This window comes from Arvicanthis niloticus, chromosome 14 (genome assembly GCF_011762505.2).
Source record: "Arvicanthis niloticus isolate mArvNil1 chromosome 14, mArvNil1.pat.X, whole genome shotgun sequence".
NCBI classification, from domain to species: domain Eukaryota; kingdom Metazoa; phylum Chordata; class Mammalia; order Rodentia; family Muridae; genus Arvicanthis; species Arvicanthis niloticus.
Genome location: NC_047671.1, coordinates 24636043 through 24924400, shown reverse-complemented (window position 1 = coordinate 24924400; position 288358 = coordinate 24636043). Strand labels below are relative to the sequence as shown.

The window sequence follows — 288358 nt, the reverse complement described above, 5'->3', positions numbered from 1 at the left end:
CTTCTGAGAGCCTTTTTGTGTCTACCCAAGACTGCTTAATCCCAGAATGGCTCTGAATGTCTTGATCAGATTTGAGATAAACTACTTGTTCTTAATGAGAGACAAAGCTGCTTACACACACCTAGGGGAAAATTGACAATGTCTATGACATTTTGATTGTTGTGATTGGAGGGTATATTACTGCTACCTAATGACCAATGATGCCATCAAATGTCCTACAGAGCACAAGAAAGTTCCTATAACAAAGACTTATCTGGTATATGGTATTTGTGTTCTGAGTTTGACAACCCCTGGCCTGGGAATCAATCTGTGGTTTGTTCTCCTTCTTGTGATCTGGTGGACTTCAGTGACACAGGGAACCTCCAGAGAATATGTGACAATTTTCATGTGTGTGTGAGATAGAGAGTAGATTGAGTAGTATCTCTCTCAGATTCATGTTTGGTCAGAATCTTGAATCATTTGGAAATAGGGTAGGAAATTATGTGAAGATGGAGGTGAGCAGAGATTGGAGTGCTCTTGCTCCAAGCCAGGGATCATGTGGACTCCCACACACACACACCAAAGTTCAAGGAGACAAGGAAGGATCTGCTCTGAGAGTTTTCAAAGCTAGCATGGCCCTGCCAGCATCTCAATTTTGCTAGAATTTTGAGAAAATTATTTGTGGTAATATTTTTTCTTATTTTAAAACTAATTCTTTAGGAATTTTGTACAGGGGCTGGAGAGATGGCTCAGGAGTTAAGAGCACTGGCTGCTCTTCTAGAGGCCCCAAGTTCAATTCCCAGCAACTATATGGTGGCTGACAATCATGCCTTTTTCTGTTTGATGCCTCCTTCTGTCATGAAGACATACATTCAGATAGAGCACTCATATAGATAAAATACATAAGTACATCTTAAAAGGAATAAAAGGATTCATATCTCTCTCTCAAAAATTTTTGTATAGTGCATTTTGATCATTTGTATAAGATGATTATTAATATTCTGTAAATATCCATCAATACTGGAAATTAATATGGTGGCAATTGTTCTTTTACCAGATAGTTCCTCAAATAATCACACAGAGACCTTTCAACATTTCAAAGCCTAGGCCTTAGCTGTGCAGACTCTCAACTAGCTCATCTACGTTTACCTGGTTTCCCAGCTCTTATCCAGCCACCTGGCTGGCTATGACTTCCAGGCCTGTCTCCTCTGATGTCTCCTGGCAAAAGGACTTTCCTCTTTCTTCTTCGCAGAATCCCTTCCTCCCTCCCAGGAAGTCCTGACTATCTCTTTCTATTGCCAAGTCACAGGTTTTAGCCTTTTATTGACCAATAAATTTGGGGAGCAAGATTTGTATAACAAGAACCGGTATACAGTATACATGAGAATTCGCTCATCTTGGGGCAAACAAATCCAAGGGTACAGTTTAGCCTTTGATTTACATAATGGCACCAGACCAACCCAAACTTATTTACTCTTATCACCCCAGTTCCTTCTTTACCCATCTGCCTTTGTGTCCACTCATCAGGTTCAATTTGTGGTGTTCATATATCCTTGGATATGCAGCCCTGGACGTGTGAAGTATAGATGGCCTACCATGGCTACACTTTTGGGTTTTTTTTTTTAAACCTTCATTTATTTTATATGAATGTATAAATGTTTTGCCTGCACATATGCATGTGTTTTGTGTGTGTGTGTGTGTGTGTGTGTGTGTGTGCCTGGTGCCTGGTGCCTGAGGCCAGAAGAAGGTTCAAATCTCTTGGAACTGGAATTACTCTGGTGGTTGTCAGCCACCATGTGGGTGCTGGGAATGAGACCTGGGTTCTTCATAAAATGAACAAGTGATCTTAACTGCAGAACCAAGTGTCCAATTCCCTAGGTCCTATACTGTTAAGAGAAACTGACTCTTCCTTTCCCAACAGATATTAAGCTCCAATAGCTTCTAAGTTAGGGGGTGAAAATTTGTGCCCACTTCCCCTTTTCATGCTGAGATTTTGTCTGGCTTGAGCTTAAACAGGTCTTGTGTGGATTCATATGTGCAACTGCTCTGCTATATCTGGAAAACACTGGTAGTCATCCACCAACCATTTCAGACTTTTATAATTTTTCTGCCTCCCACTTCTGCAAATGTCTCTGAGCCTTGATGGGAGGGAATGCTAGAGGAATGTAATCATTGCATTCCACAATCTATTATTTTCTACATCTTGACTGATCGTGTGTCTCTGTGCTAATCACCGTCTATTGAAAGGTTCTCCTCTCTGTTCTTGCGACTAGGACCACACCACACTGCCAAGGGAAACCTGTTTCAACTTCCTTAACCAAGCTGCAGCTAGCCCCAGACTATAGATGATAGGAAGGCCTTGTATAGAGGCTGTATGTAGCTCCAAGTATCAAACAAACAGGAAACTGACTTCGCTCAATTCAAAAAAACTTCTTTGAGAAGTTTGAGAAAACTCAATCTGAAATGGTGTGGAAAGTGAAAAAGTCAATTAGCCAATCAAAAACCTTGGTGGAAAGCCTCAATTAGCCAATCAAAACCTTTGGTAGAAACCCTCGACAGCAGAATGGATCATGTCTTTAAAACACAGAGTCAGTATGGAAGGAAGAGTAGAGGAATTAGACCACTCAATAAAGGTCAGTGAGAAATTAAGAAAAAAAAATATGGGGTTGGGGATTTAGCTCAGTGGTAGAGTGCTTGCCTAGCAAGCAGAAGGTCATGGGTTCAGTCCTCAGCTCTGAAAAAAAAAAAAAAAAAAAAAGAAAAAAGAAAAAGAAAAAAAAGAAAAAAAATGAATGGAACACGAGAGTTTGGGCACAGCATGAAAATATGCAAACTCTGAATTATGGGCATAGAACAGGGGAGAACTGTGGTAGAAAAGGCATGGACTGTCTTCTGTGGTCATTTTTTTTTAGTGGCGAACTTTAAGCATCAACACAGGTACATATAGTTCTAATGGGCAAGGATTTAGTTTGCCCAACATTGTACCTTTCTTTTTCTATTTGGTAATGTTCCCCAATTTCCTACCTGCTTTTACAGTCTAAATATACTCTGAATTGTTTAGTGTGAAGTTGACTCCATCCCCAATCATGTGACCGAGGCCAACAACAGCTGTTGGGAACTGGGCATGTAACCAAGGTCATATGCAGAGGTTCTGGTGGAATTCATTCAACTACAGCTGCATTGATATGTGACTGCCCTTGCTGATAACTGCCTTTGCCACTATAGAGATTCTGCCAGAGCAGAACAGAGACTCAAAGACAAAAGACATAGTTCAAATCTCAACCGAAGGGGTTGCAAATAACTTGGGAGCCATATATTAAGGCCACAATAATCAGGATGCTGTCATGGACCTCTGAAGTGAGAATCTTTAATGAGAGAGATGATATCTTTATACTATTTAAAACCCTTGATTAGTCTGTTATTGAAGATTCATCTTTCTTTCATGTAACCACTGAATCCACCCCATCCTTTGCTTTGTTTAAGGCAGAATGAATTGAGTTTCTATCACTCAAAAGTGACCAAAAGAGAGATTGGAGAAATGCTCTCCACTATTCATTTAAAAAAAAAAAATAACTATGTTAGCATCCATATTGTCATTATGTCAGAATCTGTCACACAGATTTGGGGGGGGTCACATTTTCATATTGATCTATTTGTTCTTTTGTATATGTGTACCTTTACCTCCTCCCTCTCCCTCTCATGTGTGTGTGTGTGTGTGTGTGTGTGTGTGTGTGATGTGGGATACACTGGCTTGGGTGGGGTGGAGGTCAGAGATTGACTTTATTGAATGTCTTCCTTAATTATTTCTTTACTTTTTTTTTTGATAGGGTCTTTCACAGAGCCTGAAGTTCCCCTTTCAGTAAAACTGGCTGTCTAGTGAGCTTCAGGGCCCTGTCTGTCTCCATGTCCCCCACTACTGGAGACCAGAGGGACAGATGCTGCTATGCCCAGGTTTTACGTAGGTGCTGTAGATTCAAACTCAGGTATTCACATGTGCCCAGTGACCGCTTTCCACACAGAGCCATCTTCTCAGCCCAATCACCTTGGTTGGATGGGTATCCCCTCTCACCTCACAAACCTACAGTAATATTGGGATGAGTTCTCACCTTGTGTCACATATAATCAAGTGACCTGACTCCTCTATCTGATCCCTCTGGCACTGTGAAGCAGAAATAGCAACATCCTTTCCATCTACTGTAACAAAGAACCAAAACATGCTTTTTCATGTTAAGAAGGTATTTGGTGCTCTCATGGGAAGACCTAGTAGAAAAAAAGAGTAACCACAAAGCGATTACTACTCCCTCATGCTCTGCTGACCCCCAAACACACATTGTTCTGAGGAATGACCTTTAGAATCTGACTGAGACTAAGGAAGGGGTCAGCAGTATAGTGAAGTTTGCATCCTAATAGTTAAGTTAGTCTCTAGGGCCCTCTTTGGAAGCAAGAAGTCTTCTAAACTAGACCTAAAACTGCAGCTGAGCTGAATAAATGCCACAAGGTTGTGGATTCCAATCACGTCTGAAAGAGTCTTTGTATACTACTATACCTTAAAGAATGGAGACAACTCTTACAGAGCGCTTCGTCTGAGCTCTACCTCTTACTACCCATGTGTGGACAAGAGTTAGAATCCTTTAGGTAAGAACAAAGTCCAATATCCTTGTCAGAGATGCCCTTAATAGTTTTACAGATGACACAGCTCCTTGCAGAGTGATCTGTGATGAAAATCTCTATGTGGTGGTTTTAGAAATGTGACCCTGTCTCTTCTTGGCCTTTTGGCTAAGATCAAGTGTAGAAATGTGACCCTAAAGTTCTCAGATGCTCCTTCAGTTGAGGAACGAGGTAACATCTCCTTTCCCCGAGTCTGTGTTCTGTGACTGATTGACTAATAAAACATGGCAGGATAGACAGGATAGCAACTTCTCACCTGGAGTTTTAGAGCTTGGCAGCTGCCATTTTCTTCTCTTGGAGCTCACACTCTTGGAAACCAGCCATCATCCTGTAAGAAATATGAGATGCCCATGGAGAAGACCTTGCTGACCCTCTAGCATGTCAGCTCCAAAATACCATCCATGTGGTTCTGCCATGTTGGAAGTGGATTCTTTTGTTCACCAACACCCCACCCCAGCCTTAGATAGGGGTGCTGGGGTATCTTCTCTGTAAGGTCCGTTTATGTTGCAGTTTAATAGGCTGATTGAATGTTGTCTTTTAGATATTTAGTAGTCTCAAATCTTGGTTTGGGCATGTTCTTTTAATAATATAATGACTAGACCCTGTCCAACACACTCCCAATTACATTATTAACCAGCATATCCTTGGGGATAGATATGAGATTACTACAGAATTCCCTAGCTCTGTCATTCTTATACTTTATTCAAGAGGCCTTGAAAATACAAACTACCTGGTTGTTTTAGTGACGCCATAGTAGGTTCTAGAACCTGTCCTTTGGGGAACATTGATTAATAATAATGACTTATGGTGATTAAAATGAGAATGGCTCCCCTATGGGAGCCCATAGATTTGAATGCTTGGTCACCATGGAGTGGCACTATTTGAAAGGATTAGGAGGTGTAACCTTGTTAGAAAAAGTGTATCATTGGAGGTGGGCTTTGAGGTTTTCAAAAGCCCAAACCAGTCTAAGTGGCTCTCTCCCTGCTGCCTGTGGATCCAGATGTAGAACTCTCAGCTCCTTCTCCAGCACCATGTCTGACTACATGTTGCCACACTCCCTGCCATGATAACAATGCATTAAACCTCTGACACTGTAAGCAAGCCCCAATTAAAGCCTTTATTTTATAAGACTTGCTGTGGTCATGTTGTCTCTTCATAGCAATAGAACATAAGACATTACTCTGATAAGAAAGCAGGCCCACCGGACAAAAAATGCTTTGAGAAAATTGCAGCCATTCTTTGGATCCACTTTCTCTGCCCACTTTTTATCATTTTGTAGCCTAAAAGAGACTGCTAGTCAGTGTTCTACAGAGAGCAACAAGGCAGTTGTATGAATTAAAGTTCTATGTATCTGGAAGTGAGAGGATGAAGGACTTCCATTAAGAAGCCGCACGTTCAGATCTGGCAGCCTGTATCCTCTCCACTGACCCATTCCCTGTGGTCACAGGACAAAATGGTGAGGGAATGAATCTTCCTAGGAAGAAGATGAGCCTGCGTTCCAGTCTGGGGTGTGAACCTTAACAAACTACTCCATTTTTTAAAGTCTCCATCTTTTTATCCGAAAGGTGATGAGAACCATGTTATATTAGCTGGCTGTGAGGTTTAAGCAACTTTTTATACTTTTTATCTCTTACAACTCTAGGCACATAGGATGTGCTCAGTAAATATTATGACTTGAGACTTGTCCAATAAAGATAAAGGAGAGAGGAAAGATGCATCTCATTGTCAAATGTCTACCCAGAGAGGGAAGTGGACCAACTCTGTGCTGACCACACAATGAGGGGCACTAAGGACAATTCTCAGAGTACAGATTTACAAATGTGGTTTCATGGGCCCCAGTCTTACTGACTCTGGATCAGGAGATGTGGATAAACCAAAGAATCCTTGCAAGCATTTCTAAAATCAGGTACCCAGGGGAACACGAGTTCCCCGCTCCCTTGCTGAATCCTTTAGACATCAAGATAATCTGCTAGAGAGATGCTCTTCTGTTTCAGTAGAGATTTACACATTTGACACATCACACCTGGGATAATGTAGTTCCTGTGAACTTACTAAACGAATTACAGAGATCACCATGGGCCAGCCCTGCCTCTAGCTTCCAAAGATGAGGAAATTCCATTCTGTCAGAAGAACGGTTCTGAAACAGGGTAAACAGCCATGTGGGCTGCTCTGGTCTCTCCCGAAGTTCCTTATTTGCTTCTTCTACACCCGATCTGCTTCTGCCCACAGAATGAAAGATGTCACTCACAGAGATTTTAATTAATCATCTTCTTTTCCTTTTTTTTTTCTTTTCCTTTTTGGGTTATGGTCCTTAAGTGTCTTATGTTAATAGTTCTCCAGGGAGTCTTTTGTTCTGAAGAGGTGAAAAATTGTCCCCACAAAAAGAGTTCTCCTTCCAATCAATTCTCCCTCACAACTTTATTGATCAGCTGCAGGAATGTTTTTTTCATTTATTAATTATGAAGATGTTTCTGTGATTTCTTAGTGTGACTATTGTAATTTGTCTCTTAAATACTGAGTTAACACTGACTGATTTCCTCAAACTGCTTAACAGGTTGTGGAGCCCCGACTCAAGGATGTGGCATCTGGGCATAGGAAGCCATGAAGGACCCATAAGCACAGGCAGGGGTCTGAGTCTTCATTTGGGTTGGTTAATTGATAGCTTGGGAAAGAAAATGTGACTTGTCCTCCTCAATATCTGCTGGCATCAAAATACCATCCCAATGTGCTGTTCAGGTGAGTGGTAGTTAATTAATTAATTAATTGCTGCCAGTTAAAAACAATGTTGGATCCAGGTAAATGTTCTGGTTAATAAAATTGATTTTGGCAATGGCTTTGTAAAGGGATTTGGAGTATAGATAGGAATCTTGGCCCGCTCTTCCTCTTACTCCCTGTTCCTGTTCCACCTCCCCTCCCCTTGCTGAGTCTGGCAGGAACAGGTGTGTGTTGGAGCTTCACTCAGAAGAGCAAGTCAGAGCCCTGCCCCCAGGATTGTGAATTTTTATTTATTTTATTTTTTTGCACCTTTCAGGACAGCTTTCTTTACTCCTAAGTTACTTGGCAGAAAACATTCTGCCCATAGATGTTCCTGCTTGATGGATTTCCATAGCTTCCCAAGGAGGAAGGGCTAACCTATTCAGAAGTGAGACAGTCTGTACCAAGAGGCCAGATTCTTGCCCTCCAACTCCCAGCAACATCTTCCCCACTGCCTCTCACTATACATATTCTAGAAAATATTTATGACAAGGACCCCAATCCTTAATGAGGGGAAAGATGCATGCAAGCACTTCACCCCACAGTTATCCAGAGAGTGCTTTGAGTCGATCAACCTGTGTGGGCATGACCATGAATAAGGGCCTGTTCTGACTCTTGGGATCTTTTCCCTCTATTATTGAAACATTCTTCTTATAGATCTAGAAGAACTGGTCAATATCCAAGAGAAAACACTGTTAATGGAAGGGAAAAAACAAGAAAAGGAAAGGAAAGGAAAGGAAAGAAAAGAAAAGAAAAGAAAAGAAAAGAAAAGAAAAGAAAAGAAAAGAAAATGGCTACCTAACTTCGAGTACTCCAGAGGAAAATGGATTTGATCTTGGACTAACACATTGTAAAGATGAGTATTTCTCCTGTGGACTATGACAGGGAGCAATGGATGGGATGGGATGGATGAGTGACATTATGGGATGTCAATGAGGCCAGTGGGAAAGGAAAATAATGAGAAACAAAATGAAATCAAAACTTCTGAGCTCCTGAGAGAGCGCACTGAAAATTCTGAGCGTCAGGGTCCCATGGCAGAATGCTGCCCAGGTAAGATTCAAGTGGGGCTGGGGCAGCAGAAGCCTGAATTCTCAAGCTGTTAAATGAACTATCAAAAGCTTGACACTTGCATTTTGGTGTGGGGAGATAAACGAGAAGAAAAAAATTAGAGGGATTACCCGAGATGGGGTAGTAGGGCCTAATTGGGTTCTCCAGAAAAAGAGTCAGCCTTCCCACAGAAGGGATGGGGGTGGGGTGGAGGGAGAGCTCATGCAAGGTGAAAGGTATCTTTGAGAAAATGGCATGCCAGGCTCTTAAATGGGGCTTTAGCAAGTCCTGCTTTCTGTATTAAGAAAGAAGAAATGTAGGTAAGAAACATGTTGGCAAAAGTCACAAATAAAGACCTAGAGAGCACCCTTCAATTCCAAGCCAACCAATTCCTGCCACTAACATGCACAAGTCTGTGATAAATTTGCGGACCAGGCTGCTAAAGGGAAGATTGGAAGCCTGTAGAGATGAATCCGGTAGATATCGATCGCATGGTGGTACATGCCTTTAATTCCAACACTTGGGAGCCAGAGTTAGAGGCCAGCTTGGTCTACAGAGCCAATTACAGACATCCAGGACTACACAGAAAAACCATGTCTTGGAAACAACAAAACAAAAAAGAAGAAAGAAATTACTCCAGTTGTTTGTAGCACGCAACATAATATAATAATAATAACATAATAATAAACTAACTAAGCATATTTTTTCCTTGATAGGCCTGTAGATTTATGCAGCAGAGGCGTGTCTTATTGACCAATCATCCACATCCTAGCACAGCAACTGAGTTGACTTACCTGATGTTTTAATGAGTTAAATTTATGTAGTTAGTAGGATTGGTGAGTGTCGCTGAGACGTCTTATTGCAACAATCTAGTCTGCTAAGACAAAAGGAAGGTGGGTTTACAACCCCATTTCTAACCTGCATGCTTCAACATTTTTCTGAAGAACTGGATGAAAAAAAAAAAAAAAAAAACCAGAAGATATGCTTATCAGGTTTCTCAGTATGACTCACGTCTGTGAGAGACAGATAACACAGCAAAAGAACAAATCAATATTCAAAGTTATTCTGTTAGGTTGGTATATGGAAATGAGCCAAGAGTATAACAGGAATGAACATAATGTCTGAGTTTAAGTTAAATAAAATCAATCACAAAGACATAACACTGTGGCACTATGGTTTGAGTCGTAGTTAATATTAAGGAATACTGTTAGGGGCTTTGTACATTCCTAAGACTAGGAAAAGATACTAGCAGAATAATTGCAGTATTTGATCCATCTCGCTTCACCCTTCAGAAGCAGATAAGAGTTCCAACACAAGGAATTAATTTGTGCTATGACTCCAGAAAGCATCCTTCTATGTGTGGAAGAGGAGAGCAGCAAAAGCTATTGAGTCAGTAACTGTGGGCAATACAATCCTGGTGCCAGTGGGAAACTCTGCAAAGGGTGGGCAATATGAATCTTGGGATTATCCCAGTGGAGAGTGGGAGGATGGTGGCACTTATCAGTTATTGGTTAAAGGCTTCCCTGTGGAGTGAAAAAAACCCACTGGCACCTTTGTCTGTGGACAAGATGGGCTTTGAGAAAGTCTTTAGCTGACACATTCAGGTACCCACGGACTGGAGGCTGGCAGACATCAGCATGCTGAGGCTCAAGGGGATGAGTAACATCCCAGTAACATCTGCCACAGTCTCTAAGAATCATAGAATGAATATCTAGCCATCCTGCTGCCCAGCCATTATCTGTAAGACTGTTTGACCCTGGGTTGTATGGGCAAGAAGAATTTTAAAAAGCTTGAGTGTTTCATATGGTAGGGGCACAGCTGATAAGGATGTTGGTGATCACATTATTTGAAAATGCAATTTAAATGCTTCTGTTGCCGGGCGGTGGTGGTGCATGCCTTTAATCCCAGCACTTGGGAGGCAGAGGCAGGCGGATTTTTGAGTTCGAGGCCAGCCTGGTCTACAGAGTGAGTTCCAGGACAGCCAGGGCTACACAGAGAAACCCTGTCTTGAAAAAAACAAACAAACAAAAAAACCCCGAAATGGAAAACATATGAATATCTGTCGTTTTTGAGTGTCTAACAGATTCTTTCAACTGAACAGGTTTGAATGAGAACTCACCCCCACCCTACAATCCTAAAAAATTATGGTAGAAAATAATTGTGGATAAATACACAAAATATTATATGACCCTTATGTCTGTTTCCCATGCTAAAATTATTCTAGAGCAGTGGTTCTCAACCTGTGAGTTGCAACCACTTTGGTGTCATATATCAGATATCTTACATATCAGATAGTTACATTATAATTCATAACAATAAAAATTTCAGTTATGAAGTGCAATAAAATAATTTTATGGTTGGGGGTCACCACAACATAAGGAACTGTCTTAAAGGGTTGCAGCATTAGGAAGGTTGAGAACCACTGTTCTAGAGGGGTGGTAGAAAAATGTAACTAATTTCTTAAACCTTATTTTTGATGATGGTTCTTAAATACTTTAACCTCCCTTTTAGCCCACCACCTACCAGAGGTTGTGGAAAATCGAGGATATAGGGGAAGTGGACCTGTTTAGAAAGGTTCTTTGGAACAACTTCCATCTATGTTGTCTGGAAATCAGCAGTTTTGTTCACAGGTCAGCAGCAGCAGCTTGATCCACTTACAAACAATTCATGGATACACCAGTAATCTAGTTCTGTAGACTCTGGATAGCAAATACAAATTAACAATGATGACACTATCTAGCAAAGACAGCCAAGCCTCAGTGTATTGAAAGCTTAGAACCTGTCTCAGTTCCTTTCTCGTTGCTGGTACAGTTCCAGAGAGATATAGTCCATCCCCATCACGGTGGGGAAGACATGACAGCAGCCAGTGAAGATGGGGCTGGAAGACGAGTCTAATCTGTCATACTGCATTTGCATTCAGGAAGCAGAGCATGCAGGATGTGCAGCTACACTGGAAATCCTCAAGGCTAGCCCCTTGGTGACCCATTTCCTACAGGCTCCACAACTTTCTCAAACAGTACCAACAACAGTGGACCAACTGTTCAAATATATTAGCCTGTGAAGGACATTTCACATTCAAACCATAACAGTCAATGCCCATTGCATTGCTTCAGAGGTAAGATTTGGGCAAGCAATGGCACTTTCATCGATAGATTTCTCCGTCTATGGATCCATAATCTGATAACATTATTGGGAAGTGGTAGAAAATATCAGTATTACTAGGAGCTTGCTGATGGCATTGTCCCCTCCCCTCCTCTGTTCTTCTCTCCCCTTCTCCCTCCTCCCCCAAGTCTCAGTCAGCCAGTCTTCCCCCTCCTGCCTTCATCCAGCTCCCTGGCTACCATAGGGTCAGGAGCCATGATGTCATGCCTCAACACTAGTCTACAGGTGTGAAGCCAAGAGAAGGTGAGCTGAACATCAAGAAGCTATGTTGAAATAAAGATTTCTTTCTTTACCTCATCTTTCTCGGGTATTTCATCACATTGATGAAAAGCTGAAACATAGATGGAGTACCCAGCTATTATTGTTACTCTTCTATTCATGTAATTGCAGCCTCTCAGGAAAATTAAACCTTGCCAAGAGCAAGTGGATTGCTGTAGGAGGATCCGGAAACTGACTAGATGACTCCCTAAGCATTTGTTGACGTCTAGCTCCAAACTATCTAAGGAGCGTGATCAAAAAAATAAACCTAGCCTGGAATCTGTTTCCTGCCAGGATTATGATTCTGTAAATGTTCAGCTCCCTCAGATCTGTGTGAACATTTAGTGTCCAATCTCCCTCAAAGTGTAGTATTTTCAGCTTTTAGTAGAATTGTCATGGGCCAATGCAATGAGTCAGACTAGTGGGAGAACCAGTCTGATTCTGGCCTCAGAGGTACAAGAGAGTTCTGAGCCTTTTGTCCCACCCAGTGAGGTTTATGACAAGGTTGCTTTTCTAGAGGTGCAGAGTGAAAGCTGGAGGTGTTTATTTGATCTCTTCCCCTCGGCATGCCTAACTCCACTAATGATTACAGAAGCACACTCCCAGCACATTCAGTGGGTTTGGACTCCTGAAGAATCATTCCGATTTCTCATTAGGCCGGGTAGGCTGGTAAGAGTCTCTGAAGATGGAAAACTGCATTTGAAGAAGTTTAGAAGCTCATCTTAACTCTGTCTGTCCAGGGCTGCATTTTGCTTAGAGTTCAAGCTACAAACAAGGATTTCTTCAGAACCAGAATTTCTTGGAAAAATTTTATGGAGGGTTATTTGCTTGTAGCAATATTTTAAACCAATTCTTATTTCTCTGGACCTGGTGGTGAGTGCCTGTAATTTCAATATTTGAAAGGCTGAGCCAGAGGATTGGGAGTTTAAGACCAAGTTGAGCTATATAGTAGAGTTTGAAACCAGTCTGTCTCCAGGAGTGCACTGCTCCTCCCTCCCTCTTTCTCCTCTCCCTCATTCCGTGTGTGTGTGTGTGTGTGTGTGTGTGTGTGTGTGTGTGTGTGTGTGTGTGTGTGTGTGTGCCAGGTTCAGAACTAAGTGTTTTAGTTAGGATAGATGACAGAGGTTCCGCTTAGCAACAAAATGATGGACTGGGTACTAGGTCTATCTTGCACCTTACTGACATAATTTGGTATAGTTATACTCTTAACTGTATTTTGAGAGAAAAGTTTTATTTAACAAGAAGGGCGATATGTAGGAGGAGCTAAGGTGGGAGGAGTACAGAGAGGAAGAGGAGGAGTAAGGAGAGGAGGAAAAGGAGAGGAGGAGCTAGGTGTTGAGAGAGAGAAAGAGAGAGGTGGGGACAGACATGGAGGTGGATGTTCACATGTCTCCACCAGTCAAAGATAGTTGATATATCTAGGTTGGGTATTGGGTTACACTTCTGATTGATATTGAGCATTACCAAACTTATAAAGCCTTCAGTTAACATTTTTTAAAAAAAATGTATGAAATCAAAAAGGAGAAAGGGGCATGGGATAGGGGTTTTCTAGGGAGGGGAAATGGGGAAAGGGGATGGTATCTGAAATGTAAATAAAATATCCAATAAAAAATAAATTAAAAAAAAGAATTGAATAAAAACTGAAAGCCTGGAGAGATGTCAGGAATTGTATGTAATTGATGATCAGAGCCTAGATGTTTGGATCTGACCAGTTTGGGCAACATCAGGAAGAAAGGACTTGGCAGAGAAAAGGGAAGTAGAGCCTAAGAAGTTTACGCCAATTGTGTTAACAAGTGTGATTCTAGGAGTTTTTAAAATGTGATTTCCAAAACACCACGATGTATGTGGATTAATTTCTATTGATGAATATCAAACTAAACAAACAGGTTTTCCTGGTTTCTGTAGATCAGGGGACATAGTTAGGCTTGAGATATCTCATTGGACTATGTCCAAGAACAAAGCTGGGGCTGTGTTCTCATGTGAAGATCTAGGGAAAGGCTGAGATACAGTCCTTTGTGGGCTATTGGACTGGACATCCCAGCTCTGTGATGGTTGCTGGCCAGATATTCCTCTATTTCCTTGTCATGAAGCTTTTCACATAGAACAAATGACAACATGGCAGCAAGCTTTCCTCAAAGCTTGTGAGAAAACAAAAGATATTCATTTTATGTCCCCAAATGGGAAGTGGTGTATCATCAACTCCACTGCATTCTGTTCTCTAAAATCAAGTCATCAACACCCCCCCCCCCACACACACACACTCAAGGGACAGGGAAGGCATCAGGGCATGAATACTAAGGGGTGGGTAACATTGGAAACCATTCTGAAGACTGCCTCTCAGCAACTCATATTTTCAGTTGAAACTACAGATAAATTTGATGCTATATACAATTCCACCCTGAAGGTCTTAATGACTTGTATGTCCTTTATACATATATGCACATTTAAAAGATTTTTTCAAACTATATATTTTCTTGTGTTACATGTCCTAGTCTCCCAGAAGTACATCAAGAATTGGTATCGATAAACGTTATTCTATACCATGGGTAGAACTGACTAGAATGTGAGAGAAATAGGTCAAATGTACAGCAGAATGTCAGTGTGATGCCAAAGAGAGAAGTGCTCACTGGAGCAAAAAAGAACTTTACCTTGGGTGCAAATAGAAGACCTTGGTATGGCTGAGGAATTCCAGCAAGGCAGGAATAGTTCATCACTCAACAGTATGTAATAGTGGCAGTTTAGAGACACCTTATAGGTCATATGTAAATTAGAGGGTATCGACTGTGCTGAACTCATAGCCAGCCCATACTATTCACAAAAGTATTTGAATCACATCAAGTGTGTAACCCAAAACCTCAGGGTTCCAAGGTGTGACTTGTAGCTCACTGGGGAAAAAAAAAATCCTTGCCTCAAATTTGGAAAGCGCCTGAGTTTAATCCTAGCACTGAAGGAGAAAGAGAAAAGTGTGACATAAAGAAAGACTGACCACTACAGAAATAAAGCATCAACGCCAATTCATGGTGGTGAAGATAAGAAAAGTCCCAGCAGGCATTACAGCCTCACCTAAGTTTAGGTGCAAAAAGGAGACTCATAATTTTAGCAGTTCTCGGCCTTGGCTACATTTTGGAGCCACTCAGGTAAGTTTTGTTATCTGTGTTCTGTCCCTGGAGGGTCTGACTTAACTAGTCTGAGGTGGAGTTTGGGGGAGCTCCCCAGGTAATTACGATATGCAGCCGAGGCTGGGTGCCATTGAGCCATCAGCAAGGCATTGACTTGGTCAGGTGTGCAGGGTTTGAGCATAGGGAACCGAGCATCATCTTACGTTCCTTTGTAGGCTACTAAGTCTGAAGAGTCAACTGAAAATACTGTAAGATAACTGTAGGAGACTGGAAGAATGGATTTCCTCACATCAGTGTTTGCTGAAAGGGTTTTTTGTTTGTTTGGTTGGTTGGTTGGGGATTTTTGTTTGTCTTTTGTTTTTTGTTTGTTTTAGCTTCCGAGGCTCATTCCCACAGTAATTTGAAACTAAAGTTAGAGCCATTTTAGGAAGCTGGATGTTTGTACTGGCTGGTTTTGTGTGTCAACTTGACACAAGCTGGCGTTATCACAGAGAAAGAAGCCTCCCTTGAGAGAATGCCTCCATGAGATCCAGCTGTAAGGCATTTTCTCAATTAGTGATGGGTGTGAGGGACACCAAGCCCATTGTGAGTGGTGCCATCCCTGGGCTGATAGTCCTGGGCTCTATAAGAAAGCAAGCTGAGCAAGGCAGGGGAAGCAATCCAGTAAGTAGCACCCCTCCATGGCCACTGCATCAGCTCCTGCCTCCAGGTTTCTCCCTTGTATGAGTTCCTGTCCTGACTTCCTTTGGTGATGAACAGCAATGTGAAAGTGTAGGCTGAATAAACCCTTTCTTCCCCAACTTGCTTCTTGGTCATGATGTTTTGTGCAGAAATACAAACCCTGACTAAGACAATGTTATACCCTGTGTCTGCATGTAAATTAGTCTGATTGCACTGCTATAACAGAACACCATATACTGGGTAACTTCTAAGAACAAAAATGTACTTTTAATAATTTTGAAAGCTGTGACATCCAAGACCACAGCTCTAGTGAGAGGGTTTGTTCTGTGAGAGCTGCTCCCTACCTCCAAAATGGTTCCTCAATGCTGTGTCCTCTAGAGGGGAGAAACATTATGTCTTCACATGATAGAAAGTAAAATGGCAAGCTAGCCAAACATTGTATAGGCTTCTATTTTATTACATATCAATTATATGAACTTACGGCATTTCCCTATGTGGATAGATGAAGCTTTAATTATGTCCACTCTTACTCCCTTACTCCATGCCTTCTTCTTTTCTATTAGTTCTTCTACTTTCGGGTCATCGTCGTCGTCATCATCTTCATCATCACTACTACTGTTACTATTGCATGTTTGTGTGTATGATTATGTGTATAAGTCTAGGCATCCATATCCATCAGCATGCCATAGCAAACCTACAGAGGTCAGAGGACAACTTTTAGGAGTTTCTCTTTCCATGGTGGGATACAGGAAACAAACTCAAGTCACTAGGTTTCTATAGCAAGCACCTTTAGCTCCTGAGCCATCTCCCCCACCCCCAGCTTCCACACAGGAGAGAAAACAGGCACTGGTTTTGTGTGTGTGTGTGTGTGTGTGTGTGTGTGTGTGTGTGTGTACCTGTCTTATTTCCCTTAACATGATGTCCTCTGGTTTTATCCATTTTCTTACAGATGACACAGTTCATTCTTGTTATGACTAAAAAAATTTCTTTCCTTGAGTACACCACATTAAAAAAAATGATTTCATTAGTTAATGGACACATAGGCTGATTATATATCCTGGCTGCTGTGATGAACACTGTTTCTCTGTTGGTATTACTTCATTTGTTTCAGGTCAATGGGCAGAAGCGGTATACCTGGATCATATGGAAGTTCTACTTTTACTTTTTTTAAGGAACTGCCACATTGTTTTTCACACTGGTTAAATGTGGTGGTTTGAGTGAGAACGTCCCTCATAGGCTCATCTATTTGAATACTTGGTCACCAGTTGGTGGAAGTGTTTGGGAAGGACTAGGAGATGTAGTCTTTTGGAGGAGATTTATCACTGGGCTTTGAGATTTCAAAAGACTTGGATGACTTTTCTGCCTAGTGGTTGTAGATCACTACTAAGTAGATGTGAATTCTCAGCTGCAACTTTACTCTATAACCATAGACTGTAACCCTAACTCTAACCAAGAACCCAATTAAATGCTTTCTTTTACTCTTCCTTGGTCAAGATGTTTTGTCACAGCAGTAGAAAAGTAACTAACATGCTAAATTAATGTGCAGTCCCACCAACAGTGAATAGAGTTCTTTCCTCTCTTCCTTCCTAGTTTTTATCATTTATTTATGTATTTATGTATTTACTTATGTATATATGTATGTATATATGTATTGCTATTCTGACTGGGGTAAGATGAAATCTTAAGTAGTTGTATTTCGCTGATAGTTAAAGTAGTTAAATAGTGCCTGATTTTTGTTGTTGTTCATATATTTTTGAGCTATTTGTAAAAAGCATTTATTATAAAGCCCTTAATCCCAGTGACAAAGGGTGACTCCTTGCTGGCCCAATCATCCCATAAAGGCCCAGAGTTTCAGAAGAAAAATATTCACACCATAGCTGCAGGGCTTGACTCACATTGCCAAATGGCCCTTCCTCACTGTTATGGCATCTGTTCACAGAGAAACTTAGGGAAACCTGGTAGCCCAATGCCACTTATGAAGTTTGTCTACACCCCTACCCTTTTGGCTATCCTACTTCTCAGAAGCTCAAGGACCATTGCCTAGACCCCTGATGCCTGTCACACCTAATGTCCCTGGGAGACAAAGATGATAATTTTCCTTTGGGGTCATCAAAATTTATTCAATCCATGCCTCAGTTTTTCAGAGACTTCATAGATGGTTTCAAGTCTATGGTCTGGGGCATGATACAAGTTAATTGTGAGTTAATTGTAGCCCTCTATTTTCAGGGATGAGAAATTTTACCAGAGGACATCACCAGCAGAAAGTCCAAGCAGTGGGTCAATAGAGGGCACTAAGAGAGGTAGGCAGCTTTTAATATGCCTCAGTTCTCACGGATGGTTTCATGTGCCCAGGACCAGTAAGAAGAAAGAGAAACAGGTTTGGGAGGTTGGAGCAGAAAGACAGGGAAGAGTAATAGGAATAAAGAAAATTTAAATGGGATTGGATTTTTGTTGGAATTTCTTGGTTCCTTTGAGGGAAAAAAGTTCAATGATTTCTTCAAATGTGTGCAAAGTGTACAGAAACCTAAAGATCTACACGCTGGTTTGGGAAAGGAGATCTTCAAAGAAACACGATTTGGATCTCTCTCTCTCTCCCTCTCTCTCTCTCTCTTCATCCCTCTCTCCCTCCTTCCCTCCTTCTCTCCCTCCCTCTGTGTGTGTGTGTTAGAGTAGAACATATATTCTATACTAAATACATTGGCAGAATAAATTACAAGAATTGACAAATTCTAATGGTACATTAGAATCATTCATTCTATGTAATATTAGTATTTTGTGACTCCTGATTTGGAATGAAGTAGAGATTTAAAGGTCAACACAAAACCGTTACTGATGTAGAAGTTGGAGGAGGTAGAGAAGAGACCCAGAGAGAGAGCACTCTGATCACCAAGGCATCCCTGAGAAGTTTCTTACTGCCCAAAAGTATAAAATTCAAACCTGTAAAGCAATATGAGGCCAAAGCAGATGCCCTTTGAACAAGCAACTTGGGAGACATAGGAGTAGAGTGTTGAAATCAAATCTGTAATGAAATGTGATGCCAAAGCAGGTGCCCTTTGAACAAGCAGCTTGGGAGAGTCAGGAAAATGCTGGAAGGCGGGAAAGATGGGAAGAGCAGCAAGCTGTATTCAGGAAGCTGCACCAAAAAAGGGCTGGAAGCTGGTAGAAGAGCAAGAACAAGAGGGAGGAGGCAAAGAAAAAGTCACAGAGCAACAAAAAGTGGCCTAACTGGGCAGGCCTGGGCAGAGAGCTCAGGGTAGAGTGCCCAAACAGTCTTTGATGAGATGCTTCCAGAATAATTTTCATTTACATCACACAAAAGAAGAGTCAGGAAAACACCGGTCCTGATGGACAAAGAGGGTAAATGGATAACAAAGGGAATCAGAATAGCAGAGGTTTTACTTCTGTCTTTACCAAAAGATATTATATTTTGATGTAAGGTCTGTGGGTTGCACTCTGAACTCAACCACAGGTAGACGTATTGTCTCCCAGGGAACCAGTTCCCAGTAACTCCAGTGATTCCTGATTCCCTTTCAGCCCCACCCAAGGCTGCTGCTGAATATGGTAGGATATTCCTTTGTCTTCTGTTGTGTTTAACTCTTGGGCTTGCTCTCCAGCCATAGCATCCCTGTTCTATACCATACAATGTGGCTGGGGGCCAGTACGCCTAAAATAGACTGGAACATCCTTCGAAAAAAGCTGCCTGAAATGAAACCCACAGGGACTTGTGACTCTCAGTTGAATGGACACAGGGAATTGCCAGCAGCCACTGGGGAGGAAGCAGCAATTATTGTGAGCATTGGCAGGAGTGGGTGTTACCTCTGAAGCTTCCCAGATTACAGTCACGGTGCTGCCCATCTCTTAGGAAGCAGAGAAGATGACCATATTCCTTATAGCCAGACGAACTTAACCTGGCTTCTGGAGAAGCTGTTAAAGCAGATCATCAAGCAATCAATGTGTAGTCAGCCAGAGTGGGCAAGGCCTGGGTAACTGCAAGGAGTAAATCAGGTTGGGCCAATTTAATTTCCTTCTATGATAGAGTGACAGGCTATGTAGATAACATACAAGCAATAGATGTAATCGACCCGAGACCTCAGCAAGGCATTTGCTCCCGCCCCACGTGACAGCTCAGTGACAAGCCAGCTTGCTATAGTTCAGGACAGGGGTCATCAACCTAGGAGTTCTTACACAAGATGGTGAGGGAATCTGGTTCCTGTCACATGTTCCTCCTCTCTGCTTCTTATGGCAGTAAGATGTTGTTCATAGTCACACAGCTCTATTTGGCAAACATTTATTTTGTGCCTATTTTGTTTTATGCACTGTTGGCCCTTAGTGCATGCTTATTGAATAAACACTTATGTTATAGTCAGTGGTGTTAGGGGCCAGACACAGGGGAGGCTAACATCAGCCCAGCAAAATCTCAACATGCCATAACCCAGTGTGTGTGTGTGTGTGTGTGTGTGTGTGTGTGTGTGTGTGTGTGTGTTTAAACTTGAGTGACTCATTAAGGTGTTACCCACTTTGTTTTTAGAGACAGGGCTTTTTCATTGTCATAAAGCTTAAGGATTCTGCTAGGATGGTTGACCCATGAGCCCTGGAGTCCCACCTTCCTCTGTCTCCTCAGTGCTGGAATTACAAGCGCACACTACCAGACTAGTATCTTTAGATCTGTCCTGGGAATGGAACTCAGGTCTTCATGCTTGTGAAATAAGCACTTTACCAACTGAGCTATCTCTCCAGCCCCCCAAACCTACTTCTGCATCTTTAGCAAACTGAGAGAAAGTGTATGTGACATGAAAAGCAGGACTTGCCTCCCAAAACTTATTAGCCATGTAGACGACTAGCAGCTTAGATATTAGAGTTTAGAAAATCAAACTTGAACAAGACACAGGACACTGACTGGAGCCATAGGGACATGAAACAAAGTCCAAGACCCACACTGGGCAATTTGGGTATAGTTGGTCTATGTTAAATGCAGGCGACACTAGACCCCCAGGTGGCAGAAGACACCAAGAATCAGCAAGCAGCATAAAGTAAGAGCCATCCAGTCCTGAGATGCAGATCTTGTACACTTCCCAGTCCTACAGTGGTGAAGATGATGAGAAGCTGAAATTATCGCACATGAAGATGATGGTGGTTCAGTGGGTGGGGAAATATCAGAGGCTCAGGCTCAAGAGAAATAGGAGCAACTCCTCTGAAGAGAGGGTGCTGGGTGTAACAACTGTCCTTGAGGGCATAGGAGCTTAAATAGGGCACAGGTCATTGCCTTTCATTGTTTCTCTGGAGAAGGGAAAAAGAAATTGCAATATCTTTTTATTAAAGTTTTCCTTTTCCCAAAAATAATATATGCATACATTTTAATACTAAAAATGCTTAAAGACTAAAATTAAAACAGCATAAAGTGTCTGGAGAGATGGATGGGTGAATAACAGTATTTCCTGCACAAGTATGAGAACCTAGATCTGATCCCCAACACTGGGCACGCAGGACTTGGTGACAGACATGTGGCTATCTATAATTCCAGAACTAGGAGAGGCAGAGACACGAGGATCTCTGGAGCTTCCTGGACAGCTTAACTGAATCACTGAGCAACAATGGGACACGGAAAGCAATCAATGAAGACTCATCAACTTCAGGCTTCTCTGTGTGTATACACACACACACACACACACACACACACACACACACACACACACACACACACACACACAGTGGGGGAAAGAAGCAAGTCACCAAAAAGAAGAACAGGCCTTTGAGTCCTTGAACAACACACAGCGTAGTATGTGCCCAGTCTTCCTCTCCCATGACAAGGCGACTTTTGGAATAGTTACTGGAATGGGTGCTGTGTAAGCACCAAGTCTAAGGTCTGCATCTTCTGATGCTTGCATTAGAAACCGCTGTCTGAAGATACTGGACCTGCTTTGTGAAGGAAGTGAAGGAAGTGAAGGAAGTGAAGGAAGTGAAGGAAGTGAAGGAAGTGAAGGAAGTGAAGGAAGTGAAGGAAGTGAAGGAAGTGAAGGAAGTGAAGGAAGTAAAGGAAGTGAAGGAAGTGACCCCACACAGTCCTTTCTCTCCTCCCACTTAGGTTTTTTCTAAATTGCAGTGACTATGTTCCTCATTTCTGTAACAAAAGCCACTAAAGGAAGGATTTGTTAGGCTCACAGACTGACTGAGTCCAAAAAGGACTGTTTGAGAGACAGTCCTTTGTGGCTGGAGAATTCATAGAAGCAAAGTCTTTAGGTAAATGGTCATGTTGCATCTGCAGTCAAAAGGCCAATGCTGGCTCTCAGATCCCTCTCTCCTCCTCTTTATTCAGTACTGGATTCTATCTCATGAAACAGTGCCAACCACAGTTGCAGTTGGGGGAGGGGAGGGTCCTCTAACCTCAGTTAATCCAGTCTAAAAATCCCCCCACAGACATGCTCTTAGGCAGTTCTTAGGATAATCAATATTAACCATCACAGATATTTATCAAGTCTCCACCTTACTGTACAGTGGTTTAGATTTGTTCATCAGCTCTCTGAGGCAAATGGAATACAGGGAGATCTCTCCCTGTTCTCTTCATTCCCAGTACATTGTACAGGGTCTGGCAGAGCGTAAACACTCTGAACTCTAGTACCCTATAGACTCTAATAGAGAGATCTGTCAGCGCTGTTCTAAGCCAGAAAATTCAGAGTGCACAGAGTCCACATAAAACAGTGGAGAGCAGGCAGGAAGAGAATCACATTTGTTGCAAGGAGTTCACAAGTCAGAAACGGAAAGACGTGGAACCCTATGGAGCACAGACCCTCTGTGTGATCCTTATGGACACCTTATGAACCCCCCCGCCCCCCCCACCCACCCCCCGCTTCTTATGGGATCAGTAGCATTGCCATGCTTTGCCAGAACAGCAAATAATGCCCCAGCACTTCCCAGCTTTGGAATGATGAAGATCTGTTCTTATTCTTTTCCTCCCACTATCACTCAAGAATGGTACTTTCCCTAGAGTTGGGAAGTAACAGAAGTAAAGGGAACTACAAAGGAAAGGAAAGTTTTCCAGTTCTTACCCCTAAATTTCTAGTGAGTTCCGGCTTGAAAGCTGAGACCTGTGTAACCCACAAAGAATAAAAGCCGTAGTGCTGATTCTTATTGGGTTTGGGGCCCTCTGAAATTCCCCCCACCATAAGAGCTAGGCAGAGCCAACCTTTTCCTCTACAACCAACAGGCCTCAGGCCTCCCCAGTAAGAGCCAGTGATTTGTGACTCCAGCCCAAAACAGCAGGCCTTCATTGAATAGTTTTTTCCCTCCCCAAGGTCAAGGTCAAGTCCCACCTCTCTGTACTCTAGCCTTTGTAGACAGACTCTATATCCGATGGGTCCAAAGCCGCATTGCCAGGACCTTTTTTCTCTTTGTGTTTTTATATCCATTTAAGTCTTAAAGTGACTTTACATTGTATTCATGTCTTCTTATCTATCACACTCCTGTGGGGACCCCTGGGGACCTAGCACACAGGGGAAAGCCCTTTCCTCCCAAATCCTTTACAGGAAGATAAGGAATAAAAGCCCAGTGAGACTCACCATTTATCCAAGGCTGCCAGATTTCTATACCACCTTCCTCATCACAAAAGTAATAATGTTGGTTTCAGAAGTTTTGGAACACACAGCAAACAATGTTTGGAAGTCATGTGCATTCTACTGTATTTCCTGCCAGGACAAATAGGCACACAGTTTCAAGGAAATTGGAACCGTATCATGTACTTTTCTGTGCTTCTTCCCCTTTTGGTATTTAATGAGGACATATCGTGTTGTTAAACATCTTTCCAAAGTATAATTTTTCGTGGCTGCAAAACATGGCACCATATGGATCCACTTTGCTGTTTTGCATTGTGTTGGGCACTCCAGACATGTCCTATTTCCATTTTTAAAGTTATTCATTTGTTATAAAGGGAACATGCAATGGCATTCATTCATGTGGAGGTCAAAGGACAATTTTGTGGAGCTGGTTTATGTTTCCACTTCCCATGGTTCTAGGCTCCTATGGCAAACACCTTTATCCTCTGAGCCATCTCACAAGCCCCAGGGATTCTCAGAGTCTCTTCTTACTTTCTCTGCCTTACCTCCTGCAGCCGCCTTTAGGCCTATGCTTCACTATTTAGCACTATGATATATTTACTTGAGAAGCTTTCAAACCCTGCTCTGTCTTGACCAGCCCCTCTACCAAGCATCTCTTTCTGCTTTGTTCTCAGCCCTAAGTAAAGATACTAATGCTTAGGCCTCTCATAAAATTCTTCGGCCTTAGACTCTTGTCTTAGTTAGGGTTTCCATTGCTGTGAACAGACACCATGACCAAGGCAACTCTTATAAAGGACAACAATTAATTGGAACTAGCTTACAGATTTTGAGGTTCAGTCCATTATTATCAAAGCAAGAAGCAAGGCAGCATCCAGGCAGGCATGGTGCTGAAGAAGGAGCTGAGAGTTTTACATCTTGGTCTAAAGGCAACCAACAGAAGACTGACATCCTCAGGCAGCTAGGAAGAGGATCTCATCGCCCACCCCCACAATGACATATTTCTCCAGCAAGGCCACACCTACTCCAACAAGACCACACCTCCTAATAGTGCCACTCCTTGGCCAACCATATTCCAACCACCACAACCCTTTAGTTTTTCTCAGCTGTACCCAGCCCAATGCCTCAAGAACCAACTCTCCAGGGCTGATCCAATGTTTGGTTTTCCTGTTCTTTCCCTCTTTCCAGTGGTAGGCCTTTGACCAGTCCCTTCCTTCCAAGTCTCTCTCTCCTCCATTCTTATTACCATTCTCTCCTTTCTATTTCTAGCCCCAAGCCTAGTCCTTTACAGGGATTCTCTTCTTGAATATCCATGTCACATTACGTATGTGTGACAATGAGAGCTGCTCAAGTAAAGCCATCCCACACACTATGGAAGACCCAACTCAACCTGTAGGCATCTGTCTTAAGGAACTAGACATAAAGCCTTTGGGACTCCTACTTTAAGTGGACCTACTGTGGGCCCTGAGAAGGCTTTTGTTTTCAACTTATAAATGATAAGCTCTCCTTTTTCTAGGGAATTTAGATGGCTGAGCAAAACCAGCTAATACTATCTAGAGCAAAGGCCAAGCCCCCATTTCTAAGAGGAAACTGGGGCTGTGAAACTACTTGGATTCACTTTCTAGCTGTACGATCTTGGAGTTCAGGCAGATTATTTTACTTTTTGTGCTTTTGTTTGCTCTTTTGGCAACCAGACATGAAGATTAATGGGTAATGACTCTAACACGTGTAGAAAGTACCTGGCCTGCAGCAACTGGTCAATGTATAGTGACTAGTTTTACGAATATCCAGATCTTTCTCTCAGAGAGATCAGCAAGTATAAAAGGACCCCTATATAAAAGGACTCTCATTTTCTTTTCCTTCACTTCTACCTGCAGAACAAAAGAAAGCCCTGAGGTCAGGGAGTCATGGTTCAAATATGACAAGGAAGGCAGAGATTAGAAGTTTCCTTTCCAAACCTGGAATATCTGTCTTTGAAAGGGTGAGACTGTGTATCTTGCCAGAGTCCCATAGACAGAAAGTATGTTTTGTTCATCTTCAAGTCTTCACAGCACATAACAGATACTCAATAAACACAACAAATGCAATAAACTAAGGTTGGATTAGAAGATGAAAGTGGTACTTAAGAAGCTGAGGGTGAAGTCATCAATACTGAAAAATTGTCACCCATCTTGGAAGCTGGTGATGCTTCCTGATACTCACGGAATGATAGCTGTCTGAGCCGAGGAGAACACAGACAAAGAGTTGTACATTCTAAGCAGCAGGTTTTTGCTTTCCTTTATCCTCTACTGTCAATCAGGAAGGAAGCGGGAGAAGAGTGAACATGACTTGAAAAGGCTGAAAGGTGAGTACCACTGGCTTTTGTTAAATTAAGTGGAAGGTTCTAGTGATACCTCAGGACTTATCTGGTAGGTTAAAGTCAATTAGCTGTGCAGGAGGCATTAGAACATTCCTGAAATAGGGGAGCTTGAATTTGTGAATAGAAATTTAAAAAAATCTCAGGCTTCATGAAATGAGAAAAAATGATTGACCTTGTAAATGGGCATAAAGTTAATACTCAGGCAGATCCAAGGTCAGTGGGACCCCCTTGCTTTTGTGTGTCTTCTTCCTTGGAGTGGCCCCATCACAGTAGTGCTGATCAAGGAAGGTCCTGTCACTGAGCTTCAGCTAGACATGTGATTGTGCAACTGTTCTCCAACACTGGAAGCTCATTTATGATGGTGCAGAGAGACTGAGTTGCCAAATGTCATCTTGTGGGTAAGTGGTAGAGCGATTGCACTGAGGTCTGCTAGTGCAGAACATGGTTCTCATTCCACAGAATTAGGGGTGATCATAATTACAGGGGCAAAAGAATCCTTCCAAAAGTTTATTCCTGCTCTGCACCCCCACTGTATATCTGATCTGGAGGACTTATGGTAACACTCAAAAAGTTATATTTTAAAGAAGTCCCTCAGATGACCGTGATGTAGATGATTTGGTGGTGTTGAATAGTGTGGCCTTAGGGTGTTGACCTTACTCAAGCATCTAGCTCTCTGACCCCACCTAATATATCTAGTTTCAGAATCGCAGAGGTCAAAGAGGCTGTTCTACCAATCCTCGGTTCTTGACAGGAGGTGGGGTGGTAAAAACATCTTTAGCTAAAATTCCCTTCCACTGGGGATAAATTATTATTAATGCTACCTATTGTGAAAAGGACGGGGTTGGAATAACCTGGAAGAATCGCCCAGTGGATGTGAGCTCAGTGATCTCATTACCAAGCACCCCACCCCAGACTCCTCTGAAGGGAACAGCCTTCTGAGGCTCTTAGCATCATCTGCTTTCCTATTTGCCAGACATAGGACAGAGTTCTTTTCTAATTCTAAACTTGTCTACTGGCACCAGCCAAAGCCTTTAAAGAACATTCTGGAATCTCAGTATGCTCTTGGAAATACTAATAGAGCAGCTGGTGATGTGAGTGTTTGGAAAAATAACTAGAATTTTCTTTGAAAACTTAGGGGAGACAAAGACAACTTGGTTATGAAGGCCCCTGCCTTTTCAGAGGAGGCTTAGGGGGTCTGATTGCACTTTTTCTTTCAGTATTTCTGCCCCTCAAGCTGTATGTTCAAATTATCTAAGGGAATGTAAAATCTCTGAATGCCTTGTCTTCTATTACAATAAATTATTTTAGACCAGCTGCAAGTCTGCTGGTCTTTATGCTTCTTCAGATCCAATGCTTAAAAACCTGTGTGCTTCTTTTCTTCATATCCCCCGCGTGATTTCTTTGTATAGCTAAGAGAAAGAACTGCTCCTGTGTGTTTAAATCTTCCCACTGTCCTTTTGAGGTGCTGTTTCTGGATAGTTAGTATATACTCGAGGACAAGACATTCTGTAGCTTCCTCAGCAATTAGAACAGTGGTCCTCAATCTGTGGGTCACAGCCCGTTTAGGGGTCCTATATAAGATATCATGCATATCAGATATTTACATTATGATTTATAACAGTAGCAAAATTACAGTTTTGACATAATGATGCCATGAAATTATTTAATCATTGGGGGTCACCATAACATGAGTAACTGTACTAAAGGGTCGCAGCATAAAGATCTTTCTCAACTGCTCTAGAATGTTGTCCTTAAAAAGATTTATTTACAAAATATTCATTGGGTCTACTGTGTACCTTAATGTGGGGGACATTTGGTTATTCATCATGTATAATGCTAATTTTACAGACACCTGGAATTTTATATATATATTATATGAATATATATACACAGATGTTAAAGTAATGTAGAAATTAAGTAGCAACTTGAAAAATTTTGTTGCAATAACTCCTCAAATCTATACTTACTATGAGGATGAAGAAGAGTTCCTGATATGACTCCAGGATGTTTTGCCTGAAAAGTGGGTCTTGAACATCTATCTGTGGAGGATTTGGCAGTGGAAGGTACAATGAAAGGGAGGAGAGAAGGCCTGAAAATGACTTTCCAGATAGGCAGAGGCCATACTCCATGATGAGCTTTGTGGTGTCAGTCTTTACTTGTGAAGTATGCCAGAACTTAATGGTTCACTTCTGTTTGAAAATCGTGTGATGACTAGGTCTGCACAACAAATTAGGAAACCACGTGAAATTACTGAGTGTTTATTTTATTTATTTATTTATTTTTGTTGTTGTTATTTGGGGAGCTTTTATTTAAGAACCAAGAGCAAAGAGAAGTAGGGGAGCTGTAGGCACTGCTACATGCAAGGACAAACTAGAGAACTGAAAGAGAGAAAGCACAGAGACAGAGGCCTCTGGCCATGTTGGTCAGATGGGCTCACTATTTTGAAACAGAAGGAGAGTAGACCATGCACATGCAGACCAATGAGCTTCAGGGTTGGTTTACCTCAGAATTTTGCGAATTCTGAGGACAGAGATGCATGAACAGTTAATTTCTCAGGCAAAATACCATGTGTTGTAATATTTCTTGGTACTGTTGGCTCTGAAACAAAACACTTTGTTTCAATCATTTATTAATTTTAATAATTGAATCTACTTCTTGACTGACTGGCAGCCAGAGAGGTAATCAATTATATCGATTAAATCTTTACCCATATGCAGGCTATCTAGATTTTCATAATGAAGTTACAATATTTCACAGAATTAAGAATCACAGAAAGAAAGTAGGGGTCTGTCCTATGTATATTTCTCATTTTGATTTTAAAAGTAGGAGTTTATCCATCTGTTGCTGATATTTAATTATCAACATTTTAATAAAAAAAAACATAAGCATTGAGCCTGGGTTTCAAAATTCCCCCCAAACAAGGGCCACCAATAGGCCTACCAATTTATTTATATTTAATAGATTTTTTTAAAATGGTAAACCCATAAAGAGATTACTTCTTGGGGATTTGACTGAAGTTTACTCAAACACAATTTCCATGAGAATGTTTATATAATTGTCTAGGAGTTAGTGTTTTAAGTATTTAAATATTTTTGATGAAATGTTGCTAGTAATGAACACTTTACAAAGCCTCGCTGTAACAACCATAATTGGCTTTATTATAGCCTAGAGTTAATTTTTTTCTGTCCTCGGGATTTTATTTACCCTTACTTAATTCCTCTGGCTCTTGGTCTCTGCTAACTGTGGGAACCAACAGAACTTTAAGGGCCACTTTCTTTTTGATGTCCTCTAATCTGGTTGCAGGACCATGAGACGCAGAATTTACCTTTAAAATAAGCTCTATTTTTAACATAGACTATTTTATTAATTTTTAAAAACAATTCCATGCAATGAATACTATATATTTTGATCATATTCACTGTCCTCAGTCCTCTTCCAAACTCCTCCCAGGTCCACCCCTGACCTATCACCCCTTCCCAACTTCACGTCCTTATTTTTCTTTCATAAGGCACTGATTGTGATTTGTGCTGCCCACGTCCTTATGGCTACAGGGCCAGACACTGGAGCACAGTGGCTTCCCAGGGGCCACAGTTTTAAAGAAAACTGGTTTCCCTTCCCTCCGAAGCCATCAGCTGTCTCTAGATCCTCAGCTGTACAATAAAGTTCATTAAATATCTTCAACATATAATAAAATGTGCCAAAGTATAAGTTTAGGTGAGTTTCAACAAATTTTTACACTCATGCTATCACAATCACAGTTGAGAACATGCCTATCCAGCTCCTCTGTGCCTTTCCTAGTCAGTTATCACTTCCAGATTCTCTACCCCAAGTAACCACGGATCAACTTTCTGATCTGAGAAATCAATTAGATTTCTCTTTCCTGGAATTTACAAAGTGTGGTCACCTCGTCTTTTGTGTCTAGCTTTTTTTTCACTTAACATAGCGTTTCAAATTGAAATGCGTCCATTAGCATGTATTCTTAGTTCACTCCCTTTCAATGTACTAAATGTGACATTGCACTGATACACTCTTGTTTTCATACATTCACCTACTGGTGGATATTTGTGATACTTCTAGTTTGAGGTTATTGTAAGTAACATTGTTGTAAATTTTCATGGGCAAGCATAAATGAGCATGTATTTTCATTTATCTCGAGTAAATACCTAACAGAAGGGCTCCATTTGCTGTTCACTATTGCCAACACTTGGGACTGTCACCATTTTACATGTTAGCCAATCCAGGTTATGCTTTGATCTTATATCATGGTTTATGTCTATGCAGAAAGGGCCTGAAGGACCTGTGGCACATTCAGCACGACTCCTGTGTTACCTGCTTGGATCCAAGACAGATGCTGCCTTGTGGACCACAAGTGTCACAGTGCTCTTTGAAGTCCACATAGAAGTCAAGATCAGGAGATCCTGATGAACTTGTCCTTCACCCCTTTTCAATGGTAAATCTTTAGGTTCCTTGTAGTCTTACTCCACAGTCTAGCACCCAGCTAGTGTCTCATGGGATCTCCTGGACCTCTCAACACATCTGATGAAGAAAGGCCACCCACCCCACCCACCCCACCCACCCTCCCCACCCCACCCACCCCACCCATCCCTCCCACCCATCCCAACTCTTTTATTCTTCAATACATTTTATTGAGGAAGATTAGGAAAGAGATGAGTGCCACATTTATGTAGAATGGATCTGAAAAGTTGTCTTAGTCGGTGTTTTGTTGTTGTGAAGAGATACCACAGCCATAGCAACTCTTATAAAGGAAAGTATTTAATTGGGGTTGGCTTACAGTTTCAAAGGTGTAATCCATTATCATCATGGTGGGAAGCAGAGTGGCATGCAGGCAGCCAGGGTGCTTGGAGGGGCTGAGAGTTCCACACCTGGATCCATACATAGCAAGAAGGAGGAAGACACTGTGTCTGACTTGGGTTTCTGAAACCCAAAGCCCATCCCCAGTGACACACTTCTTCCAACAAGGTCATACCTACTCCAACGAGGCCACATCCTCCTTATCCTTGTCAAGCTGTACCACTCCATGATGACAAAGCATTCAAATATAAGAGCCTATGAAAGCCATTTTTTATTCAAACTACAACAATAGTTGCATTCTACAGTGCAGAATTTAAATTAAAGAAGTGCTGGGCTCATCCTGCTTTGACAAAGCTGGCAGGAGGGAATTGTCTTAAAGCTCAAGACACTAGCAGAAAAGAAAGACTACAACACTAGAAGAGAAGCAAAGTTTGCCATGCTCCTTGTTTTGAAAAAGAAAAAAAGGGGGAAATTCAGTTAAGACCTTGAACATGTAGACCTGCCTTGTAGTAGATTTTTTCCCATGCTGGAGTCTAAACCTCTATGACAGTGTTGTCTGCATTACTTGCTTTCTCTTTGTCATGAATACATGCTTAATAATCAGAAACTTAAGAGATGAGAGGTCTATTTTAGATCATGGTTTGCAAGATCACAATCCATCACAGTTAAGAAAGAATGGTGGGGATGGCAGCTTGTAGCCATGGCAACGTGAGAGTGAGGCTTCTTGAATGTATTTTGGTGGATCAGGAAAGAGAGAGCTTGGAACAGGGCCAGGCTATAACCCATAAGGCCTACCCACAGAATCGCCTTCCTTCTGGTGAGATTTTACTTCCTAAAGGTACCATAACCTCCCTAAACAGTGCTGTGAGATGAAGACCAAGTATTAAAGTGTGTGAGTCTATGGGAAACATTAAACAATCACACTATTACACAATTCACACCATTCTCTTAGCCCTGGGGTACGATTAGCAGAGGAAGTCCTTAGTGAATGTGTGTCGTTGACATGAGATGGCCATATCAAGCCCCTCAGTGCCTCAGATCCCAGGGACTGGCAAAGCCTTATTCAGGATAGCATCAGTGAAATGGCAGAGGCTTCCCATAGACTGTGCGGGTGTTAGCATGCCCTCTACCAAGATTAGCTAAGCCCACTTCCTTCTTCAGCTATAATAATAATCCTGTCTTCTCACTAAGGAGGTTATTGTATACAATAACTTCATCTCTTTGATTCAGTTGTATAAAACTAACACACTGAGTTTTCCAGGCTACTGTGGGTGTATCTCCATCAGAGCCCAAGGCACACCTGGTCCAAGCTTTTCTGTGTATGCATGTATATTTGTGTGTGTGTGTGTGTGTGTGTGTGTGTGTGTGTGTGTGTGCTTGTATAGTTTCTTCATCAGAACAGGTGGAGGCACTGGTAAAATTTGAATGGGCCAACCTTGATCAGGTTCCCACCCAGACAATAGCATTTCAGTCTCACAGTTCAATTCCCCAGGTCTGGAGTTTTCTTGTCTACAACCAAAGACATGGGCCTACCAGCAGCCTTTGGCCGCCTGGTGTTCTATGTAATGTGTAACTTTCATTTTTAAAGTCACAATGTAGCCAATGGAGTTTTATTTACTACATTTCAAGTAAAAAAAAAAAAAAAACAGAAAAGGTTTTAAAGGTTTTCAACAATCCTCAGTGACTTTAGAAATATTTTTACTGCTTACTCTGTCTTCAGTGCAGTCAGAGGGATAGAATTTCATGGCATTGCCGCACATGGGCAATCCTATGTTTCCATAGCTGTGGGTTTTAGCTTTATACTTCAATAGATTTAATTCTTAGAACACTAGTCCATTCTACTAAAAATCTCAGTTTTCCCTTTGATAAAATTAATAAAATAAAAGGTGAAGACCTGGAGACTGACAGGAACTGCAACCTTAATCTTGAGGGAAGCTTACCAGGAAAGACAGTAGTCACTCCCAGGGAAAGCTGGTGCACCCATGTTCAGGTCTAGATGTTCCATCAACAAGATGAGTCTCCACTATGAAAGGCATGGTATTTCCTCTGTATTCCTCAAAGGAGTGAAGCCATGTCAGCCCTATACATGGTAAGCAGAGGCCAGCTTAAAGTGGCTCCCAGGGGGCTGGAGAGACAGCTCAGAGGTTAAAAGCATTAATTGTTCTTTTAGAATACCTGAATTCAGTTCCCATCACCCACATGTATTATAAGCATCCATAACTCCGGTTCCAGGGAACCCAATATCCTCTTCTGACTTCTTGATACATACACACATGTGGCACACTATAAGCACGAGTGAAAAACAGTTGTACACATAAAATAAATAAATTTAAAACAACATTTTCTCATTAATTATATTGCTTACATTTCAAATGTCTCCCTTGCCAGTACCCCCTCCATGAGCCCCTCACCCCTTTGCCTCTAAAAAGGTGCTCCACCACCCATTTACCCACTCCCACCTCATCTCTCTAGCATCTTCCTCCTCTAGGGCATCAAGCCTCCCCTTCCACTGAGGCCAGACAAGGCAGTCCTCTGCTACATATATAGTGGGGACCACAAACTGGCTCATGTATGCTCTTTGGTTGTTGGCTTAGTCCCTGTGAGCTCTGAGGGGTCCAGTTAGTTGATACTGTTGTTCTTCCTATGGAGTTGCAATCCCACATGATCACCCCATTAGATGCTGAAAAAGCCTTTGACAAAGTATAACACCCCTTCGTGTTAAAAGTCTTGGAGATATCAGGCATTCAAGCCACATACCCTAAACATAATAAAAAGCATTATACAGCTAACCAACAGCCAACATCAAATTAAGTAGAGAGAAACTTGAAGTAATTTCACTAAAATCAGGGACAAGATGAGGCTGCCCACTCTCTCCCTATCTCTTCAATATGGTTCTCAAAGTTCTAGCTAGAGCAATTAGACAACAAAAGGAGGTGAAAGGGATACAAGTGGAAAGGAAGAAGTCAGGGTATCACTGTTTGTGGATTATATGATAGTATACATAAACAACCCTAAAAATTCTACCAAAGAACTTCTACAGCTGATAAACAACTTCAGCAATATGGCAGGATATAAAATTAACTCAAATAAATCACTATCCTTTCTCTCTACAAAAGATAAAGCAAAAGTTGTAAGTGGTCCCTGAATGCTGCCCACTGCTTTCCTAGCAATGGACGATCAATTATTTTCATTGCCTTGATATTGTGCTGAAATAAACATTCCTGAGATTCCAGATGTTGCAGAGGTGTTCACATGGGCAAGATGTGCCCTTAAACTTGCCTCTCCTTACAACAAATGCCTTCTTCTAAGGTGTATTTTCAAAGTGTAAAGAAGAGTCCATCTAGGGCTGGAGAGAGGGCTCAGTGCTCTTTCAGAAGTCCTGAGTTCAATTCCTATCAACCACATGGTGGCTCACAACCATCTGTAATGGGATCCAATGCCTGGTATGTCTGAAGACTGCAACAGTGTACTCACATACATAAAATAAATAAATCTTTTTTTTAAAAAGTCTATCTAGATTCAGATTTTTAGGGCTTAAAATGCATGAATTTTGCATTATAATTCTCCAAAGAGACAAACCCAGTTACATATAAGGGCTTGGATTATATGATTATGATGGCTGAAAGTCACAAAATAAACAGTACAAAGACTTGAGAACCAATAAAACCCATGACTAAAAGATCCATCAGCCTGAAGGCATGAGCCCATGGGCTGACTTGAACATTCAAGCACAGAATGAATTCTCTCTGGCTAAAGCTTCTCAGCTACTGAGTCCTCCAAAACCCTGAATAACGCCCACCTTGTTTCAATTTTATCTGCTAACTCAGTGTTGTTCTTTGGAAGCACTCATAGACGCACCCAGAATAATGTATAACTAACTCTCTAGGCACCAGTCATGTAAAATTAACCTTTACAACCTTGACTCAAAGTTACCTAACCTCTCTGTGCCTGTTTCCTTATTTGTAGAGCAAAAATGTTGACACCAGTCTACAAAGTACTCAACAGAGTGGTGGATGTTCCAGCATCCAACCAGGGGTGGGAGTGGGATAGGAATTAGGAAGATTCAGAAAAGTTTCACGCTGACTCATCTCTAACTTAGCTATTGCTCCATCACGGACTACACTGCTATTCTGTTCCTATGCTTCATCTTTTAATGGTTCTGATACCTACATTTGACATTCAAGCCTGCATTTGATTCTTCCAAGAGACATTGCCTTTTTTATTCTATTATTTGGCAGCCTCTCTTCATTATAAGCCTAATTGCTCCACTCGAAGGCTTTGACAAAGACCAAGATAGAGAACAGATGAACTGGATCAGAAAGACAATGCTGTCTGCAGCTATGACTTTTGATATTGTGGGGACTGAATGTGGCTTCCTCCCAAACTGTCTAATTACTATTGATAAAAGCAAGGACCCAAAGTCATTACCCCGTGTTTCTCAGCTGCCATATTTATTCTAATGACCATGGGTTTCCATGGAAATAGTTCTTTGGTAATATAGAAAACTAGGATTACATCTATAGTGCAGGCCAGAGACACATGAGGGTGATGAAAATATTTGAGGTAAAAGAATTCTCCCCCTTTACACACAAATATCTAAAAACTATTAATTTGAGGCAGCAGCAAGGAAGAAATACATGAAAGGAAATTGATTTCTATTTAAATGGAATGTTTTCATCACCTTCCTTTAGAGTCTAAGCATTCATCTTTGAGTACCTGTGCTAATTGAATTCAAATGCAATTCAACACAGTAGCTGTAGAATAATAAATCTCAGGCCAAAAGGCTAAAGGAAGGGACTTGAGCAGGCAGGAGATATAACACTTGGCACTTAAAAGATGCACTTGTGTCATCCTGGGGTGAATCTTGGAATAGTATCCTGAATGAACGTGGCAATAGTCTGGTCATCAGGAGATTCGTGGTTGTTTCTGTGGTGTGAAATCCCTTGGACTTGAAATCTACCAATTGATGTAAGGATGATAGACTTTTGAGCCACTGCTTGGTCTTAGATGCACTATTCCAAGGCAAGCTTTGAGCATCTCTGAAGGAAGAAAGTGTACACTTCCTTGCAGCACCTGTTGCCTTCTTTGCTTACATTTGATGCCTATTACTTCAGGGAATGGAGCGTTGGAAGGCACATGGCTGAGCTGCTTCCTGTGAGATATGCCTGGGCTATAAACTTAACTCAGGAATAATTACAATGTGAAAATCCAGAGCCTGTGGCCAACGTAGGGCAAGTGAGCCTTTTGGATTTTGTGCAGATGATTCCCCATGGGTTTAATGCCTTTGAATCATGCCATTTTCTCATCCCTGAGAGAAGTGAGGGCTGGTGGAGGCAGCATAAGAGCTGGGTTACAAGTCTAGATTTGAACAAGAGGTCGCAATGAATAGTCTTCCTCGGTGACCACATAGAGACTGTAATGTTTCTTTTTAGAGAAAGAATAGAGCATATAAAAGAGAGACCCACAAATCCATCAGAAGGCCTCATGCTAAGAAGCTGCCCAATCATGAAAAAGCACTGCGTCTATGCTGAAAGCAGTTTATCAGAGTGAGGCCCATGGTCAGGAACTGGGCCAGCAGGTGGCTTAGTTTGAAAGAAAGGGACAGATGCTAGTGTCAGTGTGCAGAGCTCAGAAGAGCTGGCGTTTGAACCTTTGATTCTCTTCGAGACTGACTCTTATTGATGTTCTGGTGTTACAACTGGCTGTCACATTTTGTGCCAGATGTGACGTACTTCACAACAGCATGAAATCCAAGTAACCCCTTAACATTCCCCAAGTTACAGTTCAGCAGGCAGTACCACCTACAAGGGGTTTTCCCTAAATTATCAACAGCAAGAGTTTCTTGTGGAGCACAAAAAGTCTTGTGCAGGATGGGTCTACAAAACCCAAAAGGAATGTCTATAGAAGACCACAACACAAGGTGATTTTAGTCATCTTGAGCACAAAAAACATTTGACTGAGTCATGAGGACACTGGGAATTTGGACTAAGACTGAGTGAATGACTAATGGCCTCGGTAGTTTACCGTCTTGTATAGGTAGCACTTCATTCTTTCTGACATGCTTTGCGCTGTCAAGTGAGTACATGTAAATGTAAAATGATAATTTCTGTTTTGTTCAACATGGCATAAGTTGTCCTCAAGCCCCCATCTCCCCCTGTGGTTATTCATCTGGTCATCCATCTGTCCCTGATCTTTTGCTTGGGCTTCAACAATCTTGGCTCTCGAGCTGAACACAGCTTTGTCCTTATGGAGTTGCTGGCTTACAAAGAGGCACGGTGAGATGATAAGAAAGATTTAAAACAAAATCCTAGCCATTGGTGAGTCCAAGCCAATTCCATCCCATCCTAAATTGTTACTCTATCTTCCACCTGCCAACCACTGCTGTGGCCTATTGATTTTTGACATGCTGTGATGTAAAATGGCCGTCGTGGTATCGTTCCAGTAGAAAGCTGACAAAGAGGAAAGCAAACCCTTCTAGTTCATGCTGAGAGTTACTTTCCTCACACCCACTGTCCGCCACAACCAACTCCCGAATTATGCGAGAACTGTGAGGCTCCAACAGCCAAGACAGCACGCAGAGGGAGGAAGACGAAGAAAATTTCTAAAAGACACATTAATTGGTTTCTACTTCTGAAGCTGTGAATAGCCAGAAAATTGTGGGAGATGAGAAGCTGTGAAATACATGGTTCTTTTTTAACTAAACCTTAGGGGAGGGGGCATATCATCTGAGCATACACCTGCTATTGCAGAAACTGTACCTCCATGAAAACTGTCCCTTGATTGGAAAACAAAATAAAACAAAACTCCTCACTCTGAGTGAAATAGTGAAAAGGGCTTTGGGAAGTAATCTGAAGAGGAGAGAAACTGGTGACAGCAGGCAGGGCTTGTTGGGTGTTCAGGCCTGTTTTTGTTTAACATCTCCCTGCTAAGGGACCAGGGAGGCTAAGAGTCAAGCTCTCCCAGCTTGGGCATAAGGAAATATGACTCATCTTCCTCCTGACCTGGGCCAGTAGGTTCATAGGGAATGCTTGCCAGCCCTTTCTCTCTTGTGCTTCCTGCTCAGTAAGCAGTTGATTCTTTCCCTTCAGGATCAGTACTGGGAAGGATGGTTGAACATCTAGATGGTCTCATTGGCTCCTAGTTCAGTTTTCATTACAATGTATAGCTTAACACTATTCATTCCCATGGGGAGCCCTCTGCCTCACTAGGTGGCCTTTTACAATACAATATTCACAGCAGGGAATTAGGGGAAGAGGAGTTATTTCTATATACTCTTGGCAAAAACAAAACAAAAAACCAACCAAACAAAAACAAAACAAACTTTAAAAAATTAAATGAACAACCAACCAACCCCATCGAGTTTTACAAAACTCCTGTAAATGGTCAGCAATGGACCTCACAGATAGTAGAGAACCTTTATTGCTCTACTTAGGACCCCTGTCCAGTCTAAGTGATTTCTCATCACTTTACTTCCTGCACTTACAAATGCTCCAGTCCTCTTCCCATGGTGCTCACTACAGCTGGAGCCCGACCCTTGGGCTTTTTATTGACCGCCAGCAGAACTATGGAGAAATAGCAGTTTTCCACAGAGTAAGCTGTGTAGTGCAAGGGGTAGCTGAAATCGGGAAGGAGGATGGGCTTCTGGACATGCAAGGACATTTGAGACATAATAATGGTATTAGACATTGTTGTAGTTGAAACTAACTGCCTCCCCACAACCCCATACATGTACCTTGTCATCGGGTCATCTTCTGTATTGTTGTGTCCCCCATCATTTAGCATACTTATTGCAGGCATGCATAAATGTATGCATGAGTGCATGAACATAAGCACGAGTCTGTAACTTCAAAGTACTTACAATCTTTCGAGAGGCAAGGTTATCCTACATCAAACAATTAAAGAACAGCACAAGATGGAACCTAATTAATTTCTAAATGATCGAGTGCAGGCTATAAGTGCCCGAGTTTCAGAGAACGGAAAGATCAATGTGGGCTGGAGGAGTTAATGATGGCTTAAATATAATTCCCTGACATTATAGCACCGTGCTAACAGCAGTCCTGGTCTTAAAATTGAAGAGATAAAAGCCAATACATAGAGCCTATTTACCCAGTGTTGCACGGCAGACCACCATGATATGGGGGATTGAATTAATGACATTGGCCTTAGGGGTTGGTGAAATTCAAGTGGAGTTATTCTTATACAACTAGTGATGAGCTATATGATATGATTAATTCTCATTATATTCTTTTTCTAAGAATTTTTTATTGCAATAAAATCCACCCAGTATAAAACTAACCATCTTTAAAGTATAAAATTCAGCAGCATTTAATGAGGCGTCCACTGCTATGCATCCGGCACATCTTTAGCCACATCGTTATCATTATCTTGGAAGAAAACTCATTATTTTTAACCCAGTTGTATATAACGTGACAGACTGAGAAGAGCCCTGGAAAACGAGGCTTCGAATCTGAGGTGGATGAGTAAATCATGCAGATGTAAAGCCAGGGAAAGTCAGTTCCATCATTTGTAAGTTGAGGGAGCTTGACTAAGAGACCGCCAAAGTCTTCCAGTCTTAGGACGTCACAGCTCTAACTACACTCTTATTTTACATCTAAAGACAATTAAATCAAATTTTTAGATTGGTTATAATGTGCAAGGTCCCTGTGTGTGTGTGTGTGTGTGTGTGTGTGTGAGAGAGAGAGAGAGAGAGAGAGAGAGAGAGAGAGAGAGAGAGAGAGAGGAGTTTACCTGTGTTTTAAGGGACAGGAAGGAAAGAAAGGAACAAGAGGCTGATGCTAAGATGTGTGCAGATAATATAGCAACACGAGTAGAACTGAAGGAAATTCTCTATCTATTACATTTTTATTGCATATTTTAGTTTCTATTTTCTTATTGAACACTAATTGAATGGCTTATTTCAGAGATACTTTAGCTCTACCAATGAGCTACTCTTGTATTCTGATAAATTTTATGTGTAATACCAAAGGTGAAAATTACTTCCTTTCTTACACTCCAAATATATTTTTGAGGGTTTTTTTTGTTGGAATTTCATACATGAGTATTAAACTCATATCATTTCACTTCCTTAACCCCCAACTCCTTCTACATTCCCCACTCCTCTAAAATTCATGGCCTCTTCTTCTGTAATTATATCTGTATATTACAGCTATATGCCTATATACATATGTACCTATAAATGGACACTGCTGAATCCCTTTAGTGTTGCTCATATAGGGGGTGGTTCTTATGCTGTCTTGTTCCCCAGTTGGTTCTTGATCTGTCAGTTAAAAAGCCATAGGCCAATTGCTGGGAGGCAGGAATAGGCAGGACCTCCAATCCTGGTATGCAAGCAGAAGAAACAAGGGGGAAAGAAGAGTTCACCAGGCTTCTGATGGAGAAAAGTTAACCAGTCATGTGAGATCTCAAAACAGAGTAGCCACACAGGCCACTCTTATAGGCAAGCAGCTGGGGATGTAACTGAGCAACTAAAGGTAGGTCAGGTGCGAGGTACAGCGTTAAGAATATTGATAAGGGCACAATTTTCCAGGTGGGAGATAAGAAGCACCCAACAATTGTGTCAAAAGGCAAGTTGAAACTGAACAATTGAATGTGTGTCTTTTATCCATGGATTCAAGGAAAACTGGGTGGAGACTGGTAGCACAGCCCATTTCCAGAGCTTAGGCAGGGTAGCAAAAGCTACAAGTAACAGGCCCATGCATATGTGTTTAGATCTGATTGCTCGGAATTGGATAAACAATCAGAGGGCTGTCCCTAGAGAGGGCTGATTCTTCCCCTTTGAGCAGCCATCAGTTGTGTGTATCCCTTCTTTTAGGGGTGGGCCCTTGTGAGATTTCCTTATGAGATTGGCATGCAGACTGGTTGTCATTATGCAGGTCTTGTTTGGGTGACTGTATTTCTGAGATTTCATGGATGCAACTCCTTGTCAAGTACAGAAGGCACTATCTTGAGGCAGTCATCCTGGTCCTCTGGCTCTTATGATCTTTCTGTCTCTTCTTCCTTGATGTTTTCTGAAGCAGATGTGTAGAGATTGGGTTCTATAAGTATCAGCTGGTGTTGGGCAGGGCAAGCAGACTCAAAGTCTTTAATTACTGCTTCTCTTTCCCAACTTTGCACATCTCACAGAAAGAACATATTGCCATTTCTCCAAATAGTTTCAAACTCGAGGCTTGGTAGCCCAAGCATAAGCCCAGAATCTCTAAACTAATAGGACAAAACGAAGGTAATCAAGTGCTAACTTGCCTGGGTTCACAAAGAGTCTCCTAAAATCCATGTGCTGCTTGAAAGTAGTCTTTGCAGTGATGCTTAATTTTCTGTGTCAGTTTGACTGGGTTAGAGGATGCCTACTGAGCTGGGAAAACACTAACTCTGGGTATGATTGAGTCTGTGAGAAGAGTGTTTCTACATGCATGTGTATGTATGTAGTTCAGCATGTCAATCAGTAGACTCAGAAAAGCCTTGCTGTCATCAGTGAGGGTGGGTGCATTCACTGAGTATCTGGATGGAACAAAAAGGCAAAAAAGAGGGGAATGTTTTTACTTCCTCTGTAGTGGTTTGAACAGGTATGGCCTCCATAGACTCATGTGTTTGAATGCTTGGACCATAGCAAGTGGCCTTACTGGAGTAGATATGGCCTTGTTAGAGGAAGTATGCACTGTGGAGGTGGGCTTTGAGGTCTTATATGTTCAAGCTATGCTCAGTGTGATAGACAGTCCCCTTCTGCTGCCTGCAGATCAAGATGTAGAACTCTCAGCTCCTTCTCCAGCACCATGTCTGCCTGCATGCTGCCATGCTTCCCACTATGACGATAATGGACTGAATCTCTGAAACTGTAAGCCAGTCCCAATTATATGTTTTTCTTTATACGAGTTGCCTTGGTCATGGTGTCTCTTCAGCAATGAAACCCTAAGACATTTTCTTTGGCTAGATTTTTCCCTTCTCCTGCAATATGACCTGGTGCTTCTGGTTCCCAATTTTGAGATTGGTATCATCAAAACTAGCCAAATCTCAGGCATTTGAACATGAGTCAACTTCACAAGTATCCCCCTTTTCCCCCTTTCTCTCTTATTAGGAGCTGAAAACTGAACTTTGAACCCCTTATGCTAAGTAAACTTTCTATAACTGAGCTATACTCTCAGCCCCCGCCATCTTTCATATTCTCCAGTTTGTCAATAATAGACTATGAACTTTCTCATCAGAGAAAGAAAGTTATAGATATATCTGAAATTCTGGGTCTATGAGCCACAGGGTCATTGTTTGGATATTCAACTTATGAGACCAAATAGATGATTACAGAACAGAATAAACAAAGGTAATTTGTGAGGAGCCGCATTTGCCATTAAAAGATGGCGCAGGCTTCTGCTTCTTGGTTCTTCACGGAAGCTTTACTTGAGAATGTGCCTGCGCATGGCGCGAAAACCGAGTATGACAATTGGATGAAAGATTTGAGCCAATGAGGGATCTGCACGTCTCCCAAAGCTCTATTTAAGCAGCGGGCTTTCTGAGCTCGGCGTCCTTCCCTCCACCTCACCATCTTGAAGAGCTGTTCAATAAATGCTGTCAGAAGAATCCTGAGTGTGGTGTTCTCCTTATCGGCGAGGCTGTGCGCTACAGTAATTTATGGAACACATTCTGATACAAGACTTTCTGGTTGGAATGTCAGTTTGTTCATTCACTAAACAGGTTATTTAATGTAACTTTGCCTTTTGTGTGTGTTACAGTCAGCTTAAGAAAAATTATGTTGCAGTAACATATAGTCCCCTAAAACTCATTGGGATTTTCAGATGAATAAAACTTTAGTTTCTTATACCAGCTTTTCATTCTGATACCTAGGTTAAGGAATTAGTCATTATCCGAACCATATTGACCTTGATCAGGATTAAAAGTTAAGAACAAGGTTTTAAATGACTTAGAATTTGCACTAAAATGTAGATTACATCATTCTATTTTATTTCCCCAAACAAGTTACACAGCCAAGATAATCAGGCATCAACAGGCTGAGGAAGAACATTAAATATCCATATCTATATCTATATCCATATCCATATCCATATCCATATCCATTTCCATTTCCATATCCATATCCATATCTATATCTACATTCTAATCTATATCTATACCCATACCTATATCTATACCTATATCTATGATATATTTCAAATTTACTCCATTTCTTCAATGTGAAATAGAAATGTCTACAGTATTTCTTTCTTATATGTGGAATAAGATTCAATCAGATCATACTTGACACATAAGAAAAGTATTAGCTACTGCCATGATTATATATGTATGTGTATATGTATATCCCAATATAAGTGGATTGTATTGCTATATTTTATTTTGAAGGTAACATTCATAGAAAAAAATAGAAAGAATACATAAGCAGAGAGGCTTTAACAATTCTTTTCATTTGACTATTTGACAAAATTTACCATTATTGTTGAAGTTCGTCTTTAAGATGCCATGTATCTATTCACATTGCTCACATTCATGCTGACATATGTTATAAAGTGGGATAATGTGTAAGTTGTGTCACAGTCTGTTTTAGTGAACATTATATTAAAAACAACTCCATGATAACTACATATTCAGGTCCTTTTATTTGGCTTTGTAGTACAACATTACTGAAATGCATGTTTTCATTTAAGAACACAATTCGATTATTTGGGGTGTTTAGAATTTTCATACCATTCTCCAGTACTCTTCCCAGCTAACAGGGGTGCACTGTGAACTCACACCCATTTATCATACTTATTTCATCTTTTCTGCAGTCTAAACTCTGAGAGTTGGAACTACTGGATACACATTTCTCTAGAGATTTATAAGGATTACAGAGTACTCTCTAGGAATGTTCTGGTGCCCAAGTCTCTCCAATAGAGACCTTTACAAAGTATATGGAAACTATTGCATTAGTCTTTAAAAAGTCACACAAATAGGCCAATGAGATGGCTCAGGAAGTAAGGGCACTTGTAGCCAACTATGACAACCTGAGTTTGATCCCCTGAACCCATATGGTGGAAGGAGAGAATGGGCTCCTATGCATTGTCCTGTGGTCTTCACACCTGTCTCATAGTATGCCTGGACTTCCCCATAATAAATAAGTAAACATTTTAAATTAAAGTCACATAAGCACAAATATTAAATTACACAAAGAAATTCTTGTAGGCTCTGTGAAATTCAGTAATGACATTATAGTTATGTAAAAAATTTCATTCTTAGATTTTTGCTGATATGTGTGGTATAAAGCAATATCACACACACACACACAGAAAGAGAAAGAGAGAGAGAGAGAGAGAGAGAGAGAGAGAGAGAGAGAGAGAGAGAGAGAGAGAAATGAAACAAACATTGGTACTCATGGATCAGGATGGCAGATAGGTTGAGTTAATTTTGTTGGGTGCCTCTAATTTTAAAAATATTGTGCTGTAAAATACAATTAAAAAAATCTCCTAAATCAGTGAGTAATAGAAATGAGTTATCTCTCCTTCCCCTCTTCTGAGATAGCCTCAGAGTGGTGGGATGCTGAGGGTGTAAGAGGTCCCATTTTTTGTTGAGCACTCTGGTGATAGCTACTCTACTGTGTCAAACACCATCTGCTGCACTAAGACATTTCTGTAATGAAATTCAGAGAGCTGTACTAATCTATAGGTAGAGAGATACAAGTTTAGAGGGCAGTTTGATACTGTGTCCCCTTAACAAAGTAGTAGTAGTAAGTTTGTACTCAGAACCTATCAGTTCCCCTGCCATGAGTTCTGGGCAAGATTTATAGTATTTATAGATACATGTTCTCCTGTGGAGTAACCCTAAATTCTAATCAGGAAGCAATTGGTTACCCCATGATATTCATACCACTATTGTACCCTTGGGCACATCTTGCCATTCCAGTCATTATGATAGCTCACATGGTTCATAGCTCAAATTATCTCTACCTGTAATAGTTCACTGTATGTATTATATATAGTATCTTAGGAAACTTAAATTGCATGTCTTTAAAACTTTTATTTTCTTTGACAATTTCATATACATGCAAAATATAATTTGATAGCCTCATGCTCAGGTCACATTGAATCCTGTCTTCTATCCAGTTGAGATCAGCAGGTATTTTGGCCTTTGTATGTTCAAACAAGCCCTACTGTCCTAGGCTTACCTTTCATGCTTTCTCTTTTTCTGGGTCTTGGTTTCAGGACTCTTCAATGCTCCGTTTAAATGGATATATTTTAGATTGTGTCAAGATTCTCTACTTCTGAGTGAGAGGCTTGATATGAGCTATTCTATTGCACAAGGCAAATTTTTCGTGTCTTTTTTAATGATTAAGTATATTTGTAAATGTTCAATGTAAACTTTTTTCTTGTTGTTTTTCATTAATTCTTAAAGGATTTCATATGATGTATTCAGATTACATCCACCCACTCCAACTCCTCCCAGATCCACTTCTTCTCTTCAAATTTCCCTTCACCTACCTACTCAACTTTGTGTCCTCATTTTATTAAAAACCCACTGAGTCCCATGTATATGTCCATACACTGGAGAATGGTTGTCATACCAGGGGTCAGTTCAATGATTTCCCAGTTTGCAAATGCACACATCTTCATTGCCATTCATCAGTTGATGGACATCTAGGTTGATCCCATTTTGGAACTCTTGTGTGTAAAGAAGCAATGAACAGGGATGTGCAAGTATCTTTGTAGTATGATACAGTCATCTGAGTGTATTACCAAGAGTGGTATTGGTGAATTATTTGGTAGAAATATTTATAGTTTTTAAAAAATATAGATTCTTCTCTCATTCAATACATCCTGACAACAGTTTTTCCTCCCTCCACTTCTCCCTCTTCCTCTGGATCCAACTTGGCACTAATTTCCATAGTGGTTGCACCATAGTGGTTGCACTCCCAGCAGAAATGAGCAAGTTTTCCCCTTTCCCAGCACCCACTCCAGCCTTTGGCATTATTTCTTTATCTTACTGTCACTACTTTATCATACTGTCTCAAAAACTAAATGCAAAAGAAAACTGCTTTCAAGGAAGAGATGTCCTCTTTCACAGAAAATGACTGTTTGGGGTCACATCAGAGCATGGCGTGACCTGTGTTGTACTTCCTCTGGTTTCAATTCAACCAGCCCAGAGAGATGAGGGTAATTAATGCCATGTTCCTAGGGGAGGAAGGAGCAAAGGGATTAGACAGACAGAACTCTTGCCCTTTCAGGGCACAGCTTTCAGAAATACCTCAGCTTGGGCAGTGGTGGTGCACGCCTTTAATCCCAGCACTTGGGAGGCAGAGACAGGCGGATTTCTGAGTTCGAGGCCAGCCTGGTCTACAGAGTGAGTTCCAGGACAGCCAGGGCTACACAGAGAAACCCTGTCTCAAAAAACCAAAAAAAAAAAAAAAGAAAAAGAAAAAAAAAGAAACAGAAATACCTCAGCTACACTTGCCCGTGGAATCATTGGTGCTGTCGGGAGTAGGCTTTTGAGTGCAGGAAAGATTATTTCAGAAATAAGATTTTCAATTTGTTATTGAAACCATGATCTCGTTCAGTGAGTTCTTACTATGGTGCAGAAACTCTTTTAAGTAGTTGCTTGCATTTGTTGTGTTGTTTTCATGTTCAACACTCCCTTGATGAGATGTAGGCAAAGGTACTAAGGTACCGCTGGCTCACTGGGCTGCCTTCCACTACCATTTAGGAGTTAAACAGTAAAGTAATGCTGTGTGTGTGCGTGTGTGTGTGTGTGTGTGTGTGTGTGTGTGTGCGCGCGTGTGTGCATGTGCACCCACGTGCACCCTGCTAGTGCTGGTTAAGATTAGGGTCACTTTGTGTCTTGCTTTCTGATACAGAGTCTCCCAGTCAGCCTGGAGCTCACCTCAGGTGCATTGTCTGATCAGTGAGCCCCCATCCCCAGGGGTGTCTCCACTGATCGGCCTGTCTCCACTGGACTTAGCTTGATGTAAGTGCTTGGATTCTGATCTTAGAACCTCATTCTTATGCAGCAAGTGCTCTACTTGCTTCGTCAGCATATTAAAGGAATTTGAGGGTTATTTTTCCAGATTTACTTCCTTCTCAAATAGTTGATGTTTCTTAGATGAGCAGGCGTATTAATGATAATTTAACCAAATTCTTGGATGCAACTCCTGCATACATGTGAATATCACCTTTATATTTATAATATCATGTTAAAAAAAAAAACCTCAAGGATGGTGGAAAGTAGCCGTGTCCATGGAGACTGGTTGACAGTGTCGTGGAGAGGTTGGAATGTTGCAGGTCCAGAGGAGAGGTTGGAATATTGTAAGTCCAGAGGCTAATCACCTAACTTGTGCTAGCTTTAGCCCTCTAGGTAGCCATTCCTTTCCCACCACTGTATGGCAACTAACATCTGTGACTAATACACAGAAACCTTTTGGAATCTATTAACTTAGCAGGCCACTAGCTTCCAAGGATCCCCAGACTAGGAATGTCATCAGATAGCATCTTGAGCCTTTGAGAAAGCTCCTCCTGTCTCACTGTACCAGTTTCCCTGATGTACCCACCAACATATTTTAAACTTGCCTTGATTTATGACTCTCTTTGTTCTGTAAAACCATAAAATTTCATAAAACTGCTTCTATGTTAAGACATTGAATTTGGGGAGACCTACATCTATGTTCCTAGGCTATATTTACTTACATATGCTTCAGAATAAACCATGTCTTTTATTCTCCTCTCAAAGAAAACCCTCAAGGACTGGGATGGGGACATGGCTCTGTCTCACCTCTGCTTGCAAGTTCAACCACTTTTGGCTCATGTTTAAGAGAGACTCTTGACTTCTCCTTGAGTAGTCACACACTTGATTGGGCTCAACAACCCAGTTGTTACTCTATTTCTACTCCACTTTATTTGTTTTTTTTATTTCTCTCTGTTAGAACTGTGCAACTTATATTGATATTAATAAAATAACTGATTGAATTCTGCACACCCCCTTTACCTCATCTGATACGACTTATCAGTTCTCTTGGGACTAATCATGTGCTTGTAACTCCCAGACTCTTGATGGTCTTTCAAATTCAAAGACAATCTAGTGGCCAACAGTGTATATAGTTATGAGACTTAAAAACCTAGATGCTTTGAGGCATTTTAAGAGGGACAGACAGGAAGATATACATAATTTAAATATGTAGAGAAATGTGTTTGATAGATTTAAAGTGACAGTTCAGAACAGCTTAGGAACTGCAAATGAATTGGTGATACCATGTCCACCCTCATCCCAATTTCCCTCCTAAAATATTTCCCTTCTTACTTTAAGGCAAAAAAAAAAAAAAAAAAAAAAAACCAACCAAAAAACAAAAAACAAAACAAAACAAAAAAACCAACAACAAAAAAAAAAAAAAAAAAAAAAAAACAGAGATCCCAAAGTTCATTCTCCATTCACCTTCCTCCTCCAGACCCAGTGTTTAAGCCTCTTGTACTTGAATTATCATAAAAGCCTCTATAATTGCCTGAACATGTTAATTTATCCCGCAACTAGCTCTTTTTATCTGACTGTATTTAAAGGATTTAAGGGGTGACAGGGAACAGCTAGAATGATGTGTGCAGTCTGTGCATGAGAGTCTGACTTCACAGATAGATGTGCTAAATGAGCTGGTACAGCGAGATGAGCCTCACTGCTGACTGCCACCAAGCTGTTGTTCCTATGTTCTCTCCTCCAGCCCCTGCTCTTAGAACAAACGCTCTCTCTCTCTCTCTCTCTCTCTCTCTCTCTCTCTCTCTCTCTCTCTCTTCAGCTCTCTCATATATTTCTTTTAACTCAGAGATCATAGCCTTGTTGGAGATGGGCATTACCCTCTCTACCCCCCAATCTTATTATTGTTCCCACAGTCCGACTCAGGAGTAGCTTCACTGCACATATTGATAATCACAGCTGGGACTGTATAAGCAAAATAAAACCAGTAAAATAAGAGCTAGGAGATTATCAGGGACCATGGAAAACCCATTGATTTCTGCTGCCGCCCCTTTCTGTATGGCAGAATGAGCCTAGATGAACTGAGCTTCCGGTAACTTCCAGTAGACAGTGCACTGTGGTGCATTATATATTTACAGATCCTAGATATTGAAACGGAACCCCCAGATCCCTGTAGATCCCATGCTTTGTTAGTGAGGAGCGAAGGCTGTTGCTGTCTGGGTAGAACATTTTCTATTCTGAAGCATAGTGAGGAGGGATGGCAACAAGTAAAGTGGAAGCTCTGGGGGTTGTATTAAAAGTTCCTACCTCAGAGAGAACCCCAAGACAGAGGTGAGTCACCCCTTCTTTCATTAGGATCTGATATGAGTAAGACTAAAAATGGCACCCTGCACTAACTAGATATCGGAACTTGATCTGTTGTGGGATCTTCTGCTTATGCCATAGGGTTTTGGGGGCAGGGAGGATAAAATAAGACATTCTGCACAAGTCTATATAAGTTTATAGATCCATTCAGCATCATGATGAATAAAGGTGTGCTATCAGGAACAGCCTGGGCAGGTCCCAGGTGGCACACTCCATCCAGGTGTCTAGAAGAGAGCTGAACAAAAACATTCTTCCCAAAAATCAACAAGATTATAGAAAGTCATCAAGGGATGATAAATAACCCTGTGTTAAGTGCAGCAGAAAGAGAATTTACCCTTAGGACTGAAAGAGTTAATGAGATGAGAAAACTTAGAGACGTTATTATTTTGTTTTGTTTTTTAAAAGGCTGCCCCATAAGGGTGTGTCCTTTGTTAGACTTGGCTGTTACAAAGGATGATCCATGTGAGAAAGGGGCGATAAAGATGGCATCACTTTCTCCTTCCCTCTAACCTCCTGGTAGGGAATTTTATTTTCTATCCAAACTAGGAAATGAGACATGGAAATTTCCCAATCCAAATTTTGCAGATGAGTGGCACAAGCCCATTCTGGAATCTCTGACACAGCCTTCCTGCCGTCTGTCCCCAAAGCCTTCTGAGAGTTTGCCAGTTTCTTTGTCGTGTATTCAATCATACTCCGTTATCTCATTAAGCTTTATAATGTAAGGGAGATAACCACCCCTGTGGACCCAGTATGTGAGTGGTTAGAATGTTTGGAGCTGTTTGAGTTGGTCTACAAAAAAGAACAAGCTGGCCTTTCGATTCTCTAGGACTTTAAAAGCACTTGCCACTTTATAGTGACATGATCTGGGCATCTTACTGTCCTATGCCTAACATGATCCTCAATACCATAGAATGACTAAAGGGTCCAGCCAATGATGGCAAATACCTGAAAAAGTCAAAGAGGATGGTCTTGCTGGCTCATAGACACAATTCTTTTGGAGGACTTTCTGAGAAGACTATGTATTTAGGAATCTTCAAAACACTAAGCACATGCCCTCTGGTGTCCTAACTTTGGGTACTTCCATGGTACGTTGCATAGCTTTTGATTGCAGTTGTGCCATAGTGTCTGGATTCTACTCCTGCTGTCTACATAACCATGTCAAGGTCTTGGTGAGCAGAGCACATCTTTGTTATTTTCAGCCCAACAGAGTGAGGAATAATCCAACCCCCTTCTTATAGATGACAAACTGACTCAAGATCCTTGTGTTCTAGCTGAGCAGATTCTTCATGGTCCTCCTACAGAGCAAACGACCAGAGGCTGTAACTTAGAAAAGGATAAAAGCAGCCTTCTCCCACAGTCTCCCACCCTCAACCATCTCCACTGCCCCACAGACATCTGCTCAGAATATAGATCATTTAAGGAAACCTTGGTTTGAAAAATAAGAAGAAATAAGAGGAGAGAGAAAGAAGAGAAAAGAGGGGGAGACAGCAAAAGGAAAAAAAGAAAGATGAGAAAGGAAGCTAGAAGAAGAGATCACAGAGTCTCCTAGGACTGATCTATGATTCTGGTGGTTTGAATTAAAATGGCCTCTACAGCCTCACAGGGAGTGGCATTACTCAAAAGGATTAGGACATGAGGCTTTGTTAGAGTCAGTGTGGCCCTACTGGAAGAAGTCTGTCACTAGGGATGTGTTTTGAGGTTTCAGAAGCTTAAATCATGACTAATGGCTCACTGTCTCTTCCTGCAGATCCAGATGTAGAACTCTCAGCTACCTAACCAGCATCTGCCTGCATACCACCATGCTTCCCTCCATGATGACATTGGACTCTGTTACCTCTGAACCTGTAAGCCAGCCCCAGTGAAATGCTTTCCTTTGAAAGAAGAGTTGCTGTGGTCATGGTGTCTCTTTGCAGTAAGAGGAACCCAACTAAGACAATGTACAAATACATGCCTGAACTTCAGTTCCTTTGGCTATTGGCTTTGGCAGACAGGAAGCTCCGTGCAGCACACACAGAGTTCAAGAGAGACCCCCTCTCCTACAGCACTTCCAGGGTTCTCCATGAAAATATCATTTGTAAAAAAATGTATGGAGTCTTGTCCACACCAGGGACATATAGAGTTCTCCTGGGGAAGGGTGAGAGAGTCAAGCCAAGGTAACAACATGGCACTTGTTTTGAAAATGCTTTCTCTGATTCCCAAGGCACTTTCAACATCAAAATAAACTAATATATTAATTAGTTTGGAGGTCATCTGTGATCCCATCATAAAGTTAAATATATGACTTATCAGCAAATGAGTTTGGTGCAAGTGAAAGAGAACAAACCATATGTTCTAACGTTTTGGCGTAACCTTGGGCAGATGGAAAAATACTAGAAACAGTGGAGCCATGTGGCATTTCTGAGGTTCACTGTGAATTCTCTCCTGTGTGGTCATGACTCTGGGCTCATACAGTTCTGAATTAGAATTCAGATTTTACAACAGTTTCACTGGAAGACTGAAGATATTAATTAATCTTTCTAAAGTGCATCTGGCTTCTCCTTATAATGAACGTAATGATGATTAATGATATCAGAGTGTTGAGACAATTCCTTCATTCAGTTAATAGATACTTTGCAATTACCACTGTGTCTGGAGAACTGTGTTCTGGAAAAACTGTTACTAAGTTCGACTCTCATGCAATTTACATTCTAGTGGGCAAAAGAGGATATTATCCCAGGGCCTGGTAAGCATCCTACTGATTCCCATTGGAATTTACTGACTCGGTGTGTGGCCCTCTGGAAGGCTTGGCTCTTCTAGAAAGATACTTAGGTGCTGCTTAGGGACAGAGGTAAGGAGAGAGTCAAAGAGAGAGAGAAACAGAGACAGAGAGAGAGAGAGAGAGAGAGAGAGACAGAGACAGAGACAGAAAGACAGAGAGAAAGAAAGACAGAAAGAGACACAGAGAAAGATAGTGAGAGACAGAGAGGGAATGGAACACAGTACAGAGGAAACAAAGGAAGGAAGGAGAAAGCGGGAAGGGGAGAAAATGGGATGAAGGGATGGAGAGAGAATGAGATCAGCTTCACCACTGTGCACTGAACAGCAATGGGGACACATCAGGTACTCAGACATCTTAGAAAGTAAGATGCTTAACCGAAGGCAGGCTCAAGCCCCTCAGATCACAGTTAGAAAGATGCCAGGTCCTCTAGCTCTGGGTAATGCTACACCCACCTTGAAGATGTGTTATTCCTAAAAGAACAAAACACTGTCCCTTAACCCTTGAGGAAGCCAGATTTCCCTCTGTGTTTTAACTGCCTTCTTTGGAAAGGCAAACCCACGGTGGTACGGTGAGCTCACTCTATGTGGGGCATCTGCATGCTAAACTGGGTCAGAAACTTTGGAAAATGGAAAGAGTACTCAGCAGCAATTCTCTTGGCAGACTCTGGAATCGCCTCTCCCACGTGCTCCTGGGTTGTGTAGGTGGAAGAGGGAAAGCCATGCTTTGTTCTGCACACCTCCTCTCTGCCAAGCAGAATGGAGAGATCGTGAGTAAACAATATTTACTGTGCACAGCAATGGAAGAGACAGATGAACTTGCTTAGCCTGAGGTCCCCTTGTTCCCTTGCCTAGGGATTCAGGAATTCAAAGTGGCATGGCTGGCGTCCCTGCACAGGTGGTAAAAGGAGGTTGTCCAGTCACTTGCCGCTAATGAAGGTCAAGGATAGAGAACAGTGTGTAATTTAGTATAGACAAAATAAAAGCTGGTGGCCCAATGCTTTGTTAGCTCTCAGCTGCCTTGGAAGGCAAGAAAGGAAATCTAGAAAGTTAAAGTGACAAACCACACTTTAACTAAACAGGGTCACAATGAGTAGGCCATTGTCTCTCCCTCACAGCCTTGAGATAGTTCTAAGACTCCTGCGTTTTTTTTTTGTTGTTTGAAGTTAAATGTTTTCTTTAATACATTAGTTTGTGATGTTTTTATTGATCATTATGAGATAAATGATACCACTTCGAAAAAACATTTTCTCTCTTTCATCATTTTTAAATAAAGGGGATGATACATCAACTGGCAAGAAATTCTCCTTGAGTTTGTTATGGGTCCACATATTTTGAAGAATATTTTTTTTCAAACTGCAAAAAAAAAAAAAAAAAAAAAAAAAAAAAAAGCCAGAATGGGAAAGAGAAAAATTTAAGGGTTCCTTCTGCCCTTCTTTCTAATTTCCTTGAAGTTGAAGGTTACTCTTGCCTAGCCAGTGCAAGTGGATTGCCAGACTGAGTTGCTGTCTCCTACATTTTTACATAGTTAGTGCTTTAGATAGTTCCCAAGCCTGGCTCAACATGGATCATGAAGCAGTTGAAGTGAGCTTTTTCCTAAAATCCAAGGCTAAAACAGCCATGTCTGTGATAACTGCCCACTCCATCAGTAACTCCACCTCTCTGCCGTTTGGCTCACTAGATAAGAGTCTACCAGTCAAAGTCCACGTAGCCATTTGTCAGCTGTCCTCAGCCAACTGATGTTCACAAACAAACATCAGCCTATTGTTTTGGAAAAGCTAAAGGCAACATTCTGTGGTGCCCTGAAGAACTATGTCATATGTGAGTGCATGTCAGCCATTTTGAAGATGAATATTTAAGAAAATAACATTTATTCTGACCAATTCAAATGCTGTCAAGGAAAAACTGGCTCATACTGGCTTCCTGTATTCCTACTGAGGACCCTACCCTCTCTGAAGGAGATGTGATGTCTAGATCAGTCCCAACCCTTGTGGTCAGGAAACACGCCCTGCTCCAGATCTGACTTCATGTGAAATGACATTTGTGTTCTTTGGTTTCCATCTTCCTACAGTGATGCTCAAATTGAAGCACAGATTCTCAGCCACTAAAGATCCAAGGAAACCGACCTTGAGTCAGCCTGACTTAGGCCTAGATGGTGTGTTTGTGTATGTGTGCGTGTGCGTGTGCGTGTGCGTGTGCGTGTGCGTGTGCGTGTGCGTGTGCGTGTGTGTGTGTGTGTGTGTGTGTGTGTGTGTGCGTGTGTGTAAGAAGTCTCCAGTGAGGGCCAGCTAGCATTTTAGTGTAACCTTATAATCAGAAAGGACTGATGTGGAAGTTGTAGAGATGTGGTGTTCAGGGTTACTTCTTTGCTCAAGAGCTTCTTGTGGTTCATAATCTACTCCAGACTTCTTGTCTTGGCATTCAAGACTTGGCCTCCTGGTACGTTCATGCTGCTCTCCTGGTACATACATTCACCTTTCCATCCAGGCCAGCCTACTCAGTCTCCAGTACAGGTTTTGTTGGTGTGTGTGTGTGTGTGTGTGTGTGTTTTCCCACTGCTCTTCCAGGATCCTCTCCTTCTTTGGGTCTAGATTGCATCCTGAGCAGCTGTGGAGCACCTTCCCTTATCACCTCAAAGACTTGCTGTCTCCCTTCCCTGATGTAGTTCTGTAACCACTACCCATAAGGCTACGAACCATGAGCAGCTCCCCGCCCCCACTCCATGCTGGACCTGCTAAGCTGTTATGCAAGTCTTGGATCAAGACTGAAGTTTTTTTGAGTTGTTTTCTTAAGTAGGTTGGGAACTCCGCAGGGAATGGGATTTATATGTAATTCATCTTTGTATCCCCTGGCAGACAGTAGGTGTTCCGTCGATGTGCACTGCATGATCAATATGAAAATCATTCTATTTCCAGATCCTTGTTCAGATCCAAAACCATAAATGGTTCAAAACAGTCCCTCTTACTCACTAATCTAGTTGAGAACTTGGGTGTGCTGTGATTACAATCTTGGAAAAGAAGCATGTACATTAAATCATCTTACCCCTTTAATGCCTGAATGAACCCAAGTAAAGTCTTATCACTAAAATAATGAGATTTCCAGAATCAGAAAGGTGAGGCCTCAGTTCTACCCTCCCCTTTCATTTACTCCAGCATAGCTTCTGACACACAACTTGGTGTAGATTGAACATTGATAATTTTATCAAATGTTGGCTTCATGCTCAGCCAACTATACTATTTTTAGTATCCCACATGTGGCAATTCTTTGGAATGGGTCCCTGATTCACTTTAAAGGTAACTTTAAAACAGTGGTATCACAGCACAGAGGCACTTAGCTAGAAGAAGCAGGATTTTATCTCCCTTGGCTTATCCTAATCACCTTGTATCTTACACTCAGATCCCCTACCCTTTTTGAAGTACTACAAACAGCATAGCATAAAGAATATTACTTATCTGGGGGACAGGAATGAGGATACTCCATCAAAGACCTACAACTTCTTCATAGGTACTAGAAGCCAGGATGAAATGCTTCATGTGGCTGTTTTATAGAACAGAGGGAAGCCAGTAACAGTTGCACTGATACCCAAGAACGTGTCTATCAGTCCATTTGGGGTTGCAACATACACTCACTCACCCGTGTCCTACAAGAGCTGAGTGATTTAAACATATTAGTATTGTAGAAAACACAACTATTAGTCAACAGAATACTCTTGGTGTTCATTCATTATTAAGGAATATGAAGCAAGTGTTTGCTGAGTGTCTACTATATTCCAGCTACCTGGGGATAACAAATGATCAATTCTTTTCCTTGGAGAAATCACTATCTAGAGAGAAAACAGACATGTAGATACACAGTCATTGAGAATCAGGGTGCAGGAGCAGCATGGTGGAAGTCCAGTGTGGGAACAGGCTGTCTCCTAGCAAGCTCTCTCCATTCTCACATTTACACCGTGTACCCATTGTATTTGCCACCCCTACCAAGCTAATACTGTCTTTCATGCCTATGGAGGAGGAAGGAAAATTTGACTGGCAGTTCATCTTTGAATCTCTGGAAGCTGTCACAGAGATATAACAACTCTAAATCTTCTGGAGAAAGCAGAATGTGTGGGAGAAGAGGAAAAGCAGAAAAAAGAGTGAGGTGGGGAGAGATAATGACATGGACCACTTGCCTGATCACACCCTGAACTCTGTTGCTGGGTCTTTAGAATATGCACACTGTGGTTTCATCTGGAAACAAACAAAAGAAGAATACATACATACATGTACACATAAATGCAAGTGAACTTATGTAAACACATACACAAAGACATACACAAAGATGTGTGTGTGGAGAGAGAGAGAGAGAGAGAGAGAGAGAGAGAGAGAGAGAGAGAGAGAGAGAGAGAGAGAGTCTTAACACATATAACACATATCAGAGTCCACTTCCTATGCTCAATGTTCTTTGTCTGGTTATTCTCACTATACACATCTGAACATCATCCAAACTCCCAAGGAATTTGGATTAAGGAAAATTTGGATACTATCTTGCTTTAAGTCATCTGGAACCAATTAGTAGGAAAACATAGTCTCCAGAGCAAGAAGCTATTATAGAAGATAATTCTACATGGGCAAGTTCATGGCATTAAGTTCCTTAATCCAAATTCCTTGGGAGTTTGGATGGTGTTCAGATGTGTATAGTGAGAATAACCAGACAAAGAACACTGAGTGTACGAAGTGGGCTCTGATATGTGGTTTATGTGTTAATTCTCTCTCTCTCTCTCTCTCTCTCTCTCTCTCTCTCTCTCTCTCTCTCTCTCTCTCTCTCTCCCATAAAAGAGCACACAATAAAACATGAGATGTGGACATGGATGTAAGAAGGGAAGTTCACTCCCAGCCCAGAGTCTTGATAGAGGTTATGTGTGCACACAAGGTTCTGAGCTCATAGAGGCTTCTTACTGTGTGCTACTCTGGTCCTGGTGAGATCTAGGCAGATAGATGAATGGAAGTGCAAAATCCAAAGTACAGAAACAGGCTTGAGAGAAAGAACCTCTCACTGTCTGACAGCAACTGGGCATTGATGTCCTAGTTACCGGAGACTTTAGAGTGATTTGATTGTCATTGGATAAAAAAAAAAGGCTGTGTCCTGGCTTCATGCAGAAAATAAAAATAAATTCTGAAATAATTAAAAGTTTACATGGACTCCAAAAAGTGAAATGACTATGACCAGGAATATATTCTTAACTCAGAAAGCTGTTGCCAAACTGCCTCCCAGAAAGGCTTTACCAACTGACCCCACACACATACTCGCAACAGTATTTTATCCAATGCCTGGGACTTAACAAGTAGGTGAAGGGAAAGTAAAACTTTAGGATAATTTTAATTTGCATTTCTCTTGTAATAAATGAAATCTGGGCATTACTCCATGGATTGAACAGGCATTCTTTGGAAGGTCTGTTTATCTCTAAAGTTAGTATCTAGAGACTACAAGAATAAACATAAGCTCAAATTCTTGTAAGAAGAGAATATCATTATCTCGGGAGGAATGAGTGCCATTCTTCACTGACGATTTTTTATTCAAAGGAGACATTTTCCATTGAGCAGCACTGAAGACAGAAGTGGCCCGAGAGCTGGGGCTTTGAACATTGAAAGCAAGCTTCTCTACTTGTTGCTCCACCTAAAAGGACCCAAAAGCTCCTAAAATGGGTCCTGATTCAAAACTAAGGAAACAAACCTCACTGGGCTACAGATCTTATCATGTTCAATTATTAGCTCTTCAGTTGGTTGTCATTTCACAAATAAAGCTTGTCATAATTCCCGAGATTCTGCCTTATGACCCAGTTGCTGCTTCCCAAGAAGTGTGGTCAAGAGCAAAGCTTGCATGAATGCTTACATGGTTTCTTTCTAGGAAGAAAAAGGATCTCTGGTGAGTTCTGGAGTTTTATCAGTTTATCCAAAAAAGCAAAGGACTGACTCAAGAGCCATTTCAAAGTTAGAGGACTTGAACAATTTGATGGTATAGGTGAAACAAAAGACGAAATTTGAAGATTTCTATCTTGGAGCATAGATGACTTATGCTAGGGTATATTGATCCATACTCATTCAGAGAAGGAAGAACAGACAGAGAAAACAATATATTAGCTTCAAGATTGTGTTGCTCTTTAGATGACCCTGGTCTATGGATAATAAGAGGGGTTATCTTTACAATACTGGATTATAAAGACTACAGGTCTTGAACCTGTCACATTCAAGACAAATCTAACATTTGAAAGTTCAACTTAAAGTATTCTACTCTGTGATTCCCCACCTCAAAATTTCTGAGACATAAGGACTGCTACCAGTAGCTTTGCTGGGGGGCGGGGGGGGAGTTAATGTCAAGAAGTGGAGTGAGAAGGAGAGGACAGACAGACGGATAGACAGACAATACAAAAAAGCCAGTGGGAGCATGCTTAGTTATCTTAGTAGGCAACTAGAGCTCAGTGAGACAGGGATGAGGAAATGAAGCACAGATAGCATCTTATATATGAATCTAAAGTGTCACAAGGACCAGAAGACCTCAGAACTCAGAGGAATGACAATGAGTGACCAGACCTCAGAACCCAGAGGAATGACGATGAGTGACCAGAGAGGCAACAGGTTACAGCAGCCAGAAACATGTTTATGCAGAAGACAAGGTCAGTACATGAGCTCAGATGGACCAAGACCATATCTGACCTTGGTGCTAAGTTTTGTTTTGTTTTGGGTAGTGGTAAGAAAGGAGATGGAGAAGTATATTAGTTTTCCAAGAACTTTGGTTTTGAAAGGAAAACAGAAATTGAGAGTGTGAAGGTGATAACAGTGACATGCTATAAACCCTAACAGACTCCCCGGAAACAGAAGTTGCACTCTCACTTCTGGAATTGGGAGATATTCAGAGAGCAAATACTCCCAACACAGCTGACTTCAAACTATCAGTGTGATGCCAACTGTCTTAAACTTTATCTGAAATTATAACAACTAGCCTTTGTGAACTGGTAAGAGTTAGTTCCAGCATACCATTGAGCAGGACACTAGATAGATGATATTGGGCAAGAACATAGTGAAATAGGTTGGTATGGGGACACGCGTATATAATCATAGCAGTAAGGCTGAGACAAGAATATTTTATGTGTAAGTCAGGCTGGACTACATAGACCCTGGCTATGTAATAAAATCCCATCTTAAAACAATAAACAAAGAAATGAATCAATGAATATTTTTACAAGAATATCTGGTAAGACTGATGGAACTGAGCCCTGGAGGAAGCTGAGAAGGATGAAGTAATTTGCATAATGAGCGGTTGGAGTGGAGATGTAAAGGAAGACCAAACATGGAGCAAGTGAAGTGTGAGCTTCATGGGCAGGGACTCATTTTGACAGGTGCCATCTGCTGAGCATCCAGGCAGGAGGCGGGAGGAGGAAGGCAGGAGGCAGAAGGGAAAAAAACAAAAACAAAAAACAAAACAGTGATGTGAAAAGTGGACTGTGAGAACCACAGGTCTCGGTGTGAGGTCCACAGCTCCACAGCTCCCTGGCTTTCTCACTAAACTTCTGCCTCCATCATTAACAAATCATTAAAGATCTACTTCAAGGGAGTCTCGATGTGTTAAAGAAGCAGGTGTATGATCACAACAACTGAAAATGGCAGTAGATGCTCTTTATTGAGCATAACTACGTGATAGGTTAAGAGCATTTCCACGATAATCTCACTAAGCCCTCACGGTAACTTCACGAAATGAATTCTTTTAATTAGCATTTATTAATTATACATGAGTTTCATGATGACATTACTATTTGTGTATGTAATATATCCCCAAATCATCTTCAAACCCTGTTACCCTCGTTTGGCCTCCTGCCCTTCTCCCTAACCTCTTTCCTCATGAAGTGAATTCTGTTATGCCCAACTTACTACATGGATAGAGCTAGTATTCAATGGAGCCAGAACTTAAACAGTACGACATCTCTGCCAACTGCTGGACCAAACAATGTCCTACAACAGCTGAGCCATGGATGTCAGTGGTGTGGGAGTTTTGTCTCTTCCACAAAGAAAGACAGCAGAGTTTGGAAAAGCTAAACGAATAGCCTGGGAAACGTGTTCATTTGGATATAAAGGAAAGATTCACTTCACAGCACTCACAGGTGATGCCAAAACCCAGTGCCAATCGCCATGGCACTATAAATGTTTGCTGTGTGAATGAGAAGCTGATCCACCACCCACCCCCATGAGACTGTCTTGACTAGGGTATCTGGAGGGGTTAGAGGACCCTGGGACTCTTAAGTGGAGAAGGCACAGAACAGGAAAAGTGAAACATTTCACTCTCTTTCATTGAATCAGTCCACTCCTATAGTTGTCTAGAAGGTTCCACAGAGATCTATCAGGTGCAGTTTAATGGAGAGTTTAACGATGTCACAGCCCAACACACTCCTTCACTCAACGTTAGTAAGGCCTAGTTCCAAAGGAACTGTCCTTGGTACTTCTCCCTTGTGCTCATTTTGGAATGGAAAATAAAACGAGTTCTTAAGTGTTCTGGAAATCCAAAGTCATGTTATTGCCCCTCCATGACTGTCACCTAATACTCCAGAGTCAACATTGAGGCTGGATTTTGATATATATATATATATATATATATATATATATATATATATATATATATATATATATAGCCCTGCTCACCTCCTGAGCCGGCATGGACATTGGTAGCATGACCGATTGTTCACTCCAGAAAGATTCCTCTAAGATGTGAAAGTAAGAAAGAGCAGAGCACAGACATCTAAACTCATTATCTCTGTTTCCATGAGATGCTCTTCCCATGGGAACAGAACATCTAGTTGGCTGAAGGATGTTGCACGTTGGGAACTATTTCTTGTGTCTTAGAACAAAGAGGTTTGAGATAGTTCAAGCATCCGTGGGTATGACAAACTGCCTCATATTTTTTAATGAAAAGATGATAGTTCATCTCCCTAATGACGGAGGACTTGGGGGTGGATCACAGTACCATCTGCCTCTTTTAATACATGGCTTGCCATCTCAGGCAATGGTGCTATGAAGGATGGTGCAGCAGACAAAAGGTTAATAGAACACTGAGCATTTTTTAATTGAAGAAATGACTGCAAGACCCCATAGAAGACTTAATGGTAATAACATCACAGTCGTACCATTAGACTGTATGTTTCAGAGACTTGTTATTCATTGACTATGAGGTGATAAATATGGAAACACATTGCTAAATCTCAATAGGAATCTGAGTCCAAAAGGATGTTTAAAAGCCATGCATAATGTTTTTCAAGGCAAATATATATTTTAAAGAATGCCACCTCCTTTTTTCAGTTATTAGTAATTTGCTATCACCTGGGAAATGAGCGTAATGTGTTTACCAAATTGCTATCATTTCTGGTTTGGTGATGTGTCTGGACCAAGTTGTGTATTCAGTTAAACTAGTTCAAACAACAGGCAATTTTTCATTATTTTCACTTGAGTAATAGAAAAACAATTAACTTCCAAGAATAGTCTCTGAAAAGATGGCATATAAAACAAAAACTTAGTCTTTTTTTTAATCAACTAAGTTTCTAAAAACAAAATGCTGACTGAGAAAGCACTTAGGGCTGTGTCAAATAGTCAGTCTTATGACAACTTTACACAAGCTAGAAGTACTGAAAGGAGAAACTGTCTATTGAGAAAATGCCCCACAAGATCTGGCTGTGGGGCATTTTCTTAATTGATGGTTGAAGGCCTAGACAATTGTGGGTGGCATCATCCCTGGGCTGGTGGTCCTGAGTTTTATAAGAAAGCAAGCCAGTAAACAGCATCCCTCCATGGCCTTTGCATCAGCTTCTACATCCAAGTTCCTGCCACTTTCTTCATTGATGGGCCACTGGATAAATAGATAAATGGTGGGAGTGTAAGCTGAATAAACCCTTTCCTCCCCATTCTGCTTCTGGACATGGAGTTTCATCACAGCAATCGAAACACTAAGACAAGGTGTGTCCGTTCGTATTTAGGAACTTCTTCACATGGACTTTGCTGACCTTACTGAGCACCAGTGTCTACCAGATACAATATTTGGTCACATGGTTTTCTAAATCTTCCAGGGTACTTTAGCATCTGTGGCCTTTTGAGTATTGTGGTCCATGGAACTGAGCCCACTCAAAGATGAGACAGAGTCATCTTGAAGTGAGCCAGGGCCCTCATAGAAACATGGACCGATGTGTAGCTCCCTTAATCCTTTACCACCGCACAGGGCAAGTGTGTTTTGAAGAGGACTTGGTGATCAGGCCAAGTAGCAGGAGGAAAAGCAATGAAGCATCTGATGCATAGAGCTGTCCCTAACTCAGGAGCACCCTGTCCATCCAGGCCCAATATGCCACTTATGCTAACGCCTTGTTTCTCTTTCAAAAGCAGATGGAGAGAGGTAAGGCAGTGAAGTGGATGCAGCAAGCATCGGGCATCCTTAATACAAGACGCAGGGCTAGGCAGAGGGCATGCAGGTGGCTGCACACCACACTTCCCAGGGAAGACCTCATAGTTAAGCGACTGATAGAGACACTGTGGTGCTTCCGAGTTAGCAGAGCACAGGACACTGAGGACCTCCACAATCTTCCTGCCCACAAACAGAACCCCTTCAAGGGACAGCACAGACCCTTGCAAGCCCAGGTGAGAGTTGACTTGCACTCGTGGTAAATCACTATTTGTCTGATAAATACAAATACAGAAAGGTGGCTTTTGTCCAAGAGTCATGCTGGTTCTTAGAGTGACATGAGGCCCATGATGACTATGGCTACAAGGTGTGACCTCACAAAGCACCCCCTCAGTGTTGTAGGGTTCACGGATACCCTCTTGGGTTTCACTTTATTTCACGTACTTTTCATGACTTTAAAAGCCAGAAGAAATCAGTTTGCCAATCTACTTTAAAACAATCGATTTTTTTCATTTGCATATATTCATTCATTATACTTAGAACTGGATTGCATAACAGCAGTTTCAACCAAGTATATAGTGTACTTCGACCATATTCACTCCCGGTGTTCTTTGCTCCCCTCCTCTTTTTCTCCCTTTCTACCACCCACCAGTCCCCTTTCTTCCTCTAGGCACTTTCTCTTCTAGTTTCATGTCACCTATCACACACATATGTGTGTGTGTGTGTGTGTGTGTGTGTGTGTGTGTGTGTGTATCTCATGATTTCAAATATCCATACGAAACCTAGAATTTGTAGATGAAAGAGAACATAATATTTTGTCTTTCTGAATATGATTTAGTGCACTTAATTTGATAATCTCCAGTAGAATTCAATTTTCTGCAAACAATGTAATTTCATTCTTCTTCATGGATGAGTAAAGTGTGTGTGTACATGTGTGTGTGTGTGTGTGTGTGTGTGTCTGTAAGTGTGTGTGTGTGTGTGTGTGACATTTATTGCCTTTATCCATTCCTCTGTGTATGAACACCTAGGTTGATCCTGTAACTTGGCTGTTGTGAGAAGCACTGACACAAGTATCTGTATGCATCAATGCACAGTGGTGCTTCTCAGATCCTGGGGAGTGTCAAAGACAAATGAGGATGAAAGAGGGGCTTTTCAGCTCTCCGAGAGGCTAAGACTTGACTTTTGCCTTTTGAAGTCCCCACTGTCCAGAACAGACAAGAATAGAGCTGATAGCTTAACAGCATCTACACAGACATTTTGGGGCTGGTAGAGGAGCTAATTAGGGCTGGTTTTACATGCATAGTGTCTGCTGAAAACTGCTAAACCCCAGTTCATTGCCAGCTGCTTGGGTTATCTGAGGGGAATAATATGTATGTATACCCAATAGAAAACATAAAAATAATAAATGAAACTAATAATGCAAAAGACATTTGGGAAATAACATGTCCCTTCTGACATGAATAACACTGGAAGCCTTAGGGAAAGAAAGCTGGAATATCAAATGAAAGATGTAAATTGTAGAAATTGAACCCATAAATATTCCTGTGGAGGAAGAGGGAGGCAACAGCTCTATCTCTCAGAGCCCGGCTCCTCATCCAGGATGAACTCAAGGACAAGAGCCGCCCACGGACCCTGCCACAGATGGTCAGAGCTCAGGAGCAGGAAGCCATGGGAGGAGAGGACAGATGAGCAGATTTGTAGTCTGCCATCCAGGTTAAACTGAAATCACCATTCTGTGGGGGCTGCAGGAGGCCGATGGCAGGCAGCCCGGAGTAATCACCTCCTTGTTCAGCCTTCTGTTTCTTGGTGAAGCCCTCCCAGCCACTATTCCTCTCCCCTGAGGTGGCCAACCAAGAAAATAATGTGTGGTGAAGTCGAAAACTTTCACAAAGATGAACAGAAAACCACACATGGAAATCCTGCTCAAATCTGATAGAAATGCATCCTGATCAAGCCCGGTGCACAGGATGCAGACATGAAGGGTTTGGGTCTGTTCTGTTTGAAAAGAGGCTGGGGGACCATCATGTTCAGAGGAGGTTGGAGGACTACTGTGTTCAGAGGAGGCTTTATTGCTCTTCGTTTCTCTTGAGGGTTTTCTATTCTTGGTGGAGGGGCTGCCTGCCTATCATTTGGTTGGTCATTGTCCACTTGAGCTTTTAGAAATGTTCAGACTTTCTCTAGGCAGCAGCAAACATACCAAACATACCAAGTCTCACCATATTCCATGCTGTCTTTGGAGCAGTCATGCCCCCGACCTTGAAATACAGTGTTGACTTGTCTCTCCTACCATCCAGCAAATGGAAAGTGGAGACTCAGAGCTGTGAAGTCAGTAGCAGATCCCAGGGGTCCCAGCCCAGCCTGCTCCCTTTGGACTTCTCCCTCATTTATCTGATACAAAGGACAAAAACAATATGGATAGACAACACTCAGGCACTTCAGGTACCCCTCCCTAATAAGCATCATGCAGCATACAGGGCACAGACCCAGGATTCTGTCCTGTTCCATACACAGCCTTGATTCACTATTTTTTTATTCTCCTGCATATACGTAGTACATTTTGGTCATATTTGCCCATTACTGTCAAGTGTTCCTTTCTCATTCCTACTGGTTTCCTTCCTCTTTGAAACCACTCCTCCTTTAACTTCTATAATACAAGCCTGGGTGTGTGTGCGTGTGTGTGTGTGTGTGTGTGTGTGTGTGTGTGTGTGCGCGCGCGCGCGCATGCACGCACATGCACATGCAAATGACCCAATAAGTTTCACTTGAGCTGTTTAGAGGCATGTGTGAGAGGTTGTGTTTATGAGCATGGGTAGCTTGCCAATGGCTTGCACCATTGGATAATATATATGTTCCTTCCCTAGAAGCTGTTAACTGCCTATAGATCCCCAGGGAGGGGAGGAGTCTCATGAGCCTTTTTGTCTTCATCTGCTAATTTCTCATCCTAGAAAACCTTAAGGACCATGCTTGTGTTCGACCCCGAGTCCTCAGTAGTAAGTAAGCATACTTGGGTGACATGCTTTGGGGCATTTCACTACAGACCATCCTATGCCAGGAAGACTTCATTCAAGTATATGGGATGACAGCCAAGAAAGCTGTGTCCTGGAATGATGATTAGGGCCTCAACAAGTCTTTGTTTGTTGCTGTAAAGAAGAAGAGATTTAGATCACAAATTACCAGGAGGCTCCCTTTGGTTGTATTTACTGAATGAATTCTTCCCAATTTTCTGATGTCTTCCCCACAAATGTTACTTGCTATTAAAATTCACAGTTGCTGCTTAATTTCATTATAATCCCCACTCATTTCTTCTTCCAATATTTATTACCCACATAAGCTTTGAAAAGCACTATCCTAAGTGTTGCTGGAGGCTTCAGAAATTTTAAAATGTAGTTACCCAAAGAAATGGTACTGAAGATAAAATTTAAAAACACCTGACCTTTGGTATGTCACGATTTGTGCCTCATCCTTTCCACATTGTGAGCTAAGTTGGAATTCTGATGAGCTACATGTTTGGTTATGTGCCCTCTAAGGTTATGTCTATAGAAACAGGTTGTGTAGCCAGGATTGAGACATCACCCACGTGTGGGATCTTCTGCTTGTCAATGTCTATGCCTGAAATGTGAGGGTGGTAGTTAAAAGTCATCTGGAGCTATTTTAACTAAATATTAAGTAATCAAAATTAGATAATATTAAAAATTCAATTGCACTAGCCACTCGTGGGTGCTCAGTACCATCTGTAGCCCTTGGACAGCACAGTTTACAATGACTCTTGCCACTACAGGAAGTTCTGCTAGACAGTAATAGTTGATGCTGTAGCTCCAGTGTAGGAAGCTGTTGCTTTGGAAAACTGAGATAGTTACCATTGGAAAACAAGTGTTTGAACAGGGGAGGGAAGTGAAAAGGAAGACAGGACAGTTTTTGAGATGTCTATTAAGGTGGCACAGAAGTCTTTGTCCATGGTGATGAGTGGAAATTGAGAGCCGGGAGCCCGTGAAGGTCCCAGGTGCAAGCTTTGTGGACATCGCAGGTCTACTCTTGTCATTGAGCCCTGCAGAAGATGTCATATGCCACAAAAGGGGGCATCTCCAGCTGAATTAGCCATGTGGAACCAAGAGGTATCCTTCATCCATGGCTGGAAGATCAGGAACATCACCTGAACTGGACCTGGAAGATCTGGTGAGGTGCACACCTTCAGAAATGAGGGAAGGGTGTCACAAACAGGGAGCTAGGGGGAAAGGCTCTTTCTGTAATCTCTAGACACAGAACGTCAAGGGAGAGCAATTTTTCTCTCCTCAGGCTTCCAGAAACTATTACAAGTGTAATAGTTTTAATTGAATTAAAAAGCAAACTAAGTGTGAAGACTTAGACAAATTCATATATAAGGTATATAAGACCACCCAAGCCCTGTCTTGGAAAGAAGATATGAGGATTTGTTGTGGAGTCTGTTTCTTAATAGTCCATCCCTCAGGAACTACTGACACCTCTGTAGTGTCAGTCACTCCCAAGGGCACAGTGCTCCTGCAGTCCTGGTTTTATTGAGGGATCAGTCTCTTGCACAGCACATCTGGAAAAAGAGATCACGGTAACATTTGACATAGCAATCGTCTACCGAATGCTGTTGAAACATTGCCCTGTTCTAAACCATAACTGAGGGAGCATTGCACTGAGTGACAGCCCTCTATCACAGCCTAAGTCCTTCAGAGGACCACTGTGGCCTTCCCTCTTTGTTTCCTGTCACCTCTAGGATCCAAGGCTGCCAGATCTTCACCAGAATCTTTGTAGGATCTAGGCACATGAAACACAGTTTTTAGTGCTTCGGAGTCATGGTAAATTTGGGGGGGAAGGATCATAATAAGGGTGCTCTCCACACAATTCTCCTTTTACTTGCCTTTTCCCCCTCTAGCTCTCCCCCCCCCTTTCCAACCGCAGCTGTCAGTGCCTCTCCTGTCCTTTCCAGGGAAGCCTCTACATTCCTAGGAAGCTTGAATACAGACAGGGATCCTGGCCCTGATTTCAGCCCAGAAGAACTCATGAAGCATCCATTCCTCATCACAGGCTCTGTCTCACAGCAGCTCAGAAGAGAAAGTGTTGAGTTTTTTATTTCAGATTTATTCAGAATCACATATCTTCCCAACAGCCCTAGGAGGAGTCACAATTCTTATTCCTATTTTGTAAGAGAGGAAATTAAGGCTTTGAGAGGCTGCATGATGTAATTAAGGTTACCAAGTGGAGGGGCCTGAACACAGACACAGGTCTGCCTGAGTCTAAAACCCAAGATGCTTACTCCTTTTCTGAATAAATTAAGACCTGGGCAGCCATGGAGGAGGAGGGAAGAAAACACAATAAGGAACACAGGGGGGATTTTCCAGAACTCGATTCAGGCTGTCTAAAATGACTGTAAAAATAGAACCCTCTGGAAAACATGCAGAACACACTTGGTAAGAATTTTAATGAACCTACTTGGTAAGAATTCTAATGAACCTCCAGGCTTTGCTGCACACATCTGAGCTATATCTGTTGTAGGTCAGAAATGAGGGATTTATTCTGCCCACGAGTCAAAGAATAACTATTGTTATTATTTAGCATTGATTAATTGTTCCTTCAGCGCCCCCCCCCCCCCGCAAGACCTCTCTCTACACAGTTCTCAGAAAATCGTTATACTTCGAATTTGCCTGAGCTTTGACATCCAAAGGAAAGGAGCCCTTGAAGAATAACCTGCGTTTGAGTGACTGTGAAAGTACCCACACAAATGACACGAACCAACCCACAGCTGCATGCTTCGTGGATCCTTTCCTTGCTGCTCCCCAGGGGAGGTCATGATGGAGATTCAAACAAAGAAACAGAAATCAGACTTCTAGCAGCTTACGGAGAAAATCAAGCAAGCTGCACCAGTCTCCCATGTTCAGGACGTTGGGAAATGTATAAATATTGCATAATCACTAATGAGGAGGGGGTAACCCTTCAGGGGTAATTACAACAGGGAGGCCTCAGCCACACTCATGCAAGCCTGATTAAATGTAACATTGTAAAGGGAGCTGGGGCAGTGAATTTTCCTCCTGACAATCCAATAACACCCCCTGACCCTTTGGATATTGTCCTCCCTGGAGGTCAAAAGTATGAATAAATTATGGTTCTGACAACTTGGACATGGAGTGGAGCGGGAATGGACAGCTCCCTGGGAAAAGAAAACCTGACATTACGTTTGGGATCACAAACTATATTAAAAAATCTATATGCTAATATTGCCACATTTAGGCTTGATGGGAAGAAAGCGGATAACCTCTGGTGCTACATCCATTGAAAAGGCTAGGGGCTCTTAGAGCACAAAGGGAAGATTCAGAGTCCATCATCCAGCAGAACAAGGACTTACTAGTACCTCCTGATGATTCTCAGCCATCAGAAATGATCAATCCAGGGGACAGTGCCATCCCAAGGAATTGCCTGCAAAATAGTGTTGTTAAACAGTTAGAGGAGGAGCCATTTGTCATGTGTAGGGACCCTCATTTGCAGAGACAACTAAGGCAAGGCCATCACCTGAAATCTGTGAAGCTAGGAATTTATCATAGCTTGGGGAAGAAAGATTGTCTCTTGTTTTAGGTTCTGTCAGTAGATGGGGGATGTGCAAAAATCAAGGCCTGGAAGGAGAAGAGGGAATTACTCAGGTGGCCTTGGAGAGGCTGGCTTTTGGATGAAGGCCAGAGGTCAATGAAAAGAGTCCATCCATCCATCCGTCCTAGCCTGAAGCCTATTGGCCTTGAGTTCAAAGATTCAGCACCAAAGACATAAAACCTACCATATTTGTCATTAAGGCAACTGGTAACATGTCTTGGCACAAGCTCTATATCGCTCAAAAGACAAGATTAATGGAAAAGAGGGATCAAGCAAACTCTGTCCTTGGATATCATGACCTTGATTGGACTATTGTAATGGTGGCATGGTAACTTGTTCAGCAGCCCAGGCAGGATTCTTTCTCTCCTGGTCCAGGCCCAGATGCATCTGAATGGCCATAGACACAGACTCCAGAACACTGCACAAATTCCAGCTATTTGAAGCCCTACTGGCTGTTACACGGCAAAGAACAGCAAGGAGGTTTAATTTTGCAACATAGGCATTGTCCTACCCTTCCGCTCTTGTGATGGGTTCCTCAGTTGCTTCTCTCATTTCTTTCCCTGGAAATACTTCCTCAGAATCCCTCCAGACAATGAGGACAGTGGGTAAACATTTAGGATGTGGGGTCTGACCGCCAAGCCTTAAACATAACTCAGTGTAGTGGGCACTCTGATATGGGACCCATATGGCCACCTCAGGAGCAAGGCACTCTTGTATCCAGTACCAGAAAACCATGATATGCTGAGATACACAGTAGCCAACAACAACCAAAAGCATCAATCACTATTCTTAGCCTCATGTGTAAACAGTGTTGAGAAACCCTTGTTATCATAAGGGGTTAAGTTAATTTTAATGTTTGCTACTTTTCATCAAAATGCCATTTATCTTGAGTGCCGAAACCTAGCATCCTCTGAAAGATTGCACATGGGTATTTTCACTTCTCTCCCTCATTCTTACTCCTGGCAGTAAATGTTGGCTGCTGATAGCTGACAGTTAAACACCCTTCTGGGAATACTGTTAACCAGAGGGATATGGTTGACTGTCCTCATGCACAAAAGAGGGAACCAGTTCTGAAGCCAAATATCTCAGTGGGGGTTCAAGGCTAGGAATCAGGCAAATTCGAAGTATAATGATTTTCTGAGAACTGTGTGCTTCAGGTGAGAGAGTCAACTCAGAGAAGAAAAGGCATAGCTATGGATTTAACAGGGAAGTCTTTGAAGAGCATTTCAGGCTCATGGCTTTTCACAGGGTAGCTTAGGTAACACTAGGTAACATAGAACAATAGACTTTGTTATCCCACATTCCCAAAGGCCAGAATTCTAAAATCAAAATGTCAACAGAGTCCCCTTCTCCTGATGGTGTTAGAAAAGGCTTTGCTTCATGATTTTTCCCTCTGGGTTTCTAATTACCTTGGTTTGGATAAACATAATTCTCATATTCATCAGACATGGATTCATAATTTTCATGTGAAACAACCCAGTTTCCAAATAATCACATTCTGAGGTAGGTGCAGGAGATTAGAGTTCCAGCATATGAATCCTGGGGTACATAATTCATCCCATAACAACAGCTATACCCAGGCCTAGCTCCTCCCTCTTCTGAATCCTGCCCAGCCTCTTCCTACACTCTCTTGTAGATATTCACACACAAACACAGCTTTCCAGTTTGTGAGGGGTTCTTGTAGTGGGTTTGTTTTTTTATTGTGTTGATGGTGGTCATGGTGGGTGGTTTGTTTGTTTGTTTGCTTGCTTGCTTTTTGCTTTCTTGGTTTTGTTTGTTTGTTCATTTTGTCAACTCGACACACACGCTAGAGTCGCCTGAGGAAAGGGCAACCTTAATTGAGAAGATTTCCCCCATCACATCGGCTGCAGGCATTTTCTTGATTGAAGGTTAATGGGGAAGTTTCTAGCTGACTTTCGGCGATGCCATTCCTGAGCAGATGGCCCTATGGTATGTAAGAAAGCAAGCTAAGTAAGTCAGTAAACACTTCTCCTCCATGGTTTCTACATAAGTTCTTATATCCAGGTTCATGCCTTGAGTTTTGCTCTGACTGCTCTCCGTGGTAGAGTGTGACCTGAGATTTGTAAGAAGAAAATCCTTTCCTCGTCAAGTTGCTTTTGGTCATGGTGGATTTTTTTTGCAGCAAGGAAAAGCCTAAGGAGGACAAAGTTACTTAAAAAGTCTCATTGAATTCATGTCAATCCAGGTCAAAAGTATCTAGTTTGTCCCACTCTCTGTTCCCCTCAATGGCCTTAGACAGGAGGGTATCTTGATTCTTTAGACCTTCCCATTGACGTTTATCTTTCGTTTACCCCTTCCTTCTCTTCTGCTGGGTCTTCTGATGCCTAGGGCCTCACCTGGAGCTGTCATAGTCTTCACTACGAACACTGATTCCCCATTAACACGTCATGTGACATACACTGGTTGGAGAATGGTGGAGTCTTGGCGGGGATTCTGAGATGAGAGAAATGGGCTCCTTAAGTTGATCACCCTCCCTAACTGACAACTGAAACCCAACTGTTTTTTATCATGTCTTGCCCACAGGTAATTTGTTCAATCTGTCACTGAACCCTAGAAATTTAGAGTTCCTTCTGCCTTCCTGCCATTTTTCTACAAGTTTGTCTCCTCCTTAGTGGCACAGGGAAAAGATGACTGGGTCTCATATGACTGGGTTCTCTAAAGGCCCTATCACTTTCCCACCCCTTGGGGGTGATGGGGTGTGTGACAGCAGACTTCACTAGACTGATAATCCCCTTATACCTTCTGCCTTTTCCCCTTCTCTGCTTTTCAGCTCAGTTATTTCCTCATGTTGACTATGGAAAGAGGCAGAAAAAGGAAAACAGGGCTCTGAGATAGAGTGAGACGGCAGAGTGTGATCTCTAGGTGGGCCACAGGGACCCTCAAACCCACCTATGTACACCTTTCTTTAAGACTTTGATAGACACTTGTGATTTAGTTGCTAATTCTGATGTCACAGGAAAGAACTGGTGAATATCCAGCTCTAGGATTCTTCAGGGCACATGACAGGCTCCCAAGACCAGTTTCTGTGGGCAATGTGTCTGGAGCATTCACTTCCCTCCATAAGGATTGGATGCCTTTGTTGCCATTGTTATGTGCACAAGCAAATGCAGCCTGCAGCTGGCTATCATCATCAGCATTATGTCATGGCTATCACCATCACTATTATGTCATGGCTATCACCATCACTATTATATCATGGCTATCACCATCACTATTATGTCATGGCTATCACCATCACTATTATGTCATGGCTATCACCACCACTATTATGTCATGCCTATCACCATCACTATTATATCATGGCTATCACCATCACTATTATGTCATGGCTATCACTATTATCACTACATCCATGAACTTGATCTCTTTAACCCTTAGGATGTACAAAGAGTCACACATGCATTGTTTTCCTTTCACTTCATTCTCACAGCCACTCTGAAGGGGGATATGGTTGACTGTCCTCATGCATGAGAGAGGGAACCAGTTCTGAAGTCAAATATCTCAGTGGGGGTTCAAGGTTAGGAATCAGTTTTCTGACATTAAGTCAAAGCATCATGCTGCTGCTACGCTGGACCTTGGCACTGCCTTTATTGTGTAGAGAGAGGGAGAGAAACAAGGCAAAGTGGCAGCCTTCAGCATCTTCAGATTCCAAAGCTGATAGACACGTGGAATGTGGAATAACAGTAGGTCTGTTCTTTTTTCATAAGATTTTTGTTTCATTATTGGTGGATTGACTTCGTGTGTGTGTGCATGTGTGTATGTGTGTGCATGTGTGCATGTGCGTGTGCATGTGTGAGGTTATAAGTGGTTATGAACCACCCATTTTGTGAGCATGGCACTAGAAGCCAAACTCAAGTCCTCAGCAAGACCAGTATGTGTTCTTAACCTCTGAGCTTTCTCTCCAGTCCAAGTGAGACTGTTTTGAAGGGAGAATAGTTATTTGTGGCTAATGTTTGCCTCTGGCTAGGACTAACCTGATAGATTCTTGTCTAGCCTGCTCAGTCAGACACTCCTGGGTTTCCTCTCTTCTAGTTTTCAAAAGATAAGAAATCATTCCCCTGCCAATTCTGTTTCCTTTGAATTCTAAGCACATATGTTGAAAAAGAATCACAAATGTAAGATGAGCCCTGTGGACTCCAGAAGGTTTGGACTATGTGAGAGGGCTCAGTAAGTGGCTGTTATTTGGATATGAGCTGTTGCCACTTCATTCACATAAATTTCGAATCAGCACTCAGATCTACACACCTATGAACTGTTCATGAATCAGAAGTAAAGTGAAAATGATGGTAAGATAACTGAAAGATACTGTATAGACAGATGAAGTGGGTGGGAGATTTATTAGAATGGCTGTAGTTCAACTAGTTCAACAATGACTGTCTACCAATGGATGTTCCAAGAATCTAGTAGTTGTTCAGTCCATAAGGCTGGATGTCCCAGCTGATCATACACCAGAATCCCAAGGAAGTAGGCTCTAATGCCAGTGAAGGAATGGACTTGCTAGTGAGAGCAAGAAGACAAAGGAAGAAGCAAGCTTCCTTCTTCTTTATATAGGCTGACAGCAGAAGGTGGGATCTAGACTAAAGGCAGATCTTCTGATCTCAAAAAGACCTAAATTAAAAGTGTATTTTACCACCTCAAAGATCCAGATTAGAAGTAAGTCTTCCCACTTTAAATGCTTTAATTAAAAAGAAAAATCCCTCACAGATGTGCCCAGCCATTTGGAGTTTTAGTTAATTCGAAATGTAGTCAAGTTGACAGCCAGGAAGAGCCATCACACTGGCTACACAGTGAATTCCAGGTCAAGTTGGACCACAAAGTAGGACATTATTTAGAAACAGCAATACAAGCAAACAAAAAGCAATATAACCTTAATGTGGCCCAGCTCGATACTAGTCTCCCACCTCACAGCCGTCAATGGGAGGATCTCTTACCACACAGAGTAAGCTTCTTCAGCCTACTTGCAGGGGAATTGACTGTCTTGTCTTCAGGAGCCAGGCTAAACACTAAAGTGTAAGAAGCTCACAGTTCAGCAGGCATGTAGAGATGGAACTTAAAATAGAAGAGGAGAAAGTTTATACTTTCCACCTCCCCACGCTGGTGTGGGCCATACCTCCAGTGGAAGATGGCTGAAGAATTCTCACTACTTCATCTTCCGCCGCTTTTCTCTACCTTATGGAGGGCATATATACTGTGCAACAGAAAGATGCCAGTCTCCTGGTAAGACTTAGCTGGAAAATAGCAGTGGTCAAGAGGAATTAAGAGGGAAAGGGATGGGAAGGCTGACCAGAGTATATTGTGTCACGGAACTTAAAAAACAGGCATCTAAAACCCTGGTCAGAGGAAAGAGGGAGGCCATAGATAGTAACACGATGCTGGACCAAGGCTTCAAGTCCACAGTGAATCCATCATGGTTCTATTAAGTTTCATTTACAAAACACAAACTCACAGACAAGATGATCAAGGGTTCCAGGGAATGGCCGTCATAAATTATCAAACTCCAAGCAAGAGACTTCTGACCACACATGGCCTATGAAATGCAAAGCTAAATGGCCAATATACACACCATTCAACAAAGACCACCATAGCTCACTGTGAGCTACAACCAAGGAGACTACATCAGCTCCTACTCTGGCTCTCCCATACTTGCCCTGGGTGCTGTGAAAATAAAGGTCAAGTAGAGGGCGCGGTTGCCAGCCCTGGTGAGGGCTCGTAAGTGGCTGCCGATGGTAGAATGACACTTTTCCAGCACCAGGCCTACAGAGTAAGAATCCAGGAAATAGAGAGGAGCGGCTACAAAGACTGGTTGCTAAGGGGAAAATGGGGAGCAGGGCCAGAGCACAGAGCAGAGCATCACACCTGTTAGGAGCTCCTTCACCTTATTTTCTAAAGGGAAAAAAAAAAAGGAAAGAGACACCTGGTGGAAGGTGAGGGAAGACCACCGGGACAATGGCAAGAAATGATCAGTCATTTGGAGAAAATAAAGCTTGTTGTCTGTGGGTTCAAATTAGCCGCTTGAATGCAGTCAAAATGCTTTAGAACCCGGTGCTTGAAAGTAATTAGGAGATGGATTTTGCATTTTGTCACACAATACAATTAAGAGGTAGAGTTCAGTCAACATCTGAAACCTATTAAGAGACCTCCATGGGAGATAGCCATGCTTGCAATCCTGGGATGACGTAGAAGTTCTCTTATGGCTCTCTCAGGCATAATATGGCTAGACTATGCAGGCCACACACAGGTGTGAGCAGGCCTGCAAGAGGAGCCTACCCTGCCTGTTCCCCAGTCACTCTGGAACACTTCAATACATCATCATCGTGGCTCCTGTCACCTCTGACAGCAAATATGATTTTAGTGTCAGAGAGCCGACAGAAAGCACGACATAATTTACAGCCACATTCAGCTGGCCTAACAACACACCTGACTCCCAGAGGTGTGGGTTATAGACACACACCCAAGCACAGGAATTTGTTGGCCAACAATTACTCCTAGGGATAAGCTGTACTTCCTGTTGAGGGAAGGGGCCAATGTGAGTGAAAATATTCAGGGTGGCTATGGTCTCTAAAGTATACTTAGACAATCATTGCTGGTAATACATCCTACCATGAAATACTGCTAGTGAGGCGTGGCTCACTGGAGTGAAGCTTTGCAGTTTATAACGGGAGAGGAGTACTTCACTGTCTGCCTTCACGAGTCTTTTATGAGTGACATCATGGGCTGCGTCTGTGGCCTTAGAAAGGACACAGTTTGAAAAGCCCTGAATTCTTGTGATGGCTGCTTGAAATTGGAGGGGATAGGGAAGGTCCTGACGAACAAATCTCTTATCACAAGTAAATAGAATGACCCAAAGACGGGACATTCAGAAATAGGAGCTCTCTACAAATGTGCAAAATGTTGCACAGTTGACTATTTTAAAGGATCCTCATTGACTTGCGGGAAGCTCTGGGAGCTGTGAGGAAACCTGGAGTCTGGTCCAGTTTGTCTTTAAGTTTTGTGTAATCGCCATTCTGTATCAGGAAATCAAGAAGCACAGTTGATACCAGGGCCAGCCAATCTGCTCAGTTTTGAATCTTGGTTTTGTTGCTTCTTTTCTTTCTCTCTGTTCTGGGACCAATCATCTGGCCATGCAAAGCCCTGTTTTTCTGTGATGTTATGAACAGGCGAAAAGCATAGAGAAATACAGAATGAAGTGAGATCACGTGGATAGAGGGCACAGTGGCCAGCACAGTGTAGCAGTTCAATGGATGCCAGGTTATGGAAGATACATGGGTTAGGTCAGCAAGCTGAGTACCTCTTATGTGCAGGTACATAGGCTCACACAGGCAAAGCTGATGGGCAGGGAGGACAGATGACACAGGAAGAGAATGAAGAATCTGGAGAGTGACAGATGGACAATGTGCCCTGGAGTGGAAAGGACAGGAAAAAAAAGTTCAGACCAGGGAGGCTGTGTTGATGACTCTGTCTCCCCATCTGTGGAAGGGAATATCAAATGGCCATCCCTGACATTGTCTTTTGGAGTCCCTAACACCAAAAGACTTTTTTGTCATTTCTTATTAGTTATTTTCTTCATTTACATTTCGAATGTTATCCCTTTTCCTGATTTCCCCTCCAAAAACCCCCTATCCCATTCCCCATACCATTGCTTCTATGAGGGTATTCCCTCCACCCACTCCCACTTCCCAGTCCTGGCATTCCCCTACACTGGGGCATCAAGCCTTCACAAGACCAAGGGCTTCTTCCCCCACTGATATCCAACAAGGCCATCTTCTGCTACATATGCAGCTGGAGCCATGGGTCCCTCCATGTGTACTCTTTGGTTGGTGTTTTAGTTCCTGGGAGCTCTGGGGGTGGGGGGTGGGGGGTGGGTCTCAGAATACCCAAGATACAATTCACAGACCACATGAAGCTCAAGAAGAAGGAAGACCAAAGTGTGGATACTTTAGTCTTTCTTAGAAGCAGAAACAAAATACCCATGGGAAGAGATACAGAGACAAAGTGTGCAGCAGAGACTGAAGGAAAGGCCATCCAGAGACTGCCCCACCTGGGGATCCATCCCACGTACAGTTACCAATTCCAGACACTATTGTGGATGCCAAGAAGTGCTTGCTAACAGGAGCCTGATATAGCTGTCTCCTGAGATGCTCTGCCAGAGCCTGACAAATACTAAAGTGGATGTTGCAGCCAACCACTGGATTGAGCACAGGGTCCCCAATGGAGGAGTTAGAGAAAGGACTGAAGGAGCTGAAGGGGTTTGCAATCCCATAGGAGGAACAACAATATGAACCAACCAAAAAACTTTTTAAAAACTCATTCAAGTGTACAGGCACTTAGGAATGGGAAATGGGAAGTTTGTATGGAAAAAGCAAAATCTTGTCTCTCCTAGAAACCTTTTCACTATTAAAGGACAACTATCAAGCCTGAGAGCATAGGACCATAGGAAGGTAAGAACCCCAAATGGAGCTTGTGCCATCACTAGATCTTCTGATGAGCCTATAAATACAGGTTTAATTATCAGTAACCTTGACCTTATTGTTGAAAAGTATCTTCCTATTTGTATGTTGCCCAATAAATTTTCCATACCTGTATGTATATACATATATACGTATATATACATATATACATATATATACATATGTATATATATACATATATATGTATATATATGTATACATATATATGACAAATACTAAAGTATATTTGTCATATATATGTATATATATACATATATATACATATATATGTATATATGTATATACATATATACACATATATATGTATGCACACACAGATATAGATATATGTCTGGAAGGGATAAGAAAAGAAAGAGGATTTGTTTATAAATAAAACAAACAAGTTGTTCTCACAAGTTCATTTATTCATACCTTCACAGATCATTTATTGTAGGATATTATAGGCTGGATTGTGCCCTTGGAGAATCCTAAAGTCACACATTAAACTATAGTAAGCATCCTATAACATGACTACCTTTAGAGATAGGACCTTTAAAGTCGTAGTTAAATTAATGAAGCCATTTAACTAGTCCCTAATTCAGTAAGATTGGAGTCCTTAAACAAAGAGATTAGGATGAACTTGTACAAGGTAGAGGTGACATGAAGACACAGGGTGGTACTACCATTCACAATCCAAAGACAGAGACAAATCCTGGGACTTCGTGCATCGGAGTAGTGGACAGCACAGAAGCTCTTGCTCAAACAACAAAACTAACACTTCAGCATGACCCAGCTCATTCTTCAGTACCACAAGTCTTGTGTTGGTCAATCTTTAATCAATAGATCACATCTGTTTGTGTGTCAGGTAGATTGCTTATTTACGGACTCATACTTTGTGGTAGTAAATAAGGGCTGAATTCATGAGTCTACAAGAAATTGTTGATGTGTGCATTCATGTGTGTGTGTGTGTGTGTGTGTGTGCATGCATGTGTCTGTGTCCTTGTGTGTGCGTGTGTATGCATATATGTGTGCATGTGCATATGTATGTATGTATATATATTAATTACATGGGTGTGTATGCATGTGTGTATATTGTATGTGTATGTGCATACATGTCCACCTTAAGTTCTTAGACAAGGTCTCTCAGTAAATCTGGAGCTTTCCAATTCAGCTAGGCTGGCCAGTGGTGAGTTTGAGGGAATTCACCTGTTTCCCCTAGAATTACAAGGTCATGCTACCATATTTATGTTTTGAAGATGATTTCTAGGGACCAAATTTATGTCCTTATGCTCACATGGCAAACATTTTAGCAACTGAACTATGTCCCAACACCAGGATCCATTTTTAATAAGCACTAAATAATGCTTACAGGCCTTACTTGGAGGCCTGCCATGCAGCAGATGAGAAAACTCAGGCTATGAAAGGTTTAGTGAGTTACTCAAGATCACACACTATCTATGGGAAGGTCAACCATACTGCTGTCATTGGAACAAAGTAATGATGACACTCAGGATGGTCAGTTCAGAGCCCACAGGACTGCCCTACCCCACTTCCAGCTGCCTCTCTCCAGTGCTCCGCCTTTCATACAAAATGGACAAAAGAAGACAGAAACTCAAACATGGAGTAAGATTTCTTTAAGTGTACACTGGAGCCATTCCAAACCCTTAAGTTATTTCTGTTCAATCTTTTTTTTTTCTATCACAGAGGATTTGTGTTCGTGGAATATACTGTTAGGTGTAGTCACTGGACTGAACCAACACAAGTAGCCAAACAGCTAAATGCGTTTCACAATTCAAATCAAATGCAGACTGAAATTTTGACCCAAGTGAATTTACTGCATAATTAATTCTAATATTTCTACCCACCTCTATCCATAGCCAGGCAGAACATTGGGCTTTATCTCAGAAGGGGCAATTTTATGCATATCCATTTAAGGTTAAGAAAATAATCTTTTTCAGGATTATCAGAGGAACCCAAGTGAGAGGTGATTTCCCTCTCGTGGGCTTGAACTTGGGAAGACTTTCAACATAATGGTTGACATATAAATGACATTTATAATAATTACTTGGGGCTAATGACAGTTTAAACAATAAGAAGCCTAGTTGCAAACTTCCTTGATCAGCAGTGTTCGCTGTGACTACGAGCCAGGTAGACGGCAGGCATTAACTTTGCCTAACCTTTGACTTGTAATAAAGATGCAATAAAGTAATTGGTTAAAATAGAGACATTCCTGATAAAGAATGTTTGCTTTTTAAAGCAACTGGCAAAAATATGAGCACACCTGATAAATGAGTTTATGGGGTATAGGAGGTCAGGGTTTGCTAATTAGTGGGGTTCTGGTTCCTATGCGGATTCTCTACTTTTCCTTTTTGGAGAGAAAGGAAGCAATGAAACGGTTCCATGGTGGTAACCAACACCGCGTGAGTCCCTTCAAGAAGAGGTGATTGCTAACATGCTGCCACAGGTCTTAAAATTTCCTTAGATATGGCAATATGGAAAACGTGGAATTCTACTACACATTTAGTCACACACCTGTGGTTATTATCGGGAAACCAGTACACTTTGACCTTTTTTTTACAATGAAGCAGAAGCCAAACACAAGAAAGGGAGACTTTCTAAATCCTCACTTATCTGAATTCTTTATAGTCTATACCAGAGTGTGTGTGTGTTGGGGGGCGGATCTATGAATGTCTCAAGGAAATTTGTTCTGCATTAAATTCCTTTTAACAAGTGCCAATTTTTTAATTGAAAATTTATTTCTTTACTTAAGTGTATGAAGGATGTCATTTAGTACAATTATGAACAGGCCAGAACAAATCATATATCACAATCATAATAAGAATGACAGGAAGAAGGGGCATTGTGAATAACCACACACATTAATCACTCGCCTTTTGCGTCCCTCCAATAACAGCTAATGAAGCTGGATGGCAGCCATGTTGTCTCTAGGCACTGGATAAGATACCTCCCCATCCCCCATGCACCTCCTCTCCTCACTTCCTTCCGGTGAACTGATGACCCCTCGGCTGTTCTTAGCTTGCCCCAGTATCTAAAACTTCAATTCCAGTTCCTGGAGCTCCATTTTTTTTTCCTGCTGGGATAAGCTATCTCACAGTAAAGACATTGGCACCCCCAACCAACTTGTTTTACAGCAAATGAAGCAATCTTTAGAACCTTGTTCTCACTGCGAAAGAGATGTTCTTTGTAGAACTCAGCAAAAACAGAGGGAAAATTATTATGTGTGGTATAGCTGCCCTTAGCAACTGAACCTGAAAGCATCAGATAACAGCTTCAGGAAAGAGAAGGCCTCGCCTTCCCTCAGCAACCAGTGAGTACTTAGGGCACATTTTGTGGGCATGCTATTTCTGGATACACCAGAGCAAACTTTTTTTAAATTACTTCTTCTAATTCCTTTTAAGTTTTTTGAAATCATGGCATAATCCCATCATCTCTCTCATAAAATCCCCTATACCCCTCCTTTCTCTCTTTCAAATTCATGGCCTCTTTTTTCATTAATTGTGAAATGTATATGTGTAGTGTCGTGCACACCTTAACATAACCAACAACTTTCTAATTGGACTTACGACTCACTCAACAAGAGGAAAATCAGGGAAAACTTTTAAATGCCTCCTCCTTTCAAGGCTAAATAAGTAGAATATTGTCTGTCCTGAACTGTTGAAAACAGATCTTTTTATTTAAAAGACTTGCCTATAATACAAAGTAATTCCAGTTAACCAGAATCCACTTAGTTGAGTCTTTGATGGATGAATATTTCTTACCTTGACTAATTGTTTTTTACCTACTCATCATTATTTTAGGTCAGAAATATTTACAGTCTACTCTCTCAGCAGGCTTTATGTGCATGGTCACTAAGCCACAAGTGTATGGTCACTAGCCACAAGTACATCATCACTAGGTGCAAGACCATGATTACTAGGCACAAGTATAAGGTTGTTAGCCACAGTTGCTGCTGTACCACAAACAGATCCGGATCAACATCCCTCCGATTTTACTCATTTGATCAACCACTACTCTTCTGTCTTCTTCCATGAGTCTTAGTTTACACACATGAATCCCATCATGCCCCCTGTGCCTTTCTATGCCTAGCTTATTTCGCTTAACTCAAGTTGCCCCTGGGTTCACTGACAGGGCTGCAAAGGACAGGTTTCCTTTTCTAAACTCTCAATAGTACTCCATGCTTTAGAGTTATACAGATATAACACTTGGGACACATAGGCTGGTTCCATATCTTGCCTGTTGTAAATGTGCCAGTGGATGTGGTATGCAGGTCTCAGTTTTATATATTTGGTTTTACTTCCTTTGGATATACACTCAGCAATGAAGTTTCTAGGTTATGTTGGCAGTACTATTTTTTTCAGTCTTATTTTTCATGCATTTTAATTAAAATATGATTATATCATTTTTCCCTTTCCATTTCCTTCCCCCAGCCCCTCTGGGATTCCTCCCTTCAGCTTTCAGCTCTTTCCATGTACCCCCTGATTCTCAAATTGATAGCCTCATCTTTCCCAATTACCACTGGGGTGTGTGTGTGTGTGTACAAATATACAAATGTGACCTACTGACCCCATTTTTGTTGTTTCTTTGTATATGGTTCCAGGGATGACCACTGTGTTAGACAACCAATGGGAGTTTGTATCTTGGAGAAGCTAATTCTCTCTCTCTCAGCAGACATCACTTGCCTGAGGCTCCTGTCCCAGGGGTGTGACCCTGTGAGATTTTCCACCTCCCACCTTAGCTTGTCTCCTGATATTGCCATTGTTAAGATCTTGTGACAATTTCTATGAGTGGATTTTCACAGCAGACTTCCTGGTTTTCTGGCTCTTGTAATCTTTCCACACCCAGTTCCCTGATGCTTCCTGAGTCATAGATTCGGGAGCTGTGACATAAATGTATCCACTGGGGTTGGGCTTCCCACAATCTGATCTCTGCACTGGAATTACCATATCTAATTAGACTCTTTAGTTAACTGGATATCACCCATAAATTAAAAGAAAACATGTAGAGTTTATAATAGTTTATAATCGCCATGTGCCAAGCACATTTAAGCTACGTAATAACAATTTGGGAGCAGGATTTATTATTCTCTCAATTTTACAGATGATGCGTCAGGCTCAGAGAAGTCATTGTATCTGTGTCTGTGGGACTGGAGGCATAGGCCTGAAAAGAGAACTGAATTCTGCATGTGTTTCATTGGTCAAGATTTAATTCTGGCCACAGACTAAGTCCAGCAAAGACTTTAGGGCTTGGAAAAGCTTTAAATGCATCAAGTGTTCGTATGAATTGGGTGATGAACCTCAGGTGTCTTAGGATGTGTACTACACAGATCGCTGGGTTCTGTATATTCCCTATATATGACACCCAATCTGATTTATTTATCTGCCTCCCCCCATCCAGTGTGACTTCCAGTGGACCCAAAAGGAGCACTGGTAGAGTTGCCACTTGAAGGTCTACTTCTCCTGGTGAATACTAGAACCCATTTGCCATGGTTGTAACTAAGATGCAGTATCATAACACAATACTAATGTATTGGTTAAGAACTTACTCTGAGGGAATGGCCAACCAATAACTGGTGCAACTTGAGACCCATCTCATAGGGAAACGCCAATCCCTGACACTAATAATGATATTCTGTTATGCTTGCTGTCAGGAGCATGTTGTTCTCTGAGAGGCTCCACCCAGCAGCTGACTCAGACAGATACAGACACTCACGGCCAAACAGTAGATGGAGCTTGGGAACTCTTATGGAAAAATAGGAAGAAGGACCATGAGCTCCAAAGGAGATAGGAACTCCACAGGAAAACCAACAGAGTCAACTAACCTGGACCCTCAGAGTCTGAACCATACATGGCCTGAACCTAGACCTCCCCATACATATGTAGCAGATGTGCAGCTTAGTCTTCATGTGGAGCCCAAGCAACTGGAGAGGGGGCTATCCCAAAGCTGTTGCCTGTATATGAGATACATTCTTCTAGCTGGGCTGCCTTGTCTGGCCTCAGTGAGAGAGGAAGAGCCTAGCCTCATAGAGACTTAAAGTGCCAGTGGTGGGGGAGAGGGGTACCCAGGGGAATCACCCCTGCTCAAAGAAGAAGGGAGTATAGGGGAAAGATTGTGGGAGGTGGTGACTGAGGAGGCAGTGAGAGGAATGTAAAGTGAATAAGTAAAAAATAAAATTAAAATAAACAAACAAACAAACAAACAAAAAAAAACAACGCACTATGCTCCAGTCTAAGTTCTATACCTTTGTCTCTCTTCTGACCCTCATAGCAACCTCTAAGACGAAGGAAAGTTAAGTGACTCAACCTTACTTATTGATGAAGGACTGGGGCTCAAAGAGATGAACTGCAGCATAGAATGAAATTTCAATGTTTAATAAATGAAAACAGACTTGATTCCTGAGAGATGACCAACCCGCAGTTAATCGTCCTTGTAAGATAAAGCAGAGCAGCCTAACTTATGTGTTACCATCAAATCTATATGTTAAATTCCCAACACCCTCCTCCCCCAATGTGGTGGCGTTAGGAGGTTGAGCCTTTGGGAAGAGTAGTTGTGATAAATCAAACTAAACCTTTACAGTTGGCATTTTGGCTAAGAGTTTTAAAATATAAGTGTGTGCAGCTGGCCAGAACCAAAAGACAAATACATTAAGGAGACATTCCTGTACCCAAATGTTTATTTCTATGACGGCTACAAGTAAGAATTATTGTCCACCCTTGATAGAGCTAAAATTATAAATCGTGGCTCGCACTTAATTCAAAGGTTTTGAAATCTTCATTAGTTCTTTGAGAGTTTTGTGCCATGCATTTGATCCTGTCCACTCCTCCCCTAACTCCTCCTAGATCCTCCTCTCCCTCCCTCTCCCACACAACTTTGTGTCCTCTTTTCCTTTGAAACACATTGAGTCTAACTTGTGCTGCCTGTGTACTCTTGGGTATACATCTGTCCACTGGAGCTTGGTTAACTTATTGGTTCACATCCTTAAAAAAAAAATCTCTCCTTCTCCTAGTAGCTATCAATTGCCAATGGTTCCTCAGCTAAGGTGTGGAAATTTGTGTCCACCTCCCCACCTCCTCAATAAGGCTTTGTCTGGCTTGAGCTTGTGCAGGTCACGTGCATGTTGTCATAGCCATTATGAATTCATACATGTAAGTGCCTTGTTGTCTCCAGAACCTGCCATTTCCTTACAGCTACTCATCACCTCTGGCTCTTACCAACCTTTCTGCTTCTTCTTCGCAATGATCCTGGAGCCGTAGGAGAAGGGGCGTGGTATAGGTGCCCCATTCAAGGGGCACCTATACAGTTTACATTCTCCTACTCTCTGCACCTTAACCCCTTGTGGGGCCTGCAGTTGCCATCTATTAAAAGTAAGAGGCTTACTGATGAAGGTTAAGGGATACACTCATCAAACATTTTTTTTTTTAAATAGAGATTTCCAGGTTTATGAACCCATAATTCATTTTCTCTATAATCCATTTTTTTTTTCAAAATGCCATCATGCCAAATACTTCATATCTTTCCCCCAAATTCACAGTTCATAAGCGAGGGTAAAGACATGAGGTAAAGACGCCCCTGTGTGAGTCTAACTTGAGATGGTACCCGTCAGGCCTCTGCTTTGTTCTACACCACAGAATTACCAACTTTGCTGATACAGTTTACTAAATTAAATTGGCCTCACACTGAATTGCCCAGCTTCAGCACCAACTAGGGCATAAAGAGTACATTAGGAGGAGTTCTTGGCTGTAACTAGGTTACACTCACCCAGACATTATCAGGCCTCAGAAAGGAACCGTGTCGGCTGTAAAACATTTAACCCAAGCATTTGAAACCATGCCCCTCTGTGACTGCTAGGAGTTGGTAGGGCTTTTTAACAGCTCAGCTGTTCTGCTGGCCTATTTATTTCTGGGATTTGGCTCCTTTTGTAGTAAGAGAGCCTTCCAAAAAAAAAAGCAGCAATGAAAAGAAATTTTATTTGACGTCATCAGCTAATGGGCACAGGGCAACAAGTGCCAGTCCACGGGAAGCAGAAGGACTGGTTCTTATTCCTATGCCCTTGAATCTGAGCCTGGTCTCCTAGGGATTCTCCAGGCTCTCAGTGAGCCCCAGGAGAGTTTGCACAAGTTCCCTGGAATGCAGACATGGGTGGAGAGCAACAGTTAAGGCTCAACTTACAGGGCAAACACCAAGACAGTTGGAGTTCAAAGTGCTACCCCACCCTGGCAGTTAGTCGCTCTGGTGACAGCCATTGAGGACCGGTAGAAAAGTACCAGGTGCCAGGCACCAGCCTAACTAGATCAGGCTGAGTTGGGGAAGCGCAGTCTGTAGGGGCAGGCTCTAGCAAAGGCTGTTATGTGCTTGCCGTGAACAGTGAGCTGACCACATATCTGAATAGATACAAAAGGGGAAAGTGGAGCAGGAACAGATACCCCTCCACTAGCCCCAACAATGCACAGTGAGCCAATTAGAAAGAATGACTCGTCTTTAAACTTTAAGGGATAGTTCTGTACTGAGACATTTAGACAAGATGAAACCAGCACAGCCATCACTCTAACACTACAACCCACCCAGCCCTGGACCCTAACTACTGAAAGAAGTTTCTCAGATAAACTGAGCCAGGGGCGGTCCATGGGTTTAGCCTCGTGGAGAAGTACACATATAACAAACACACACTCCACAGCTGGCCCTCCAAAGGGCTTGCTCGGCACTTTTCATTTTAATGCATACAAGAACCACACTGTTCAATTGGCCATTTCTCTGGGACTGATAGCTTCCCAAGAGGGAGAGCCAGTGTTCAGAAAGCACAGACCCCAACTTTTCCAAGCTTCTGTTTCCCCATCGCTACCTCCTTCAGGAGCCGTCTCACGCGTTTATCTCTTTCAACCTAAGACAAGCTAGGCACGATTAATTTATTAGGAGTCCTTGACTGATTGATTCAGCAAAGTTAATTTCGTGGAAATAGGCTTGACCTCTGCAGCCCAGCTATTGGCAGCCTGATCCTGAGGAAGTTGGAGTGCATACTCTCTACCAACCAGCTGAATGCAGACTGTCCGATATTTTCCTCGCATCCTGGGCATTTGAAGCTGATCCAATCCAATCATTATCTTCCGCTGCCTTAGTCCTCCTAGCTTTCAAGGTCCTTGAGGGAACAAAGAGCCTATGAACTCTTTTGTTCCATAGTTGATCCTGTGGACAGTGGCGTTTTTGCATGTGAGAATTTGAATTAGGGCCTAAGGCTCTGGCTCAGTTAGGTAAGTAATTGCGACACAAGCAATCGGACCTGAGTTCAATCCCCAGGATCCTTGTAAGAAAGCCAGTTATTGGAGCCTGTACTTTGTAATCCTAGCACTGGGGTGGTAGAAACCAGCTGGTCACTGGCATTTGCTGGCCAACCAGTCTAGCTGAAGAGGTGCAGGCCAGATTAGTGAGAGATCCTATCCGAAAAACAAGCAAATGAATAAATAAATAGCAAAAAAAATAAATAAATAAGGTGAGTGGTATCCTGAGGAATGACATCAAAGGTTGAACTCTGACCTCCATACACACAGGCACCACCACCATATGCATACACATATGTACACGTACACAATATTTAGACAATAAAATAAGTAAACATAACAGAAGAGATGGTGCACTTTCCAATACTGTGCTCTCTGATCCTGGGATGGTTTCAGAAGAAATAGCATAAAAGCTCCTGAGGATTCCTGATTTGGGGAATGGATACAGAACCAAGAGCAAGGATTCCAAAGCTGGCCAACAAATAGAAGACTCTAAAGCAACTGACAGGCAGCAAACATTAACTGGAGCGATTAGCATGGACTTCTGATTCATCAGAGATTCGGCCAACGAAGATAAGGCTTCAAAAGGAATTTTAGATTGTTTTGCTGTTTAACATGAAATCAGAGAAATGGTTTGTTCTTATATCTTCGTCCTCACTACTATAAACTAGCAAGTACCCTTCTCTCAAAATATCTGAGGCTTTTGTTATAGAGACAAAATTGATCAAAGGTTACAACAATCTAAAAACAAAAGAACTGGAGAGAGAATTCTCTGGTTGCCCAGTTGCTAAGCAACCCTGTCTGTCCTGATAACTGGGTCCGAGGGCCTTCGCCTTCACTTGCCGATACTCGCTCCATATATAATACATACCAGCATGTCTATTCGCCTGTAAATGTCCAGCGAATAAAAAGCAATGAAGCACTTTCACTGAAATTATTCATGTGCTAAAACATTTTATCCACATCACTGGTGTGACTGACAATATCATAACAGTAAGCTTTCCAAATTAGTTCTTGTTCTGGTATTGTACTCCTGGGCCTTCCTTCTTTAATAAAAGAAAAAAAAAGAGCTACAGTTTTATTTAAGCTTGCTATAGTCTGGCATTATGGCTCCTCGATACTGATGATTAAGATGTCATGTCTATTACAGGCACTTTTTTCCTCTCCTAGTTGCTGACAACTTTCTAGAAAAAAAAATCATATCTTTTGAATGATTTTCCCCAGTTAAAAACTTTTGGCTTGCCTTAGAACTAATCTTCACAAGAGAATTTGAGCGAGTTGCTGTACATTCCAGAACCTCCCTGAAAATCCAAATGCGATATTGCTATGATTTGCCCTGGGAACAGAAGAGGGCAACTCGTTTGGGCTCTTGACCCATGTCCACCCTCTGCTTCCATGTGACCTCTGCCTTCCTCCAGGTGACCAGAGCAAGGATTGCATTCACTGTCTCACTTGCTTTAGCTACAAGAACCCTTTGCAGTCTGTCCACCTAGTGCTCACATGACCACAGAGACCCAGAAACTTAGTTTTTTCTTCTCCACTCACCTCACAGCATATCACTGGAACTCCGATACTTGGAAGACTTATTTATGAGCCTGAATTTCAGGGCTTTGCCCCTACAAGTGAGAGACACAAGTTTCTTCCCCTGCTCAGATTTCCAGACTGTAGAAGGAGTTTGAAGAAGGAAAGACCAACACTCTTGCCCTAGAACAAACTTCTCTTTTTTCTCACTAACTTTTCCCCTGCTTCGGCTCAGAAGATTCCACTCCCTTCTCTGGAGGAATATAGGGAAGGGGCTCACACTGCTAAACCAGAACCTAAATCTCTGGGAATTTAAAATCAAAGATGATTTATTATGGAACAAGAAAGCAATGAATAGGGTTAAGAAATTTAAGGAGTGCTAATAGCTTTTGACAAAAATTATTGGACTACCTATGTGCTGGGTCCCTGGAACTATACAAGACAAAAATATACAGTTTACAGAATATAAAAAATGACAATATCTTTACATTTACTATGACTTTGGGTAAGACAGAATTCCAAGTTAATGCCTGTCCAATAGTCTCTGCAGTGCAGGTCAAAGTCTTTCTTATCTTGCTGTCAGCTTGTAGTTGTCATTAAGTCTTCTGAAACTGGCTTACAGTTGATTGCTCTAGTCAGGGCCGACATAGCAAAGTTCAGAGCTTTCAAAGCTCCAAGTGCCTTAAGCTAAAAGAAGCACATGTTAACTTGCATAATGATGTGTGAGGGTTTCAGGCACAGCTAGATCCAGGACAAACAAGGCCAGCCTTTCCCTGTGTCTTCAGTTTCAATTCCTCCCTTGCTCTACCAATCAGCAGTTTTGTTCTTAGAAGGCTGCCCCCTGCCATGTCTGTCTTCAGTTCTTTTCTTGCAGTTCCATGTGACATCATTGGCTTTTCACTTCTCACCCACTCTATCTTCTACCCATCTCATCCCTTGCTACAAGGCAAGCATCTCTTCTCAGTGGAGCTGCCTCAGAATGCCTGTCTGAAGCAGTTGTTCCTCCCTCTGCACTTCTCCTGCAGCTCTGGGGGTCCTACCCAGATTTCACACACCTTCCAACAGGTCCAGTAAACATGCCAGGTTACTGGCATGCCTGCATTCTCTAGGGAATTAGAAACTCCTAGATATCATCATGTCTTTTAAGCCCCTCCCCCTTCTCCAAGCAAGTAGCAAGTGTCCACTAATTATGAAGTGAAATAAGAAAGGCTTTTAAAAGTGTTTAAAGGTATCTTGGTGCTTTGTGCCTGTCAGTGAGCCCCTGGCCCTGATTGTTGGGTGATGCACACATAATTAAAATACATCTCTAAGCTTCTCTGCTGAAGCAAATGTAAGGACCATTACCAGCATATCCTCTTGCAAGCATGCTGTCTCACAATGGATGGAGCAGTAAGCACTGGAACAATAGGATGGAATGTGGGGCAAGGCTCCTCCTGTTCTCCCAGAATTTTGATGAATATCCAAAGCAGAGGGGAAAGTATTCAAACACTGAGCACTCCAGGGTGCTGAGAGGCACTGTTTTAAAACCTATCCCTCCTTCCTTCAGTCCTATAGAAAGAAGCATTGCACTAGATGATGGGGCAGCATCTGAGATGACAGGCTTTCTAAATTATTCAGGAAGCCAGGAAAATCACACACTTCGCCTCATCAGACTTCCTTAGGAGAGTCCGAGACATCTGCAGGAAGTGGGAATGTCTTTACATAACAATGGTGTGGAAACAATCTCTAGAAAATCTTAAGAAAACAAGTCATTTCCACATCATCTCTCTAGTCCTCTGCTTCCTGGACCTCTTGTGAAGCTGGACACTTTTGAAGCTCTAGCTTCCCTCAACACATGAGAGGCCCACCTGAACATGATCTCCCTCACAGCCAGCACTTAAATAGAAATTTTCAATTTTCAGGAGCTTCCACATGAGTTGCTTCTCTAATTCCCAAGTGAAATATTACATACTCGAGCTGAGACAGTCAATTTAGCATAGAGCCCTCCGAAATGATAGTGGAATAACTTCTGGACCAGAGGATGTTCTGACCACTAGAATATGCATTCATCTCCTGGGGGAATCTTTTGGGACTAAGTCCTTGCAGCTAGTATGGAAACACAGCCAGGGTTTGGGTCTGTGATACACTGATTGAGAATCAGTTGTCTTCTTTTTTTTTTTTTCAAACTTTTCAAAATTTAATTCTTTATTAGTTTACGAAGTAGCAGTTTTCCTTGTACCTTTTTCATAAACCTTCGATTTATTTGACCTTAGTTTTATTAGTTTTATCCTCTTCTCCCCATTTCTCCATTCCCTTGTCTCTGCTTAGACGCTTCCATCTTTAGGATCTCTCCTTCACTTTTGTGCCACAGGTGTTCTACCATTCCCCTCGGTCATACGTTTGTCTCTATGATTCTTTCAACCAAATCTAAAGATTTTTTCGAATGTGACATTTCTACAGGCAGGATCAGTGGTCTATGCAGCCACAATTCATATCTATGAAGCATCTGTATTGTTCTAGGCACAGGACTTGCCTCTTAATTCTCTTCAGTCCTGAGAAGTAAAAATCCTTATCTCTCTTTCATGGATGACAAGATGCATAGTCAAAGAGGTTAAGCAACATTCGGAGAAGCTCTTGGGAAGGAAGTAGTAGAACCTCCAACATTTATTTAACCAGGAAAACTCTACTTTAAAGTACATGCTATTCCCCAAACACAGAGGATGCTGTTGTAGAGTGAAAAATTATAAAGACCATTTTATAAAATATATACAGGCTTTTTCTTTACCCCTAGACCTGAGCGAAAAGAATCCAGGTTCCAGAAAGCGGAACTGAATGAAAGATTTCAGGCCTTCACTGCCCCGGGATACATTCCACATTCAGGGAAGAGTAACATTCCTCAAGCCTCGGGGAAGAAAACCCACCTGTGGGTGGGGAAGGCCCAAAGCAGAAAGACACATTCCTGACCACAGAGAAAGATACAAGTCATCTGGGTGGTTCCAAAAACTAGATAACTTTCCACTGTTCTTGGTTACCCCTCTCCCCCCTTGAGGTCTTCCCAGTGTTATGTTCAAAATTTGTAAAGCAACCAATCATGTGTAACCATGTGAAAATTCCTCCCTTTTCTCACCCCATGCTATAAAAAAGCCCCTCAGTTTGCTGGCCTTTGGTCAAACTCTACTCCTGCATGGGTGAGCAGTTTGACCGTTGGCTGCCAGCTCTCTTCCCTAATAAACCTCTGCTGATTGCATCCAGGTACCGTGTCTTGCGATTTTTGGGTGGCTGTGATTTCCTGAGACTTGAGTAATGGTCTCCCAAGTTTGGGGGTCTTCACTATGATCATAGAGAAACGCCCTCAGGCAGCTCTACTTCCTCCCTTAAAGCATCTCTTAAGCTTGCATGGCTATCTGCAGATGGTTGTTTTTCAAATAATACAGTCCACTTGGAAGTAACATGACACACATAGCACAGAGTGATAAAGGGCTTAAGAGGGTGGGATGGGATGGGGGAAGAAGACTGATGGAAAGGGTGAGACTTGGCCAAAAGTGAGTAATATTACAGAATGGGACCATGATGTCTGTGTGTAAATGTGGGATACAGTAGAAGAGTTGTGTTGGAAGATGCTGGTGCAAGGAGTCTCCACTGGCTTAAGTTTGCTTTGGCTTTGTTTCCAACAGTCAACCTTTGGAAAGCTTGAATCTCTGACTTCTATTTGCTATTTCTCCATCTAAATGGATTTCATAGTGCCAGCTCAGGAATAGAGGGAATCTTCTTACCAAATGGCACACTATGACAAGTGGCCCCAAAGAAAACTTAGGATCGTTTCCAGGCATCAAGTAGTTTAAACAGTCATTATACCCATTCACATTTTTTCCACATCATTTTTATATGGCATTAACCATTTTTTTTTCATTTCTTTCATTGAAAAAAAAAGCCTTTCAACCATAAAGAATCATAATTAATTTGAGGCAAGAAGTAGTTTTCCTACATTTTGATGTTTCCAGTGTTGATTAAAAGGAGCAATTTCCAAGTGGCATCTTCAAACCTCACATGCAATATCGAGGGGTTGTGCTCGATAGTTTTCAGATGTGCTGTTCATATGTTATTTGATGAGAGCTGATGGTGGTGTTAACTTGTGATAGAATCCTACAGGGATTCTATCACAAGAAGGGAAGGCCTCCAGTACGCCTGTGACTCAGGCAGACTTTTTCTGCAAGGCATCCTGGGATTCATTCATTTTTACAGGAATCTACTTAGGGTTTCTTTTTAAAGTTTGTTTTTGTTTTTGCTTTTCAAGTACTACTATATAGTCCCCTTCAGAGTGAGGTATGACTTTTTCCTAATACTGGAGGCTGAATTATATTGGTTAAACACTACTGATTCGTGGATGAGGAGATGGCTCAGTAGATAAAGAGCTTGCTGGGCAAGCATGAGTATTTGAGTCTCAATTCTCAGAACCTGTGTAAAATCTGGGTGGACAGCATACCTGTTTTCCAGTGGCAAGAAGGGATGTGGAGCCAGGAGCATCCCCTGTGGCTTATGGGCTAGCCTAAGGTATTCATCAGCAAACAACAAAAAGAACTTTCCAAACAAGGTGGAAAGTGAGAACCAATACCTAGGTTAGTTTCTGATCACATGCAAACACACACACACACACACACACACACACACACACACACAATGTACATAGAGTTTTCTAGAGGATTGTATCAGTTAACTAGCTTGAAAAGGAGAGGTTTTTTTTTTTTAATTTTACAATGACTTGTGTATATTTCACAGCCATTGTGAGGGACTGATACTGCAAATAGAAAGCCATTCCGACCCTAAGAATTGAGCATATAGGGCCTTGCCTGTAGACTAATGTTGAATGTCATTGAGACAGTCAAGATGTTAGTAAATCAAGTAGCATACAGACCACATAAAATGTGGACCATAGATGGAGCAGAGAGGAAGCATCCTCAAGGAAACAAAGAAGGATGTCAAGGAAAATGGCTAAGACAAAGAAAAAATAAAATAGCCTATTGTGTTAAGGCAGTGGTTCTCAGCCTTCCTAATGCTATGACCCTTTAATACAGTTCCTCATGCTGTGGTGACCCCCAACCACCACCAAATGATTTTATTGCTACTTCATAACTGCACTTTTGCTACTGTTATGAATTGTAATGTAAACATATGATATACAGAATATTTGATATGCGACCCCCAAAGGGGTCACGACCCACAAGCTGAGAACTGCTGTGCTGAGTGAGGAGGTGTCAGTCCAAGTCAGCTGTGTTCAGTGGTGTCTAGGTGCTCAGCAAGAGCAGAACAAAAGATGTCTGGGCTTATTCACATGGGGACTTCTGTAAGATGTTTCTATGGAGTGATGGGGTGGAAGCCCAAGGTAGGTAAGGCATGAATACAGGAGAAAGAATTAGAAGAAGAGATGAGCAAGGGTCTCAAGAAGTTTGGTCATAAGAAGGAGCAAAGAAGGTGGTAGGCGATAGAATCATGGATGTGAGGAGGTTTGTCTCACTTAAAAAAAAAAATCTCATCATGAAAATGAAGTTCAACCCACCCCTTCCCTCAAAGCTGTGCAGCCCTTTCATAGTCTTTCTTTCAGGTAAATACCCAGAGTGAAAATGTAAAACCCAGAATTGCCTCTTTGGCATCAGCCATTGTAATTTGGGTTGGCTAGAATGATCATACACTGAGAAGTTTCTGCAAGTTGCACAAACTGAATGACAGCTCCTCGGTCCAAGAAACTAGAAGCCGAGGGACTCATGATTTAGCCTCAGTCCAAAGTTGAAGCTCCTTGGATGTTTGCTGGTTTGAATCTCATTGGAGGGCCGGAAAAGCAGGATCCTGATATCTGTAGGAACTGGGTCAGCAAAGAAGAGTGTGCTCAAGAAGAAACAAGCTTGCAAGCATGTGGGCTTCCTTCCTCTCCTACTATGTTTTGTTGTGTCTGTGCTCCAAGCTATGGAAGATGCTGCCCACACTCATGGACGGACTTCCAGCCTCAGTTTGCTTATCTCTGGCAACAGTTTTCACAGACATAATTAGGAATGGGCTTGACTTCTTTCCTAGCATTCCTCAATTCAGTTGAGTCAACAATCAAAATTAACAAGTTCACCTCTGTTGCCAAGAGCCCCATATGGCCTCTATCCGGTGAAATATGAAAACTCATCTCTGGCCTGATCATGATCTATGTTATGTATTTTCTATTTCTTGGGGGGCATAAACCATACAGTACATTTTAAATGGTACTTTACACCAAATATTTTATGACTGCTCCTGTGCAAGTGTGGGGTGTGTGTATGTCCATATGGAGGGCAGAAGTAAACTGTCATTCCTCAGATGCCAGTAGCTTAAAGCTCGCCAAGCAGGTCAGGCCAACTGACCAACAACTCTCCCTGTTTTCACCTCCTCAGCTATATGTGTACACATGGGTATCACCATGGCTGGCCTTCTTTATATAGGTCCTTGGACTCAAACTCAGGTCTTCATGTTTGCAAGACTGATCTGTAATCCCAGTCCTATGCTGACCATTTAACTGGCATATTTGGTTTTACATCCCATCACCCCAAGGTAAGATGGGACCCTCCTATGAAACAGATACATTGCTTTGGTTCCCCTGTCTCTTGATGACACTGGCTTCTTCCTGGATTCACAGAGAATTTGGGTTTGAAACAAATGAAATGGTTTTGTTTCTTTTTTTCTTTTCCTGTTTTTTTTTTTTTACAGTTTTTCTTACTTTATTAAACCATATTAATATTCTTTCAAGGACGAAATACAGCCAAGGATGCTACAGTGGGAGAATTGTATCTTTATGAAAGAGACTTCACAAGGTGCTGTCTTCAGTGATGCTTCTTATCATAATTCTGGGAAGCCAGGAAACATTCAGGCCCTAAAGCTGCCACAAATACAGCAAACTCCTATTTGAATCCTTTTAATATTATGCTTGTGAAGGTGGCATTTCCTGCAAAGCCACCGTGTATCTCCAAGGCTCCTTGCAAGACCATGGATCCCTCAGCCCTCGTACAGCAAGCTTCTTCTGCATCATTTCTGATAGGACGGCGTCCCTTCAATTTTCCAATGTCTGTAATCTGGAAGTTCCACTATACCATGACCGTGACCGTGACCATGTCCTTGTCTGTCCAGCAGCCATGTCTGACAGCAATCTGACCTCCCAGGACACTCAATATTGATGGTTTCATTTTCTACACCAGCACTTGTCCATCATTTGTAGAGAAGACTTACTGAACACACATAATATAAACCCACGCCCTCCTATGCTCAGATTGGAATATTTGTCTGCAGTGTATACCACAGTGTGTGACTGACGGGTTTTATTGCCTTCTAGTGGGATGACAGAAAGGAGAAAGACCTCTTTTCCTCAAGAACCTCAGAGACTTGAAATTACCCAGCTTCTTTCCTCTGGGGAAGCTCTGTGCTTCCTGAGCTATAAATGTTGAGTCCTGCAGGAATCCTTCTCAGAGCTGAAGGACTAACAGCTAATGATGTTTCAGTCTTGTGCTGACTTTGACCTGGAAGAAAAGAGTTTGAACTTTTAGGCCTATCAAAAATGAGAAGCTTGTCTTTGTCCTGATCATAATGAGGCAGAAGAGCTGTCCAAGCAAATCTTCATGAGTCAAATTTATGGAGGCATGAATAGCTGCTTATGGTCACCATGGAAATCCCTGAGGTCTCCACCTGTTGTGAGAACTTGAGGAGAGCCCTCTTGTGTTCCCCAAGGGAAAGATGGCTCTGAACCTGCCAGTTTTTAATAAGCCTACCCCAGCACTCAAAAGTCCTTTGTCTACAGTTAGATTTACTCTGTTCCTCTGTCACCGCCTCTATGGCCATGACCTATTTTCAACCATCCTAGTGGTTTCAATGAAGATTCACATTTCTTTTCTAACCCCAGCTCTTGATGGCCAAATTCCCACTTTCCCCTGCCACCATCTCAGTGAGGCCCATCCTGAAAGCCTGAAGCACAGAATCTTAGTTTTTGTGGCACCTGGCAGACATACCTCCTCAAAGCACCTCCCTCCCCAAGGCCACTTCCTCTTCTTAGATCTTTGTTTAAAGATTTCAGATGAATTAAAGGGAAGGGTGGCTGGGTAAAGTGACAACGCTCATGTCCTTTGGGCCATTGCCTTCTCAGCTTTGTTGCCCTTTCTGCCCTAAAGCTTCATGCTCTGCTCAGTCATCGTGACTGTCTGTCACCGTCACACTAATTGAAAGAGGATTCCTTAAGGTCATATCTCAAGTGCTTTATCTAACCACCCTGCCCACATTTTTCTACATCATTTGACACATTTGACAACTCCCTCCCACCCTCATGTCATACAATAACCCCCATACCCATTCCCACGCTTCTTTGAAATTCTTTCTGGTTTCTGTAGATTTCTCTGTCTTATTCAGCCTAAGCTCTTCACACCTCTCCTCTTCTACATCCTCTGAAGCATATGGAGAACCACACTGTGGTCCTCCTTTAGACCCACGCTTCTGAACCTTGAGTATCATTCCCCTATAGCCAGGGACCCGGGAGTCTCTGAGCACCTCCTCTTCTCAACTCCCAGATCCAACCCATCTCCAGATGCCACTGGTCCTCTCTCCAAAATATCCCCCAGACTTCCCCCATCACCACTCTGTTCTCTCGTTTCTAGCCCTTTTGCCCATCAAGAAGAAGGAACCTCCTAAGCATACTCACTGAGCCTCAACTGAGACTCACATCCCATGTGAAACTAGTCTCTGTTCTATTCTTTGAAACCCTGAACATCCCAGTTCCATTAGCTAGATTTTCTCCCAAATTAGAGTGTGAACTCTTTGCTACAGTTGGGTTTCTACCTCAACGATTTTGCTTGCCCTGACAACCCACAGACTGGCATTGATTCTCTCCTCTTTGGAAGCTCTATTCAATCGTTCCACATTCATTCCAGGGTCCTCACCAAGCTTTCTTTTTTTCTTTTTCTTTCTTTTTTTTTTTTTTTTTTTGGTGTGTGTGTATGTGTGTGTGTGGTCATTAGTGACATTTGGTCACCACTATTTTAGATCTTATTCTTCTTGATTTCATTTTTATTAAAACATAGAACTAATTATTTTCTTATAGGTATAACTATATCCACAATATAAACAAAAGACTTATTTTGACCACATTACCAAACTAGGGATTATAAATTCTGGAGAAGGTATTTGAAGATGAATTTTAATAGTCTATATCAGTGGTGAGCTTGGCTGTAGAAAAGGGGATTTAAGTATGGCAATACCCTTTTAACTACCTTCTATGCTTCTGCTTTGTTTTTTTATTTTATTTTATTTTATTTTATTTTATTTGTTTTGCATTGGTTTCTCCTTGAGACAATACCATACTATGTGGCCCAGGCTATTCTCAAACTCCTGCCCTAACCTCCTGATTGTCACAACTGTAAGTGTGGGCTAAAATACCTGGTTCATTTTTCATTCTTTAATATATATGATTAATAGGATGTCCTAATCTAAAGAAACAGACAGAACTGATAGAATGAGCACGTATTTGTTTACATATTAAAAGTGGATCAGTTAGAGTGGCTTAAAGGCTGTGGTTCAATAATGGCTGTCTCCAGATGGGAAGGAAGTTGTTCAGTCCATGAGACTGGATGTCTTAACAGTCCCAATCTGGTGTTGGCATCCAAGATGATTCCTAGAGAGTGTCTTCTGTCTATATTGGCATCTGGAAGAAGTAGGTTCTAATACCAAGGAGTGCCTTAGCAGCAGAGTAGATGAACTTAGCAGTCACAATGAGGTCAGTAGGCAAAAATCAAAGGTTTTTTTTATGCCCTTTTATACAGGCTGCCATCAGGACTTACTTAGGATCCAGGTTTAAGATGGGGTTTCCCACCTCAAATGATCCCTACAACGATAGCAATCCCTCACAGGCATGCCCAGATGTTTGGGTTGATTTCAATCGTAGCCAAGTTGAAAATCAAGATTAGCTATCACTTGAACAGTTTGTTTTTCCTATTTATTAAATCTCTGTAGACAATAGAGGTGCACCATTTCTTCCAATCCAAATGGAAATTCTAGAACCTTCCATATTCCTTGAAGAAAAAATAGATATGATGACAGATAGTCACTGATAACCATGTGACACAGTTGGAAATCTGCAATGAAAAAACATAAGCAAATTACAAACCAAGGAAATTACAAACCGTGTATTACTCAACAAAAGCAGTCATGAGATGGAACTAAGGTGGTCCTCAGACTGAGTCAATGGACAACAACACAAAAGTCTTTGAGCACACACATACTCTCTCTCTCTCTCTCTCTCTCTCTCTCTCTCTCTCTCTGTCTGTCTCTCCCTCTCTCTAAAACTAAATTAGTTGAACTCTCAAATGAGAAAAGTAATGATAGTCCTAAGAAAGGAGAAAAAAAGAAGTATAATTTCTACAAATACATTATAATTAATAAGATAAAAATCCACCCTTCATGAAGAAGCACATTTGGCAAATTTCACTAAGAAATCAGCTGAACACATGGTTCCTCAGAAAGGCAGAAGGATAGAATTTTCAAGGCTGGATTTCAGTTACAAAGCAAGTAACTATGGGGTCTTGGCAAGCTCCTTAAATTCTCTCAGCACGGGCTTGTCATGTGCAAAATGTAGATAACAAAGTAAGCTTGCCTCACACGCTGCTGTCAGCAGTAGACGGTGTGGGATTTTCAAAGGATACAGCACAGTGCCTGGCTCACAGAACAAACAATAAACAACGATCATTGTAACATCACTCTAATGCCCTAGGCTTAAACAGGGCAGTAGATCTCGGTCTGGGGTTTGTGTTGGAATTAACTGAGGTGATTTTAACAATTCTATTGGCTGACTGTTTTCATTCCAAGGGGCAGTCTGAGTTTATCATCAGAGGGATCGTTTCTGGAATTCTCTGAACTAAACTGTTAACACAATCGTGCTTCCCAGGTGCATCCAAGCTCAGTGTTTTCTGTTTGTGCAACTTTTCTAGATGGTTCTTTGATGTGTGCTTATGCAAGGTTTATGACTTTCCCAATGTCTGACACTGAAAAACTTTTCAACATTTTCATTCTTTTTTTTTTTTCTTTGATTATATCTTAGGAAATGGGACTCCACGCCTCACAGTAAAAGTAACAAAATATTTTAAGTTACCCCGCCCCACAACAAACAACAGAAAGCACTGTATTTAGTGTGGAAAAAGGACTTGGTATATGTAGTTTACTTAAAAAAAAAAAATGTCCTTAGGGGCAAGAGTGGGAAAGTGAGAAATGGAGTTATTTCAGTAATGGGGTTGCTACTGTGGAAACGTGGGGCTCAGTGCCTTAAAGGATGTAGAGTGCTGTGGAGAATATACCTCAGAGTTGTGCTACTGAGACGTGAAAAGCCTGGGTCCTTAGCCACAGTTCCCTTCCAGCCTGGGTTGAGGAGGGCTCTTTGGAGAATCAATATAGCACAGAGAAAGCCCACAATCACACTTGTCTGCAGGAGAGAGCTGTTAGCATGTAGGTGACTAAGTGTGTTAAATGGGTATGAATTCCACTGGGAAAGACAGGATTGTCAACCCAGCACTCAAATTTTGAGTGACTTGTCCAGGCCCCCAGGTTTAAAATGAGTGAGAGATGAGGTACCGTACTCGGAAAATTCTTTCTCACATCTGTTCTATTTGAGATTGTTTTTAAAATCCTTATTAAAAATATAGAATGTATAAATTTTAGAATTTATAAATTTTTAGAATTCATAATACATACAATATATTTTTATCATATTTTCCTTTCCCCAGCTCCTCCCAATCCTCTTCACCATCCTACCAACTCAGCCTCATGTTCTTTACCTCTCCTGAAAAAATAAATAGCAACAAACCCCCCAAAAAAACAAAAAAGAAAATAAACAAAAGGTGCTCCTCTTTCTCTTTCTCTCTCTTACTCTCTCTCTTACTCTCTCTCTCCTTCTCTCTCTCTCTCTGTCACACACACACACACACACACACACACACACACACACACACACACACACATACACACACAGATAGGATCCATTTTGTGTTGGCCAAATACTCTTGGGGCATGGGGCCTCCCCTGGAGTATGGGTGATGTACCCAGTGTCATTCCATTGAAGAAACCTGATTTTCTTCCTAGCAGGTATCAATTATAAATATCTTCTTGATTAAAGGTGGGACTTTGTGATCACTACCTTTCTCAAAGCTGGAATGTTGTCTGTTTTGAACCTATGCAGGTCTTGTGTTCAGGTCTTTGAGTTCATATGTGCATCAGTCATGCTGTGTCTGGAAAACATGGTTTCTTTGGAATCAACCACAATCTCCAGCTCTTACAATCATTCCATCTCCTCTTCTGCACAGATAGATCCATGAGATTTATGGGAGGAGTTTGTTAAAGACATTCCATTTATGGCTGCATGCTCCAAAGTTTCTTACACTCTGTACATGGTTCAATTGTTCTCTGTGTTAATTCCTATCTAGTACTAGAAGGATTCTCTCTCTCTCTCTCTCTCTCTCTCTCTCTCTCTGTGTGTGTGTGTGTGTGTGTGCACATGCATGCCCACACATGCATGCGCACATGTGTAATTATGGTTGACTGATGCAGTGATCTGTGGTTATGGCAACGTCATTAGGAGTTTTTTATTGCTTTGTTCCTTAAGCAGAATAATAGTAGTAGGTTTTCCCCCAGGCCTGTGATCTATCTATCTAGTCTCAGGTTCTTGGCCACTTAATAGTGCCATGAGTGGGTTCCATCTTATAAAGTAAGTCTTAAATTGAATTTTAAATGTGATTTGTTGCTCCCATAACTATGTGCCACTATTACACCAATATATCTTGTGGGCAGGTCTCTATTGTAGGTCACAGGTTTGTAGCTAGGTGAAACAGATAATTAATTTTTCCTCTAGTAGTCTGAAACATACCTTCCATTCCTGTAAATGCTAGTCAGTAGGGATGTAGCTTCTAGTTGGACACCAGTTCAATTTCTCCCTGTCTGATGGCATGAGTAACTTGCGTGTCTTTAGCAATAGGTAATGTTACAGAAAGTAAACAATAGCCAGAGCCCTGTGATATTTGGACACTGACTAAAGAAGATACCATCCTAATGTGCTAGATGAATCTCATCTAGATGGCTTTTTTTTTTCAGATATCCTAATCCCTATGAAGCCCTTAATAAAGACGATAAATGTAGTCAGATGATACTTAGATGATAGATGGATGATACATAGATTCTTTCTAGAAGTTCTGTTCTTCTAGGGAATCTTGACTAATACAACTTCTAACAACAAAAGTAACATTTACACATTAAGTCTCTCAGAATTCTATCGTCAACTCTGTTTGTTTTAGGTTTTTGACAAGAGAAACAAAATCTAGATGTCATCATTTTAGGATTCAGATATTGAGGTTTAGAGAGCTAAATCAAATTATAAGAGGTGACAAAAGAGCTTTTCATAACCACTCCCCACCTGATCGGACTGCTGTTTCCCTTGAAAAAAATAGAGTGTAGGTCAGACTCGGATGTCAAATCCATAGCTCATCACAGTAGCAAGGCGTTTCTCATCATCACCCAAGAGATTCAGGCTTGTATTGTTAGTTTAAAAAAAAACATAAAACCTTCTGGTTCTTTTTCACCCTAGAAAACTGGATTCTTTCAGTTGTTTAACCCAGTCCCCATGATACATGCCTTCACCGTGAGAATCAAAGGTGTTCATGGCACGGTGGAGCGTTCATCTTGCAAAGAACACAAAGCAACGGTGTGATGAATCTCACAGCTCTGTGATGGTGATGGGTGCACTGTGTGATGCCATGTCTGTCAGTTCAAACATGGGAACAGCTCAAAGTTATATTAGAAATCAACATAGTCTCTCTCTCTCTCTCTCTCTCTCTCTCTCTCTCTCTCTCTCTCTCTCTCTCTGTGTGTGTGTGTGTGTGTGTGTATGTGCGTGTGTGTGTGTGTGTGTGTGTGTGTGTGCATTCACGAGTGTGTTTGGTGTATGTGACTTCAATGAACACGTGTGTGGAGGCCAGAAAGGTAGCCTCAAGTGCTATGTCTCAGGGTCTCAGGTGTCATCTGTCTTGTTTCACAGGCAGCGTATTTTCATTGACACCGAGTTAAGATGATAAGGCTAGCTGCCTGGCCAGAAACCCCAAGAATCTGTCTGTTTCTATTTCTTCACCTCTGGAATTACAAATGTGTTCCACCAAACCCAGAGGGGTTTTTTTGTTTATTTGTTTTGTTCTGTTTTGTTTTGTTTACTTAGGTTGCAGGAATCAAACTCAGATCCTCCCTGAACAGAACATCACACGACACCACCAACAGAAAAAAACGAACAAAAACAAAAAACAAGCAAACAAACAAAAACAATGGCTAAGAAATAACTTGGAAAATGCTCCTCACCCCTAGCAGTCACAGAAATGCAAACGGAAGCAACTTTGAGTTGTTTTTTTTTTTTTTTTTTTTTTTTTCTCTTGCCTGGTAGAATGGCAGAGATCAACAAAACACCAACAAGAAATGCTGGAGGGGGTCTGGGGGAAAGGGATTCTTCATTCACTGTTGCTGGGGTTGTAAGCTGGTCCTTCCACTGCAGAGAGTTCTTAAAAGGCTAAACATAAATCTACTGTATGATCCAGCTGCAGAACCACTCAGTGCTCTGCACCACACTCTATAGATAATTGTTCAGACATATTCATTGCTGTTCTAGTCACAATAGCTAAGAAACGGAAACAACCTACATGTTCTTCAACTGATTAGTAGATAAAGAAAATGTAGTATATATTCACTATAGAACACCGTTCAACTGTAAAGAAAAGTGAGATCATGCAATTTGTAAGTAAATGGATGGAACTAGGAAAGATCAAAGACGCAACGTTGACTTTTCTCTCTCTTCTGAGGTTCCTGGCTCAATTCTCCAGATACTCTCGAATAACCATAGAAACCAGGAAGGATTAAAAACTGGACCATTGCTGATGTGGGGATGGGGGAACAATAGGGAGGGGAGTAGTGGTGTACAAGTGATCCTATGGGGAGAAATGAAAGAATTGGGGGCTCTAATTATGAGGGATGGAGAAGATTTTAAAGAAGGGAGGAGAAGAGTTAAATAACAGTAAGAATGTCTGAAAATGTCACAAGAAACAATACTCTAACTTTCTGCATAAAAATACCTATAATACACATGAGTGGGTGTATAGATATACATATGCGGTTTAAATGTGAATCTCCTATCTGGGCTGACAATTCTCCCTTCAAGAGCCAAAGACCACCTAACAAAAACCCCAACACCAGACAAGAAGTGCTCTTTTGAGTAATTGGTCAGGGCTGCTCAAAAAAGACTACCAAACTATTACAGGATATTGCTGACCAGTTGGGATTGGATAGCCTATCAGGGGTTCATCCCTCAAAATGACTCTCTCTCTCTCTCTCTCTCTCTCTCTCTCTCTCTCTCCTCCCCTCCCTCCCCCCCCCAGCAGCCACTGATTATCTATAGTTCTTCATTTATGGGTGGAGTCTCATGAAACTTTCCTCATCCATGTTGACATGTCAACTGGCATTGTTATTATGCAATTATGACTTGTTCAGGCAACTGCACTGCTCAGATTTCATAGACGCAACTTGCTTATCATTCCTAGAAGAAGCAAGCACTATGCACCCTGGCTCTTAGAATCTTTCTGCCCTCTCTTTTTCCTGAGCCATGGGTAGAGGGCTTGCATTCTAGATTTGCCACTTAGGGAGGAACAACCATATTCACTTAGTCTCTGAATTTTCATCAATTGTGAATCTTGGTCCATCTGCTGAAAAAGAAGCTTCTTTGGTGAGGAGTGAGAGCTACATTTATCTATGCATATAAGGATTCAGATACAGAATCCAGTTGGGATTTGTATTGGATTAGGAAAAATGGTAGTAGCAGATTCTCTTTTAGGGTCTCTGACCTCTCTCCTGCCACACGTAGTTGGCAAGATTTACAGTAGCAGGCATGAATTCCCTCTCATTGAGTGGGCTTAACTCCATTTAGGCAGGGGTTAGTTATCCTCAAGATAGAAGTGCCACAACGGTGGCACTTAACATGCCCTATGAGGCTGGTTATTTCTGTGGTTCAGTCAGGTATTTGAGGGTTCAGCATTCCAGCCGGGTAGTTTTCATTACTTGTATCCTTTGACAGCTTATTCAGCACCTTTGGATGGAAGCTCATCTTCATGGAGAAGGCTTCTAAGCCAGTGGTTCTCAACCTGTAGGAAGAAACTCCTTTGGAGTTCAAACAACCCTTTCGATGGGGTCACCTAAGTCCATCAGAAAACACGAATATGTGCATTCCGATTCATAACAGTGGGGAAATTACAGTTATGAGGTAGAAACAAAAATAATATTATGTTGGGGGGGAGGTCACACAAACATGAAGAACTGCATCGAAGAGTCACAGCATTAGGGAGGTTGTGAATCATTGTTCTAAGTTCTGTATATGAAATAATAGGGTCTTATCGTCAAATTTTAGGACGCGACTACAGGCAGTGGCAGTGCCTTATATTCTTTTAGAAGTATCTTGGTCTTCCTGGACCAACAATTTGAACTAACACTAACGCTAACGCTAATGCTAATGCTAACACTGGGTTTTTTTGTTTGTTTGTTTGTTTGTTTGTTTTTGATACTCTACAGCTCTTGGGTAAAGTATTATCATCCCATGTGCTGTAACTCTACCAATTCTCTCTCTCTCTCTCTCTCTCTCTCTCTCTCTCTCTCTCTCTCTCTCTCTCTCTCTCTCTCTCCCTCCCTCTCTGTATGTGTGTGTATAAATTTATGCATGTAAATTTATAAAATAATGTTTCCTTGAGGCTTTTACAAACATCCTTAGCATTATCTCTCCTGCCTCCCTCTACCTTTGTGTTACCCTCATTTTTCCCTCCCAGCTACAGTTCTCCATTTTCCCCTTTCTCCCTTCATAGCAGCCGTGTCCTACTCTTCGCTACAGCCCCCATTCTACTCCCCTGTCTACAGTTCTTATTCACTTTCCTGGCTTCAGTGGTTACTGCAGGCTTTATGTTCCGGTCCAAATATTCAGAGATAGGATCCACAAATAAGAGAGATAGAGCATGTGGCATATTTGTATTTCTGGGTCTGGGTTAGCTCACACAGTATAGTATTTTCTAGTTTCGTCCACCTACCTGTAAATTTAATTATTTCTTTTTTCTTTATAGTTAAATGGAATTCTTTGTGTGTATGTGCTACATTTTCATAAAACCATCCAGCAATTGAAGGACATTTAGGTTGTTCCTATTGCCTAGCTATTGTGACTATGGCTGAGCACAGATCTGTGGCGTAGGCTGCTAAATCCTTTGCATACATGCTAAGGTGTGAGGTAGCTGGTTTGTATGGTCGATGAACAGTTAGCTTTTCCCTGTATTGATGACCTCAGAGGCTGCGCCACTTTGCAACCCCACCAATAGTAAATGAGTGTTCCCCTTTCCCCACATCCTCACTGGGAATTTTCTGCCAGCTGTATTCTACCCCCCTTTCAAAGTTCACATTCAATAAAACAAGCAAATAAACAAACAAAACCAGGGCGATTTCTGTGATTGGTATATCAGATAGTCTGCCCAGGATACAGCTCAGCCCATTCCCAATAGTGGAAGAGAGGCTAACCACCCCCAGCCCTATAGGAAAGGCTTATCTTGACTCACTCCATATCTTGTGTTTAAGCATGAGTACAACAGATTTTCTTCTGGCTGCTCAGTGCTGCCTGGCAGGGGAAAAAAATGGTCCAGTGCTCACTTCTGCTTAGAGAAATATTCTTTGCTCTTTTGGACATTAGGCTTGATGATATCACTGCTAGGTTTCCAGCCAGCTGGGCACACTTCACTACTTTTGTCAGTGAGCTGGAAGGCCTGGACTGGTCTCAGAATCTTATCCACAGAGCGGCCAACAGGAAGATCATTTATAGTGATCTGGCGAAGGATACTTTTATCATCAATAATAAAGAGGCCCCTGAAAGAGATACCTCCATCAGCCTTTAACACTCCATAATCCTGAACAATGGTCCACTTGGGATCTGATACCAAGGGAATGTTCATAGGTTCCACTCCTCCTTGTTTCTTGGGTGTATTAATCGATGCCAGATGACAGAAGTGAGAATCCACAGAAACTCCAATCACTTGACAGTTGAGTCCCTTAAATTCTTCTTCCCTATTGCCTAAAGCAATGATCCCTGTGGAACATACAAAAGTAAAATCAAGAGGGTAAAAAGAAAAACAACGTATTTTCCTCTGTATTCACTTAGGCTGATCTCTCTGAATTGAATTGTCCATCTGGCACAGCAGCTGTGGCTTTGAAGTTGGGGGCAGGATACCCAATTTTTGCATTTCCTGAATACATCTTGCTATCAGCAGGGTCGAGCTGCAGATCTCTGAGAGAAGAAGGCAGGAAGACGACTGCCAGTTGTATTCTTGATCTCAGCCATTCTGAATGGGGTAAGATAAAATCTCAAAGAAGTTGTGATTTGCACTTCTCTAATTACTAAGAATTCTGAACACTTTCTGAGATATTTCTTAGCCACTGTGTTTCTTTATTAAATGCAATGGTTTCAAGTTATTTATATAATATATACTGATCATATTTTCTCCTACCCTAGTCCTCTCCCAGAACTTTTTCACATTCTTACCTCCCTCCCATCCAACTTCATATTCTCTCTCTCTCTCTCTCTCTCTCTCTCTCTCTCTCTCTCTCTCTCTCTCTTCCTCTCTTTCTCTGTCCCTCCCTCCCTCCCTCCCTCCCTCCCTCCCTCCCTCCCTCCTTCCCTCCCTCCTTCTCTCGAGGTCAGCAGCTCTGGACTTGCCTGTGACCAGTTTGTTCAGAGAGGTAAATGGCTTAGACAATGTCATCCCACTAGCTAGGATCCTGATCCAATCCCTGTCCCTTTTTACTACGTAACAGAAACTTCCCACCTGTGTGACCTACAGGCTCCACTGGTCTAGGCAGGAAAGGGTTAACCAGTAGCCACCTTTCCACCAGACAGCTGGTGCTCCCCTTCCAGGAGAAATCCTGCTCCTGGATTCATGAACAAGCCAATCCTAGTTCTTCCACATGGGTCAAGCAATTTGGTACATGCGACCTTTGTTTGAACAAAGGTCTGGTCCACAGGACAGCTCATGCAGCATCCGAGCTTGCCACCGATGCTCACTGACCTCCTCATCATCTGAGAGCAAACTGGCAGTGTGGGAGTCATCAGGCAGACAAGAAAATAGAGCAGGGCAGGGAGCACAGGGGGGAAGACATTAACAGTTTCTATTTTTTACTATGAAAAGAGATTTTTTTGACACGTTAAGTAAAAGAATTTTAATACATTAGCACATGCAGGGCGGGGGTTGGGGGGGAAGAGAAGAAAGGGGAAAAAGAACAATGTCTCTGAAGCAGCTCCTCTCTGCTCCAAGGTGCCTTTTGGTGAGATAAATGGCTTAGTCTTTACCCTGGCTTTTCTCTCCCCGGAGCATCTCAAAAACAGATTTCTTTTCTTCTATTCAAACAACCAAAACATGGCTCAAGGGGATTTCAAGGTACACAGTGAATGTAGATGTGCACATGTGCACATACACACACCACTACATACTCCCACACACACTGATCTCCAGAACACACTGCTTCTGCCACTTTGGAGGAAGATGCTCTTCTGCTGCTGTGTAAGTGTACAAATGAAGACGTTTGCCCACCTTTCATTGTTTCATTGTGTATAATAAATATGCTTGGATCTAAATCCAAGCGTATTTATTTATATTCTTCTCTCATACAATACATCCTAACCATGTACACTTCCCCTCCTCCCTTTCCTTTCAGAAAAGAGCAAGCCTCCCTGGGATAGCCACCAAACAGAATAACAAGTTAAAGTAAAACAGGCACAGACCATAGTATCAAGGTAAAGCTGGGTAAAGCAACCCAGTAAGAGGAAAAGGATCCAAGAGCAAACAAATGAGTCAGAACACGCCTTTAACCCAGCACTTGGGAGGCAGAGGCAGGCAGATCTCTGAGTCTGAGGCCAGCCTGGTCTACAGAGTGATTTTTGAAAGTCATTTTTTTTTAAACATCCCAATCACTGCCCCCAATCCTGTCCCCTCCTCAAAGAGTCCCTCCTCTCTCTCTCCCACCTCTCCTTCTCCTCTGAGAGGGTGGGCCCCCCACTGGGTATCCTTCCACCCTAGCAAATCAAGTCTCTGCAGGGTTAGGCACATCCTCTCCCACTGAGGCCAGGCAAGGCAGCACTGCTGAGGAGTGGATTCCACAGACAGGCAACAGCTGTAGGAACAGCCCCTGCTTCCGTTGTTGGGGAACCCACATAGAGATTGTGCTGTACAACTGCCACATATGTGCCAGGGGCCTGGGTCCAGCCTGTGTGTGCTCTTCAGTTGGTGGATCTGTCTCCCCAGGGTCCACGTTAGTTCACGCCTTTGGTTTTCCTTTGGCATTCCTGTTCCCTTAGCTTTCGATCTGAAAGTCATTTTTAAAGAGCTTTGTGGTTCCACCAGAACAGATTGGACTAAACCACTCAGCTTTAGAAATGTATTAACTAATTTATATTCTTTTTTTCCATCCAATCTTTGACTTGTTCATATCCACTTGATTTCATAAAAGCCAACTTGAATAAACTTAAAAGGGTCTGCAAGGTTAAACTGGAGGGTAAACGTTGTGACTTTTCTGCCCAAAGCTATGACTTTACTTTAAAAACCTTCATGGCCTATGACCAAGTAATCACACTCTGAGTAGACCTTCAGGAACAGGTCATGTAAGTGTGCAAATATTTATATACAGGAAATTTATAGTAGCAAAATAAAACAAGTGGAACGATATCTAATAACAAATAACTATAGTTGTCTGAGCGGTGATAACTTCTATAAAAAAAAAAAAAAAATACAAAGTCCGTGAAAATGATAAGGTTAACATAGAATAATGTCAAGTAAAAACTAGCTGCTGACATAGGATGCGAGGGATGCATGTATCACAGAAACGCGTATGTCAGCATCAGGAAAGACCTGGCAAGACAAACGTGAAGGTATTTACAGTGGGTTATTGTTCATTCGTGGAAATGCACGTGACATACATTCCAGTTGCTTATCTATGCGATCTCTATTTTTCATTAAACAAATTATTTCCTCAAAAATTATTAAAAAAAAGAATTTTAACTGAACTAAATTTCCCATCTCTGACATCATTGTGCTTCCTTCTTCTGACTATGGCAAAACCACTTGCTAATTCGTCAGATCCGTTAGTGTTAGGACAAGCTTTCTGGACCGGAAGCACAAACTCCGAGCATGTGACCAACGCTAGAGCGCCCTAGCGCTGGGCCGATGCTTCCACCGCCCCTTGTTATGATTCTTTAAAACTACTGGCGCAGTTATTAGAGACACATCTACTTCACTCTTTTCTTTATTCTTTCCTGGGTAATAAAGGAGGAAGACGGGAGTCCTGGAGGGAGAGTCTGAGCTTTATTTGACGGTCTTTTCATTTTGGTGAAAATTTTAAAGAAGGAACAAAGAATCATCTTTGGTCAGCATGTTACTTGAGTCATTTGAGAGTGGCCCAGAGCACCTTGAACCCCAGCAAACCAGATAACAGCTGGTCAGCAAGTATGACTCCCCAGCCAGGAGGCTCAAACCTGGGGCTCCCCCTCAGCAAAGGTTGAATGGTGGTGCTCAAGAAAGATGGCAAGATTTGTTCGTTTAATCAGAAAGCTCCAGGTGATGCTTGGAGTTTGATATGGATCATTCCAGCCTCTGAAATCGATCCCTACGTATTGACTGAGTGCTGACTGTTCGCTAGGCTTTGGGCTAGGCATTTTGGGAGATGCGCAATGAACATTCTGTCCTCCTCAATTATGGCCACAAGCCCATGGGTAACGAAGTGGGCGCTGTCTGGATGCAAACAATATGAGCTAAAGGAATTCAGAGACAGGACACCCTGAGGGCAGTAAGACCAGGAGGGCTTCAGACAGGAGTAAGACATAACCTGGAATCAAAAACAGAAAATACTGCTTTCTGAGAAACCAAGAGGGTATTAGGAAGATACTAGCTACAACATGCCCAAATGCCAACACCTTTACACTATAGCTGAAGAGCAGTTGGGCTGGGAGCTGAGCTTCCCTCTCTATGCAGGGTCACAGGTTCAGGGTCACAGCTGCCAAGGGTTCTGCTCTCATCTATATTCTTTAAGGCCACCTAGGGCCTCAACTTAAAAGCAGCAAATAGAGAAAAGATGGCCTAGGATCTCAGAAGTCCAGGGATGCCAGCACTTGTCACACATGCCTTTGGCCTAAGTAAGCAAATGACCCCACCTAAATAACTAGTTACAGAATTGTAAATAATGGAAAATCCCACAGCTTTGTATACCTACCCACTTGAGCAACTATTCAATGCTCAATACAGAAATTTGGGTTTCAGCAGAACCAAAAAAACTGGGTTGAAAACCCTCTGCAGTGTTCCTGTCTTCCCAGAGGGAAATATCTCTAAAAACCCTTTGAGCTGCTTTCAGCAAAACAACACTGTCCATCAGACATGTTGGGCACTTACAGCCAGGAGGAACTGGCACCCTAGAGCTGGGGTGGTCACCTCTGTCCTCACATACCTGGGAGCTGTGGACAACTAGACAACTAGACAAAAAAAAAAAAAAAAGTCATTCATCCTTCTTGGACTCCTGGGCAGAGGAGCTTTAGAAAACACAGTCAAATGTGACAAAGATCATACAAAATAAAAATAAAATTAGGGAGGGAGATAGCACACTCTTCTCAAGTGCTAAGACCTGGGTGATTCCCAGAAGCAATGTAATGAGGCTGGGTGTGCTTGTAATCTCAGCACTTGGGAGACAAACATAGATAGATCTCTAGAGCTCACTGGCCAGCTAGTCTTATCCTAAATCATAAGGTGCACACACACACACACACACACACACACACACACACACACGAATGCAAGCACTCACATATGCACACACATGCGTGTGCAAAATTGGTAAAGACTTTTGTGAAAAAGTCAGCCTATTAGGAAGATGTTACTCTAATAGACTCTAATACTCTGATGTTACTCTAATTATCTACCAGGTTTGTGATGTTCTCTATCTCTTACTGCTCAGGTTTGCATAATAGAAAATGATGATATAAGACTATGGAATGAAGAAGGACTCCACAGAACAGACACATGACTGTGACTCTTCTTTGGGCCAAGGTATAGTTTCACTGCCCCCAATGGTCTCATTATGCCTGTCTGTTTAGCACTGCAGCACCCTACTTACAACCCTGACTATACAAGAGAGAGCTCATTCAGACTGCAGCCTTCACCTTGGGCTTAAGATATGATAGGACTTCAACCACAGGTCACTAGTGACTGTTTATTGGTTTCCAAGTGCCACATATCCTGGGCATCGTTTCTTTGTCAAGAGAGAAGAGTCTATGTGCTCACTAACTACCAGTGACCATAGGAATGATCTGCTGACACTGGTTTAGAAAAAAACTAAAAAAAGAAAATTAACTAAGTGGACTTAATGAACTCTGCCAGATTGCGTCATCTGGGCTTTCCTTCCCGGATAGGACACACACTTGTTAGATAATATATATGTATATGTTACATATGTATATATGTGTGTGTGTGTGTGTGTGTGTGTGTGTGTGTATATATGATATATATATATCATATATATATATGTATGTACATATATATGTGTATATACACATATATATATTTGCAGCCAATGACAACCACTTAACTAGTATGACTAGATAGCACTGGCTGGGACCCTTCTCTGGAATCGAAATAGAGTAGACTTAATTTAAGCAAGAAAAGACACCAAGTATGTATATTTTATTTCTGCTTTTCCCATATACTAAAGAGCTTGAATTAAGTGATCTTACTGTAGTCTATCTTACTATCTTATGCTATAAATTAGTTCAGGCCAAATGTATACAAGGCCTAAGAATAAAATAGTTGTAAAAGTGTTCAGAATCCCCAGCTTTCCCGGTACAACTCTGTCTATTTGCTGTTCCTCTTATTCGTCATCTCTCTCAAGAGATGATTTAGGAGCAGCAGCCCCTATCACACAAGGAGGCATAGCTAAAACAGCTAAGGGTGCCCATTTAGTCCATAAATATTTATCGACTGCTTAGTACCTATTAGACACTGAAGACCAGCTTTAGGGAATATGGCAGTCTGTGCCTCTCAGATTTTCTACTAAGGGTCTCCAGAGTTGAGACCTATGATTCAGCTACCTTTTAGATAGACACAGATACTGATGCCCTGAGAGGAGAAAGGTGGCCGGCAGCCATCTCACCTTACATGTCTGAGGTGGGACAGATCTCCATGTCTGCTAGCCATGAGGCTAGGCTGTACCACCATGGCTTGCTGCTCTCCAGCTCCCTCGTGGGGATTTACTTACAGCTAAGGCAATGACTAGCCATAGGACCCTAACAATAGAGACACAGGGAAGCTCACAATGGAGACCTGTGATGTCCGTGAAGCTTTGACTTTCATTTGCTGTAGGTACCTGCAAAGCAGCTCTCCAAATACTTTTGGACTTTTGATGAAACATAGGAATTTCAAAGACAAAAGTGGCCTCTAAATATTTGTATGACTTGCTTAAGAAAAATTCTCTTTTTAGTAAGAATATATTCTAACATAAGAATATATAATTATATATTTATTTTTACATATTATGTTTCATTATTTACATATTATACATTTATTCCAACATAAGAATACATAATTAAATACATATTTAATTATAGCTAACATACAAAAATTCTAAGAAGTAGTTCAAGGAGACCCTGACTTTTGATGAATATAATAGAGGCCAGAAGTATCACTTGGAAAATATAAAAGTTTTAATAACAACTTATAAACAATGAGAAAGGGTTTTTCTTGTTGCCCAAACAGGTTGCAGATAAGCCCCCCAGAAAGTCAAACAATCTGTTAATGATGGCTACTTCTTAATGAAATCATAGTCTCACTTCTAAAGGTGGTGTTGCTTCTGAATGTCTTTTCGAGATTTCACTTTTTATAATAATGTTTTTAACTTTTAAAACTATAATACAATTACATAATTCCCTCTTCTCTTTCCTGCCTCTGACTCTTCCCAGGCATCATCCCTTGCCCTCTCTCAGACTCATGTCCTCTTTCTATAGTTATTGTTACATATTGATAGATTACCCTTAAGTACATAAATAGAACCTGCTCAGTGACACACACACACACACACACACACACAGCTGACCACTTGGTATTGGATAACCAACTGGGAAGGCTCCTCTCTGAGAAAGTCCATTTCTCCCATTGTTAGCATTCTCCCATTGCTCATAGCTTTTTGTCTAGGGTTGAGGCACCAGAGGCCTTTCATCTTCCATGTTAGCATGTACCTTGATGTCATCATTATTCATTTATTGTATAGTCATTCATGATGATGAGACTTCATGGGTGGAGCCTCTCTGACATCTTTAGGAGTCACAAACTCACAGCAAACTTCCAGTTCCTCTGGCTCTCACCATCTCTCTCCCCTTCTCCTCACACAAGGATCACTGAGCTCTAGGTGCAAGAATTGTGTTTATGTATCAGTTGGGACTGACCAACCACATGATCTCTTGTTCTCTGCATTTTGATCAGTTGTGGGGTTTTTTGTCACAGCCTCCATCTGTTGCAAAGAGAAGTTTCTTTGATAAGAGGCAGGAGCTACACTTATGAGTATCAGAATAAATATTTAGCACGTTGTTGTAGAAATTATGCTAACTGCCCCTCACCTCCGGTTAATTCATCCTTTGCTCCTCTGGAAGACCCTTGTAATCTAAAAAGAGGAAGTGTAGAAAAAAACTTAGGAACTGTTTATAAAATATATAAGGGCATCGTGTGGGGAGCAACAAAGAGGGGACTAGCAAGTGATTTGAAGAGGAAATGGTAAAACTAGGGAAGAGGTGAGAAATACAGAAGGAAGGTAGAACAGCAGTAAGGATGTCTGACAAAGTGATACACAGCATGCCATGTAGCAATCATCTGTCTGTCTATCAATCATCTGTCTGCCTATCAATCATCTGTCTGCCTATCAATCATCTGTCTGCCTATCAATCATCTGTCTGCCTATCAATCATCTGTCTGCCTATCAATCATCTGTCTGTCATCTATCAATCATCTGTCTGGATGAGTGAAGTAGAAGTTGTGGGTTCTCCTCCAAGATTCATGATTTCACTATCAACTAGTTGGCTGAATTTCCAGTACAGGGAAAGTTTGCCCACTTAGTGAGCAAACCTTAAGATGATTGCTACATGGCATGCTGTGCATCACTTTGTCAGACATCCTTACTGCTGTCCTACCTTCCTTCTGTATTTCTCACCTCTTCCCTAGTTTTACCATTTCCCCTTCAAATCACTTGCTAGTCCCCTCTTTGTTGGTCTCCACATGATGCCCTTATGCGCTTTCTAAATTGCCCTTAAGTTTTCTCTACACTTCCTCTTTTTAGATTACAAGGGACTTCCAGAGGAGCAAAGGATGAATTAACCTGAGGTGAGGGCTGGGAGAAAGTGACCCAATTCAATTTTAGCCTCTAGACACCCGTAATTTTTGAAATTGAGATTTAGAAGGTAGAAAATCATAGGCAGGTGTAGTGCACAGATCTGTGATTCCAGTACTTATGTCAGACAATGGGTCCGATTATAAAAGGATTCCAAGTCCTGAGCCATCCTGAGCTCTAGAATAAGATCCTGTAATAGAAAAGAAAGAAAGAAAAGAAAATTTAAAAGCAAACAAACAGAGAATAAGTAAACCACACGAAAAAAATAAGCAACGGCACAGGCTAGCATTTATTATTCACTTTCTCCCTGGAGATTCACTGTATCCATGTGGCATTAAACCCTTACAAGCCTATGAGTGGGCATTATCACCTCCCTTCATAAGTTACTCTGTTAGTGAGTGGCATTTGGCTCCACACCAAAGTCCATCTGATGCTAATCACCATTGCCTGTCCAGCATATAGCCATAAATGGCACAGTGTTTCTGGGAAGCAGTGATGGGAACAATGAGGGGGCCAAGATGCAAGCAAGAGGAAGGAGAAGGATGAGGTGGTAAGAAGCCAATGATTAATGGGCACACATCACACAGGAGGCATTCTGGCAGGTGTCTGCTATGAAAATGCTCAGCACATTCATTCTCTGGCCATCCCTGACAAGGATGTGGGCTCAGCAGTTACTTAACTTGTCAAGCCAGGAACTGGGCACCACCTGTACCTATTCTTTGTCCCTTGCCTTCCATTGCCAGTGACTTCAGCATGAATTGCTCTACATGCTATCTGAAGATAGCCAGGTGCCTACTTCATACATGGCTACATATATACATATATATATACACATATATATATATGTATATATATGTATATGTGTGTATGTATATATGTATATATACATATATGTATATGTGTGTATGTATGTATATATGTATATATATATATATACATATATATATATATATGTATATATGTAGCCATGTATGAAGTAGGCATATATATTGTGTATAAATCATTTGGCATAGCTCCTGGTATATAGCAAGTTGTTGGCCAATGTTTCTTATCATTATGATTTATATTGCCAGAATATTGAAATAAAAGTGAAATTCACTGGAGTCGTCAAATAATTCAATCAAATACAAGGAAGTTGGGTGGTGGGTTTGTGGACAACGTCTACTATCTTTCCCTACATACTGTGTGATTTGGGGTGTCTGTATTTTTCTTCATGCCAAATTCCATTGTCCTTGTATCTAAGTTTATAGGTCCTTCAAAACCTAAATTTAGCAAGTTTTCAGGCATTATATCCCAAGACAAGGTATCTTTTAGAGTAAGACTACACAGTAGAAATATAATATGATCCATATATGCAGTTTTGGATATTTGTATCCCAGTATATTCCAAACATTATCATGTCTGCACATATTAAATATAAAATTAATAACGGGATTGCTTTGTTTTCTTTTGTTCCACCAAACCTTTAGTATATAGTGGTTTTTATTATATACTTGCAGCATATCTGACTTTGGACTAGCATAATTTTAATAGTCCAAGCAGCCACATGAGGCCAGTGTTTTAGACATTTCACCTTTGGTGCAAGCTGATACTATTCCTTTAAAAAAACAAAACATCCCTGGCATTAATTGTGAGTGGAGGGGTGGATCATTAGAGTGGCAGGTGGTCCCATGGTCTCTCTGCCTCCAGGGAATCTGGAAAGAAGGAACCTGTTTCTGCCTAAAGCGTATCACAGGAATCCATCTAAGGCCCTGGTGATAATACATTCATAGAGTTTCACACCCCAGCACACAGACAGGCTCTGGCTAAACAGGCTTTTAAAGAAAATACTTTCAGGTCTGTAATCACCCTCACCACCACCCACAACCCAGTTCACAGTCAACATACACAGCTACATCCCAGCACTTCTTAGAAATGAATACCAAAGCACATACTTTCCCTGGTAATGACATGGCTCTGAATAATTTATTCCTTTTTTTTTTTTAAGTTTCCTGAGCACCCACTATGTTCTAAGATGAATAAGGGATGGCTCCTGACTGACTCCAAAGAGGACCTAGGAGTATTAGACAAGACTTCTACTGGTTCTTTCTGGAATTTGAATCAGAAGTGTCATGAATATATCCCAGAATTATATATATATATATATATATATATATATATATATATATATATATACATACACATACATACATACATACATACATACCTCTTCCCTTTTAGGTACCCATTAGCTACTTACATCCTCACAGAGGCTAGGACAAGAGGACAGCTGTGTTTCAGTCACACAGCTGCTTGATGGTCAAACAAGGACAAGCTGTATGGTCCCTGGCTGATTTCTTTCCAAAGCCAGACAAAGGGGGAGGGGTTGTTGTTGCCTCACTCAAATCACCTTCCTTTATGGGGCCATGAGGAAAGATGTCCTCCAACTCACCTCACTTGGTGACACAAGGAATTTTATCATCACACCATATGTTGCAAAGACCAAGTATAGACTTTCGTAGGGAAAAAATACCCACAATATTGTTATTAGAGACTGAAAGAAAGTGAGAGGTGGAACCAAATGACTAAATTGCTTTTCTTCATCCAATAGCACTTCCAGATGCTCATCAGGCTAAAGAGTATCTAGATAGCTCAGACTTGCTGTACCACTTCATACTCCCAAGAAGACACGCCCTGTCAGGGAGGGACATAAAAAGCTCACACAGGTGAAATAGTATGTTGAGGGACATATTAGGAAATAGCATGTTGTGGTGGCTGGAATAGGAATAGCCCCCATACACTCATGTTTTTGAATGCTTGGCCCATAGGTAGGGTGCTTGGCACTCTTAGAAGGTGTGGCCTTGTGGGATTGGGTGTGGTCTTTTTAAAGGAAATGTGTTACTGTGCAGACAGGCTTTGAGGTCCATATATTCAAGCTAGACCTGTTGTGGTGTACAGTCATCTTCTGCTGCCTACAGAACAAGATGTAGAACTCCCAACTCCTTCTCCAGCACCATGTCTATCTGCATGCTGTCATGCTTCCCACCATGACAGTAGTGGACTAAGCTTCTGAAACTGTAAGCCAACCCCAATTGTAAGTTTTCCTTTGTAAGAATGGTGTCTCTTCATAGCAACAAAACCTTAACTAAAATACATGCTTACTACAATGAAGGCACTGTCTACTCTCCACAGTCCTTTGGAGCCACCATCACCACCTGCATTTTATAGGGATAGGAGGCTGAAGCACAGGTGAGTTAAGTAAGGTCTCTCTCTCTCTCTCTCTCTCTCTCTCTCTCCTCTACACATTTCCCTTAAAATAAGATCAAGGATGAGCAACCAAGGCTGAGACATCACTGACCTGGACAACGGTTCTCAGACCTGGTAAAATGCTGGAATCTCCCACCTCAGATCCAAGCTTCTGGAATAAGTAGGAGCAGATATCTGGGTTTTTTTTCATTTTTATTATTTCTTTTATTTTTGAAATTATAACATAATCCTATTATTTCTCACTTCCCTTTCCTTTCTGCAAACCCTCCCATCTACCCTCCTCTCACGCCTATGGCCTCTCTATCTCTCTCTCTCTCTCTTTCTATATATATATATATATATATATATATATATATATATATATATATACACACACACACACACACACACACAGCAGCCTGTTCGATCTGTATAACTTTACTTCTATGTATGTTTTTAGGGCTGGCCTTTTGGTATTGGTTAACAGTCTCCTCCCAGGAAATGTTACTATATAGCTGGGATGCCAATCCCCTCATTTGGGATATAGGGAATTTGGGGGAAAGAAGAAGTATTTAAGAAAGAATAAAAAGCAAAAGAAGACACAAGAAGAAGAGAAAAACTTCCCCACACACACAAAGGGTTTGCTAGTATTGGCCCTGTACCGTGACCCCTACAAGGTGCTGCTTCGCTTCTGCTTCCCACCCCCTCCCACATTCACAGCAGCCTACTAGAAAGGAAAAAAAGACTAGTGTAAACCAATATTTCCTTGTTAAGAATGCTCTATAAGAATTGTTTTATTGCTTTATCTGGAGTTTGATTTTTTTTTCAGCATACCAAGCAAAAGTGAGCATTAGTGTTCCACATACCCACAGAGGTGACCTTTGGTATTCTAGGAAAGTAGCATAACAGACTGTTCACATTGGGATCGTGTTTGATGCTATTTCTTTCCCTAATAATGACTCCATAATTCAGGTCATTACATGGGAGCATTAGAGAGGCCCTTCAAGGCCATACATCCAGCCCAGCATCCTGTGAGGGATCAATGGAGCTCTGTTCAAGGAACACAAACTTGCCATCACACAAATCTGAGTTTCTCCCTCAACATAGCCCCTTTCTAACAATAAAGATCCTTATGTTACCCGTCCATAAAGTGGAAACCCTGTGTCCCATCTCCTTAGTATTACAGAACTGAGAAAGATAAATAAATCAATGACAAATGCTTCTCCTCCTTATTAGAGTCTAAAATCCCTATATGTTTTAAAACCATTTCTACGCACAAAGGCATTTTATGTTTTTTCCACTAATACCTGACATGTTCTTTGGCTTCAGTCTCATTTGGAGGCAGACTTAGGGGCCACCTTGGCAGGAGTTTTCATTTGTCAAATATTTTCTCCTAGCAGTTTGCCAGAGTGCCAGGAAGTCATTATTGACATCCATTAAGGAGAAAGCCATATGATAATTGGAAGGGGACCTGTACTGGCTAGTTTTATGTCAACTCTTCCCAAGCTAGAGTCATTTTGCAAGAGAACCTCAATTGGGAAACAAAATGCTTCCAATAGATTGGCATGTGGGCAAGCCTGTGGTGCATTTTCTTGATTGGTAATCGATGTGAACCAGCATGACTCACTGTAGATGGTGCCACCCATTGGCTGGTGGTCCTAGGTATGATAAGCAAGCAGACTGAGCAATCCATAAGGAACAAGCCAGTAATCAGCATTCTTTGGTGGCTTCTGCTTCAGTTTCTGCCTCCAGGTTTCTACCTTGAAATCCTGCCATGACATCCCTTTACAGTGGACTATAATTGGGACATGTGAGAATACAAATCCTTCTCTCCCCAAGCTACATTTGTCATGGTGTTTTTATCACAGCAATAGAAACTGTAATTAAGACGGAAATTAATACCCAAGGTAGGATATTGCTGTGACAGATAAGAGCATGTGTTTTAGAGATGATTGTGGAGGTGTTTGGGACTTGGAAAAAGCCATTGAGTGCTCAGAGCTCAGTGGGCTCTTCCATGAGAGCTTGGAAGATAAGCAGGCTGAGAGCAATGCAGATGATGAATGACTGGCTTGTGACATTTCAGAGGGAAGTGTTGAACATCCCCTGTATCAGGGCCATTGATATTTTTAATTAAGAACTACCAAAGTGAAAACTCTGCTTTACTGGACCAATGGATACTAACCAGCTGTGGCTGAGTCAGTTGTAAGCAAGAAGAAACCAGCATCATTGAGGCAAACCCTTCTGGGTTGTATTTCCTCTTTGCTATCATACAGAAACCTTGGTTCCAAAAGGAACAAGGCTATACCTCATGACAGCAGCTAGACTTGGCAATGTAAGAATCATTCGGGTGGTACTGGGTTTGAAGGCATCAAGAGGTCATTGAGAGCTGCTGAAGTGCCTGAAGAGAGGCTAGCTGAGGCCATTGGTGAAGGTGCAGTAGAAGGCTCAGGAGTGTAGGAGTTATGGAGAGAAGCTGAGGTTTGGCACCATGTGGCAAGGCCAGAGAATGTGAAGAGAGCCCAAAAGTGATTAGAGGTGTGAGTGCAATTGTCCCAGGAGATATAGCATTTCAAAGGTTGCAGTACCATGGAAAGACCACCAAGAAAAGCAACAGGGGTGAAATGGGGCCACCCCAAGCCTAGAAAATCAACTATGTGCTGCAGAGGGTGGACTGGAGAAGCAGAATTAGCTGTTCCAGCCTTTGGAGACAGAAAGGATTGTGAATGGGTCTCTGACTTCAAACACTGAAACTGTTATACTGTTGAATTTTTATTTTGCTTTTATCTGACTATGACTATGCTCTGGTTCTTCCCTCTTGGAGTAAGAAAGCATGTAACTTTTTTTTTTTTTTGCAGGAGTTCTTGCAGTTGAGTGCTTTTGGAGTTTCAGAGTGTTTACAATTTTAGAGAGACTGGATATTTTAAAGAGACTCATCTTTAAAAAATTTTTGAATTTTTAAAGACTGTGGAATGTTTAGAGTTTGGGATGTGTTTTATATTGTGATAGTGATATTAATATGACATCTTAAAGACAACAAGAAAGGAAAAGTTATGGTCCAACAGAGATGTGTTTGAATGTCAGATTAATAAGGGGTCAATTGTGCTGGCTTAGTTTATGTCAACTTGACACAAGCTGGAGTCATTTTGTAAGAGGAAACCTCAATCGAGAAGTTTCTGGCTCTAAACTAGCTTGTACACAAGCCTATGATGCCCTTTCCTGACTGATGATTGATGTGGGAGAGCCCAGTGCCACCTCTGGGCTGGTTGTCCTCGGGGAAAGCCTACTGATAAAGCCATGAGAAGTACTCCAGTAAGGAACTTTCTCCCATTGCCTCAGCTTCAGTTTCTGCCTGTATGTTGCTGCTGTGGATTCCTGTCCTGAGCTCCCTTCATGATGGACTATGATCAGGGCATGTGAGGTGAAATAAACCTTTTCCTCTCCAAGTTGTTTTTGGTGTTTTATCACACCAATAGGCTAACAGCCATTCTGTCTACATATTGTGTAGTATTATGTAGTAAGGTATTGTAAAGATCAAATGAAATTGCACATGTTACCAATTCTCAATTAGCTACTGTGTTCTGCACAAACATTTGGCAACATCTGGGTTTACCTTTTAATTTATGTGTAAGTACATGCCTGTGTGTTTATAATGTGCGCATACAGTGCATATGTGCATGCTCATGTATATGCATGTTGTGAATGCAGGTACATGTATGAAGATAAGAGGACAACCTTGGGTGTCAGTTCTTGCCTTTCATCTTGTTTAAGACAGTGTTCTTGTTCACCACTACATATGACAGACTAGCTGGACCTAACTGCTGAGGATGGTTCTATTTCTGTTTTCCATCTCACCATAGGTGTGATGAGGTTACAGTCACATGCTACTGCATCTGGTTTTAGGTAGGTTCTGGATATCAGAACTCTGCTCCTCAATCTTGTACAGCAAGTATTTTATCCGCCAAACCATCCTTCAGCCCCAGAGATACTTTTGATAGTCACAGCGAATATACAAAAGAGAAACGGTGCTAAATATTCTACAAGGCACAAGAAACCATAACAAAGAATTATTTCACCTGAAATATCAGCAGTCCCAAATCTGAGAGAGGGCCTGCAACCTGGAAGGACTCGGACATTATTTCTAAAACGGAGGTCACTGAGAGAATGGCTGCAGGGTATTTCAGAATCATTGCCATCTTCCTGCCAATGGTTCCTCAGCCCTCCTCCCAACAGGTCAGGGGAGGCACACATCACTCAGAAGTCTTGCTCCAGGCAAGTTTGCAGAACAAGATCATTGGGCACTGTGGAGGAATAGGTCTCCCAAGCCACTGACTACCTGGAACATACCCCAAAAAGAAAAGGTTAAAGAACATTGTCTTGGCTAAGGTTTCCATTGCTGTGAAGAGACACCATGACCAAGGCAACTCTTATAAAGGACAACATTTAATTTGGGCTGGCTTACAGATTCTGAGGTTCAGTCCATTATCATCATGGGAAGCATGGCGGCATCCAGGCAGGCATGGTGCTATAAGAGCTGAGAGTTCTACATCTTGTTCTGAAGGCAGCCAAGAGAAGACTCTCTTTCAGACAGCTAGAAGGATCTCTTCTGCAATGGCTAGAGCCTGAGCATAGGAGAAGACCTCCAAAGCCCACCCCTAACAGTGACACACTTCCTCCAGTCAGGCTATACTTCCTTCAGTAAGGCCACACCTCCTAATTGTAGCACTTCCCATGGGCCAAGCATATTCAAATCACCACAAGCATAAAGAAACAGACTGAGCATCTCCAGCCCAACATGACTAGCATGGGGTTCATGAGTCCCAGCTTTACTCTTCGTCACTCTCTCACCATATTTTCCAGATTAACTTGATTAGTTTCCATTAATTCCTGCTCCTTGCAGATCCCAGTATCCAGTCAGTCACTGCTTAAGAAAGAAAAACTATTTTCTGGCTTCCTTAGCTAAGTGGTCCCATTTTGTTGTTTGTTCATTTTGCCCTCTATTCTTCACACACCTTCTACACTGGTTGTTTCACTTAAAAACAAACAACAATAACAGGAAAACAAAGTTCATCTCCTTCACTTATGTGGCCATTGCAACTGATTTGTTGCCCATCATCATATTCATCACACAAAGCCACGGTGCTTGGCACATGTAGAACTCTACACGTATCTGTTGAATGAGAGGATATGGCTCCCAAAGGTAAGTTAAAAGGTGCTATTAAAGCAAACAAGCAAGATCAAAAGTAACAAAGGAAAAATCTAGACCAAGAAGGATGAGAGCTTCCTACTACATTGTGAGCCTCCTCTGTGTCAAGACTAGCTTTTGGCCCAGTTGGTATCTTTTTCAGGTACAATGTCTGACTGTTTTCCCATTTCTCTGAACACGCACAAGTGTCTGTCCCAACAAAAGATTATCGGGAGGTCTGTTCCCCAGAACCAGATCCAGCTTCCTTAGGTTTGGCCCAGCAGCTACTGATAACCCACTGGCAAGTTTTCTCTAATTTAGAACAACCCCCTTCTGCTCCCAGATCTTGAGAAGGCAGCTTTGAACTATGACAACCCTCCATCCCGGCCATCAGGTTTCCCCTGTTGAGCGTCTCTTGCCAAGAAACTCCTGAAAATTACAGGGCCAACCTCAGCTCTCACAGACTGTGAAATCCCTATCTAGCAACATGACAGGGTTAGACCCTGCTGCTGAAGTCAGGAGGAGCTGACCTGCAGGTAAAGAAGTGACACTCCTGCTCCCACTCCTGTGCAGTGGTTCCTGGGAGCCCCCGAGGGAAGCACAGGACTTCTCAGCATCATACTCCAGTGATGAAATCTAAGGCATAGCATCCTCAAGGAAGGTTTTGTTTTGTTTTGTTTTTCTGGGAAAATACTGAGCTTTTGTTCAAATGAGATTCAAGCCAACTTGAAAGATGAAGTGTGCTTTTTTTTTCTTTTCCTAAAGTCATCAGTGTCACAGCCAATGAAAACAGGCTTCCACACCCTGTAATATCTACTGTGCATGCTTCTATTTTGAAGTGGAGGGTGGGAGGTGTTGAGTGGAGGACAGGATGGAAGCAGGGAAACACAGGAAGCAGAAAGAAGAGGGAGAGATGGAGGAGCAACGAGGGGGAAAGGGTGAGCATTTGGAGGATTTTTTTTTTTAATTATTAAATTCTGACACCAGGAAGCACTGTGTACGTGGTAGCCCATTCTCTCCTGCTGAAGCCTGAAGGCAAACTGAGATGCTGTGTCAATTACAAAGAAAATCAATGAAGATGCTGTTTGGAAGAGTCCTTTCGCCATTCTGCACGGATGGTAGCCTCCACTCTCCAGCGCTGATTCATTTACTTCCATCCTCTCTTGGGGAGACTGACATATTGCTGCTGTGAAGAATCTGAAGTGAAATCACCTTTGTCTCTTACTTATCCCTCTGAGCGGTTTGGTAAAGGAGCATCACATGACCTAGTTGGGACTGTAGGTCAGAAGGGTAAGACTTCATTGGGCCAGCCTTAGGCTAACCTTCCCTTTACCAGCCTGGCTTCTGCCTATCACAGGTGCCGTAGGCCCATGAGGCTTCCAGAGCTGAGAATCTTCATGAATTTCCACACTTGTCCTTTTCCATCCCATAACTGCTCATTCCTAAATTAGTGTCTGCTCCAGAGCTAGTATCTTCCTAAGTCAACAGCTTTGAAAACAGAACCTGCCAGCAAGATAAACCCAGCTCCTGTGCAGGTCCTACCATGCCAAAACTCAAGGAAAAGGAATACAAAGGGGACAGCTGGTTAAAAAAAAAAAAAAAAAATCAATGACTGGTAGGTGAAATTACACAAAACTGAAATAATTTGAGTAACAGAAAAAATCATTTCTGTAGTAGTTCCCTAAGACAGTGATAATGTTTAATAACGTTTACTAAAGATGCTACAAGATTGCTGTCATGGTTTGTGTATGTTTGGTCCAGGGAGTGGCACTATTTGGAGGTATGGCCTTGTTGGAGTAGGTGTGTGACTGTGGGCATGGGCTTTAAGATCCTCATCCTAGCTGCCTGGAAGTCAGTCTTCAGCTAGCAGCCTTCAGATGAAGATGGAGAATTCTCAGCTCCTTCTACACCATGCCTGCATGGATGCTGCCTTGATGATAATGGACTGAACCTCTGAACCTGTAAGCCAGCCCCAATTAAATGTTATCCTTTATAAAAGTTGCCTTGGTCATGGTGTCTGTTCACAGCAGTGATACCTTAACTAAGACAGTTGCTGAGTTTAAGAATGCAGCCACCTGCTTGTGAGGCTGGACCTCTCAGATTGTGAAGTTGTGTATTTGAATAAATAATGCCCTTCTCCTTTGGTCCTATTAAGTATTAAGTAACTTAAGTATTTCTAAGAAGGTAAAGGCTTCAGGACCCGTGTTAGTTTCTAACTAGCACTTCAGCAATTTCACACAAGCTAAATTAAAGTGACAGAAACATTCTCTTGTAGTTCTGGGAAGTCAGAAGTCTAGATAGGTCAGCAGGACTGAATTCTTTCCAGAGACCTTTTGCCTTGCTTTTTCCCCTTCCTAGGAGATGCCAGCATCTTTGCCTCAGAACTTTCTTTCGTTTTAAAGAAGCACAACACTTCTTCAACCCCCTCCCATTTTCTTCAATCCTTCTCTTCCCTCCTCCTGTTTTTCCAACTTTTTCTTTTGTCATATCCCCTTCTGTCCCTGACTCTCTAATGGGGACCTGGTAGTTATACTGAGCTCCCCCACTCTCCCTGCTTCCAAAAGCTTTTATTACACCACTAAACTTGGCCATTTTTGCATCTAGGGAAACAGAGCCATTGAATGAAGTGGTCATGATGTGGATATAAGGGAGGCATTTTCCTGCCTATCATATTCCTTAACTTTCTAATATGATAAAAGATGTAATCACATTCTTGCTGGATAAATGTCTGGAATAAAGGTGGGGAGTTATTAAAAACTGGGTAAGAAGGAAACTGTGGTACGGAACAGGGATAAAAGTGTGGAGTTGAGAGGTAGAACTGACATAGTGCTCATTCCAAAGACTTACTCCCTGACTTTCCGAGAACATGGCAAGGTTTTTGGTTATAGTAGTGGTTGCAGTCTCCCTCTACCCCCATAATTTTTATCACTTTGCCAGGGGCTCTGCTAAGACAAAGCTCAGATCTGAGAAAGCTAGATGACATAGGTTTGGCTTTACAAATGCCTCCCAAGTTCATTGGTCCATCCTGATATATCATCAATGTTACTGTGACCTGAGACTCCCATGCCAGCAATCACCAAGTTCTGATAGGTTTCCCTGAAGGCAAACTACCAAATGGAGCAGGGATTGTACTTGCTGTTAAACTACCACCACATTCTGGAGGGTAAAACTAGTTGTTTTCCTTTGATCTTTGATTCAGTAGCTTAGGCATTCAGAAAGGCACTTTTGCAAGGGTGTGAGGACCTCAGCTGCTAGCAACTCACTGGCTATGACAGCCATGTCATGCCTTCATTTATGTATCCAAAGATTTGTGCCGCCTATGCTGGTAAATGAGTTAAATAAATTTATTTTTCTACATTGAAACACTACTCAACTTTAAAGAAGGAATTAGCTACTAGCGCATATAATAAAACAATTTATCTCAGAAGCTTTTTGAGGGAAAGAGATAGGACAACATATTTGGAAAGGTTCTGTTTATAGGAAGCTGAGGAACTAAGGCCACCATGAGAAAAATCAGAAAAGTCATGTGTATGGAAGGAGAGTGACCTGGAAGGAGGTAGGGCGATGTTTGTGATTCTGAAACATTCTTAAGTCCTTGACTGGAGTTACCATGGTCCCAAAATGTCTGTGTGCATGAAGTTGCACACATGACATCTATGCATCTCAATGGAAATAAATCATACCTCATGTCAAAAAGCAAACTAATAGTTAAAAATAGGATAGATTGGAAACCTTGTGTGGGAAATTGTGGAAGTGGCTAAGCAATGACTGGTCCAGCCTGAGACGCATGCCACAAGAGACATCAACCTTGGTCCTTGCACAGCTTGGAGGGCCAAGATCCAGAAGCTGGATAGCCCAGAGACCTAGAATAGAACCAAACATGCATGCCAAAAGAGGAGAAGATTGTCAATGAGATGATGCCGAATGATCTTTTGCTATACTCACAGATTACTGCCTGGCCCAGTCGTCATCACAGAGGCTTTGTCCAGAAGCTGATGGAAACAGATGCAGAGACTCACAGCCAAACATTAGGTGGAGCTCTGGGAATCCTGCCAAAGAGGGGAAGAAAGGATTCTAGGAGCCTTGGGGGTCGAGGGCAGCACAAGAAAACCCACAGAATCAACTAACCTGGGCTCACAGAGGCTCACAGAAACTGAACTGACAACCATGAAGTATGTCTGGGAAGACTTAAACCTGTTGCATATATGTTTCAGTTGTGTAGCTTTGTCCTCTTATAAGACTCCTAACAGTGGAGGCAGGGGCTGTCTCTGACTCTTTTGCTTGTTTTGGGGACCCTTTTCCTCCTACTGGGTTGCCTCATCCAGTCTTAATACAAGGAGTGGTGCCAAGTCTTACTGCAACTTTGATATGCTATGTTTGGTTGATATTAATGGGAAGCCTGCCCTTGTCTAAGTAGAAACAGAGGAGTAGTGAGTAAGTGGGTGGAGGGGAGGTAGAGAGAGACTGGGAGGAGAGGACAGAGAGGAAACTGCTGTCAGGAAGTAAAAGATAGATAGATAGATAGATAGATAGATAGATAGATAGATAGATAGATAGATAATAGATAGATAGATAATAGATAGATAATAGATAGATAATAGATAGATAATAGATAGATAGATAGATAGATAGATAGATAGATAGATAGATGATAGATAAGAAAACCTTGTATGCACACGTAGTCAGATTTCTCAACTACAGAAACTGATGGGAAAAGCAATATTCAAAGAGAAAATGGGTTAGAACCGATGAGAGATGACAAGCCCTCCTCCAGAAAGCATGCACCAAGTGCCAAGAAAAATAAACAAAGGGAAATCTCCATTTAGACATTAAATGGTGGCACTGCAGAATATTATAGATAAAATCATAAAAGCTATGAGAAGGACAGAGGGAAAAAAATTACCCAAAAAGAAATGTTCATTCAACTAAACTCAATCTTTCCAGCCAAAAGACAACTGAATAGTGTCTTCAAACTGTTGAGAGAATATATATATATATATATATATATATATATATATATATATATATATATATATATATATTCCTTTTACCTGTTCAAAAATAAAGACCAAACAAGGCATTTTAAATCCATTTTACAAAAACCACTTTTTGTATACTTATGCACACATTCTCCACCTTTAAATAGAAAAATAAAGTTACACTACACACAACACACAAGGAGTGAGTGCTTCAATAGACCCAGAAACTGTGGAACATATTGGTAATTTTCGTAGCTACCAACTACAGTCAGCCACAGAGAACTTTCATTTTGTATTTTAAAAGATAAAACAAGATCGGATATGGGGAGATGGTTCAGTTGGTCAAGGGCCTGCTTGACAAAAGAGTAGAACCTGAGTCTAAATCCCCGGAACTCAGATAGAAATGCTGGGCATAGAAGTGTGTGCCTGTAATCCTAGCTTTGGAGGACCAAGTCAAGGGCTTGCTGACCAGCCAAATCTAGTCAAATCAATGAGCTCCAGGTTAATGAGAGACCCTGTCTCTAAACAAACAAATAAGGTATAGGCTGATTGAGAAAGATGCCCTATATCTACCTATGGCTTCCTTACCAGCACTTGCACATGCATAAGAAAACACACACACAGCACACATACAGCACACACACAACGAGAGAGAGAGAGAGAGAGAGAGAGAGAGAGAGAGAGAGAGAGAGAGAGAGAGAGAGAGACTGAGAATAAATGGAATATAGGCTGGATAGTCCTAATTCTAAAATTTAAAATCTTCAAAATGCTTCAAATGCAGAAACTTTTGGAGTACAAATATGAAGCTACAAGTAAAAAATCCTACATCTAATCTCACATGACAGATTATAATCAAAGCACAGCCAGACTAATAAATTGTATAAATTCCAATCAGGTTATTGTATTAAGAACATATGAAAGAAAGACAAAGTTTTCATTTGGACTAGGGTCTCATCTCATTCATATATATATGCATACATGTGTGCATGTATCTCTGTGTGTGTGTAATATTACAAAATCTGAAAAAATACAAAATTTAAAGCTTTTAGGGTTCTGAGCATTTTGATAAGTACTTACTGAATATAATGAGTGATCAGAGTAGACAACTTGTGATAAAATTCCCTCCAAATAAAAGAAGCCCAGGCTCAGACAGATTCACAGAATAATTCTAAAACTTTGAAAGAAAATCTACAACTAATATTTCTTAAATTATTTTTTCTTTTTTAAAAATGGATTTTTTTTATATTTTGACATTACAATATAATTGTATAATTCCTTCTTTTCTTTTCCCTCCTCTAAACCCTCTGATATACCACCCTCTTGCACTCTTTGGCCCCTCTTTTCATTAATTGTTTATACATATATTTGCATATATATATATATATATATATATATATATATATATAGTCTTTAATAAATGTATTTTTTTTAAAAAACAGAAGGAACACTTCCAAACTCCTTCTATGAATATAATAGTACCAAAAACCAGCTAAACACACAACAACAAAAACCTACACTCCAATATTCCTCATGAACATAGTTGTAAAAATCCTCAATTCAATACATGCAACTTGAATACAGGCATCTATCAAAAAGGTTGTCCACCATGATCAAGTTGGCTTTATTCTCTAAGTGAACGAAAGATGCAGCATATATAAGTTAATAGATGTAATAAACCATATAAATGAACTTACACACAAAAGTAACACGATCATCTCAAAAGATGTAGAAAAGGGCCTTTGACAAACTCCAAAATGCCTTCATGGTAAAAGTCCTACCTAAAGGAGAGGAGAACTGAAGGGGACATATTTTAACACAATAGAGGGCAGATGTGACAATCCCACAGGCAAAATCATCCTAAATGGAGAAAACTTGGAAGCCATCCCATTAAAACGAAATAAAGAAACAAGCCATGGCTGCCCACCATCACCACTCCTTTTAAACAATACTTGAAGCATAGCTACGCACTAAGAGAGAAGAAGAAAACCAAAGGAATAACTGAGAAAAGAAGAGATCAAGTAATTATTTGCAGGTGATATGTTATACCTAAAAGACCAACAAACCAAAATTTCACCAAAAAAAAAACCTTCTAAAAATGAACAACATTGCCAACAAATCGGCATGACCCAAAATTAACTTACAGAAATAAGCAGCTGTTCTATGTACCAATAGAAGCATGCTGAGACAGAGATTGTGGTAGCCCATGCACAAGAGCCTCAAAAATAAAAACCAATAAAATATGTAGAAACTAATCTAACCAGGGAGGGGATAAAAAGAACTCTACAAGGAAAACTTTAATTCTCTGAAGAAAAGGATTGAGGAAGACCTCTCATGGTCATACATTAGTAGAATTAATACTGTGAAGGTGACCATTCTATCAAAGTAGTTTAACAATTCAATGGGATCTTAAATTTAAAAAAAAAAAAAAAATCCCGTGACTTCTTCACAAAGAAAGAAAAACCTTTCTAAAATTAGTATGGAAACACAAAAGACCCCAGATAGCCATTCTGAGGATAAGTAAGACCTATGTGGCATGACTAGCACACCATATTTTAAGCTATATATTTCAGAGTTGTCATAATAAAAACAACATGCTACAGGCACAAATTCAGACATTCAGTTCAATGGGACAAAACATAAGATGCAAATATGACTACACATAATACAGTCATCTAATATTTGATAAAATAACACACTGAAGAAATGACAATATTGTCAGGAAACGGTACTGAGAAAATTATTGGACTCATATCTATTACCTGGACCAAATATCAACTCCAAATGGATCAAACATGAAACCTGAAATGCTGAAACTCTCAGAAGAGATGATAGGCAATTCCCTGGAAGATGAAGATGTAAGAAAGTCCTTTCTGAATAGCACCCCGTCTTTTGATTAACTCTCCTGAAACTGATTATTTATTCCCTATTCTCCTTAGATATTTTTAACCTCTTCACACTGCAGTATTCTATCTAGTATCCTTTGTGAATGTAGCCTTGTGGTCATAATTTCTTAAATACATTTCATCGCTGAAAGTTTTTTATTCTTCAGTTATGACTGTATTGCTGGGTATAATAATCAGGACTGGCATCTGTGGTCTTTAAGAACTTGTAGAGCACTAGTCCAGGCCTTTTTGACTTTCAATGTCTCCACTAAAAAGCCAGGTGCTGTTCTGAATGGTCTGCCTTTTTATGTGGCTTAGTCTTTCTCTTTCAAAGCTTTCTATATCCTGTTTTTCCTTCTGCACATCTAGGGTTTTGATTACTATATGATATCAGGATTTCTTTTCTGGTTCTGTCTATTCACATGGCCTATATACCTCTTTAACCTCATTAGGCATCTAGAATTAGAGAAATTTTCTCACTACTGATTTTCAGAAATCTGTGGAAGGCTCATCAGATTCCATAGGGTCCTTGATTGGCAAGGGTTGGGGTTATAGTGAGAGTGAGTGGTGATTTTTAGAGGTGGGGTTCAGGATGCTACACCATCCTCATGTAAGATGTGTATGTGTTAGAGGTCAATCTGAGGGTCCCTGCCTAAGGTATCAAAGAGAAGGACAAGACACTATCCAATCCAGGTTGTCCTGGTGGGTGGGGTGCTAGATGGGCAGTTAGGTAGACCAGCTTTTGAGGTCCTCATCCAGCTCCAGCGTTAGGCTCACAGGATATCATGCAGTCTACAGAAATCAGTTCAGTGGGTAGAATGAAATTGTTTGTTTGTTTGCTTGCTTGTTTTAATGGTCATATTTTGGAAATGCTCAAAGCATTATTCTGAAAACCTGTTTTTCCTGAATTTGCTTTATCTCAGAGTAACTTAATAATTGATAAAAGACTATAACACATGAAAGGAATAGTCTAGATAAATAGCTAAGAAATGTTAACATCTTAGCATACTTGGAGGAATCAAGGGAATCTGGGCCCTGACCAACAATGGCTGCTTCCTTGAAAAGAGAAAAACAAACAAACAAACAAACAAACAAACAAAAAAGAGTGCCAGAGGGTTCCAGACAATGCCAACTATGAAGTGTTCCTGACAATCATAAAAAAACAAAACCCAAGACTGACAATGAAGAAGACTTAAGATCCAACTCTAGTTTGTAAGAACCAAAGAAAGGCATACTAAATGTCATCACAATGGGATGGAGAGATGGACGATATTCAATCTCTGATGCTAGAATTACTGGTATATGCTGTCATGCATGGCTGTTTTATGTGGTGCTAGGAATTCAACCTAGGTCCTCATCCTTAGAGAACAAGGGTTCTTGCCCACTAAGCCATAACCCTAGCCCAAGAGAACCCAACTCTTTTGAGGAATTTTGCTATAAAGGGAACAGGAAAGCACACTGGCAGTTTGAGGAATGTATAGAGGCAAAAAGAATTTTTCTTAAGATGGCAAAGATTAAAAACTGGTAGGAGAAAGCCTGCCGAGAGCAACAATACAATGCTGTAGGACAGAAGAACTGCTCAATCCAGACCTTAAAGGTCAAGACTAGGTGGATTTACTCCACAAATACAGAGCTGACAACATCCCTAGATCCAGAAGAGACAATAGCTGGTCATGCTGACATGTGCCTTGTGTGACAGAGCATGGGTGGCTGTGGACAATCCACTCTAAATGCTTCTGTTTGATCTTTCTGTGGAGTCATAAACTGAGAGCAAGAATCAGGTACGGTAGCTCAGAAAGGAAGAAAAAGGTAGGAAAGCCATCCGAGTGAGTGGGACAAGGAGTGACTCAACCAAAAGAATATAAGTAGCATCTCAGGATAACATTTTTCCACCGCCTTTATGATGTTGTAATAAGAATTCAGTCTAATAAGATTAGAAAGCACTTAGGTGAGTATGTGATACACTGAGGCACAGTGTACCAGAGAGAAAGAGAGAGACAAAGAGAGACAGACAGACAGGAATAAAGTTGTTTATCACAAAGTACCTGAGTATGAGGACAGTACAGTCTGTGTACAATAGGCACAGTGAGTATCTATTTGGATTTCTTTCACTTTCCAAATTCTCTTAATCTCCCAGAGTTGTGACTCTTCTATCATCACAAGTTTGACTGAAGCGCTAGCTTGTCTCCCTTAGATGCCTCCTGAAATGAACCACAGGAAACAACTCCGTTATTTCACAACCATCAGAGACTTTACCTGCCAAGAACATCTTGCACACGCCCTGAGAGGAACCATCCCTGGCAAGCAGCCTCTCCTGGCAGCAGGCCTGAGCCTGACAGAACACTGTGTCTTGTTGAAAGGGAAGCCCTTTTAGATAGGTAGCATTTTGTTACTAATGCCAAGTCTGCCTGGGGGTTTCATCAGGACCTGGTTTGAGTACTGGATTCCACTTCCAAGTGTTTTAAAGTAAAAGTGCATGCATTACAGAGAAGAAATAAGAAGCAGTCACTTGTGTATAGATTCAGGGCATTCTGTGCAGGGCTTCCTTATGATGAATTATTAGCTGTGAATATGAAGGTGGGACTTGACATGTAAATCAGTTGCTAGAATGTTTGTCAAGTATGCACAGAGCTCTGAGTCCAGCCCCCAGCTCTGTATAAACTAGAAGTAATGGTATGTTTCTATAACCTAAGCATTTGGGCGGTGGAGGTAGGTGCCCTAAAGTTCAAAGTTATCCTCAATTAAATAGGGAGCTTAAGACCAGCCTGAAATACATGAGACCATGTCTGAAAAATCAAAAGCAAGATAAAGATGAATCACCCATTGAGAGGAGAAATTGGATGACTGAGGAGGTATTGGTGATACTGGTGTAAAGTACTGAACCAGGAATCTGGATGTACCTAATGGATCCTTGCTCTGCCACAATGCACCAGAACTTCTCAGATGCCATTTTTGTACATAAGTATGATGATGAAGAAGATGATGACAATGTGGGGCTGGAGAGTTGGATCCGTGGTTAAGAGTGCACTGGCTGATCTCCAAAAGAACCCAGGTTCAATTTCTAGAACCCACAGGGCAGATCACAATTTTCTATAACTCCAGTTACAGGGGATCTGATGCTCCCTTCTGGCTTCCAGTGGTACCAGGCACACAAGTGGCATACATACATGTAGGTAAAACACTCATAAAAATAAAATAAAATTTTAAATGAAATTTAAATTTTTTTAAAGATAATAATGATGTTAACAGTGATAAGATAATCTGTTGCAGCAGTCCCTGAGGTTCTGAAGCCTGAATCCTAAAAGGAGGAGAGAGGCTAGACAAGGACAGACTCCTGTGAACGCACTCTTGAATTTGCTCTCCGGAAGCCACTCCATGCTGACTCATTTTGCTGTGTACCCCAGGATGTTAGCCTGTGTCTTGTCTGCTTCAATAAGCTTCCGTGCCACTTGGCAAAGGAGAGGAAAAGATAGAAATACATACATACATACATACATACATACATACATACATACATACATAGAGAGAGACAGAGACAGAGAGACAGGGAGACAGAGACAGAGAGAGACAGAGACAGAGAGACAGGGAGACAGAGACAGAGAGAGACAGAGACAGAGAGAGACAGAGACAGAGACAGACAGACAGACAGACAGACAGACAGGCAGGCAGGCACACACACACACACACAGAAAGAGACAGACAGAGACAGACAGACAGGAATAAAGTTGTTTATCACAAAGTACATGTAGTTATTTAAAAGGCAGTATCTTTTTGTACTATGAATTTTCACTAGAATGGGCATAGCACACTTTTTTTTACTTCTCTTGGTGTGTACTGTATATATATATATATATAGCCTGTATGCTTCTCGTGATGAGAATAAACACTTCCTTTATAAATGAAAAAAAACACAAAGTACATGTAGTATGAGGACAGTACAGTCTGTGCCAAGTAAGTGACACACACAAGACACAGTACAGGCAGACATAATGGGGCAAGGCAAGAACCTGGGCTTTAGCAACACAGATGTCAATTTAAACTCCTCTAGAGTTTAACTGCTAGATCTAAACTCTGAGAGTTCAGTGGCGTTTACGCTGCTCACAGAGGCCCCTGGGATACAGACCTGATAGACAAAGCACAGCATCTTGTCTATGCTCAGTGGATTTGGTAGAGTTTGAGGAAGATCCATGTGAATTGAAGGCAGTGACTACTACAGTGCACCTGACACAGGTTTGACCACAAAGGTCTCCCTGAGCTCCATGCTTAGTGACTTTTCTTTTTTATTAGCTCCTTACCTACGGCTCTCACTTCCTAGATCTAAAGCTTCACCTCTCTCTCTCTCTCTCTCTCTCTCTCTCTCTCTCTCTCTCTCTCTCTCTCTCTCTGAATATTTTTAGTGTACTGAAGTTGAAAAAAGTTGGAACAGTGACAGAGAAGTAGGACAGAATAAGCCATTGCCCTCGCTATCACACTGAGAATTCTCCTCAAAACAACCCAAGGACCTGGATTCTTCCCTCCCTGTACTACTTTTGGTAATAGTGTTTTATTATAGCAATGAAAAAGCTAGCAAGCAAAAGCAGTCTACAAAATTCAGTGCAGTCTCTATCAAAACTCCAATTCAATTCTTCACAGAAATTGAAAAATAATCATAAATTTCATATGGAAACAAATGGACCAGTGTGGCCAAAATAATAATAATTAATAACAACCCAAAACAAATAAAAAATCCTACTGGAAGTATCACCATCACAGAATCCACAGTTATATACAGAAACATAGCATTTAAAAACAGTATGGTACTGGCACGGTAGAATTACCCAACAATGAGGATAGAATACCCCTATTAGATACCACAGGTTATCAAATAAAAATGTCTGTGCCAATGAACAGGGTACTTCTTTTGAAACCATTAGACAATAAGGTCACATAGAGCCCCAAATATTACAGGCTACTGACCATGCTCTTGGTTACCATTCAGAACTTGAAAATAAGTCTTATTATTGAAAATATCATATTCTTGAGTCATAGAACATGGAGATAACATGTGGGTACTTACCTTAAAGCTTCATCCCTACTCAATAGCTTTTATAGATCTGGAAGGCATTGTGCATGCTACTGGAGGAGAAAAGTAATCATAATTTCCACTCAGCTGTGAACCCTGAGAACTATAGTAATGATTGGCCTGGCAAGATGTATCCACCAGTACAATAGTGGCGTGAGTGTTATGGCAGTAAGCAAACACATTCCCTGTTCATTGGCACAGACATTTTTATTTGATAACCTGTGGTCTCTAAAAGGAGTGTTCTATCCCCATTGTTGGGTAATTCTATTGTGCCAATACCATACTGTTTTTAATGCATTAGTTCTGTATATGTAAAACACATTTGTTTTAAGGCTTGCTCTGCAACATGGAAGCCATACCTGCCAGGCACTGGTATTGGGACCAAGAACCTACAGATAGACAGGTCTTAGGGGAGAATCTACTACTATTATTCTTCCAAATGGACATAGTATTAAATGAACTCCAAATGACTTATCATTATATCCATAAATTAATACATCTTTCCACCTTCACTAGAAGCTTCTATGTGCAGTAGATGGTGATTGACATAGAGACCCACAACTAACCAGGATGCAAAAGTAAGAATGCCCTGTCCTAGATAGAGCACCCCTTCCTCCCAACATTCAGGAATCATCTCAAAAAAGGAGATTGGAAAGTTTGAAAGCCAGAGAGATAGTGGATAGATACAAGAAAAGAATATCGTCTAGACATAGCAGGGCAGCTGCATATAGGAACTTACAGTTGTTGTGACAGCATGTACAAGACCTGTGTAAGCCTGAGCCAGAACAAATCTCAGCATGAAGAGGAGATATGGGCATGAAGTCTCATCCCTATCTGAGGGATTGGCTAAGAGAAGGACCATCAGTTTTCTCTAAGGGTAGATAGAGCCACTGGTACATCAACTGTGCTCCAGTAGAAGGCCACATGTCTAGAATATGTCTTGATGGATTTAAATTTAAGTGGGTAGAGAAGATAATTGACCTGGAAAGAGTTAAGGGGGAAGATATAATCAAACACATACAATATTCTCAAAGAACTAATCAAATATTTTTCAAGAATACGGAATTATCATAGTGGGGCTAATATGTTAAGAGTTGATGGGGAGAAGATGCATGCAGGAAGTGTGCCATCAATGCCAATCACGGGTGCCCATCCAGAGTGACAGTCTATTCTAAGGTACTAGTTACAAGTTTCAAAGGCTCTAGACAACCAAATATCATTGTAATGATCTAGTTGTGAAACTCGGAATGCTAAGAGTGCTTATCCCTAAGTCCTAAGTATTTGGAAGTTCGACGTCTGATGAAAACAGAGAGGGCAGTAAATATCAGGAGCAGGAAGTGAGTTGCTTAGAGATAGCAGTAATGAAACGTGGATCAAAATGAACACTTAAACACGCACCGTGACTAACACATTAACGGACATTCACCCACTAAATCTGTTCAGCTACCTTTGAGAGTTACTACTAGTTCTCTTGTAAAGTTGAAGAGGCAGACATAGAAAGGTCAGGTAGCTTTTTCTACTTAGTCATCACCGTGTTCACTCACAGGTCCTCAGGAAAATTGACCTTAGACACAACTTGATAACTTAATCTGTTTTCCATTCTTAATCTTAAGGGGAAAATTTTTTTCAAAAAGACAAAAGTCTCCAGATATTAAAATGATAGGAAATTCAAATGGAAAAGACAGCAAATAAGATGAAGTAAGGAAGATAAGAATAATCTAGTATATATGCTAGAAGGTCATTAAATGACTTTAGCCTGGTCATGGGGATTCCTGTTCTATGTTACAATAAGGAAGGAGGAACCACTGGGTGGGGTGGCATGTGCCTTTAATTCCAGCATTCAGGAGACAAAGGCAGCTGGATCTGTGTGTTCCAGGTCAAACTGTTCTACACTGTGAGTTCCAGGACAGCCATGGCTACATAAAAAGACCCTGTCTCAAAAATAAAAAATAAAAACAAGAGGAAGAGGAGGAGGAGGAGGAGGAGGAGGAGGGGGAGAGGTGAGGAAAGAGGAAGAGGAGAAAGAATGGATGGAAGCCAGGAATGTTGGAACATGGTAAAGCAGGAGTGTTAACCAGGTGAAGGCCAGATTGAACTACAGAGATCCCCGTCTCAACATAAAGTAGGAGAGGACATCAAGGCAGTCACAGAGGAAAGAAGCCGATGAAAATAATATTTTCAAGACAAGAAATATTATTACCATTACCAATGATATGATTATGGATGGACAGAATCTCATGTACAAAACCTTAGGGAAAGCTTAGTTTCTATAAAGAATTTATGGGGCCTGAAAGTGTTAATCTAGCAAGTCACCGGTGCCCAAGCAAGCTGGTTCAGAGGATAGTCCTGTATAGCTACTGGTCAAAACTCTCCAAGCTTTCCCTCCATGTTCCAAGAAGAACTAAGAGCCTATAGCAAACACTGAGCAGCAGGTGTGTAAACACACCCTGGTTCAGCCATTGCCCAGAATAAAGCCTACTACTCTTTCAGGGACCACAGGGACAGGATTGTTAGCTAAGTGGAAGGATCCCAAGTTAAGACAGAAAAGGAATGTCAAAACTGATAAAGCCGAGGCTCACAGTAGGAGACACAGGGATCCCTACATTTAAAAGTGCACTGTGGAGCTGGAGAGGTGAGTCTGTATTTAAGAGCAGTGGCTTCTATTCTGTAAGACTGACGTTCAACTCTGAACACTCATAGCAGCTCCCAACCCTCTGTAACTCCAATCCAAGAAGACCTGATACCATTTTTGGCTTCTATGGGCACAGCACACATGGGGTGCACGGACATACATGCAGACAAAACACTCATACACATCAAATTTAATTTAACTTAAAAACAAAAGAGTTTTGCTGTAGGAGAGAAGAACCTGGTGTCATCAGTTTTGAATGGCCTGGGCTTAAGATGATGGCCCAAGCAAAAGATGGTGTCGGACAGGAAGGTCTGGAATACAGGTTAAAACTTTACAGAGGTAAGAGATGCTCACTGAGACAAGATCACTCACTTATTAAAGATGTACCTATTATTGCTCATCTTAGTTAGGGCTTCTAGTTCTGTGAAGAGATACTACGATAACGTTTAATTGGGGGCTGGCTTACAGTTCAAAGGTTTTAGTCCATCGTCATCATGGAGGGAAGGATGGTGGGAAGCAGGCAAACATGGTGCTAGAAAACTTGTTAAGAGTTCTACATCTGGATACAAAAAAAAAAAAAAAAAAAAAAAAAAAACCCCAGGGAGTCAGTTACTAGGCCTAGCTTGAGCTTCTGAAATCTCATTGCCCACTCCCCAGTGACGTACTTCCTCCAACAAGGCCACAGCCCTAATCATGCCACTCCTGGGGGTCATTTACATTCAGACCACTCCACTGTGGTAGCTCCTGACGATATAGCTTCTGCTCAGCACAGCTGACACTTCATTGCCCAAGCCCTTGAAAATAAGTGAGCCTTTTCAGAGCCACCTCACTAACCCCTTCTTCTTTGTGTGACTGTTCAGTACAATGAGCAAAGCTAATTAGTGATGTAGCTCAATCAGTAGAGTGTTTGCCTAATACTAGGGTGTTATCTTCAGCCCAAAATAAGCTAGGATGTTAGAGTGTACTTGTAATCCCAGTGCTCAGGTAGTAGAGGCAGGAGGTTCAGAGGTTCAAAGTCATCCTTGGCTGCTACAAAGTGAATCTGAAGCCAACCTGGGAGACCCTACCTCGAAAACATTAAAAATAAATTTTAAAATAATGAGCAAATAAGAAGGATGAGTTGGGGGGGGGAGGAAACAAACCAAGAAGCCAATTATGGTGGTGCATGCCTTTAACCCCAGGAAGAGGCAGGAGGATCTCTGTGAGTTCGAGGCTAGCTTGATTAACATAGCAAGCTCCAGGACAGCCAGGACTACATAAAAAGACCCTTTCTGGGGGGCGGGGGGAAGATAAGCAGGTAAAAATATCATCAGATAATCAGCTGAGTGTCATTTCCTAGAAGTTAATGGAAGAGTGAATTGAATAAAGCTATTAGTGTCTAATCACCCCAGACTATAACCTGAGAAAACATCATTGACTTTAACATTAGAAATGTCATAGCCAAGCTTCTAATGGGGCTTTTATCTCTACCGAGCACCTGAATCACCAAAAGCACACAGATACCTAGGAAACACCCCACCATCCGACTCAGTTGACCTGGTGCTGGGATGTAGGTTTATGTACTATTTTTCACTGGCCCAGGTTCTGTGTAGGTTGAGTTAAGAACTGCTTTAAAGAAAGTGAGTGAAGCATTTGTTTGGTAGACCAGTTAGCTATTCCACAGTGTGTACAAATTTCAAAACATGGCATAAAGAATAAATCCATGCCAGTTTTATTCATCAATTAACAAATTAATCAAAGGAGGAAATTTGACATATTTGTTGAAAGCCAGCAATTCTGGAAGAGTAGTAGAGAGTAGAGAAGAAACAGAGAGGGGTGTTTTTTCAGAAAAGATGCTAGCAGTCTTAACATCGGGCATGGGTATTTAGCCCCCCCTGTTTTACTGTGTGATTTAACCTTATCTGTGTCTTATCTGTAAAATCAGGATGAAAATACTTGCTGTGCCCAACTCACAGTTTCCTTGAGAGGTCAAGAATGGATAATAGATGTGAGAGCACTTTGAAAAAAAAAAAAGGATTGAAGTGCTATAAAAATGTAAGATTTATATGGCTGTCAGTTCCTTTTCCCCAAAGATGGCCTTAAAGATAGTGATTATCAACTGTAAAGACCTGTGAGGAGCCAGCATCCCCTTCCACACCGAGCTCACAAAGACAGTATCCTTTGATAAGTGCTCACAGCTACTATCTGAAGGTCTAATGCTGTTTGCAACTCTTGCTTTTTCACAGCTAGCCTTGCACCCAATCTATTATAGATGCAATTTCCAAAGTCCCACAAATCCTGCTTAAAATTGCTAAATAGATCAGCCATCTAACATGAAACTGAAAAGAGCAAAGATGTCACTGCTGTAAAAGTTTACAAAGTAAATTTCATGTTGTGTGGTTCCCATTCAGTCGTCAATATCATGTTTATAGAGAAAAGGGAAGGCCAGAGACTGAAGGGCATCATTAAGAGAAGGCAGTGCTACAAGTCAGGAGTCTAAGTCCCCAGGCAGAGAGTAAAAGAGTATCCCAGAATTGTATCAAAAGCACCACCAAATTCAATGACTGCCTCAAGGTCTATCTGAGTAGCCAGGTATGTCCACCCCCATACTGTGCTGGACCTACAAGAACCAGAGCAGAAGCCTTCTCAGTTACCTGTTCAGAGCAAACAGTAACACCTTCCATGGTGTTACTGAGGCCCCACAGACAGGTGTTCTTTAATCATAGATGACTGTAGATATTCAGAGTTGGATTGCATCTTACTGTGGGTCTCACATTGTTCTTGGATACAAAAATATCAGCAAATAGAGTTCTTTGTCAAAGATACAGCATGAGTTAATAAGACTTGGATTTCTTTTTTTTATATATATAACAATTTGAATTCAGAGGAAAAAACAGAAAGATGGATCAAGTCTCAACTAGGAGTTAAGATAGGTGTCTGGTAACCAGTGTGAGCATCTAAGGAACGATCAGTTACCCTCCCCTGCCATGCTGCTGCTGGCTGTGTCTTCTCACCTCTGGTTACTATCAGGAGAAGGCACTAACGCATTCTTAACTGCCCACACCTCCCTTGACCTTCTCAGACAGAAGTGCAGAGCCCCCAAAACAGCCACTCTTTTATATCACTCCCACAGGGCCATAAAGCAATAGAATTTTGAATCAAAATTATAATGGATACTGCTCAGATTTTCATGGGCGTTCTCATCCATGCAAGAGTCATTTGCCTTGCTCATGAATCCTTGAGGAAAGTTTGTTGTACAAAAAAAAGTGGCCAGAGTCCCCCTAGGCACTCCATCCTTGGCTCCTTGCCTAATAAAAAGCATCCACATTGAAGAAGCACCTTTCACATTCCAGTATATGCAGTTCAAGCTTCTCACACGGGAGGTAACTAAGCTTGCTGCAGAAAAGGAATAGTTTGATAGTCACTCTAGCACTTAGGAGGAAAAGGCAGGAAGCTCAAGAGCTCAGGGTCATTCTTACCTATATAGAGTTGGAGCCCAGCCTGAACTACAAGAGAGTCCCTCTCAAAATGAGTAACTAAAAAAATAGTTGCAGGGATGGTGGCACATGCTTCTAATCCCAGCACTTGGGAGGCAGAGGCAGGCAGATCTCTGAATTTGGGGCCAGATTGGTCTACAAAGTGAGTTTCAGGACAGCAAGGGCTACACAGAGAAACCCTATCTTGAAAAAAAAAACTCTACAAAATTGTTGAATAGTTTCTGGGACCTTGGACAAGCTAGCTAACCTCCATAAATGTCTTTCCCCGTCTATGGAAAGAAATCAAAATAGTATCATTTTTAGCACCACTAGAAATGGAATGTCAAGTCCACTGGATAAAAGACAGCATATTTGATTTGTCTGGCTATTACTGAGACTGAATATCTCAGAATAAAGAAGTGCTGTGGTCTCTGGTCTTTTGTGAGTCCCCTGTGAACAGAAGAAAAGAAATCTCAGCCATAGGTATGCACTTATCATGGCGACCCAAGCTCAAGGAAAGGAATGCTTAGTAGTTTATCTCCAGCAATTCTTTTTGTCTCCTCAGAGGAAGCAGCACTCATCAATAAATCAGCCAGCAGCAGTACACTTTTCAAAATTACATGGAAATGTTACTGCTTTTATACTGCTATAATAACAGGCAAACAAAACGCTTGTTTCTTTTTCCTGTTCTCAAAGACATGCTGTTGACAATTACAGTTTCAGAAGTGGAAAAAAACTACCCAAAAACTCAAGATGAAAGGTAAAATTAGATTTCTTTTTAAATCCCACCCTCTCCCAGTCTCGGCTGCTCTAACAGGGGTGGGGGAATTGGGGGGAGGGGTGATTTTCTATGCCCATAGTCACTTCGATAAAGAGACATAATAACTGAATAGCTCAAGACTTAACTGTAAGATTATTTTTCAGGTTGCTTCTCCAAATGTAATAACTTAGCTTCCAAGAAAAAAAAAGTAATGGCTGCAAATATTTGAAAAGTCGAAACTCTTTGCAAGGGTCTGGGCGATTAACACAATTGAACATAATAGCCCCCTTCCAAACCATTTCCGAGGAACCAGGAAGCAAAAAAGAAAAACTCTCAGCCTTAAGACAGCATTCCAAATATATTTTATTTATTCAATGAATAAAGGAGACTCTGAAGTTCTTGTATTCCTTTAACAGAGACCCTTCTGAGTTTTAAGGGAAGGAAGCATTTTTCTGGAGGCACGAAATGAGTAATTCCTTAGCTCCCAGGAAATGTAATCACTGAAAACACCTGAAATCTTAAAAGCTATGTAAAAGGTCTTTGTAGAGGTACAGACAAAAAAAAATCCTCAAAAGGAGAATGGTTTTAAATGGATCTCAGCATTTACCTGTGTAAAGTAGACACATCTCATGTGCCTGGGTACAGAATACATCTAGACAGCCAGTAGCTGGCTGTCCCCAAGGAAATCACTGAAGCTCTAAGGAAGAGTGGGGAGATGGAGCTTTGCTGGTCTTGGTCTGTCCTTTCTTTGTTGTATACATGTGTGTGTGTGTGTTAATGTTAACCTAATGTAGTTACTTCATTTCACTACCTGTGGCCTCTTCCGTGATTTAGACAGCTCCTGCATTCCAGGGGCGCTGTGGTCTACATCTGTGACTAAGTCCAGAAGACCAGCGTTCTCCCTGGCCTAGCCCTGAGGCATGCAGTCAATCAGAGGGTTCCCAGTTGCTTTTCTACACTTACTCTGAGCCTGGGGAATTGTGTCAGCACTGACTGAGTGAATGAATTAGAAGATACAATTGCCAGCCAACACTACAGGATTGTTAGCCCATGCTCCAACCTCATTTTGCCTTCTCCCAGCCCCAGAGAGCCTACAAAGGCAGCATTTTGGACTTCTCTTGATTGTCTTCACCTTCCCACAGTTGCTTCTGTGCACACCCTCCCTCAAGAACCTGGAGATATTATAACTAAGTCAGTTTACTCTCCTCCTCTGGATCCTGGTATCCCAGTGTAAACAGACCAGAAACAGAGTCCTTCTGGAGCAAACCAGCTAGCAAGTTTCTTTACTCTCTAAGTTTTGGGTCTTTCTTCTTTAAATGGTAAAAGTCACTGCAGAAACTCCTGGGTTATAATAGGATTGCACTCTTATAAACTCATTATAAACTGAAATTATCATGGAGTTAAATATATTTAAAGTGTTCATACACCTAACCCAGCAAGCATCATAGCCCAGTCTATGTTGTCTCAAATGCACTGAGTACCTCCATTTTGAGTAAAATCAACCAACACGACACTTACTTTAGAATAAAGTGTTGACTATCTCCTGGGATTTATTGAATGTCTCACCTGTTCACTTGTGTGTCTGAATAGGAGCTGTGACTCTCACGCATCACAAAGGAAAGCTAACCTCAGAAATAAGTCAGAACTTCATATGCATTCCTACTTGAGTCTATGTCACTCCCATGCCACTGTAAAGTTGAAACTTAAAAGTCGAACCAGGGTCAATCAGTGACCTTCTGTGTGTTTTCAAAGGCATGACCAGACATTGAACAACTTCAATAATAGAAATGCCTAGTTGCATAGGCAACACAATGAGACAGAAATGTTAGATGAATCACCAGACCTATCATCTTGGGTAGTAATCATCACAGGTAGTGATAAAAAGAACTGGTCCCTGTTTCCAGCTTCCCTGGACTGCTGAAACTTTTAACCCTCCATCTGTCCCAGAACCTACTTATAAACTGTGTGATCTAGCCAAAAGGGTGGGCTTCACATCCAGAGGGCTTTACCTTGAGCAAATCTTTAACCTCTGGTCTTGTCTGTGTTGGCATACTCTTATTTTATAGCCCAAGATGGCCTCAAGTCCATAATCGTCCTGCCTGAACCTCCCAAGTGTAGAGATTATAGGAGCATGCTACCACACCCAAATCTTCTTTCAAGATCCATTTTTTTCTTACCCATGAGGTAAAGACAGCTATATGTTCCTCATAGCATTGGACACAATGAATAAAAAGTGGTTGACGGTTAAGTGTTCTGTTTATCTTGGCTGTTTCCAGTTCAGTACAAAGAGACCCATCTGCTCCCCTGCCTCAAACCTTTGTTTTCCTAGATATCCACTTTAGCTCATCCCTGCTGACTCTGTCCTCTCCATCCTCATCTCTGAGAACCTCATGCATCTGTCCAAGCTCTGTTTATCCAAGAGCTTTTATGGCACTTCCTCTGACTTTTCCTACCAGTGAGTTCATACAGTGCTTATCTTCTACATGGGAAAATATAAGAGATGAAAACTTAGAGGACCCCAAGAACCTTCCTCCATGGCCACTGCTAGACTAATTAGAAGCCATGATTCCAGTCAATAACAAGTTCCAGTCACATGCTACAGAGAACAGTTTCCCAATAGACTCTCCCTGAATCTCTTGCACTTTGATCTCTGTGACTTCTGAGTAAGAGGACTAGCCATCCAGGAGGTTAACTCCTCTGTGCCTATTCACAAGTAGTTCATAAATATGTTCTTGTTCATTGGCAAATAAAATATAGTCACCCTTTCGCTATGTGGACAGGCTGGAGAGCCATTAAGCACACCTGTCAGCTCTGTATGGCCGACATACTTTTCCACAGAGCTGTCTCCAGTTGCTTCTCCATCTATTCAGAAAAAAAAAAAGTTCAGCCATTGCTGTATGCAAACTTTTTACATTTCTAGGCAGTTCTGTGTTACAAAGGATACCTGCCAAACTAATGTTTCTCCTAAGTCCTTCATAATTTGATTTAACTCCTTCTTTAGGTTCTTCTTCTCATGTCTTTTGCTGTCTCCAAAAGCCTACCATAATCCTTCCTGCCTTCCTCACATCCCTTTACCTGGGGTTCCTTGCTGCACTGTCTACCTGGCCTGGGGCTCAATATGTAGGGCAGGATGACCTCAAACATAGAGATCCACCTGCCCTCATACCCACCCCCACCTCCACCCCTTCCCCTGCCCCTAGCTCTTGCCTCTGCTGGCCATTTTTAACCTCTTTCACTGGTGAGCCCTGCTTACACTTTAAGACCCAGCCTACGGGGCTCAAGAGATGGCTCAGTAATTAAGAGCATGGGCTGTTCTTCCAGAGGTCTAGGGTTTGACTCCCAGCACCCATGTGACCCATGTGGCAGCTTACAACTTGCTATAACACCAGTCCCAGGGGATCTGATGTCCCCTTCTGTCCTCCATGGACATTGAACACAGTTGGTACACATGGTATATTTGTCTATATACACAGGCAAAACATTTATATACATATAAAAATATTTAAAAACAGGTGCCTGGTTAAAAAAAAAAAAAAAACTCCACCAATTTTGTGTAACATAGATCAATACCCCTTTCTCTCATGAGTCCACTGTTGTCTGGCTTTTCATAGAGCACCTCCTCAGAACTCTGACAAGATAGTCAGAAAGAGACTCTGACAAGATAGTCAGCATTATGAGGTCATCCTGCCAAGTATCAATATGAGTAACCAATGCATTTTATTTAATGAACTGAGGAAAGAAAACAGAATGAATGAATGAATGAATGCTGGTATTTATAATAAAAGGCATCATCCTTTTAAAGACTTTTCAGTGACTTGGTGCCTGGAATTCACTCTAGTGAAGAGACACAGAACAGTAAAATCATGTGTGCAAAATGTGAGCAAGAGGAAGTAAATGTTCTAACCAAAGTAACAAGTTCCCTAGAAAAGTTTAAAACCAAAGTATGTTTTATGTTTTCTTTTCACCCCTTTATTTCCAAACAGAGACAATTTTCAAAATAAAATTTTAAAATTTTGGTAGGCATTTTTTAAAACCTTACTTATTTTTAATTTACCAAAGAGCTGTAATCTTAGGCCTGAAAAATCTTGTCTCCAGGAGCTATAGTTCTTCCCTGAAGTTCCTCCACCATGACTAGAAAGTTCATAGAGTTTTGCTAAGCAGAACAGAATGACTTTTTAATCTTTATATATGATGTTTATCTGCATTTATGTCTGTAATCTACTTGCTTGTAGTGCCTGCAGAAGCCAGAAGAGGGACACTGGACTAAAATTACAGATTGTTGTGAGCAGCCATGCAAATACTAGGAATTGAAACTGTATTCTCCAGGAGAGCAAGTCCACTTAACTGCAGAGCCATCTCATCAGTCCCTAGAACAATTTTTAGGGTTTAGTTGGTTGGTTAGGAGGAGGAGGAGGAGGGGTAGGGGGAGGAGGAGGCAGAGGAGGAAAAGGAAGAGGAGGAGGAGGAGGAGGAGGAGGAGGAGGTGGTGGTGGTGGTGGTGGTGGTGGTGGTGGTGGTGGTGGTGGTGGTGGTGGTGGTGGTGGTTTGAGACAGGGTCTCTTTCTGCATAGTCCTGGCTATCCTGAAGTTCTCACTTATATATCAGACTGGCCTTGAACTCATAGAGGTCCTAATGCCTCTGTTTCCCAAGTTCTGGGATTAAAGGTATGTGCCACACATGGCACCTAGAACAACAGTTAAATCCAGGCAGAGTCAATTGCTATTCTATGTCCCAGGAATGTTTCATTGAGGAAAAGGTAGTTTCTTGATCTTTGCCATTTTCTACAAGAAATTCCCGCTAGGTACATCCTTTCCTATGCATTCTGTAATGCACATAGAAGTTAAAGAAAGATGCCAAAACCTTGCTCCATTTGTCTCATTCATATTTAATAGTCACAATTCAGGTAAAGATGTTCATCTCATGCTAATCTGAGGCAGGTTTTATCTTGGTTCTGCAAGTAAACAGCTCAAAACACAGAAAAGCTAGAATTCAACTAATGTCACAGAGCACACAGATGTCAGAGTCAGCTCTGAAGTCAGGTGTGGCTATGCCACCTCAACCACCTCCCTATGGCATCCCCCCCCCCTTCCATATGTTGGAATAACATATGGAATAAAAATAAGCATTTTTCCAACATAGGGAATTTCTGGATAGTTGTCACAAGATCATGGTCCTTTTGGTATTTCATACTCATACAGTTCCATCTTCTAATAATACAAGAGTGGTTATATAGACCTAAGATTTATTCATCCTGTTTTGGTATGTTTTCACTCTGAAATGCACGCTGCTCCGAGCACAAGCGTGGTTTTGAACTCTTGTCTATTTGAGGAGGCTGGAGAATCTTTAGGAGGTAGGCCTGGCTGGTAGATGTAGCTGTGGGATCTTGAAGGTTGCAGACTGTCTCTGATCTCAGTGTTCTTTAATTCCTGATTTGCAGCAAAGCAAAGCACCTCTAAGGCCATGAATCTGCCCAAGTCTTCCCCACCACGGTGGACTGAGACCTAAACAGTGGAGTCAAGACAAGCCCCTCCTTCCTTGAGTTGTTTCTGCCTGGCATTCTGACCATAACAAAACAAGAGCAAGATACATCAAGCACGCAACACTTTGCTAAAATTGTGTGTGTGTGTGTGTGTGTGTGTGTGTGTGTGTGTGTGTGCACGTGTTTATGTGAGTTTATGCACATGTGCATGTGAGTACTCATACATGTATTGTTCGTGTGTATAAATTCTAGAGGTTGACATCGGCTGTCTTCAATCATTTAACATTTTAGTTTTTTGAGACAGGCTCTCTCATTAAACCCAGAATTAATCCAATGGCCAAAATAGCTAGCCATTGAGCTCCAAGGACCCACCTGCCTCCTTGTGCCCTTCCCTACCTTCTTATTTAGCAGGGCAGTGCCTAGCTTTTATGTGAAAATTAGAGATCTGGACTCCCTCGGTCCTCACTTTACCAACTGAGCCATCTTCGGAGCTCCTGGATCTTTTTAAGAAAAAACAAAACAAAACTCTGTGAGGAAAAGATTATCTGTGTCTCATCATATTTTGGTATAAAGGTCTTTAGAGGGTACTAGTGGTCCCCTTTGTCGTTGACAACAGAAGTATACTGTGTGTCACTGATCACGGCCAAATAACTTGTTGAGAGGCTTGCGAGCTTGCTGTGTCTTCACATACTTAAGTAATATTCCCTCAAGATGAGTTGGTACTAGGGGAGAAGACATGGCCCTTGCTCTGCAGGAGCTCACAGCCCAAGAGGCATTTCTTTTGGTGAATTTACAGTCCCCAAGGGAGAGCATACCATATGGTGCTCCCACCTTCATAAAGGCATGAAGCCTCTTGGAGAAATCTTGCTTTATGGAAAAGGTTCTCAAAGACCAACTTCTCACCTTGACTGTCTTTCAGTAATGCTTATTGACCAGCACAGGGAAGACCAAACCCAGGGTAAAGGCAGAGTAGAAGAGACCATAATCTAACTGAGAAGGGCAAAGCTGAAGAGACAAATGAGTTTCCTCCGAGAGTGACTGAAAGCGGACAGACGTGCATTTCTAATGGATACTAAGATAGACAGCATGCGATGAGACAATATAGTCAAGCAATACAAATTTATTTTCTTGCCACCCTCCAGTCAAAATTCTCTTACCTAGATCTTGAGCTCCCGCAAAATCTATTTTGTGTACTTATAATGGTCCTGACTTCTGGGAACCTTGGGCCACCTATCCCACTGAAGCCTGGCCTAAGGATAAGTCTCAAGAGTGAGTAATTCAGACTGGTCAGGTTTAACAGTTCCAAGCCTGATACCGGAGTACATAGGCAAAGCACTGAGAGGAGCGTGAGGGACACAGTCAAGCCTTCCACGCTTATTGTCTTACAGCTTTGCTTGTACCCTTCTTTTACGTAAGTGTATAAGTAAGGAGCACCATGAGACATTCTAGAATATTCTCTAGAATGTTCTCAAGTGTTCCCAAGACAGCATAGCTCAACTGCTATTTAGATCTTCCTTGCAGAGATGCTGCAGCAGGTGCTGCCGGTGGGACTCAGGGTAATGCCTGATGGAGATGAGAAAGCTTTTAAACGTTTGCCTTCCTAAAAAAACATTCTCACTCCATCTCTGAGAAGTACCCAGCTGGTGTTTATCCTCCACAGTAGCAAATCAGGTTATTTATCGTCCTATTTCGTGATGTATTTTATAAAGTAATGAATGGTTCATTAAACTAAGTTTGGGCATCTGTCTCCCAACAGCCTCCTACTCAGCTGTACCCTTAGCGGGTCCTGGAACCCATTGGAGTGGGCTCCAGCCTCCCAGTCTCTTTTCTGTCCCCCACCATCCCCAAGCCGCTTCCCCTCCTGCCCTTCCCCCTCCTCATCCCTCCCCTTGGTTATTTAGGAGATTAGAGTTCATTAATTAAATCCTGTGCTTAGATCGAACTGTAACACTATTCCAATCACATTTATCTTTCAGGCGGCGGTGGAGATGGCAACCTCGCTGGAAACGCGCGGGGGAGCCTGAGCCGGCAGCCGGAGACGCACTGCTCCGTGTGCTCCATCGCCAGCTACGCCGCCGCGCAGACCCTCCATCTTCCTGTTCAGCTCCGGGCCAGGCTCGACCCTGCCCTGGGGTGGGATAGGGGGCCGGCTCCAGCTTCTCCAGGGGCTCCAGATCGTTCTCCACCCCCGGGCCCTCTGCGACTCAATTGCCTGGGTTCCCCCTCCCCCGCCACACACACTCACACGCGCCCGCGAGCACACACGCACGCACACAACACACTCACACGCCGGCAGGCTGCTGGCCGCTCAATGGACCGATTTCCCCGGTTTCCCTGAGCCCAGCCTAGCCCGGGATGAGAAATTGCAAAATGGCCCGAGTCGCCAGTGTGCTAGGGCTGGTCATGCTCAGCGTGGCCCTGCTGATTTTATCGCTTATCAGCTACGTGTCTCTGAAAAAGGAGAACATCTTCACCACTCCCAAGTACGCCAGCCCGGGGGCGCCCCGAATGTACATGTTCCACGCGGGATTCCGGTGAGTGTGGGCCTCTGTTGGAGCGCCCTCGGGTATCTCGGGTCGATGGTGTGTTGGGGGACCGTCAGAGAAGAGTGTTTGGGCTTCTCGGTAACTGCGTGGTCCTTTCCTTCCTTTTTTTCTGTTTCAGCACTTTATTTTTTTATCCCAAATCCCCTAAAAGCCTTTGTCCTAATCGATGTGATTGAATTTCTCCTATTCTTTCTCTGCGTCCCCTCCCCCATTTCAAAACTGGGGTGTTGGCGGTAGAGCGAGAGGCGGTGTTTGGACAGCAGGGGGTGGGGGGTGAACCCAGAGCTGGGCAAGGCTTGAGGTGAGCGACCTGACCGAGCACTAGCAGCGGACTCCGCAGGCCTGGCTGGGGCGATCTAATGGCGCAGGCGCCGACTGTTCTCGCACCCCTTCCCTCCTCCCCTTTCTCATCTAATGATGCGCAGGTTTATTCTCTTGAAGCCCCTAGGGGGTTCTTCCTCGACCCTTCCCCCGCTGCCACCCGCCCCCTCCTTTCCTGGATTTCTGCAATTCCTCAGCCCCTGCGGGAAGCTAGCCTTCTGCTGAGGGCCGCCCACCCTCGCTGGGTCGAAGTCACCGCGGGGCGCAACTCCGCACCGCTCATCTGGAGCCCCACCCCTACCTGTGCCCACTAGGAGCTCTCCCCGCACCGCCTTCTGATGGGCGGGTGGCAATCACAAGCTGCACCCTGTGGGCCAAGCTGGGCCAGGAATGTGCAACCTGAAGAAGCTAGGCCTGGACAGAAGAGCCCGGCTCTCTGGGAGTCTCCAGCTAAAGGCTGAGGGGTGAAATCAGACTTGGGCGTGGGAAGGAAAAGGTTAAGGCTGGAGCCCTCAACCCCCACCCCTTTCGCCTGAGTCTCGAATTTCCCCTGCCCTTTCACCAAAAAAATCAATTCTCCAGGCCAGGGGGTGGCGGGGTCGCGTCGGCGGCTGCTGTCCGCGGTGCTGACTCGTAGTCCCGCTGAGCCGCGGACTGCAGCCCTGGGCTGGGCTCCGACCCTTGCCGTCTGCGTGACCGCCATCTTTTTATGGTGTCCCTTGCACCCGGAGGACTAGACAATGGGGAAGAGTCTCCCCCTTTCTTCCTTTCTTCCGGGCTTATGTAGGAGCAGAGAATGTGCCAAAAGAGAGGGGGTATGGGGTGGGCTTGCTCTTGTGCCAGCGGCCCCTTCCGGTTGTTGCCGGAGCTGTCACTGTCTGGGTTCCCCTCCCTGAGGCCAGCACCTATCTGAATTCATGCTCCTCCTCAGGTCACAGTTTGCGCTGAAGTTTCTAGACCCGTCATTTGTGCCCATTACGAATTCTCTCACCCATGAACTCCAAGAGAAACCTTCTAAATGGACATTTAATCGGACAGCGTTTTTACATCAAAGGTAGGATAGGAAGAGAGGTTTTGGTGGTGGTGGTTGTTGTTAATTTTGAAACTCAATAAAACAAACAGCACAAAAACAAATCCAAAGCCAGTACCACACACAAAGCTCCAACTCATCTCGCCCCACCTGCAAGTGTAGGGGCTTTGTCTCCCCAGCTTACATGTAAGAGGAGGTGATTCATAGCCAGCCCTCTTACATATTTGTAGTACCTTCTAAACAGGAGCAATCAGGTTGGCCAATATCTTCGTAATTTGGCCTTGACTGAGTACCACGATGTCTGGCGGCACCAAAGTTGCCTATTTAAAAAGAAAAAAAAAAAAAAGGTTTCATTACAAACAAATGATCTCCTTTATAATATAATTATACAATCTTACTTATAGTCAACACAACCTTACCACATCATTCACTAGCGGAGATTTGGGCCCAAATATATATGTATTCAAACATGGTTTTGTTTCAGTTTCGCCTGTTGGTTTTTATGAAGATTTTGCAGCTTTTATTATAAAAATAACTTCATTCTTATTCATTGTGATGGCCTGTTTTTACACATGAAGAAGGTTTTTCTTTATTGTTTCATTTTGTTTTAGATGAAGGGAAAAGAAAGAAATTAATTCTCAGTGATTTTTGGTCTCAGAACCATAGACATCCCTCCACCCACCCAGTGGGATTGTTATGTCACTAAATGCAATGTGAGCCATCTAGTGTATTTATTAGGGCTGTGAATACTTATTTTACAAACCAGGAAGGGATATGTGGTTTTTGCCCTGACATTTATATATATATATATATATATATATATATATATATATATATATATATATTCTACTGGAAAAAATAAAAAGAAACCCATGGTGTCAGAAAAAAATGTGTAGGGTTTTTCTTTTAACTGGTATAATCATAGGATTATGGTTACAGTTTTTAAAGTATTTATGCTTAATTATAAACTAGTTTGTGGCCATTAATTCTAAGCCATGGAGGTACTTTTCAGCTTTAGCCTTTGGGATTTTCATCTAAAGTTAATTTTGCAGACAGTACAGTTTTCAAAGTAGAACTCATTATACCAAACCCCCAAACACACCAAATACATCTCTAACTTGATTACAGTATTTTTCTACACTGGGACAAATATCCCTAGCAATCAATCAAAAGAACACTTCCTTCTCGAAATGTCCTGCCTTTCAATTCATTTCTTAGAAAACCTTTAATTAATTTTAACAGTATTGTTTTAAGTTGCTTTTTAACAACTCCAAGATTTATGCTGGTACCTGAAAGCTGAGGTGACTGTGCCAGTCTACGTTGTCCTAGATTTGATAATAGCTCTTTTCACCCTGCTATTGTTTAAACAAAAGGCCTGGGAGTTTCGATTTGCCTTCTTGTCACTGGGGAACCTGCAGCAAAGTCGCAGGTTACCTGTCTTTTAAACTATTTTTAAGTACCTCAGACTTTAAGGGAAGATAATTTCATGGAAAGCTCAGTATGAAATCAAGCTGACGTCAATTCTAAGTATCACTCTTCTCTTATTACCTTTTCTTTTCAGATCTTAATGGCCTTTTTTTTGTTTTGTTTTTCTGAAGGCTTACCAATATCCTGCTAAATTGTGATTCCATGTAATCAAACAGGAAAAAAAAATCCCTGTTTCATGATTCAGTAGGCCTCAAAGAGATAGATTATCGTTTCATTTCTATTAAGCATTTAGTCATGACCATTACTCTTCCATTTCCATATTTTAATAATAGAGAGTGCTGTACTATGTGCTGATCCATATCTGTTTAGCTTTTATTTAGACACCTGTAGTATTTGCTGTTCGTCAAGCACTACAGTCCAATAGCAAACAAGCAGCCCCTAGTTACAAACTCTAAGTCACCAATGTTTATACATTAATGTGAGCTCTTTGAAACCTGTGTAAATTTTCTCCCTGTGTTTCCTAACACAGTTTGGCATCTGCCGCCTCCTTAATCAAATACACCCTTCGAGTAGACCAGAATACCAAGAAATAGTAGGTCAAACTGTACACTGAATTTACTAGCATCCAAAGGTTACATTCAGAAGTTGACTGGGAGATATTGCTATGCCTGCACATTATAAATCAGGCTTCCCTTTGGAGCCCGCAAATATGAATGTATACTCTTACTTGAACTGAGTGTGCTTAATATTCTTGTGTGAGTTAAATGGAAGCATAAGATGGAAACTTGGGTCTTTGGGATAGAATGTATTTAATGAATCTTTTTTTATTTTAGGCAAGAAATTCTTCAGCATGTCGATGTAATAAAAAATTTTTCTTTGACCAAGAGTAGTGTTCGGATTGGACAACTGATGCATTACGATTACTCCAGCCATAAATATGTTTTCTCTATTAGCAATAACTTCCGGTCCCTGCTCCCAGATGTGTCACCCATTATGAATAAGCGTCATAATATTTGTGCTGTGGTTGGAAACAGTGGAATCTTGACAGGGAGTCAGTGTGGACAAGAAATAGATAAATCAGATTTTGTTTTTCGATGCAATTTTGCCCCGACAGAGGCTTTCCACAAAGATGTTGGAAGGAAAACCAACCTCACAACCTTCAATCCAAGCATCTTGGAAAAATATTACAACAATCTTTTAACCATTCAGGACCGTAACAACTTCTTCCTCAGTTTAAAAAAGCTTGATGGGGCCATTCTTTGGATCCCTGCGTTTTTCTTCCATACTTCTGCAACCGTAACGAGAACGTTAGTGGATTTTTTTGTTGAGCACAGAGGTCAGCTAAAGGTCCAGTTGGCTTGGCCTGGAAATATCATGCAACATGTCAACAGGTGTGTATGTTTTTATTACATTTAACTCATACTCCCACCAGATGGCAAGTCAATATTGTAATCTCTTGAAGCCATCCAACTCACTAGTTGTGGTTGGTTTAGTTCTTGAGGACAAACTCTTATCTTTTTAATGAATGAATGAATCACGCTAGTTTAAAAGTTCAGTTTACCCCTAGCTGGTAACCAAGTGCGAAATGAAAAGACCATTCATCACACTTCCTTTTATTTCCTGCTCCTTCTTAGTGTGCAGCCATGGAAATCACCACCAACCAAGAATTTCCCTTGTACCAATAGGTATATCCTGGTAACACCAGTGACTAAATCATGCAAAGCCTAATTTTAAAAATTGTAATTTAAAGAAGAAAAAAATTACCATTGACTTTAAAGTATCCTTTTTGTCTGATGATCAGGTGTTTGTAGAGTTTCGGGATTAGGAACCCACCTGGGTAAATCCTAAATGGCATAATCTGCTTTTATAATTAAATGTTTTGAGTATTTAAGGAGTTCATTGCCGTCCCTTATGGTTTGATAAGGAGACTGGCTGGAGATGCAACATTTCCATCTCGTCCAGTAACTTTCAGTTTGGGCTGTTTATAAGAATCAGAGTTTTGAAGTAAAATACTACTGCCTGGGCTGGCCTTGAGTCTAACTCAGTGAGGGAGGCAAGGATCATGTACTCGGTGTTTTTAATAACCCCCTAGATGGTTTAAGTATGCAGCCATAAGTGAGGCCATCATCCAGGGCATTTTTAAAGGCAAGATTAATTGTACAACTTTTTTTTTCTTTAACTCCTCGGAGCATTGCCTCAACTCCCATGCCCTCTTCTGTAAGGAATTCACAGCAGAGCACAGATCTTATTATAAGTTCAGGTGGGTTCTGGAAGGCTTGGTGACCAGGAATGCATGCTGTAATAGACATTTCCTTCCTCTTGTTTCCTAAGATCTTTCAAATTTAAGATCTATTTTGTTGAGCTTCCATTGAAAGAGAGCTCATAATCTAGTAAAATGGTGTGTCTCCAAAAGGAAGGGCAATTGTATTATTTATAGTCCAAACTGAGACCTTTCTTTACTTTGAGAAAATGGGTGTGATGAATAATCACCAAAGGGTAACATACACAAACTGGTACCATTCCCAAGAATGTAAGAGACAATAGAACTAAACCCCAAAGTTTGATAACTGAATACAAAGAGTGACATGTGTTTGTCCAAAGTCACTACTGAACACGGGAGAAGCCGAAGTTCAAACCCAGATTGTTTATCAACCCATCCCAAATCTTTGACTTTATCATTTTTACTCCATTCTGCTCCATTTTTATTCAATTTGTATGACATTTTAAATCTCATCCACAAGGGAACAGACCCATTCATGTACTGGAGCTGGGGAATGTATCTACCCATGAAACCCAAACAGTTCAGAAAAATCTAGCTCCTAGCCCTGCTTATTGACATATCTGACTGAAACCTTCAGTACCAGCTGCTGAATCTGCATGTACTTATTGTTCTGCAGGTACTGGAAAAACAAACACTTGTCACCCAAACGACTGAGCACAGGTATCCTTATGTACACCCTTGCATCTGCAATATGCGAAGAGATCCACTTGTACGGTTTCTGGCCTTTTGGATTTGACCCCAACACCAGGGAGGATCTGCCTTACCACTACTATGACAAAAAAGGAACCAAATTTACCACCAAGTGGCAGGAGTCTCACCAGCTGCCTGCTGAGTTTCAGCTGCTCTATCGAATGCATGGGGAAGGGCTCACGAAGCTCACTCTGTCACACTGTGCCTAAGAACTCCAAATGGAAAGTGCCAAACGGCTGTTTAATAAGTGCCCCCAAACCAAATTGAATAGTCTCCCAGAACAAAACCCATAGACAATCTGGCAAAGCCTGTCTGCCACTTACAAGGAAAGACGTCTTCTCTTCCTCTTTTGCACTGCTCTTTGAATGATCTTAACAGACATAGGACAAGTGCATTGAAGCTGTGTGATTTAGACTTGATCGGGGAAGGTTTTACTGCATTTGGAAGTATGCTGCACAGAGAATAGCTTGATCTAGTTCTAAGTTTGTATTTTAATAATAAAACGACTCCCATGTGAATGAGGAATGTGACTGTCACCTCCTCAGCCCTACTTTGATATAGTCCCCATAACCAGAGAGCTCTGGCCGGCTTCAGCAGGGTCTCTTTTACCAGGGGGATCAGAATCTTCAAAAACTAAAAACTGGTTTGCTGGTTTCTCTCTCTCTCTCTCCCTCTCTCTCTCTCTCCTTCTCTCTCTCTCTCTCTCTCTCTCTCTCTCTCTCTCTCTCTCTCTCTCTCTCTCTCTCAACACACACACTTCCTGTTGCTCTACTACCAAAAGAATTTAATGATTTGTTAGGAATACTTCTGGATTAGCTTCACTTGTATGTGTTTGCATCTGTACCTGATGTGTTCAAGGTTCTGGATAACTTGGATGTTTCATAACAAACTGAGCAGATCTTAATAACTTCCCCCATGAAGAATTCTATAGGAAATGCATCTTATCAAGTCCTTACTTGTCCATACTTGTTATTTGACAGCATGGTGGTCTATTTGAGTAGAGTGGCATGTGCTACAGTGTCTCTTTTTCTGTCACAAAGAAAGCTCATAGTGTGGGTGGCATTGCGTCTGTTGGCATGTGTGCAGTTGTGGCAGATCCTACAAGGGCTTTCTAGTTTATGTCTTCAACATTTCCAGTTCAAGCACTAGGCTGGGCACTCTCTCAGAACAAAGAGGCATTGAGTTAATTTAAAAACCTGGAGAAAAATAAAGAAAGGGGAAGAAGAATGTTTGCAAGTCATATACTCTGTAAAGCGTTGTGACCAACGGAGAAGCACAAGAGTTGGTGTGGAAGACAAACTAAAGCTTTGGCCAGACTGGCCCCTGTGTGACGCATGTTAGCATTAGTCATGTCAGATCCTTTCTGTGACATCCCCACCAACAAGCATCTAGACATGCTTGCTTTCTTTGAGACAGTTGAAGAAACTATTCTCTGTTTCCAAGTCTGTGCATCTATACATTGAGCATTTCAAAAAGAAAAGCCATTATGCAGTGGCAAGACTTGGTCCTTAATAACCTTTGGAATTTGAGATCAGCTGGCCATTGTCCTCATTGTTTCAGCTGTATCAGTAAAAATCGCATCACTCCCTTCCCAGGCGCTCACGCTGAACAGCACTTTGTTCTTCCAATCCAACCCAAATGCTGGCCAAGTTGGTGTTAAATTTTAATAAGACTTTCTTTCCTCTTTACGAGTGCCCGTGGAGCACATTTGTTATACATTCCAGTGGGGTAGCTTGTTCTTTTCCAGAAATCTCATCTAGACTGCTTACAGTGTTGTAAATATTTTTAAAAACCCTTGCTATATAGTTCAGTCATCAGTGTGCTGCCCCTCTTGGGGGGAAAAATCGTTCCTAAAAAGAAGTGGAGTAAGGAGACACACCGTTCTTGTATACCACTTGGTCCTGGAGCAGCACTGTTCTTTTTGAGGAACTAAATCAGCCCCTTATACAATCTAGTGAAAGAAAACCATTCATATCCAAACACAATACCAACTGTGGGACATCTTACCCACTTGTGAATGCCAGTCATTCAGATAGAGTAGAGGAAATAGGGATATATATTTCAAAATAAGAAGCATTAACTATGCACAGAGTAGTAAGAAAATTAAAATTATAAGGTAATTTTAAAACGCTTTAGAATTCAAAGACAACTCCATGGGCATTAAAAAGATACCTTGGCTGTACCCTGTCATGTTGAACTATACCATGGCTGTGCCCTGTCACTTTAAACCACACCTTGACTGTGCCCCATCACGTCACGTTAAAGAGCACAGGACACCATGCTGTTACTCTCTGTATGGGTGTGGGTCATGGAGACTGACAGAATTGCAGCAGTTATTATCAGGATTGAAAGGCCTGGCTATTTCTAAGCCCTTAATTCATTTGGTTGCAGCCAAGGGATACTAATACTAAGATTATCCAGGTCAGGTTCTGACTCCAGGGTTTTAATTTCAGTGTGCCCATCAGGTCTTACTAAATATAAACTTGGACTCTGTGCACTAAGCAAGATAAAATACTCAAAGACTAGAAGATCCCCAAAGCTAGTTAATTAATCCAAGATAGTCTATTTAAATTTGATCTTATCAGAATGTTGTGGAGGTTTGGGGGGTTTTTATGGCTATTTTTACCTCAGGTGTATCCTGAACCTGCTGCTCTGATGGTTTGGAAATGCAGCCACCAACTGATGCTACAATCTTTTTTTTTCTGTTTCCCAGGACTATTTCAATGTCTAAACCAATGTAGCTGCTTTCATGACAGAAAGGTTTTCTTATTAGAAAGGCAGCCAGAGCTTGTTGGGTCTCCATCAGTCCCTAGGCTTGTAGCCTCAAGGGCGGTGGACAGAGCAGAGGGGCCATTGAACTTCCTGCTTATGCAGCTACATGCTCATACCCCTGCTCTTCTACCTTGGCTCCACTTGGTTAGATCCGGTTAGTACATTCTTTTGTAAGAAACGTATTCATTTCTTGGCTACCTACAACAGAGTACACCATCAGCTATGTGAATAAATTTTACCGTAACGCTCCCAAGGATGTCTGAAAATAATTACTTAGCAGAGAAGACAAGGAAATTTAAAGACTCCCGGCAGCATGAGTCAAAAGGTGGTTGTCATGACTTCCTCTCACACCCGGAAATTTGGGGTCTGAGTGTGAGTCTATGGATCTGGGGATCCAACCTAAGACCCTGCTCCGGGTAGATAAATACTCCACCATTGATCTCCATTCCCTGACTGTGTTCTTGTGCTAAGTAACTTTAACCATTATAAAGATGCAGTATGTCTACCAATGCTGAATATGACCTCTGTTCCATCTGTTTCTGACTTGAATATCAGACATGGGCTATAGCGAGAACATACAAAGGAAGACCCCATTCACTCACCTACCCTCCTGGTACCAAGGCTGTCAGTGCTGATGAATGTGAGTGCCCAGACAAAACTAATGTTGAAGGAAATTCAGTGAATATGAGTCCATGCTCTCTAACTTCAGGCAAGGCCCCAAACAGACAATAACTCGTGGGCCCCAGAGAAACAGAAACAATGGAAGGGGAGGAGTCGTTGAGTTTTCTAACCCATCTTGACTTTACAAATATTAAAATTGAGATGCAGAGAGACTAAGTGATTTTTCCCAAATTTTACATAGATAATTACTGAAGTTAAATTAAATTAAAGTATCAAAGCTACAGCCAAAGGAAAACAACTTAAATCTGGAATATTTGGAGTACAAACATAATGGAGAGGGGCCGTGAAGGAAGAAGGGAAAGATGGCTAAGTGCACTTGCCTGGGTACACAGCAGTAGAGGAGACACTTGTCCTGTACACAGCAGCCTGCTGAAAGCCACCCAGTCTCCCCTAAAATGAGAGAGAAAACTCCTGTTAAATCACTGACCGATAAATCCCAGTCCAGTTATTGATGGTACATAGCTGACAGATAAAATTGTACCTGATAATATATCAACGTAATAAAATCGTGTGTGAATGGTTTAGAAGTTGAAGGCTAAAAGTAGCTGTAGACTTTTGTATATAAAACTTTCAGCAGGGACCCCTTGAGTTAAGAAATGTTTTCCATTTTGTAAGTAATTTCAACAACAGGCTTTGAATTATTGTATTAGTTTGTTTTGCTAAGAAGTAGTGGAAAACTTTGGTTATTCTTCCATTCAAATGACATTCTGAGATCTTTTCTGTGTAGTTCTGGCCCCTTAAGCCTCTCTTCTCATAACTGTGAACATATCAGACAAACATTTGCTTGACTTCTACTACTTCCCAGCTGTGTATAACTGACCTTGTGACCAAAGTTGGGACATGTGACCGAAGAGCTCTAACAGAACACCATGGGTGCTGGGAATCGAGGCATCTCGCCAGTCTGTCTAAGCCACCTCATCCATGGACCATTTAACCAAGGAATTGATACCAAGGACCAAAATGGCTAACCCTGCCTCTCTCACACTCTGACTGCTTTGCCACATAAATATAACATTTCAAATGGGAAATGTTTTCGAATGTTATGATTTGTTATGTAATATTGCTGAGCATTTATTTTTATTGTAACGATTTGTTAAAGATGTGTGTGGTTGAATAGATGTTTCAATCCTCGATGCGGTTCATTCTTTTATTGTTAGAATCAATGAGGAGCCTGATGCTGAGTTAGCCGATTCTAGTTTCAGTGGGATTAGGATCTGGTGGATGCCAAGGATGTATCAGCAACAGTGTAAATAATGAGGAACACCTTGAGATAGAATTCTTGCTCCTCAATCCACATCTTTGATTCATCATATCCTGAGGTAAGTCCAACCTAAAAGGACCCCTGATTGGTTCTGATGTGGCATATGGAAACTAACAGCATATTTCACAGTCAACTATACCCAGATGGCTTTAACCAGAACATTTCTCACATGCTTTGTATCAAATATTCCTTAAAGTTATTACAACACATGGCAATATATGCACAATATGAGTGACTCGGCCTGCTAACTTCTGACCCAACTGACCATCTGCTACGTTTTAAGCGCATAGTAGTAATTTGTCAGTGTAGTCGGAACAGACTTGAGCCGGCAGACAATGTGAAGAGCATAGCTTTGTGCACTTTACTCCAAGCCTAGTTCTTTATATTTCATGGTCCGTGTTTCAAACAAAGAAGCAAAGCTCAGGCCATTCATCTTTATAAATGGATAAACCAAGAAGCAGAGAAGTTTAAATGATTCATTCAGATTCAATTTGGGATTCATTCCCAAAGGCTAAAATATTCCTCAGGTGGTCTGATTTCTCAACCTCTGAACAATGCCTCAAATGGAGGGATGTTCTAATGCTGTGATATTTGAGCTAAAATGAAACCAGACCCCCCCCCAAAAAAAAAGAAATTCACAGAGCTAAAATTCTAAGACCAACAGATGTAAGCAGGTGGTCAGTTATTACACGCTGTCTTGTTCCCGCCCATGTTGGATAAGGTGCCACTGTGCTCATGAAGTCCAAGCCATGCTTTGTCCCTTTGCTGTGCACATGCAAAGCTCTCAAGCATCACGGGCACCCAAGGGCCACCTTTGATTTCTTTCTATGGGATTGAGAAACAGTTTTATCTTCGCTATGCAGCTAGACATTTGACAGCTGCTCTGGTAAGCTAAGCATTTGTAAGTTTCTATGTATACGTCACCCCAACAGAGTCAACTTCAAGCTACTAACATAACATCAGCCAGCTCAAACATGCCAACATTCCCAAGAGCCAGTATGTATTAGTTTTGACATATGAGCTGGTTCTAGCGTAGCGCCGCCTGAACAATTCTGAATCAGCAAGTACTAGATAGTAGCTGGTAGCAGTGGCTCTGGGGGATGTTCAAACACCACCTTTCAACGAGACAGAAAGTCTACCTTGTTAGTTCACTAATTTCTAGAGAAAGAACATGTTGTTGCGCCCTTTAGATGTAATCTCTAAGGTATCCAAATATTCTTAGCTGATGTAAATCTTTCAACTGGTCCTCAGTTTCGGAAATTGTCAGCCAGAGCTCTCCTAAAGTCAAGGAGTAACCTTCCAGGTGAACATTCTCTAGTCTAATTGCCAGTTAGTTACAATCACGTTTGGATGAGTTTTTGCTTGACCGCTTGCTTTTCATCCTTTTCTGACGACATGAAATTCACAGGTATTCATCAAGCTTTAAAGGAGCAGGCAAACAAAATATAGTTTGGCTTACCCACTGCCATACACCTGCAGAAGCTCCATGGTTCAAAGGCTGCACTGTACCAAATGGTTATTCCGTGGCTGGAAGTCTGCACTGCAACAAAGGGATACTCAGCCTCGTGCCTGGAGCTTTCATAAGTAAACAGCTGAATGCTTCTCAAAGATGAAACCATGATCCTTCAAAGACGTCAATCATGGCACTGAAGACCTCTGGACAACTTCAGAGGCTGCGTAAGCAAAAGTGGTAGAGCAAGGTGCCGTGTGCTGCTCTCTGTGTCTCTTAGCTAGCTGTGTCTCTGAAAACTAATCCTACCAAGCAACATGTTACCCTGTAGTTCACGGCTCTGGGTAGCAGAGATGCTGTCCCGCCACACCATTAGTTATGAATGCACTCCCTACTGAGGATGTACACATCTAACACAGTGATGAGACACTGAATAGGCTTGGCTTGCAAAGTAAGAGACTTTTCTGGTGAGAGTCATTCTTGGGTGGGTTCAGTAAAATCCTTTGGAAGGCAATGGTGGGAGAAAATGTGCCTAATTCCTCAAACAGTGAAAGGCCGTTCTTCATGGAGTGAATCAAAGTTAAGCCACAAAAGACCAAATCTACTTTCCTCACATAATAAAATATCCAGCCAGTCCTGTAGTTATCTCTACACAGCAGATGTTTGGAATTCACGCTGGATATTGTGTTTAAAAGGCTAAAGTGTACCTCTGCTTTCTGGGAGTTTTGTTTGTTTGTTTGTTTTTTTAAATAGGGTCTTATTGTGTAGCTCTGACTAGCCTGAGACTTGCTATATGGACATGAGGTTGTCCTCTAACTCACAGTGATCCACCTGCCTCTGTGAGTGCTGGAATTAAAGGTGTGTGCCGCCACTCCAGGCATTGTGTTCTGTTTTTCTTAATTATCATTGAAATGAGCTTGTTTGTTTATGCTGAGCAAACTACATTTTTGTTTCCGATGAGTCAGGTACATATTCAAGGATTTTCAGTCCTCCCAACAAATCATATGTTGTCATAATGAATGACCTTGTCCTCTCTGTCTCATTTTCTGACCAGAGAAGTCCATACCTACCATCACAAGGGAGGTGATGGGGAAACTCGATGTTATTGTGAATATATTTAACGCTATCCAGCCTTTCCCTTATTAGATAGGAAGGCGGAGTGGGAAAGGTGATAGACAGTGGGGGAGAAGTTTGGACAAGAACAGATTGAGTAAATTTATTGAGGCACTTGCAAATGGTTAGTAGTTTTTGTGAAACTAGGATATTTGACTCCATATTATAAATGCTGTTGAACCATATTTCATAAACACAATATCACATGTATATATGAACTCAGTTTTGCTCCCGGAGCTCCAGTGGATTTTATGACCAGCTGAGGTGTAATCACCAAGCATCAGGAACTGGCACTGAAACCTTCCCAGACCTAGGACAGTGGTTCTCAACCTTCCTAATGCTGAGACCCTTTAATACAGTTCTTCATGTTGTGGTGACCACCAACCATAAAATTATTTTGTTACTACTTCATAACTGTCTTTGTGCTATTGTTACAAGTTGTAATGTAAATATCTGATATGCAGAATAGCTGATATATGACCCTTATGAAAAATATAGTTGATCCCCAACAAAAAGGGTCATGATCCACAGGTTGAGAACCCCTGACCTTGGACAAACATCTTTTTTGAATAAGCTGGCTACTTAATGCCACAGCAAGGCTTTGTGGATCTAGACCATTTCTGTCTCAACTGTCAGTCAGCAACCTCAGTGCTGAGATTCAGAAGTGACATCTCTGCCTAGCTAGAATGAAAACCACAGATATCATGCTATGCTTGGAGCTCTCTGGACAGTCCACTGTAAAAAACGTAAGTTAGAAGTGAAGAGAGAAGAACATGGGAGAGTTCCTCATACTTACCTTAGTTTTTACCTTTGATTTGGTACCATTGAAAAGACTGGGACAGGATGAAGTAGGTCAGAGCCCTTTATATTGTAATGAAACTAAAAGGTCAACATGTGAAGGAAAGGTGAGCGTTAGTTATCAAAGGAATGAGTGGGATGACCAAACACATCAGGTGAAAACCATGTCTCTTATGATGGCAGCCCTTTCCCCACCCTCATGGATGCATCCTTTTGGGGAAATGCCATTATATGTGAACAGGCTTTACCCCCTCGACCACACTGGACACTTTGTGGTCTTCAGAGGAAGAAGAAGAAGTGGCCTTTACCAATCAGAGTCACATCTGTCTTGTGAGAGGCAGCCTTACCTGTCCTTGGAACGAAGCAGCTAGAGACTGAGGGCCACAGAGGCCCAGAAGAAGCCAGCCCTGCTTGGCTGAGCACCATGTAAATATCTCCTGCCTTCTAGGTGAGCAAGAGTGATCACCTTTCACAGAGATAACTGTGTGTGTGTGTGTGTGTGTGTGTGTGTTGTGACTTTAGTTTGTGAGGAAAATGCAAAAGTTTGCTTCGACGGCTTCCCAAATGTACTGTTGAGTATGAATGTGCCTGCCATGTTGCCTCGTGTGCCAAACACAGTACTGGATGCATTGTTTCGAAATAAATTGTTTTATTGTGCATTGGAAAGCAGTGCTCTCTGTCTTTGTCACATTCAGGGGGCACACGCATCTAACAGAACCACCATGGTCACATGTAAAACACAAACATATCCTCTTCTTTTCATTCCCAGTGAGACCTTCTCTAGGCAGCTTGCAGGAGAAGTCCACACATGTTGGCCCTGGCTGTCTATAGCCATGAACCATTGGTAAATGCCAAAAATGCCCATATATACTTTTTCCATAGGATCTTTGAATGATATAACTACTACTAATACATCACTCCTGACCATTACAATTATAAGCACCATTTTATTTAGTCAATAATTGAGTGGGTCACAAGTGTGTGAGATTGAGCTCAGCTGGTGGAATTAACTACCTACAGTGCACAAAGCCTTGAGTTCAGTCTCAAGCATCGCATAAATTAAGTATGGGGCCATGTACCTATAATGGCACTACTCTGGAGGAAGCAGAAGTACCGGAGGTTATGCTCATTCTTGCAAGCCTGGGCAATATGTGATCCTGGAGAGAGAAGTGGAGAGAGAGAGAAAGACATAGAGAGACAAACAGAAAGACAGAGACAAAGAAAGAGACAGACATAGAGAGACAGAAACACACACACAAAGACAGACACAGAGACACACATCCAGAGAGAGAGAAAGAGAGAGAGAGAGAGAGAGAGAGAGAGAGAGAGAGAGAGAGAGAGAGACAGAGAGACAGAGACAGACAGACAGACAGACAGACACACACACACACACACACACACACACACACACACACGGAGAGTAGGGTGACCCAGATATGGTGGTACAAGGCTACAAATTCCAATGCTTACTGCCAGAAAGTTCAGGATTTTAAGACCATCCTCAAGTACATGAGATCCATCTCAAACATGAAAGAATTGGATGAGACGCTCTCTGTAGTGGCACAAGTGACTAGTGTTCACAAGATTTTGGGTTTGATCTCCAAGACAGGAGAGAAGGATAAAGAAATAAAGACAAGAGAGAAGAAGGGGGAGGGAGGCAGTGAGGGAAGAAGAAAAGAACGAAACACAGAAGAGAAAGGGGGTGCCAATGAAAGACACTTAAGGACTTGGTCCATGCTGCACCTGATGAAACGGCAACTCAGCCTGGCTCTCAGCCTGTGCCTTCTACCCCTAGAATTGTCATTAGGTCCCTCTTCATAGTGCCACCTTGACTGTCACCTTGGCTTCTCCTCTCTGTGTTATCTCTCACCTCTGTGATTCTGTCACTAGAAATGATACTTCCATTGTTTAGCTGTGCTCTGTACTGTGTTATAAATTCTACAGATAACTTAGCCCATCTAATCTACACTATGCCTTGGTACCAAAAACAATGTGACCATTTCAGTAAGCTGGCAAGCAGTATCTACAGGATGCAGGTAGGTGGCTAGATGTGAAACACAGTATACACACCATTGCAACTCTTCTTTTGTTACTTCCCTCTTGCATCTGCACCAGAGACACCAAAAGCACTGGCTCTCCTCTGGCTGTGCTGTCTCAGGCAGCACTGTGAGCTATACTCAACAAGAAAAGAAATCTAAAGGCTTCAACATATCACAGGGATATATTTTATCCTGAGTGGCTCAGGGGATGCTGGAAATGCGGTGAAGCCACACAAGCTTTGCAGGTCTGACAGACAGAAAGCAGAGGCAGGGGGGGACTGCAAATTGTGGGCCTAAAATACAGAGTGAGACCCTGTCTTAGGAGAGGAAAGATTCGAAGGTAGGGGATAGAAAGGGTTAATTCAAGTAAAGATAAAAATATTAGAGCCCAAATATACTACTGGAGGTTTTCATTTTCTGGAAATCATGTTTGAAGATTTCCCCCCACTCTACACATACGAGGGAGAGAGAGAGAGAGAGAGAGAGAGAGAGAGAGAGAGAGAGAGAGAGAGAGAGAGAGAGAGAATAGGGAAGGTGGGGCAATGCTAAAACAAAACATTTCACAAACTTCAGCAAAACATGAAATTGACATCAAGCTTATTGCAGACTCTCTGCCTGGGGCTGATTAGTACAAATTAAATTTTTTTAATGGAATTTTTTTCCCTAAGAAAATGCATTGCTACCACTTGATCAAGACAAAGAGGACTTTAAAAGAGAGAAATCCCCTTCATAAAAGAACCAACCTGACCCTATGGCCCCCAGACTGGAAAAGAAGTATGACTTTCTGCTTCCACCTAAACAGGTATTGGAGCTTCTGTGGTACGGGCGGAGCAGGGGCAGCTGCAGAGGGGCTACTGTAAGTGTGGGGTTCCAGTGAGTGCCATGAACTCATAGATTGCTGTTCTCCTGCCATTAGCTCACCAGGAACTTAGGTTCTCTGTGAACTCCAGGATGCCTTTGGTTGCAGGTAAAGAGGAGACCCAGGGCCATGTTTGAGGGGCAGGGCGAAGGGAGGGGAATCTGTCCCCATGACCTACCCTAGCAAGCCAAACTTGAAGCACAGTGGGGCCAGCTTTCAGAGAAGGGGAAAGAACTGTGCTTTTATGTGGACTCAATTCTCCACGCCAGCTAAGAGTATATAAAGAAACAGACCGCCCACTTTGCTTATTTTATAGTGACCAAAAACGTTAATGAAACAGTAGAAAATCGAGATGAGCACCACCAGGACATCTTCAGACCCCTCAAACCTCACCCCTGTTTTCTCTGAGTGTGTCTATTATGCACCATATATTCCCCTGCCTTTTCTGCCTGTTTATTTTTATAAAATTGCACCAAGAGCATTTTTCTATGTTATTAAATATTAAAGGATAAACTCACAGAATGAGCATTAGAGCCCCTTAACTTATTCGACCAATTCTCTATTATTACTGCAAATTTGGGTAATTTGTACTTTCTCATGGTTATAGACAATGCTATAAGAAATATTGGAGGCTTAATTACCTCTTTGGGGTAAATTTTCAAGAACTTAAAACAAATTTTGTGAGAAAAAATTTGTTTCGGGTTCTGGGTAGGTAAGTTAGTCAAGCACTTGGCATACAGGCACAAAGACCTGAGTGAGTTCAACTCACACTGAAAAGCTTGGCCTGGGGCCAGCAAGATGGCACAGCAGGTGGCTGCTCTAGCAGCCAAGCCTACAGACTCCAGTTGCATTCCTGGGACCTACATGGTGGAAGGAGAGAACCAACTCCAACAATTTGTCCTGTGATCTCCATATGTGCAACACACACACACACATACACACAATAAATAAATAAATAAATAAATAATAAAATTTAAGAAAAAGAAATCTGGGCATGATAGAATGCACCTGTAAACCCATCAGTAAGCAGACTGCAACAGGAGGAACAGCTGGTTCTTGGTTCTTGCTGGTCAACCATCTAGCCAAACTGGCAAACCCCAGGTCAATGAGAGACCCTGTCTCCAAAAGCAAAATAGATAGTGCCTGGGGAATGATTCCAGAGATTGACATATGGCTTCCATTTGCACATATATATCAAGCACACACACACACAAACAAGCACACTTATACTCCACATATATGAACATAGGAGCACACACACTTGAACACACACACACACAAACACGCGCACACACAGATCTTTTTAGAGCTAAGCAGAAATGTTCAAATGGAGATGCAGTGACTGAATTTCTAAATGTTCTCCTAGAAAACTTGCAAAAAAGTTAGAAGAAAAATTGTACATTGTCACTGAATATAACTTCCTTAATGGTGAAATGATGAATTTTACATGTAATATAAAACTTTAATACATATAAATTTATACTTACTCAGGTAAGTAACTACGCTACTATATGCTTTTTATATTCAGTTACCATGTCTCTGTTTTAGAAGCTGGAGAGCTTCACACACTCAAGGAAAACTCATCTGCTTGTATTCTCATTACTAATCAAATAAGAGGCACCTAGATCATGTGGGAAAGACAGTCCTTCAATACAATGATAGATAGTTCTTTCCTTTATTCTACAAGTATGTTTATTGCTTACTCAATCTACCAACCTAATAATGCTTCCAATTTACATTAAGTCCCAGTAATTCAAAATGAGGAGGTTGAACCAAGTAATCTACCTTGAGCCCACACAAAATGTACAGATTGGTTGTTTCTGTTGAGCTTCTTTTATTCAATAGCAGAGAGGTGTAAGAGAGATAGGAAAGAGAGATATGCTTTAACCAAATTCAAAAATGCAACATATATCTTTCAAGAAAGATATTAAGACTAGCTAAGGTAGTCATTACAAAATCCCAACCAATTGTTTCTTTGATGAGTCAAGTAGATTTGCATCAAAAAATTAAGTAACATATTCAACTCCATATGCCTTGTAGTTTCCATCAAGGCAACTCAAACAAACAAACAAACAAAAAAAAAAAACCCAGCCACAAATAATATAAACAAATGAATAACAGGGGCTGTGTTCCTATAAAACTTTATTTGTGATAATGAAACAGCAACTAGATTCAGTCCACTGGGTCCTAATTTGACAACTTCTGCTTTAAGTAACAAGAAGCCCCTTTATCATGTTAAAGATTTGATTTGATCTTCATCACATTAGTTTCTGAGGGTGGTCACAATTTCTACAATGTTGGTAACTTAAAATAACTCACAGTTCTGGAGGACAAATGTGTATAAACAGAGTATCAGCAAGGTTGATTCCTTTGAAAGCTCTGCCACATAATTGTTGCATGCATTCCTTTCTCCTTAGATGCCAGAACCCTGGGTATTCCTTGACTTGTAAAATACAGATGTCTGCCTCTATCTTCTACCCTAAGGAAACCACTGAACTTAGAGCCCAGCTGAGTCTGGGACCATCTCCTCTCAAGTTCTTACTCTGGGTCATTTGTTTCAACTCTTATTATAAATAAGGTCACATTAGGACATTTCAGATAGACATATTTTGAGGAGTTACAATTCACTTGCCAACATTCATTTACAATACACACATACAAACTAGCTCAAGAACCCATAGAGTGCCACAGAATACAACCAAATGGTGTATACAGGCTCTGACACACTCTGTGATAACCCCCTGTGATGGTTTAAATATGTGTGGTCCCCATAGACTCATGTGTTTGAATGCTTAGCACATGGGGAGTGGCACTATTAGGAGGTGTGGCCTTGTTGGAGTAGGCGTGGCCTTGTCAGAGGAAGTGTGTCACTGTGGGGGTGGGCTTTGAGGCTTCCTAAGCTCAAGCTCCACCCAGTATGGCATCCAGTGCTCTTCTGCTGCCTTCAGATCAAAATGTAGAACTCTCCTCCAGTACCATGTCTGCCTGCATGCTGCCATGCTTCCCACGATGCTGGACTGAACCTCTGAAACTGTAAGCCAGCCCCAACTAAATGTTGCCTTGGTCATGGTGTCTCTTCACAGCAATAGAAACCCTAACTAAGCTACCCCTTTCAAGGTAACACATCATTCTATAGAAATGCATCAGTATTATTGAGTGACAGAAGTTATATCTTCAAATTAATTAGATATTACAGAGCTCTCCACTGTGTGTTGATAGGAAATGGGTGTTCTTGTAACAGACTCTGAAACAAATCACACACCACCAAAAATCAACAAATTCTAAAGACATTTCTACAAGACTTTATTTCCCACACCAAAGAGCTGTTCAGCACTGGTGATATTGATCTTGTGTGAGTGAGTTTTCTGGCTGGGGTACATGCACAGTGTTTAAAAGAAAAACACATGGATGAAGAAAATATGAAAGTTGACCAACCTATGACATGAAACGATAAGTTTAAAAAGAGGTGTCTAAAATGTTTCTGTGGACACATTTGTTCAACACCTTAAAGATCGATTTCAGACTCATTCTCAGCTTTGCAGAAGATAACATAGATACAGAGATATAGATCTAAGCAACTTTAGTCACAAACACTAATATATCTGATTTCGCTTTCCTGAAACCTTGTGACCTAATCAGCAAACAGAGTCTATTGGGAAGAAAAGTGGGAATTCAGTTGGAGGTATCATTCTTTTAAAAAGAAGAAGAAAGAAAGAAAGGAAGGAAGGAAGAAAAAAGGAAGAAAAAATAAAAGAAACCAGCTATGCTGAAGTCAACTATGTGTATCCAGTAAGAGGGTTGATTGAGTGACTTAAGGATTGAAAGTTGGAGATCTTAGAAATGAGAGCACAAAACTTGCTGCTTTCCTTTAGAAGCACTGAGTCCTTCAAACTGGAATATGTGTAGGAAACTTTTCTCCATTAACTACATCCAGACCAGAATGACTGTGTGCAATGTGAGACCCAGGGTGAGAAAATGCCCTAATTTTCATGCAAGAAACCAGGGGTATCGAGATGAAACGAACAACATATCATATACCTGCCCACCCTGGATGTCCAAAGTGCTATGTGGATTTTCTCTTCTCGTTCTTAGAGAATGGATCTTCCATATGACAGATCCAGCAAACAAACAAACAAACAAAAAAAACAAAAAAAAAAGAGGTGTGGGAAGATTTAAGTTCATAGAGCCTTTGGTGTAGAAGAAGGAATGTTGGGTTGATCTGGATACTCTATGGGGCCTCAGGAGCCACCATTTAGGGGCAAGGGATTTGTCATTCACCCTGTCTTTATCAATCTCTACATTTTTTTGGTGGATATCTAGACTCTTTACACCCTATGGGTGGAGTCACTTGCTGTTAACCTTTCTGAATGATCTGCAGTGTTCTGAATAGTTGTGTTTCTTCCAACTCCTATGTTGGAAACTGATCTCCAATGAGATTAGAAGATGGGGCCATTGGAAATGGCTAGACTATCAGGTTAAAACCCTGGCAAGGATTATTAAAGGTGACCCCTGAGAACTGCCTTGTCATTTACATTTAACTAATGTAAAGCAGATGTGAACCAGCAAGTGCGCTCTCTCTCAACCTGAACCCCCCAACACTGATCTTAGACTTCCCAATCACCAAGATTTCTGTTGTTTGTAAGCTATCAAGTCTATGGTATTTTGTTATAGTAATTCAAACCCACTGCCATTTTTCTGAGGGTGTCACAGTCCAGAATTGTTTCACAGAAAGCCTCTTGTTTGCATTCTTCTGTTTATTTACATAGACCTTTCTTCTATATTCAGTCCAGAGTTCTTCCCCTGGTCAGCTCCCAGGGTCATATCAACTTCCCTGTGTTCCCATGTGTAAGGTTAAGTGATTCTAACCCCAGACTCCACACTGTTTTTGTAACGAGACTTCTTCAATATGCATAAGTTCTGGCATAGTGTACTTCTCCAAACACAAACAACGCCCCTGGGATGATTCATCTAGCCCATCTAAAGAAGACATTCAGCTATCAGACTGTCTGGCTGAGAACTAGAAATCAGGCATCCTTGGAGTGGGAATCCCAGGTGGTAAAGGGGAGGCCATAGTTGGTTGGGAAAAAAAGAGAGAAAAATAAACCGAATCCCTGTGGCTAGAGACAAAGTTCCTACTAGGGAGACAGAGAGCAGGTCATTATATTCTGGACTATGTCACCAAAAAATGGCATCCTCGGGAACTCTGGCCACGAGTTTTCATTTCCAGCCATACCTGAGTGAGCCATGTCTACTTTTGTTGTTAAAAATCACTAACAGTTGGTGTTCATTTGTGATCAAAGTGTGGTCTGGGTTATCTAGACTAATATAATTCTTTAGACATCAGATTCTCAGAAACAAATACAACCACAAGACACTATCCATCCAGAAAGTGCTCCAGTTTACATCTTGGTATCTAATTATAGCCCCCTTCCTTCCCCAAATAACCTCACATTCTCCATATGTATTACATCATCCTGATGCAGAATTGTTTGTCCTGACCTAAAAGTTCACACACTGAGTATCCTTTATATTTTCAGCTTCATTACCATTTGGCTCCTCTTGCTGTGTGGTTTTGTTCTGCAGTTTGTAACTCAGTGGGCATCCTTCAGGAGAAGAAGCATATCCCATACTCCTCTGTGTCCTTTGCTCTGACTGGTCCACAGCATGCAGTGTTTGTTGACTGTATCCTTACTCACACATAGCCTGTCTCTTCTTAGAGCCGCATCTTAGGGTTCCCGCACTACATGGTCCTGAGTAGCATCATTTATTTCCTTTTATTTCATATGAAAGTGTTTCATATATGTCCAGAGCTGAGCTGGGGAGACAGAGGGTGAAGCTCAGAACATGGTCTTTGCATTAATGCTATAATTAGAAGAAATTACTTTTCATTGGTTGCCCTTCCCTAAGGGCAGCCAGAACATTCTGTTGTGGTCATTATTGTTCCTCCTCAACAGTGAGGTCCTCTAAAGAACTAGCAGGTAGTAGTCATTTCAGGGTGAATCTACCTTGTAAAGATTCCAGCACCTTGTATTAAGTAATCCTTTTATCTCAAGGGCCAGATACTAACATGTTAATTAACAATGGCTATCTCTTTATGTTAGAATTTTGGCAGCGTTCTGTAATTTTCTAAACTTTCGACAATTGAATTTATTTTTACCATTTAGAGAAAAACTTGTTTATTATTATTATTATTACTATTAATCATTATTATTCTTTCTACAGATCTTCCCACTAAGCATGACCACTGCATTCAGAATGCAACTAAGAGCATGCTAAAATTTTCTTAAGCCTTCACATAGGGCTCAGTCCCCTCTGCAAGTGACTACTTTTTTTTACTTCATCCTTTTACCAGAATATTAAGCAATCAGAACTAAGCAAGAAAAGTCAATAGGCTGACACTATTTTGCAGGTACACATGGGACTATTAGTCTCCATAGAGACTTGTCCATGACGACTGGATGGTTGGTTTTCCCCCAGTCAATGAATGATTCAGCATTAATACCCTACAGGGTCCCACATGAGGAAGCAGCAATTCCCTAAGTCACAAGTAATTGGCACTTTGACACCTAGTTCTGGTCAGGGAGGGGAGAGGAAAACAAACATTCAGCATACTTCCATTCCTCCTTTTAGAAACAGCCAGGTGTGGTGGAGCATGTTTTACATCAGCACTGGGGAAGCAGAAATAAGAGGATCTCTGTGAGTTTAAGGCCAACCTCATCTTTATAGTAAACTGAAAGACAGCCATGACTATGTAATAGAGAGACCCTTTCTCCAAGAGAAGGAGATGAAGGAGAGGAAAAGGGAAAGATGACATCAAAAGATCATCCTCTATCACCAGGCATGAAGAGTCTGTTCTTCCCAGATGGAAAACCAGGGACTACTAGCATGACAAAGAATTTCAGGGGCCTAGAGAGGTAGCTCAGTGGTTAGGAGCACTGGAGACCTTTCCAAAGACCCAGATTTCGTTCCCAGTGCCCACATGGCAGCTCAAAACCATCTATAACTCTAGTTACAACAGATCTGGTGCCCTCTTCTGGCCTCTTCGGGCACCAGGCACACATATAGTACAGATACACATGAGGCAAAACTCCCATACATTTATTTTTTGTTTTAAGAAAAGAACTTCAGAAGCGTATAGGAATAATCTTACTTGTCCCTAAATTATAGAGTTTGTAAATAACAGAGGGAAGGCTGAAATCCAGGTTCTCTGTCTCTGGATCTTAGCCCATTTTGCTGCAAACAATGCAGAGCATCAGAAACAAAAATTGCTCTCCTCCTGTATCTCTAGAAGCATCACCTCCTCCACTTCTTGTTACTGTGGCCTGCCAGGCATTTCTGAGGCTACCTATGCCTTGTACTTAGAGTCCAGACATTTTCTAACACCCCAGCTCCAGATCAAAACATCGCAACTCAGAGTCGAAATACTCCCCACTACGCTGCAATTTGTAATAAGATATCAATATTACACAGTAACATAACAATGGGTTCCACTAGAAACTACAACAAAAAGAAAAAAAATAAAGCGAAGATTTAAAAGAAATAGGTCACTTAGCAAATGTGATCATTGGGGCTAATTCTGGTTCTTCTCTGTAGAAGGCCATGGTGAGGAGTATATTGTCTTTGAGAAAGACATTACATCCTACCATGTAAGCAGCTGACCTGACAGACCTGACGGCTGGAAGGCACCGCAGGTTTGTCAGCTTGAAAAGCGGTGGCACTGCCACCAACTCAAAACGGCTGCCCGTTTTTCTCATGGAGCCGCTGACTAAAAGCGGCTGCCTGCTTTGAAAAGTGGCAGCCATGCCTGCTTCGAAAAGCGGCTGCGGCTGCCGCTCTGAGGCACAATCCAAGATGGCGGCTACTTAGGCTCAGGTAGAACTATCAGTGCACTGCGCATCACTTAGGAATTTGACTCCAGCCCCTCCCAAACGGGGCATGCAAATGAGGTACAACTAGGGTACCACAAACCTGGCCAATCACCCCCGCCCAGGTGGGGTATGCTAATGAGTATGCTAATGAGTATGCTAATGAGTCATTGCAAATTGACCAATCGGACACCTCCATGTGCTTTGCCACGCCCAGGGCTGGGGGTATATAAGCAGCCCGTTCTGGGCATTCGAGTCAGTCTCTCCCAGAAAGCTAAAAGAGCGCTTCCAATAAAGGCTGTTGAGAAGAATCCGGTTTGTCGCGTCTTCCTTGCTGGACAAGCGGGGCGCAACACTACCACAGTGCTCTGAGAACACAGGCTTAATCTATGGTCACTGTTGATCAGCTGTCAACTGAAAGTCTCAAGTACTTGGAAATCCCTGTGCCCCTGGCAAACTGTAATAGTTGATCGCCTCAGATAACATTAAAACAATCCTTGAATCTGTATTGCAAATGGGGTACAACTTTATTTTCACTTGCCTCTAGCTAAAGTGACAAAATTCCTTTAAGTGTAAAAGTAGGCCACAAAAAAAAACCCCTGCATGATATTAACAATATCAGTGACTTCATCACTGATACAAGTTGTCTATGTATTCTAAGTCATATTCAATTGCCCCCTGGCACCTTTAATGTTATTCATGCATCATGACATGGAAATGGGTTCAAAGCTACCACTAGGTCTTATTTAACACATTGAAAAAATTACATATAACTGTATCAAAACCTAGTTATATATCATGTAATTACATTTAAAGAAATCCTGAAACGTAGTCTGCAGGCTTTACCAGAGTACGAAAGAGATCCAATAATGCAAAAAAAGGCTAAACCTCCAGGCAGAACCTCACACTAGCTCCCTAGTGATAAAATTATGTACTACAGATTATGTTATAGGATTTAAACACATTACTTATATTATCCTCTCTAAGCATCCTATAAAGTGATAGTTAAGTGTATGAACTTTATCAATCTGACCTTGAAATGTGAGCCAAATAAATCTAGCCTACTCAGGATTGGTCTAGTCCCAGAATCATCTTTTCTGGTTCTTAACATAGGATAGATCCCCTGGGTGAGTGCTGAAGAACATAGAAGTCCTATCTAGGAATACAAAAGTGGAGGTGTGGGACTAGGAAGATGGCTCAGAGGACAAAGTGCCTGCTGCTCAAGCACGAGGACCAGAGTTCAAGTCCCCAGAAGCTACATAAATACCAGGTGAGTATTATGGCATACCTGTAATTCCAGTGATTCAAAGGCAGAGACAGAGGATCCTGGAGTAAGCTGGCTATCAAGCCTAGAAATTCCATTATCCAGCTCTAGGTTCCATGGAAAGACCCTTCCTCAATAAACAAGGTGAAGAGCAATTAAGAAAAGCTCCCAGTGTTAACCTAGGGCTTGTGCACAAACATAAACATTCATACACACAGAGCATGCGCGCGCGCGCACACACACCACTTCTTTTAAGCAGAAAGCTATCTCATGCTCTATCAAAGGGGCTGGGTTCATTAGTCTATCTTTCTTACTACAAGTAGGGTACCTATGTCTTCACCTAAATCTCACTTCCCTCCTATAACCTTCACCTCTGGTAGCATTTTCCAGTGGTCTTTCTAATATTCCCTATTGCTTCTGCGCTGTTTGCTTTTCTATGCAGATGTGTATTGCTCATTGGCTATTCCCCAGGACTAAATTCCACTCATCTGTCTATTTTAATAATTGGGATTTCATCAGTTTTATGTTGTAATATTTTACAATGGCCAGGATCTTGTCACATAGGACCTTTACAGTCCCTTTAAAGCTCTGGTAGTGACAAGGTAATTCTGACAGTTTACTGACTCCATGACTCACAAACACAGGGTAATTGTCTTCAACATTGGGAAGAAGTGACTATTGTAAAGTAGGCCCATTATTTTCATATTATAGGAGCAACAGAAAGCAGAATCATTTTTCATCCTGTTGAAAAATTAGCTTCATCACAATGGTTTTTAACCTAGAAATGTCAATATTAGAAAGTGTGAATTATTCTGCCAGTGTGGAGACCAGCAACCCATTGACTGCTGCAGGCCTGTTAGACTCTCTCACTAGCCTGCAAGGAGCTGTGATGACAGAACCTAGCAAGGCATCAAATCAGACAGCATCTGAGAGATTACTCAGAACACCCAGCTTCTAATGTACACTGCTGGAGCATCACAGGGGTGCCGGATGTTGGTCAGATTCCTATTGATAGGGCAACTGTTTGTCTCCATCTGCCTAGCACAAGGGAGCTTTAAAACACTTCTGGTGTAATTATCTCTTGAATTTCATTTAACTCTCCAGAATGCCATGGTTCAGACAGGATGAAATGATATGATCACTCTATTTATTTGTCATGTGGACCAGTCATTTCTCTCCATAGAGAAGGATCCTAAACTCCAGAAAAGTGCCTGAGAGATGCCAGCTCAGTAGGCAAAATGATGATGCCTGTCTCATTTCCTTTCCTGTTACTGTAATAAATACTCTGACAAAAGCAACTTAATAGAGAAAGGGTTTATTCTGCCTCATAGTTCAAAAGCACCTTCCCTTACAAGAAACTCAAGATTGCAGGATCCTGAAGCAGTTGGTCACATCAAATTCGCAACTTAAAAGCTGGAATCAAAGGCTACTGCTTGCCCACCTTTCTCCATTTATAGAGTCCAGGATCCCAAGCAGGGAATGATGTCACCCACGGTGAATGGGCATTCTCACCTCAAATAACACAATCAAGATAATCCCCCACAGACATGTCCGAAGACCCATTTACTGAGCCATTCTAGAATCTGTCAAGTTGACAAGTGACACTGTCACAAAACCCATTCACTGCTCTCCAGAGAGTTACCCAGGCTGCTGCAAAGTCTCTATTAATATATAACACAATTACAAATGTTTTGCTGGAAGTATGGTATTTCCCCATATCTTCAGGCTTGATTTCACTCCCCATGAAAATATTATACATACATATTAAGTTTATATGTAGTGAGTTTACAGATCCTAAGTGTTTTGTTCATAATTTTTAACACCCTATATGGTGTATAAAACATTTCATTTGGTCCTAAAATCTCATCAGACCCACTTCAGTCTCCAACCCAAAGGAAATATGTTTCAATTTTTATACCCACAGGGTATTTTATCTGTTCTTGAACATTACATAAAAGATATCATGCACTTTATGGACCTGGAAGCCTGAGAAAAATAATTTTTGTGAAATATGCTTAGTGAAAGCCTTGCTTGAGAGAACGGTTCACGCCACAAGGGAAAGGACTTTGCCAGGACATTACACCCACTTCCTCCCGCTCCAGCCCCATGAGGGTTTCTTATCTCAGCCAAGAGTGGAAAATATAATCAATAAGGGTGAAGCCTTCAAGAAAATATTGGTTGCACTGCTACAAGAGATGGGTGGAGACACTGGGAGGGAAAAGAAATACTAATGAAGAAAAGTATGTACCAGACACATGGAATTGGAAGGACAGAGGAAAGAAAGTGATGCAAAAATGAGAGATTATTATGATGGCTGAGACTCCCCCAAAAGTAATGATTCTAAATCAAAGATCCAGAAAACTCAGAGAACACAATTTTGTTCAATACTGAGTTTTTCACCCCGTTTTTCTGTCAGTGTCCGGGAGAGTATAAAACCATCAACAATAACTGTACCTTTGTCTATTAGATAGCATAGTATTAAAGTTCTTTCATCAGGTTGTAGGCACACTTGGGAGTATTCAATACTCTAAACGAGTTGACTCTTTTACCATCATAATCCATTTCTCGGTGTCTCAATTAAGATGCCAAGTGAACTCACTTGGCTTGATCTAGACTGCAGTTACATTTCTGTTACAGTGGTCTTCTTCCTAGCATTTTCTTTTGTCTCTTTGCAATGCTCTTTATCTTTCTGCTGGAATTCTTCATGTGCTCATGCATGCTGTCCGCTTTCTCACTAGTTCCTTTAATATCTTTACCCATTGTTTTAAAGGCCCTGTCAATCACTCTAACTCTGCTCATTCTGTATGACTAACTCTGTCACACTTCTCTCTTTACCACAAATCACACTGCCTCACCAGTTCACATGTTTAGCATATTTGTATATGCCAGATGTCTTAGTTACTTTTCTGTTACTATGATAAGACAGCACGGCCAAGGCAACTTATAAAATAAAGGGTTAATTGGGTCTTACAGTTTAAGAGGGTGAGTCCATGACTATCATGGCAGGGAGCATGGCAGCAGTAAGGCGGATGTGGTGCTAAGCAGTATCTGAGAACTTATATCTGACCCACAAGCACAAGAAAGAGAGAGTTAACTGGAAATGGTGCATGCTTTTTGACCTCTCAAAGCTCAATCCCAAGTGGCACACCTCCTCCAACAAGACCACGCCTCCTAATCCTTCCCAAACTGTTCCACCAACTTCAGACCAAGCATTCAAATATGGGGATTATTCTCATTCAAACTATCACATCAGATAGTGTGTTTGTAAAAATGATGCGTATTGAATCAATATTTACCCACAGAAGGTCATATGCTCTCTACCTACACTTAGGGAAACAAGTCGATATCAAGTTAAACTGAGTCTGGGTTTGATTCTTGCTTCAGTTAGATTCAGTCCATCTGTGCTCCCGATGAACACAATCCATATTCCATCTACCAAGACTTGACAGATACTGAGGGTTTCTTGATATTTAAAAGTTTAACTAGTAGCTCTCTGAGTCCATGGAGATATTATTCTCTGTCGCACAGCTCAGCTACCAGACAGGGAAGACTCTGCTTTTTTAGCCTGATCTTAGCTTTATGTGTATTAAAAATCTCTCAGCCTATGTGTCTTTTTACCTCTGCCTCCTCTCCTCCTACCACTCCTTTTCTTTTCTTCCTCTCTTCTCTTCGTTCTCTCTCCTTCCTCCAACCTTCAGAAGGTCATCATGAAGATCAAAAGTGCCCCTTTTTGCACACTCCTTATCAACTGATTTTATATGATAAAAATCAGTCTTCCTCCTCTTCTCTGCCCATCCAGGCAGAACCCAGTCCAATTTCAATTGGACACTGTAGTGTGGACCTTAGATACCATAGATTAGATTCTCTCTCTCTCTCTCTCTCTCTCTCTCTCTCTCTCTCTCTCTCTCTCTGTCTCTCTCTCCTCTCAGCTTTGTTCTTGGGCAAGTACCAACGATTTGGATATTTCTTTTTTACCCTCCTACTTTTGGCCTTGAATGTAGGGTTTGAGTTTTTGTTTCTCTGAGTATCTAATAATGTGACCTTGGGAATGAAGTCATGTAAATGAAATTTATTGAGACCATATTAACATGTTCCTCTAGATAAGTACACTTATGTTTTCATTTTTAAAAATAATTAAAAATTATTAAAAACATGGGAATATTAAAACATGGGTATATTAAAAGCATGGGAGCACATGAAGATGACCATCTAGAAGAGCTAGATGATCCATCTATAAGCCAACAAGTATCAAAAATTGCCAGCAAACAACCAAAACCTAGCGAAGAGACCTAGAACATATCTGTTCTCCCTGCACTAGAAGGAATCAACCCTAATGGCACCATTATCTTAAACTTCGGTCATCCAGAATTAAGGGACAATAAGTTCATGTTGCTTAAGCCGTTCAGCTGTGGTCTCTGTCCTAGCAACTCTAACAGACTAACAGGGTTGCTGGCCTTCCTGGGCTCAATAAAGCCCACTAGAAAGAATACACTAAAAGAAAAGGTGGGTATAGACCTGTGACAAGGATCCTTAAAACACCTGATCATGCCAGATCGCATGAAGCAATAGATTTGAACAGATACTCTATCATAAAAGATATATAGAGAGAAAGACTAGGGACTGGAGAGATGACTCAGGGGTTAAGAGCACTGACTGCTCTTCTAGAGGACCTGGGTTCAATTCCCAGCACCTACATGGCACCTCACAACTGTCTATAACTCAAGTTCCAGGTCATCTGTCCCCCCACATCAAGGCATATAAAATAAAGTTTAAAAACAAAGATATGTAGACTGTGAATAAGCGTGTTAAAAGGTGATCAGCATTGTTAGCTTGGCTCAAACCCATGGTAATCATCCTGCCTCAACCTCCTTAGTGCCAGGATTACTAGGGTTGGCCATCACATCTAGCTAGCTGTTGGACAGTTTTCTAAAAGGTAAATATACATCTCCCTTGCACATTCAAGAAGATAATATGTCACAGAAGACTTGTACTCAAGTAGCTTCGTTTTCAGGTCTAGAAACAACAATAACAAAAAAAAACAAATGAATGAATTAAAGAAGAAAACCAAACCTATGGTGTAAGTACAGGGTTGTAGCTCTCATGTAGTACTTATGGGATGCAATCAAGCCAGGGCCCTTGACTAGCATGTATGATGCCCTGAGTTCAATTTCTGGAACCTCCTACATGCACACACACACACATACACACTCACTCACATGCATGCACACTCACACACACAGTCACAACACAGACACACAAGCACACACCAAATAACACAAACAAAAAATAAAAAAGCTAGCTACATAATAAAATACTACTCAGCAATAAAAAGGGATGAACTATTTGACTACTGACATACTCAGCAAAACTGATGAATCTGAAGATAATAGTGAGTAAAAGAAAGCAAACCTAAAAGATACATACTACAATATTTAAAAATATTAATGCCAAGTGTGGTATCAAAATGCCTTCAATCCCAGCACTTAAGAGGTAGGGCCAGCCAGATCACTTGAGTTCAAAGACAGCCTGGTCTATATAGCAAGTTCCAGAACAACCAGAGTTACATGGTAAAACATTTTCTCCAAATAATTTAATGTTTTTATTAGCAAATACTAATTATTATGATAATGAGCTTCCTCTACTTTCTGATGATAACATTTCTGAAAATTCAAATTGTGATGAAATTATAGCAGATCATCGATTGTGTGGAAAGCGAAGAGTTTGTGGGAGAGAACTAGGGCAGGGACAGAGAGAAATTTTTAGAGACAGTCAATAACTCATTGTTTTGACTTTGGTTGGACTTGTGTGCAACATAATTATATCCAAACCCATGCTGGTGTTTAATTCTTAATGTGATGATTTGGGGGAAAACATAAGATAGTTCAGGATGGGATTAATTAGCTCCAATGAGAATGGTTTAGTTACTACAAGAATACATTGTAGTACAGTGAGGTTTGCTTCCTCGCAGACGAACGGCATTAAGAAAAACAGCTAATTATCCTGGTATAAACTGCAAGAGAGAGTTAAAGTTACAGCATTCAAGTTCCCACATCTAATGAGGTGTTGCTGACAAATTTTAAAGGCTTAGCACTCCTTTCATATCATTAGCTGCAATGGGAAACCCCAAGGCAGAGCTGGAGAGATGGCTCCAGCAGTTAACGGCACTGCTGCTTTTGCAGAGAACCCAAAATTCAGTTTCCAACATCCATAATTAAGTGGCTCACAACTCTAACTCTAGCTCTAGGGGATCAGGCACTCTTTTCTGACCTTTGTGGGCACCAGCACGCAGGTGGCACACACACATGTGGTGCATATGTATATACTAAGGGCATGTACATTAAATAAATAAATACATAAATAAATATATAATTTTTTTAATTGAAGAAACCCCTGAGGTATATATTCTTCAGCTATTTCCATAGATTAAAAAAAACTACAAGTTTTTAGTGAATGTAAATTAAAGCCCACTTTCATAGCAAGCCTTTTACTACAGAGAGTTACTTGAGGTCAGTTTTGTCTGAGCAATGTACTTGAGCCCCTCTCCCATGCATTCCCTTCCCCTCCCCTTAGTCCCTCTGCTTGTCCACACAGTTTCACATCTACTTTTGTGTCATCGGTAAAGGACATACATGTCTACAGAAGATTCTGTGTGCCTATAATGTCTGGGATGTCTAGGATCTACAAATGAAAGAGAAAATGTGATGTTTGTTTTTCTGAGTCCAAGTTTATTAAAAATTAAGCCCAAGAAATGTTCCAGTTGTTAAGGATACATCATTGATGAAAGCCTGACTCCATCTTTCAAATGCCGTGTAACCCATCAGTTGAATTGATAGAATGTCTGCCACGGGCATCCTCCTCTCTGCTTATTGTAAAATTGTATCATTTAAAGAGAGTGTGCTTATAATCACAAAATGCGAGTTTAGACTCTAAGACTTTAAACTTGAAGGGAGATTCTTCAATATAGGCTTTGCCTATTGATGGAGCAGGATAACTCGAACTAGATGCCCACATCTGAGGATTCTCACGCTAGCAGATTTGCTGAACAAGATGGATCCTGCAGGGCCCCTGCCCCCTCCCACTCCACAAAGCAGCCACAGCTGGAGGCTACATCATCATAGAGAGGACAGAGCATCCTCTCCCTGAACAAATCTGACAAGCTCATCACATTAGGTTGTGACATACAAAATACAGCATAATTGCAGCTTCTAATCATCACAGTGATGGCTAACTTGATAACGCGAGGTCAAATCCCATTTTTATATCCCGAATTTCTAAAATATTGTTTTGTCAGAAAAAAAAAATCAATTTCTCATTTTTCTAGTGTTAACTTGAAAAGGGTATAATTGATCAAGCCTAAATCCCTTACATCACCCAGGACTGTGTGAAAGGCTCACACACCCAGCAAGCCACTTGAGTTGGGGGCAGGCGAATGGTAGTCATCTCCGGCATCTGACACCCATGGGCCCAGAGGGCTGCAAAGCAAGAATACATTTTACATCCTTTGGTTAAGACTGTGGGGAAAATATCGGCTGGTGGAATACGCTCAGCTGGCTCGTTGGGGTTTTGTGGTCCAATTTGCGGATGAGATATTTATAAAACGCGGTGATTACAATGCCATCTCATTAACATTTGTTAAGTGAAAACCACAGAGGGCAGCATTTGAGCTCCAGCCAGAGAGGAGAGAGACTGAATAAGGAGGCTGGCTTCCCTGCCTCAGCACGGCAGAAAGACACCCTGATGGGCAGATTCCCTCTTGCATCCTTTAAATTTGATTTTTTTTTCCTTACAGAAGGAAAAGGCTGTGGGGAGAAGGAACATAGCTTTTGCTTTCTTTTATTTGCTACCTAAGCACGTCAAAATTAAGTCAAGACCAAATCAATTTTCCCATAAATTTACATTCTCCGCCCCCTGTACTGTTTATCCAAAAAGACACCTCTTCCAGAAAGTCTGCCTGGAGGCAGATTAGCCATCCCAGTAGGTCTTTGCAAGCTCAGTGAGGTTCTAGACCTGACTGGTGAAATTGCTCTTGCTGCCTTCTACCTTCCTGTCCCTGTTCCTATGAGATCCAGTGTAAAACTGGTTAGACTCCAGTCTCTGCTCCAGCACTTGGAAGTCCCAGAATCTCTGTGCAAGGGTGTTACGGTGGTAGGAGTGGAGAGCATTGCACAAGATACACAGTGAACACTCAATCAATAGTAGCATAGTTACTGTTAATGTATTGATAGCTGACTTTCCTCTTCAAGCCCGTCTCAACCTCATGGGTGGTTTAAGTCATGCATTGTACACAGAACCAGCCCTAAGGCTATCCACATGATGGACAGACATCCTGTAACTACCGACTGAGTGTATGCTGTATCTAGAGGAAACATTTGGAAGTTGGGCCCCATGTTCAGTGACTGATCAAATCCAGTGACTATTACAATGATGTGTGCCGCAACTTTACTTGAGAACTCTGCAAAACCTCCTGGCATGTCTTCTTTCTTTGTCAATTATAAATAAAATCTAAACTTCTGAAATCCCTTCCCTCCTAACACCTACCATACTTTCTATTATGAACATGTGTGTACATGGGCATGCACATACACACATAAAGGAAGAGAAGAAGGCAGGAGGGGGGAGGGAAAGGAGGAGCAGGAGCAACAGATTTTCTCATTGGTACTTAAGAGTCACTTAACATGTAGACAGAAACTCCAAATGAAGATGCTCAGGCCCAAAGCAGAATGCTTTGTTTTAAAGCTTTGTTACAACTTTAATTTGTTACTGCCTCTGTACTTAGCCTCTGCAGGCTAGGGATGCAGGGCAAGTTAACCATTAACCCTTTTCAAGCCACAGATGAAACACCTGGTTGCTATGCCATTTCCAATAAGAACAGAAAAGTGACTCTGTCCTTCTGAGAGCCCGAGACCGGGGTGAATACTACCATGAAGACATTTTCCATACTTACTAACACAGAAGCCAGCAAATGGGTGAGAATGAGATTCTTGACATATCACACTAGGAAGGCATGGGCATGGCTAATGTCCAGGGCTCAGTCTCCCACTCAGATCTACAGAGCAACACTGTGAAAGGCTTGAAGGGAGTGGATAGTATGGCTCAGTTGGCCAAACGCTTGCTGAAAAGCAGAAGGGCCTGCGTTTGGATCCCCCCCAGCACCCACATGAAAAGCCAAGGACAGGTCTATGATTCTAGCCCTGTAGAGGCAGAGACTAGCAGATCCTTTGGGGTTGCTCGTCGGCCAGCCAGCCTACCTGGATCAATGACCTCCAGATGCAGTGAGAGACTTTTTCTAAAACTCAGGTTTCCAGAAGGGCTGAAGGTGCACTTCAGTGAGAGCACTTGACTAGCAGAAGCCCTAGGTTCAAGGCTAAGCACTGCTCCCTAAAATAAATTAAATGAATGTTTGAGAAAGACACCAATCATACATACACATATATATCAACATATGTGCATATATGTGTATTTAATACATATATCATATATGATATATATCATACATAGAAAGAAAAATAGAAAGAAAGAAAAAGAAAGAAAGAAAGAAAGGAAGGAAGAAAGAAAGAAGAGAGAGAATGAGGGAGAAAGAAAGAGGGAGAGGAAGGAAGAGAGGGATGGACAGAGAGTGAGGGTGGAAGGGATGAAGGGAGGGTAAGGAAGGAAGCAGAGGTCAAGTGCCTCTATTTATGTGACTATATCCTGGCTTATGGTGAGAACCTTCATATGATATAGTAGATGTTATTAATAACTTCTGTTGCATTGTTTTTAATAGTTTAATTGAGTTTGTTTTTTGACAATTTCTTGCGTGCACAAAGTGCATGATAAGTTATTGTAACTCCCCATGCTTTCAACCTCTCTCTCCTAACACCCACACACCCACCCACACACACACACACACACACACAATTCCTTTCTACCATCATAATGTGTCACTGTTGTTTTTCTTTATTTTGTTGTATTTTTTAGACCCAATGATTTAAACAAGATCATTTGTATGACCCTAGTAAGCTCTTCAGTGGGCTCACAACTGAAGCCAATGGCTGCCCTTCCCCCAGAATCCATCAGTAGTGAATACAGGAAAAGGTAAGGTCCCATACGCCCCTCCTCAGTCCATGACTGACTGGTAATCAGATCAGATTTGTGCAGGCCCAGTGCAGACAGCCGTAGCTACTGTGAGACTGTGATGTGTTAATTATTCCATATAGAGAGCACAGTGTTTCAGAGCCCTCCTTCTCCCTGTCTTCTTGCTCTTGCATTCTATCTGCCCACTCTTCTGCAATGATCCTGGAACCTTAGAAGGGCAGTGACAGACACACTCTTTTCTTTAAAGGCTGGGAAGACAAAATCTCCATTCTATTTATTAAATTCTTTCATGAAGAAAGGCTCTCTAGAAGAGATGTTTTTCTTGTAGTTTTTTCAGCATCAAAAATTTGAGTCTTCATCCCCTGAAGACACTTCCCTAAAATTGTTAATCTCAATTGTCAACTTGATCACATTGAGAGACCGTGGAAATTATAAGGCACACTTCTAGGTGCATCTGTGACATTATTCCCCAGAAAGAATTAGATCGTGAGGGTTCTGACTTAATGAATGTTTTGATCATGATGGTCTCAAAGTTGGAAAAGATGGTGGCAAGTGGTGGATCTGTGGACATTGGGATTAGCCAAGCATGTTCTTGGGAGTTCTGTTCTTCCTCCTTCTCCTCTGTTCCATGTCCTATCCACCATGGTATGAACTGCCCTGACGCACACCCTTGCCACGATGGACAGAAATCTATGAAACTATGTGCAAACTAAAGTTATTCCTGTGGGGTGTTTTGGTAATAGTGGTAAAGCTAGCCTTTTACCACAGCTGAAATATCCTAAATTCTTCATTCTCTTTCCCAGACATACACTCTTTTTAAAGCTATATTTATTTTATTTTACATATGAGTACACTGTTGCTGTCCTCAGACACACCAGAAGAGGGCATCAGATTCCATTACAGATGATTGTGAGCCACCATGTGGTTGCTGGGAATTGAATTCGGGACCTTTGGAAGAACAGCCAGTGCTCGTAACCATTGAGCCATCTCTCAAGCACCCCCAGACATACACTCTTAATGTGCATAATTCATGCTCTCAGTTCTTCAGCATCCTATATAGTTAGAAGAAACAGCAGGGAACCTAAGATGATGGGAAAGACATCAAAACTCCTTCCTGGCACAAATCAGTGTCATCTACTTATTGGCATTGGCCCTTGAAACACTGACCTTCAGAGGCAGAACTCTGAGCTAAAGCAGCTCTCCTAGAAAGACGTGGGTAATTTCATGATGAACACCATAAGTAGTGAGGCTCTACTTTATCTCCTGATGTGCTACGTTATCTTATGAGCTTCCTAACAAATGCAGAGTCAAGAAAAGGATAGAAGAAAGGCCAGGAGGTCTGGATAGATGGAAGGCTGAGTGTGCAAGTGAAAGACAAGCCACAGAGAGGAGAGTGGCAAATCCATGAGGACGTACCAAAGTCGGGAGTAGAAAGAAAATATCCAAATATAAAGAGCACAGAGAAAAAGCTTAGTCAATATGAGCTCATTCATTCATTCATTCATTCAATATGAAACCCCTGTGTATCTACCAAGTCACAGGCAATCTGGGCACTGCCTGGTTTAGTGAGAAAGCCCTAGAGTTTGTTCAACCAAGTCTACCTAAGCCTGTTTTCTGGTGTGTATTGAAATCTGTGAGCACCGGTTTTCTCCTTTGTCCCGTGAAGAGGTTGAATGAGATGATTGTGTGTAACACAATCACTGAGCCAACACATCATTTCTACCCATTCCCAGCTACAGTCCTGCAGTTGAGTTAAAATTTACTCTTTCAATCTTTCAAGAAACCACCACACCCAAAAAACATTCATTCTGAAAAAGGTACTAAATTCTAGCACCCCTGGGCTTCAAGCAGGGTTTGCTTTCTCTCCAAGTTCCCAGAAAGCATGATCTGCAGCTCACTCAGTGGCAAATGATATTTTCCGTTAAAAATATTTACATATTACAGCTAAAGTAAATGACTATACCAATGAGTTAGCAATCTATTGGGAGATAACATAACCCATTAACCAGCCAATGTGAGATGAACAAGAGAATCAGGTGAGTTGACTATGTTGCTATTCTACATTTGCTTTGAAAGGAAGAGAAGACTGGTCCACATAGCATCCACCTTTGAGTAAGTCCTCAAATCATTGCAACACAGTTGGTGCTATCCTGGATCTGGGGCTATGAGAAGCTACTACACTGATGCAGGGGCCTTAGGGGAAACATTGCAAACATAGTGACTAAGCCTAAGGGTCTGTGACACTTCACACCATTAAGCCAAGCCACGCTGTGTGTGATTCCTCATGGCATATGAAATGAACTACGAGAACTCTTCTACTGCTAGGGTGTCTAGCTTGACGACAGGCCAAGATTTATCCAGTTGGAAGGGTCTCATTTATTTATTAAACAAACATGTATAGAGAATCTGTAATGTGACAGAAAGCTATGTTATGAATGAAATTGATGCTCTTGGGGCTTAAATATTAGTGAGGGAAGAAAGATATAAACAAAGAAGAAAAGAAAGGAGAGAGTAGAGCAGTCTTCAGACTTATCATCTAAAATTAACTGGGTGGGAGCTACGTGGTAATGTGCCATGCAAAGATCAGGGTGGCAGCCATTGAATTATTGCCTCATACTTTATAGACTCATGTATCCTTCTTACTGGAAGGGATTTTATGTTTCAACACTTACTGTGAATATGATGAAATTAAGAGGTAACCTGATGTCTCTGAAGTCACGCCCAGGATTCTCTGCACAGGAACATTCCTGTTTTTTATTTGCTGAATAATGTTTGCCAAATAATTATTTGACAAATATGAAGTGACGCAGGGGTTTATATTTTCAGAGAACTGTGGTGGCTGTTCTCTCGAGACCAAATTTCTTGCAGTAATATGAAAAGCAGGAAGATGAAGTAAGCAGAGGCCCATCTTGGGCTAACTGTGACCCTGACTTTCATATAAATGATGAGAAGGGAAAGAAGAGAGACATACAGGGTGATGGGTAGGCAAAGGTACATCCTGGTCTAACAGTGACCCTGACTTTCATATAAATGGTGAGAAAGGAAAGAAGAGAGACATACAGGTGATGGGTAGGCAAAGGTCCATCCTGGTCTAACAGTGACCCTGACTTTCATATAAATGGTGAGAAAGGAAAGAAGAGAGACATACAGGTGATGGGTAGGCAAAGGTCCATCCTGGTCTAACTGTAACCCTGACTTTCATATAAATGGTGAGAAAGGAAATAAGAGAGACATACAGGTGATGGGTAAGCAAAGGTCCATCCTGATCTAACAGTGACCCTGACTTTCATATAAATGGTGAGAAAGGAAAAGAGACAGAGACACAAGTGTGGATTCGCCAAACAAAGCTAAATGGAAGAGAGGGAAATAAATGAAATCTCAGGACTCAGAAAAGTCAAAAGGTTGACGTAAGCTCAGCAAACACACTGCAGGGATGACCAACCATGGGAGAGAGACCTGGAGCCAAGAAGTGGGACATGTTTCTGCTTACCATCCTCACGTTTAGGCTCCCAAGAGCCTAATTGCAAAGGAGAAATGCTTCTGTGCTAGGCACAGTTAGGCTCTGTACTAGCTGGTTTTGTGTGTCAACTTAACATAAGCTGGAGTTATCACAGAGAAAGGAGCCTCCCTTGAGGAAATGCCTCCATAAGATCCAGCCGTAAGACAATTTTCTCAGTTAGTGATCAAGGGTGGGAGGGCCCATTGTGGGTGGTGCCATCCCTGGGCTGGTAGTCCTGGGTTCTATAAGAGAGCAAGCTGAGCAAGCCGGGGGAAAGGAGGCAGTAAGTAACATCCCTCCATGACTTCTGCATCAGCTCCTGCTTCCTGACCTGCTTGAGTTCCAGTCCTGACTTCCTTTGGTGATGAACAGCAATGTGGAAGTGTAAGCTGAATAGACCCTTTCCTCCCCAACTTGCTTCTTGGTCATGATGTTTGTGCAGGAATGGAAACCATGACTAAGACAGGCTCCTTTTACACACTCTATGCTTTGACAGACACCCTGCTGCTGTCAAACAATGTCTTTCAGGACCTCATGCTAAGGTATCAATGAGAAAGAAAGAAACTAACCAATCTAGCAAGGGCATTTGGTCCTGGTTATGGGTGGAACTTTGCTTCTGCTGTTATGCAACAGAAGCAGAAATCATCTGCTCCCTATCAGGTGCTCCAGCAGGGATGTCATGATGCTCTCATTCTCACTGTTGGGTTTCAGACAAATTAGAACAGCAGCCATTGCCTGAGAGGGGCGTAGAAATCTTGGGCTCAGAACCAAGGCTAGTGGTTTGATTGCCTCCAAGAACTAAGCCACCTAGACCAGAACAAAAGCTAGTCAGGTTGAGAGATGTGCTGAGTGTTGAGGAAGGGCATGCCCCTTGATGCCAGCTGACCATCTCTGAGCTCAGCATAGCAACAACAGCAAGAGTACTCCCATTAAACCTTCACACATGAGGTCCAAGCCCATCTAATTCAATAGAAGATATTTCCAGTAGGGTGAATTCATGATAAGCAATAAGGAAGACTGAATGGCCCTAAAGTGATCCACCTACAGTCTCTCATCAAAACACTCCTGACCCCCAGCTGATAAAAATCTAGGTGTTGTTGATCCGAGCCAAGTGACTTTGATCTACAAGTTGCTTCATGATCAACTCTCCCAGGGAAAAGCATATGACAAGTTATTGGCCTTTGTAGAGACAAGTCAATGCTTAAGTCTTCATTTTTCAATGTGGGACAGGTCTAAAAGAAAATCCCAGCACCCTGCAGAGTCAGCAGAGAGTGGCCTGATACAAAGTATTTTCTCCACCCACCCACCTCTTCTTCACCACCACATTGAAGATACATATCCTGAAAAGACTATAAACTTTCCAGTGAAACTCTATCTAGACATTAATTTCTGAGCCCATAAACTAAGAGGGTCATGTGTGCATACATACCACAGGTTGCAAGCCAACAGGACAAGGAGGAGAGTGGGGTAGATCCTGCTATCTTGGCTTCATCTCCATTTCATCAAATCTTGTAACTATCTCCAAAATCAAGACGGACAACCCTACATTCCTTACTCTGAATCAATGAGACTATACTAGAATAAAACTTTACATACAACCTGCTTCTTCTAACACAAGTGGCCAATAAAGAGGAACAACAGAACAACAGAAAGTTAATGTCTTTGTTTCATCGCCGGAGACTAGCCCATTAGAAATGGTTAAGAAGAGGAGATCACTAAGGTGGAAAGGTCTCTAAGGAAGTCCTTTAACTTCCACAAGACTGTTTCCTAACCTGTTTTTAAATTTTCTTTTCTGTTTCCTAATCAATTTTAAAAGCATTATCTGATCTGCTTCTGCAAGACATCTCTCCTGGGGTTCTGAGAACAATTAAAGGTCATGTAACACAGCTTCTCTGCATGCTATACACATGGTATACATGGTATCAAGTATCAAACCAGATACTTGGAAACATACCCCGAGAACTGTAACAAGTAACAAAAAGGTGCAGTAATGATTATTATGACACATCTGATAAGTAACACTACACATTTTTTCAAAGCTTTAGCCTGTCTCCTTAATAATAAGAGACCCTATCTCTCCCATTTCACATCAAAGCAATACTAATACAGTATTTTCCGTTGGGTAAATGCTGTAGTGGTTTCCCTAACTTGCAAAGCAGTGGTCCAGGGAGTAATACTGTGCTCTTCCACCTTGGAACTGCCAGACCAGAAAGTTCAACTGCTTCTGTAAAATCTTTTGAGTGAGATTGGGCTTTTGTTTTGCATCAGACTGAAAAAGGAAAGAGAGAGCTGCCTTCCCCAAAGTCACCAGAAGTATCATCCAGAGATTTCAAATTCATCCTTCTGTCTCAATGTGTCCCAACCAAAACCTACTTCTAACTATCTGGTATCTCAGGATGCTGGTGTGTGTGACCCAGCTCCATCTGTACCTTATTAGAAAAAAGAAAAAAGGAATTGGGGCTGCATCTATCCTACACTAAAACTTTTTAATGGAATAGAAATCCTTTAAGGATTATCTTAAACCTGGGCAATATTGTTAAGTGGGACCTGAATGTAGCCAAATAGCTATATGGTTGAAAAAAAGTCCATCTTTCTCCTCACGGTGATCCCATGAATCACAGTTCTGCATCACTGATCCACTTCAGTGTTGGCCCATGTACTACGAGGATATTAATTGACAGAGATACAAAAACTACTCACAAATGCCAGTGTTTCTCAACATGAGAATGGTTTGCAAACTCTGTCAGTGCAATCTATCCCCCCAATCTCATCTTTAGGGGGACTTAAATTGTGTGTACCTTTCAACTGGATAGAGCTAACTCATCTCCTTCTTCACATCTCCTTCTCTGTGCCAGCATCCTGTCTCTGCACCAGCCAAATGGCTTGCTTTCCCAGAGTTACCTTAAGCCTTACTTCTTCCTGACACACGTTGACTCCTAGAACCCCAACTCACTTAAAAACTTGGAAATACAACCCCCCTTCTTAAACAAAAACAACCACTGCAGAGGCCAAGCCAGAAAATGTGACCAGCCTTTGTGCCTCCCTGCAGGCTGTATGCAAGGCACGGGCAGCAACATACCCCAAAGTTGTAATAATCATATAATGCTTATCTGATGCACCAAGTTGTTATTGGTCTTTACATGGCAGTTCTTCATTTTATAGAGATGATATGTTGCCAAATATAATTCACTCATTCCTGTTACCAAATGCTGTTTGTTCCCGTTAATCATCTGTATTGATACTACTGGAAGTGTTCTTCCTTGTTCACATCACCTCTTTGTTCACAGTAGAGACACTATACTCATAAGATGTGCTCAGAAGTTAAGCACAGGCCCCCTTGAATTGCAGCAGTTGTGTTTCATCTGACTTTTATAGAGCACCTGAAAACATCTCTGCTGAGTTCTATTCTTTTAATAACTTCTCTGTGCCAGAACAGTGTGATGGAAGCAGTATACTGAATTCTTTGTGGTTGATTATAGGTGCCTTTTAGGAGTGTAGCTGGGTTTGTTTGTTTTGTTTTGTTGTTTTCACAAGGTCTGAACGGGCTAGCCTTAAAGAAATAAAAGAGGATGGAAATTTTAGAATTTTGGCAAGCCAGGGAAATAGTTACATCTGAACAAAAAGTTCAGGAACACTGCCACACTGTATCATGTAGGTAATGGTCACTTAAGTCAAGAAGAGACTTCAAACGTCTCAGATGTTGTTTGTCACAAAGTGTGAACAGTACAGTTGTGTGAATGCACAGGGGCTCATGAGAAGGGTCCAAGATACAGAGCAATACTCTTCTGGTTCCTCAGGCCAAGAGTTAAGATGGACACACCCACCACGCTGCTGTCCAAGGTAGCATTCCTGTCTTCTTTCCCCAACCTCCTCCTAGATATCAGATTGAGCCCTGATGCTTCTAAATAACTACACTTGCAATATGCTGCCCATATTGAGTGATAATTAAAGACATGGTCAGGCAGACCTTCATTCAAATTCCAGCTTTACGACTTACTAGCAATATGATCAAAATGCCAGCTCTAATACTCAGTTTTTCCTTCCTTGAAATGGGAGGGGTGGTAGAAGTTCCTATTTCACAGGCTTATTTAAGGATAAATGAGATAAATGAGTAATCATTAGGATAACACAGCCCACAGAAAAGGTCCAGGCATTGCATTACTCTAGCCAATATTTGATTGCCTAGAAGTCCAGCCAAAGATACCAACTGCAAAAAACATCGCTGGTATTTTCTTTTTGACCACAATTGTAAGGACAGTTGAGGTTTCGATGAGGCAGACAGCTCTGAGCCAAAACCAATTAATGGAACAGGTTCTGATCCTTGCTTTGTCGATAACTGGGTAAATTCATGAAACTGACAAGCCTTTCTCTAGGCTTCAAATTCTTCCTAGATAAACCAGGGGCGAAAATGTCACTTATGTGCCACAGGAGGTGATGGAGACAAGTATGATGATGCATATAATGGTACACTGAAACTTTCAAGTGATGAGAGAATGTGTTTATTCTACAAAACCTGCAGCAAACAGAAAGAATCAAAGTAACAGTCTAGAGAAGTGGTTCCCAACCCACCTAAATCTCAGACCGTCTAATACAGTTCTCTCCATGTTGTGGTGACCCCACCCCAACCATAAAATTATTTTTGTTGCTACTTCATAACTTTAATCTTGCTACCATTGTGAATCACAATGTAAATATATGATATACAGGATATCTGATATGTGACCCCCAAAAGGGCCGTGACTCACAGGTTGAGAACCACTGGTCTGTAGGATGCTATAACCCACATCTGGAGTCAGATCCTGAACCTCCCAGCTCTCTAGATAAACAGAAATATTATATCAACCAAAGCAGAGATTCTTTGCTGAAGTCTTGTATTATATGAATCACAAGTGCCTGTCCAATCATATTTGGTCACAATAATCTGCACTGGTGGAATATCCGTCTTACAGCAAAGTTATTAATTAACACGATTGCTATGTGGAGTGCTCACAATCAAATCTGTCCTGTCTTGCTCATCTTTGTGTCCCAGTGATGAGAGGAATAATTTGGTATATTTTATGTGCTGGTCAAATTAATGAGTAAAAGAGAAGGTGAGGAAGAGAACAGACTGGTAAGGAAGCTGACACATTTCTCGTTCTGTTCCTAAGCAACAAGCTCTGAGCTTCGTCATGTGGAACTTGATCTTATGTTCCTCATTTGTGAAATATGGATAACTATATATCAACTTTTAACAGAGAAAGCTAGAAGGAATAAAATCTTATTCGATTGTCTAACAATGGAGCTGCTAAGATCATGTCAGTGACAAAGGTGGAGCCAAAGCGGGATCCCAGGTTTAAGTTGTCACATAGTTTTCTGATGCATTCTAGGATGTAAAACCTTCTGGAGGAGGTAGGACACCACAGTCCTATTTGATGAGAAGGTGCAGACTGAGGCATGGAGAAGTCACATGACTGAGACCCAAACATGCCCAGGTCTAGGTCAGGGCTTCTCTCCTAGACCAAGCTGTTACACTGTAACTTTATAGCTTCCTCTGAGAATGAACATAAGCCTCCTCAAGAATAAACACATCTAAAGATAGTGAACACCCTGAGGCCAGATCCAAATCTCTTTCCATTGATCTCTTTTATCTTTATGATTTTACTCCTAATTTGAGCTTAATTTCTCATTATTTTTCCCACCTTGAGATGGATATATAGATATGTCAATATGAATATATAGAGATACATATTGCTCGTTTTTATTCTTGTCTCTGGCTTGCATTTAATGCTATGAATTTATTTCTAATCAGAGTTTATCTCTATTCCCCTAAGCTTTTGATAAACAGCATTTATATTAGCATTCAAAATAATCTGTGATTTCTTCATGGACGGAAGGGTTATTTTAATAGCATAGTGCTCAACTCCAAAACATTGAAGAATTTTCTAGTGTTTTACGGTTGCCTTCATCTTGAATTCCCTGAAGTTGGAGGAGATCAAAATTTTGAAATCAGTTGAGATGTGATTTTTATCTTAGCATACAACTTTGGCAAATTTTCTATCTGTACTTGAAAATAAGATATATTCTCATTATTATTGCTTAAAAGGTTCTATACAAGAATAAAGTTTATGTAGATTTTCCATGGTTTTTCTTTTATTGTACATATATTGCTTTTGTCATTTATGCTATCAAGTTATTAACAAAAGTGTGTTAAAGTTTCCCTCTGTAACACAAAGGTGTTTACATCTGGTCTTGCTCCTTTATTTTCAATCAACCTTTAGTAATGGTTGTGATGCTTTTGGTTGGTGTGTGTGTGTGTATGTGTGTGTGTGTGTGTGTGTGTGTGTGTGTGTGTCCACAATGTCGCATAGCCCAAGCTTGCCTCAAACTCATTATGCAGCTTTGAACTCCTGATCCTTCTGTCTCTGCTTCCTGAGTATTAGGATTATAGACATGCACCATTACACCTGGCTCAAGTTCTGTGTGTGGGGTGTGTGTGTGTGTGTGTGTGTGTATGTGTGTGTGTTGCATATTTGTGTATATGTACACCCATGTACACATATGAAACCCAGCGGACGGTATTGTCTTTTGTCGTTCTCCACATTATCTCTTTGAGACAGGGTCTCTTGGTGAAGCTGGAGTTAGGCTGGTGGCCATCAAACTCTACTGATCCTCCTGTCTCCGCCATCCACAGATCTGGAGTTTCAGGTATAGTGACTTTTTATTATAACTCAGATCCTCATTCTGTGTAGTGAGCGCTCTTAGCCACTGAGCCATTCCCAACCAAAGCATTTACTTTTAACCTTCAGACTAGGTAATTGTATGTATATCTATCTTGTCTAGTGTCCCTTCCACACTGGTTTTTTTGTTTTGTTTTGTTTTGTTTTGTTTTGTTTTGTTTTGTCATTGTGACTGTTAATCTTGGCTGTAAACTTGGTTGGGCTAAGAGACACCTGGGAGATTAGTAGTGCACACTACTGGGTGTGTCTGTGACAGCCTTATCTGAAGAGCCTAAAAAAGCAAAAATGAAGTTTCCACAAGGATAAAATTCTGCATCAAAACAGTAACAGGTCCGGCCTGGGAGTCTCTAGCCTACTGATTTGCCCTGGGGCTTTCAGACTTTACAGCCCCTACCGTGTAGAAGACAATTCCTTGAGATGAATTTCACTGATCTGATATACAACCTGAAGGGAATTAGTATTTTATTCTTCCCAAGAAATGCTATGAATGATGAGCATATTAATGTGGTCCACACCACCTTCTGTTCTACCTGGAATGTTAATGCCATGTGTACCTGTTAAACATTGTTACAGTGCATTGTGCTACATAGCCAGTGTTCACTCACTTTCTCTGTGTGTCTTTTCCCAGTGTTCTGGGAGAGTTTCTTACCTGGAACTCTCTCATCGTGCCTTCATATTTGAAGGACATTATTTCACTGGCCACAGAATTCTAGTTCTGGCTCTCTATAGCTAGTCAAGATTTTTATCCCTGAAGAAAATTACTTTAAGGTGGGAGAGACTATCATGGCTTCCGGTGCCAGGGATTTCTGTCCATGATCTTCTGGCTACATTGCATTGAGCCTGTAGCAAGGCAAAAGGACATGGTTGAAAAAGGATGCATACCTCAGAGTAGACGGAAGTAGAGAGAGAAGAAGAGACAAAAGAAGAATTAAATCTTTCCAGTAAATCCACCAAATCAGAGGGCAACTTACACTCAATGACAACACTCTTAATACCCTTAGGACACTAAATATGCCATCCCATTGCTTCTGGGTCCTGTATTATTATTGTTGTTGTTGTTGTTATTATTATTATTATTATTATTATTATTATTATTATTTAAGTTCCATATCATGGCCACATTCTGGAGTCTGTAAATTGATTGTATATTATTGTCTTTACTTTTTAGACCTCCTAAAGATTTTTTAGGAATTTTATTATGAACATTTTTTAATAAAATAAGTTCTGAATCATTCTTTGTGATGTTCATGAAACTTTTAAAACTATGACTTGATATTATTCACTGGTTTTCAGAACTTTTAGCCATTATCTCTTTGAATATTCTTTTTACCTCATTTTTCCACCTCTTAGTCTAGAACTCCAATCATACATAAATTAAGCATGCACATGGTACACCAGACATACACACATATTCAATAAATAAATAAATAATTTAAATGTGATCAATACTCTCACAGAACTATAGTCAAAATACTTTTAATGAAATATATATAAATTATCAGAAAAATTTCAACATTATTTCAAAAAAATCAGTAATCACCAACATTGAGATGAAAACATTAAAATTTTTTGTTGGCTGGGAATGGTGGCACACATGTATGCCTTTCATCCCAACACTTTCAACACAGAGGCAGGAGGATCTCTGAGTTTGAAACCAGCCTGATCTACAGAGAAAGTTCCAGGAAAGCCAGAGCTACACAGAGAAACCCTGTCTCGAAAAACCAACAACAACAACAAAAAAGTGTTAGAGACTTAAAAGCAGCCACTCTAACTATCCTCAATTTAACAACTACATACATTTAATACCAATGAATAAATAGTCTCCAAAATGTGGGCTATAAAATAGTCTACTGAAAATAGAGATCTTTGTAACTTGTAGAAGAAAAAACATTTAGTGGATCAGAGGGAATGGAGAGAGCAAGAAGAAGAAAGAACAGTAAAATAGACAGAACATTAGAAATAACACAATCCAAACAACAGAAGAAGATGGGTTGAAAAATGAGTAGAGCCTTGGATATTTATGAAGCTACAACAAAAGAATTGACAACTATGGCATCAGAACCCTGGGGGGGTGGGGGGGGTGGGAAGAGAGGCTCTGGTGGAAAAAAAAAAAGAAATGAAAAGGGACTTCTAAAATCTGGTGGCATGCACACTTACAAGTAGTATTCAAATTGTATAAATTGAAAAGACCCTCCCCTTCCCCCCCCAATCTACAGTCAAACTTCTGAAAACTAAAAGAAAAGAAAGAAACATTGAAAGCAGAGACAGAACCAAATAATGGCTCGCCTATGGGGGGGGAAAAGTCACTAAATAATGTTGGATATTTTTTTATCAGAAACAAACAAAAACCATGTAGCTCAATATTATTATTTAAGTTATAAGTAACAAGAACTGTTCAACTAGGATTCCATATCCAGATAGATTATACTCCAGCAAGGAAGGGTACCACATGTTTCATGACTCAGTTCTGGAAACTTGACTGGGGCAGCACTGGGATGAAGAAAGAGCAGACACACAGACAAACACACATACAGACATATAGACACACAGACATATACAGTCATACAGAAAAGCTGCGGGATGTGTTGTGTTCTGCTGAAGTAACACAAACTACACCACAGCCTGGAACCTGTTTATTATGTACATTCACATATTTATACACATGCTTATGTTTAAGCATGTAGCATCTTATTACGTGCAGCATGGAGTTAGCTGGTTCTGATAGGAGGTGTCTGTAGGGTGACAGCCCCAGATTGTGGCTCCCCAGGAGGAGGAAGCTGCAGTTGCTAGGTTTTGCACACACTGGTCAATCATTTAATACTCATACTTGCATATACCATCAATGCTTACACTCACACCAGCAGAAGACATTCCTTTGAATCTCACCCAGAGAAAGCTTTGCCAGCCCCATGAATCTGAGGCCCTGGTACTTAACCATGTGGCCATGTCTACAGTAATGCTTAGTTACTGCAACATAATTCTCCCAATAAGGGAATGACAACTAAGTATTCCAATAGGAATGTAGACATTGCAAATGATTTCAACAACCAACAAGATCTACTTAATATTTATCCAACACCAGCAGAATATATATTCTTTTCAAGCATCCACAAATAAACCATGTGGAACATATCCTGGGCCATAAAGAAAACATCAACATATTTAAAGTAATTGAATCACAGGTGAAGGGAGGCCTTTAAACACATGCACACTAAACCACACACTTGTAAACAATCCATCAGAAAGTCCCAGAAAGTTGTAAGCACACACACAAATGAACGAAAACAAAAACCCAACCAAACAAAATACATGGAATGCAGATGAGGCAGTGCTGACCAGGAAATGCATACATTTGTGTGCACTTAATGCATACACAAGAAAAGATGAAAAGTTTCTAATCAGAAACCTAATAAACTATGTAGTGAGTCTGGAAAGGGAAGAATGATCAAGCCAGAAGAAGAAAACAATGTAATGAGCAGAAAGCAAGGATAATGCAGACTATTTGAAAATAGACAAATAGAACTGGCAATCTCAACCAAACTAAAGAGAGAAGAACACGAATTAATGACATCAAAAAATGAAATGGGAACCATCCCTTAAGAATGTAAATACCGAAAGGATAGGGAGGGACTATCATGGACAAATCTATACTCACAAACTTGACAATTTAGATAAAATGAGCCTGTGCGTCAAAACTCACATACACATAACATGGGATAAGCCAAACAGTGCTCTTGCTATAAGGGAAATTGAATTTGTAATTTACAAACACCTCCCACAAAGAAATCTCCAATTCTATTCTAGATAAGTCTCCCTTGTAAGTCCACCAGGTATAGAAAAGTACCAATCGTTTTTCCAACTATGTATGTTTATGTGCATGTGTTTATGCATGTTTGTGGAGTGAGGTACACACACACACACACACACACACACACACACACACACACTTATGTATGCATTTAAAAGGCAGAGGGCAATATTCAGTGTCCTCAAGTTCTAGTCCCCTTGTTCATGGGAACAAGGTCGCTAATTGGCCTGAAGTGCCCTAATTGACCTAGGCTGACTACATAAGAAGCTCTGGGAATATGCTTGAGATTACAAGTATGTCGTTGGGCATGGATTTGTACAATGAGCTCTTCAGATTCACACTTTCACAGAAATCACTTTTCCAACTGAGATATCTCACCAGTCCTCTATTTTTAATTGGAAAAATTATATACGTATGTTTATGTTAAGCACAGACTCAGGAAGAAGATGGAGTCAGGAACTGAAGCAGAGTTCAGGGGAAACGCTGCTGCTGCTTAAAGGGTTGACACATCAATATGCTCTTTTGATATATTTGCATCTTCTGCAAAAATGGCTGTCAGTCTAATAGCATACATATTGCTTTGCACATCTGTATGAAAAATGTGACAATATAATGCATACACAAATGTACATATTATATATATATGCATATATATGTGCACACATATACATGTACACAAACTACATATGCATATAAAAGTTTAAAAATCGATTCTTTAGTGATTTTTTACAATACATTATTAAATATAGTCTTCAAATTGTATTGAAACTTCACATCATTTGACAAGTATCTCCTCAAGCCTCCCTTCCCCAATCTCCTGGTAATGGCTACTTAGATTTCGTCAATTTGACTCAAATTGGTCTTTTTGTTGTTGTTGTTGTTAATTTGACACAAGTGTGCTCATTTGAAAAGAAGGAACATCAATTGAGAAAATGCTTCTGTAGGATCAGCCTGCAGGCAAGTGCTATGGGATATTTCCTTGATTAATGATCAGAGTTGGAAGGCCCAGCCCACTGTGGGCAGTACCACTCCTGGGCAAGGGGGTCCTGGACATAGAAAATCTTAATCTGCCTAAGTCGAGGAGAGCAGGGTGTAAGCAGCAAGAGCGTTTCCCCTGAACTCTGCTCCAGTTCCTGACTCCATGTTCTTCCTGAGTCTGTGCCCAACTTCCCTCAATGATTGGCTGTGGTCAGGATACGCAGACCTAATAAACCCTTTCCTCCCAAGTTGCTTTGGATCATGTCCTTCATCACAGCCAGAGAATGAGAGCTGGGGTACCAGTCTATTCTATCTTTCTTTGAGTTTCAAGGATTTTGACATTTTTGGATTCCACATATAAATGAGATCATATGTATTTGCCTCTCTGCGTCTGGTTTGTTTAACATAATATTCTCCAAATTCATCTTTGTTGCTACAGATGACAAGATTTCATCTTATAAGGTTTAATTATATTCTATTGTGTGAATATCTATGTAGGTGTTGCTTTGTGTACATGTATACATGTGTACAGATACACACATACATATCTGTGATGAGTATGTGTGCACATGTGTACGCATGAATGTGTGTTACATTTCCAATCAATTCATCTTTTAGTGCACAATGAGGTTGAGTCCATATCTTAGCTATTGCTAATCACTGTTAGCCCTGAAATGAGCGAGAGACTGCAGTTAATTGTGCCATTCGAATCTCGCATCTTTTCACGGTATATGCAAACATAGTTCTGCTTTAACATTTTAAAGACCCTCCATATTGTTTTCCTAAAATTTGTATTAATTTACACTCGGGCCAACAGTATCCAACTTCTCCTCTTCCTGCAAACCCTCTCTTAAACTTAGCTCCTGCTCGTACATGTATTACAGACATCCTAACAGGCGTGAGTGATTAACAATATTCTGTCACTGTCTTTAAGAGTACAGAAAGTCTACTCAATTTATTTTATGAAGCTAAGATTATCCTGATATTAAAACCAAAGACAACATTTAAAAAATAAATCTATGGATCATTATTCCTCATAAATGTAGATGTAAAAATCTTTAACACAATATTAGCAAATAGAATCCAGCAGTATACAAAAAAAAAATTATAAACTATGACCAAATGAGTTTTATTCCAGGAACACAGACTAGTTCAATACTAGAAAATCAATCAATGTAACCCACTATATTAACAGAATAAAGAAGAAAATTATACAATCATATCAGTCAATGCATAAAATTTATTTGATAAAATTGAACACCTATCCAAAAAGTCTTTCAACAAAGGAATATAAAGAATTTTTTTTTCAACCTGTTAAAAAGCAAAAAAAAAAAAAAAAAAAATCTTACAGCTAAATTATAGTAACTGATTAAGAAAAAACTAAATATGTTTCTGCTAAGACTAAGATCAAGGGTGCCCACTGTCACCAACTATTATATTAAGCATAGAAAATATAGGAAAACAACACAAAAAGAAATCAAATTGTGCAGACCAGAATAGATGAAATGAAATCTGTCTTTATTTGTAGATGGCATAAATATGTATACAGAAAATTCAAATAAATCTGCAAAATATAATAAAGTAGAACTAATAAATTGCGAAAGACAAGATATCGATTGTGTTCTATACAGCAACATTATGTGAATATCAAAATGTAAAATATGATGTGATTTATAATTCTTACCACACAGAAAAGCAAAGTTTTTAGGAAAAAAAGACACAGGATTTTTTACCCTAAAAACCAAGTGACAGTAGTAAAAGAAATCAAACTAGATATAAATAAACATGTCATGTTCGTGGAATACTGGATATAGCAAAGATTTCACATGCTTTTAAAATGAGATAGGGCTTAACACAATTGTTACCCTAATCTCCAAAAGGTTTTTATAGCTATACACCTAATTATTCTAAACCTTAAATAGGTTAAAGAAAATAAAATGGTTAAAACAAAATTTTAAAGAGAATAGGATGGTTTAGTAACTTGTCTACCTAATTTCAAGACTTACACAGCTTCAATAATTGATAGTTTGCCATAATAGTGGAAAGAAACATAGACTATTGGAGAATAGAGGACTCACCAATAGAGACCCCACTTGTTTATATCAAATCTGCTTTTCACAATGGCACAAAGACGATTCAGTGGAGAAAAGCTAGGCTTTCTAACGTATGGAGCTGAGGCAACTAAGCACTCACTTATATACAAAATACTTTAAAGTATTATAAATCTTCCTTATACAAAAAAATGGCTTAAAGTGTATCACAAATTTGATGTTAAACACAAAACTATAGAAAAAATAAAAATGTTTGAGATTCAGGGCAAATTATTCTTACCCTTGAAGCTAAAACCATAGTCCATAAAAACAAAAATAATAAATGTACTTAATGAGAACTAATAATTACTTTGTGAAAATTCATATTTAGAGGATAACAGAAACACTAAAAGAGGGTGAAAACTCTTAAAATTACACACCACAAAGAACTAATATCTAAAGCAAAGGGGGCTCTCAAAATCCAATAATAAAAACTATTGAACATGCCACTTAGAAAATGGGCAAGATACATGAGCATATATTTCAATGACACATACATATACATGACACATACATATAGATTGCAAATAAGCTCATGAAAACATGTTATGTCAAGAGAAGGAAACTAATATGTGAAATTATTACATACTGAAAAACTTTTCTCCAACTAAAATAACATCCAGTAATATCTACACTGGCAATGGTACGATAAAACTGAATGACTCTCACATTGCTGGTGGGAAACCAGAGCAGTAGTCACTCTGTGTAGAGGTTTCTTTTTAAAATGAGGGAGGTGGCCTGAGATTGCATCTCAGCTGGTAGAGCACTTGCCTAGCATGCTGGGTTCTTTCTCCTCAGCGCGGCATAAATTGGGTCTGGGGGTTTATGCATGTAATCCTAGCGCTTAGGAGATGGAAGCAAGGAAAGGTCAGAAATTCAAGGTCATTCTCAGCTTAATAATAATAATAATAATAATAATAATAATAATAATAATAATAAAATAATACAGGCACTGACAAGATAACCCACTAACTATACTACTGTAGAGGTTTGAATGAGAATATCCTCCATAGGCTCAAACGTTTGAGCTCTATCTTCCCAGTAGGTGGTGCTGTTTGAGGAAGTATGGAAGGTGTGGTCTTGCTGGAAGAAGTATGTCACTGGGGGGCAAGCTCTGAGCGCTTATGGTTTGTCCTCGCATGCAGTTCACTCTCTCTGCAGAGTGCTTGCATTTGACAATGTGAATGTTCAGCTTCCTGCTCCTGCCACAATGCCTGCTACTTGCTGCCATGTTTCCCTGCCTCAAGGGACTCCTATCCGCCTGGAACCAGAAACCCAAAAAAATTCTTCTATGCGTTTCCTTGTTTCTAGTGTTCTAGCACACCAACAGAAAAAAATAACCAAGGCAACTGCTGAGTACTTATTCCAAAGAAATACAAACATGTCCAATCACACAGAAACATGTGTATTCATAGCATCTATATTCATAATAGCCTCAAGCTGGAAACAATCATTAGCAACTGAATGATTACAAAGGGTAACATCCATGGTACATCTTACCATGAAATGTTACTCAGCAATAAGGGAGAAAATACCATTCACATACATGACAACCTGGGTGGATCTGTGAAAATCTATCTCAAAGAGTCATGTCTATTATGATTGTGTGTGTGTGTGTGTGTGTGTGTGTTCTTGAAGCCATTAAATTGAAAAAAAAATTAAAAACAATAGAGATGTGAGAGAATTGGGTTTTGCTATAAAAGAATAACACATGGAATCTGAAGAAAATTATCTGTGTCTCAACTGTAATTGTGAGCTTACTAACACTGTGCTTAATTTTGTAATGTTTTCATTGTTAGGAAGCATGTCAGGCGTGCAAGATCTGTATACATTATTATTTGTACATATATGTGAATCTGAAATCTTAGGAAAGGATCTACTACTGCCACTTTGCTAGACCAGCATAATCCCTTACTGCACTCTAAATCTTATTCTTAGACCCACAGATAAGTGTAGCTACCACTCCTAGTGGAAGAAGCCTCTCTTGTCCACAAATGGAGACCATCACAAAAAACCACTCTGGACACAATGGGCCGCTGAAGTCAATGGAGCCTGAGGAGTTCAGCCTCCTTAGTAGAGGATACATCTACTTCACAGCTCCTGCATCTGTGGTTCAAGGAACATGGAGGAAGATGGGAAAAAAAATAGTAAAAGCCAGACAGTTAAGAAGTGTTCTTGAAACAATTTCTCCTAGAAATGGATACAGAAAGAAGAACAAAACAGTGGTAATGTTAGTGAACACGTTAACATGGAAGGCAATGCTCATCTCATGGCTCTCGACTCTAGATGGACTACGGGCAACCAATGGCTGCTGGAAGAAGAGTCTCCTCGCCCAGGGATGAACCACAGTACTGCCTGTCCAGTGCAGAGTGGCCAGCCTTGACCATATATATGTCACCAACAAAAACAGACTCGTCAGATTGTCCTTTGTACACACACACACACACACACACACACATGTATGCAAGTAACAAAGTCAAAGAAAAAGAGGCTATCGACTTGGGAGGGTTCACAGCAGGTCAAGAGAAGGTATTTGCAAAGGGTGGGAGAAGAGAAAGAAAGAAAAAGTAGTGTAATTCTATTTTGATTAAAAATATTAAAAAGTGGGGCTGGAGAGATGGCTCAGCAGTTAAGAGCACTGACTGCTCTTCCAGAGGTCCTGAGTTCAATTCCCAGCAACCACATGGTGGCTCACAACCATCTGTAATGGGATTCAATGTCTTCTGACGTGTCTGAAGAGAGCAACAGTGTATGCACATACATAAATAAATAAATCTTTAAAAAAATATACTAAAAGTAATTTTTTTAGATAATCTCTAAACACAAAACTTAGGCACAAATTATTCTGAGGAGTCGAGTGAAAATAAATGTCCACAATAAGGAGTTGATGAGGAAATGGGTCCTTTTTTTATGTCAAACAGCAGTTCTCAGTGATGTAGACGTTAACATGGTAAAAGCATAACTAGAATGAATCTGAGTTAAAAACCTTGGATCCAAGTCCCATCATGACACTTATCAGACGTAGAAGCCTTAGCAAGTCACGTAAATTCCAAGCTTCACTTTTCCGTTTTTAAAATAGGAACAGTAAGGAGCAGCAAGCTGGCTCAGTAATTAGGAGCACTACACTACTTCTGCAGAAGACCTGAACACAACCCACATCGGGTGGCTCTCCATTATCTCCAGTTCCAGGGGATCTGATGCCCTGTTCAGGTCTCCAAAATCACCTGCACATAAACTCACACAGACACGCATGTGCACTTGTGCTCGCACGCTCACACACACACATACGATATTAATAAACACATATTTTTAGTTAAAATAAAATCAAGCAGGAGCAGGAATGTTTTCTGGGCTCAGCTCACATATTCTCCTGAAGCCCCATGAATGTGTGATTACAATGAGTACAGCCTTAGGTCTCATTCATCTCGGTGACACGCCTGCCTAACTGAGGACCAGCAGGAACAGGTATTCCATAAATGTCTACAGAATGAATAATAGTTTTAGGAAGGATGTGTAAAGTGAAAGCCATTAATTTAGTGTGATACTAAATCCTCCTGTCCGGCCAGCAAAGTGTGCCATTGTCATCCACAGGCAGCATTAAATAATGTCATGTATTCTTTGGGAAGAGACCCTCAACACTGGCCATTTTGCCCAATCTTTTTATAAAGTAAATATAGAAATGACAGAACAACTCACAGCTTTATTATTTGCTGATAAATTCTTTCTGTGGCAACTTTTACAGGCTTAGTTATCATGTTTGAGAATTATTCCAGCACAGGTGAATAGTATTCTATGGCTTATTATCTAGATTTCAGGCCAATGAATTTAAGTCACTCTGTGAGAACAGGAAGTATCAAATTATATGACTACTAATACTATATTAGGGTACAATCCTTGAGGTAGACTTTTTTGGAGATACACTTGAGGTTTTTCAGGTATTTGAAAGCTATTCATGGTATTATATATTATCTTCCTACAGGATCTGAGTCAACACCCATTCACTAAACACAGAACCATGTCCACAGATACCTGTGTGTAGATGTTGTTTTGTTTAGTTTTTGAGACAAGGCTCCATTATGTAGTCCTTACTGGCCTGAAACTCACTATATAGACAAGGCTGGCCTCTAACTCATGGAGATGTGCCTGCCCTTGCCTCCAGAGTTCTGGGAGGAAGTTAAGGTGAGTGCCATCATGCCCAGCTGTGTAAATATCGCTTGTAAGTAGAACAAAGATGTTAGAAGTCTCGTATCGGTTAAGGTTATTTCAACATATGAAATACAAATGTGATTGGGTGCTTCAGAGCTCTATTTAACTGTAGAAATCCATGCAACAAATAAATAATGAATTTATATTTCTGTGAAGAAATGCTTTTGTAGTGTTCTGTGACAGAAAAGATCTCAGCATATGTCCTTAAAACGTATAAGCTTGAAAATATTCAACGCCGGCTTATTTTTTAAAGCTATCTAAATCAAATCACTTTCACTGTTTACTTTTTTCAAATATTCAATTCAGCAAATCCTGGGGTTCAATTAGAGATGGCTCACTTCAGCCTGCTGCCTACCTATGCTGATAACATACGGACTGCACCCTAACTCAGCAGTCACAAAGTCCTGGCGAAACACTCTCTACAAGTGAAGAACTCATCTGTTGTGTAGCAATGTGCTGTACTCTCTGGCAAAGGTAATGACTGAAATCAAAAGCAGCCTTTTGATTTGTTACCCTTTGCTCTTAAAACTGAACTGAGGGTAGGAAAAGCTACGTGGCCTGTCCCTGCCATGTGAAAGAGTCAAATATTTGAGAGGACGGTCATGTACCAGGTCATTTGCCTCTCCTCTAAGCTGAACTTCTGCTCCAGCTTTTCTGCAGGAAACTGTTTTTTTTTTCCTCATAGCCTGTGCTGAGCTTTAATTTATCAGTGTCCAGTTTAAAGTGAGGTGTCCAGAAATGAATACATCAACAGCTTAGAATATAGGGAACCCACTGTCTGCCTTATAAGATGTACATCATATTTTTCTTTTATATTTTATTACATTAGTGTGTGTGTGTGTGTGTGTGTGCGCGCGCGCGTGCGTGCATGTGTGTACGCAGGCCTGTGTGTGTGTGTGTGTGTGTGTGTGTGTGTGTGTGTGTTATAGAGTACATGGAGAAGGTGAGATCTGGAGATAGCTTTATGGGATTGATTCTCTTCTACCACGTGACTGAACTCAGAACATAAGGCTTGGCAGCTAGCACCTTTACCAGCTAAGCCATCTAGCCAACTCTATATACCATAGTTTCCAAAACGCCATCTAAAGTATATTGTGCAGTGAAAGATAACTGTGTTTGTACTAACACAGACTGAGCATGCTTAGTCTGAGTATCTGAAATCATGCATAGCATGTACATGTACCAACATGGTACAGCAGATGGAAAATTCCACACTTAAACTCCTGTGATGTGCTACAGACTCACTAAAAAGATTGTATCTGATTACTTACCAGTTCTATGTTGGATATAAAGCGTAAGTGAATTCCATGCTTAGACATTCCAGAATATATACTCTAAAATCCCAAATCACACAATCTAAACACTGGGAATAAGACACTCAACCTACAGCAAATTACCACCACTGTATATTTCACATGCGTTACTGCCACAGTCCAGATTTACATTTAGATCTTTCAACTTAAATAAAGGATGTTCAATTGTTCGTTGCCAAATCGTAGCATGTCGTTTTAGTCTCAACATTGGTATTTCATTGTGAACCCTGATTTTGTGTCCCCTGTGTTGGCTGTGATGATTGCATTGACTCCCTGCTTCCTGCACTTTGCTGAGCTGCCCTTCTAACCTGCAGCAAAGATTTTACTGAAGGCATTGTATGAAGGAGAACCAAGAGCCCTGTGACTTGCCACTGGAAGCATTTTGTAAAGGCGGCATCTCGAAATATCAACTAACAAAATGGTCAATACTATATACACAAACAGCAGTGCCAGGCCAAGCCTCGGATGGCATGTACAAAACAAGCCTGTGAACGTGAAGATACAAGCACAAAGGAGAAAATAGCGTGTTCCTGAGGCACCAGAATGTATTTAAACTGTGAGTTTTCCTACAAGAGTATATTTAAGAGATGTCTTTCTTAGGAAATGTAAAAGATAGAACTACCAGCTGTACCAGAAATTTACAAAGGACATGAGCTCAGTATATCAAAGAGATAAACTGTTAATTATTCTCATGTTGGCTGAAGCAATTTTAATAACCAAAACAGGGAATCACTCTCAATGTACACCAATACATGGGTGGATAGAGAGATTGTGGCAGATACACAAATAGTTGACAGTGTACTATACACTGCATAGTAAATAGATGTTCTGTGGATTATACAAATGCATCTAACAGAACTACTTTAAGAGAAATAAATTGCACAGAGAACAACAGGCCTTACTCCCCTTATATGTGGAATCTTCAAAAGTCAAATGTATAGGGAGAAAAAGTGCAATGGTGATCGCCAAAGTCAAGAGCATGGTAGCTGGGAAGGTTTGGGGAGACTTAGTCCAAGATCGTGAAGTTTCAGCTTGAAAGAGTAAACTCAAACCTTATATTGTTAACTCAACATTCTTAATACACACACACACACACACACACACACACACACACACACACACACACACACGAGTTAACACATATGTTAGTTAGGGCCATTTAGCCATTCCGTTATACACATATTTCAGACTAACATGTGATACATAGTAAGTATATAAAATTTCTATCAATTAAAATATTTTTAATTTTTTTTTCAGGTTAGCAAGATGTCTCACATCAGGTAAAGGTCTTTCTCAACAGCCCCAAGCCTGAGTTAAATCCCTGAGACCCACATGGTCCAAGGCAAAACGTGACTCTTGCATGTTGTCCTCTGATCTCCAGGGGTCTGCACACATGCATACATAGTAAATAAATGTCCTTTAAGGGGAAAGTTTTTAAAATTAAAAAAAAATCCTTTCTGGAGAGAGAGGAAGGTGGATAGAGAAGAGACAAAGAGACAGAGACAGAGAGACAGAGACAGAGACAGAGAGACAGACAGAGAATGTCCTAGGACGCAACATCAGTTCATTTCCTACTATGAATCTCATCTAGGAAGTTGGCAAACGCGCCATCAATGAATTTGAAGTAGATGAGAGAACAGGCAAACAAACTAGGAGGAAAAATCTCAGCCCATTACGAATCAAGGGACTCTTAGCACATACTGCTGCCAGCTGCAGGGTGACACCCCACACACACACTTTTGTAAGTAACTCTATTATGTAGAGATCCATATTTTAAGTCTTTGTAGCTTTAGATGGTTGTTTGATGTCTAAAGAGATTATTCACTTTTTAAATGGGTCACACAGAGGACTAGCACACAAGGCAAGTTTAAGATACGATTATTGGATCCATGGCGATGTTTTTTTAAGTACACCAAGGATGCAAAGATATCAAGGGCCACTGTTGTTTGCTTATATTGGGTAACAAGCCTAATGTTAAACATGACCCTTGCAACTGCTCCCTCACTGTTTCCAGTCAGGGTACTCTGATGCTAGAATAAATATCAGTATAGTTCTATGTTGAGGAAACAAGAGTTTTATGGAAGGGTTTCACCCTGTCAAATAGGAGGTTTTCCCCTCCCAAACAGCTTAAAAGTCTTTTTGAAAGAAATGCTTTAAAAATCTGGAGTAAATTCTAAGAAGTGGCATGAACTGAGACCATCACTTTAAATTATGACAGTCTCTGGTTCTCTCTGTTCGTTACTTCTGCCTTTTTAGTCTGAAAATGAGTTGCAGAAAAAAAAGCCAAATGTTATAATTAGAAACTGAAAGTAGCACCTATCCACTGGCAAAAACAATATGAAACTAGAAAAAAAATTCATTTTTTGAAAAAAAAAAAAAAGATGGCTTGAAAAAAGACACATTCCAAGATGCGAAGTCATTTCTTACAACTTATTCATCAGAAATAATTTTCTTAAAAAAAAAAAAAAAAAAGATTTATTTTAAGCCAGGTGGTAGTGGTCACTCAACCCTTTAATCCCAGTGTTCCAGAGGCAGAGACAAGCTGATCTCTGAGTTCTAAACCAGCCTGGTTTACATGGTCTACAGAGCAAGTTCCAGGACAGTTGGGGCTACACAAGGAAACCCTGTCTCCAAAAGAGGTGGGAAGCAGATGGTTCATTTTATTTTATTTTATTTTATTTTATTTTATTTTATTTTATTTCATTTCATTTCATTTCATTTCATGTGTTTTGCCTGCATGCATGTAAGTACTCATGTGTACCTGGTGCTGGAAAAGACTAGAAATATACATCAGATCCCCCTGGAACTGGAGTCATAGACAGCTAAGAGACATCATGGTTACTGAGAGCCAAACCCAGGTCCTCTACTACAGCAACGAGTGCTCTTAACTGCTGAGCCAACTCTCCAGTCCCCCAGAAATAACTTGAGACCAGAAGTTTTAAAACAGTTTTGATTCAGGATCAAGACACCCAAAGAGCCCACAGAAACTGAACCCAATCATCTAGACCCTATTTTGCCTCACTCCTAAAGTTAGATAGCACGCATTGAACTGGAAAGGTAAAGGAAATGAAAATTTAGTGTTGGTTGGGAGGGAGGTAAGAATGGAGAAGTGTATTACAAGAGGAATTGAGGCAGGGTGAGTATGGTCAAAATACATTGTATGAAATTTTCAGAAATTTGATTTTAAAAATTGTTATAAAATGTAAAAGATATAAAGAAACTTAAAGACTCTGTTTTTATAATAGTTGACCCATGCCAATAAGGTTTCAAATACAGGGGATCTTGGAGAACCTCAAGGCGCTTCATCAACTAGCTAACCAATAATAAGAAAGGACCAAAATGCTGGGCCCTGCCCACTTTGACCTTGAGATTTAGGGTCATTGAGTAGACATATGAGTTTACTAAACCAATAATTCTTAAGTTCTCCTGATGAACAGATAGCCATATCAAAGAAGAACAAAAGGTTAAAATAGCCTATTATTTTATAAGTGGGATCTAGATAAAATAGAGAGAGAGAGAGAGAGACAGAGAGACAGAGAGAGAGACAGAGAGACAGAGAGACAGACAGAGACAGAGACAGAGAGACAGAGAGAGCTTGTCACTTACAGAAAATGCAAGGTTCATGAGACAAGGCTCACCTCCAGACTGCTTCCTGTTCCACCCATAGCATGTGTGTGCTTACATACTTCTGGATGTTCTTTGTTCCCCATTCCCAAATGTTCTCCCACTTAAAGGGGATATCCTGATGTGTACACTACAAGGAGGAACACAGTGTTCCTGTTTCCAGTCCTAGCAGCTAGCTAGGACTCTCTGATATATGCACTAGGACACACACACACACACACACACACACACACACACAAAACTAGCTCTTGTAAAGGTAACAAAAAAGTAAGGGTGAGATGGGAGCTACTCTTAGTGAAATACAGCATAAGCAAAGGTTTGTTAAGGTTTTGCCTGTGAGGAGATCTGGCTCTTCCCTCTGCTTTGTTCTCCCTGGTGTGTGCTCCAGCTTTCCTGTAGTTCTGTCTGCTGTCTGGTTTAGTCCACTGAAGTTCTTGCCCTCTCAAGTTAGTGTAAGGCAGCTTCTGTTACAAGCAAAACCACTTAGTAGACTTATAGTAGACAACTATTTCTTAGGTGGAAAACTAGGCTAAGAGGATCAATTGCCTATTACAATGTTATGTCTAACACTACAGTTTCCACTCTTTTTTTTAACCCTGTTCCAATCACATTCCAGATAAGTTATCATACTCAACAAATGCAAGTTCTTCTTGATACAAGAGTCAAGTAAAAACAAACAAACAATAAAACCTTTTAAAAATCTAAACTAGGCTTGATATTGTGTCCCTAAACGTGCTGTGAAATGTCTATCTTAACACCCGGATGACTAAAACAAAGAAAGAGAGAGACTGAGAATATTGTCTGGGGAGTTGAAACCAGAAAGAAGGGGTATGAAAGAGAGACAGATGTTTTCCAAGGGAGCATCTGAAGGTGTGCTAAGTGTATAGATGGGGTGGGGGCGGGGGACCTGGAGAAAGGAAAGGGGAGGGGAGAAGGAAGAACAGCTTCTTACAAAGACAAAAAGTACTAACACACACACACACACACACACACACACACACCTACTTTCACTGTCTGGCTCTACCAAACCAGGACAGATCTTTGATCTGTAGACTCAAAAAGCATCTTCACCTATCCTATGTCTGCATCTCCAGACCATAATGGGGTCTCCTTGCCTCCTAAAAGAATTTGAACAGGGAATGTCACAAACCTCCACGTTTATAATGTAAACGACTTGGTGCTCAGAATGACTCCAAGAATTCTACTATCTTGCTATCGGTTTACACCAAGGTAAAGAATTTACCAGAGTGTGCCCTGCTGGTTGGTGTGAGCACAAACCCCCAAACTAGGTTACCCCAAATTAAAAATCCACTAAACCAATTCAAGTGAGGAAGAAAGGAGAGGCCATTCTCGGAAAACTCTGCTTGCTCAGCGGGAGGATTCCGTGCTAGCCACCCCCACCCCCACTCCTGCCAAGTCCGATCTCCCGGGAGCTGATGCTCAACCCTATCCAAATAAACCCAGAAGAACACTTCCCACAAAAGAAGACCGCCAATACTCAAGAGTAGTTTCTAAAAGACTGGGGAAAATGAAATACTGAAGGGGTGCCTAATTGACTTGGATGTCGTGCATAACGTGATTTCTATAAAAATGAATTATAAAAATAAGTTCAAATTGTAATGAAAATCCATACGCGAGCCTTTCAGTGGACTAATAAGAGACGTGAAGCCTATGTATTGGTTTTCCGTGCTTGTCTAGTGTAGATAGGAAGACAAAGGCTTTGGGTCAATGGATTCATCAAACCACGTCCTCTGTTGTAGCTTCTGTGATGCAGCTTTAACTATACCGGTCCTTTAGCACGTACTCTCCTCTATGCTCCCTGTTCTGAGGACACGGGTATTTCTTTCTCCGGAGGACAAACATTCATCTCTCAGAACTGGGGCAGGAGTACCGGGCCACACACTGCCCTGGCAGCCGCGGAGACTCAGGGACTTGTTGCTGGGAGTCCGCCTCTCCCTTTCCTGTCAGGCGTGGGTGGGGACTGCTGCTCCTGTGCCCCCTGAGTGCTGAGAGCTCGCCCGAGGGGAGTGGAGCACTCTCCTGGGTCCGGAGCATCACGCCTAACCCGTCCTCCCGCTGAGGTCGCGGGGTCGAGGACACCCCAGGGCCCAGCCACTCTCCTGCCTTCCCCCGCAGCCTCCCCACCCCCATCCGGCCCTGGAATCGATAGTGGGCGCTGATTTTTCACAATTGCAGCTGTCTGATTCATCAGTGAATAATTAAATCAGAGGCAGCCAGGCCTGCCTGGCGTCGGAGTATGGGGGCCCTCCTAGATCCGTTCAAACTGGGAGTCGGTGGGAAGCTGGGAGGACGGCCAGAGGGCAGGCCTCTGCCTGCGCCTAGGCTGGGAAAGCTTCCTGGAAGGGGCGCCTTTCTGGATGAGGCTGGAGAGTCAGATGCAGGTGTTGGGAGCTGGCCTGGCTGCTGCGGAAGGTGAGGGAAAGAGGGGCGCTCCATAGAGGCCCTGATCGGGCTCCACAATCCCTTGGTCGCAGGCTGCAGATCCAACTAGCACACTTAGGTCCCCTCGCTCTCAGAGCTGCGGCTGTGTTTTGTGAAGACACCCTTCTCAGGCCGACTTTCCGAAGGGACAGGAAATCCCCCCTCTGAAGGCCAGTTGCCTTTGAGGAAGATAGAAGCGCCTAGAAACCGCATTGATTTAGACATCAATCCTAACCTCCTCCCTCCTCCCTCCTCCCTCCTCCCTCCTCCCTCCTCCTCCTCCTCCTCCCCACTGGCTGGGCCGCGCCGCCCTCTCCTTGTGAAGGAAACCTTCCCCAGCCGGATTCGGCAGGCTGGCAATCAGACCCGCTCACTCAAGCCCCTACAGACTACCCAACAACCCCCCCCCCCCCCCCCCGACAACCTGCATGCCTGCCCCCAGGGACTTCAACCTACCTCCACGCATCAACCCGCACCCATCGTCTCCATGCCCACCCGGCCTCCATAACCTGCACACCAGCACCCCACCTCGCACCCCCACACACTCACACACACAACCTTGATACCGGCCTCAAGGACCTCCAGCCTCTGATCACTCTCGGGCTGGAGGCCAGCGCCCAGGGCCTTAGTGCCCAGTCCCTATGGTATCGGCCTTCTGAAGAATGCGGGGCTTCTTAAGTTCTAGCACCCAGCCTGTCTCCTGTACACCGGTGCCTCCACCCCAATCCCCAGAGCCTCGAAGCTGTCCTCATTGATCTCCAACCTCACCCCCACGGTCTGGACTCACTCCCTGCGGTCTCAATCACCTCTAGCCTAGTCGGTAGGCCTCCACGCTTGGCCCGCCCAAACAGTCGGCTCCATGTCGGGCGGTCGGCGGTGCAAATGCCAAGTCCTTGGGGCCAACAGGTCTCCCCAGCCCTCCAGTTCTCAGGGTGGCCGGTTGGTTCGCTCAGCCCGGGATCTGAAGGTCTTCGGAGCTCAATTTCCTTCTTGGCAGTCCTACCAGTTGGGTCCGGCCAGGGAGCACTCTGGTTCACTGTGAAAGTCCGCCTTCTAAAATGACCACAGTCCCCCTGGTCACCTGCAACTCGCGCGGCCGCCAGTGTTGATTTCAAGTTACAAGCGTTTGCAAGCAAAACGATTCAGAATTCTTAAGGTGACATCGAGACAATTTTGCGGTCATGAAATTCTACTAAAACAACCTCAAGGTGCTTTGTGTCTTTTAATAGTGTTAGCTCGAAAAATAACTCAGGATGATCTGATTTTTTTTTTATTTCTTTGAGAGCAGGGAGTCAAAAAGTCTTTAAAACTGTACGATTTTAATAAACGGAACGAATTCATATAAATATTCTTAAACCCCCTGATTTATTAGTTTCCGGATAAAAATATACTTTTAAATCGAAAATTCTGTTTCTCCTGTTTCAATTCTGGTCAGTGTCTAAAACACTTTAAGGTAAAAATCTTCCCTTGTGGTACCTACACAGTTGAAAGATATTTTAAACTCTCGTTTTTTATTAAGAAAGTACTAAGTATTCGTAGAAATGAATAACAATGCTAAGCCCCCAAACCGTGTTATTTGAAGAACAAATAAATGGTGTTTTTTAGAGGACAATAAATAAAGCAGCGATGCTGTACTTAGTGTCTTTGGGCAACTTAAAAACTGTTTCATTTTCAAGGAGCTAAATTTGTTCTTTTTACAACCAACTGCAACTTTTGCCTTTCTTTAGAAAAGACAACAAAAAGATTTCACGGGCAACTTGACCCGGACAAAGGAACCTCACGCCCAGTCTTCTTTTGTAAGGTGACAACCGACACAAAAGGAAAACTTTATCTTCAGCCCACTTGAGTAGTACATCTGGAAACCCTCTGTAATGAGAAGGTGCAACGGAAGTTATTTACCAACCCCAAACTGGCTTTGAGGCCAAGGTGACAGGTAATCCCGAGAGGGGAACTGAAAGTCCGTTGGATTTGGGGAACTTGAAGTCCGTGCTGTCTGGTTGGGGGAATTCCTCACCCTTGGGCTTCAAGTTACTTACTTAAAAGTTTCACATGGTTTTAGAGAAAAGTAACCTTCTCCCGTGTCTCAGGGAATGCAACAAGCTCTTCCTTCACTCAAAGAAATTCTCTAATTTGAACCCTCAGCTTCCTCCATCTTCTCTATTGTTATCATTATTTTTTCTACTGGGGGTGGGGGGAGTGTTATTCCAAGAAGCGTCAGCAATGTTGACAGCCAAAAAAATCAAACAAACAAACAGACCAGGAAAGGGTGTGGGCTTGAATTCTGGACAAGAAACGTGTCTTGGCAAAGTCTATACCATCAAGATTCAGCTATAGTCTGCCCAGCTCAGAGGCTCCACTACACTGTCACTAGAACTCCTTCAACCAGAAAGAAAGGGGACAGGGAAGAGACAGGCAGAGATAGAGCAACTGTGCACAGCTAGAGAGAAGCTGGACACCAAACTTTAGCAGTCTCCAATCTATGGGAATAGAGAGAGATTAGGGTTGGATGACCTAGTTCCTGGATTTCTTTAAAACTAAGCAAGAGGACCCACTGGTTGGCTGGCTGCCCCTTCTAGGTTACTCTTAAGCATAACCCCACCTCCCCTACCCATCCAACTCCACCTTCTAGACAAAGATTTGAACTTGTGGCTCCGGAAAAAAATACTTCTCCTGAAGCAGGCTTTTGTAGCTTCATTCCCACCCACTCCCACCCCCCCCCCCAAAAAAAAGGCCAGATAAGCTGGGGGGGTAGCTCTCTTCATCCCTAAACAAACTGTCTTTTGCTAACCATACATAGTTAGGGGCAGGCTTTTGAAGGATCTGCTTGCCTAGCGTTTACTTTCATATGATTCGTAAGAAGAGGCAGGAGTTTGTTTTGTTTTTTTTTCCTCAAGGACTGATTTGGCCCCAGCCAACAGAAAAAAAATTTTAAAATGATGTGTTTGTTTGTTTGTTTGTTTGTTCTTCCATTTTGAATTTCCTAGACCCAGCAGGACATCTGGAAAGTCTTGGTAGATTTTCAGGCTAGGAAGACAGAGAGGACTTGGCCTGTGCTTTAGTTTTAGTTCTCTTCGTCGGGTGTTCAACCAGCCCGAGCTTTCAGACACAAGAAAATTGAAGCTAATGGAGATGTCAAACAGAGCCACAATTCTGAAGGTTCGCTCTGTGCTACAAACACCCACCATGCATCTGCACGTGTAATCGCAGAGCCTCGCCCGCCCGGGTCTTCATTACAAGGGACTCTGAGAAAAGGGAAGAAAATTCTCCGTCGTTAAAGGAAAACCTCGTCTATCACTGCTATTATTTGTGTACAGCAACATAAGAAATTTCTTTTCTCTTCTTAAAATTCCCCCACAATATTGAAACAGCATTTGTTGTACGATTTATATAAATGCTTGAGGCCTTACTGGAAAACCATTACCGTTCAATGGCTAGAAAATTGCTCTCTCCTTCCTTTAAAAAAAAAAAAGAAAGGGAAAAAAGGAAGAAAAAGAAAAGGCTGGTGTAGTAGCAGCAGCACCAGCTACACACAGACAACAAAAACTTTCTCCTGCATAACCCTCCCTCGAACAATGACAAAGAAATGATATTGACTTACCCAGGAATGGATGATGTGTTTGATAAGGGGGGTACTTTTTTGTGTGTGATGATTTTTGTCCCGGAGCTACACAGACAGCTGCAATTCATGGGCGACGACGCTGATTCCCAGAAAGGCTACGGATTGGCATGGGGTCTGCAGCTCACAGACCCTGATCAATACCCCTACACTCACGCGCCAGATGGTTTGGAGAAGGGTAAAAATAAAATAGCCCAAAACAGCCCACCATCATCCCCCCCAACCCCCCTTGGTACTGTTCAGATGAACCTAGCTGTAGCACCAATGTGTTGGGGCCAACATAAAACCCGGATATATTCTGAGTGTTTTGATGTTTTTTTCCTAGCTTTCCTACACAGAGCTATAGCTACTCTTGGAGTTTTTTGTTCGTTTGTTTGTTTGTCTGTCTGTCTGTTTTGTTTTGTTTTAAAACAAAGCTGATGGTATCTTATCCAGATTGTATTGACTTGGGATCTATTTGTAATTTTTTCGTGAATAATTTATGGAGTTTCCTGTTTTAACTGAATCTCTCCAGTTTTAACATGAAAAAAAATACAAATGAAAAAGTGATAGTAAATATTTTCAGTGTTTTCATGAAATTTCTAACCTAAGCTAAGATTTTTTTTTTCTTCTACCATAAAATAAAACCTAGCTGTCAAACATTTTATCTGTAGTCATTTGCGGTTTTTGAATGTAAAGGACATCTGACCTACAGATGTGATATGCTGAGAGGTGGACCTCTAGGTCCTGACACAGTTCCATGGATTCTAACAGGAACATGGCTATTATGGCCCTACATTTCCATAGACTGTTTGTGAATCAAATGCTGGAGAAGGAGGGAGAGTGGCATATAAGTTCACATTAAAAGACAAGCCCCTGCCTGACCTAAAGAACTTATGAAGCTTAAGGCAGAGCATGGGGTTAAACAAGAGATGATTAAAAAACAGTCCTTCCCTTTTGTTTTATTAAAGACATAACAAGAAAGAAACACCAAAGCATTACAAATTTTCATTAGTATTGCTACTGTTCAAATTATGTAACTGGAAGATAAATAGTGTTCCCTTAAAAAGAAGGGAAAGGGGGCATGTAAAACCCAAATCAGTAAAAATTAGAGTGCCAAGTAAACAAGCCCTTTCATTTCCCCTTTAATTAGGTTCTGAGTTGAAATATAAAACATCAAAGCTGTTTAGAAAAACGTCGTGAAAAAAAATCTGCTCTAATTTAACCCAATGAAATTACATACAAAGAAGCCCAACACAATTTCATGATTTTCCTGAGATCGTCAATATTGATTGAGAGGAGGGGGGAGGGATGGAGGGAGAAAGGGAGGAGGGGGAGAGGAGGAAGCCAGGCAGCAAGAAAATGCAACTCACCTTACTGCTCTCTGCACGGAAATGTAATTCCCAGGAGCAGAGTTATCTTGGTGGTCTGGCAAATTGGTTTATCATTTTGAAAAAAAATATTTAAATACAAATGTATATGTTTAGAGTTCTGTTTGTATGCAGCATCAATCAGCCTAGGGGTCCCTGATTACTCCTTGAGCCTGAAGACACAGGACAACAGGAACTGTAAGTTACCTTCAGCACTAGGTCCATCAGGGAGACCTTTCCCAGACCTGCCCTTCTCTGTTGTTTGAGATTCTGTCACTGAGCAGTAGGGGACCAAAGCAGGTTGCTGTCCGAGAACTTTTGTTTGACAAGGTGTGTATTTCAGACATTAGCTATAATTCAAATGATCTAGTGTCCAGCCATCATAGATACAGTGAAGGATACAAGAGGGGACGGAACCAGAGTGACAGAAAACTACATTATTTCACCTGTCTCTTTTGTAAGAATAAAGATGTGAACATCTAGGAAACTAGAGGTCTGGCGCAGACTGGCGTGTGCTGCTTTCCTACCCAAGCTTTGAAGTCATAGAGGGTGCTATTTGAAAGAATAATTGGCAACATATTGACCAAAGCTCAATAAAGTAGACGTATGAATAAAATCACCGTATATTCGTGGGTGGTAGTGGGCTGTGTCTGTGGCTGGAAAAGAGAGCAGAGCAGCAGAAAAGGGTCACTTCGAGAGAAACTGCTTTTCAAATGAATCAAACCGTTCTCTAGTCCCAAGAAGGCACATACAGTATTGTGGGCTGTCCTTGTTTTCTTATCAAGTTTTCTCTAACAGCTGGAACTGGTCGGAGGGGGCTGTCTTAAGAAGACCCCCTGCTCTTCTTTTGACAGCTGATCAAAAGAAAATAGGTCACGCTTCTCAAACTTATGTCCACCCTGTCCTTAATTACTGTCTCTTTAAACAAAGGCAACATCTGCGCAACCTCAGCTAGCTTGAATCTTCGGAGGCAAACGGAGCGCAACCTGCTTTGGAAGAATCTATTACTTTTACGGCTTTCAGTGCAGCGTGTTGGCCTCTCTGGCTGTCTTCAGTCACCCCCTCAACCCCCACACAGTTCGCGGAAATCTCCTTTACTCCGACCTCCCGACCTGGGTTTGTCAAACAACGGTAATTCTAGGAAGACGGAAAGTGTACTTTTGAAAGCGACAGCTTTCGAGAGCGTTCTCCCAGGTAGTCAATGCCCCAGGCTCGGATCATAGAATGTAAATACCAGCGGAGGCTACGGTTACCTACCCACAGCGGTAACCTTGGGTGAACAATCCTCTCAAGGATTCCAGAAAAGCGATGTGAGCGGAACGAGTGTGTGTGTGTGTGTGTGTGTGTGTGTGTGTGTGTGTGTGTGTGTGTGTATAGAGGAAAGACGATCCACGGGTACTGTCCCCACTATATTGCATACACCTTGCCCCCGGGAGAAGTTTGCTGGGCTGTGAATATCGATAACAATCTTTACCCCCAGACCCATGAGTTCTACACTCTTCCCTGTTCTTTGAAAGAGCAAGCATTTGGTCACCTCGAAACCGCAGCTGCTGGAATTTTCGTCTTTTTTTTTTTTTTTTCAGTCTAGTAGAGCCCTTTCTGAAGCCTCATAACTGAGAGATTTATGGGCTGGCCAAATAATTAAATGATGTTATTGTGTTAACTTTGCATGCATTAGGGTTGCTTGCGCCGCCGTCACTGTGAACCTTCTGCCGCCGGCTGCCCCAGCTCTCAAACAGCCCAGGCGTTCGAGTTGTTCTCTCCCATAGATTGTGCACATACCAGTCTCGGAAAATTACCGTGCATTAGAACACATTAGCGCCTGCATTTTAAAAGCTAGCCTGCTAGCCTCCCGGCGAGGGACTCTCGGGAAGTGGCTAGCTAGGAGGCGCGCGTTTGTTTTTTTACCGTAGGACAAGCTTACACAAGAGTGAAGAAAGCTTTGAGGTGAGACTAAAGAAACCGTAGCAATCAGCCCAAATCGTTGCTGCTCAGAAGAGGCCGAAAGCGGCATCTCTCACATAATCCCCCTTAGTCCGCCGCACTCTTGCTTCTTTCTCTCTCCTCATCACCCCCCCTTCTCCTCCCTTCTTCTCCTTGATGCTTGGTTCTAGGAGCAAAAAAATGGGGGGGGGGGGGCGACCGAGCTGTCAGCCAAACCTGAAACGCTCGGCCCCGCCCCTTCTATAGCCATTGGTAGCTGCTCAGAAAAGGTCTGCCTTTCAAGGCAGCTACTACCACCGATTGGCTTCTCCTCATGCCCATCGGGCACGGTCCCGCCTCGGGCCCCGGAGGATAGGTTGGCTGTTCCCCAAGCGGCAGAGCCCTTCTGGACAGCTCCCGCTCACCCAAACAGAAGACGTCGGCGCCAGAGTGGGCTCGGACATGGCGAGGCAGCGCGCCCGCACAACCGGCGGGGCCCGGTGATCCCTCCCTCCTTCCCCACCCCCTCCCCTCTCCCGCACGCACGCCCTGTCCGCCCCCACCCCACCCCCACCCCGGGCGCGCCCGCCCGCAGCCCGGGGCACACACCCGCACGCACGCTACCCCAGCACACACACACTCTCGCACTCCCACGCCCGCCCCCCGAGCCCGTGGCCGAACCACGCCACGCGTGCCTAGCCAGCCCGCCGGCATCCCCCGCCGCTCCCACCGCCCCCGGGCCCCGATGGACTGAATGAAGGCTGCCTACACCGCCTATCGATGCCTCACCAAAGACCTAGAAGGCTGCGCCATGAACCCGGAGCTGACAATGGAAAGTCTGGGCACTTTGCACGGGCCGGTCGGCGGCGGCAGCGGCGGGGGCGGCGGCGGGGGCGGAGGGGGCGGGGGCGGGGGCCCGGGCCATGAACAGGAGCTGCTGGCCAGCCCCAGCCCCCACCACGCGGGCCGCGGTGCTGCTGCTGGCTCGCTGCGCGGCCCGCCGCCGCCAAGCGCGCATCAAGAGCTGGGCACCGCAGCGGCGGCGGCAGCCGCGGCATCGCGCTCGGCCATGGTCACCAGTATGGCCTCGATCCTGGACGGCAGCGACTACCGGCCAGAGCTCTCCATCCCGCTCCACCACGCCATGAGTATGTCCTGCGACTCGTCCCCGCCAGGCATGGGCATGAGCAACACCTACACTACGCTGACGCCTCTCCAGCCGCTGCCACCCATCTCGACGGTCTCAGACAAGTTCCACCACCCGCACCCTCACCACCACCCTCACCACCACCATCACCACCACCATCACCATCAGCGTCTGTCCGGCAACGTCAGCGGCAGCTTCACTCTCATGCGGGACGAGCGCGGGCTTCCGTCCATGAACAACCTTTATAGCCCTTACAAGGAGATGCCTAGTATGAGCCAGAGCCTGTCTCCGTTGGCTGCCACGCCGCTGGGCAACGGGCTGGGTGGCCTTCACAATGCTCAGCAGAGCCTGCCCAACTATGGTCCGCCGGGCCATGACAAAATGCTCAGCCCCAATTTCGACGCGCACCACACTGCCATGCTTACCCGCGGTGAGCAACACCTGTCCCGAGGCCTGGGCACCCCGCCTGCGGCCATGATGTCTCACCTCAACGGCTTGCACCACCCTGGCCACACTCAGTCCCATGGGCCAGTGCTGGCTCCTAGTCGCGAGCGGCCCCCTTCATCCTCCTCGGGTTCTCAGGTGGCCACGTCGGGACAGCTGGAAGAGATCAACACCAAAGAGGTGGCCCAGCGGATCACCGCCGAGCTGAAGCGCTACAGCATCCCACAGGCGATCTTCGCACAGAGGGTTCTATGCCGGTCTCAGGGGACTCTCTCCGACCTGCTCCGGAATCCCAAACCCTGGAGTAAACTCAAATCTGGCAGGGAGACCTTTCGCAGGATGTGGAAGTGGCTGCAGGAACCGGAGTTCCAGCGGATGTCTGCCTTACGGCTGGCAGGTAAGCCCAAGGGCACCCGGCAGCCAGCCTGCTGGGGAAAGTGCCCCAGTGTGTTTGTGGGGCTGGTCTGTGAGCCGACTCTGCTAGTTAGCTTGTCTCCCTTCTCCCCTATCTACGTCCCCTTCCTTCTTTCTTTTCCTTCCATTTTCACTTTCTCGGCTCCCTTATTTCTCTCCTCCATTTTTTCATCTCTTGCTTTCACACTCCTTGATTCTGAGTTTTCATTGCCGGTCCCCCCCCCCCCGCCCCTTTCTTTGCCCTATTATCAGTGTGCCAATCTTTTCCTCTCCTTCTCAGTGCGAGGAGGGTCGGGGCTCTTAGTGTCCCCCTAGAAGCCCTGTTTGGGAGACTAATGTCCCTTAGAAATCCTGTTTTATGGACTAGAGTCCCTGTTTTGGGGATACGTGAAGCCCTGTTCTGGGGACTCCTGAAGCCCTGTTCTGGGGACTCCTGAAATCCTGTTCTGGGAACTCCTGAAACCCTGTTCTGGGGACTCCTGAAGCACTGTTCTGAGGACTCCTGAAGCCCTGTTCTGGGGACTCCTGAAGCCCTGTTCTGGGGACTCCTGAAGCCCTGTTTTGAGAACAGCCCTCAGCCCAAAACCTCTGCCCTTGAACCCCCTTGACAACATATTTCAGTTTTCCAGGATGCCTGCTCTCCTTGTGTAGATGCTTTTGACTGTTAATGGGTTCTGATCCTTAGAAAATAAAAAGTTCTTCACTCACCTCCTACCCACAAAAGCAGGCAAACTTCTTTAGTCATTGGCAGGAGGTACACCCTTACGGCTACGAAAACTAACAGCCAGGATACAACACCGGTGCCAGAACCTACCCGCTGCTTTCGTATTAACCCAAGGACTTTGTGACCCACCAAAAGAGCGGAGTCTGGCCAGCTCCCGTGTCACTGCCGACAGATAAGAGGGTGCAAAGACCAAGGTTTGGGGCTGCCACAAACCTTCCCACCCACCAACGCTTTGGGAAGAGGAGGGAAGAGACACCAGAGTGAAGAGCTCGCTGCCTTACTCGGCTGTACCCTCTTGCTGGGCTGCAAGCATTTACTAGGATTTGTTGAGGTTTGCTAGGTCTCCAGGAGAGGTTAAGGTGCTCTCGGAAAGAGGTGCCGAGAAATTAAGATGCGAGTTAGTTAATGCTCCTTGGCCTCAGCAGGCTGTAAGCTCCGCCTTTGCATTAAAGAGGGCGCTGATTGTGCGTGTAGTGGAGTGGTGGGGAGGCCTGGCGGCCCGCGGCAGGGGACCGGTCAACGCGCGGGTTACATTGTTCCGGAGCGGGCATGGCTCTCTGTGCCTCCTCTAGCGGCCAAGAGGCGAGGTACAGCCCTCTATTGTTCTAGGAACACTGAAACCTCCGGTATGGGCGGTGGGTGCAAAAGCGAAAGAACCGCAGCCTGAGCTGCCAGTGACACAGTTTCGAGCTTTTGTGCACGCAGACCAGGCTCCCCGAGTGCTACGACTGCTCTCTCCCCAGGTCTGAACAGCGGACCCAGAGGGGCAAGGTGTCCAGACCTCCCACTGGTGAGGACATACAATACCCAGCTGCAAAACCTAGCTGAGTGACTTGTCTGTGCTTCTTGGTGCTCTAGGACAATTAGCCGTTGGCCTTAATTCGCATAAAACCCGTATTAGGTCTCATGTGGTTTTGATTCCGGCGCTCACTAGCTCTGGGTCTTCTAACTCAGGTGTCCATTCCAGTCCTTCAAGACTTTCTTCCACCACCAAAACGGGTTTTGTGGGGTGCATCCTACCGTTGCCTAGCAAAACTAAGGGATGTGTCCCGCGGCAGGATCACTGCTCAGATGAAGGAGGCGTTTCTGCCTACAGCCCCCTCCTTTGCCCACTGTTGGGTTTTGTTCACTACTCAGCAACCTCCCCTGTCGATCTAAAAGGGTAATGACAAGAAAGAAAAAAGATTTCTTCCAGAGAACTCCCCTCAAAATCAGTGGGCTGGGGACAGTTTTGAATGGAGTTCGAAGCCGACTTTAATCTTTTTTTTTCTCCGTTAGTTTATTCTTCATCCTCTTCTACACTCTCCTCGGATTTGCTCCTGTTCCCTAGCAAAGATGAAGCTTTGGGAGCTGGAGGCTTACTGATTGCTCTCATTATGGTAACTCTTCGTTTTAGACTGCCCATTCCCCAGTCCTGTAGCAACTCTAAGGAGTCTCAATCACTGGTTCGTTTCCTGCGCTTAGGAGGCCAGAAGGAACTTGGCAGCTGCTCCTTGGGGTACAGTAAAAGGCTCAATGACAGCTGTTCCACTCTGGCTCATCTCGGAGCGCTGCCGCCCCCTCACGCCCATCCGGCAAAGGACAGGGCTGTTTAAAAACACTAGCATTCGGTCTGTGTTGAAAGTTAAGCCTCCCCTTGCAGCGAGCTTTTCAACAGTGGATGAGGAAGGCTGTGGTACCTGGGGCTCTCAGCCCTAAACTCCTGGAGAGTTGCCCGGTGACTCCGGGAGGCAAGCCTTCCAGACCACAGACCCATGCATCGTGATTTCCGGTGGGGATCGCAGACAGGGAAAGTGCGCTGAGGACCCGGCTTCGCTCAAACATTTAAATGTGAGTCTGTTTTATAACCTTAGGTGAAAGGAGACAAGAGCTTTCGCCCTTTTTTATCTGACCGTTTTATCAACAACTACAAGTGCGCTGAGTGGTTATAGGAGGCTTTTCAGTATGGGGGTCAGTAGATCAGTCCCTTCAGACACTGCGGCAAAAGCTGGAGACGGGTAAATAGGTATTATGTGCTCAGTAGGGCAGGGAACAGAGTCGCACAGAGGAGAAAAGGGAGGCCTTTGATTGTTATTGATCGATGGGAAACCCCGCTGGGAAGCATCCGGGAGTCCAGGCCTTTGGGACCCTGAGGTTAAGCAAATCGGCGACTCCCCAGGATGGCTGTCCCAGCCCAGCACCTTCACAACCCTGAGGCTACCATTCATACCTTCCTTTTGTATAGTCTCATGGTCAGATAGCCTCTCTCTCTCTCTCTCTCTCTCTCACTCTCTCTCTCTCTCTCTCTCTCTCTCCTTTTATCATTTTGAGGCCCATCTGGACAAGGGTCGGAGGGACTCTTTGATATGGCTACAGTCTTCAAGCTCTATCTTCAGGTCAATACACCCAGTCACCCGGAAAGCTGGATCTTCCAGCCAGCCCATGAACCCTCCCAGTCGTTCTGCTGTGAGCGCAGCCAAGCTCGGGTGTACAGCAGAGAGGACTCGCAGGTTAGGGAAGTTCGGATTGTCCCTTCGTAGAAGTCAGGGAAAGAAACTCTACACTCACTGGGAGGTGAGGACCGCAAGTAGTAACAACTGACCAAATAGGCTGGGAGTGGCCCAAGACGGGATCCTGCTGGGCCGTTCTTATTATCTAGGCCTGAGGACAAACTCACGCAGGTTTGAGCACACTTTCTCTAGCTTTGATCCTCAAGGGCCTCTGCACAGTGCACAACAGCGAACTAGGAGGAACCTCGAGAGCTCAGGGAAGAACCTGAGTCCATCGCTTGGTGGAGGAAAACCGAGACTTTAACGATGAGGGTTTTTATATTGTTGTTCTTGTTGTTGCTGCTGCTGTTGTTGTTTTCCCCAAGGCAGGAAAGGGATAGCATGGCGGCTATTACCGCCATAACTGAGGTTTCTGCCTCCAGGGAGCGAGGCTTTGCTGTTGGCTCTCCCGGAGCCGGGCTCCAGTGCCAACTGCGCGAAGATGGTGTGACCTTCTCGAGGAAGCAGCCCCCAAACAAACAGGCTAGATCCCACTCAGTTCAGGAGGTTTTAAACTCCTAAACCAACTCGATGCCGTTGGGCCCACTTGATGCCCGCCTCAGTGATGTGGTAGGATCATTGATCGCCCCATAGCTCCGGCCCAGGCATTCGTACATGCGCGTGTCCTGCCGCGCGGTACAGGTGCTTTTAGATGACGCGGGAGACAGATTTTTTTTTTCTAAAATGAAGGGTTGGAAGTGGGCCTCCGCCACAACGTTCCTTCCGTCCCCCACTCAGCATTTCCGACCATCTTGTTTGTCCAGTCCGGGGCTCAGGCCGCCACTCCTAGGGGCTTAGTTTGGGGATCCGAGTCGGGAAGCCAAACCCAATACACACCCGGTGCAGAACAGACTGATCTGTTAGGTTGCTTGGCTGCTCGGATTAATAACTATAAAGCTCACTACCGGTGTCCTCGCCGGCGTCAAGTCCCTAGTTCCCAAAGAACGCCTTCCTAACACAGAGGCGGACAGGAACTTGTAAAGGAAGGCAGGACGCGAGGGAGCTGAGTGAATCCGAGCTCCGAAAAGTATTCCAGGCCTCCGGGAGTGGTGGATTAGAGGGGCGGCGCATTTATTTTTATTCCAGGCTTTCCACGGTGTGGTTATGTCACTTTCTCAAACAAATGTGTATATGGAGGGAGATCGATGCTGATAATGTTTAGAAGATTAAAAGAGCATTAATGCTGGCAACAATAACGTAAACGTGTGGACCCAGATTTCATTGATCTGGAACCTGAGCCGGCGCGTTTCCAGTAAGTCCGACGGCCGGCTCGCTCTTCCCAGAAGAGCGCTCGCCAGTGCCCAGGATCCCTGGCGCTCTGGCCACGGCAGCTGAGGCCAGATTCTCAGGTCTGACCGCAACTCCTCCCGCGAGCAGCCTTTGGAGCCAGCTCCATTCTCGATAGGTTTTCTTGGCCTTGCACAGGGCTCCTGGGTCCCATTTACCCACCGCTGCGCTCACACTGTACAATCTCTGCACTACTCGAGGTGACAATTGGTGATCCTGCTCCAAAACAAAACAACAACAACAACAAAACGCCTTCGCCTTCCCTGCCCTTGACCATCGTACTTGAGCCAACGGAACTCTAGCTAGTGTTCTCTCTCTCTCTCTCTCTCTCTCTCTCTCTCTCTCTCTCTCTCTCTCTCTCTCCCTCCCTCCCTCCCTCCCTCCCTCCCTCCCTCCCTTCGTCCCTCCCTCCTTCCTTCCCTCCTTTCCTCCTTTCCTCCCTTTCTCCCTTCCCACGCCCTCATCAAAACTGTCCTGGAAAGCCTCTTAGTTTTGAAATTCGTTCTCAATTGAGTTTAAAGCTGTCAGCGAACCCGGCGCTTCAATGGTCCGTGCACGGCCGGGTCCTTACAAGTTTCAGTACTAAAAGTCCGAGTTGCAGAGTTTGCAGCCATGAGTTAGTTGGACTGTTGGACTCAGCCTCGGTACCAAAAGCCAAGGCTTTGTCTCTCAGAATGGCCTGATCTGCTGTAAACTAATTGGGTCAACCACTGGAAGGATCTCAGTCAAGGAAACTAGGGGAACACCCACCCTACTCTTTTTCACCTGACTGAGGCCACAGGCCATTCCTTGGGGTGTGTGTGTGTGTGTGTGTGTGTGTGTGTGTGTGTGTGGTGGTGGGGGGGGGGGGGTGCTCTGAAACACATCAATTCACCAGATAGAAAACTCTAGAAATTGTTCTTTCCATCTATGGGTGAGGGGAAAGAGCTACACTCTTAATCCCTTTTCTTGCTAAATGGTGGCTTGCTCTTTAAGAAGGAGCATTGAAGTGTGTGTGTGAGTGAGTGTGTGTAAATATATATATATATATATATATATATATATATATATATATATATATTAATATTTTTCTTTGAGAGTGTCTTACACTTGATGGAAAGAGGTGTTTTCTTACTTTCTCCAAAAAGGGGAGGGGGGGAGAAGAAAAGATGTAAAGCTTATGTTTTTCTTTGAATGTGGGAAAGATCGGGTAATTTCTTATCTTCTCACCAGTGGCTTTCCTTAAAATAAGGGATCGAAGTGCCCTAGTCTCTAAAAGCCGTGTATATGATCACAACATTCCCCAAGGAGCATAGGTGGTTTCCTTTTGGAGTGGAAGGCAACTGGCCCAGTATCCGTAAGCTCTGGATAACATCTGTTTAATCTGTCACCTCTCTCCTCTAGGAGGGCTGAGTGTGGTCTCCTTAGAGTTGTGCTCTTGGATTACCCCCACCCCACTTAAAATCTGAACAGCAGGATTCCTGCTGAAAGGTGTAGGGTGAGGATTAAATCGATTGTTCACATTTTCTTTGTCTCTATAATGTCTTAGCAACAGCTACATTCTTAAGTCGAGACTGTCCAGACCCTGGACCCGCTTTTCCAACACCCACTTAACGATCACCTCTGGGTACAAGAAGAGCTCTCCCTTCGAATTCTCTGGATTTAAAATACCCATGTTCACAGGAGACGAGAGGACAGAGGAAAAAGAGCTCTTGGGAAGAATGTGTAGCTTAGGGCATGGCTATTAGCTAGGGCTGTCAGAAAATGTCTTTGCAAAAAAAAAAAAAAAAAAAAAAAAAAAAAAAAAAAAAAAAAGTGGTATCATCCTGGGGAGTCTCCAGAGAAATGAAAACCTCAAAGGAAAAGCAGAGAGATTTAGTTTCTGGGTTCTTGCCAAAGGAAGAGAAACAAAGAGGGCATAAATAGAGATGATTGTCTGAATAAATGCCCTGGGGAAGAGGAAGAGACAGGGGTGCTTGGGCTTAAACTTCATGGGCACACTCTCTGGGTAGTATTTGTGTTCATTATTTTGGGGACCCCTTTCTCCCCCTATTGAACTGAGGGATGTCATTTCCTTCAGAGGGTAACTCTTCTTCATGGCTGAGTGCATGAAGAGGAAGTCTTGTGTGGTCCTCCAGCCTGCCTGGTTCAGAGGAGCCCGAGTGACTTCCTCCTGGTAAGAGACAGTGCCACTGCTCTTCAGCCCAGCCCTTCAGACAACCTTAGTGCTTCTGAGGGAGATGTTTTGATTTCCAAGTGTCAGGCAAAACAGTGACTGTAAAGATCACACATGGGGTGTACTGGGTAGGAGGCAGGAGAGTTAACTGGATATTCCTGACAGAGTAGACAGAGCCCAGAGATAGAGGTTGTCTCACTTGGGAAGTAGGATTCTTGGAGGTTGTGGGCACTTACTATGAATAAAAGTCCACACACATTTTCCCCAAGGGCCAGCAGGCTCTGCACACCTCCTTGGTGCATTTCTCACCACTTGAGGATCCATTACTCTTTCGGTAGAAAGCAGACTTTGTTTGGGTTGGAAGCATACCTTCAGTGTAATTTAATCAGCATTAGACTTTGGTTCCTGTAATCAAATATACATATACTTTCTCCTGTAGGAAGAAAAATAATTTCTCTGTGACTGGTATTGACTCAAAATCGTGTAATTTCTGGAAGGCATCACGTTTTTAAAAGGCAAACCACTATTTTCATGGTTTGCTTTGTCATAACCAAGAAGCCCCAGTTGCCACCTAAGAAAGGGCAACCGTGAGCACTGACAGGACTCAAATGCTCAGCCTCTCTCGTTGCAGAAATCTCTGCACAGCTTCTGTACAGTCGGCCTCTTAGATCTATATTGATAAGAAGCTATATTGACTGCCTCGCCAGCTCCCAGAACATGAGTTTTATATTGCCTGACATTCTTAAAGGAACCTGTCTGTCTTGCATTTTACTCCCCTCGTTGGAGAGGTCCCAGGCAATGGAGTCTGGATGTATATTAAGCCAGTTCTTGCTTGGTGGCTATTACCAGCAATTTCCTATTCTACCCTAGAGCATCTCCCTGGAGCAGCTTGGTCTCCCCACCTCCTAAGGGTGAGGAGTTGGGCTTTGCCCAAGCTGAGTCTGTTAGGGAATCTGTTGTAAACACAGATCCATTGATTTGCATTTGTCAGAGAGTAAAGTTAAACCAGTGAAAAGAGAAGCCCTTACCCTTTTATGCAGGGCCAGGGAAACCTTTCATATTGATCCTATTGATCCAACCTTTCCCTTTAAGGAAACCACATAGTTAAAGACCCTCGTTCAATAGATTTACCCTTCGTGCCTATGATATTCCTCTAAGTGTTCTCATTGAGGATAGCTGGGCATTAAGCCCACATTCCAAGCCAAACAAAAATGAAAGGGGGGGGGGATGAAAGGGGAGGGGGTGGAATTGTGGGAAGTGAAATTAAATCAGACCGAAATGTATAGTGACACAGCTGGCCATGTTTTGATCATTCTGGAATGACATGCAGAGATAAAGATAAATTAGATGCATTTAGCAACTCCCCTCCTTTTTTCCCCCTCACAAATGAAAGTCAGTTTCTATGCAAAGACTAGCAATGCCTTATGAACATCATTTCCTAATGTAAGGTGATTTCAAGCAAACTACTAACTCGGCTCGTTTAAACCGGTTCATGTAAAAGCATTATTTCTGCCACAATAATTATTGTAGTTTATTTGTGGGAAATCAAGAGTAGAATTGGTCCCCGCAGTTGGAACATTTTGGACTCCATATACAGTCATAGACACCAAAACTGCTCAAGAAGAAGGGGCTTCGAGCCATGGTGACGGAAAGAAGCCGTAGAAGCCAGTTTAGGAATGAAGTCCGGGGTTTCTCATAGAGCACTGTAGATGAAGTGGGAGTTGCTACATATGGTTTAGTGTTTCTCTCGCTTGCAGATATGAAAACGAAAGTCCCTTTGTCCCTTGAATTACTGGCACAGCTCCATCTTTTCTGGCCTTTTTGTTGTTGCTGTTCCATAAGTAACATCCATTCGTGATTTTTTTTTCCCCCAAACACGGCACATGGACTCTTCTCAATTGGCCATCTCTTCGATTGTTTTTGTACACTCATGTTTGTCTTATGTGATTGAAAAATATTAATGATTCCTTAGGTGAGCTAATGTATTTATCTGCCGAGTGAGTTCAAAGGGCAGAGTTCAGCTATGGTTCAGGTTAATTGAACAGGAAGCAGTGGGCTCTCTAGGTTGTGTTGAACAAGGGACTAGCTCCTTAAAATAGCACTTTTAGCAGTTTCACAGCCCTTCTCCTGGAGTCTGAGGTAAGAGGCTTCGATTGATGCAGATTGCCCGTTAAAAAACAAAAAACAAAAACAACCCGAAGCAAAGGGTAGCAACTGCAGCAAAACGCCCAGAGTCCCCTCCGGGAAGAAGAGTTTTCTCATTGGCTAATTGCTTTATTGGTTGCCTGACCTGCAGAGCAGCTGCAGGGGCCTAGATGAAGGCTTAGGCCTTGGAATAATGTGATCCATTAGAACAGGGCAAGGCATTTTTTTGTTTACTCAATTGGAGCTCCCTGCAAAGTGCCATTAACCCCAACCCAAATGTGTGCATGCTGCAAAAGCCAAAGGTCACACTAGTCATCTGCTGGTGGAACCAGCCTCTGCCCCTTGTCCAAGGGAAGGGGGCATCTTGCTGGCACTGCCTTCCTTGGAGTTTGTCCCAGTCTCTTGGGCCTCTCCAGGGTTTTGACCAAAGCAAGCAGTTTCACCAGTTGTTTACATTTCCCAACTGCTGAGTCATGTTGTTGCTGACTAAGCAGTTTTGATCTGAGCATGAGCGCATGCGTGCTCACTAACACACACACACACTCCTCCCACTAACCCTCACTAGTCTATTTATGTTCCCTCTATTACTGTGCATTACAGTAAATAGAACTGTGCACACAGCGCTTTTAGCATAAAGAGAGTATGGATACATTATGTGGATCAAGCAGAAGGTACAGACTAGAGGGGGAGCAGAGTCAAGACTTGCTACAGAGACACTGGTAACTACAGTTCCGCTGGGAGTCACTGATCTGTAGTCAGCTTCACTTCACCCAAGGCCCCTTCCTTCACTTCTGTCTCATATTGATGCTTCATTCCCTATCTTTTACATTGCTGCCTGCTGCTAACATTACCTTCTTAGATATATATCATAAGGGGCCTTCCCATGATTCTTTGAGAATCCAGCCTCTGTTTCATTGTCAAGGAGAAACCAGCCAACAGTTCACTACCATGAATGAGGTCTTGAACCACAGAACAGTTGAGGTAACAACATCCTGTTGAGTTGGGTGGTGTTTGGGGTGAGGTGGCAGGGTAAGCAAGAAATGTGTGTGGGACCAAAGAGAAGTGGCCACCTGTGGGAAAAGAATGGCATAGTTGATGGTGCCAGAGAAGGCTATGATCTGCAAAGGTAAAATATTGTAAAGGAGACTAGAGAGAAAGAAGGCAATACAGTGAGGGCGAGGGAGAGAAGAGCAAAGACCTGAGTCACTGAGGTAGACTTGAAGTCTCAGGGTGGAGCTGGCTGTAGTTTTATGGGATGTAGCTATTTCCAATATCACCCCCGTCCACCCAGCCAGAAGCCTCACTCACCCTCCAATCCCCAGCCTAGTACCTGTGGGTGGGTTGCAGCCTCCATGCCTAAATAACTTCAGCACCTTGAACAGCGCCACGAAGCCGCCCTCCAGCTGTCTGGCCGAGCTGCGGGACCCTCAGCCTGGACCAGAGAGGTGTGCTGTAAAGTCTGAGTAGGGACACATTCCAGCCCTGTAGATTTATGTGTCCGGAGGGGACAGTGGGGCCCGGGCAATAGCGCCTCAGATTTTCCTCTTACGTTGGGTGGTTTCTTGGAAAAACAAACAAGAAAACCCACCTTGCCTCCCAAGGGGGGAAGAGCAGGAAGTCTGTGCAAGAAGGCGGGGCGGAGTTGTCCAGATGTAGCTTCTTTCTCCGTGTCATGTTCAAAGGCAGCGACTGACATTCTCAACATGGTTTTTAAGATCTAGGATTTCTTCTGAGCTCTGTGCCTAGTTGCCCCTTTCTCCCAGGTACCTGTGTGGAGAAGTGCTTCGGCTCTCCGCCTGCATGCTTGCTGGTCTTTGAAAACACAAGCCTCATCATCATTTAAGCAGTAAATCAGCAGCGCCGCTTCAGAGAGACCCAGTTATAAGACACCAACTCATATAAACCTAAAGTCCAAGTTTAGCTGCTCAGTTGTCACTGGCGATGGGGCTGTGTTTACTTCCAGATGCTCCCCCAACACAGAAAGAGCCAAGATGTTGAGGTTACTCAATAGAAGGCAAGAGATGCCTTGAGGTGCTGACCTCTGTCTCACCCTTGGTGCTCAGAAGCAGGTGAATCCCATCGGTCAATAATTGGGCACAATTTGTATCTCTCTGGCTTTTAGTAAAATATCTCTTGACTTCTCCAAACTAATTAACATGTAAGTCTCTCTTTTCCTTTATTTTAAGGAATTCTAGTCCTGGCCTAATCTATTACTAAGTGGTTGTTGGGGAGGCAGAGCCTAGGGACAGAAGAATCTCTCCTTTACTAGAAGGCCAATGGCATAATACATGAGTTTCTTTTCCTCTGGCAATTTATTTTAAAGTTGTTGGTGTCTCTTTATGAAGATAACTGGTCATATCTAAAAACTAGTTTTGAGAGCATTTTTAAATCTCTGACCAAGTGGTTTTTTTCAAGCTATATAATCTCAAATTTTCAGACTTCCTTTCTAAGCAAGTATTGGGTTATACTTTTAAAATCTTTTCAGGTAAAAACATTGACAGTCGCCAGGCGGTGGTGGCACACACCTTTAGTCCCAGTACTTGGGAGGCAGAGGCAGGCGGATTTCTGAGTTCGAGGCCAGCCTGGTCTACAGAGTGAGTTCCAGGACAGCCAGGGCTATACAGAGAAACCCTGTCCTGAAAAACAAAACAAACAAACAAACAAACAGAAATTGATAGTCAGCATAGCCCCTTTAAATCTCTCTCTCTCTCTCTCTCTCTCTCTCTCTCTCTCTCTCTCTCTTTCTCTCTCAAGATGTAGTCTGGATTCACTGTCTTCGTGGTGGACTCACTGTGGCTTTTAAAATACACTTTGACAAGTTATCACCTAGTAGGGCCCTTTCTATAATCTGACTTTAAATGTTAAAAAATACATGGAATAAAATAGCTTCATCTTTCCAAATCAACTGCTTTCCAGATAGAGCCCTTACTTTAAGATATATAGGACAATTTTTTTTTATGGATTCAGTTGCCTCCTACCAAAGTTCACCCTGGGTCACACTAAAGGCACGAGAGCAGGTTTTTCATTCACACTCAGTGTCTTACCCCTGACCTGCTCTTCCATTTTTCTAAAGAGGGAGAAGTGGGCTTGGTATTGAAGGCTGAATCCTCCAACTTGCTCTGAGCCTCCGGCTCTCCCCCTTCCTCAGGACCCTACCCTTCCCTTTACCTCTCCGTTTCAATTGGCTTCATCACATCAGCATCCTCAAGCCTCCACTTCCCTCTCCTTTTAAAAATTCATCCTATCCAACCTTAATCTCTTTCCTTTATTTCTATAAAGACTTGTTGTAGCTCAACGGATCCCTTGCCTGTGTGGTTAGCCTAAACCTGTGGCAGTTCGATCCCAGCCATTCCTAAATTGGAAACCTACTCCTACTTACCTGACTACTATCCTTGCAACTGAGGCTCATATCTCAGCTCTTATCTTAACCCAGCCTCTGCAGAATTTCACACTGTTGGCCATCCTCATCCCTAAACATTTTTTCCCACTAATTTGTAATATACCATTCTCCCTCTCCTTTTCTCTTTCTCCTCCCCGTCTCTCTGTCTCTTTCCTTCCCTCCCTCTCTCCCTCCCTCCTTCTCTCCTTCTCTCTCTCTCTCTCTCACTATGCCTAGGTACACCTTCCCAGCCTCTGCTCCAGCTTCATTGTGTCCCTCTATAGCAGTGTTCCCCTGGGCTGTTTGATTCTTTTCTCTCACGATACTCAACATTGGAGGTCTTTCCTTTTTTAATATTTTAATCTAAACTTTGAGATAGAATACAAAATAATGAGTTTCACTGTAACATTTTTATAAATGTATGTCATTGCACTTTGTTCTTACCTGTCTCCTCAGCACCTTCCCTTCCTCTCTCCCTGTCTCTCGAAGGCTCCCTTCTTCCCTCTCAAACAGCCCCTCTCATGTATCTTCTATTGCCCTCACTAACTGTAGTCCTCCTCTCCTCCTCTTTCTCCTTAATGCTCTATTGTGTGTTTGTATGGGTGTGTGTCTGTGTGCATCTTTGTGTGAGTACATGTGTGTTTCTGTGTTTTGTATTAGTGTGTTTGTATATATGTCTATGAGTGTATGTATGTCTATTTGTGTAAGTGCATGTGTGTATGTGTGTGTTGTATTAGTGTGTATCTGTGAGTGTATGTATGTCTGTGTGTGTCTGTCTTTGTGTGCTTGTGTGTGTGTGTGTGTCTATATGTGTGTCTCTGTGTGTCTTTGTGTGTTTTTTTTGTGTGTGTGTACATGTAAATCTATATTCCAACATGATATTCATCTTTCTGTGCTTGGCTTCCTTGGAGAAACAGACTGCTTTCCAGCCTCATCTACTCTACAGCAAACAATTTTGTTTTTCTTTAGAGCTGAATGAAATGTGTCTATGTGCTATATTTTCTTTATCTATTTGTCTGTTAATAGGCATTTAAGCTATCATTCACCATCAAGTGTGGCTAGCACAGCAGTAAACATATATATGTGTAGTATCTCTGTAGTATACGGATCTAGAATCCTTCAGGTATATACTTGGCAGTGGTATAATGGGACCATAAGGTAGTTTTATGCCATACCCAGAATGATTCCATGGATAAATCTGACCCGGATGGCAAGCAATGAAGAAAATACAAGACAGACACACAGAGAAGCTGGGGTTGGCTGGTCTAGGCTTTTGGTTGGAGAGAGCACAGCATCCCTGAAACGCAGGGTGTTTATTACCTAGAGTTGAACTGGGAGGCAGTGTTATTACATAGAGCTGAATGAGGAGGTGGGGTTTGTGGCATACAGCTGGAACGAGGAGACAGGTTTAGCTAATTATGGTATGAACAGTCTCTACAGGGAGCAATGTTCAGGCTGTGAATATCCAGGGGAGAAAGCTATGGTGGACGTTGTCTGCACATACTACCAACATCCACACAGAGACTAGAAGGGAAGGCTTTGCCATTTCCCCATGGATCTGAGGCTCTAGGGTCCTTGACATGGCCAGCTCATGTCAACATACACCTACTCCAACCATCAATTTTTTACAGTCTGTTTTCAGGTTTTTTGTTTTTTTTTTTGAGGGTGGGGACTCCACAGTGATTTCTTCTGTGGCCTTGCTAGTTTGAAATCTCTTCAGCAGTACATAAGGGTCCCTCTTTCTCCATATCCTCTCTGATATTCACTGCCATGTGTTTCCTCCAGGATAGCCACTTGGACTGGGGTGAAATGGAATCCCAATGTAGTTTTAATTTACATTTCCCTGAACACTTTTCAAATATTAATTGGCCATTTGTGTTTTCTCACCCTGGAAGATGGCGTCGATGTGATTGTTCTCTCTCTCCTGAGGACTTCAGGTCTCTCTCCAGCCCTGGTATCTCTCTCCCTCTCTCTGAAGCTTCAGGAAACCTGTGTTTCTACCTGTGTTGGGTCATCTTTGCTTAAATGGTCTCAAACCCAATTTATCTTGAGTGATCTCATTTGTTCCTCCTTCAGCCTTTCTCAGCATCATTGAATTTGAGATTTTTATTCAGTCTTTGAATAACAATACTATGTGTACAAACTTTTTATCTATAAGTCAGGATATCAGCTCAGCTGCTTCTTCTTCCTTCTCCTTTTCTCCTTCTCCTTCTCCTTCTCCTTCTCCTTCTCCTTCTCCTTCTCCTTCTCCTTCTCCTTCTCCTTCTCCTTCTCCTCCTCCTCCTCCTCCTCCTCCTCCTCCTCCTCCCCCTCCTCCTCCCCTCCCCCTCCCCGTCCCCCCCCCCCGTCCCCTTCCCCTTCCCCTTCCCATTCCCATTCCCATTCCACCTTCCCCTTTCCCTTCCCCCTTCTCCTTCCCCCTTCCCCTTCTTCCTCTTCCCCCTCCCCTTCTCCTTCCCCTTCCTCTTCTTCCATCTGTCAACCATAAATTAGCCATGTCCAGGTCCCTGAGTGGAACACACTGCCTCTGTGTGTTCTGATCTGTGGTTTCCTCCTCTTATAGTCCCATAATTCACTCTGGGCTAAACACAACCTCCCCTTGCTGCAGCTCCTCAAACACCAGACTCCCCTCTTCTCTGTCCTTGTCCTTCTTCACCTCCTCCATTTTTCCTTAATGACATCATCGCAGCTGAGTTGACCCTGCACATCTAAATATAGTCATCTGCCCAAACAGCACACTCCAGCTCCTTAGCTCATCTTACCATTCTCTGTAGTGCCCCTTCCCCCACTGTGGCTCCCCTTTCTGTGGCTCTAGGGGGGAAGTCATATTCTTGTTGCCCACAGCCGCCGTCTGTGGCCATACCCACATCAATATTTTTTATATCCCTCTGGACTTTAGCATGTATGAATTGCAGTCATCCTGAGAGTAGGTTGTGTATGTTTGCACACATCTATTGTTGTTCCTTTTCCTCTGTCATCACTGAGTATTGAACCCATGGCCTTACACATGTTAAGCACTCTACAACTGAGCTGTAGTCCCAACCCTTGTTAGCCTTCTAACAGCTCTTTTAAAATGGGTCTTCTCTTTTAGAGGTGGTAAGATAATTGATAGAAATATTTGCTTATATAATTAAACATAGATTTCAATGCTAAGCCATAGTTAGACACAAGCAGATTGGGTAAAATGGTAAACCTGATAGCTTGGTTACTGATAAAGGCTGTTCTGCCTCAATACAAAGTTGGAAATGCCACACACCTTGGAGCAGCAGAGCCAGAAACCTGGTTAGCAAACCAGAGAGACCGATTTGTAAATCATTTTAATTATCAGTAACCTAAATTTATATTTAAATCCCAAGGCTAAGAACATAGGAACCTCATTTCCTAGTTGATGAGCCCCACCTGAGGCACTGTCTAGTCCAGACAGCTTGAAAGGGGTTAAAGCAAACATCCCCTCTCCTCCTGCCCCCTCCTCCTCCTTCTCCCCTCCTGCCCGCCCCCCTCCTTCTGTCCTTCCTCCTCCTGCCCCTCCTCCTCCTGCCCCCTCCTTCTCCTGTCCCCTCCTCCTTCTACCCCCTCATCTCCTTTCTTCCTTCTCTTCTTGCTGACCTTTAAAAAAACCTTATATTTATTGACTTTGTGCATCTGTGGTGTGTGTTTGTGTGTACACAAGCACACACATGTTCAGTGATGTGGATGGGAGTCAGAGGACAACTTGTGGACTTTGGTTCATTGTCTTCTACCATGTGGGTCTTAGGTGCCATCTTGCTGGTCCTTACCCTGATCTTACAAAAACAGTAAGCGTAGCAGATGCACAGTGCAATGATCTTTGGGTTTAGAATTATACAGGCTCAGGTATATAACTCTGTCTTTGCATAATTCTAACTTAATCTCCATGAACCTGTTTTCTTCTTTATAAAACGGGAATAATATGTTCACCTTGGAGAGCACATGTATTAGACTTGAAGGTAACTGTCAAGTAACAGAGTGATGTATCTTCATGGCTTCCTCATGGAAACCCCTGCCTAACATAATGACCCAAGAGGGAAAATTTCTTTTGGTGTTGAGGGGAAAGAAAGTATAAGAACTTTATTGATACATTGCATAGTAAATATAGAATTTACTATACAAAGTACATTATATAGTAAAATATGTATCCATATTGAGACTGTTGTACAGTAAATATACATAATACATCACCTCCGGACCCATGTGACCTGACACTTAACACTTATTTCTAATGTATCTGCAGAAACTAGCTAATTTAGGTTGTCCCAGATGGGTTTGCCCATGAACTATAATGGCAGAGCTAAAATATTCAAACAGTAACTATCTCTGTCCTCCCACTGATGAAAGCAGGTCACATGGCTGAACCCAGAGATAGAGGGGACCCCGTAGTTGGGTTACATGACAAGAGGGTACAGAAGGTGAGGAACTGAAGCTTTCAAATCTGTCTTCGTACTGTACCTCATGACACATATTTTGAGTCATTTGTTCACATAGCAAGACACTCTCCTAGTGGCATATGAACATCAAGGGATGTCTACCAGAATAACACCAATGTGGCAGCAAAGAGAAGGTAAAGGCGGAGGCAGAAGCATTTGATATCCGTAAGGACAGAAACCATGCCTGTGGGTGCTGAGCCAGTGTAGGAGTTGCCTGACCTTCCCTCCTTGGATCACAGCAGCCAGAGACCCCCAGATTTGCACTGCTTTGTGTTCTCCTTAGCCTGTTGCAATGCCTAAGGCACGGTTAGTTAACACTCAGGAAATGCATGTGGCTAAATGACCCCAAGGTTACACACCTACCGTGTACTGGGCTGGTGGGACTAGACTTTCCTTCCAGCGATTACTAGGGGATTTTATATTGTTAAATATGTATTTTATGGTTGTTTATTTTGGGGAGTTAGATCATGGGTATTCTGCATTGATAAAACCAAAACAAAGATGCAGAATCCGTGTAGAGTTTTACAGAGACTACAGAAGCATTTGGAGACAGTATCCAGAAGACACACTATACTAGTTTGTAAGTCTACCAGTGTCTCGAATTTTGTTTTGTGTTTAAGCCTCAGGTTCTACTTCCAGATCATACTTTTTTTTAATGGTAAACAAGATTTAAAAAAAAACTTAACTGTTTTGTCACAATCCTCCATGCAGGTGATAAGGGATGTCTTCCATGAGCATGCCCCCAGATAACATGTTCATTTGCATTTTCTTCTCTGCCTGTCTCCTAATGGTCTGGTACACAGGGGGCTACTTGAGCTGATTTATATGGATGTCAGCTGCTCTCATTTGTGCATACTTAATTCAGAGAGGCAATCCCATTGATTTCCGACACCTGTATCTGGGACATGGTACCAGCATGGATATTTCAGATGTTCTCACATGTAGTCTTTTTCAGACAGTGTACGTCTGAAAAAGGAAAACACTTTAAACCTCTAGAAGTAATTTTGACAAACATATCATCATGTTCTGTATAACTCCCGTAATGAAATTCTCTTTACTTCATGATCTGTTTAAAATTAAATTGGAAAATATTTTCAAGTTCCATTGGGTAGATAACTTTGTTCCAAGTACGTAGGAAATGATACCTACGATATACAGCTCCCCTTTCCCAGGTGACCTGGTTTGCTTCTCTGTTGCTGTGATAAACACCATATCTAGAAGCAGCTTGGGGAGGAAAGAGCTTATTTGGCTTACAGGTTACAACCCATCTTCAAGGCAGGAAGCCAGAATCAGGAACTGAAATAGAGACCACAGAGGAACACTGTTTATTGGCTTACTCAGCTATTTTTTCTATACAGCCCAGGCCACCTGCCTAGGGATGGTGTTGCCCACAGTGGACTATGTGGCCTTACATCAAGTAGCAATTAAGAAAACGCTCACAGATCAATCTGATGGAGGCAGTTCCTCAATGGAGATTCATCATCCCTGATATGTCTAGGTTTGTGTCAAGTTGACAAAAACAACTGACCAGCACACCATGAATGTAAAAAGGCTTCAGCCTTAGTAGGCAAGTGCTGCCTCATTATATTAGGCTTGTTTACCTCAGCATTCCGAAGTCTTCATGTTTCCTGCCTGTTACCTACTCCATGCTTAGTGTTACAATTTATAATTTTTTCCCATGGGACTCCTATTTGATACAAGAGATGTAAACCCCAATGCCCACTCCCCATCTTTGGAAAAGAGACACAGGGGTAGCCTTATCTCTGGGTCTGCCCTCCTGCAGGCAACACTCTTCCTTTATCCTGTATCTCACCCAGAGAACTCTTCCATTGGTGTTTGATGATGAAACATGATTGGCGAGCTGGCATTCCTTAAGCATTGGATGGATACTTTCAACATAGTCGCAAAGAAGAACACTGTTACTTTCCCTTTGGACACTTTAGAATTCCTTAGAACAGTCAGTCTTACGAACCCTTTTAAGGCTTAGTGTATCTGTCTCTGGGCTTAGACAAGGTCAGTGGATGCATATAGATGCTTAGAACAACTAATGTGCAGCAAATGGTTGCTAATTGCTAATGCCGATAATATTCACTGCTAACCTTACATAGCTTCTTTGAGTAGCAACAAGAGACATTCCCTCAGTTCCTCCTCCATAGGGGAATGTATGTGCATGCTTATGGGCATGCATGCGGTGTGCGTGTGTGTGCGTGTGCGTGTGCGTGTGTGTGTGTGTGTGTAAAGACACCTGGACACATCTGTCCTCCTGAGTAGTGAGTGTCACTTTCAGTGGTAAACATTTACGATGAATGAGATCTCCTGACTGGACACTCCTCTACTGAACCCACTCTCCATTCTCAAGTGTCCCTTCAACACTTCCTTTCATAGTTATAGCCTTTGACTAATGGAGCTCACTGGGTTCACATTTGAGCCCAGAGGTCAAAGGTGCACACAGTGGATCCAGCTGAATCCTTATAGACTCACGCTGGCAGGAAATGAGTCCATTTTGCAAGTGTTCTGCCAATTGAAACAACATTCTCCGCTTGACATATAGAAATTGCTACTGAAGCACCCAGTTCAGTTCATCCTTTCCCATTATTCCAGCATGGGAATGTGGCCTTAATCATCGAGAGTCACTTTCATCAACACCAAAGGAGTCTTGTGGCTACTGGTCCTTAGGAAAATGTTTCCTGCTCTCAACTTGGCCAAGCCCTGTCTCTTTACCATACAGGCCAAATCCATTTCAACTGGCTTTCAGCTGATCCTGTTTGAGCTCACACCATACTCTTTGTTTTCACATCCATGAATTCCAATAAGTTTTTTTTAAAAAAAAAAAAATACAGCTGTTGCTCTTCTTAATGCAACAACTGATTTTCCTGTGTAAGAGTGTGAAGCCATGGCATCTGAGTTGTCAACATTCCAGCCTGGTGGAAACAGCCCAGAATCCCTGCCTGACCCCAAATTACTCCTCAGCATGAATTGTCCTGGTGGTTTCGTGGCCACATTATTTCATATTCATTTGTGTTTTCATGAAAGATTACAACGCTAATTAGAGCAGCTTCCAGTTAATTCACTTGATGATTCATTACCTCTCTCCCCTCTTGGTGTTCTGCATGTGGTCATCCTGGAGAAAGCATCTGAGGGGTAATTACAGTTGTATTCCCTGAGTGATCGCCTAATGCCATTATTTCTGATCCACCTGCACAGGCCAGCAGCTATGATGGGGTCTGGTTACAGCTGCACCCTGGTCCCTGGCCTGTGGATGTCCAGGGAGAGGGGAGGAAGAAGGAAAGCCTACAGTGAGGGCCTGCGCTTAGGAAAACATCTAGGACAGCAGAGAGGAGCAGAGCCTTTGAGAGAGAGAAGCTTTGGCATATGAACATCCCGTTGGTTCCTTCTGCAGCCTGGAGTAAGGATGGCGGACATTCATGCTTTGAAGTCAGCATGCATGTGATCACGCTAGACTTTTCCTTCTCAAAGCTCTGCTGTTTTGTTCTTTTAGTAAGGTGGGTTTTTTTTTTTTTGGGGGGGGGGGGCTATTCGCATGGCTGCTACCAGGTAGAAAATAACTGTTGGGAAGGATGTGGAGAGATCGGAGGCTTAGGTACCACCAGTAGGAACAGAAAGTGCTGAGGCTGCCGTGGAAGCAGAATGGGAGCTCCAATTAAATAGTTTGTTTGGTGGTGCCACCTCTAGATCCATTCTTGGAAAGAACAGAACACAAGGTCTCACGGATGCTTGTACACACATACACACCTATGTTTATTGCAACAGACAAGGAGTGGCACTTTAAGCCTTCATCAGCAGATGAATGAGCAAACACCATGCAGTACATACATGTACTGGTGGACTATTATTAGCCTTTGAAAGGAAGGAAATTTTGCCAGGCATGGTGGCACATGCCAATAATTCCAGTACTCAGAAAGCTGAGGTTGCAGGATTGGGACTTATAGACCAGTGTGGGTTACAGAGCAAGAGGTTATATGAGAGAGAGAGAGAGAGAGAGAGAGAGAGAGAGAGAGAGAGAGTTAGAGTTCTGATTCATGATGTGATATGGGCGAGCCTTACAGACCTAATAAGGCAGTTACTGTAAAAACAAATACTGTATGATTTTACTATAGTGTCTAGCATGGTGAGTCACACAGAAAGAGAAAGCAGGTGTGGGTTGGTGAATGCCTGTAATCTCAGCACTTGGGAGGTGAAGGCAGAATGATCCAGGAATTCAAGGTCATCTTTGACTGCATGGTAAGTTCAAGGTCACCCTGGGCTATGTGAAACCTGCTCAAAAAAAAAAATCAGAAGGAAAGAAAGTGAGAATAAATAGAATGGTAGTTGCAGGGAGGAAGGAAAACAGAGTTGCTTAGTGGGCAAGAGTTTCTGTTCTGCCGGATGAGAGAGTCTGCACAATGTTCACGTACAAGCAGGCAAAACATCTGTACACACGAATTAAAAATAAATAAAAACCTGTCCAAGTAAGATTCAAAACATAAATCGTCCTGGTAAAGTCCTCTTTGCCTGCTCCACCTAATAACTTTCTCCCACATCACTTCTCTGAGGTAAGCTCTGTTTGGTCTGCAAAGGAGTCTGCCGATCCAGGCATGCACTCATTTACCGATGTACGTACTTGTAGAGATTGTATTATGCAAGTGTGTGTGTGTGTGTGTGTGTGTGTGTGTGTGTGTGTGTGTGTATGTGTATGTGTGTGTGTGTGTGGTGCTGTTTTGATGAAGGGTTCACATAGGCCTCCTAGTTCCAGGACTCGGTTTAATTTAAAATGTCTATTAGCTTCCACTTAGATGAGACTCTTCCACGGTATAACATAAAATTGGAAATTTCATTTAGTCGTTCTTGTCTTGCTGGGCATCTGGACAACCTTCACTATTGTTCTTGTTTGAGACAGTCTTCCTGTTTGGTCCTGGCTTGCCTAGAACATATTCTCCTGCCTCAGCTTCCTGGGTGCTGGGATTACAGGTGCAGACCAACCGTACAAAGGGATAAGGCTGTTGACCCTTTCAGTTCCTTTGCTTGGTAAACCACTTTGCATGAACACCTTATGTGTTCCAGTGCACATGCTGCCCATGGCAGACATTAAGAGGTGAGATGCTCTGCTCTTCCACACCTACCAGAAAGAAGCCCCTTTATCTTCATGACAAATGAGTTAAAATAGAGTTTGTGGATTTTTAGTGATTTTTGTTTTGGTTAGTTCTGGTGAGTCTGAAGATACTCACATACTTTCCAGCCTTATTCGTTTCCTTTTGACACTGTCCTGTTCCCATCCTTTGTCTCTATTTTTTTTTTTCAATAGCAATTTTTCTGTTCTTCACGTACTCTGCATAGAAGTCCTTTGTATTTTGCAAAATGTTTTCTCCCATGTGAATTGCTTTTGGTTGTTTGGTTGAGGTTGTCATTGGTTTTGTTCAGTTTAGTTTTGATTCTTTGAGATGAGCGCAGGCTGTCCTAGAGTTTTCTATATAGTCCATGAGCTCATGAGCACAAGATTCTCCTTCTTTGGTCTTTGGAATGCTAGAATTATAAGTGTTTAACATCATACACAGTCCCATGCTACTTTATGGAACTTAATGTATTACTTCCTTTCCTGTTGCTATGCTATAGCACTGTGATCAAGGCAACTTATACAAGAGTTTATTTGGGTTACAGTTCTAGAGGGTTAGAGGCCATGATGATGGGGAGGCAGGACAGCATAAAGTTGAGATCGAGCTAGCCTCCCTCTCAGATGGAGAACTGCTCAGTCCAGAACTACTTTCTGGCCATTATTTTCTTCCCTATTATTGTAAATGTCTCTCAATCACACGTTAGGTTCCCGTACACACTTGAACCTATTCCCATGGATCTGCTCTGCCCTGTGGGTGTGTTGGCTGCTCTGCTGGCACCATGCCCTTAGTGACCTTTGCTAAAAGTGTCTCTAGCCCTGCCAGCTTGTATTTTTCTTCCTATCTTTTGTATTATTGTTTGCTTTGCCTGCTTTACCCTTCCACTCTTCCAGAGAGTTACAGACCAGATTGCAGTTTATAAATGATTCACATCTTCCAGATGGCATATAGATCAAAGCCCCACATATTCCAATCTTTATATTTTCCATAAGGAAAAAAGAGTTTGTGATTTGTCCTTTCCACTGTTTGGTTAAAGTCATTAGTAGTTACCCATGACTGTTGTGAAGGGCTTATTTTTCTGTTGCCTTTTAAATGAGTTGTTCGTGATATGTACAAAAAATTCTATGGCCTTTTCAATGTATTATTGTGAAGAAAAATATAGATTGAAGTACATAACACATTGTATGTAACACTTCCTGAGAAGACATGAACAAACACCTGCTTACCCTAGGCAGAGGACATTGATAAACCAAAGAGAGGAGATCACCAGATTCTACCTTAGTGAGCAGTGAGATTTATTGGGGTTAATCACAGGAGTGTGGGTAAGGGGTTACTTACAGGAGCAGAAATGATTCAGAGTGACATCAGCCAAGGCCAGTGTGTGTAAGCACTCACAAAAGCCAAGACCTGGAGAACACTGTACAGCTTGCAGGCAGCTCAATAAGTTAGGAAGTGTCCTTTCCAGGTGGTTCAATTGCTCTGAGCCTCATCCAGAAAGAGTTCACCCTAGAGTGTCTCACAGCTGTCCTTGCTGTTTATTTATACTTGTGGAAGGAGGAGCTTAGTGTTTCTGGTCAGTTTCAGGAACTTCCAGGAGCCTCTTCATTGTTTACTTCCTGAATTTCAGGAGCTTTCCTATCCGAGTGTATGTTTTACCTCTCCTTAGTACATTATGTTGTTTGACCTTTTCTAACAGTCAGTACCTTTACAAGCTTCCCTCCAAGATAAATAAATATCAGAAGAAATGGTTACACAACCTAGACAAATAATGCTTACATTCTAAAGCAGACTGAATATTGCCAGCACTCTAGAAGGAATGTATGATGTTCTTTATCAAAACTCCTCAGAAACAAACAACATCCTCAATAGTTCAGCTTATGAGTATTGCCTCCTGATTTGTTTCAAGACACTATCACTCATGTGTATATCCCTAGCCAGTATAATTTAGCTTTTCGAGTTTTAACATTAACCATTTTAAAGGAATTATTTATTTATTTTATGTATATGAATACACTGTCACTGTCTTTAGACACACCAGAAGAGGGCATCAGATCCCATTACAGATGGTTGTGAGCTACCATGTGGTTGCTGGGAATTAAACTAAGGACCTCTGGTAGAGTAATCAGTACTTTTAACTGCTGAGCCATCTCTCTAGCCCTTAACATTAATCTTACATATGCATATTTTCTTGATATATATTTTATGTGTCAAGGTTGCTTTTGAAGCATCTTTATGCTGTTGCATGTCATTTCATGTGGTAGTTGCCCCTTCTTTCCAAAGCTATTCCATCAAACCAGTATGCCACAACTGAACCATTCTACTGGCGAACTCTTAGGTCATTCCTAGTCTTATCATAAACAGGACCACTCAGGGTTCTCTAAATGCATAAAAACCCTAAATATACACAGCATATATTTCAGTAGAGTTTTAGATTTCTTCAGAAGACCCTGAAACTAGGACTTAAAGATAAGTAGTCTATTTGGAAAGGGATCCTAGCAAACACTAGTACAGTAGGTCTCAACTTTCCAAATGCTGAGACCCTTTGATACAGTCTCTAATGTTGTGGTGACCCCCCAACCATAACCTTTTTTTTTTTTTTTTTTTTTTTTTTTGGCTACTTTATAATTGTAGTTTTACTACTGTTGTGAATTGTAGTGTAAATATCAGATATGTAGGATATCTGCTTTGTGACCACTGTGAAAAGGTCATTCAATCCCCTAAGGGGTTGCCACCCACAGGTTGAGAACCACTGTGGTAGAAGGTTGGGAAAGTGACAGAAAGCCCAAGGAAAGTTGTTTTATGAAATACATTCCTAGTGTCAGCAACTGAAGCTTGACCTTCAGTGACACTCTGTAACATCCCATAAAAACCACATATTATGGATTTTTTTGCTTTTATGGTGAGTAAGTGCATGAATTATATTTGATACTGAGTGTAAAATTTAATGTGAAGTTCCACAGAACACAGTAAAGCTGTTCTGTATGCCCACTCTAATGGTATAGCAGTTCATAGAATTGTGTACATTTAAATTTTGGGTCTGGTTAATAGTATTTATGTTTTTTTAAAAATAATAAAATGTATTTAAGAAAGGAAAAAAGAAAAAGAAAGCAAATATATGTGCACACACACTTCAGAGATGTCCTAGCTAAGGAAACAAGTTCATTTGGTAGCCCTCATTATTCAGTGATTGGGGAATTTTAGAAGGGGCACCCTGGTCTTGTCAATGGGCAAGGTAGGTTCTGGAATACAGAGAAAGGCTTCAGTCAGGGAAATGACAATGCTGGCACTTGTAGCAATTGGGAGTGATGTTGGCATGAACATGTGGTGAGGGGCCCCTAGGGAGATGTGTCTGTCTGTACCCAATACAAGCTGCTCAAGGGGAGCCTGTCCAAGAGTAGACGACTGCCTGTCATGGGACCCACAAATACTCATCCACTGCAGATTCTGCCAAGATTCACCCAACGTGGATTTCCATTAGTTCAGCCAGCTTCCTGAGGGCCCTAGTCTTGTAGCTCTTGAAGGTGAAGACTTACATTTTTCGTCGTGTGTGTGTGTGTGTGTGTGTGTGTGTGTGTGTGTGTGTGTGATTGACACTTTAATTTGTAATTCCTAGATTACCAAAAAATTTTAGTAACTTTTTGTATATTTATTGGACATTCAGGTTTCTTCTGTGAAGTGCCTGCTATAATCCCTTGCCTATTTTCATATTAGGATGTCTGGGCTTTGCTTATTGATTTCCAGTAGAGTTTATATATTCTGGCTCCAAGCCCTTTGCCAATAACATGTATGGCAAATATCCATAGTTCTCTTTCTGGTCTTATTACAGTCTCCAGTAAACAGACGTTCTTAATTTTAATGGGTCCTAATAGATCATTTTCTTTTGAATTAATACTTACTGAGTCTTAAGAGATCTTTCCCAGGATTATAATATATTATCCTGTATTATTTTTTCTGAGCCTCTCTCTCTCTCTCTCTCTCTCTCTCTCTCTCTCTTTCTCTCTCTCTCTGGTGTTCACATGAAGATTTGTGATTCATAAAGTATAAGAAATGAAGAAGAGGTAGAGAATATACATGACCTGGCATGGGGCAAGCACCCAGTAGGTAAAGCATTTACTGTGTAAGTATAAGGCTCTATCCAGAGCTCACATTAAAGCCTAGTGCCATAGCACATGTCCATAAACCCAGTGCTCACACTGTGAGATGGGATAATCTCTGAGCTTACAGGCATGTTCTGTCCTGAACCAAGTATTCATGTGCTTGGATTTTCCTTGGTGCTTGAACAGATGGGTATCTGGGTAGTTGATGCAATGCTGCTTTGTGAAGAACAGCTGGGCCATTCTGGGCTTTTTTTTTTTTCAAGACTGGGTTTCTGTGTGTAGCTCTGGCTGTACTAGAACTCACTCTGTAGACAAGGATGGCCTCCAACTCACAGAGATCCACCTGCTTCTGCCTCCCGAGCGTTGGGATCAAAGGCATGCGCCACCACAAGTGGTTTAGCTTGGGTATTCCTTAGCATCCCTTGTACATTTCAGAATTAGCTGATCAAACTCCAAAGACAGCCAAGAATGAAGGAAGGAAAGGAGGAATGGAAGGCCACTGGTATCTGATTGGAGACATCATTGTATTTTAGACCAATATGGAAAGAATTGAATTCTTGCCAGTGCCAAATCTGCCACTCCAGTTATTTAGAATTACTCTGTAATTCCCCTAAGAAACTGGAAATTTTCTGCCAGAGACTTGCAGACTTGTACAGTACTTGGTGTTAGATTGAGTCTCTGTTCTTGTTTTGATCTTATTATAGGTAAATAGTGTTGTTGACATATGCATGTGTTTGAGGTATGCATGCATGTGCATATGCATATTGGCATATATGGGCACATGTGTTCAGGTATACATACACATATATGCCCATGTGGAGGCTGCAGTAGAGTGTCTTGTTTGATTTCATTCCACCTTATATACCGAGGGAGGTTTTTCTCATTTGAACCCAGAGCTCACTGACTTGGCCAGTGTATCCAGCGATCTTTCCCCCTGGGATCCCCATTTCTACCTTTACAGGTAGACTGCCACATCTGCCTGGCATTTAGTGGGTGCTGGGACCCCAACTCTGATCCCCACACTTGTACAGCAACTGCTTTACTCACTGACCCATCTGCCTATTCTATGTGTAACATTATATCAAAATACCATTAATTTTTTTCTACTAAATCTAAAAAAAATTAATTCTTGTATTAGTTTTAGCAGTTTGATTACTCTCTTAGATTTTTTATATAGATACAGTATTGATTTTGTTTATCTTGTTACTGGTCATCTTATTGAACTTCCTTATTAGTTCTAATACTCCGTCTCAGGGGCTTTTGGGTTCTCTAGGTAAAAATGAGATTATCATGTAATGAAGGATGTAATGTTTCTGTCTGGAAAGAGTATAGACTAGCTGTAAGTGCAAGGAGTCTGGAGTCAACTATGCTAATTTCTTTTTTCCTTTTATTTTTTGAGACATGATCTCTCTGTGGCCCTGTCCCTCCCAGAACTCACTATGTAGACCAGGTTAGTTGACCTTGAATTCACAGAGATTCTCCTACTTCCAACTCGTGGATGCTGAAATTAAAGGTGTGGACCACTATACCTGACTGTAGACTACCCTAGTTTTTATCCCCATATTGTTAGTTACTATGAGACTATAAATGATTCACTTGATTCTCTTTAAATTGGTATCACTGATTATAAGCACCCTTTCATGGAGTGGCTGCAGTATTAGCCGATAGAGCTGGCCAAGAAAGAGGGCCACCTGTTCGGCTTCTGCCACCAGCCAGTTTCATCACCTTCTAAATCTCAGCATCGTATCCATTGGGCTTTGTTGTTGATATTGTTGTTGTTGCTTATTTGTCTCGTTGTAACGGCAACTGGGTTACTTTCCCAACAGTACTGGGTTGTAGCAGGGCCTGAAGGCCTCACCTAAAAGTATTGAAGTGTATCCTGCTGATTTTGTGGTAGGAAAAGATAGTTTTCCATATTTGATGTGTCTGAAGCAGTCATTTTAAAGTTCTGAGATTTGTGTTATTCACATATAAATGAAAACCTTGGTGTTGGAATTGTCTTTAAGGGCTGGTGAGATGGCTCAGTGGTTAAGAGCACTGACTGCTCCTCCAGAGGTCCTGAGTTCCATTCCCAGCAACCACATGGTGGCTCACAACCATCTATAATGAGATCTGATGCCCTCTTCTGGTATGTCTGAAGACAGCAACAGTGTACTCATATACACAAAATAAATAAATCTTTTAAAAGAGGAAAAAATACAAATAAAATAGCATTATTCTTTAAAAAAAAAGAAAGAAAGAAATTATCTTTAAATACCACCAAGATGTGAAAGGAGAGAGACCACCCACCCCCTCTCCATCCACACACTTCCCTGTAGCAGGAAAATTTCCCACAAGTTGGAAGGAGCTAAGCTGGGAAGAGTAAGGAGAGGAAGAGGAGGAGTAAGGCAGGGAAGAGAAGGAGGATGAAAAGGAGGGACAGAGGGAGGCAGAGATGTAGGAGGATGGAGAGCCACGCTTGGATCGAGAGCAGTCCTGGGTAACAACTTATATCTAAGTTAGTTAATTGGTTAATACCTCTAATTATGTTAGCATCTTGTTAATTGAGCATTATCAAACATATAAAGCCTTTGATTAATCTTTAAGCACTAGAGTCTCATTCCTACCGTGTGCCACGTGGATGGCAGGATAGTCTGGGCTCAGCCCAGCCTTATGGAGACAGCGTGGAAGATTGGCAGAGCCATCTCCCATGCTGGCATCTTGTGGGTGACAGGACCAGTGTTTCTGGCTGTCTGAGTCTACAGACTGAGCTGGTGGCCTGAGCAGCGGCAGCTTCAAGAACACATCACTGCCGCTCGTGGCTACAGGCCTAGGCTAGTCAGGAACATGGCGGCACTGTAACACAAGACAGATTGGGTGAGGCAGTTTTTAAATATCTTCCTCAACACCTCCCCACCTATAGACCCATTAGTATAGCTTCTCGGGAGAACACACTTTGTTATGTTGTAAACCTCCTGAGGGTGCCTACGATCATCACAATGTACACTGGCCATCCATTGTTTGAGAACCGTATCAAATTTCTGAGCTTTTGTGTTTTGTTAAACTCTTAGTAACTTGAAGTACATCCTCAAGCTATTTATCTTTTCAAGGAGGGAGCACAGACTGTGTTGTTCCTACAGGAAAGACCAGCTAACTTGAGTCAAAATTCAGTACTGCAGTTACTGTGTCCATGATGCCTCAATGCTGATCCTGTATTCCTCATTTTCTTGCAGTTTTTAAACATTTAGTGTACACACACATACACACTGTAAGTGCACACACATACATAAATGTAAACACACACGTGTGCATGCACACACACACACACACACACCTAAAAATATAAATCCAATCTGCTTAGTCTGTTGAGTGTTACTTGTGTGTTTATATTTCAGGCCTGACTACTTGGTGTTAGATAACCAGTTAATCCCCAGAGAAGTCTATTTTTCCCACTTTCAGCATTTCTTAGTTGCCTATTGTCTTAGTTAGGGTTTCCAATGCTGTGAAGAGACACCATGACTAAGGCAACTCTTATAGAGAAACACATTTAATTAGGGCTGGCTTATAGTTTCAGAGGTTTAGTCCATTATCATCATGGCAAGAAACATGGTAACCTGCAGCCAGTTATGGTGCTGGAGGAGCCAAGAGTTCTATATCTTGATCTGAAGGCAGCCAGAAAGAGACTGTCTTCTGCAGGCAGCCAGGAGGAGGGTCTGGTCACACTGGTCAGACTCGAGCACGTGTATGAGACCTCAAAGCCCCACCTCCACAGTAACACACTTCCTCTAACAAGGCTACACCTCATCCAATAAGGCCATACCTTCTAATAGCTCCACTCCTCATGGGCCAAGCATATTCAAACCACCACATTCCACTCCTTGGCACCCATAGGCTTGTTCAAACACATGAGTCTATGGGTTACATACATGCTATAAGTGCACACATACATAAATATAAACACACATGCACACACTTAGCCATAGCATAATGCAAAATGCACTTAGTCCAATTTCAAAGGTCACCATAGTCTATAGCAGTCTCAACAATGTTTGAAAAATCCAAAGTTTAAAGTCCTTCCTGAGATTCATGCCCTTAACTGTAATCCCCTATAAAATCAAAATCAAAAAGCAGATCACACACCTCCAACATCACAGGATATACATTACCATTCCTAAATGTCATAGGAAATATTGGACCAAAGCAAGACCACAAACCAGCTGGGCAAACTCCAAACTCTGCATCTCCATGTCTGATAGCCAACTCCTTATATCTTTGTTGACTGCAGCACACTTCTTTCTCTTGAGTTGGTTCCACTCCCTGTTAGCAGCTATCCTCAACAGGTGTCCCACAGCTCTGGCATCTCTAACATCTTGAGTTGTTGTCTCCAAGGCAACTTCAACGTCATAGCTTCTTGTTCCAATGTCTGAGATCCACACATGAACTTCCTGGGCTCCTCCAAAAGGCTTAGGTCACTTCTCCAGCTCTACCCTCTGTAGCACTCTAGGCTCTGGCTGACTCTATTCCACTGCTGCTGCTGCTGTTCTTGGTGGTCATTGCATGGTGCTGGCATCTCCAATGCGCTGGGGTCTTGTGCTGCAACTAGGCTGCACTTTCACCAATAGCCTCTCATAGGCTCTCTTCATGGTTCCAAGCCTCAACTTCTTTGCATGACCCCTTCAGTCCTGGGCCTTCTGCCACTGAGGCTACACCTTCACCAATGGCTTTTCCTGGCTTCTCACAGTGCCAAGCCTCATCTGCTCTCCACCACACCTATAGTTCTTTGTCTATGGGTAGGGCACCATAAGATTTTTCATGTTAGCCTATCCATTGATGTTGTACTTCTTCGGGTCTTGTTTAGGCAGCCATATTGTTGAGACTTCATGGGTATAGCTCCCCTGTTATTTCTAGAAGATACAAATCCTTGACAGCAGCTTTTCTGATTCTTTGGCTCTTTTACTCTTTCTCCTCTTCTGCAATGTTCCCTGGGTCTTAGGTGTTGGAGTTGTATTGGAGATGTATCCCACTAGGCCTGGACAGCTGTGATCATGTATTCTCTGTATTTTCACCAGTTATGATTTCCTATAATAGTCTCCTTCTGTTGCAGGAAGTTTCTTTGGTGAGGGGAGAGAGCAACACTTACCTGTGGTTCTAAGGATAGATATTTAAAGTATAGTTAGAGATTATGCTGGTTTGGTAAAGTGTAAATCTTAGGTTCTCCTCTCTGATCTTGCTAGCCCTAGTGGTAGGATAGGTTTTCAGTACTAGGCATGATTTCTGTCGTGTTGAGCAAGCCTGAAATCTATTTAGAGTTGTTAGTTACCACTAAGATATGAGTGCCATTATGGCACTTACATCTTGAGGTTACCATGCCGTTCTGGTCACGATTGTGCTTCATGGGCATCACAGGTGGGAGGACTACTGGATGCTTCCATCCATGGAAAGTTTGCATACAACCTTCAGGTATGAGGAAAGATAGTCTTCGGGGAGGAGGCTTTCAAGTCATATCTAACACAGATCTCTGGATCCTGTGTCCGAAATTCATGGTGTTTTCAAGCAATAGAGGCTTATCTTCAAGACAGGGGAGTCAATCAAGAGCAGCAGCTATAGACTATTTCATTCTGAGAGTCTTTTTTTATTCCCTTGATCAAAAATTCAAAAAGAGGTTTCTCATTTATAATATTATAATATTTAATATTTAAATATATAATGTTATAATATTTTAAAATTTTTAGGTAGTCTATGGTCCTTGGGATGAGTATTATCAGAACAGGTGGGGATAACTTTATATATATATATATATATATATATATATATATATATATAATCTGCATATACATGTGTGTGTGTGTGTGTGTGCAGACTTGTATATAACTTAGGCAAATAAGTAATGCTATGATTCCTTGTGAAATTTTCAGACTTTTTTGTTGTTATTTTACTTCTTCCCTTTCTCCTCCTGTGCTGACACCCCCCTCCCAGTTATAGTTTTTACTATAGTTTAAGTTTTAGCTTTCCTTTTTGTCTTTGAAATGATTTTATTGGGTGGCTGAGCCTGCCCTGCATATTCTAGCCATTTGAAATCAGATGCTTCTATCCAGAGTCACCTGCTTGTTTTTGCAGCTCCTAGCTTTCTGGGTGTCTTAGAGAACTGCTATCCCTGGCTGTCTTTAGCTATGTGGAGTGATAGCGATCTCTTCAGGACAGTGTTCTGCAGGGAAGAATGGATGGTCAACAATTGTGATTTCAAAGAGCAGGTTCTCCAAAGATTCTCTGTAGTAGGTAAATGAGAAAACCTTATTGGATCTGATGGGAAGACAGCTGGATTCTTAAAGCGCATCCATTCTTAACCATTCCCAAGGACCAAGTAAACAGAGACACCTCTAGGAATTCTAGCCTCCTTAACTCATCCTCGTGGTTTGTAAATCCTGCAGTCTTTGAATGTCATGGTTTCGTCAGCCAAGCTAGACCATCTATCCGACTTTAGCAGCCTGGTATTTTGGTGTTTGTTGTTTCTGCTCTCATGGCTTCTGCTGAAAGGGGAGCAGAGACAGAAAGCATACATTCTCTCAGTGCAAGCTTCCACAAGCTTCCTGAGTGCCACTGGGGCCAGCTGCTGGTGGAGAGCCAGACATCTGAGCTCTCTCCGGTTATGATTCTCAGACCTTCAGTGACTTTGTCTTGAAAGCAAAAAAGAAGGACAGGAAATAGAGCTAGTTTTATCCAAAGACTGCCTCTGAGGCATTTGAACGGAGAACAGTCCCAGGGCCGCCTGCCTTTTGTTGCATGAGAAATGGACAGTGTACTCTCTCCTTGATGCTTATCAAGGCCAGCTCGCTTATAACTTGTCCAGCACTCACGTGAAAGTCGAGGCTCTGGGATGTGAAAAGGGGCTATTCATCATCTATCACCCACATTTTCCAAAAGATCAGAGGAGGAGAAGCTCAAAAACACCTTCATGGTAAGAAATGTGCCCTGCATCAATGGTGAGGCTCAAAGCACAGAGCAGACAGTCATGGGCAGCACCAAGTCCCTTTAGCCTCCCAAATCTCTGCCTAGACTCCAGAATGTTCATATGTATATACATGTAAACGTGTGCATATATTTGAAAGCCAGAGGTCAACCTTGGGTGTCATTCCTCAGGTACCATTTGTCTTGTTTTGGGGACACGGTCTCCCACTGGCCTAGGATTCTGAATGTAGTCTAGGCTGGCTGGCGAGTAAGCCTCAGGAACCCACCTGTCTCTGCCTTCTCAGCACTGGGACAGGATTGCAAGTATGCACCAGTATGCCTTGCTTACTTTCATGTGGGTTCTGGGAGTCAGGCTCTTATGTTTGCAAGATAAGCACTTACAGACTGAGTAATCACAACCTCTCTAACTGAGCTATCTCCCCGGCCCCTTCTCTAGCTTCCGTGTTCCTTCTCTTGCTCTCTCTTTTCTCTCTCTTCCCTACTGGATCCTCTTCCCTCCCACCTATATTCTTCCAATAAGCTGAGCTGTAGCTCTGAGCCTAGCATATGGAGTAGCTCCTTTGTCAAGGATGCTGGGCCTAATGTTGGAGGCCCCTCTTCCCAAGGTTTTGCCTAAGCTTACAATGATAAGAATATAAGAAGAGAGAAACCTAGCAATTATGAGTGCCCCATTCCATTTTTTGTTGCACATCATTTCTTCTCTTGGCCTCCCAGATAGATTTTTTTTTTTTTTTTTTTTTTTTAAGATATGGCTGACTCTGCCACTTCAACGGATTGGCATAAGGTCTGTGGGTGGAGACAGAGTTTCTAAGGAAAACCAGTTTTCTCCTTTGAGACAAAGCCAGCATACTTCCCATATGACTCTGAGCAAGGTAGAGAATTAAGGTGAAGAGTTTAGCTTTCAAGAACCAAGTTCATAGTACCAAGTCTATGGGTATCTGAACTGTAATGTGTCTTATTGACAAACCAGGAATCAGACAGGCAGGGAATACTCGAAAACTATTTATAGTTTTCTAAATTCAAGGAATAAAACATAACAGAATAATAATTTTCAAATTGCCTTGTCCTCAATGTAAGTCCTTCCTCTACCAAGATGAATCAACCTGGCCATCAGTAGCCAACAGAATACATTGGAGCATGAGGCCAAATCTCTTGCGTGTCAGTCTCTTTCCCCCATGTTCCTTTAGCATTGTGCTGGCACCCGTCCCTCTGCTGGCCCAAGCAGCCTTCGGGACTATGATTTACCAGCACCGACGGCTGAGTGAACATTAAATATGTACCAGCACAATGTGTGGGTCCTGCTTGCTTCCTTGTTTGAATGCAAGGGATCCTATTATTCTTCCTGTAGAGACTCTTGACTGTGCAAATTAGTTCCAAAGAAAGGGTTAGCTTGCTATTCTGTCAGTATTGAAGAGTCACCTCTTAACAGCAAAGAAGTGAAGGGAGTTAATTTCCTTTCTTCTTTTCTCAAAAGCTCATAGTCTTTGCAAAGAGTAAGACCAGTGGTACATATGCAAACTTTTTGCCATTGATGTTTTCCAGCCCAGTCTCCCTGGACCTCTCATGGGATGTGCCTCCCTGCTGAAGGTCAGCCCTCCCCCCACCCCCACCTTTATATACATATATATTACCTAGCTTCAGGCTCTTCAGCTGAAAAGGCGAAGGCTTTTCCTGTAAGTTTCGGACCTATAGAATTGCAGGTGCTGACCGACTCACACCTTTGAGGGTTTCTTCTCCCCACCTCCACCCTCTGTGCTGGCAAGATCATAATGGACTCATCAGGGGAGTATTTACTAATTGCAAAGGGGATCAAGCATGGCTCCATTATTTCTTAGGGACTAATGAGACCCATCCCAGATAGAATGTATTTGAACATAAATTAGTGATGTCAGGAAACACCGGTGCTCCAAAGCTTTTTGCCCTCTGACACAGGCAAAAAAAAAAAAAAAAAAAAAAAAAAAAAAAAAAAAAAAAAGTGCACCTTGGCCTTATCTTATTCTTTTGCATGAGGCTGGGAACTACATGAGAGATCAAGGAAGACAAAACCCATAATCCTTTAGTTGCCTTTAGCCCTATGGCAAGTTCATGTACTTCTGAGTGCGTGGGAAGTGGCTTTCAGAAAACGTGTGTATGTCTCTGTATTGAGTGTATACCACATGTGTAGAGTGACCACAGAGGCCACAAGAGAGTGTCTGGAGCTGGAGTTACAGGCCATTGTGGGTGGACTCACAAGGTCATTTTTTCCAGCACAGCAAATGCCTTTAATCACGGAACTGTCTCTCCCGCCCTTCAGATTGTTCTAAACCTCAACCTCCTGAAACCACATTTCTTTTTCTCTATGAAAGAGAAAGAAGAGTGTCACATATTCTGAATATCTGTGTACTGAATGTGACAGCAAGCATTGTTTGTGTGTTGGGGAACAGTGTGTGTGTGTGTATGTGTGTGTCTGTGTCTGTGTCTGTGTGTGTCTTTGTCTGTGTGTGTGTGTGTGTGTGTGTGCGTGCGCAAATGTGTGGAGGCCAGATGCTACTGTTAAGTAACAGTTTCTCTCCTCCTTGTTTCTTGAGTCAGAGACTCTCACTGAATCAGGAGCTCACTGATTCAGTGAAGCTGCCTAGCCAATGAGTTCCAGGAACCCTCCTGTCTCTGTCCTCCTAGCCATGGGGAAACAGATACCACCAATGTGCTCGACTTTTTACACGGGAGCTGGTGATCCAAACTTGGGCTCTTATGTTTGCATGGTAGGCATTTTCCTGACCAAGTCATTTCCTCCACCCGCGCAGCTGGCCTTTTGGTGATCTAGAATGGTGGGCATCAGAGTCCCCAGTAGGTAAGGTGAGTAAGGCTGAAAGTGGCCAGTAAAGGCCCGGAAGAGGGCTTGGTTCTGAGATGAGGCTTCTCCCCTGCATTTGACTCAGCCCATGAGCAGAAAGGCCAAGGTTGTTCTTGGCTTTAGTGTCTGCTGTCTCTCACCACAATTGGGTTGCATAACATAACCACAAAGCCAGTGGCATAAGTCAGCATTTATTTCTATCCAGAATTCTGTGGTTGGCCTGACTGTTTTGCTGATCCAGGCCACACCTGGCTGCTCTCAACTGTACTTACCCAAGCCTCTGCAGTCACCTGCTGGGTCGGCTGGGGGTGATCTAGTACTGCTGGAGTTTGGTCACCTTGGCTCCAACTGGTAGAGTTCTCAGAGCCTAGACAAACTTTCATCCAGTCTAATTGTGCTAACGCTGGGCCCATAATCACAAGCCACCAGACTAGCTCCTGCTACCCAGCTGTGAGCATCTTTGGCTGACACTGTGTTTTGCTGATGGAGCCAGGGCCTTATCTCAGCTCTTAGTAATGACCTCCGTTTTCTTTGCTGTGATGAAATACCTCAGGCTGGGTCCTTTACAAAGAAGAGGATATGTCTGAGTCATTTCTGGAGGTTCAGTGACGTGGTATTGGCATCAGTGTGGCTTTAATGAAGACTTGAGGGCAGAAGGCTATATGGCAGAGTTTATGACAAGTGAGAGGAAAAAGAGATCAGATAGTGGGGTGGGAAGCTCGAGGAAGACACGAGAGAGCAACGGGAATCCTACAAGAGCCACATTAATTATTCTCAAGGCACACTTTAAGAATCTCCCTACTAGCTGGGCGGTGGTGGCGCACGCCTTTAATCCCAGTACTTGTGAGGCAGAGACAGGTGGATTTCTAAGTTCGAGGCCAGCCTGGTCTACTGAGTGAGTTCCAGGACAGCCAAGGCTATATAGAGAAACCCTGTCTCGAAAAACAAAAAAAAAAAAAAAAAAAAAACCAAAAAACAAAACAAAAAAAACAAACAAACAAACAAAAAAGAATCTCCCTACTAGGTGCTGCCTCTTAATGCACCTCACTAAGCTTCCACATTGAATCCTTAGGAAGGCAGAACACACTTAAACTATATCCAAACTGCAGTAACCTTTTTGGCACATGTGCTCCTGGTTTCAGAGGGGAGAGGGTTAAAAGCAAAAGCTATTTATGAAGGTTCTGGGTGTTACCAGACCTACACAGGAAACAATGTTGTACGTGGAGGTGACACATGAGCTGGGGCGGGGGTTGGGGGGGGGGAAGGCTGGAGGAAGGAGAAGAGAACAATGGATGCAGGAACAGGAAGGACAGCTGGGTTCTTGGAGGACAAGGATGGACAAGGCAGTCCCAGAAAACATATCTGAGACCTGAAGGGAAACAGAAACAAGTCTAGAAGAAATATAAATCAGAGATGAGGGGACAAACCAGGGTCCCCAAACTTTGGGATCCTTGTGGACCACATTCATCCTGCTTCAGCTTGGTGCACAGGACTTGCTCAGGCCACTCTCTCCAGCAAAGAATTCATGAGCCTCCACTAAAACACTATATGTCTCTGCACACTCATCCCCTGAAGCTGCTAGTGTAGGAAGGATGAAAATCTCTTCCTATTTAATGAGGCCAGATCGAAGGGGTTCTATCATTATTCATAGTAATAATTCTGTTGCAGATCTCCATCTAGGCTTAAAGACAGTACCAGCCTTGTCTTAGGGTTTGTATTCCTACTCAAAACATCATGACCAAGAAGAGAGTTGGGGAGGAAAATGTTTATTCAGCTTACACTTCTACACTGCTGTTTATCACCAAAGAAAGTCAGGACTGGGACTCACACAGGTTAGGATCTTGGAGGCAGGAGCTGATGCAGAGGCCATGGAGGGGTGCTGCTTACTGGATTGCTTCCCCTGGCCTGCTCAGCTTGCTTTCTTATAGCACCCAGGACCACTAGCCCAGGGATGGCACCACCCACAATGGGCCTTCCCACCTTTGATCACTAATTGAGAAAATGCCTTACAGCTGGATCTCATGGAGGCATTTCCTCAGGGAGGCTCCTTTCTCTGTGATAACTCCAGCTTGTGTCAAATTGACACAGAAAACTAGCCAGTACCAACCTGTTACAAGAAGGACTCTCACTGGGGATCTGAATTCCAGGTACAAAACCCAGGCAATATGAAGCATTGCTGCTCAAGAAAGACAGGGGAGTCCAGCCTTGGTTAGGTCGCTTTTACTTTGCAGAGCTACCAGGGAAGTAGGGGAGGGAATTTCTAAGCCTGCTTGATGATCCTCAACAAAAAGGCGCTACTGAAACCTTAATGAACTGTAAGTGGGAATTTACCTCTGCTCTATCTTCCTCTCAAAAACAGGTGGAAAGGAAGTCCAAGGGGACATAACTTTGATTCTGTTGGTACTGAGTCTTCTGGGCTTAGATCAGACAAGGACCCTAAAGATCTATGATTGTGACAAAGACCAGGCATGGTAGCTCGTGCTTAGAATTCCAGCACTCAGGTATCAGAGGCAGGAGGATTGCCACAAGTTCGAGGATGGCTTCATTGAAACAGCAATCTCCAAGCCAACCAGGGCTATGTGGAATTTTATTGAAAGCAAAGCAAAGCAAAACAGTGTTGAGGTGTTTGAGAAACTAAAGGTACTGAACCTATTGGATGGATCGTGAGTCAAGGTAGTGTATGATAGTAGCATGACCTCACCCACTTGTACCTGCCTCCAGAACCAGCCAGACACTGCTTTAAACACACACACACACACACACACACACACACACACACGCACACACACACACACGCACACACACACGGTCCTGCATGTTGCTCATGGTGAGCAGTAGATAGAGCTAAAGACCTGATTATCAGAGGACAACTGAGATCCAAGAATCCCATGAGCAGCCCCTCCCGAAGAAAATAAGACGATAGAGAGAGTTGGGATGGAGATACCTATAAGCGGATCAGTCAGGAGAGAATTCTCTCTCCCTCCTAGTTAAGAAGGATAGGCTACGAGGAAGTATCGCATAGCTGGCTTTACGGTGTCTTTGCCTTGTTAATATCCCTGTTACCTTATAGGGTACAAATAAGGTAGTGGCCAAGAGAAAGGTAAGTTGACATGTCAAGATATGAGACATGGCTTGTGCCTGGGTCAGACCCTCCCTTAGAAACAGTTAAAAACTCAGTCTACCAATGAGCCTGCATTCGTAGGTTGGTATTTGGCTGTTGCCCTTCACGATTACTTACTCACAGGTTATGGACAGATCTGTGGATTCTTGTCTGTCCCCGCTTGCCCTCGGCCAAAATTGCCAATCTGAGTCAATGGAATTCCTTCTGGAAAGAGGGAAAAGGCATGGTGGTATGCGTAGCTCACCTCATGGTAGGTAACCAAATGATTATCCTCATCTCTGAGCTAGAAATGAACTAGAACTGCCTCACACTCCACCTAAGGAGGCGGGGCCACAAATGGCTGGAAGCTTCCTGGATTCACGCTTACCTCACCAACCCAGTCTCTGTTCGACCTATGTTCTCCCTGCTTTCTTTCCTTGAGAAGTGAGGAAGACAAAGAGATACAGTTAGTCAGGATGAGATTGGACCTGCTATCTATCACAAAATTTCCCTCAGGCAGCTGGAAGCTGGGTAGGACTGACCAGCATTGGACTGTGGCAAGACTCCACCAACACTGCCTGGGAATATCTGCTGTTATTTGTGGGCTCTGACACATTCCTTAGTTGTAGACAGCCACTTTCCTAGTCATTCAGAAATGGTATGTATTGACCGCAGAATGTAGTATCTTCACAATACTTGAACCACTTGCAGACTACCTGTGTCTCTGGGAATAGCTGGCTTGGTGGTTTGTTTTAAGAGGACTGAAGTTCACAACCCCAGACCACATGTCGTTGCATCTGTTGACTTATCTTAGACTTTCAAAGCAAGTAATACTTTATTTCATTCTGTTTCTGAGCAACTGACCTTTTTTTTTTTTTTTTTTGCTTACTTTAACATATTTTAATTTACTCTTTGAGAATTTAACATGTTCATATTTTGATCATGCCCCTTCCCTGTCCCCACTTCCAGTTCCTTCCACGTGTCTCTCTTTCACATACCTCTCTCAACTTCATGTCCTCATTCTTTATAGCTCATCAATAGAGTCCAATCAATGCCCAACTACACATGGGTGAGGAGCCATCCACTCCACTGAAGCATGGCTAACTTATCACAACCGTAAAGAAAACGACTCTCCATCTTTTGGCAGCTACTCAGCCAGGGGTGAGGGTTGTGAGCCCTCCTCCCATTCATGCTGGCATCTTGACTGGCTTGAACTTGTACAGGCACCAACAGTTCCTGGAAGTTCATGAGGACAGTGGTCTTGTTGTATCCAGAGACACTGTTTTGCCTCAGCCTTCCTCAATCCTTCTTAGAGTCTTTATGCTCCCTCTTCTAGTAGGCTTCCTGACCATTGGGTGGAAGGGCCATGATATACGTGTCCCATTTATGGCTGAACATGTCACAGATACATGGTCTTCACATTTGAACCACTGCCCAGCTGACTTTGTGTGTTAGAATCATGAGATGCCAACTCCCGGCTCTCAATACCCTGAGCAAGTCAGTCCTGCTACCTCATTATTCTGGCCTTGACTTGCTGTCCATTGACAGACTCCAGGTAGTAACATACAGTTTGCTGGTGTGAAATCCAGAGGCTTCAGAAAGCAATTGGAAAGGAAAAGGAAGAAGGTATCAGATTATTATTATTATTATTATTATTATTATTATTATTATTATTTCTATGCAGTGCTGAATATTTTAAGCATTTAGTATTTTTCTAAGCATATAAATCTATATAAATCTAATATCTATCTTATCTGTAGCTCAGCAAATAGAATCTGACAAACCAATGTGGGTTTCTCCCACACAGTGTAATCAGCCTCCTAAAAACAAAAACAGAGGCTTATCTGAAGGGTGATCAATATTGGCTTGAAAACTGAGGGCTGGTGACTAATCCAGAGGAGGGTGAGTTGACAGAGGACTTTCACCAATGTTTACAGAAGCTATTTGCTCAGATTTTATCCGGTTGATAATTGTGCATCGATATTTATTATGAATCCTCCAGATGAAGACTCAACCCCAGGAGGTCAGGACAGAGCTGGAGTCTGGGGACCTGACACATTGCTTCTCACATCTCAGAAGAGCACAGTACCCCTCAAAATCTCAGGAGAAGAGTCCTAATCCACTGCCCTCCACAGAGGCCCCTCCCCTTGCAACAGGTGCTGGTCTGTGGAAGGAGAGGAGGAAGCTTGGCCTTAGAACCATCAAATTCACTTCCTAGATGTCTGTCCACTTACTTCCTTTTAAGGCAATAATTATCCTGCCTGTTGTCTATAGCTCAGAGTTGTTGGGGTGGTGCAGTGAGTGGAAACTGGCACTGTGGTTTCCTTATTTGGACCAGGGATATAGGCCCTGAAAGGTTAGGTCCCAAGCTTTGAAAGTAGAATTCAAAATTTGAACCCCAGGACCTCTGGCCACAGAACTTTCAACATAAGCAGGTGCTCCTGGAAGATTTTAGAACAAAAGTTATTCAGACTGAGGCATGGAACCATCTGAGATAGCATCACCTAAAAACTAATGAATGATGCACAATCTCAATGCCCGCCCCTCATCTCCCATAAACTAGGTTGCATCCACATCTGTATCCTCAGGTGAGTCTGGCACACCCTGAAGTTCAGGATCACTTTGATAGATGGACTGAAACATAACATGAGAGTCTCACCATGCGCTTATGACAGCCAGATGGGAACCTACATAATCCAACAAGTTGTGAGAATCTGGTGGTGTGGGTAGGGCAGGCGTGCACAAAGAAATGTGCAAGGGAAATTGTGCAAGGACGGAGTGGCAGGAAGTCTTAGTAACTGCCATCTGTCATCACATTGCTAAAGAATCTTCCCTCGTGAAAAAACCCTAAGCCCTCCAAGAGAATATTTCTTGTGTGGATATCCTTACTTTTGGAAGACAGTATGGCACATTCTTTGTTTGTTTGTTTTTTTCTTTCTTTCCTTCCTTCCTTTCTTCCTTTTTTCCTTCCTCCCTTCTGCCCTTCCTCTACTTCCTCTTCCTCATTCTCTTCCTCCTCCTCCTCCTTTTTCTTCTTTATGAGAGATAGATAAACCAGGAAGAAATTCTTTGCCAAAACTGCCATGCCCCAAAAGTTTACCCACCAGAGGTCCCTCTACTCCTGTGGCCCTTGGAGGATACTGTCAAATCTTGTTTACTTCTGGAGTGAGTCTTCTTTGTTTCTGTATGGAGCGTACATAGCACTCTCAGGTTAGGCAAAAGAAGCTTCAGTTTACAGAACACTTTTCTCATGAGTGTTATCTTTGAGTTTAATCCTCTTCCTGTCCATTCCAGCTGCTGTGGCAAAATATCATACTGAAGTTTATTTTTCTCAGTTCTGGAGGCTAAAGAGTAAAAGATCAGGGGCCTGTTTCCTGGGTCATGAATGATGGTATTACAGAACACCCCCACACATTGTCTACCCACTATCACGCATATAAGAACATTAGTTCTACTTATGAGGGCTCCACCCCCATGAACGAGTCACTTCTCCCCAACCCACTCTCCTAATGCTGCCTCTTTGACTAGGATCTCAGCTTATGAATTTGGTAAGGGTGTGTAAGCAGCTAGATAACAACAGGTCCTAAACTCACAAGTATGCTGATGTGTCACTTCAGAATACAACGAGCAGGGATGCCTGGACTAAGGTATAGGCACATGCATACACCAGTGCTTTGAGATGTGCAGAAAAGTATCTACTCACCACTCAGCAGCAGAAAGTCCCATCCTAGGAGTAAGGTACCCAGTGAAAGTTGACAGTAGAAGAGGCTACCCAACCTAGCTCCCCCTATACTTTCCTAGGCAACACCAATGAAGCTATGCAACATTCCCAGGAAGCTTAGGATTCTCTCAAATCATGGTAACCTGTGTTTTCATGTCTCAACATCGTGACTTCTAAGAACTGTGTTATTTAGCCTTTATGAGTCTGCGAACCATGTGTCCTGGCTAGTTTTATATCAACCTGACACAAGCTAGAGTCATCTGAAAGGGGGGAGCCTCAATTGAGACAATGCCTCTGTAAGACCCAGCTGTAATGCATTTTCTTAATTAATAATTGATGGGGGAGGGACCAGCCCATTGTGGATGGTGCCATCCCTGAGCTAGAGGTAGTCCTGGGTGCTGTAAGAAAGCAGGCTGAGCAAGACATAAAGAGCAAGCCAATAAGCAGCAACCCTCTTTAGCCTATCTGCATCGGGCTCCTGCTTCCAGGTTCCCACTCTGCTTGACTTCCTGTCCTCACTTCTTCTGATGTTGATGTAAATAAAACTCTCTCCTAAGTTGCTTTTAGTCATGGGGTTTTATCATAACTATAGAACACTATCTAAGACAAATTGGTATCAGAAGTGGGGTGTTGCTGTAATGAACTAACCATGTTAATTTTCGGAGGATTGTAGGAGGACTTGGGGACTTTGGGCTAGAAAAGCCATTGAGTGCTAAGAGCTCAGTAAGAGGCTCTGTAGGAGTTTGGAAGTTAATAATGTTGAGGACAGTGCAGACAATGGTCTGCCTTGTGAAGTTTCAGAGGGAAGATCCAAATTTCCTGAGTCAAGGTGTTGTTTGTCCCCATTGTGCCATGTATAACTTATATCCCTGTTGCAAAGGGTCAGTTAGGAATATCAGACAGAATTGGTCACTGTCTTCTAAAAGAACGCAGACTAAGGAAGAGTATTTTATCCTGGTGGACAAAATAATGTCCTGGTTACATATTTCATTCACATGTAGCTGCTCACATCTACAAAATCAGAGCATATGGTAATAAACATATCTAGGACCCTAAAGGCTGCTGTTGTAATTTTGGCTTCTTTTCCTACTCCAACCCAACACACACACACACACACACACACACACACACACACATACACCCACACCTACCTACCTGTTTTCCTGTATTGGCTTCTCTTTAAAGTAGCCAAAATAGAACTGAGTAAATCAAATTTTCCACGATTTGTTGCAGTTGTTTTGCTTTATGAATGTCTGGATGGAAAGGATTTGGATTAGGATGCCTTCATTTCATCACCTTGACTCCCATCTTATTCACAATGTCTGGACTCGTGTGAATTTTAAGCCTTGTTTTGTGAGTCTAGAGGGAGTGATTTCAGCCCAGGTAACAGCAGTTCCAGAAGGTGAACCCCCCACACACACTACCCCCACACACACACTACCAGTTCTCCCTCTGGTGCATGGTTTCTTCACCTCTTTCACCACAGCTGACATCAGAGTTAAGCAGGCACAGAGGGATGGGAGTAAAAGAGAAAGGAAAAACAAGTTGAGTCAGATCCAAACTAGACTGTGTGAAGCAGCCCTGGCTCTCCTTTCTTCCAATCCCTGCTTGCTAACTGATGTCCTCCATCACCAAGATGAACTGGGTTGGCTGCCTATTGACATGTAGGCAATCTATGCAATAAAGCTTAACAGTTTCTATCCCCTATATGACTTTGTCAATGTTTTCAGTGGCTCACCTTCCCTGTTGACTCCTTTCCCTTTTCTTTTCTTCTTTCCCCTCAAGCATGCAAACGCAAAGAGCAAGAACCAAACAAAGACAGGAACAACTCCCAGAAGAAATCCCGCCTGGTGTTCACAGACCTCCAACGCCGAACGCTCTTCGCCATCTTTAAGGAGAACAAGCGTCCTTCCAAGGAGATGCAGATCACCATTTCCCAGCAACTTGGCCTGGAGCTGACCACTGTCAGTAACTTCTTCATGAATGCCCGGCGCCGCAGCCTGGAAAAATGGCAAGATGACCTAGGCACAGGGGGCTCTTCATCCACCTCCAGCACTTGTACCAAAGCATAATGCAAGGACTCTCACCTGGGCACAAGTCATCTTCAAATGAGGACAACACATACCAAAAAAAATCAAAACAAAACAAAAAAGCAAAATCACAAAGACATCAGATTCTTAGCTGGGGCCCTTCACTGGTGACTTGAAAGCACAATTGTCTTCAAACTTCTAATCTAGCTGTAATCATAGGCCAGGTGTCCATTTTTTTTTTTTTTTTTTTTGGTTTCATTTTAAATGGCTACAGATTCCAAGTGCACGCTGAAAATTAATCTCTTTGAACCAGACACTATCCTCTGAGTATGCTAAGCATCCCAGAGATCCAAATGGGGGCATCTTGGAGGGAGTTAATTACAGCATGGTGTCAACCAAGTTCAGTGTAGCTATTAGCATCAATCGTCCTATTCAGGCCCTGTCAACCTCTTACTAACATTAGTTTCCCATGAGTCATTGTGGGTATTTGGCCTGAGTATAGACACAGTTTAGGATTCTAAAATACTACGTTAAGAGAAGAATTTAACAAGAAAGGCCTCATTTGCTCCCCAAGTGCTTAGCCTCTTTATATCACGGTACATTAAAATTCTCAGCCATAACATTACAAAAAAAAATCAGAATGGTAATTACTGAGCACAAGTTTTAAATATGGAAATCAATAAAAAAAAAATCCAAGGACATGATTTTCCAACTCAGGCATCTTTTCACTGGATAGTTTAGAAAGCTTTGATTTCAGTTTACAATTTTTCTTTTTCTTACCTCCTGGAAATCTCATGTGGTCTTCTGGATCCGTCAAAAAAATATATATATATCAATTCACTTGAGCTCAAAGTATCAAGCACAACGAAGACAAACAGAAATAAGGAAGGTTCTGGTTTCAATGCATCCAGTTTGACAAGGCGGTTTACATCCATCTTTACTGTTGTGAAGTCATTAGGGAATTATTGGGAATATGGCTTCAAGCACATTTTGCAGTTTGATACAAATTCTGTTTGTATGTAACGCAGATGCACACTCAGGAGGCCAATTTAACTGTTACAGTACAGGAGCAAATGCATCATTTTAAAAGATCTAGATTTTTTTTAGATCATTACTGTGCCCTTGATTTACTAGTCACCCACTTCCTCCTTTGTGCATTACAACTGTGGTTCACTCTCGTTCTTGCTGATTGTGTTGTTCCCTGTCCCATCCCATTAGTTGGGATGTCTCTATTGTTTTCTACAAAGAAACAGTTTAATAAGCCACTTCCTGTCGTCTCTACCTTACTCTCTTCCATTGCTGATTCATCCTTGTAAAACAGCCGACAGATCTGGAGAGAACACAGCACACCAAAGAAGCAGAATACTGCAAACCAAAGACATTTGTTACCTGCCATTTTCTAGCCTACAAATACTGTGATTACTTTTAGAGATCAGAGCACCTCTGTAACTCCAAGTGGCATTCGGCTCTTGTCTTGGGCTCACCACCTGGCTGAGCAGACCAGCGACATCAATGACATTAGCCAAACATCCAGGCAGTGGCATCACCATGCCAGCTCTGGTTGTCACCTTCCCAAAGCAAGTGGAAGAGGGCCCACCAAACTCTGGGAGATTACAAAGGTCACTATGTGCATATATTTACCAGTGAATGGCCCCAGGTGGGCACCGCGGGGAGTTCGGAGCAAGCCAAAAGCTTCGATGACTCTTTACAGACACTTGAGACTGACTTTTGTATGAATTACTTAACTGAAACCAAAGAAACTTTTTCTGCACCTACTTCTGCAACAAACAGAACTGTCCCATTGAATGAGTAAATGATTCCATCAATCACTGGAAATCACCACCAAACGGAAAAAGCACGCCAGAATTAAACAACAAAACCACCGAAGACACACTGTGTTCAAACAGACCTTTTGGGACATTCTTACTTTTTATTTTTTTGGAAGCAGATTTGAAAGAAAGGGTTGAGACACAAATCGAAGTACAGAAGAGCCTCAATGGCTGCTGCTTCATATGACAACTCACTCGGTAATCTTAACGTTGAAGATTGTCTTTAATTTGTGCCTATGCAGTTTTTCAAAAGAACATGGAAACAGAGCAACAGAAACCTCAACAGCTACAATACCAAAGATGAGGATTCTCACATCTTTTTGTCTCAGTTCATTACCTTCTTTTGCCTGGCTAAAATACTTATAGCATCATTGATCTGTACAAAGGTAATCGATTTTGTTTCTTTAAGCAACAAAAGGAAAGGGTCATTTGTTTGATTTTATTGTTTCCCTTTAGTTTTGTTTTATGGCTTTTTACCCAACATGGAATCCCCCCCCCCCCCATACATAAGGTTCCGTGGACTCCAAATTTGAGATGTCGGGATACTGAAAAAGGTTCCTTTCTCTCTTCAGAGCATAGGAAATATTCTTGTCGCTTGAATGTCCGTGGCTTAACCCTTAGACTTGGTTGCTTCTGTGTTCAGTCTTGTCATTAGGGGAGGGAAGGGGAGCAAGGATCAGGGGTAGGAGTCTAGGTGATCTATCCTCTCCAGAACCAAAGAATTTATAGAGAAATTTACAACCTCATCTTCATGTGATTGCCACATATTAACAGGGCTTCATTTGTGGGTGGGGAAACATGTAAAAAGAATTGCCAGTTTCTACTTTTCTATTAGCTTTTTAAAAAAAAATCAGCTGTAAAGTTGCATTTCTAAAGAAAGATATATATAGATATATATATATATTAAATGTACGAGTACACATATAGATTAACCCGCATTGGTGATAACCCAAAATGTTTGCTGTCCAACTCTTTGTTTTGTCATATGCACCATTTGTTGAGTATTCAATTCACAACTGTGCTCATTTCTCATGGCATTCCAGAGTTAATTAGCCACTGTGGTTGTCTGGCAGTATTCATTGTTTCTATGTAAGTTTATGGTCAAAGTTGAAATCCATTTAAGCATTTCCACATGCAACCTGTTGATGAATGGATTTGTGATGGGAGTTTTATTTGTATTTAGTCATCTCTATTCTATGCCTCAACCATGATAAGCAAGGTTTAGCCACCAGACTAGCTCAGAGCTGCAGTGCTGGCAGTAGGGAAGGTATTCTCTATCTTTTCTGGGATTGCTTGGTGAGTCATTCCCATCTGCTGTGGAGCAGAACACCAGAAATCCATTTTCCAGTAGACACCCTTATCCACCAGGGTATTCTAGATTCCTCTCAGTGAGTAGATCCAACAGAGCTTCTCATGGGGAAGTCCAGCTTCTATTGCACTGACAAGCTTGAGTGCAACCATAGCTGGCACTGGGGTAGAACGGGATTGTTGAGGGGGAGGGATCTTAGTCCTGGAGAAAAGACATACAGCAGGCTGTGAGGAGAGTTCCAGATTCCTGTCCCTGGAGAGCCACATCATCTGCCTTTCCTCTTTACTTTCCCAATGTGGGCAGTTCTATCTAGTGATGAGAGAATGTAACCCTGAGTTATTTTTGTAATTTTTCCTACCTAGGGAGTGGTCCTTTCACTTTCCTCTTATCCCTTGCTTATAACCCATGGACCTTTGGTCAAATGACCAAGAAAAAACATATTTCCTCAGAGGTTTGCTCCCATTTCAGCTTGGTCAGATGAATATTAACTTGGGTCTTACCAAATGAGTCCTACTGACTTGTGGACAATGGGAACAGTAGTGCTGCTTGAACACAGGCTGTGGAACAAACCGTTTTGCTCTGGTTAGTGACTGACACTAATTAACAGCATTTGGGGCTTCGCATCCTTGGAAGATGATAGCATGAAGGAAAAAGACAAGAAATTCCCTCTAGGAACTCTTGATAAATGTGTCTTCTATCTCAAATCATACCAAAGAGAATACTTGCTTTCAAAGAGTTGTTTATACACACACACACACACACACACACACACACACACAAGTGTGTATGTGCATCTGTACACATATGTGTCCAAATTTCAGGCCTTACAAAGTATCGTTTTGCTACATAGCTGAAAGAAAAGGTAATATACTGAAAGGTTATAGAATTTAATTCAGTGTCTTTTCTCAAAGCCTTTAGATTTTTTAAGTAACAGTTTCAGAGGAAATAACCATTTGGACTTGACCATAGCCTACAGTCTACATTCTTAATCCAAAAAAAGTTCCAGGCTACTGCCACTATCAGCAACAGTGGGACACTGTGAAAGAACAGTTCACAGCCAAATTTAACCTTCATAGAGTGACAGAAACCCAAAGCTATTGAGTGAAAGGTGTATTTTTCCTTAAGCCTTCATATAACTAAGCTTTATTTTTGTTCTCAATGTGATTTTAATAATGAAGCTTCAATTCCTTCATTCTTAGAATTCTTTTAAAGGAGAGCTAATATATTAAAAAATACAATGACAATAATAAAATTTAATTCAAATATTTGAAAGATTTTTCCCACAATGTACAAGAGTATTTGGTTTGTACCACACAGCGGTACAGGCTATTCTAAGCAGTAAGGAAAGATCAGAGTTGGATACATGGTTCCTGTTTTTCCAAAGGCTCTTAGCAGCTTCCATTTTTGAAACCCAATCTCATTGTCACTTCAAACTAAAGCAAAACAAAACCTAGGCTCGTAAACCTAACACACACACACACACACATACACACACACATACACACACTCACAAACATAAACACACAAATGCACACGAATGTACACAGTTTCCTAAGGCAAGCAGTGAGTTTCAAAGCCAAATATTAATAATTAAGTTTTAAATAATCAAACACTGTCTATGTTGGGAATTCATGTCTTAATGCCAGGAAATTAAAATTGAATAATTGTTAAACAAATCATCACTATTCAGTAGGTAGAGAGAAGAACCTTTCCATTATCAAAAATGTTAATGGATGTGTGATATTAGCTTGATAGTATCAAAATATCATGAAAATACACTTTTGGAGGAAATGAATCTTTGGGAGCTTGTCTAATTGGAATTTTTCAAAATCTACAAACAGACTAAGTTCCAAGGTTGTTAAAAAAAATAATAGGGTCATTAAAAACAGGAGAAAGTAGGTATCTATGGTTAATGTTGACCACATGGCCCAGACACCACTTTGACAATATGTTTTCTAGATTGCTACCCAATCAGGGCTGGCTTTTTACTGTCCTGTAACAACAGGACAGTAATGCTCTGATTCAAACTTGCTAGTCTAACCAAGGAAGTGAGCAGGAAGCAGGTGAGGAAGAAGGGAGAGAACCTTTCTGATGGTTATTTGCAAAGCTAGAAAGCTTAACAGTTCTGGGCCATTGGCTAACCGTAGAGACCAGTTGTTTAAAAAAAAAAAAAAGTCCCACTTAAGAGCAGCACCCCCAAGTGGTTGCCTAAACTGCAACTGCAGATGCCCTAAGTCCTATTTTTCCTACCAATGCTTTGTTTCTTTTCGAGGTAGGAGGTAAGGGTAGATGGATGATTGATTTATCGTAGGAAATCTCAAGAACTTACGAAACAAAACTTAGTCTTGAAATAACATCGGATCATATATATATATATGTGTGTGTGTGTGTGTGTGTGTGTGTGTGTGTGTGTGTGTGTGTGTGCGTGCGCAAAACTTTTCATTAGTGCCCATGGGTTATGCTATAAGTCCACAGGATCTCAAGTGCTCGTTGACCTTAAGTAACCCAAGTGACTGTCACAGTCATAGGAAAGTGAAAGAGAGAGTCTCAGCTCTACCTCTCTAGACTGAGTTAGGTTGGTTGACATTACTCAGCTTATACATTTTTTTTTTTAGTGGAAAAAAATGTATGTAAGAAAAAAGAATCACCAAAGGTTAGTCATTCCATGGGATTCTTCCATTTGGCTCCATTTCTAGCAGAATTTTACATGGCATAGACCTTGTCCTTGTTAGATAAGTTTGCCTGACATTTATACTGTCTGTGAGCTTGAATGTATACAGATCTAGATACACGTTTCAACATATATCCTCATAGTTGACTTTACATCCACATACGTTGCCTAGAGGTATCTAGACTGTGTACATGCAAGTGTGTACAGACATGCTTGATACATATATACATTGTAATCTGTTACAATAAATAAATTTCAAATCATCATGCAACATGGATGTGATACTTTGACAATGTACCTTGTCTTTTTTTTTGTTATTTCTTGTAATGCTGAAAACCAAAGTGCGGAGATGTAAGCAGAGGTGTCTCACCATCTTCATTCATCATGATACTTGAAATCACTTTCATTTGGGTGCAGCCACGACAAAGAACTTTAGGTGGAACATTGGATATTATTTCATTGTCTGTATTAGATGTTTAATGACTTTGGTTGAATAGCTTTTTTCTGGATCTCTCATAACTAAAGCTAAATCCAAAGACCTTAAAAAGAACAAAAAAGGGGGTGGGGTGGGGTAATGCAGAGTAGGGTGCAAACCAACAGCAGAAAGTGGGGTCTGGTTGCCAGGGTTGAAAGAACAAAGGTGTGGTCTTGTGGAGGTTGTGTTAGCTAGTGGGGGGAGGGGTGATGATTTTTCCTCCACGTTTGTCACATCAAAGTGGTCTTTAATGTGATAAAGCTTTAGAAGTTATACTTTGCTGCTTTATTTTATCTTAGACTATAGAATGAAATGACCCATTTTATCCACCAAACCCCCCCAAAACTGAAGACAACCCCTCCCCACCCCTCAGCTATATTTTAATGTTTCTCTTTCAGTTGTGATCCAACAAGCTGTTAATATAACTAATTTATTTAAATTAGTTTCTTGTATGCTAGCATGTAGGATTTGGGTAATTATTTAATTCTCCTTCCTTGGTTTGATTTTACTTCTTGTTCTTATTTATCAAAATCTAGAGCAGTGGTGCATCTGAGATGCAAAACCCTGGCTGCTATATAACTCTACTGTAGTATGCTTCATAAAGCAGTGAACTTCTGTTACAGGGAAGAAACATAGGTTACAATGAAAACGAAAAACAATCTGGGTGTATTTCCCTTCTTGGATTAACTTATAAAATAGTTTAATGGTTATTAAATTATTTAATTTAAGTTCACAGCCCCACCTGGTACCAGGCGAACTTCACCTCTTAATTACTGGGGCCCTCAGAGCCTTTCTATTGTAACTTATTTATTTAACTTATTCGGCATCTGCGACAGATGCACTGTATAGTTTGTGTTTGTTATTTAAAACAACAGAGAGCACTGCGGTTTGTTTGCTGTCAGAACAACAGAGCAGATTTGTGGACAAGCAGTGACTGATCAGCCTGAACCTGCTTCAGAACTTGAGCTGAGATCCAACGTCACCAGCCCGGATTTCTCGGGGCTTCTATAACGGAAACTGGAAAAAAAAAATTTTTAAGTAAATAAATAAATAAATAAGAAATCATAAAAACCAAAAAGAGAGAACCCTTATACTAGCTGCTTCCAAGAAAGAACTCAGTGTACGTGTGTAAAGCAACAAAACAAAAAGGGAAAAAAAGCAGAAAAAAATAAAAGGAAAAAAAAAAAAGAACCGGAAAAACTTTCTATTTGTAGTGAGAACCAAAGAAGGCTACCTCACTGACTTTTTCCGTTTGTAATTTTAATCGTGTTGACGACACCAAAGATACCAAAGATTCCTTTCTCTGTGCGGTCTGCATTTCGCTTGTGCTCAATTATAATTTGAACTCTTCTTTCTGACGTATGGTATGGACAGCCACAGCTCAGACTCCCCCAAAGAAACAAGGATGTATGCGGACAATGGAGGCTGCTAACCTGAAAAGGGATATTTTCTGTGTCTCTTGCATCTGTCTGCTGCCCCCTCCCACAAGTTCAGCATGCCAGTTGGGACGCTGCTGTCACTGATTCTTTAAAGTTCCCATTCCCATTTGGTGAAGTCTGCTTGGAAGTGGTTTGCAGTCCTAGCCCTGACCTCTGTGCCCTGGAGCTATCACAGGGAAAGGTGCCCAAAGCTACTGCAACTACAGAAATAAGCCTTGGGTCAGAGAGCTGGAAGGGACCCTAGGACTCATTCAGTTACCCCGCTGGGGCCCAGGTCAAAGTAGTTATCTGAGTCTAGGAGAGTAGTAATCATTTAGCAATGAGCAGAAGCTGTAGTTTATGGATTAATATTCTCATCCTTTTAAGAATAATCTTCACACACCCACACTCTAAATTATGTATCCAGAGTCATGTATGATCTGTTGTTTAGTAAGGTGCCCAGTCTTGAACTTCTAGGGTTCAGGGGTTCTGTCCTGGAAAGCATATTGACTCAAACAGTAATATGGCCTGGGAATACACCCATTACAACATTTTGAATAAATAATCTTGCAATCAGTGGGAGGAGAAAGCCTAATCTTGACCCATTGGGTTTAATTACCATGGCTATTCTAAAGTCAGTATTTATCAAGCAAGGGCACTTGGCTATCATTTTTGATAGGATATCCCAACTATCAACTTCTTATTTTTTTTTTTTTTTTACTTAACAGTCCCCATTTCATTTCAAAGTCAATTCTGTTTACAAAAGAAATGCAATAAGTAAGCCTTACAATGTTTGATGTTAAAGTGTATTCCTTGCAAATGAAAAATATCCCAAATATCAGACGAATGGATATACCAATTTAAATAATGGTTACAGTTACTTCTCTCTTTTTCCCTTACCAAAACTTAATTGGTCTTTTTAAAAGTTTCTTTCGATTCTATTAAAATGACTAAATGATTATTAGAATCACTCACCAAAGTGATTAGAACATTAGCCAGTGAATCTTTTTTAGCTGTTGGTCAAGTGGGAATTAGCGACACACTGATTCTTATCTCTAGTCTACAGAGCTCTTTACTGAGTACTGCATTTTTACATTTCACATAATAATTATCATTTGAGCTTTTAAAGAGGCTCTTAGACAAAGCTAAGAAGGGAAGATCAATTTACCCCCTTGATTCCACATACCAACAGAGTGTAGCCAGTAGAGGAATTTACAACAGACTATGAAACATGCATCATTTCTCCTCTCCTTTCCTTCCTTCCCTTTAAAAAAAAAAAAAAAAAAAAAGGGGTCTTATGTGTGTTCCAAGGTAGCTTTAAACTCATTGTGCAGAGGATGGCTTTGAACTCCCAATCTTTCTGCCTCTATGTGGTTAGTGGTGGAGTTACAATTGTGAGCCACCTTGTCCAGCCAGTTATATTCTTTCTGAAGTTTGCAAGCTCCATCTTGGCATGTGTGAAAGTTCTTTTCTACTAGATAGACCTCCTTGTGTCCGTGCTCCCTACACAAGGCAAACCTGCAAGGCCTTCTTCCAAGCAGCTGATCACCAAATTCCTATTGGCAATAAAAATTCCCAGAATACCTGGGAGATGATAAATTCCCCAAGCAGCAGAGTAATTCCCTGTAAGCAACATCACCTTCCCCAGCCTTCCTACCACCTAGGAGGGAGGACTTAGAAAGAGCAATGGCAACCTGAACACAGAAAATATCTCGATTAGCAGACCCCTCTTCAGCGACAACCCCCCCAGCCTCATGCTTCACTTGCAAAGTGTGACATTACCACGGGACGAGTGCCTTGCTTGAACCAAAGCAACGATTTAGCCAGTCTGGACCTCTCTGTGCTTTTCTTAATCCTTCCTGTGAATACCTCAGCTTCAACTGGGCCTCCAAACAGTAAATTGGTAGGCTTATTGTACTGTGGTGCTTTGCAATGCAACCCTGCAAAGAACAAAATTTGTACTAAGACCAAAGGTTCTTTCTCTACGTCTCTTCCTTCTGCCTCCCCACTGTCCCCCTTCTCTAGTCCCTCATGGTTCCAAAGCTTTAATACGAACCTGGGCGTGTTGGCAATGCAGACCGCGCAATTCCTTACCGAATTTTCTCAGATATACCTCATAGATAATAGTGTTTAGAGTAATGTTATTATAGCGTATGTAATAAATTATTCACTGTTTCTTTTGGTAACTGTGATTTAAAAAAAGAAAAAAGGAAAAAAAAAAAGCTTTATACAGTTTAGGTTGTGCTTTTGTAATAGATGAAAATGTGCGCTTAAAAAAAAAAAAGAAGCATATGTTCTTTTTATTTTTTTTTTCTTCTCCCCCCCCTTTGGATTTTATTTATTCTGGATTGGGGAAAGTTGCAGAATGAACCCAAAGTTTACAGTTTCATATTTTGCTGAAGAAACAATCTGTGTTCATTTGCTCTGTTGAGAAAAAAAAAAAAAGAGTTATTTTCTACGTTTGTGCTAATTGTTCTGTGTTAACGGTGTAGAATTATAATTAGCAACTGCCAATCAGTGCTATAATTTTATGCATGAGGCTAAAAACTTAGCAGTGTGATGCATTGTGGTCTTACTAGCGACATTTTTCATTTTGTACTAGATCCTCCCCTTCCCTTTGGTTCAACAGACATTATTTATGCATGGGTGCCTACCGTTTGTTAGCAGTCGTGAACAGTTGTGTATACATTAAACTGTGAAAATGTCCACAGTTTGGCCTCAGACAGTGATAATACCAGTTTTCTTGGGAAATGGATTACTTTGAGAAGTTCCTTCACATCTGTTGGGATTTCAACATGAGTCAGATTGAATCGGGTTTGAATCATAATGAGAAAGGTCATCCACGTTGGAGTTGGCCTACTAGAACCCCACCAACCAGGAGCCTCATAACCCAGGTAGATCACCACGGCTGAGCGAGCTAGAAGTGAGCAGTAGAGCGCAGCTCACCTCTGTATTTTTAATTTTCACTAAAGAGAATCTTAGCTTTAGGTTCATGATCTCAGACCCCTTGGGCCATCTATACCACACAGCTACTTCATGTAGGCCTCCTCACTTTTCTGGATTTTCTCTTGGGAATTGGATTCCTTTGTCAGTTCTCAGTTGAAACGCACAAATAATCGATATCAGTAATCTATCTCTGGCCTTTTTGTACGCTCTCACAGATAACCCCACCAGTTATTTGGACAAAAAATATATGGCCATTCCCTAAACTTTCACTCATGTGGCCTATGGTAATTTTCCTCCTTAGGGTCAGAAATGACTCTAGATTGCTCCTTACAAAGCTGTCTACATTCTAAAGGGGAGTATAAGGTTTTTGTTTTTTAATTTTGGGTTTTTTTTTCTTTTTTCCTTTTTTTTTTTTTTTTTTTTGAGAACCAATTTATGAAAACCATCTTGTTTGAATTCCCCAGTCTTTGAGGTCTCTCTATTTCAAAAAGTATTTTTCAGTCCCAGTGGACTGGGCAAGCATATTCTTATGTTTGGGTTCTGAGATCCGTTCTTGAGTTTCATACATATTTCATACACCAGTATGCTCCCCGCAAAACCAAATCCGCTGCCAGATTCTGCGGTTCTGCTGAAGAGAATGGAGATGGGAAATAACGGTGGAGGCACAACAGTCCGCCATGCAGAATTCTGGAAATCACCAACAGACAGCAGAGCATCGAACGCGTCTGTCAGGGAGGACGCCGGAGACGTTCTTTCATTGATGACGCAAAGGAATGAACGGCCTTATAAGTAGGTTGTGATAATGACAGCTTTGTAATGTAGTCTTTTGGGTTTTGTTTTTTTTTTTTTTTTTCCTTTAATTAATCTGCCAAAGATAGGAATGGATTCAAGAACTTTAAAAATCAGCTTTTGTAAGCCAGTTTTTTATTGTAATCGTGTTTAATCTTCCAGAAAACTTTACATATTCTTCTGCAATAAGTCAAGTCACTATTTTTTTTTTTGCATAAGTTCTCCTTACACTCACAAGCCTGCAAAGTGTTCCTATTGGTGCAGATGTGATAATACCTACAACGTTCTAATGTATTTTTTGATCCAAAGCAGACAAAGGGGTGTGTGAGACAGGAGCATGCCTGACCCATTTTTACAACAAGCAACACTGGGGTCTGGCTCACTAGAATTTGCCAAGAAGACTTGTCTTATGGAATTCGAGGTATATTTTGTTATGCTGTCTTATTTCCTTTTTTTTTTTTTTTTTTTTTTTTGAAATGTGGAAAGTGATACGTTGAATCAAGTGTAAGCTGAGTTTTCCAGACAACTGAAGTAGCTTCATTGTGAATGTTATTTTGTTATTAAAGGGTTTTTACTCAATCTCTGTGCCAATGAATGTCCTTTTCCTTGGAAACACAAGAACTTTGCAATTACCTCTATTTGACCTGGATTTTCCTTCTGCAGAGGTGCGTGGACCTTGCCTGGGAAGTATATGGTAATGCCTGGGCTTAGAAAGTAGGTTTGGGGCACTGGGAAGAGATCTTCGTGTCTTTCAGCTAGCTTTAAAGAGACCTGGGCCCACGTTTTCCAGCCTCAATCTCTTAGGACCCCAACACTTCTCTGGGAATCCATGAGCAAATGCCAGCGTGAAGGCAGACCCTAATTCATACAGTAAAGGGTGTGGCGGGAACTTGGTAATCTTGTCTCTCCTGTGAACCACTAAGCACCCACCCACCTAAGATTCCACCCAGGGGGAGCTTGAACCTTCACTCACGGACTCTCTTCCATCTTGACTCCTCCAAGGGTTTCAGTTTCTCTCTAGAGCCAGAAGGAGGAGACTCTTAACATATCCATAGCCTTCCCAGACACCCTCTGCATATCATTTACATCTTTTTTTTTTTTTTTTTGACGCAACTCCTTGAGAATCAAAGGTATGGTTTCCTAGTGTTTTATTCCTAAGTGATTTTAGCTTCATGATTGTTAGATAGGAAAGCACACAGGTGAAGGAGAAAAAAAGATTCATTGTCTTCTTGTATCTCAGCAGAGCCAGGCAGGTTATCCAGGCTGTAGATGGTGTTTATGGACAGGTTGAATCACAGCTACTGAACCCACCAAAACCATGGCCCACTGATGCCTATTTTATTTCTGCTTGAAAACCCTTTTCAAAAAGTTGCAAAACTTGTCTTCTCCTCCCATTTCCCTTCCTTTGGCTCCATTTGGCATTTAGCTTGACTCAGCTTAAGCTGAGTTCTGCTTTTTCAAATAAAGTCAGGGAGTCTGCTATTTGAGGCGAAAAGTTAAGTATACACAGGCTACCCAGGTAACAGTCACATGATTAGAATATACTTCCTTAAATGTAAAATACAGCACCCCACCACCACCATGTTGCTTTGAGTCACCCAAGGCCAAACAGTGTGAGCCACTTGCTATCTCATCATGAAAGACTATAAAGCATGTGGCTCTCACTGGGCTTCCCGAGACAAGAATACAAGCTTCCGGCTGGAGACGTTAAGAACTGCTGAAATTTGGAGCCAAGGGCTGATACAATGCTTCTTAGGATGCTTTGTATCCCCATCTCCAAACAATAAATCTTTTCTTTCTCCTCTCAGTTCCTAGAACACTTCAGTCTCTTCTCTATAAACCCACGATACCAAAGATTTTCATGGGCCAGGGGAATCAGGAACTGACTAACTTTCTAGAGACTTTTCTTCTGCATCCTTCGTTTTTCTCAAAGAAAATGTTCCAATGGATTATGGAGAAAGAGCCTGGCCTTTTCCCACTCCATTCATTCCTCCTCTGAATATTTCTACCTGGTCCATGATTTATTAGCATAGACCTACAGAACCTTGCTTGCCCTGCGAATTCTTACTGCTCCCACCAAACAGAAGTAAAAACAAGTTCCAATATATTTTCTTTTCTTCAGTTTTGTTCTCATGATCCAACTGTCACCATTAGGCCTTGGTCTCAGGTATGTTTATTTTTGGTTTAAAAAAAACCACTATTTAATTTTACATGCTGGCCTATATGACTTTGAGCCTTCCTTTCGGCTGCTTTATGGTGGTATTTAAAAGTGACTGCCATGACAAAAAAGAGGAGGTAAAGAGAGAATTTGCCCCCACCTCTTTTTAAAGTTCAAAAATGGACTAGACCAGTGATGTCGCAGGGGGGCGTGGCAGGGGCGGGGCTGTGGAGTGTGGGCCTGCCTGCCACAGACTTGGCTCTGTTTCCTGCCCTGGGTGGTGGACTCTAATCCTTTAGCGAAAACCCAACTCCTTATCATAAACTTTCAGCCAGCTTTAGAGACGGCCGCGAGACCCCGGTCATGCACACACCTCTCGTTTTGTCTATTTGCCTTTGCCGGCATGGGCATCATCTCCAGGAAATTGAGGGTGGGGCTTTATTTTAGTCAACTCCTTGAAAATCCCTTTATTCAATTTCTCTTGTGTTGAAAACCAGGAAAACACACTCCTTCCTGTATTTTTTTTAAAAAAATAAATAAGTAAATAAGCCCCAAGGCTGATCCACGGTCTTCTTTTCACCCTCTTAGTTTCCAAGCACACTATACCCAGGTTTTACCCCATCTCAAACACTAAGTCACACAGAGCTGAAAGATTTTTCCAGCGATAATCAACAGGGTATACATTCAGTGGCTGCCCTGAAATCCTGGTGGGAGTGAAGGTCATGCTTCATTATTCAGAGGGTGCTCAGCCCTCGTAAGTTCCCAGCCCTTTCTTTTTGGAAGATTTCTTTGAATGTTAATTGCATTTTCGTGATGGCTCATTTCCCACCCTGACGCTTGGTCTGCAATGCAGCTTACACTGGATTCTTTCTATTTTTATCCCTATCAGTAAATGGTAGTGCTGTAAATTCTACTATTAATGTCAAATAAACTGCTTTAATTCATTGATCGTGGCTCAGTCTGCTTTCTTTCTTTTTTTTTTAACATTGTGTATGCACACATGTGCGTGTGCGTGTGCGTGTGAATGTGGGTTCCAGAGATCAAACACAGATTATTAAACTTGGCCACAAGTGTCTTTACCAGCTGAGCCATCTCTCGGGCCCTTCTTTCTATTTTGATAGAAAGAACTAGGTATGTTATTCCTCCCGTTGTGGTTTCATAAGGAACATCAAAGTTGTTCTGCTTGGTTCCTTGAAGAACACATCATGATCTATGATCAACAAACCTGTCATTCTTGTTATCAACAAAAGAACATATAAGGATGACTGTCAGTTTTCTTATTCTTCACTCATTAAAACTTGGGAGCTAGCCTGCTCTATCTGGTCTTGCTCTTGTACAAAAGTATCACAATGTGAAAACCCAAAAGGAGGATGTATTGCCACCTATGAAAGAATCAAAACATATAGGCGAACATATATAGATCTGAGGGGCCTCACAGGAAACCTAGTTTCTGCCAAAATATCTAGCTCACATTTCTAGTGGTTGCCAGCTCCATTTGGCCCCAGCTGAGTGGTTCTTTAATCTCCACTGTGCTCACTCATTCACAAGATCTGCCATTGATTCTGTTTGACTGAGGCTCCATAGACCAGGATGGCCTGCGTTTGGACGACTCTGATTTTTCATCTCTCACATTTCAGCAGGGCTCAGCTGAATTCCGGGGTTCAAAGGAAGCACCAAAAATTCCTTGAGGCCCAAATGTGAAGCTGGTAAGGTCATTTTGGCTGGTAAGGTCACTTTGGCTGTATGCAAAATCACACTACCAAGAGAAGAGTTAGAGTGTGGTGATGTTTGCAATCTATCACATTCAATATTATCTTTAAAATCTCTAATGGATTCAAATGCTCAGCTAAACTTTCAAAATACAGCAAAATCTTATATTTCTGGGGGTTTGTTTTTCTTTTTTTTCTCCTTTTCTTTTTTTTTGTGGGTTTTTTTGGGGGGGTGTTGTTGTTGTTGTTTTGTTTGGTTGGTTGTTTTTTCTTGTTTGTTTGTTTTTGTTTATTTTTGTTTTTATACACACCAACCCACCCTCATCCTTATCTGTCGATCCTCCCAATGCCATCGTCATGATCACACGCAAAAACTCGCCTTATGAAGAAACATAAACATTTACAGCTATCAGACTTGCAAAGCAGATATCACCTGTGTGGGCTGATACAAATTAAAAAGAAAGAAAGAAAGAAAGAAAGAAAGAAAGAAAGAAAGAAAGAAAGAAAGAAAGCCTTCCACACACCAGAGTGAATCGGGCACTATTTGACAGGGAGAAGCACCTTAGAGAACACATAACCCCTCCTGGCTTGTAACAAGATTGGTCAAGCCAGGCGACCACTGAATCTCTCCCACATCCACCATCCTTTGTCTCCATAACCTACCCCTGTTGCTCAGAACAGGAAGCTGTGACGGCAGCTGGCATATATCAAGACTGAGCATCCCTAGTGTCTAGCAAGGCCCCTTTGCTTTTATAAAATTAATTAATTAATTAATTAATTAATTCTGGCCTCTGAGAAGTTATGCACCGTGTCTTAGATAACACAGTAATGAAATAAAAGCTTACAACAATTCTTAATGACTCAACCTTTTGAATGCTAGGACAGCAGGGGCCTTGACACCTAGCTAAAACAATTAGCTTTGATAATAGGTACATGACTAGTAAAAGTATTTTAGAATGTGTCTGCTATTCTTATAAAGACTGTTCATACAAACTGCCATGCACTGGCTGGTCCCATGTAGTCATAACCAATCCATATCTTTTGACAACTAACTGCAGCTGCTCGAAAGTTCTGAGTTGTTAGACATGTTGGTGCAACCTATCATCCAGCACTAGGGAGGCGGCGGTAGGAAGAGCTCAAGTTTGAAGTCAGTATGCGCTGCATGGCAAGACTATGTCTAAAAACAAGGAGGTCCAGCAAGATGATTGTCTTAGTTAGGGTTTTACTGCCGTGAACAGACACCATGACCAAGGCAGCTCTATAAAGACAATATTTAATTGGGACTGGCTTACAGGTTCAGAGATTCAGTCCATTATCAGCAAGGTGGGCATAGCATGTAGGCATGGTATAGGAGGAGCTGAGAGTTCCATATCTTCATCTGAAGGCACTAGTTGAAGACTGGCTTCCAGGAAGCTAGGTCAAAGCCCATGCCCACAGTGACACGCCTACTCCAACAAGACCACACCTACTCCAGAAGGGCCACATTCTCTAATAATGCCACTCCCTGGGCTGAGCATATACAAACCATCACATTGACTCAGTGGGAAAAGGTGCTTGTCAAGCTGGATGACCTGAATTCAGTCCCTGGAACCCATATGGCAAAGGAGGAGAACCAATTACTGCAAGTTGTCCCCTGACTTTTACATACACTGCGTGGAGCACACACAAACACACACATAATAAACAAACAAGTTTTAAAAAAGAAAAAAAACATTCAGATGCTAAAGATTTATAACCAGGATCTTGAATGTGCTATGTCAGAAATATAGATAAACATATTCGTACCTTTCTAAAAGGTCAGAATTTATTAAGTATCAATAAAACTATTAGGTATGGTGTTTAATTGGCAGCCATTTGCCAGACCGTCCTATTTCCCTTGATAGTCTTGGCTATCAAACATAGGTTCTTTCACTCCAATCTTAATTATTAATATTAATTCTCGGGTCACAAATTACACACCCGTTGCTAAACTTCCTTCCCTGGGGGATATGTAAACAACACCTCCTCCTCCTTCTAAAGTCCTGATGACAAGCCAAGGTATGATTCTACCAGAGCCCATACAGGTTATTAGGCTTAATTATAGAGCAATGGTGAAGGGTCGTGAGAAGGAGCATAAGTGACCTTATAGCAGCCACATTGGAAGATCGGAACCCAGTGGTGTTGATGGCTTCCCCATGGCTACATAGATAGCCCTCTCCCCTCATCCTTTCCCAGTTATAGCCATTAGCTCCTGCGCCAAGGCCCCAAGGCCACAGGCAATTAGGCCAGAATTGCATCCTACTTGTTGGTGTTAGGTCTCAGAAACCTGGAACAAATAACTAACTGTGGTGCTTATTAACATATCAAAGCAGGCACAGGTCAGCTCTCCCAGCAACACACAGCACCCATAGCTCCTCAGAGTTCTCCTAGCATCACTCAGTAGCTGTGGCTCCTCCCAATTCTCCCAGCATCCCTCAGTAGCTGTGGCTCCTTCCAGTTCTCCCAGCATAATTCAATAGCTCTCGCTCCTCCCAGTTCTCCCAGCATCCCTCAGTAGCTGTGGCTCCTCCCAATTCTCCCAGCATCCCTCAGTAGCTGTGGCTCCTCCCAGCTCTCCTCACCCCGCCCCCTACCTTAAACCTGTTACTCTCAGAAGCTGGACTTATGCTTCTCTTGCTACAGGCTGATTGCAATATAACTCAGCCCTTTTGGCTATTCTGAACTCTTGGTTTCTGGGCCTCTCTGGCCAAAGTTCCATCTCTTGGTTCACAGCTCCTCGCTTGCTCTCTCTTTCCCTCTCTTCTCTGAAAGTCCATTTAGTCTGCTGGCCACGTCCAGCTTGGACTCTTTCTTCCCTTCGTCTGAATTCTCCCTTAAATCTACAATGAATGTCATGTCTATACTTTAGGAGTGGTCACGTCTTTCTTTGATTTCATTTTGTCATTCATCTGGTGCCAAAACCTGGTACTGGCACAAATTAGCTCTCTTATAAGGGACTTGACTTGATTTCTTTAAACCAAGCTGCTGATTTGACTATCCTACGGTATGTATGGATCATTTGTTTCTGCTGGCTTCTGCCACCCACCATATTTGATACCAAATTCTAGAGTCAGACTCTTCAGCCACTTTTGCAATCCATCTGACCTGACCGTCCATCTCTCCTCCCCAACTTATTAAGTGTCCTATCTCTGGCCCCTGAAACCTACTACATCCTCCCTGTTACGCCTTCTGAGTCACCCACCATATGGGCATCTCCCTGTTTTCCTTCTCATCCCCCACCCCTATGAGCTGCCTGCTATGTACATAGCTTCTCTGTGCCCTTGTAGCATCTCCGATATTGGAACCCTCCGTTGGGTGGAGTTCCTGCTTATCCTCCTTGTCCCTCACAACTATGCCGCTCTCCACTTCTCAACAGCTTCTTGGAGCTTGTTGGAACCCTCCCTGTGGAGTTCATATCACAACACTTCCTCCTTTTCGAAGACTCAATTCCTTCCTCGAACTCAGAGATTTCATTAAAGCCTGCTGTCCTTATAGCTTTCAAGATATACACTCATTGCTAAAATACCTTCCCTGGGGAAGATGTAAACAACTTCTCATCGTTGTCCTCATCCTGGTCCTCATCCTGGTCCTCGTCCTCCTCCTTCACCTGGGTTGTAGTAACACTAACCACTGGGAGAAACTGCCCCATGCCCCACCTACAGCCAGGGCTCTGCCCAATTTGTGAACAAACAAGACATTTTTGTGTTGAATGTCCAAGGTATGTCAATTTTCCCAAGTTCCTTCTCCACAGGAAAATCTGAGACCTTCTAGATCTGGCAGCTGAAAGCCCATGTCGTCCTGTGTGGCAGCTGAAGACCAACCAAATACTTCTGCATCCAGTGAAGCTATCAATACCACAGGAGCTTAGGGTAACCACCCAGGTAGCTGTAAATCTCTGTCATTTTAATTGATCCATCCATAGGCCATTTGGGTTATGCTTCCTGGTATAATGTATCTCTTCTCAGATCTCTGATAATATTGATAGCTAACTGTAGCTTTCTGTTAACAGAGGCAGGCACCCAGCTCCTCTGACCAAGACTGCAGCTTCCTGTTCAGTTCAGTTCAAGTAAGGATCTGCCTCACTTTTCTAGAGCTAAGAGGTCTCCAACAGAATGGCAGGCATAGACAGTTTACCTTTCTGACAGACTTCCCTCTTAAAGAGACAGACTCACAAAACAGGTTTCAATGTAACTTTTTACTATTCCTTTATTTAAAGAAACTTGCTTTGCAATGACTGATCTCAGTAATCAACCACTTATATCTCATAGTAACTGAATAGATTTGGCAGCGGTGGGAGTGGGTTTAAAGTTTATCTTAAAAGGTGGTTTAATGTCTGTAATGCAAATTGTAAAGGTCTAAGATAAATGAAAAAAATGTTTCAGATTTCTTTCCCTCTGTATGCTGTTGTTATATTAAGACTTCAGAAGTTCAGAAGTTTAACATTAATCAATGGAGTTCTGATAACACAAAAAGTTCACATTTCCTTTAGTTGTCCTCTAAGCATAAACTTAAAAGAGCTTCTCAATCATGCTTAAAAAAAATCTCTGTCCAGTCTATATACCAGCCCTCTAGAAAGAATGTTCAAACTTTTAACCCAGAATCATTTTCGGGTCTCCAAGTTTTTTATGACTTTAAGGCAT

General features: G+C 42.0%; 2 protein-coding genes, 3 long non-coding RNA genes and 2 pseudogenes across 8 annotated transcripts; 3 read left to right on the top strand and 4 right to left on the bottom strand.

Annotated features, from left to right (window-relative positions):
* Window positions 1–94550: 94550 nt before the first annotated feature.
* LOC117720105 (NADH dehydrogenase [ubiquinone] 1 beta subcomplex subunit 3 pseudogene) lies at window positions 94551–96222 on the bottom strand (annotated as a pseudogene).
* A 9086-nt stretch (window positions 96223–105308) lies between these two features.
* On the bottom strand, window positions 105309–106360 carry LOC117720004 (peroxiredoxin-1 pseudogene; annotated as a pseudogene).
* A 42943-nt stretch (window positions 106361–149303) lies between these two features.
* St8sia3 (ST8 alpha-N-acetyl-neuraminide alpha-2,8-sialyltransferase 3) lies at window positions 149304–160741 on the top strand. Its single transcript, XM_034518577.2, has 5 exons — window positions 149304–149532; window positions 149838–150395; window positions 151660–151782; window positions 154020–154577; window positions 156084–160741. Exons 2-5 carry the CDS (start codon window positions 150217–150219, stop codon window positions 156364–156366), a joined length of 1143 nt encoding a protein of 380 aa, XP_034374468.1. The 5' UTR covers window positions 149304–149532; window positions 149838–150216; the 3' UTR covers window positions 156367–160741.
* LOC143434287 (uncharacterized) lies at window positions 151737–225213 on the bottom strand. Of its 3 annotated transcripts, XR_013103645.1 has the most exons (7): window positions 224611–225213; window positions 223531–223644; window positions 164231–164313; window positions 162331–162544; window positions 159931–160000; window positions 154336–154474; window positions 151737–152078 (listed from the first exon to the last, which is right to left on the bottom strand). It is a non-coding gene; the product is annotated as an uncharacterized LOC143434287 (long non-coding RNA). The 3 variants fall into 3 exon arrangements; XR_013103644.1 differs by having other exon boundaries at window positions 162331–164313; XR_013103646.1 differs by lacking the exon at window positions 164231–164313.
* On the bottom strand, window positions 169256–216211 carry LOC143434288 (uncharacterized). Of its 2 annotated transcripts, none has more exons than XR_013103647.1 (2): window positions 215816–216211; window positions 169256–172945 (listed from the first exon to the last, which is right to left on the bottom strand). It is a non-coding gene; the product is annotated as an uncharacterized LOC143434288 (long non-coding RNA). The 2 variants fall into 2 exon arrangements; XR_013103648.1 differs by lacking the exon at window positions 169256–172945 and adding an exon at window positions 215111–215209.
* Window positions 206971–218131, top strand: LOC143434286 (uncharacterized). The gene is made up of 3 exons (XR_013103643.1): window positions 206971–215000; window positions 216737–216942; window positions 217994–218131. It is a non-coding gene; the product is annotated as an uncharacterized LOC143434286 (long non-coding RNA).
* On the top strand, window positions 222456–274468 carry Onecut2 (one cut homeobox 2). Its single transcript, XM_034518594.2, has 2 exons — window positions 222456–223885; window positions 268152–274468. Exons 1-2 carry the CDS (start codon window positions 222652–222654, stop codon window positions 268436–268438), a joined length of 1521 nt encoding a protein of 506 aa, XP_034374485.1. The 5' UTR covers window positions 222456–222651; the 3' UTR covers window positions 268439–274468.
* Window positions 274469–288358: the final 13890 nt, after the last annotated feature.

What these genes read in the sequence shown, in the direction of transcription:
- Onecut2 (XM_034518594.2), top strand. Translation starts at nt 222,652, where the DNA reads ATGAAGGCTGCCTACACCGCCTATCGATGCCTCACCAAAGACCTAGAA. An exon ending in GTCTGCCTTACGGCTGGCAG is followed by an intron (nt 223,886 to 268,151) that starts GTAAGCCCAAGG and finishes TTTCCCCTCAAG; the next exon opens with CATGCAAACGCAAAGAGCAA.
- St8sia3 (XM_034518577.2), top strand. Translation starts at nt 150,217, where the DNA reads ATGAGAAATTGCAAAATGGCCCGAGTCGCCAGTGTGCTAGGGCTGGTC. An exon ending in ATGTTCCACGCGGGATTCCG is followed by an intron (nt 150,396 to 151,659) that starts GTGAGTGTGGGC and finishes GCTCCTCCTCAG; the next exon opens with GTCACAGTTTGCGCTGAAGT. An exon ending in ACAGCGTTTTTACATCAAAG is followed by an intron (nt 151,783 to 154,019) that starts GTAGGATAGGAA and finishes TTTTTATTTTAG; the next exon opens with GCAAGAAATTCTTCAGCATG.